The 287,106-nt window shown below is 43.6% G+C and overlaps 5 protein-coding genes and 1 long non-coding RNA gene across 14 annotated transcripts; 4 read left to right on the forward strand and 2 right to left on the reverse strand.

The window, feature by feature from the left end:
- The first annotated feature begins 2,118 nt into the window (after positions 1-2,118).
- On the forward strand, positions 2,119-33,358 carry ITIH2 (inter-alpha-trypsin inhibitor heavy chain 2). Its single transcript, XM_005446201.4, has 21 exons — positions 2,119-2,308; positions 3,879-3,953; positions 8,400-8,435; positions 9,161-9,333; positions 10,064-10,168; positions 10,495-10,657; positions 11,917-12,024; positions 13,188-13,316; positions 14,017-14,133; positions 15,343-15,511; positions 19,338-19,463; positions 20,343-20,524; positions 21,619-21,804; positions 22,804-22,943; positions 23,502-23,674; positions 26,243-26,377; positions 28,549-28,662; positions 30,672-30,870; positions 31,559-31,731; positions 32,467-32,578; positions 32,996-33,358. The coding sequence occupies exons 1-21, from the start codon at positions 2,225-2,227 to the stop codon at positions 33,141-33,143; spliced, it is 2,847 nt and encodes a 948-aa protein (XP_005446258.1). The 5' UTR covers positions 2,119-2,224; the 3' UTR covers positions 33,144-33,358.
- A 1,864-nt stretch (positions 33,359-35,222) lies between these two features.
- On the reverse strand, positions 35,223-52,357 carry KIN (Kin17 DNA and RNA binding protein). Of its 2 annotated transcripts, none has more exons than XM_055711472.1 (13): positions 52,175-52,357; positions 49,663-49,757; positions 48,740-48,783; positions 48,472-48,594; positions 47,412-47,593; positions 45,956-46,004; positions 45,577-45,634; positions 41,679-41,799; positions 41,142-41,192; positions 40,376-40,444; positions 39,188-39,287; positions 37,669-37,769; positions 35,223-36,193 (listed from the first exon to the last, which is right to left on the reverse strand). In XM_055711472.1, exons 1-13 carry the CDS (start codon positions 52,286-52,288, stop codon positions 36,131-36,133), a joined length of 1,170 nt encoding a protein of 389 aa, XP_055567447.1. In that variant the 5' UTR covers positions 52,289-52,357; the 3' UTR covers positions 35,223-36,130. The 2 variants fall into 2 exon arrangements, with proteins under 2 accessions (XP_055567447.1, XP_014141269.3); XM_014285794.3 differs by having other exon boundaries at positions 41,679-41,802.
- Positions 52,358-52,360: 3 nt separating this feature from the next.
- ATP5F1C (ATP synthase F1 subunit gamma) lies at positions 52,361-59,767 on the forward strand. Its single transcript, XM_055711473.1, has 10 exons — positions 52,361-52,490; positions 53,223-53,257; positions 54,186-54,317; positions 54,970-55,174; positions 55,635-55,778; positions 56,165-56,229; positions 56,849-57,004; positions 58,129-58,225; positions 59,062-59,098; positions 59,630-59,767. The coding sequence occupies exons 1-9, from the start codon at positions 52,447-52,449 to the stop codon at positions 59,066-59,068; spliced, it is 885 nt and encodes a 294-aa protein (XP_055567448.1). The 5' UTR covers positions 52,361-52,446; the 3' UTR covers positions 59,069-59,098; positions 59,630-59,767.
- A 4,847-nt stretch (positions 59,768-64,614) lies between these two features.
- Positions 64,615-184,893, forward strand: TAF3 (TATA-box binding protein associated factor 3). 3 transcript variants are annotated; one of them, XM_055711273.1, is made up of 7 exons: positions 64,615-64,889; positions 77,018-77,260; positions 155,589-157,411; positions 162,396-162,478; positions 177,957-178,212; positions 181,895-182,001; positions 182,749-184,893. In XM_055711273.1, the coding sequence occupies exons 1-7, from the start codon at positions 64,724-64,726 to the stop codon at positions 182,861-182,863; spliced, it is 2,793 nt and encodes a 930-aa protein (XP_055567248.1). In that variant the 5' UTR covers positions 64,615-64,723; the 3' UTR covers positions 182,864-184,893. The 3 variants fall into 3 exon arrangements, with proteins under 3 accessions (XP_055567248.1, XP_055567249.1, XP_027671075.2); XM_055711274.1 differs by lacking the exon at positions 64,615-64,889 and adding an exon at positions 64,940-65,038; XM_027815274.2 differs by lacking the exons at positions 64,615-64,889; positions 77,018-77,260 and adding an exon at positions 144,487-144,653.
- A 23,314-nt stretch (positions 184,894-208,207) lies between these two features.
- Positions 208,208-237,985, forward strand: GATA3 (GATA binding protein 3). Of its 6 annotated transcripts, none has more exons than XM_055712255.1 (6): positions 208,208-208,311; positions 217,711-218,304; positions 220,816-221,355; positions 224,335-224,480; positions 229,988-230,113; positions 236,320-237,985. In XM_055712255.1, exons 2-6 carry the CDS (start codon positions 218,064-218,066, stop codon positions 236,602-236,604), a joined length of 1,338 nt encoding a protein of 445 aa, XP_055568230.1. In that variant the 5' UTR covers positions 208,208-208,311; positions 217,711-218,063; the 3' UTR covers positions 236,605-237,985. The 6 variants fall into 6 exon arrangements, with proteins under 6 accessions (XP_055568230.1, XP_055568228.1, XP_055568232.1 ...); XM_055712253.1 differs by lacking the exon at positions 208,208-208,311 and adding an exon at positions 216,958-217,139; XM_055712257.1 differs by lacking the exon at positions 208,208-208,311 and adding an exon at positions 216,958-217,139 and having other exon boundaries at positions 224,338-224,480.
- Positions 216,948-217,427, reverse strand: LOC129736214 (uncharacterized). Its single transcript, XR_008732521.1, has 2 exons — positions 217,362-217,427; positions 216,948-216,981 (listed from the first exon to the last, which is right to left on the reverse strand). It is a non-coding gene; the product is annotated as an uncharacterized LOC129736214 (long non-coding RNA).
- Positions 237,986-287,106: the final 49,121 nt, after the last annotated feature.

Consider the following 287,106-nt stretch of genomic DNA (forward strand, 5'->3'; position numbering starts at 1 on the left):
CGGTCTCCGCTCCCAAGTAACAAGCAATAGCATGAGAGGAAACGGCCTCAAGTTGCTCCAGGGGACGTTTAGTCTGGCTGTGAGGAAAACTTTCTTCATGGAAGGGGTTGTCAAGCATTGGAACAGGCTGCCTAGGGAGGTGGTGGAGTCACCATGCCTAGAGGGTTTAAAAGACGTGTAGATGTGATGCTTAGGGACATGGTTTAGCAGTGGACTTGGCAGTGCCAGGTTAACAGTTGGACTTGATGATCTTAAAGGTCTTTTCTGACCTAAATGATTCTGTGATTCTATGATTATTGAAAAACCCTGCTCCCATCCTCCCCATTCTCCTCTTGTACACTCCCCTCCCTTGTGCACATCACTTACCTCCACTTCCATGGGAAGCTGCAACACAGAAGGTGATCTAGAGTAACATAGGGGAGAGGAAGAAACTGGCCAGGTCATGCCATTTGGGCCAGAGGGATGCAGAACTATTTATCAAGTGACCTCTGCATTCAGAAACTGTGTCTTGAGGGGAGGCAATGTTGCAAGCTCCATATGTGCACCGTCTGAGAGCTGACCCAAAATTTAGAGAGCAAGTAAATAAATAGGTGGTGGGGGAACCACTGTGTGGCTAGATCGATGCAAAAGCAAGATACGTGTGCTGTGAAGGCTCTTTACCAGTTTGAATACAGCCTACAGGCTCTTAAGCTTTCTGGCAAATCTGGGGCTATGCCACCTCCAAGTTCAAGATCTAGGATTGCCCAAAAGATTTGGGAAAGGGCAAATCAGGACTAATTATTCAATGCCTCTTCTAGCATAACATTTGTGAAACAGAATATGGAGCTGTCATGTGACAGGTTCAAAGTGATCAAAAGGCCATGGTTCATTCTGTGTGTAGTTAAGGTGTGGAACTTCTTCTCACAGGATGCTATGAATGCTTATTTTTTATCCAATGTCTTCAGAGGAGATGACAGGGTTTGGGAGAATAAATTAACTAAGGACTGCTAAATAAATGGAAAGCATCATCTGATCAGGATGTACCATAGTTACAAGTAGCTGGAGACTAGGAAGGTCTTTGGAAAATACCTTGTGTGCTTGCTCCAGTTTCTACATGCTTTCCTAAGCATCTTCGGTAGCTTTTATCTGGCAATGAGCTGAAAGGTGACTAGTCTGCTTGCGTTCCTTGTGAATCTCTGAACAGAGTTCCGGGTCTCAGCCTCAGAAACAATCTATTGAAAAGATGGAGGAAGGATGTGTAACAGCAGACTGGTGCTGCAGAAACCTTTTACTGAAACATTGAAATGTAACATAACATAGGGTAAGAGAACATAATATAATTAATATAATCTAGATAATATAATAAAATACAATACAATACATTCTTGTTTGCTGTTTTGTCCCTGGCTTCACCTAGTAATTCAGTCTTTTCCATTGAGGTTGCTCCGATGTCTGCAAATCTCTTTTCTTCCTGGAAGAGTGGAAGGGATACCCCAGCTCCTTTTGCCAGAAACCTGCTTCCTCCCTTCTTTCCTCCTTTTGCTTTGCTGGCCTACTTTATCTCATCTCTTGAAGTACACAAAGAAGCAGGGAGACCAAAACAGTTTCAAAAGCACCCAGGAGCCATACAACATGCATCTGAAAATATCATCAGATGTTTTCACGTGACTAACTTGGAAAAACCAGAACTATCCCACCACCAGCTATGATCCTTTCCCAGCCAGAGTGGAAAAAGGTATTTCTGTGGGTCAGGCTGCAACCCAGAGGTCTCTTCCCGGTCCCTGAGATGGCTGAGTGGGAGGGCCCTTGGAGAAGCACAACTTTGCTGCCTCTGCTGCTCTGAGAACCATTCTTCACCTTGTTTACTATAAACAAACAACCTAGGAGTGAGTTCTTCCTTTGATCTTTTGAAGTTTTGGATACTCCAAGGTCTGTGCCGAGCAGGAAATTAGTCAAACATCATGGGAAGCTACAAAAGCAAGAAGTGAGCCTATCCAAGCCTGAGCTGTTATCAAGGGCAGAGGCGAGTGAAGACACTATTTGGATAACCCTTGCTCAGGCACCACAGCTCAGGCTTGCGTTGCAAGACAAATATTTACCTACGGCCTAAACAAAGTCAGCATTTCAAAACTTTGTTCAAAATACTGCATAACCCTGAGCTGTTTCCTTGAACTTGTCTCAGAGAAGGAAAGATCTTGTGTCTAGTACCTATGTGGGCTGCTTTCAGGAGACAAGCAGGAAGAAAATGAAGCATCTGATCTGGTTCCTGGGTTTGTTCCTCATTTCTGGAGTAGGAAGCTTTGATCTTGTTATCGACGAGATCCCAGATGTGAGTATTTGAAGGCAGGGTCTAGATCTCCCTTCCTTGCTGAAGTCAGTAGTGAAGCTGCAGCTGGCTTCAATGGGAGCAGAACTGTGTTATTGCTTCATAACTCTGCTTGTGTCTCATTAATTCTCTTCTACTTTTAGCTGTAAATGGGATTGTTCTGATAATTAGCTTTCACTTGTCATTCGTAGTGTTGCTTTTTAAATGTTTTTACAGGTGGGATAGTGCAAGCATAACTCCAACTTTCTTTTTAAGCAGGATTCATATCTCTACCTCAGCTTTGCCTTTTCTGCTGGTTTTAACCTTCAGATGTTCAAGTGGGCTTCTATGCTCAGACCTTCAGCGTATTTTATATCCTGTTTCCTTAGAATAAGCAGAAACAGAGCACCTAGGTATCTTTGTGGATGGGGTCTCCTGTATGGACCACTATGAACCTCATTAAAGAATCATATGGATTCAGGGTTTTGTTAACAGGAATTCAAATATAGAGTTAAAATCCTATTAACTGTACAATCCTCAGCAGCGGGATAATTTATAGAAGAACCTGTAATTTATTACAATAATGCAATGATGAAAAGGAGTATAGTTACAGCTTTGACTCTGGAGCTGAATCCAAATTTAAACCCCTGGACGCAAGTGAACTTAGATTTGGGTGTCTACTCCCATTTCCACATTGCTGTATGGCAATATTTCTGTCAAGTCAGTGGGGATGATGTGAAGCTTTCTTTTGCTTTGCAAGATTAACAACAAGAATTAGTGAGCAAGGCTATCCTCTTTTTCTTTCTTCTTACAGCACTTTTCATGGCCCAGGTAGATTTTCATACTGAGTTTATAATTCCCAGGAAAAATATTCCAGACCTGTGGTCCTTTCTAACTATTGATGCCATATCAGTTTAATACCAATGTGCTAAAATATTCTAAGTTAATTTTGTGCAAACCTTTGTGTGTCTGCTGTCATATAAGTTGGAAAGCAATTCATGTACTTAGACTTCTTTATTACCATATATTAAACTTCTAATTAAATTTAATTAAGAATATTGTTGTGGTGTAAGAACCATGCTTCTAATTGAATTAGTGCGGCACTGCACTTGGAAAAGACCCGATGTTCTTTTGTTGTCAATGGGACAAATTTAGTTCTCAGGTATATTAGTATAAAAGCAGAGACAATTTCTACTCATCTGAGCAGAAATTCTCTGGAATTGCTGGTTTAAGTGAGATCAGTATCTGAAATGCTGTAGTTACCATGGCTAGACCCATCCTGATGATAATTTGCTTATTGCTCATTATGGTCCTTTCAGTGTGCTAAACATTACTCCTTGTTTCAGAAGGGAAGGTTGTAAAATGGTGGTAAAGGTTATGATATATGGGAGTATATAGAGCTTCGTGGCCACAGAGGGAAACCGAATATAACATTTGGGTCTGAGACAGTTTGTGCCTCTGCTCCCCGTTTGCACCGAGGGGAGATAAATTCCTTTGGAACTCTAGCAGAGTGCTAATAAATAATAAATCAAGTGATAAATCAAACAGTAACACATCAGCGACACCTCTTTCTTTCTTCCTTTTTCTCCTCTAGGAAGTGGAAAGCCTGATTGACCTAGAAATCAATGGATTTCCTTCAAGCTCCAAGATGAGAAATGGCAGGTACCAGGTACAGTACCCAGAAACGCTTCAAAAAAAGGGAAGCAAGAATGCCTGGGAGCTCTCTCCAGGTGGCTTGTTCCATGTCAGGGGTTGGGAGTGTCCACTCAGGTGAGACACACAAGTCCTTACAGTCATTGAGAGCTCCATATCTCTTGTCAGGATAAGAACTGCTACTATTCTTTATGCAGTACCTAGCACAAGGCTTTGTTCTGTATCTGTACTCCTGAGGACCATAATACAGATGCTACACAATGGAGGTACTTGTCTGTCCAACTTCATGTGTGGGAGAAATCCTGTTGATACCGGTGAGGCTTTTCCATGAGAAGATGGAAAAAGACTTCAGAATTGTCAATGTAGGCTGAAGCCTTTCAGTCCTGCAAGTAGTCCAATCATTCATACTTAACTCAGGTCAAAAGAGTACAGCACAGTGTCACATGGGTGATGAGCTGGTGGGGTCTGAGACCAGGGAAGAAAATTTGTTTCCAGCATGCTGATGGGTTGCAGATTAGTATAGTCTATCAGCTTCTGAAACAGAAACATGTAAAACATCATTGCAGGAGTTCTGTTGTGTTTTACACAGTAGTAACTAATGATAATAATAATGAAATCAGTTGTTTGAAGGTATTAGATTTTATTACACTGCATGAAAGAAATTATGATCAGAGTGGACCTTGCCCTCCACCCAGCTCTAGTGCTGCCTTTCTTGAGCTTGTTCAGTACAGTGAAAACAAAAGATCCTCTTGAGTCAAGCTGGATTTCCCAGCATCTTTGAAGTTAAGCACAGGCAAAGACAATTCCTCTTTATGCCAAGGCTTTTCAAAAGGGGCCTCACAGAGTGCAAATTTAACTTACTGACACCTAAACCCCCCATTACACTAGCAGAAAAATGGAGGATTTTAGCATAAATATGAATCAAGCCAGCTCACATTTGCCAGACCAGTAGCCAAATAATGTAACCATGATCTAAGCAGAAATCCTCCCCAGCTGCACTTCTTCGGGGCATTAATTCTTCCTAATATGTCTGTATTAGTGCTGTAATGTTATGTTGCCTCTGTTCCCCAACTTTCTGGATACATAGTGGTATAGACATATGCATGCGATAATTTGCAGTTCTACTAGTGGGCGGTTTTTATACCAGTTATTCCTTATATTCCCATATATTATTTCCCATCCTTTACCTTTATCAAATGAGTCTTTGCAAACCAGTAGAACTAAGAACTCAGCTGTAGGATGAGCTACCCTTATGTTAGTTGAGTCACAATAAAATATTAATAAATGAGATTAAATTGAACTACACAAAACATCTTGAGACAGTAGCTTTTGGCCAACAGCAGGCACACAGTTACTGTTAATCACTAAAGGAAGGCTGTCTTCCAAATTACTGGTTTAGCACTATGTTTTTCTGCAGCAAGGTCACTAGCCCATTGGCAACAAGGCAACAGAACTCCTCTGCAGACTCTACTGATTAGCTCTAAATAGAAAGAATTCTTTTCTAGGTCCAGACCAGGTATTCTGGTGAAAAATATTTGCTCCTGAGTAATTCCAAAAATACTGTGTCTCAGGTATGTGAATGGCCCTTGTGACCGCAGAAACAGAGTGCCCCATGGGCTGGAATGCAGGTAATCTTGTGAACCTCTATGTGATGATGGTTCACTGCTGTTATCTCTGTTTTGGAGACAGATAACAGAGCTTGTGTCTAGACTGTGAGGGGGTATGTTCTGTAGCATGTCCCCCAGTCCTGGTCCTGATTGCTGGCTGTGCAGAGCCAGGTGAGATCACACCTATTTCCTTACTGCTCTGCCTGCCTGGTTTCCCCTCCATGAGAACCAGCACAAGAAGGAAATAGGGAAGGCAAAAGAGGGTATCAGCTGCCTGGAGAGCCCCCCAGCTCCCAGGGTATAAACGCAACCAGAGAGAGCGGGATCCATCTGCAGCATTGCAGAGACAAACTCTGCCAAACCTTGGGTTTGAAATTGCTCTTTCCTGCACCTCGCAGTAAGGGTCAGGATCCCCAAAAGGAGTCTGAACAGACTGCAATGAAATTGCAGTCTGCTAACAACCGCTCAGGAAACAACTTACATGGAAACAAGTGAACCTATGGGGAAACATCACCTCAAAGATTTGGGAGGACATGCCAGGCAGATGTCATTGTCTTTCTGGTTTCTTATACTGGGCATCTGCTTTTCAGCCTTTTTCAAGCCCCAGTGGAAAAGTGATTTCCTTTGAATGCAGTATAACATCTCTGAAACCGCTCTGTAACTAAGTCACACCTCGGAAGTAGCCTGTGGACTGCAACTTGAAAGCAATAGCAAGCTAGGTGTCCCATAGATGACGTAAAAACTGCAATCTCTTGTAATGCATTCCTCCCTTAGACACCATGGCTTCTTCCTCCACAGACAGGACAGAGGTCAGGGCCAGCAGCCCTGAATAAAAGTTAGCTTGAAGTAGCCAGTCTTTTATTGGTGGTAGACTGCATAGTGGTTACAACATTCATGCACAGTGATTTGAACAAAGATCATTACAGAGGGCTAAATATCCATAGCCTGTACAGATGTCAGAAGATGGGTCTCAGTACCTGAAGATAGAGCCCAGCATCTGTCAAGACCAGATCCTTAAAACAGTTCCTGAGGCACTTGTTGTCTCCAGTCTAATTAACAACTTGCCATACATTGGATATTGCACAACATACTGTTTCTACACAGTGCAGTCATCAGCAGATTTGGATGTGGTTTGAAGGCAAGGATCAGCCATGGATCCTCATGCCAGAAATAGCACAAATCTCACATGCCACAGAAGTCCCTACAAAGCCCATGATCTCAGCAACCACACCAGCCCTCAAGCCTGAAGTATAATTATCTACAACTCTGTCTTCCTGACCTGCTGGAGTGGCTGCCCTCTGCAACCTTTGAGATCGTAGGGATGATTGGCCCACCCCACCTCTGATCTCTAACAACAGCAGGGGGAGTCACCACATGTGCAAGTGATAAGCTCACACCTCCATTAGCACCTCCCGCTTCTCCTCCACTCTCATAAAAACAAACAGGAAGGAAACCAGGGCATCGTGAAAGCTTTACGTGCCATTTGTAAAGTGAGTCAGGAACCCTAAGCTCTTCTGAGAACCGAAAAAGGTATGACAATGAAACAAATCCCCTCTGTGCTAAGGTCTTGGTCTTCATCTTTTCAAGATTAAATTTGTTTGACTTAAAGTTGGTTTAACCTTGATTTGTGTTCATGCTGGTGATGTTTCCTATGCCAAAAGTATGTGTGGAGACAACAGTCATTCTTCACAGTCTGGTTCTTCATCAGATGTGAAAGGTCCAGTTCGCTGTACAATGGTGTTTGTGGGGTGTCAGGATGGACTGAGCAAAGATCAGCCCATCAAGTTTTGCAGAGGGTCTCTAAAGAGCCATGAACTTCCAGATCCTGAAGTCCCAGTCTAGATGTTTCAGGTAGAGCCTGTGCAGCTAGTAAATAAAAACCCACATTTGTTCTCAGGCAGGCAGAAATCCTGCAGTCTCTCCATCTGGCTTGAAAAGATCCTTAAAACCATCTTATTAAAATGATCTTGCTATGACGTGTATCATCTTTTATGCAGCCCGCTCAATTGACCTTGAAGATCTGAGCTTGCTTAGTTGTGATGACAGCACCAAAGTAGATATCTGCATTAAACAATTGCTTCTCTCCCTAGAACTAGGTGAGCCAAATCCCATTCCAGCATTACTTACCCAAGTTTAATTCCTAAAATTTAAACAGAACTATTCAAATGGCCACAAGATGTCACTACCTATCCATAGAAATTTCCAAATGGTACTATTCATAGGGCGGGGGGGGGGACGGGGGACGACGACCATTAATGAGCAGTTCCAGCTCTTCTAAGCAGTACATGCATAACTAACTTTACACATATGCAAGTATATAAAAGTAATATCGATTACACAATAGGGATTTTTTACACATAGATACTGCATATAATGCAATAATATAAATATATATTCTATAGCATAAATGAAAACAAAATGAACTAAAAAGGTCTGAGTTTAAGCTTTTTTCCAATTTTTCTGGAAAAACAAAAAGATATTTTTTTCTGTTGAAAGCCAGGTTTTTCTAAGTATGACTTTTTTTCTTGCATGTTTTGGTTTCAGGAAGAACATTTTTGTTCTAGAAGATAACGTTTTCTATAAAAAAAAAATAAAATACAGAGGAAGAGAGCTGTCTTTCTGGTTTTGATAGCCTGTAAGTCACAGTTGTGAGATCAGGTGCTCCAACACCCCATGTATAAATATGTAAAATAAGACAAAAGGAATATGCACACCAAGTCTGGGAACTCAAACTAATTCTCGTCATTTTGGAAAGCAGCTTTAGATGTTACCATTGTCTGATACCTGTCTTGAAACAGCCACAGACTGTGTTCTTAGCTTTGCTGAAATACATTCTCCATATTTTTCTCTTCCAGCGAAGCACATCCGACTGGGGGTATGTTGGAGATCTGGTGAGTTTTTTTAATTCCTCTGTGGAAATTCATACTGAACAAAGTGATTTTCTAGTTAACCATTTTTTGGAAATCAATCCTTTTGTTTGTTCAGTTCCTTATTTTTACTGCTGGTTGGGTATTAACATATTTTCTTTAAACAGAGCGCTGTTTGCACAATGCTGTTTATACAACTGCTCTTGGAGGGAGAAGGGAATGGTAAATATGAAGAAATAAGCATCAAAAGTGATTAGACAAAGACAATATCTGAATATACCAGTTTAATAATGTTCTTCCACTGCCATGGTTTAACCGTTTACAAGACTAGGTCAGTAACCAATGCTTCAGGTCTCCTTTTTTCAGGACTTCTATTGAAAATGTAAGCTTTGTCCTCCTCAGTATATGATGTTGAGAATTACTGTGTACTGCTCTATACTGGATTGTACCAACAGAGTCATTCCAAGGACTGGTTGCATGGTCCAAAGCAAGGAAAACATTCCAGCTTTATAATTTCCTGCTTTCAGCTGAAATGTTATAATGAACTAGATTCACATGAGTATCTTGTCACAACTGCCAGTTAAATATGGAGGTGTCCTGAACTTGAGTTATGTCCCATCTAGCTGCTGTATTGTAAGAAACAACACTTGAAAAAAAGGCACCAAGACTATAAAAGGGATCGATATTGCCCTCTAGGGTACATTTTCTAGCTGTGTCCTAAATTTATAGAGAAATTTTGTCAATTACAGGTGGAGGATGATGACAAGATAGGTCTTTACAGCTACAAAGTTCAATCCACTATAACGTCACGGTTGGCCAACACAATGATCCAAGCTAAAATGGTGAATAACGCAAAAAGGTCCCAGCACATAGTGTTTGATGTACAAGTCCCCAAAGGAGCTTTTATTGACAACTTTACTATGTAAGTAGTGGGCAGGTATCAGCTTTGTGCTCTGGTGGGGTTCAGTGTGGTGGCAGAATGCAGTGGGAAGGAAGTATTTGTAAAAACAAAACACCTCTTATTTTCCAGGTTCAGCATAATTTTATCAAGCTTTCTAAAATTAAAAAGGCTCGTGTCATCATACTGTCTGTCTGCCCATCTCTTCTCTCCAGTAATTATTGGGCCATTGGCCAACATCAACAGAATTTGACAAGAGCACAGAAGTCTCAAACAGACTAAGCTCCCACCTGTCTTGTACAAATTGGCACCAGATCAAAGGAGAGGGAGAGACCAAATTAGACCCCTCACTGAATGGAAAGAAACTAGCCTGGTTCAGTATCCATTCTGGGAGGCAGCAGCCAGCTTGCTGGTCAGGCGACATGTCCTGATCTGTGTTCCAAAACAGCCATGACATGAGTAACTGCCTGCCCTGCCCAAAGAATGGTGGAAGTGTGATGGAGGTGGGGAAGAGCAGATCCTCCTCGGAGTACAAGAGTGCTGGCTACTTGAAATAAAAAAGCAGGTAGGGAGAAAGATACAGATCTAGTGGAAACCAGATTTCATTGCTTTGGGGTTAAACAAGAGCCTTATTATTTCATTTCGCACCAGCTTAGCAGCTTAGATTTCACTAATGTTTTTCTAAAGTGAAGAAACAGTCATCAATTGTAAAGTTGGGATTTTTTTGCAAACTGACTGTGCTTCTCTCTCCTAGGGATGTCAATGGTATAACATTTACCAGCAAAATTCGAGAAAAATCTGAAGCCAGAAAAATGTACTCTCAAGCAAAAGCCAAAGGCAAAGCTGCTGGTATAGTAAGGTATAAAGACTTTGGCATACGGATATTGTACTAACTTATTCATAGGAGAACTGAGGTGACCCATCCCAGGAGAAGATATATGAGGGGGAAACCCTGGGAAGGAAAATGGGTCACTTGCTTACAGCAGCTCTGATATTTAATTGTCCAGGACCTGTGTTTCTGCTTTCAGCTTGATAAAACAAATTCTGCTAACAGACAACTGCAGTTCCCTGATATAGGCCACACTTAGAATCAGACACAACAAACACATAACTCTAAATCAAAATGCAAAGAAACTCTTTTTCTCCTTGCATTTTCTCAAACTAACCCCACAGCTGACTTTTCAGGAGCAACGCCTTGGATATGGAAAACTTCAAAACTGAAGTGAATGTGCCCCCAGGGACAAGGATCCAGTTCGAACTTCATTACCATGAAATGATTAGAAGGAAACTGAGCTCCTATGAGCACGTCATCTCTGTGAAGCCAGGACGCTTGGCAAAGCACATGGAGGTAAAGTAGAGCTGGTATATGTAGGTAGCACACCACAGGTGACCTTGCTGAGAAAGTAGCCAAGATTCCCTCAAGCCCCACAGCAGGCCCTTTCAACTTCAGGTCTTTCATATGGGCTTGGCACAAATAGCTTCAAGGTCACTGTGTAGACCAGCATGAAACACTTCAAATCAGGAGCTACGCAGCTACATGAGTGAGGAGCAAATGTGTCCTGCCTCCTCTTGTACTAACACAGCTGGGCATCTCCTGAATCACGACCGACTCACATCAGAACCACTTGGGCAAACAAGCTTTGGGCTATATATACTGTTGTGTAAACTTCCCTTGACTGAAGGAAAACAAACATATTTATTTGGAACAATGCTTTTCACAATATTCCCAACTTCATGAGATAGTGTCCAATGAGATCAGATGTTCTCTGAATGACCGTCCCTCCATAACTCTCTGCCAGAAGATTATTTGTCTGTTCTTACCTTCTTTCTTACACTCATCCAGAGGTGTCCTCTGTCATCCCTCAACAGACACAAGATACAGGGCTAGCTGGAAATTTCCCTCTGGCCATTCTTATGTTCCTGTTTCATAAATTTCTTCTACAGCTTTCCATGGCATTAGCACAAGCTGTATATGGAAGTTTGCTCCTTGTATTTTCTTGGTGCAGGCTGTGACCTGCTTCAAGCTGTCCAAGAGTCTGAGTTTTCCCACTGAAAAGGATTCCATGTCCTGCCTCATAGTAGTCTTACTAACTATTTAGAATCACAACCAGAAAAAAGACTTCTCTCAAGCTGACAGGATAAAAACTTCATTTTCCAAATCACCTTGGCCATCCAAAAGACAAAATACTCTCTGTCTTGTCAATGGCATGAGCAGAGAGGGAGAGAACTCATCAGCAAGTGTTCCTCCTGGGCTCCTAATCCAAAGCAGCACTGAAGAAGAGTCACTTCATGCTTCTTTTGTGCTTTGAACATAAACTATGGTATCACCCTTGATTCCCATCCCACCACTTGGCCTAGGGGGTGAGAGAGAGAAGAATGAGCATTTACACCTAATTCTTTCTATTCTTTGGACACTTATTTTTTGCCTTTCCATCGTGGTCTATTTTCAACATTACATGTTTCCCCACCGTGGATGAGACCAGTGCTACTGGAGCATTCTCGAGGGCAACCCACCCCCTAGCTGGAGTTTGCCTGTGGAGGGTTCATAAGATCCTGGTACAACACTGGCACTGCTCCACACTAAATGTTTTCCCTTCCTGCCTTTAGGTGGATGTCCGCATTATCGAGCCACAGGGACTTCGCTATGTGCATGTTCCTAATTCGCTTGGAGATCATTTTGATGGAATCACCACCATCTCCAAGGGAGAGAAAAAGGTAATAGTCACAGACTGGAAATAGTATGAAAACTTCAGTTTTCACAAGTGTTCCAATGTAGTGATAGCATTTTTTTCATCGCTGCTGGAAGCAGGCAAAAATATGGCAAAAAAATATAGTGTCTTCATTATTGGTATTGAAACGTATGTACAAGATGCTCAAATGTTACAGTGACAGTACTACAGAAATAGCATGTAGTCTGTCCGTCTTTGTGCAGCACTTTCAATTTGTAATTCTGAAAAAGCAATGCAGAAAGAGATTGCTGGATGTGAAAAAAGGTAGGTGATGAATAGCAAGTGGAATAACCGTTCTGGAATAACTCCACAATCTCAATTTCAACTAAGAACATCTGCATAGGGACTTATTTTAGGACTGGTAGCATTTTTACCCTAGCTTTCTCCAGCATAGCTCTTGGGTAAACCCTCTAACAGTAGAGAAGTTTTTCTGTTAAGACACTTCAAGCAGTGTCTCTGGGAGGGTACAACTCTTCTCACTCTTACATAGATGTCTAATACAGGATATGTGAATAAGACCCAAAAACTGTCTATACTACTATAAGATATCCAGCCTCAACTTTGTCTCATTCACCCATGTTCCTAGTTTAGCAAATTATTTTGGAGGCAGTGCATGGCTATCTATATCATGTCATCTTCTCAGGAAATTTCAAGTTATCCAGTCAAAACAGAGGAATAATGCCATAAAGTCTGCGTAACCAATCATGTGACCAATGAAAATTATTCTTAGTATTCAATCTACAAATTACAAGCTCTCATTTGTTTGTGAAAAAAACCCCAAACAATTAAAAAATTATTAAAAATGTTGATAAAATTGTGGATCGTTTCAACCAGGAAAATGTTAAATAAGCCAACATATTACTTACTAGAAAAGGTTTGCACAGCTCTAATTGAAATACTGGTGCTGTAGATGGGTCATCTTATTTGTGTCAGTTGCTACTACCAAATCAGCATATCCAGGCAAACCTTAGCGCTGTTTTTCTTTTCAAGTGACAACGTCCATTTTCTGCTGAAAATAAGGGTACAAGCAAATAAAGAAGAAAAACAATCACTGAAATAAGATATTTCATGAATAGAGAACTTTTTTTTTTGTTCCAGTGGTCCCCCTTTCACACATCTGATTGACTGATAATCATTTCTCATTTCAAGGCTCATGTTTCTTTCAAGCCAACAATGGCTCAACAGCGAAAATGCCCCACATGCTCATCCACAGCAGTAGATGGAAATTTTGTGGTGCAATATGATGTGAACAGAGAAACCACGGGTGGCGAATTAGAAGTAAGTAAAGTTCAACTTTATGCAAGAAATGCAAAAGAGGAGAGATTTGGATAGCAGGTGCTATTTCAGATTCCAGTGCTGATGTTCATATTCAAGAATTGCTGTCATTAAGAAAACTGTGCTAAATAAACTTCATCATTCAGGAGAATAAGCGTGAGAAAGAGCTCTGTATCTGATTGAAAGAACAGAGGGATTTTAAGTGGACAGAATGGATTTACTTAATTTATGACTAAGACATGATCCTACATATAGTCAGGAGTAGATTCCTGTCTTGCCCAAAAGTTGATGCCTTTTATACCTAGCAGCACTCTAGTGATTTAATGTTGAATCAGAGGACAGAGTCATTGGATGTTGTACCAATACATCACAAGGAGACAACCAGAACATCACTATTTTTATGTTAACATGAAGCAGAGTTATGGGGTTGAATTATTACAGACAGAACAGTCTTTTTTAAAAACATTTTTCATTCCTCCCTGTGTTAGTGCATGGCAGTTGTCTGAGAAGGAAGTTCTGCTATCCTTGATAAAATGTAAAGACTGTAAAGTACAAATGGTATAAGGCTATAGAGACATGGAGAGCTGAAAGTCAGAATTGGTCTGTAAAGAAGAATAACATTTTCTGCTCTGTTATTTTCTTGTGTTTTCTGACATCTTTACTATAGCTCACTACACTGTGCATTTTTCATTTTATTTTGCAGATTTTTAATGGGTATTTTATTCACTTCTTTGCTCCGGAAAATCTTGATCCTCTGCCCAAAAACATTTTATTTGTTATAGATGTCAGTGGCTCAATGTGGGGACTGAAAATGAAACAAGTAAGTGTTAGACCTCTAGTGTTTGACCTCTGTTGCAAAACTAACCTTCTGCCAACTTTCCCCTGTGCCTTAGCCTACAACTCTGTAGCAGACTGGCACTCAGAATTACCAGCTTAGCTCTTTAGATTTCATTCCATCAAAAGTCTCACTGAATTTGGACAATATTTGGTGAATCAAAGACTTCATGATCTTACTTTTTATTTGTAATTCTCCTTCTGTGCTGTAAGGAAGAGGTGATACCATCAGAATACAGATTTTAGCTCTAAATTATAATTTTAATTGACAGATCACAAAATATTTTGCAAAAGCTCTGACCCCCTTTTTCTCTAATCTCCTCTACTGAATCCTGGGGAAGTCTTAGTGGGGATACTACATCCCTGCTTTCAAAAAGTTGTGGACAAATTGTTGACAGCCCACTGAGGAGCAGTAAGAATTGTTGACAACATAATCAGGGTGGGAAGGAGGTGCAGGGAGATGCAAAAAATATGTGAACAATTGTTCTAATAGGGAAACTCATCGAATTACATCCATGCCCACCCAAGGTAGAATAAGGTGGAATCAGATGGATTTATAGCAGGAAACACTTATATTAGATATTAAAAAAAAAACTTTTTAGTGCTGAAAGTGGAGTTCAGGATATTGTATATCATGTGTCACTGAAGATTTTTAAGAACTGGCTAGAAAGACATTAGTTGGAGATGATCTAGTTACATTTGAATTTGCTTTGGATCACAATACTAAGGCATGGCACGTTGCTTCATTGGGGAAATCAATGCTGCAAAAACCGGGATACAGGCTAATTTTGTGTGTTTGAATCACACATTTTCAAACAGATATTACCCAGCCTGAAATGACAGCACTGCACATAGATGTGTTTCCTGAGCTGATATGGGCAATTCCTCTTTCCTGAAACACAATGTCTTACAAACTGCTGCTCTCTCTCACCTCACTCTGTTAGCAGCAGCTAAGCAAGGATGGGTTGTCACATGGGTTTCCTCTTGATAATTGGATTTTTTCTATTGGAGAAAAGTTCAACTTTATGCAAGAAATGCAAAAGAAGAGTGATTTGGATAGCAGGTGCTATTTCAGATTCCAGTGCTGATGCTCGTACTCATGGGAGGCATCTATTTGCCTGTAATCACAAGTTAAGAAGATACTTTCAGCAACAGGAAGCATAAACTCGTCTTCTCTTAAATTTCTTCTTCTCAGACCATCGAGGCCATGAAGGCAATATTGAGTGAGCTCCGTGCTGCTGATCAGTTCTCCCTTATCGACTTCAACCACAATGTCCGATGCTGGAGAGATAATCTAGTCTCAGCCACACCAGCGCAGGTTGAAGATGCTAAGAAGTACATCCAGGCAATCCATCCCAATGGGGGTATGAGGTTTTGATTGCAAGGTGCTCATGGAAGTTAGATATCACAGTAACGGGTACCTCAGACAATCCTCATATTGGTAGAGTATTCCTAACAAAAGGTGTGATTTCCAAGATGGGAAAAGCATGCCCTGGGGCCAAAGGAGAGGAAGGATTCCAGTTTATTGTGCTAGGGGATGGGATGGCATTTCCTTCTACTGAGTGAGCTATGACAGCTAGAACATATACCATAGAACAGCTGCCTTTAATCTATAGGTTATACCTCTAGCCTCACAGATCCCAAATATCCTTGAAAGACAAAGGCCATTTCATGCCTTTATAAAGTAGATCATAAACAGGCCATCTCCAGGGTTTCCACTGGCTGTAAATTGTAGACTACACCATGATTGATGGAGATCCATGTAGCAGACACAAGGGTTATTGATGTGTTAGAAACAACAGAAGTGCCTGAGAATGGTCACATACAAATTAGGGATTTTCCCACGAAAAAGGTGGCAGGATCAACAGCCCAGCTGAAGTGCATCTATGCCAGTGCACACAGCATGGGCAATGAGCAGCAGGAGCTGGAAGCCGTTGTAAAGCAGGGAAACTGACATAGTTGCCATCATGAAAACACGGTGGGATGACTGGGACAGCTGGAGTGCTGCAGTGGGTGGCTGTAAACTCTTCAGAAGGGGTGGACAAGGAAGGCGAGGCGGTGGGGTAGCCCTGTGTGTTACGGAGGGTTTTGACGGTGTAGAGCCTAACGATGGTGACAACCGGCTTGAGTGTCTGTGGGTAAGAATCAGGGGGAAGGCCAACAAGGCAGAGATCATGCTTGGAGTCTGTTATAGGCCACCCAACCAGGATGAAGAGGCAGACAAAATATTCTATAAGCAGCTGGGAGAAGTGTCACAATCGCTAGTCCTTGTTCTCATAGAGGACTTCAGCTTACCCATTGTCCACTGGAAATACAACACAGTGGAAAGAGCTCAGGAGGTTCCTGGAATGCGTGGAAGAGACCTTCCTGACACAGCTGGTGAGGGAACTGGTGAGGGGAGGCACCTGCTGGACCTGTTGTTTGTGAACAGAGAAGGGCTGGTGGGTGATGTGAAGGCTGGAGGCTGTTTTGGGTGTAGTAATCATGAAATAATAGTTTTTGATTCTCAGAGAAGTAAGGAGGGGGGCCAGCAGAACTGCTCCCCTGGGCTTCCCGAGGGCAGACTTTGGCCTGTTGAGGAGCCTGGCTGGCAGAGTCCCTTGGGAGGCAGCCCTGAAGGGCCAAGGGGACCAGGAAGGCTGGACGTTCTTCAAGAAGGCAATCTTAAAGGCACAGAGCAGGCTGTCCCCATGTGCTGAAAGATGAACTGGTGGGGAGGACCGGCCTGGCTGAACAGAGAGCTTTGGCTGGAACTCATGAGAAAAAGGAGAGTTTATGACCTTTGGAAGAAGGGGCAGGTCTATGGGGCTGGATGTGATCCACCCAAGGGTGCTGAGGGAGATGGCGGCAGCGCTCACCGAGCCACTGCCCATCACTTACCAGCAGCCCCGGCTGACCGGGGCGGGCCCCGCTGACTGGAGGTCACCCAGTGTGACACCCGTCTGCAGGAAGGGCCGCAGGGAGGATCCCGGGAACCAGGGGCCCGGCAGCCCGACCCCGGTGCCGGGGAAGGTGATGGAGCCGGTCGGCCTGAGCGCCGGCACGTGGCACGGGCAGGACAGCCGGGGGATGGGGCCCAGCCAGCGCGGGGCTGTGCAAGGTGGGTCCTGCTGGGCGAACCGGGTCTCCTTCCGTGCCCGGGTGACCCGCGCACGGGATGGGGGAAAGGCTGTGGGTGCTGCTCCCCCGACCTTAGCGGAGCCTGTGAGACCGTTTCCCCCAGCGCTCTCCTGGAGAAGCCGGCTGCTCCTGGCGTGGACGTGCTGTTCCCCGGGTAAAAGCTGCTGGACGGCCGGGCCCAGCGCGTGGTGGGGACCGGAGTGACATCCCGCTGGCGGCCGGGCACAGGGGCCGTTCCCCAGGGACCAGGGCTGGGGCCAGCCCTGCCGGGTACCCGCACGGCGCTCGGGGCGAGGGGATGGAGCGCGCCCTCAGCCCGCCTGCGGGTGACACCCGGCCGGGGGGCGCCGATGTGCCGGGGGCAGGGGGCTCTGAGGGGGCTGGGCAGGCCGGGCCGAGGGGCCGAGGCCAAGTGTGTGAGAGGCAGCGGGGCTGGGGGCAGGGGGCTGGGAACTGCCCGGGGGAAAGGGCCGGGGGGGCTGGGCACAGCCGCTGGGCAGGAGCCCCCAGCGTGCCCAGGTGGCCAAGGGGGCCAGCAGCGCCCTGGCCGCTGTCAGAAGGGCTGTGGCCGGCAGGACCGGGGCAGTGCCCATCACAGGTGGGGCTGCACCTTGGATCCCATGTTCAGTGTTGGACCCCTGGGGAAGGGTCTGGAGCACAAGGCTTATGAGGAGCAGCTGAGAGAACTCAGGGAGGGGGGTCAGCCTGGAGAAAAGGATGCTCAGGGGAGACCTTGTCACTCTCTACAGCTGCCTGAGAGGAGGCTGCAGCAATGTGGGGGTCGGTCTCCGCTCCCAAGTAACAAGCAATAACATGAGAGGAAACGGCCTCAAGTTGCGCCAGGGGACGTTTAGTCTGGATATGAGGAAAACTTTCTTCATGGAAGGGGTTGTCAAGCATTGGAACAGGCTGCCCAGGGAGGTGGTGGAGTCACCATCCCTGGAGGTATTTAAAAGACATGTAGATGTGATGCTTAGGGACGTGGTTTAGCAGTGGACTTGGCAGTGCCAGGTTAATGGTTGGACCCGACGATTCTATGATTCTATGATCTACTAAATGCTACCCTGGGCAAACTGTCCATCCTTTTTGTGCCTTATTCTTTGTTCCCTGTCTGATAAACAAGGACAGTTGCCTTCTTCTGTATTATAGCCCTTTGGAGACTGCATTTGTTAATGTTTAAGCTATTTATACAGGAGGGGCTCACAATCATTTTAATCTATTGCTCTCTGAGGTGCAGTTCTGGTTTAGTTGTTCAGTTATTTGCATGCTGATAGTGTGTAGAGGCTCTCCCCAATGTCAGAGCCTTCTGGTGCTGTAGCACCTTCATTTCCAGAAGCTTTCACTAGCAACAGGTAAGGTAGAATCAACATGACTTTACAGACTCGTTCAAGGTAATCAGTGTGCTGGGACTAGGAAACCATGCTGGATATACGAGTGCCTCATAAGCCTGACTTTGTTACCCCAAAAGAATTGGCAGATAAGATGAAACACCTGCTCCAATCCAGCAAAACCAGTCTGCAATGCAGCATTTTATTACCCTGTCTCTGGAGCTGCTGGTATTTTTTCTTTCTTGACAAAGAAAATACCTATTTTCTGACTGTTTAGTCTTCCTGTTCCTGTTCCTCTCATACTAATTTCTTATTCTCTTCCTTCTGTGCAGCAAGCCAAACCTCTAGATAGGCTCAGTAAACATACACCTCTTCTTTTCCAATCAGGATACCCAAGGAACAGGCTGATGCCAGAAAAGAAAGTTTCTTCATGCTCTCATTCAGTCATCTGCCTGCAAACACACTGCTTCTTCCCACAGCAAATAGTTCCCAACACCACAAATGGTTCCACTGGAATTAGTGAGGGGGAATGGAGGGGCCACATGAAGATGACAGCCTGGGTTGAAAAAGGGAACCAGATTGCAAGCATGTCTGCTGTAAGCATCACAGAGGAGGGGGTTTGCTGCCTTCATCTCAGGTCTTGTTCATGCTGATTAATCCCACTAGAATCACAGAACTGATCTGGATTTGACAAGAGACCCAAGAAGAATCAAACTTGTTTTCTTCATTGTGTCTTTGACAGGCACAAATATTAATGAAGCTCTCCTCCGAGCCACGTTCATCCTGAATGAAGCTCAAAACTTAGGCATGTTGGACCCTAACTCAGTCTCCATGATTGTATTGGTGTCTGATGGAGACCCGACAGTAGGTAAGGATCCTGCTTTAGGTGAAAAGAAAGGTCAGCAGGATTAGCCTGAGAAAAGCATGCAACATGTAGACAGTAAGTTAAAAAAATTCTGTTCCACTTTCTTCCAATGCCTGTGCTCTTGTTTGCCAAGTGTTATAGGTGCCGTGGGTTTTTTTGCACAGAAGATTTCAAAAGGTGAGCAGATTAGGTTATGCAAGTTATGTGCTTCTTTCAATTACAGAGATGCACAAGTCTGGGAGGACAGGTAATCACAACAATCATAGAAAAAATTTCCTCTTCCAATGACCTTAGCCCGCACAGATCTATGCAGTCCAGAGTGTTACATCAAAATCAGAAAAATAAAGTAGAAATCAAATTAATTTGGGTTGGTTTTGGTACAGGTCAAAATCAATCACTTACTGCAAGATGTCATCCCAGAAGAGGCTGACATTAACAGTAAGTCTGAAAAAAACATCAGTCCCAGTGGTGGCAGGGAACATTTTAAGTACAAGGAAAAAAGTAAAACCTTTATGGAGATGTCTTAGTCCACAGAGAGCTTGAAGCAGTAATTCTGGGAGAAATCCAGATGTGTTACAATCACAAACTCCCCAGGAAGTTAACAAAAGCCCTGAACGTACAAAGAACATGCATCAGTTCAAAGGAATAGTCTTCAGTGGAAACAATTTGTTAATCTCCACCCAAGAGAAGCTCAAATGTCCCTGTAGGCACTGCAAAATGGAGATCTGGCATTCTGAGATGGAAATCATAGACAATCTGAGTTGTCTAGGTTTCCCTTATATGAAGACAGAACCAGAGATACTAAGAGAACATGAATGTGCTTACCTTGATGGAGGTTTCCTCCACTGCTCAGATGGATATCACCCTTTGTGTGTCTCTAAGGTGAGCTAAAGCTGACAACGATCCAGAAGAACGTGAAGCAGAGCATAAAGGACGAATTCTCTCTCTTCTGCCTCGGGATTGGGTTTGACGTAGATTATGATTTCCTGCAGAGGATTGCAACTGACAACCGTGGCATGGCCCAGAGGATTTTTGGAAATCAGGAGACTTCTGCCCAAATGAAGGTGTGGTTCTGGTCCATTGCCTCTGAAACCCTTTAGTTCTGTTCTCGGCTGTGGAGCTGGGTAACTCCACTAGCAAGAGTAGAGTTACTGTAGGTTCACGGGGGGAGGTCACAAAAAGCATTGTTTCTTCTGCTGGAGAGTCCTGCAAGAGGTCATGTATTAACTTAGGTGCTCCTAGTTACAATTTTTGTGGTATCTATAATACATACTTTATTGTTCTATTTAGGGTTAATACCCTATAAAGCAGTCCTAACCATAAAAAAAAAAATTCTGAACTAAAATTAAGGCCTGGATTTTACGTTAGGCCACTTCAGCACTAACAAGAGGCCTAAATATAAATACTAGATGACAATCCAAACTTTGCCAGTGTAAGAAAAAGGTCAATTCTAGGAGGCTCTGGCTCCAAATCTGTAAGCAGCAATTGCTGATGAACAAACATCCTTTTTCTGTTTCTATTCACTGGTTTCATCACCTATGCAGCTTCTTTCCCAACACAGCTGTAAGGGCACACACAGGTGTGCCAGGACACACTACATGGTACGCTGCCAAACAGCAGCTCTGAGAGTGCAGCCCCCAGCATGAGGCAGCCTCCGTCCGTAGCACTGTATGGGTACCCATTTTCCCTCTCTGGTCCCATATGCTAAATCCAGCAGTGCACACATTCCAGTTCACATCAGCCAGGTATAACAGGGTCAGAAAAGGGTAGAGTGAGAGAGAGGTCTAGTTTTTTGCAAGAATTAGGTGGGAAGCAGCTGTGTGTCTTACGCAGTAGCCAAGAGCTGATCAACCTGATAATAGATTCAGGCCCAGACACACTTGTGCTCAAGCCTTTTAGGTCTAGGAAGAGCATAGTCCATGGGCTTTTGACCATCTTTTGACTTCCACAAGCCTTGGACCAGACCAGATCTTCTTGCTGTATCCCCTCCCAAGTATACTGAGGTCTAAGTATAAAGAATTCTCTGGGACAAAGGGAGCTCCACTTGCCCATTAGGGCTCCAGGTTTTGTCACCTGATGTCCTTTCAGTAAGAGTGGCATATGTGGGAGGGTTGCTTCAGGTAGAAACAACTCAGTCCTCTGTCTCCTTCTGTCTCAGAATTTCTACAACCAGGTCTCCACCCCACTTTTGAAGAAGATTCAGTTCAACTACCCCCAGGAGTCAGTGTCAGACGTCACCCAGAGCAGCTTCCACAACTACTTTGGTGGCTCAGAGATAGTAGTGGCTGGGAAGGTCGACACAGATAACCTGCAACACTTGGAAAGCATCGTCACAGCAACAGCAGTGAGTGAAGGTGTCCCTGGGATACCTGTTCCTGGGGTTTGGTCTGGTTCGCTCACTCATGTGTACAGTCTCCTTGCTTGAGGTTACTGCCAGCAGTGTTTTGTCTGCTTGCGTTCCACATGGAAGTGTGGGGTAACTCATGGAGGGGGTTGTACAACAATGTTTCACAATATCTTCAGGTACAGCCATGAATAGTCACTACCTGCATCCTGCCAGAGGACCTTCCTTCTAATAAGGTACCATACAAAATTCAGTTGCAAACCAGACTAAGACTATGGAGTCCTCCTTCAGGCTTTGTGAAGATGCAGGGGGAGATCTCCTAAGGTAGCTCCTTTCATGGCTGAACTTCCCACTCTTGGGGGCATTCAAGCTGGTGGATCTACACTAGCACTGTCCTTTTATGCCCTGTCTTGCGGCATGTGTGAGGAGACTTTCCCACGTTTTCAGGGATGCTCTTCTAGATAGAGTGGGATAGGGTGGGAATACTACCTCCAGATCCTTCTTTCTGTGGAGGAACCATAATATCTGCACTCTTACAGGGCTTAGGAGCTGCCATTTGTCAGTTGCTGGAAAAAATCAAGCATGTTCAGTACTCTTCCCTACCAAAACACAGTGCAGCTCAAGGGTCTGGGTGAGAAAGTAGAATTTGGTTCCTGTTGCTCAGTAGGAATTGGATGTGAAAAAGCCTGAAGGGAGGATAGCAGAGCTCTGTTAACAGCCTCCTGTTTTGGCACATGGTAGCACTCTCTTTGGCTAGTGCTGACAGCTCCTTTACCTATTTTAATCCACTGTCACAAAAGTGTCTGTAGAAGATTCTCTTGTTACAGCTCCCACACCCATGGCAGTCAGGCCAATGGTGCTGGGACTTTTTGATCTAGAAGTGACCATGGGCAGAGCCAGAGTGGGTTCTTAATGCCAGCCATGCTAAGAGGGGAACTCAAAGCAACTCCATTCTCCTGGCTCACCCTTTGTTATCTTTCTCTCTCCTTGATTGCATAGGCAAACGCAGAGCTCGTAATGGAAACCCTGCGAGATGTTGAAGAACTAGATGGTTTCATGAAGAAAGACAAGTATGCAGATCCCGAATTCACTAGGAAGCTGTGGGCCTATCTGACTGTCAACCAGATGCTGGCAGAGAGGTGAGGAGAAACGTGGTCTGTGATGAGAGGGAAGAGAATCTTGAGAGCAATCTGCTTCTCTATGAGACCACAGCCATGAGGCAGCCCTCAGGGTTCTGAATGGCTAGGCGATACCTTCTGAAAGGTAGGTGATCTCTTCAGCCACATTCCTCCTATTTTTAGCATTCACAGATACCAGGGGATAGAGTTTGGGAGCAGTTAATTAGAGGGATAAGAGTCAAACAGACCTGGCTGTGAGGCTGAGCGGATGAAATGAATGGGAGATTTGCCTTTCAGAGCCTGAGTAAAAGATATGGAGTAGTTCAGGGTGAATCCCCTCTGAAGCAGAAAGAGGTCTCCTCCTGAGACTGGAAAATGGACTGAGCTTCTTTGAGTCCAGGCCAAAGCCCATAGAAGCCAAAAATATTCTTCTTATGGAGTATGCATTCACACAGGCCTTCAGACTTTCCTTCTTGCAACACCTGCCAGCTTGGCTCTATGACCACCCTGTGGACCAATTGTCATGGCAGCTGCCCTGTAGAGCTGCTAACCATGACACTTGTTTCATTTTCCACCCAGAAACACAGCCCCCACTGCTGCTTTGAAGAGGAACATCACCAAATCCATCCTACAGATGTCCCTTGACCATCATATTGTTACCCCCTTCACAGCCATGCTGATAGAGAATGCTGAAAAAGATGAGATAATGCTAGCAGACCAGCCCAAAGACCCCAGAAGGGGCTGCTGCCCAGGTCAGTGTCTCAGTCTGTCTGTTACTCTACCTCTCGTTTTGGCTTTGTTCTTCTTGTACTTGAAGAACAACTGTGTTCATTGTTCACTCCAGACGTTTGTGTTTATAGGATAGCTTGTATTTTCAGCAAAAGCTGACCAAATCTTCAGCCAGTTCGAGAGCATCCTGTTACAACAAATGCTCTTTGGAGCCGTTGGCTTCAGTGGGGACTGAATGTGCCAACATTGCAATGACAAGGTTTCCAGTAAGCCTACAATGTCACAGATTGAACATCATCTTACTGGGAGAGATATGTCTAGTTCCCTGACTTGAAGCTGTAGTATTGACTATACTGTATTTTATTACCACTTTTAAGCCTTGGAAGCTTCCTGAGATTGTTATCAGTCAGCCTTGAGCCCACATGGAATTGGAATTACTGTAACAACAGTCCTTCATTAATTAAACTTCCACATTTAAATCCATTACTTCAATATGCGTTCCAAGGTCCCTGTTACAGCAACCTTATGTCCAACCAAATGAGGTGAGGTTGGCTTGTTCTGGCATTGTTTGGTAGAGTCAGTCTCAAAGCAATAGCTGTTCACATCTGTGGGTGTCTAGCATATCCAAAGTCATCCCTGCTCAGCCATGTGCTTCGAATGAAACTTGACAGCAGCTATTTTGTGCCCTTACCAGTCAGTGATTTGAAAAAGCACAACTGTTGCTGTCAGGAAAACACTGCCAGTGCAATGCAATGGAAGCACTGAAAGTAAAAGATCAACTCCTTGAACAACTGAGTCTGGTGATTTAAAACCTATTAATAAAAGGGAGAGTTTACAATTGGTTGTGAAGGAAAAAAAGCAGACTACATTACACCAACAGACATCATCTATCTGGCATTTCACACCGGAAGTGACTGTGACTTTGCTGAAACTCCAAGCACATGTCCTGCATGCTCAGTTCTCATGCTCCTGGATAACTCTAAAAATGTCCTGATGCTGGCTCAATGAAAAGGGTCCTTATGTCTGCCAGTTGTTAATTTTAGGTTAATTTATTCTTCTTCTCATTTTTAAAGTCTGCAGCTGCAACCCAAAGAGAAATTAAATAGCTGTTATTTATACCACATACTACAACTCATAACTGCCAAACAGTTCAGTGCAGAAATAGCATATATTGCATTCATGTGTAATGAATTCATTATACATGGCACCAGCTGGCTAATTCAGACCATAATTATCTTGATTTAGATGATGTAGAGGATTTAAATTATTTTAATATATGTTCTCGTGACTTTGTGTTTGATGGCATAGCCAAAACTTAACAGCACTGAAATTGGGGTCAAGGCACCTATGGATTTCAGGGACAGTGGGACATGACTCTTGAACCTTAGCAGAGGACAGAGTTTGTAAAAATAATATCAAAGTAAATCTCTGCTTAGGATTGCACAACATGTGGGCTGTACCAAAAAGTTTGTATATACAAGGTTTGGAGTGGGTAACCTGAAACAGGTTTTTCTTATACTGCTCCCATCAGAGCTGCACCATCTGTGTTCCTAGACAGAGATCGTCACTTCCACTGGAATCACTTTTCAAAGGATTGATTAATCGCTCTTTTATCATTACAAACTTACTGCAAAACTGAACTGAGCATGGGAGAGATTCTTCACGCATAATGGTCTGAGAAATTAATATGACCTGGAAACTCAGAAGTCTCTGTGCAGTTTTTAAGTTCCTGTGTTATCTGCACCAACTTCACACATAACTGAGCTAATAGTAATAACACTGCCTGAGTAAAAACAGCCTGTGGTTTCAATTAGGGGTTCAAGAAAGAAGATGCTGACAGAGATTTAGAAGATCTAGCTGTGCAATCTTCTGTCCTACTGTTCTCCCCCAGCTCCTTTTTCCCCTTACTCCTCTTCAGAGCAGGGCCAGCAGATGTGAATGTGTCCTGCTTCAGCTTTTGTAATTTTCAGCCCAACATATTAAAACAAACCAAATTTCATGGGTCATATAAGATCATATTGCTTTATGAACTAAGTGGGAGAGAGAGAACCCATGTTACTTTCTGCTACTCTATCATGGCAAAGGCAGAGAGACCTCTAGCAGAAGGAGACATGTTAAGGGATGTTGTATTAAATGCTTGCACTTATTTGCAACCTTTATTCATGTGGGTCATCCTAGGCCATGCAGGAAGAGTCCTACCTTTTCTCAGGCACTTCAAACTCGGGACCCAAGTCAACAAGGCTTTTGCCACATGTTAAATTTTTAAAATTCAGTTCTTTATTTGACAAAACACTTAAGCCCTTGCATTGGGGGCTTTGCTAAAATAGGGCCCATTCACATGAATAGGAGTTAAAAAGTCAGGCTCCATTTTATGGTTACTTCACCTGTCATATTCCTCTCCATATTCCATACTCCATATGGAGTAAATACATCCTAACTTCATTATAAAAATCTGTCTGTTACAAACAGTGTTGCATCTGCTTTACATTGATATAGCAAAATCAGGTTCTGATCTACTGCATTACTTGAAAAGTTGCACCATTAAATATGTCAGCACTAACAAAAAAACAATTATGACTGTCATTTAACAGGTACTCTAGGATTAACTCCAAATGCACCTAATAATAACAAAGGTATCCCAGCCTGGGCCAATGTCACAGCTGTACCAGTCAGCTTCATGCCGGAGCAAAGGAGTCCTCCTGTGTCCTCTCTGAGCATAAACAGAGGTAAAAGCTGCAGTATTTCTCTGCAAAGAAACACCAGACAGCAACACTCCTCACTTAATAAACAAAGGTGATTCAAGCCAAGTTATTGGGCACATTGGCATTTTCAGCTTCTGTGACAAGATGCTAATGGTGGTGGTCTTTCAGTTGTCCTTATTTTTCTTGTTGAGTTTTCTGAATTGTCGTAAAAGATGCATCTTCATTTAGGGGCTAATCCACAAGAGAATAAATCAATTGCTGTGACTAGCTGATGAAGCTACTTCACTGCTGTTGCAGAGAACACCAGTGTGAAAGGTCCTCAGCACAGTCTCTGTCAAAGGTCTGAGCAGGACACAATCACGTACATCTCAAATCACAGACACCTAGGTTCAGTTTTTGCAAATCCATCTAGCACCCAAAGGTCAAGCTTTCCTTCATAAAATACTGCATTGTTTTGACTTTGAATGGATGAATGTGTAAAAATATCCTCTACCTTACAAGCACGAGACTAGTTTAGATCCTAATAGGATCCCAGTGACCCCACCTTCTGCTGCACGCTTCCCTGAGGCTGTTCCCTAAGCTTGCATTCAGCTTCTCCACAGTAGCAAAGCTAATGTCAGGTTACTGCCATTATAAATGACAGATTAATGTCCTGTGGTAGATAAAAAACTCTGAATGCGCTAATGACTGATGGATCCTCTTAATTCTTGGGCCTTTGCCAGAGTTCAGTGCCTACTTAAACAAACCAGCTGTGAGAACCATTGCCTATAAAAGCAGTATAGCTACAGTAACTCCGGGGGTGTGCCTGTGTGCAGATGAGTGTATTTACACAGCTTTCAAACAAAGAGCTACCCTACTGCTTCTCAGCATAGCTCAAGGGTTAACCTAAGACTTTGGATAGTCAAGAAACTGCTTGGGAAAGAAGGTGAGCAAGGCAAAGTTACCTGTCCAACTTATACATTTATTTTACACAGAAAATTCTTTTTCTTCCTGGAAATGTTGATCAGAACAGGCTTTGTCATCAAGTTGGGGAAGATCAAGCAGTTGGTGAGAATCAGGAAAAATGATTGAGGGCTATATGCAAGAGACCCAATGTATTCAAAAGATTCAAAACATTCAAATGCACCTTCACCCCTTGGAGGGTACCTACCTACCCCACCGTTTCCTGTGAAGACATTCCTGGTCAGGGTCTAGGATTTGCCTAGCACACAGGAAGAGCTAAATATTTCCAAAAGATGAGGAACACCAGTGAATGAATGGAAGCTGGCCTGGCTATCCCCATAGGCAACACTAAGTACAAGTATGACTCTGCATGTTGACAGGGAGACGCCAACCACCACCAAACCAGCAAGAGCTGGGCAGTGCTTTGCACTTCAAGACAAGACTGGAGGCAGCTGCCTTCAGTGATAGCTGCAGGTGTTTGTCTCACTGGAGGCAATTTTTAAAGAACATATGACTTTCGGGGGCAGGGGGGGGGGGGGGGCGGGGGAGAGTCCCACCAGGGTGTTAAACACACTGTGAGAACAAGTCCTGGATTGTAGTCCTCAGGGGAGGTGGTAGGCAAGATGCATCTTTAGCCAACATCAGTATGGTGGATGGACTCAAAACACGTCTGAGATCTTCTTAGTTTGAGAGAATGATGTTCTAGGAGTGTGTCACTTCTAGAAATAGACAACAGCTGGGCATGAGGGGGTTTGGATATTAGTTTTGAACAGTTGTCACCCAAATTCTGCTTTCCGTGCCTTAGATCCTTTCCAGGATCTAGGCCTCAAAGGTGTGTCCCTGTCTGTCTGGTGTCCACATGGGTCCTTGGTCTCACCTGGAGGCTTACTTCCATCATGAAGAAATAAAGCTCATCTCCTAGAACTTCAGGTTGAGCCTATGGCACCCTAGTGTGCAGCTGACCAGTTAAACCAGTAGTTCACTGCACTTGATGCTGTCCTCAATCCAATAATGTCATGTCCATTCCTTAAACAGGGGAAATATATGAGGAGAAAGTGTCTGAGGGGCTTTTGCGAGGAGCATCTAAGAACTTCCTTGGCTACTGCAAGGGTGGAAAGGACTCTTGTCCTACTCTGAGGAGTCCCAAAAAGTCCTTCAAAATCCTCTGAGAAAGGTGTTTCAGGTTTTGTGTCCCTTACCTCCTGGGCAAGAACTGGCCTGCTTCTCACACTTGTTGCTTTTCTGTGTTTCAGTTGACAATGATCCACATTTCATCATACACCTGCCCAAGAGCCAAAGGAACATCTGTTTCAATATCAACTCAGAGCCTGGGAAGATCCTAAGCTTGGTTTCCGATCCTGGTACTGGTAAGGGAATAAAACTTGGTTTATTTTACAGCACTTTTCTTCTCTCCGGTCTGAAAGGTGTTCAGAGGGAGCAGAGGAAATGTCTACAGGGAGGACTGTGTGCTAACATGACTGTGGCCAGCAGTTTGAGTTATTGAGTAGTTATTCCCTTCCAGATCTGGAGTATTGTCTCCAGTTTGAGGCTTGCCAGTACAAGAAAGGTGTTGACAAACTGGATCAAACTCAGTGGTGGCCACCAAGATGACTATGGGGCTGAGCACAGGACATAGAGGAAGAGGCTGAAACAGCTGGGTTCGGTCAATCTTAAGAAAAAAAGACCCATGGTTAATCCTGTTGCTGCTACAACCACCTAATCATAGAATCACAGAATCATTTAGGTCAGAAAAGACCTTTAAGGTCATTGAGTCAAACCATTAACCTGGCATTGCCGAGTCCACTGCTAAACCATGTCCCTAAGCATCACATCCACACATCCTGTAAACACCTCTAGGCATGGTGACTCCACCACCTCCCTGGGCAGCCTGTTCCAATGCTTGACCACCCTTTCCGTGAAGAAAGTTTTCCTCATAGCCAGACTAAACCTCCCCTGGAGCAACTTGAGGCTGTTTCCTCTTGTCCTGTCCTTTGTTACTTGGGAGAAGAGACCGACCCCCACCTCACTACAACCTCCTTTCAGGCAGTTGTAAGAAGCAATAATTGGAAGGTAAAGATGGAGCCTGACACATCTCCAAGATGCGTAGCTAAAGGACAAGAGGCAACAGAGATAAGTTACAACAGGTGAAATTCAGAGCAGGAGTGAGCTATTAGGAAAACCTTTTTCACTGTTGTCGTGGTTTACCCCTGGCTGGCAACCAAGCACCACCCAGCTGCTTGCTCACTCCCCCTCACCCAGAGGGATGGGAGGACGATTGGAAAGAAATGTAAAACTCAAGGGTTGAAATAAAAACAATGTAATAGGTAAAGCAAAAGCCACACACACAAGCAAAGCAAAGCAAGGAATTCATTCACCACTTCCCATGGGCAGGCAGGTGTTCAGCCAAACCCAGGACAGCCGGGCTGCAGCACATGTAAGGGTTACTCAGGAAGACAAACGCTATAATGCCAGATGTCCCCACCTTCCTTGTTCTTCCCCCAGTTTATAGACTCAGCATGGTGTCATATGGTATGGAATGCCTCTTTGGCTAGCTTGGGTCACCTGTCCTGGCTGTGTCCCCTCCCATTTTCTGTGCCCCTCCAGCCCTCTGGCTGGCAGGGCCCAAGGAACTGAAAAGTCCTTGATTTAGTATAAACATCACCCAGCAACAATTAACATCAGTGTGCTGTCAGCATTGTTCTCACATGAGAGCCAAAACACAGCACTGTACTAGCTGCTAAGAAGAAAATTAACTCTATCCCAGCTGAAACCAGGACAACTGTGAGGATGGGCCAGCACTGGGAAAGGAGCCAAGATAGGTGAGGAAATGTCCATGATAGGTTTTGAACTTGAAAAAGAAAGTGGAAGATAGGTACAAAGAGAAACACAATTGGAGGCACACCTGGTGGCGGGCTGTGTGTAACTGTAGTCCCAAAGGCATCAAAGGGGATCAGCCTGTTCTTCTCAGAGGGCTTTACCTATCAGCATTTCTTATCTTCTGGAATATATGTGATAAGCGATGGGCATTTGGAGGCAGGTTAATCTGGGCTGGAAATGTGGTACCATTCTGCCACTGCCCATTTGCCCCATGCTTTTCACAGGCGGCAAGGGACTGAATGGCTTCTGAATCACCTCATACTATCAGCAAGACCTAACATCAGTTCCCACCAGATTAATATGCTAGGAGGCAAACAGCAACATCAGGAGGTGATTTAATAAATTATTTTCTTCTCTTGGTTGGCAAGATGAGGAAAACAAGGGGGAGCAGAGGGGTTCCTGTTTGTGCTGATCCCATTGTGCTCCCTGCTGAGAACAGAACTCCAAGTCTCTAGGTGGTGATCCATTCAGGCAACATGTGCTTCTCTGCTATTCGCAGGAGTTGTGGTCAATGGCCAGCTCATTGGGGCCAAGAAAACAGAGAATAAGAAACTCAACACATACTTTGGCAAAATTGGTTTTTATTTCAAGGCCAAAGGTCTGAAAGTGGAGATCACCACAGAAACAATAACACTGAAAGATGGATCTTACGGCATCACGCTGACCTGGTCTGACACAGGGCACATCATCCGGAAACAGTAAGTTGCTGAGCATTTGTTGTTTGCCCTATGGAAATGGTTTGCAACACAGCACAGGACTGACCCAGCTATGGGTGGGATCCAGGTCACGGGGTGCCTGCATACGGGCACCTTATCTCAGTGTCTGAGCTCTCGTTATAGGTAATGAAATGAGGCAGCAGGGCCAACAGAGCGATTCAGCTGACCAGACACAAGTAGAAAGAGCTGAATTGCTCTCCCTACTGCTGACTGCATTAGCTAAGACCAGGATTCAGTTGCCTAAACACAAGCACCTAACATTGTTTGAGATACCTTCAGGGTTTCTGAACATGATGGGAAACATAACTTCTAACATCCAGGAGACCTTCACCTGCGGATTAACAGCTAGCAGCCACGTTGGGCACCCCACAGCACTAGACACCTGTTTAGGCAATGGTGTCACTTCCAAAATCTCCATTCATTTTAGCAAGAGCTGAAATGTGTAGGGCAAGATTTGGCTGCCTGAACACGGGTGTGAAATGTCTGTCTGATTTGGCACTGTCCTGCCAGACTCTGGGTACCACTCCCAAGGCTGTGGGTTTCTGGTGGATCCCCTGTCATATCTGCCAGCCCTGTGCAGGTGTTCTGGATGCAGGGAGCATCTCAAGAGGCCTGAGAGCTTATGTGTGGGTGGTGAAACTGAGCCCTTCCTTTGGTTCATCTCTGCTAGGCTTCTCGTATCCATGAAGAAAGAAAACAACGTTACTATCACTGTGGGCAAGGAGATGTCCTTCATGGTTTTACTGCACCGTGTGTGGAAGAACCATCCAGTAAATGTTGACTTCCTGGGAATCTACATTCCCCCTGAAAACCAGTTCTCTCCTGCAGCCCATGGGCTCATAGGTAAGGGCTGCGGGCCAGGCGGTGGGGATGGCGTGGCCCTGGGAAGGGGTTTTGCTAGATCTTTGAGTGAATTGGTTGGTATTTGTGTCCTGATGCGGAAGGTGTGAAAATTAATCAGATAGAAAATGGGGGAGAGTCCTGTAATGGCCTGGAAGCTCCGAGGACATTGTACAACATCCAATTATTCCTCCTCCCAGCTGGGGAGGGTGTTTTCAAAACAGGCCTGCCTAGACTTGGTGACGCTGTGACAGGGCTTTGCCGGCCTGGCTCATCTGCTGCAGGATGAAAACAAAAATACTGAAACCCCTCAAACCTTCTTTCTGTGAAGGTATCTGTGCTAGCATTTGTAATTCAGCTCTCCCCTGAATGGCAGCCCTTTTCTGGCAATGGTATAAAACAAAAGCAAGGGCTCAGTTCACAGGGAAAAACAGCCCTCCGAGCCCTGGACCCACCCAAGGTTCCTTTTAAGATGTGGGAATCTTGAGCAGCAGAGGTTGTTTTCCCAAATATGCCTCACAACTCCAGGCTGCTTTTTTAGCACCAGTTTGCTGGCTCAAAAGCAGAGCTTTTTACTTCCCAGTGTGAGTGATCTGATAGCACTGGAGACACAGTGCCCTGTGGTCCACGCAGGAGTGGTTTGCCTGCTGCAGCTAGTTTGATTTTCCAAGAGTGCCCGGCAGCAGCCTACATGAGCGCCTCAAAGGTTAGGATGCTTTAAACCTCCTCTTTGATCAGGTCAGTTTACGTCTGAACCAGAAGTGTATATCCACCACCAAAGACCTGGGCAAGCTCCAGAGAAACCACAAGCCACCATGGAAGTCAAAGGCAACAAGCTCACTGTTACCAGGTAGGAATAATGTGCTTTATCGCTCTCTTTTTCTAACTCTGACTTCTTTTTAACGACATCAATGATTGCAGGCTTATCTTGGGGGGAAAAAAATCCTTCTGTTTTCCCTCTGCTAATAATCTGGTTTTAGCAGTTGGCAAAACACAGGGGACAAGTTGAGCTCTTTCGTATTTGTGCACCAGCTGCTCTGCCCTTATAGCTGCCCAGCATCTGACCTTAGACAGGCCACGAAAAAGTGCCTGGGACCCCCACAAAAGGGCCCACGAGGTCATAGGATGGCAAAATTCATTGCATTTTGTCGTTGCTTCCACATCTCACCACTATGGCAAAAACCGGTGCCATGAGTGAGCAGGATTATCAATGTCTTCTTGCGTACTTGTCATGTGACTTTCATTTTGGGTGGCCACTTCCTCCCAGGGGACTGCAGAAGGACTACAGGACGGACCGCGTGCTCGGGACTGACGTGCAGTGCTGGTTTGTGCACAACAGCGGGAAAGGTTTCATAGACGGCCACTACAAAGATTACCTCGTCCCCCACCTATACAGTTTTATGAAGAAACCCTGAATGCTCTGACACGAAACCAGTTCATTATGGAAAATTCTTACCTGTCCTTCATGCCCAAACAACTCTTCCGAACAGTAGCTGCCAGCCTTTCAAGCCAGATCAACCAAAGGTGACTTCACCACCATTTGCTTTATAAATGATCAGTGTTTCAAAGCAACGTAACTCCTTTTTCTGTTAAAAATAAAATCTGTAATAAAGGGACATGCTGGGCTGTAGTAGGTATCTTGCTGTGTCTGACTTAATGGATAGTAAACTCCCTTAATAATTTACTTTTGTAGTATACATTTCATAGTAGACCTGGAACAGCAGCGCGGCTCCTGCAGTGTGGGCAGCACACACGACCATGATCAATACTTACACCTTTGCTTTTTCAGGCTGTCGGGAAAATAAGTTCATACACTGCTGGTCTGGGGCAAAAGGAGGATGTGCATTAGATGTAAAGAAAATTTAACAGAAAAGGAACACGTGCTCTGCAATGGGTATCATGAGGAGACTCCAGTCTTTTAAGGATGGGTTAACCACTGGTGAGGAATGTCCTCGAGGTAACTGATAGTGCAGGAAAATTAGTTCCAGGAGTCTGAGACAACCTCCAGTCTATTTTTTGTGAAAATATCAACATCACATTAGAGTTCACACACAGATACAAATCTGGGAAAGCACAAAACATTCAGACTATACAGACATTGCCATCAGTACCCAAAGCTTCCCTTCCAGTGGGATTAGCTTCCAAAAGCTGCCTTACTCTTCAGGAGTATTCACCAAAGAACCAGACCGGCAGTGAAACAAATATGCACGTGTGTGTACCTAGAGCCAGAATCAAAACCCTGCTTTCTGGCGACCTTAGAAAAAAAAAATGTTGGCCAGATTCTTCTCAGCAGCCCTGATCGAGGGAGGGCACCCAAGTAATCTGCTTGCCATTCTGAACTTCAGTTTCCTTCACATACAAACTAAAGGCTGGTACCTGATCTTTCTTGCAGCCACGGTGTCAGGAGTGAGATGATCAGTATGTTTTAAGTGTCTCTTCAGAGTAACTCTTGGAAGTGTAAGCAGCTTCCCCACAAACCATTCATTGCTTCTTCGAACTCATTTATTAGCTTTGGCCTCCACAACACCCTGCAGCAGTGAGTTCCCCAGTTTAACCAGGCTCTGTCAGGGGAGGAAAAACCCATCGAGCGTGTTTTTAAATCCCCAAATCAGTAATTCCATGGTGTTTCCTAGCTTGTATGTGAATACAAGCAGAGAATAATCATTCTCTGGTCTTTTCCACACAATTTATAACTCCACGTCTATTACATTCACTTTAATTTTTCAGGCTTCCGGATGTTGTCTAATTATTTTGAGTAATACAGATGTCCTTTCACTTACCCCCATGACTCTCCTACATGCCTCTTCTCACCCAATACCTTCTCTTTGAGAAAGAACATAACTGTTCATATAACCCAGGCCGTGCAAAGAGCCTGAATTTGCAGACAAGTGTCTTCTGCCTCCAGTTCCCTTCCTCGTAATTCTCCATTCTTTAGATACTGCATTACTGCTTGACTCTGCCTTGCATTTACGTCTGGGATCCCTGGAAAACCATTTGATATCCCGTGTGAGGTTCTTCCGGGCTGCTCCAGGCAGCGGCCGTTTCACTAAACCTCTGCAGTCTTCCAGTTCTCCTGCAGGGGTCCCCTGGAAACCACAAACCAACACGGCGGTGACCCTCTGAGGCACGGAAAGGGACGAGGAACAGCGACTTTTGCCTCTAGCGACCCTGAACTCTGAAACTGCAGCAAAGCTGATGTGCACAGCACGACGGCATCCTGCCCCCCTCCAGCCTCACTTCAGCCCGCAGCTGAGATCTCTGCTGAGGGGTATGAGGGCTGTTGGTCTCCATCCCACCAGAGACAGCCACCTCGCCAGGGCAGACCGGACCATCAGGCAGACCGGACCATCAGTCTGTACTCTCCCCAGGACAGCCTGCACCGCCCCCACCCAACCAAGGCAGTGCGCCAGCTGGGCACCTTCCTGCGCTCCTTGGTGGATGTAAACCAGCAGACGCCTCCCACATTTCAAAGGGTGATAAGAAATACACTGACCTAAGAAAGGTTTATGTTTATTCCTGAACTGCCTTAGAAATTAAGCATTGTACAAAATGTGACGTTTTTTACAAAATAAAAGAGTAACATCGTACATCATTTAGCATGAGTAATGTTACTCACGTAGCAGAGCAACAATGGAAGCACGAACAAATGAAGAGGATCTAAAAAACCAAACCAACAATCACCACTTTGTACCTGCACACACTTTGGCTCGTGTCCTAGAGACCTCACAAGTAACATCCACCCTGGAGTCGACATGAAGATAAATTGCATATTAGTATTATGAGGAACCCTGACAAACACGACAGAGGAGTGATGACTTGCATTCCACTATCGCCAACGCGCTAACCAAAAATACATTGGTGACAACACTTAATACACCAGACCACTCCTTCAACATCCAGGAGAATAATCCCCTGCAGCACTCTTACCTTCCTGCTATTCTCTTAATCCCTTTCCTTGTTCCTGCAGCCAGAACTCAATTTTGGCTGCAAACTGAGAAGTGTGTTGTTTCAACTCCACTGGCTCCGACGCACACTGCCTGCCTCAAGCAGCTATTTGTAGGTAATTCTCTCTCTTAGGGAACTGCTAACATGCTTCAGTAAATAAAATTCTCCAGCTTGCAGCTATCTGCTGTATTTTACAAAAGGGAATTGAACCAAATATTATAACTTTGATATAGAATTAGATGAAATATTTCCACCGATAAGATTTCCACAAACATTTTATGTAACAAATCCATAGTGATCTTTAAATAAACCCAGTTTGCTTGTGGTTAATTTCTATGTACATTATAAATACATACACACACGCAATTAAAACCCTGACATGGTAGAGTGTCTGCCTGCAAGATGCTAGAAAGATGTTTCTGGGAACCAAAACCTTCTCTGATCCATGATGAGCACCTCAGGCGAGTTTGGAAATGTCTTCATACTGGATATCTTCAACTCGGCGTCCTTTTAAAGGTCCCTGGAGAATAACATAGTAGAATAAGTAAGATCAAAATATAAACCTGTTTGTTTGTTGAATTCCCAATAGGGAGCTTAAAGAAAGATAGCTAAAGGGGTTGTCTGAAATCTCTCCACATTCAGATGTTTTTCAAGAAGTACAACCAAAGCGAATAGCACTGGAAATCACAGGCATTAGCGTCTTTACTCAGTGCTGCATACAGTAAAAGCACAACAACTACTTTTCTGTTTAAGTGTTCTGTCCAAAAGCCACATACAACTCTACACTGGAGGCTGCAGAGGGGCTGCATAGCAGAATGCATCCAAAGAACTGCAGGTTTGGGACTTGCTCACAACACAATGTTTCTGTTTCATTACTTTCAACCTGACTGGAGAATGTGACAGGGCCTCAACACTGTCCCAGAAATCTTTTCACTTTCAGGACCCTATCTGTCTTAAAGTCCTTGCAATTTTGGGGCAAACATAAGCAGCTGCTTTGAATTAATTCATTGTGAACTTAAAAGTAATAAAAAATTTTATTTTGAATACAAACTTGTATATATAAAAATTCTGGTTACCCTACAACTAAAAAGAAAATCTCACAGGCTTCACTAGTTTCCAGGGGTAGTTTCACCCATTTTTAATTTATAGACTCAGAGTTCATGCAGGAAGGTGAAATCTTAACACCTACAAGCATCAGAACTAGAGAAAAAACTACCCTTGCTTTCCAAGACCAATGTTATCCTAATCCTTAGTTCCAACCAAAGCTCTTCTTTGGTCACGACAGCTGCACAGTCTCTTTTCAAGCAAATTTTCCAGAGTCCAGTATGGGCAGAGTTTCTGCAGCCCTTCTTTGCACGAGACCCCAAAAGGGTCTCTCTCCTGCAAGTTCTGTTTAAGAAATTTGTCTTGGAGACAATACCCTCTCTGCTGTATCACTGAGTTTAAAGGTTGATTTTGCAGAGAACAAAGAAGCAGCCACACAGGCATGACAACATGGCCTAATTTTAGCCCAGAGAAAGGCAACAGGTAAAAAAACCAAACCAAACCACAAAACAAAAAAAAAACCCAACACCTTAACAACGAACAAGACAACAAATACACACATAAAGCCCCACACTCAGTTTGGAAAAGGCAGGAGAAAATTCACCTCCTTGCATACTTAACATTTTTTACCTTCCCACAAAATAGTACAGCAGCCACGTTCAAAATAAACATACGAAATAGCTTGCAAGCCTCTTTCAAGTTCAAAACTTGCTGAATTCAGCATCCTGGCATCTTTTTAAAGGCAAAAGCGGAGCATTAGTCTGCAAAGGGGAATACGTGGCTGTTTTCCTACTGGTTGGGAATAGGTGTGTGGTGACCACAGCATCTTGCACACCATAAATCCCATCTGTAAGACAGGATTAATGATACCATTTTTCTTTGTGAAAGCTCTCCAACGTACAGATGAAAAGTGCTCTAAACAAATGAGATCTTGCAGCATTTGATACTTACAGAGTCGATGATTATTGTCGCTGAAAACTTCTTTTCATTGATAGATTCCAAGATGCCTTCATTTCCCCTGTAACCACCATTTAACACCATCACTTTCTTGCCTGAAATGAGAAATAAGAAAACAGTTACACCACGGGGCTCCCAACTCCTTTTGACGGAGTTGTGTTCAACTCCACTGGCAGCTGAGGGAGAGGTTTGCCCCAGCAGCTTCAGCAAGCAGCACCCAGCTTTGCCTCACACCCTGCGCATTTCCAAAGTGCGCCTCACTTTACTGCTCCAGGCTACGCTGATAGTAATTTCAATGGCTTCTGCCCCTACATCAGGGAAAGAAGCCAAAGCTATTTCTCCCACATCCCATTCCCTGTGCTAACAGCTCAGTGTATCCCCTTTTTGCTTTCTTCTCCCACAGGCATCAATCCTAGTGCAAGGGTGGGCAGAGCTCGCCTGCAAGTATGTTATGCTAAAGAGCACTCACCAGCACCATCAACCAGCTCTTCACCAGCTGCAGAAATGCAAAACGCAGCAGGTCTGCTGAAGAATCTCTGAATCCCAAAATCCTACATCCTGCTTCCCTGTATGTACACTGACAAGTGTTCTGCTCACTGCTACCCTGACCGTTCCCTGAAGTACTGGTCTGGTGCTACACATAAACATTAGTGTGTATCAGCCAAAAACCACCAGTAAACCAAAGAGGAGATGAGGTAAGCTTTAACAAGAATCCACAGCTATTCAAGGCATGACTTTGGAGGTAAGATACAGGATAAATATGACCAAGGGCTCTGTATGGCTCCCAGAGATGCTTCCTGGCAGCTGAAGAGAGATGCTTTCATCTCATCAAATGAGCCCATTCCTAAAGCACTTCAGTCCTCTCAGAAAAGAACCTAATTCTTACATGAAGGGACGGTGAAGACTCAAAGCAGAAACAATGTAATAATTCCCTAGAAAGTAACCAGAGGATATTAGGTAAACGATCAGAGTAGTGTATGAAATGTTGTCTCAAGAGGCTCTCCATAGAATCACAGAATAGTTTGGGTCGGCGGGGTCCTTTACAGGCCATCTGGTCCAACTCCCTGCAATAAGCAAGGACACCTTTAGCTGGATCAGGCTGCTCACAGCCCCGTCCAACCTGACCTTGAATGTTTCCAAGGATGGGGCATCCATCACCCCTCTGGGCAACCTGTGCCAGTGTCTCACCACTCTCACCATAAGAAATCTCTTCATTTTATCTAGCCTGAATCTACCCTCTTTTAGTTTAAAACCATTACCCTTGCATCACAACAGGCCCTACTAAAAAGTTTGCCCCTGTCTTTCTTATAATCCTCCTTTACATACCAAAATGCTGCTATACGGTGCCCCCAGAGCCTTCTCTTCTCCAGGCTGAACAACCCCAACTCTCTCAGCCTGCCTTCCTAGGAGAGGTTATGGTGCTTTCAAGCTGATGAATATATAGTTTTAAGAGAACTGAAATGTAAGTTTTTGCAGTGATAACTAAGCTGAAAACTGAACAAAACAGCTGTACCTGGTGCTGGTATTACAGTTTCTAGATGTGTCTGATCAAGCTTCAGTTTGTCTCCAGAATCAATCATCTTCACAACTGCTGTATATTTGTCAATCACTTCCTGTTGCAAAAGGCAGAGGCCAATCAGAAAAATAATAATGAAAAAAATCTCTAAATTTACATTTCAAAATTAACAAACTCGGGACCGCAAGTCTGCACTTCTACATTTTCAAAAGCAGCAGCAAGGACTTCTGAGCTGTCCCTAGGGGCATCCAGCTTTCAAGAACTGCTGACCAGCCCCACTCTGAAGTTAAGGCTAGATTAAAAGGGCTCCTCTTGAACAACGACTGGTTTAATTGACTACTAATTTTTTCAGCCTTGTCTGAAGATATTGTCAACCTTTGAGTCAGCTACCTTAGCTATTCTCTCAAAGATGCAGAGCAAATTAGAGGCTTCTTTCCATCACGGGAGGTTAAGCTGGCTGGAAGCCACACAGTGACAACTGGGACACTACCTCTCAGTGAGGCAAAATGTCACTGAGGTTTTTGCGCCTAGCATAAACCATGTTCCACCTCTCATACTCGGAGCTCAGTGGAAGACAGCCACTGGGACTCATACACCTTCCAGATGTCTATCAAAAAGCTGTGATTTTGAGCTCTATACACTCTTGCTGATCCTTCAAAACACACGTGGGTGTCACCTTTGGTGCTTTTGCCAGAGACTGTTGAACCTTGGACTACCCAGCAGAGCACCATTCCACTAGCAGTGGCTGAAAGCCCTTCCGAACAACACAGCAAGGCTTACAGCCTGAAGATTTTGTACACAAATGAAATCCTGCTCAAAGACAGCCTGAAGCTTAAATATCAGTGCAAAACTGACTAGTCTCAGACTAAAATGCCATTGCACTGCTCTTGGTTGTATCACACTGACAAAGTGACTGACTGTTCTCCAAGACAGATGTGTTAATAGGGACAAACTATGCAGAACAAAACAGCGCTTAAGAAAGGATCACCAAGTACATCGTGACATTAAACCAAGTCAGCAATTCACTCCCTGCCCAAAGTAAGTCCCAAAAGAGTTAAGGTGATGCTTCAGCCCTATCAGCATTGAGTTAAAGCTGAACAACTTGCACAATGAAACAAACTTCAGAAGTTATCTGATACCAGAAAAGCTCAACCAATGCCACATGCTTCCATTTGCACACTTTACCTTCACAACTGCCTTCTTCTTGTGATACTTATCCCCAAGCTTTTTTGTTACAATTTTGACAATGATTTCCTGGAAGATTTGAAAGTAGAGAAAAAAAATTAAAATAAAAAGGCAAAACACACAAACAATTACACAATCTAAACTAATTACACATTCAGGTCGCTCTGACCCCAACCACAGATTGCACAACACAGCATGGGAAGCAACAACAGCAAAGACTCAGCTTTCAGGAATTTGTCTTTATCCCTGAGTTATTGCCTCAAAGTAGCATCTCAAGACTTTTTTTTGTTTTACAAATATGGCTACACTTGAATTCAAGATATAATGTGACAGCTCACAATGGGTCAAGGTCCGGACTTCTTGATCTAGAAGTCCAATCAAAAAAGTAGAAGCTGAGATGAGGTCTCAGCTCAAAGGCTGATGCAGACTTCCACAGCTCTGTGCAAGTCAACTACTATGTAGAAAGAAGGGGGTTGTGGTAATAATCATGATTTAAACATGACCTGTAGAGATTCACAGTACCAACTGTTTAATTATTGAATTCCACCCCATCTGAGATCAGGCATTCCATGCTTCACACTGCAGATCATGCTCAACCAGAAGAGTAATTCCTCCCAGACACTGTAATATTTCACACTTGGCAGCTTGGAAAGTAAGAGTGAATTTAGTTTGGAACCTGCTTTTGGATATTTACACAAATCAATAGTGGCTTTAGAGATGCAGAATCAGTTGTGTTTGGCAAAACAGTAATTTTTAAGACACTTACAGGCTGCAACCAGTAGTCTCTTCGAGATGTTCTTTTCTTCTCCTCTTCAAGCTACAGAACAACAAATAATCACCATTTACTTCCTCCTTTCACTGCAGCTTTCCTATGCCTTTGAAAAGCTGAACCAATTCTCCAGACCCACATCAAGTGCAGAATAAAAAAAAAAAAAAACAATCCCTAAATAAGGGTAAGTCAGTGTGTGTTTGCTGCATAAAAATCAAACCGATGAGATCCAGGAATCCATGATAAAATGATGGAGATTTATACGGTTTTTTTGTCAAGTGTTTCTATATATTTTCTTCTCTTCCAAATCTGTATTCCTTTACTTCCAACATCTCAGTCATATGGGGAGGAAGCACAGATGAGCAGCAGAAACCAGTTTTAATGGGGAAGTGAAATCATTTTGCCTGATAAGATATCAAAATCCGAATTCCATACGAACTGAAGGTCTGAGGTTACTTCAAAGGGACTCCCTGGTAAAGTGGGCATTGCCATGGGCATGGGGTTACAAAGAGACAGATCCTGCATGATTATTACCTCCATAATCTCATCCAGTGCAGATTTCTTCTTTTTCTCTTTGGGCTGACCAGAGCTATGAGCTGATTCTTTTCTTTTAACTGCCCCTTCCACCATCTTCAGTGCATTTGGTCCAAGGACACTGCTGGAAAAGTAAGATGGTGTTTTCACAGCAGACCTTACACTGTATCCTCTACCCAGATGCATTTGATGAACTGGTTGTGCAAAAAGGCCTGCTAATCTATTTAATTTCAGCGTGCAAGTCACCTTCCAGACCCTACACGTCTCCCTTCTCTAGGACTGCGTTTGGCAGATACATCTCCTTGAGGTGTAAACTCCATGTCCACTGATGTTTGCTGCTAGCAGTCCAGCAGAATGACAACAACCTAACGATCAGTTCACCAGTGCAAAAGCAAAGTGTTGATCGGGGACTTGAGTTCAATGGAGAAGAAAAAAGCAGGTCGGCAAATAAGCTTTTCAAATTCGAAAGGACAAACTTGGGGCTTTAGAGAAGCCACCTGGACAGGGGAACTCTCAAAAATGGTAGACATCTAGAACTCATTTCAGAGAGAGATACTTAACCTATCCAGCAATGGGAGAAAACACATGGGAATCTGTAGAAAAGGGCTCCACACCCAGCAAATAAACACCATCTTCACAATGACATTCAAAATAGGCAAATGGCCTACAGGTTATGAAAGAAAAGAGCAATCAGCACAAAAAGTTACGTATCAGGGAACATCTAGGTAAAGCTAAAGGCAGCTTGAGTTAAGCCATTTTTGTAAAGACATTTAAATGCAGTAAAAACATGCAGGTGTTCTATCATCCAAAAAGATGAAGGCGGCTGCTGTGAGGTGGAGAGTAAGGTAATATTAATATGGCCTTGCAACAAACAGCATGTTCTGCCTATGGTGAGGATGTTAGATATACTAGCAAGGGGAAGATAAGTAACGGCAATGGAGATACAGAAATGGCAGTAGAAGCAAAATCGAGAAAGAAATTGTATTTCACAGAAAGTCTGGATAATCTCCATAGTAGAGTTCTAGAAGAAATAGCAAATTACATCACAAATCAAATAGCAAGTACATAAAATAACATCTCATAAAGGGTAACATACAATTAAAACATAACAAATGCAGTGCCTATATTTAAGGCAGCTAACATATTTAGCCGTGAGGTTACTAAGAGATTCCTGGGTGTCAATTTTAAAATAAATCTTATTTAACATATTCATTAAGGACCCTGGGACAAAGTGAGAGACCACCAACGCTGTTCGGGTGTGTCATCAACATGGAGAAGACAAGAAAGAATTGGACACCAGAAGGGACTGGTTTATCTTGAAAATCAAGTTTTAAATACCACACAGAATTCAATAGCACATTATGCAAGCTCACATATTTTGGAAAAGTTTACTCTGATTACCTTCTATCTACTGGGAGCTGTTTAAGAACAACAAAAGCAGAAAGGGGTCTGGCTATAATCACAGATGACAGCTACCAGTGTGGACCAGTCATGAAAGAGTCAAATGCAATCCTAGGAAGCATCAAGACAGAAAAGCATTAGTGCCTTGTATAAGCCTTGGGAACGTTTCATTTGCAGCATGCACAAATTTATCAGCTCCCCTCTTCAAGATTAGCTGAAACTGGAACAAGGACAAGGGAAGCGATATTCAGCAGATCAGGGGGATGGAGAGATAAGGCCAGCAATGTGCAGGCCTGCTTGTACAGCACAGTGAAGAGAGCCTGAGACTGTTCTCTACAAATACATTGTCTGAGAAAGCAAACACCAGGGAGAAAAAGAACTATGTATGTTAAACACCCAGACCAACATGAGACCAACTGCTATAAACTGGTATCAGAAAGATGGGGACAGACCTTTAAAAGGACCTGTAGCAATAGGACAAGGGGGAATGGTTTGAAGCTAAAAGTGGGTAGATTTAGATTAGACATTAGGAAGAAATTCCTTACCACGAGGGTGGTGAGACACTGGCACAGGCTGCCCAGAGCAGCTGTGGCTGCCCCATCCCTGGCAGTGCTCAAGGACAGGCTGGATGGGGTTTGGAGCAACCTGGTCTAGTTGAAGGTGTCCCTGCCCCTGCCAGGGGGGTTGGGGCTAGATGGCCTTTTTTAAGGTCCCTTCCAAGCCAAACTATTCTGTGATTCTATGAAACGGACCATAACCACATTTACGTGTGAAATTACAGACAAGGTCCTAACCATTAGAGCAAACAGGTTTTGAAGGATCTTCCCTTGGGATTATAGGGCTGCAGAGATCCTAGCTGTGTACAATGGAGGCTGATCAGTGTGCAGACAGGACTGTACACTGGTACACTTTTGCAGTACTGCAGACAGGAGTCAGTGACCTTGACAGTTGCTTCTGCTCAATCCTTAATTAGAAGTAATTCTAATCTTACTTGTCCACTGAGTGAGTTAAGCAGGGATTTGAGGATGCAAGTTCCTGAGGGAAAAAAGTAAGTCCAGGGCTCCCAGTTTGCTCAAGGGCAGTCAGCATCAGAAACTGTGTCCACAGTGGCAGTGGTGACTCCTTGCTTCATGTCAGCCGCACAGATGTTCGAGGAAAGGCACAGCTCCCCCCTCACTCCTGTTCTCAGCAAGGCTCCAACTCCACCACTGTACCCAACCGCTAGCATCCCCACACACTCAAAACTCTGCCATTCACTGACTACGATCTCCTGGCCCTATTTCTGCACCCTGCTCAGGAAATACAAGTGCTAAGTTTCGGTAGCTTGTGCAGCAAGCGCAGAAGGTGGGAAGCCAGGAATTCCTACCACATGCTGCACTGGCCTACCAGACATCAGGTTAAGCTCAACTGAACCTCAGTATTAGCCAACAGCTGCAGATCACACCTTTATGCTGACAGAAGGAAGCAGCTGTGTCACCTGTGATATATAAACCACCGTCTGGTCACTTTACCATGAAGTTGGTATCCCAATTTTGCTTTTACATTCCCATTAAAAAGTTTACAGACAAGCATCTCTCATATGCTATGAAAAAAAATTACACTATTTGATATATGATTTCCCATTCAGCCAAATTTTAGCAAGCACCTTAAGCACTCCTCATTGAAACTATTCAAGTAAGCATCTGAATTAAGTTTCAAACTCATCTTAAGCACAACTCAATGCTTAGGGATAAATTACAAGTTTTCCTCAAAGCCTGAAATCTGTATTTATTATTGCAAGGAACTACTTTATTGTCTCATTTTCTGCCTGGCACATCTCCCATCAGATACCTTATCTAAGAGTTGAGCTTGTGATGAGAGGAAAGCTTTCATTTTACCTGCAATACGTTTAATTAAAATATTGCCTCACATGAAAAGATGCACTGCTCATCAAACAGTTTCACAGGCTGCTGTAAGTCACTATTGTTTGCATTATTGATCCCTTTTGTCCTGCATTGCTCGTGGTTATATGATGACAATTAAATTCACGAGCTTTAGAAAGATTTACATCAGGTAGATTCGGCTTCTTAAATGATGATCAAAGAAACTATTACCTCCAATTAGACAAGGCAATCAAACCTTTTAGGAACCAAAATTAACCAATCACAAATACCCACTCATAGAAGGCTGCTGGGACTAGATGACATTCACTTCAAATGCTTTGACTGGATCCGTTATCCACCTTTTCACACACCAGTATCTTCTTGCAGGAACTGGAAACTGCCTATTGCTTTACGGAGAAGGCTCCTCACAGCACACATTTAAGATACACCCATTCATCCATTTCAAATACAAAAGAACCATGAGGTCACCTAATATCTCCTCCTGAACAACATGACAGGATGAGACATTAGACTTCAAATATTTTGGGACAAGATACATCTTCCTGCCCACACAAATATCATTGTCAAATAAGTGCTTTGCAACAGTAAGGGTCGCCCTTAAATTCTTTTCTCACCTTGTTTTAGAAGATGCTGCTATTGAAGTACTTGCTCCTTTGTTTAAATTAAATGTAACTAAAAAATAAAAAGACATTACTCTATTTCTATCTTTAAAAGTAACTACATTGACGGATGTTAAAATTTTTTAAATCTGCAAATGGAAAAGATCATAAATTTGAAAATATTTACTAATCTATGTTTTGGTTCAGCTTTTAAAATAAATTACTTTAAACTTTATGAGAAAGAATACTTTGTATTTCTATATTCCAGTGCTACTTAGAACTGATCTCAAAGCACTTTATGAAGCACCGAGCAGGCCTCAGTGCACATCTCATTTTGATCACAAAATCAGCCTCTGTAGGTTCTAGAAAATTACATGTATCAAAATCTGGTTACCTTTTTCTTCTTCGTTTTCTCTGTTCAGTTCAGTATAGACTGGCTTTTCCTGCCAAAAAAAACCCACAAAACACGTTTCAAGAGTCAGACAGAAAACTAAGCCAAGATACCATTTTTTGGTGATCATTGATTAGCTCAGTTTTACAGACGACTGCAAAATGATTACAAGTAACTGTAATATTCATCCTGGCTTGATCCACTGAAGATTATAAATTGAAAACATTATCTCATTACAGGCTCCTGTGCAAAATTCTCTAATTAACACTCTACAGAGTTTCTGTCTGAACTTGCTCGATTCCAGCATGAAAGGAAAGTGGCCTTATTGAAGCAGTTTTCTCTATTTGAACCAGCATGATTAGACTGGTTTCTGGACAAACTCTTAACTCAGAGAAGGAAATTCTGGAATCATTCCAAATTTTTAGCACCGAAGGCTCAGACCATTTAAATTTCAATTAGTTTTAAATTAAGAAAAAGATAATCGTTTATAACAGCATTTAAATGTACCTATCAATACCCAGGATCAAATGTGAGGTTCCAGTCCCAGGCAACATGTATAGAAGTCACGGAATGACGCAAAATAAACAGATCCCAAACACCACATCAGTACTACCAAAATAAAACTTGTCACTATAAGGATCTGATTATGTCAGCTCCCCCCTAGTTATTTACTTCAGTCTCTCCACTGTACAAGTTACTTGTTACTTGTAGCCCTAAAAGTTGTGAAGAAACATGAATGAAGAGGCATCATGCTGGTTACTGTATTGTTTACTCTCCTAAAATCAAGAGTGTTTTTTAAATCACTAATCACTTGAAAAGCAGTAATTATTACTCCTTTAGTACTAAAGCAAGCCAGGTACAAAGTAACTCCAGGTTTTCCTCCAGAGCAGGTTAATCTAAGATAACTGTATAGCAGAAAATTCAGGACATAAGTGAACCGCTGTCATGATTCAAGTATGGAAGAAAACAGTCTAAACCAGTCTGAAATGGCCAGGATCAGACACAAGGGCCACAGGATTTCAAAACCACAACAAATCTAAAAAGGAGCTGTAAACCTCTGCTTTCTTTTATTTACTTTTTGAAACTGTGAATCCATAGAGGACCTTGATGTTCATCAGCCGTAAAAAACACCAGCAAGCTGGTTAGTCAAGGAAATGTAACAAGTTGCAATTTCAACAGAAACAAGTCAGTCAAGGCTCCTATCAGAAGTATGCGGGAGAAGACTATTCCTTCTGGCTTAGATGAGACCAGCAATGCAGTCAAATATGCCCACCGTTTCTCAGTTCGAACTGGTGATGAGCTTGTAATCTAAAGCATGAAGCTTACTCATCATCTTCTGACTGCACAGGAAATACCAGTGTCGAATTCACCAAAGGATCCCACCAGTGTCGAATTCACCATTAACTTAACCAAGAACAGTTTTGAGCTGAAGGTGGACATACAGTGCAATTTTCCTCACCAGTTCTTTCCCCTCCAAACCTCTTCTAACTTGTTGTTCAATGAATTTCGCTGTTTTTTCTTCATCATCAAGGTCCTGTTTCTTCTTCCTTTCTTGTTCTTGTTGCCTGCGAATAGTCTCTGGGTCCCTGTCAATGTACTGAATATACCAGCCTTTTGGAGTCTCATCAACCTTGCAAAGACCTAAGAAGTCAATAGAAGAAAGAGTAAGATTAATACTAACAAAAGCAAGCAAGGGACAAGGATAATTTTCACAGTCCAGGTTCACTATAACAATGCAGATACTTTACCAGAGACAATGTACTCCTTTACTGGCCTGGTAGAATTGACTTTGAATTATCTTTAGTATGTGTTCCTGCCCTTCAGCTAGCCAGTTCTATTTGGAAATAGGCCAGTGTATGTAATAAAGTGAACAGAGTGTTTTGCAATACTTTCCTTATTGAAGGAAATGTTTCCTTCCCACTGTTTTAACAGGGAAGAAAACAGAAATCTAACATATATGAACAATACACACTAACAGCATCATATTAAAGGAAACATTACTATGCTACATTATTGTTACTAACTTACATGACTCATGAACGTGTCCTGTAGGACACAGGCAATCAGAGCCAAAGTAAACTTTCTGTCACACCGCAGTGCCATTTAATCTCTTTTAATCCTGCTGAACAAAAAACCTGCAGATCTTGAGCTTTAAACCCTGTCACTTCAAATACGGAAGGATTCTGTAGTCATGAGAAGTGTTCTATCATAGTTTCTAATTTTTAAATGGCAACTGTTGGAAGTTGATTTGGAACTTAGCAATACTAACAGTAAATACAGACCAGCAGATGAAACTAGGAAAGGTTCATGACTGATGTTTGCCAGGTTTCAGACATTTTTCATAAGCAAATTCCTAATGGTTAGCACAGAAATATGTCTGGACATCTGTTAATATATATACAGGAGGGAAGGGGAAGAAAGAAAAATGGAGAACTAACAGAAGTGTTTACTGATCAATTATCAGCAATGCAAACAGCCAATAATTTTACAACTCCTCAACCTCGAGAAACTACACTTACCTTCTCTCCCCAGCCACTTAGTAAAATCAGTCAGTGTCTCCCACTGTGTGGCATTCATGTGGATGTGTTCTCGATGACTGATATACTCATTGTACACAATATTATTGTGGACCCTCTTTGTTCCTGAAACACATCATCATCATGATGTTATTAGTAATATTAATGTTATTATTAAAAAATATGTGGGGGACCTAGGACAAACCAACCAAAACTTCTCACACGGAACCAATAAAAGACATTAAAAACAAACAAAGAGCAAAGTATTTACCAAATCGCCTCCTGAGCAGTTCTAGGAAATCATTTCGGAATTCCCTTAGGGGATAAAAAGAAAGTATTTTAATAAAACTTTAACGATTCCAAAGCAATTTTCTATTACCATTAACAATTAAATATTTGCAGCATAAGCATGAGTACTCTTTTGAAATGAGCATGATGAAAATCAGATGCTCATTTCCCTGTCTCATAAAGTAGTATTAAATGCAGTACATACACACAAAGAAACACAATATGGTACATGCATGTACAAGTTAAATCTTCAAAAGGATAATAGCCTTTCAAAGGCATAAAATGGAAAGAACAAAATCTAAACACTTCCCGCTAATTGCTGGTATTTCATTACCAGGTCTCTTCCTGGCCTGACACAAAACACAGGGCAGGAGAAAGGGCAGCAGCGGCGGGGGAGGGTACACTGATCACTCATCTCACTGCTAATTCAAGGGCTTGAGTATAAAGCCTCACTTCAGACTCAGGCTGAAGACAGCTCCAGTCAACCCAGCTGTCATGTAGGTCAGCTGGACAAAGGACTGGGGAAAGCTGTGGGAAGTTTGTCACACCCCTGATTTGTTATCTCTCTGTAACGGTTCTTTTAGCTCTTTGTAACTCTGCGTGTGTGGCAGTCACTTAGCTGGGGCAGAAGGGTGACGTACTTTGTAACGCAGAACAACTTAAAATGAGACTCAAAACGCAAGATAAAACTGTCAAATTTGATTAAACATCATGGCTCCTTGAAGCCTCTCACATGTGTTCTAAAGAGACATTGCCTAAACTTTCACACTGCCTCTAAAAAAAGAGCTGATGCTAAAATGTGTCAGAATAAAGTGTCTTCAATGGGACGTGACTGGGCCTTAGAGGTATGGCTGTGCAGACCTGGTACAGGAATGAAGATCTGGGTAAGAATATATAGAAACTTACTCAGAAAAGTAATCCATGAATTGCTGAGGATTTTCAGAAGCCAGCAGCAATTGCCTCTGGTGGGACTCTGACATGCAATGACATTTGAAGCCATTCTATAAAACAAAAATAAATACCTTGCCTGACTTTGTCTCAATTTGCAACATTCACACAGCTGAACAGTGTTAAAAGTAATGTTTTACAAGTCAAATTTTCTTGGAGGCTCTACAGAAAACACCTTAGCCCAGCCTCAGCCTAGCGTGGGGTGGTTGTTCCTCCTGACCAGGCAAGCCAGAAAAAAAACTCCTCCCAAGGCCAAGAGCCTCCAGACAAGTGTGAGAGGGGATACGAGACAGGACATTCCAGCAGTACTCTTTGTCCCTTGTGGAACAGCATAGACATGGCTGTGGACCACCCAGGTCCACCTAGGACCCATCCAAGCGCTTGTGGGAGAGCACTGGAAATGTCTGCTGGCTCCCTACCTGACCAACACCAACATGTGTAAGCAGGCGGGGGGGAGCGCTCAAGCTGTGGACTGTGATAGTTTGGCAACCTCTGGCACAGGGCTGAAGCTGTCAGAGCTCCCCAAAAAACAACCAGACATAGGATGTTTGACTGCACCCTTTTTTGTCTAATGCTCTTTCACCACAATATGATTAAATCCACAGCAAACTTCATTCCATGGGAGCCCCATTTCCCTTACAAAAAGATCTGGTTGTAAAGCAGCGAAGCTTTTTTGCTTGCAGTCACTGGGAGGAGAACCAGATTTGAGCTTCTTGGGTGAAAGGAAGAGGGGAACAGAAACAGCTGAAGAATGATGCAATTAAAGATCCACAGGATGCCTTACTTCTCCTCTCTAAGGCACATTAAAGATTCTGTTCATGGAGAAAGGCAAACTAAAAGCATAGTTAGCCCAAGTGGAGGTACTTTTGGAGCACAGCTCTGGCGGGAATCAGGAAGAAGAGGACACTCATATCCTTCAGGCATCTGGGTCCATGTGAACAGACAAGTGAAAAAACAGAGGGGGAAACTTCAGAGAAAAAGCACCTCTTCATGAAGGGAAGAAACTGAGCCAGAATCAGAAGTACAGAGTCATCAGTACAGGAAAGACATGGACCTGTTTGAGAGGTCCAGAGGAGGGCCACAAAAATGATCAGAGGGATGGAGCACCTCTCCTGTGAGGAAATGCTCACAGAGCTGCAGTTGTTCAGCCTGGAGAAGAGACAGCCAGGGAGACCTTCTAGCAGCCTTTCACTACTTAAATGAGGCTGATAAGAAAGATGGGAACAAACATTTTAGCAGGGCCTGTTGCAACAGGACAAGAGATAATGTTTTAAACTAAAAGAGAATAGATTCAGGCTATATGTAAGGAAGAACTTCTTTTATGATGAGGGTGGTGAAACAAACACTGGCACAGGTTGCCCAGCAAGGTGGTAGATGTCCTGTCCCTGGAAACATTCAAGGTCAGGTTGGATGAGGCTGTGAGCAACCTCATCTAGTTGAAGATATTCTTGCTCATTGCAGGGAATGTTGGACTAGATGGCCTTTAAAGGTCCCTGCCAACCCAAACCATTCTGTGATTCTATGAAAAGTGACTCACAATGCTCCAGACAGGCATCCTCTTGGGCATGTCACTGCACACACCTTGCTCCCAAGAAAAATCACGGCTACCTTCAACTCCTGGATGGGAGCCACCTAATTCATAAGCCTGGCAACCTCTCAAGGGGTGTATGAGGGACTCGTCCCTCCAGAGGTTTTGGGGCCACCCTGTGCACCGTCTCACCCTGGGCTGATCATTCACTCTTCAGGGGACTGAACATCTCCAAAGATGGATCAGAGCCAACACACTTCTTCCAAAGTGGATGAAGACTTCTTCCATGTGGGATTGGGGATACCGATAGGATCACCCCACCCTCAGCAACTAGGAACCCTCCAGGTCCCACCAATCCGCCCCCCAGGGGACCGTAGTCTGTACAAGACACTGGGGACCCCCAAAGGAGAATAAGGGCCCTGTCCCATGCTCCCCTAAAGTGAGTTGAGGCTCCCCGTGCTCCTGGAAAGCGAGGCCAGGATGCTCCCCTGAAGGATTGCACCCCACAGACAAGATCAGAGCCCCCACAAGGCGACTGAGGACACTTCCAAGGGGAAATCAACCAACCCTACACCCCCGCTGCAAGGGGACCAGGGAACCCACAGGAAGGTTATGAAGTCCCACACCCCCTGAGTAAATCCCAGCCCCCACAAAAGGATTAGGGATCCCCCACAAACGCGATCGCATCCCCCCTGTGTCCCCCTCAATGGCACTCTGGACGTTTACGTGGGAGATTGGCCCCCCCGCCCAAGGGGACTGAGGACCCCAACCAAAAGCATCCGACTCCCCTGTGCAACTCCAGGAGAGCGGCCCCCCTCAAGGGGCCTGGGGTTCTGTACCAGGGGACGGGAGCCCCCCCCCCAGAGGATCGCCAGACCCGCAGGGTTCGCGGCCCGCCGCGCCGCCCCGCCACAGGCCCGGCCGCCAGCGAGGCGGGCTTACCTCATCGCGGCACTGCTTCTGGCACATCTGACAGTACCAGCGCAGCTTCTGCAGCCCCTTGGACTTGATGCGGTTGGCGATAGCCTTAGGACTGAGGAAATCCGACTTCCCCATGGCGGCAAGGCTGAGCCTGCTCCGCCCCGGCCCGCAGCCTGCGCCGCCGGAAGTGGCTGCGCGCGCCCCGGAAGCGCTTCCCGCCCCGCCGGGACCCCTGCGCGCACGCGCCGTGCGGGCGCGCTGACCTTCAGCGGGGCTGTGGTGGGGGCGCCGCCATGTTCGCCCGTGGAGCTGCCGTCGCGCTTTACCAGCCGCAATGGTAACGGGCGGGGGTGTGGGATAGGAAGGACCCTGTGGGGACGGGAGGGGTGCGTGGCGGCGGCGAGGTGGGCGGCTGGGCCCGGCCCTGGGGGGCCGAGGGGGCGCCCGAGCTTGGCGGGGTCTCCGCCCGGGCGGGCCGCTGAGGTGCTGTGGCCTCTGGTGTGGCTGGAGTAGCGGTGACCGTGAGGCTGAGGGCAGGCGGCCTCCCCGGGCACGGCGGTGACCTGCCGGGGACGAAGGCTCCGACCTCTCGGCCGCGGTCTTGGGGTGGGGGGCGGGAGGGAGACGGGAGCCCCTAGGGAAGGGGGGGCGGGGTGAAGGGGCCAGGCAAGAGGAGTAAAAAGGACAGCTTCGGAGATGACAAGCGGTGCAAGGAGGTTCTGCTCCTGTCAGGAAGTGGTGTAGCCTCCTCTGCTCCGATTTAATAGTTTTTTTTTAAAAAAAACCAACAGTCACGTCTTTTGGAAGTTGTACCCTTCTGATGCCCTGTTGCCCTCGTTTACATTGTACCCGAGGTAGTGGATAATGCATTAAATGATACAGGAGATGAGGGGAAAGGTAGAAAGTATGCATACAAGGTGTGGTTTAGAGTGGCCTGTCCCTGGCACAGATGCTTTTTAAGAAGCAGCAGTTCTTAAATTTTCATCCCTCTGAAAGGGACCTGCCCCTGACAGGTGTTGTTTGCGAACAACTAGTGAACGATCCTGATTTCCCCTGCATTCATTTTCAGGGGCCAAGTCAGGAATATGGCAACTCTAAAAGACAGTAAGTACTGGTTTTGTTTGCTTTGAGAGAGGAGAAGGTGTTGCAGGAAAAACATATCTTAAAATATAATTTCAGCTAGCTTTTACTGCATAAACTGATTGTGATACACCATAACATTTACATATGAGCCTCCAGCACTTCTTACATTAAACAAGTGTCCTTCAGAAAAAAACATTGCTTAAAATGGTTTTAGCACTAATTTCAATATCATTTCAGCAAACCAATGTAGTTTTACTCAAACATATTTTAAAGATAATTCTGTCATATGTGCTAAACCAGGTTTTTGCTCACCTTTAAGAATTAATTTATTTTCTTTTATGTTTGTTTCCTTATGGTTTTATCCAGCATTTGGGGGGAAAAAAGGCTGACTGAATGGTTCCACTTTGATAATGCTTATTTAAGCTGTTCCTCATAGGTTCTTATACAAGGATATTGCCTTGGAGTTGTGCTTGTCTGTAGGACACCTGTTTTGTTTTCTTTCTGAATCTCCTTTTGTCACATTCTAAACAGAGGAGGAAGTTTATTCTTTGTCTCCTTACTATGGGGTCTTTATTTCCTCTCCTTGTCATTCTGGGAGAAAATGGCAATAGACCACAAATGATATATTTGCAAAACAAGTAGAACTGGCTGGAAAGAGAACAGTAAATAGATTTTATGTTGGGCTAAATAACAAGTAAATGTTATGTCTGGAGGAAAAAAAGGTATCGTAAATATGCATTTGGGTTAGCCAGATTACCGCTCTTATTACTATCTCACTGTAAATACTAAGGTATTTTATGAGGTTTATTTGTGCATTGTCTGTTTATTTTTTTTTCCTTTGAGGAACTTGGCATGATATTTTTAGATGGCTGTTGCTAGCATTTTATTGCTTGGTTTTGATGTCATTGTGCCCAGTACAGCCCATGACCTTCAACGATTAACCTTGTAGTTACCAGGCGTTTGAAGTCTATCAAGAACATTCAGAAAATTACAAAGTCCATGAAGATGGTTTCTGCAGCCAAATATGCAAGAGCTGAGAGGGAGCTGAAGCCTGCTAGAGTCTATGGAACGGGAGCACTGGGTGAGAGCAGACTCTTTTCACTGTGTGATGTGGGAACAGAAGAGGAAGGCTTTCATGGTGGTGATGAAATGCCTAGACTTTTTAAACCCTTTGGTAGTTAATTTTTTTTTCCAAAAGAATTTGCATCTGTAGGCCACTCTGAGTATTCCTTATAAGTAGTTTACAGAAAGTGATTTTTTCAAGACTTATTCATTGTGATTTCTGATTACTCTTTAACTTGATGTGGTTGCATAGTTGTTTTTGTTAGTCATAAAAGCACCACAGATCAGAATTTCTGCCTGCTTCTGTCTGTTAATGGGATTGTGTCATATCTCTGTAGCACTTACAGCTACTGCCAAACCTTCTTGTGAACTCTTGGGCTGTACATGTTCCTGAGGCACTGGACCTGCACAGTGAACTTAACTAAGTAATAACACCAATTGTGTGATGGCCGATTAGAGGTGTGGGTGGCTTTGAATTGTTTCATTGTCAACTCTGGTCAGGTCACATGCTTGCTCGTGAAGGAGATAAAACTCACCTGGCTGAGATTTGGAGCCCCTTCAGAAATGTTTTTAGTTAGAATAATGCAAAGGTATTTTGATATGACTTATTTACTTCTTGGCACCCTTGAAAAACTTAACCATCTTTTTTTTTTTTTTTTTTTTTTTTATAGCACTCTATGAGAAAGCAGAAATAAAGGCACCTGAGGACAAGAAGAAGCACCTTCTTATTGGTGTGTCCTCTGACCGAGGTCTTTGTGGTGCTATCCATACGTCTGTTGCGAAAACCTTGAAGAGTGAGATTACCAACCTCTCAAATGCAGGGAAAGAAGTTATGGTGGTTGGAGTAGGTGACAAGATCAGAGGCCTGCTTCAGAGGTGAAAAGGATGGATCCCAAAACTCATACTCCAGAAGGGTTTGGTTGGGTGGTTTCCTTTGTTTTGAGTGGTAGAAATTTTAAGACTGCTTAGAAAGCTGTGTGGCATTCACAGGAAATTGCATTAAATGGAACTATGCTAAATTCAATTTCCTTCAAAAAAAATTTGCAAATATGCTAAGAGAGGTTTTGATCATCTTGACATTTGTGAAACTGCTGCACAGCGTTAGTGTATTTTTGAAACTGGTCTGAAAGCAGCAGCAATGATGCTGTTAAGTGCGTGTTTATCATGAAGCTATCTATCATAATTTAACTGAAAAAAAGCAAAATTTCTCTTGGACCGTAATTCAATAAAATGCTTAGTTCTGAGCACGAGTAAGTTGCCTGAGTAAGTCTTGCTGCCACATAGTTGTGCCTTATAGCATCCATTTGGTTCTAACACATATCCAATGTTACTGCAGGACGCATGGCAATTACTTCCTGCTGACATTCAAAGAAGTGGGACGGAGACCTCCGAGCTTTGGAGATGCTTCAATGATTGCTTCAGAGTTGTTAAACTCTGGGTATGAATTTGATGAAGGCTCTGTAATCTACAATCGGTTTAGGTAAGATTCAACTGGAAAAATACTTGATAAGAGGCTTCAAAGAGCATGTTGGCCCGATGAAGTAATATGAAAACTGACGGTGACTTGTCATGTTTACTTCATTTTTTGAGGAGTGAGTTTTGTTATGTGTGAAGAGCTGTTTGTTGTGGGTTGGTTGGGTGTTTTGATAGCTGTGGTTGGCATTCTTTTTTACTTGTATAGTAGGTGATGTTATATTTACAGCCAGAACATCATTGTATCCACGTGGTATCCAAGATCTTTTCACCAGGATTATCACAGGACTTGGTGGAATCGGAATGCCAGAAGTTGTCTATTCTAATTTGATTTTAAGCACTCAATTTAGGGTTAGTTGAACTGAAGAACCTGCTAATGCTATTTTTATACAGGTCTGTCATCTCCTACAAGACTGATGAAAAGCCAATCTTCTCCCTTGAAACAGTTGCTGGTTCTGGTAAGTAGTGAACTAGAAACCACCAGATATGTGAAATGATAAATCACAGAAACAGTACCCTGAACATGGCAATATGGTATTAAAACATCATATTATGGTCCACGTGTTGTAGGTTTAACAGATTGTTTTATCTTGGCAGTCTAAGGCTGATTTATGGAGGTGCTGTGAGGCAGGGAGGTTAAAAGGAAAGGTCATATTAATTTTGGTTTGAGATTCTCTCTCAAACAAGAATTGTGCATATGCAAAACTCTGTCATTTCCAGCGTTTTCAGCCCTGAACAGCCTGTGTATTGAGTGACTTTGCACTACTCTGTAAAAATACCCAAAAATCTTTCCACAGCATTGTATGGGAAGATTAAACATAATACACCAATAATGTGTTTGGCCTTGGTCAGAATCTCACTTTCCTGGTATTAAGTAGAAATAAAACACATAAAATACTAAATTTTCAAGTAGCAGAGAGATTGTGAAAGTACACCTGGTATGCAGAGAAAATCCCTCTGCATTGCTTTAAGTAGAGAAACAGGCTAGCCTAGTAGGCTTTTGCATAGCATTGTACTGTTTTGCCAGAAGCAGTATATCTTGCATTTCTCCCAAGTCCGCTCTTCCATATTTTGCAGAAAGCCTAAGTATCTATGATGATATTGATGCCGATGTGCTGAGAAACTACCAGGAATTCACACTAGCAAATATTCTGTACTACTCCCTGAAAGAATCCACCACCAGCGAGCAGAGTGCTAGGATGACTGCTATGGACAATGCTAGCAAGAATGCTTGTAAGTCTACTCTGTGGGTTTCCCAGGGCTTTAGTAGTTTAGTGTGAAAGTACTGATGTCACTTTGTGTAATTCTTTGCTTCAAAAATGGTAAGAAATGAGCTGGTTTCCTCTCTTCATTCCATTTTGGGTCTTTTTGAAGCAGTTCAGTTGGGTTTGTTTTCTCAACATGTGAACCTTATTTAGTCCCTGGAAGGAGGAGTTGCTGTTAAGTATATGAGAAATGAGACTAGGTAACTGGAAGTGGATTAAGATTCTTTAATGAGAATATTAAATAGTAAACTAATCTTGTAATGGCCAGGTACTCTTTATGCCCTTCTAATGTGGCTGATGTGAAGATTTCCAGAATTGTTATAAACCTGTACCTACTTGTGAGCCAAATGTAATTAGTACTGCACCAATTTGAAGGTGGGGAAACTGAAATTAAATACTTAATACTGTCATGGAGCAAGTTGAGAATATAGAAGTATTCCTTGGAAGGTGTCCAAACTGAGTGCAGTGCAGAGTATGCAGTTAGTATTAGTGGGAGATAGCTAATGTGGCATGGTGATAAGACTTCAGCATTTAGAAGTTAGTGTTGCATAAAAGATACTGGTGACTGAGTGAAGCCAATGTGCTGTGCAGTTGGGCTGCCTGGAACTGTAGGTGTGGCTTTCTGCTGACCACCTGATCTTGAGAGAAAGAGATGATACCTTCTGCATGTAAAAAAAAAACCAAAAAAACAAACCACTAAAACCCACTAACAAACAGACAAACCTGGCTCCCTTTGCCAGACCAAGAGTAACTTGAAGGAAATACCACTGTAGTTAATTGACATTGAAATCTAATTTAAAAGCAAATAATGCATGCTTGTGTTATGTTAAAATAAGTTATGTCATATCACAGTATTTGCTAGTCTGTCAGCTGTTCTTGGGATTTTTAACTGATGCCTCAAGCCAAATTATCAAGTTTCTTGTTTGTCTACTAGTGGAGTCATCTGTAGGGGTAAAAAATGAAAAGTGCAGTAAGCCTCTTGATCATTTGCATGGATTTGAAAGACTATTTGATACTTTGTTCATACAGCTTCTCTTTATCTGTATTTGAACACTTATTATATGTTTAAATTTCAATCTTAATTTTTTCTAGCTGAGATGATTGACAAGTTGACCTTGACATTCAACCGTACCCGTCAAGCCGTCATTACCAAGGAGCTTATTGAGATCATCTCTGGTGCTGCTGCTCTGTGAGTACCTGTATAAACGTGAAACAGGAGCTGTTGCAAAGCCATGTAATGCTTGTATGTCCTGCTTCAGTCAGGTTAATGGGGAAGGCTAGTGCACAAGGATCCCAAAAGTGAAGGGAAGACAGTCTATGCAAGATTTCCAGCTTGTGCAGTTCTACTAACAATTGTGAAGTTGGTCGTCTTTTTTGGCCAGATAAAGTTAAAAAGCTGGTAAAATAGACCTTTAGCCACAACACACATCCTTGCTTGAACAGGTAGTGATCTTCCTCCTTCTTGGCTTCCAGTGCATTTCCTCCCTCCTCCCTTCCATTTGGACTTTTCCTACTTTGCTCAGACAGCCCAGCAGTGTTGGATGGGGGAGAGCAGCTCAAGTGACAGAGCTGGATATGGATAAGTCAGCCTGTGCTGATGTTCAGAAGCTGAGACTTTGGAGGTGGGGGTGGAAGGAGGAAGGAATTTCCAAAGTCTGTTGATACTGAATTTGTATTTTACTTTTTAAGTTCAGTATTTTGCTTGTTTCCCTGAGAAAGAAGTTTTGTGACAGTGTGTACTGCAAGTTACAAATGTGTGGGCTTAGACCACAATTTGTAACTGCGTGTAGCTCATGTGTGTTTCATCTAACACATAAAAATTGTTGCTATACTCAGATGCAAATACATGTGTTACTATCCTCTGTTTACAAAATGACTGGAATACAACCCCTGTAGCAGTTATGTGCTGTATTGTGCTCCTCACAATACATTTATGGTCATAAATATGTGCATAGTTTTGCCTGAATTTGCATGAATTGCTTCCTAACCTGCTTGTTCTGTTTTTTCTCGTAATACCATAACCAGGAATTAATTGGAAAAAGCGGTTCAGCAAAACCAAGAGGTAAAGTCACAATATAGAAGCTAGATTGTGTTTTAAAATTAATAAACACAGAAAATCAGAAGTCAAATGAGGAAGTGGGAATTCAGTGGTGTTCGTCAAACTTCTCTTCCCAAAATACTGGGAAACTGCCCATTGCTAGATTGAATCTGATTTTAAAAGTTGTTGTGAAGTGTCAGTATTACAAGCAAAATATGCCCATGATAGCGTACACCCACATTTGACATAATTTTCTGTGGTTTTTTTTCTGAGTTATTGGATGCATTTGCAATTACTGTGTTTATTTTTTCATAGTGCTCTGACCTTATGCAATGACTTTAAAATATCTGTATGTAAGACATTGTACTTGAAGAGCTTTCCATAGCAAAACAAGCATATTCAAAATTTAAAATTTGAGGGAAAATAGACTTGATAAAGAGGTTGGGGGGTAAGGAATATTAATGAGTTGAAGCATTCACATTGGAGGAGATAAAAGTTTTAAATGAATTATTAAATAAACGAAAAGGTTTTAATTTGCTTCAATTTGCCTTGTAGGTGAAGAAGAGCTCTTCTGAACATATGGTTTAATCTGCCTGTGTCTGTGTTAACCAGACTGCTCTGTTGTTTTGTGAAGAAATGGTAAAGCCCCAGAAATCTGTACATTCTTACAATAAACCACCTACATGAAACTAATCATCTGATTGTCCATGGAGCAAACGCTCCAGGTGTCTAAATACTTGGGTTTGACTTGGGTATGTTTTGAAACATAATTTTTAAAAGGCTGAGCTCTGTATTTTGTAATGTATCTGGCAGGCAGAATGTAAGCAGGTGTTTCCTTTGAAGAGTGGAAGAGATTGCCTGCCTTCACCTGGTGTTTAAAAGTGCTGGTTTGTTATGTACATTTTATTGCGTGCTGGAGGAGACGGGAATAACCTCTGCATCACGCTGTTGGAACACGGGTCTCTATCACATTTGAATACCATATTGCTACTGTTTCTAGATGTTCCTATTCTAAAATGATCTGATTGCATGAGTCATTTCTGTGTTTACTTAGAATGCATGCTGTTTATATCACGGTCAATGTCTGTATGTGAACACATACATTTGCATGCTATACGGTACAGTAACACTGCAGTTCTCAGTCCTCACCAGGCATCACAAAAATGTGAGAAAGGAAACATGTAAAAACTGGTGTATAGCAGAAGTATAAGAAAGAAATAGTGATACAGCGTAACAACAGAAGTAGAAAGCTGCCACTCCTGGTCTGGTAGACAAAATGAGCCTTAAAGGGCTCAGTAATGTATATGAAAGAAATTGGAAGAGATCTAATGAGAATGGAAATGGCCTTGAGCTTCAAAGCAATCTCCTGATTATAAGGCTGAGAGAGTTCAGGGTAGATTTAGATGAGATGTTAAGAAGAAATTCTTCCCTGTGAGGGCAGTGAGGCACTGGCACAGGCTGCCCAGGTAAGCTGTGGTTGCCCCATCCCTGGCAGTGTTCAAGGTCAGGTTGGACGTGGCTGGGAGCAACCTGGGCTGGTGGAAGTTGTCCCAGGGGGTTGGAACTAGATGGTCTTTAAGGTCCCTTCCAACCCAAACCATTCTGTGATGCTGTGAATCTGTGCATGTGACACGGACAGGCACAAGCAGCCACCTGCTCCCTCAGGCTGCTGTTGGGTTGAGTTGGACCTAAGTTAATTGGCTTAGAAACCTGATAATCAAGTGCTGAGCTTCAGCTTGTGTCTTTCCTTAGGGGCAACTTGTTTGCATAATGAAGTGATAGCTGGCAGCTTTCAGTGTGCTGTCTTTGTGTGTGCACCGGGATGTACACCAGGGTAAGGGGAACAGTATCATGACCTGAGGTGGGATTTGGAGAAATGAGAGAGACTGTCTTGGAGCACATTTGTTACATATTTAGAAAAACGCTGCCGCTGACCTCTTTCAATGAACTTCGGTTCCAATACTGCTGTTATTCACAGAACTGGAGTGGCAGACTGGTTGGAAAGGGGGAATTCTGGGAGTACTAAAATGTGGGAAGAAAAAGCAGCTGCTGGATGCTGTGATAGTGTAGGAGCCCCTGATCTTTGCAATTCCCAGTTCACAATCTCGAGCTTGTAATTTTTTTAAGCATAATTCTACTTTTATTTAGAACCCCTTTTAAATCATGTTTTATCGTGTTTCCTTTTCTGCTCAAGCGTGGGAAACACCACTTTGAAAGTGCAAGCCTAAAACCGTAGTGGACTGTAATTTACTCTGTTAAAATTGAGAGCTAGCCGTATTGTTTAAACAACTTCCACTTTTTTGAGGCAGGCCTGGTGATTTATATTGCCGTTTTCCTCTTAATTTATCTATGTGCTCTGTTCTGTTCCATGTGAAATTATGTCCCCGTTAAGGAATAATTTATGGCTACCACTGCCTTTCTAATGCAGTTCCCACCAGGCTCCTGACCTGATGGGATGTGAACCCAGGTTTACACCGCTAGGGCCAGAGCTTTCCCACAGTGAGTTTTTGTGGCTGCCTGGCCTGCTGTCACCATCTTACCATGGAGATCATGCAGTGGGTGGGCTCAGCGGGACAGGCAGGTATCCATAGCTGTCATCTCAGGGGAGAGGGATGACACGTGTAACGCTGAGCTGGGAAACACTGATGTGTTTGAAATGGCTGGCAAAGTGGAAACTGGCATGTGGGCAGGGCTTGCATGGTTCAGTGGCATTGTGCCAAGCCAGCTGGGTCTGTCAAGGACCCTTATGCTGTCCCCAACCCATCTGAGTGTTCCCTTCCTTGCCCTGCATACGTGTCCTTTGCTTCCTGTCAGATTGGCAAGGAAATCCTTTTGGCAGCCTCCAGCCTTCCCTTCCTCCTTCCAGGACACAAAGCAGTACTTTGCATGCAGCCTTGGTCAGGCCAAAGTACCTGAGGAGTAGCGTGCCCACAGAGGGAAGTCTTTTTGAAGTCTTTGCATCCCATGTTCATAGAATCACAGAATGATTTGGGTTGAAAAGGACCTTTCAAGGTCATTTAGTCCAAGCCCCCACCCTACAATGAGCAGGGACACCTTCAACTAAACCAGGTTGCTCACAGCCCTGTTCAACCTGACCTTGAATGTTTTCAGGGATGGGGCATCTTCCACCTCTGGGCAACCTGTGCCAGTGTCTCGCCACCCTCACAGTAAAAAATTTCTCCCTAGTATCTAAATCTAAATCCACCTTCTTTCAGTTTAAAGCCATTCACCTTGTCCTATCATATGCCTTTGTAAAAAGTGTCTCTCCAACTCTCTCAGCCTGTCTTCCTAGGAGAGGTGCCCCAGCTCTCTGAGCATCTTCATGGCCTCCTCTGGACTCTTTCCAACAGATCTGTGTCCTTATGTTGGGGCCCCCAGAGCAGAGCAGGGGAATCGCCTCCCTGGCCCTGCTGGCCATGCCGCTTGTGATGCAGCCCAGGATACGGTAGGCTTGCTGGGCTGCAAGCACACATTGCTGGGTCATGTCCAGCTTTTCAGCCACAGAGCTGCTGCCAATCCTTTCACCCCCCAGCCTGTATTGATACCAGGTGTTTCCCTGACCCAGGTGCAGGACCTTGCCCTTGGCCCTGTTGAACCTCATGAGGTTCATATGGGCCCATTTCTTGAGCTTGTCCAGGTCCCTCTGGATGGCCTCCCATCCCTCAAGCGTGCCAGCCACACCACTCGGCTTGGTGTTGTCAGCAAACTTACTAAGGACACACGTGATCCCACAGTCTGTGTCATTGATGAAGATATTAAATAGTACTGATCCCAACATGGACCCTTGGGAGACACCATTTGTCACAATATCCATCTGGGCATTGAGCCATTGACCACTACCCTTTGGACACAACAATCCAACCAGTTCCTCATCCAACAATGAGCTGCAGGACTTCACCATGGGTCCAGCTCCCCTCTCCTCTGGTTGCAGACTTGAGATGTGACTGATACAAGAGTCTGGGCTGTTTATTGACTGATCAACACACTACTAATGGTCTAATAATTCAAAAAGCTAATTGGTGAACTAATTAACTTCTAATAATAGACCACTATTATATACAATTCTGTCCTTCACACTCTGATTAGTTACGCACAATTACCAAGCTACAGTTAAAGCTACTGTTCAAGAAACAGCTCTGTTGCTCCTCATTCTACCACTCAGTAACTGTTATCTTTGCTTCTGGAATCCTCCTTTTTGCCACCTAGTTTTATCCTTTCCCTGCTTGTTTTTGTTCCCAAATAAACAACTAGGCCATAAACACTTTTTCCCCTTTGTTGCCAATTTTGCTACATCTGTTCCCAAAGCTGATGTTTCTACTGCCTAGGCAATCTTGGCCTCACAGGTAATTATTTATATACCTGCCTACATACAGGTGACCTTTGCAAGGTTCTGCTTCCCCAAAAGATCCCCCAAACTTCCCTTCAATTTGGCTCTTAGTGGCTTTTAAAAATTACTTTTTTGTGGTTTCACCACATGCAAAAAAACTGTAATTGCAGGAGAGATCCATGAAAGTCTTCTTAGCTCTGCAGGAATTACTGAAATTAGGGAGGAGCAAGTGTAACAAATCAGCATTTTTTTGCTGCAAAGGAGAAATACCCCCTAGAAGTCTGCTGGCGTTTAAGTCAATTTTGTTTTAAAGTGCTCCCTCCTACATCCTTAAGTCTCTTCACTGTCAAAGGATTCTCCACGTTACAGTAAAACATCTTCTCCCATCTCTCAGATTCCCACTACTCGGAGCACAGGCCTAACCCTGCCCCTTCCACCTGAGCACAGGAGGCTGCTCCAAACCACCCTGCTGCTGCACTGGTCCAAGCGTGACACATGTGGCGACATGTGTGGCGAGGCCGCGCAGCTGCGGAGTGCAGAGGTCAGACCTGTGAGCCCAAAACTGCCATCTCCAAACCAAAAAGTGACCCGCTGACAGGATTACCGTGAAGTAATTAAAGGACTTCATGCAAACAGTTTAATGGCATGGTCTTGACAGCAATCGTTGGATGTCTGCGGCTATGAGGTGCCTGGCGGGGGCGGGGGCAGGGGACATGGACACACGCCAGCGATGGCGAGGGCTGACATCCACCACCTCTACCCAGATGAAAAGTAAAAAAAAAAAAAAAAAAAAAAAAAAAAAAGAGACAAATAATGAAACGGGGCTTCGGACAAACTGTTTTGACCAAGAGCTTTAAGCTTTCAGGTAACACGTGGCATCGCTGCTTGGTTTAAAAGATGCGCCGGGGCTGTGCTCCAGTGCCTCGTGGGTACGGCCCCCGCCCGGCCGCTTCGGGCCTGCGGAGGGACGGCGGCCCCGGGGAAAGCTCAGCCCGGGCCCCGCCAGCCTCCAGCGCTCTGGAAGGCCGCCCGACACCAACTTTTCCTCACAGCTCTGTAAAAAACCGCGATTCCAGGGCTTCTCCGTGGGGCCGTGCCGGGCCGTGCCCGCCCGCCGCCGCCAGGAGCCCTGCTGCCCGCCGAGCGTTCGATGCGCCGCGCCCCGCTCGATGCGCTCGGCGCTGGAGCGGCGGTGCCTGGCGCTGGCGGCGGGGAGGCGCGGCGCCAAGATGGCGGCGGCGGGCTCTGCGTGAGCGTCCCTCGGCCCTCCCGGCCCTGGGCGGGCGGCGGGCCCGGGTGGCGCCGCGCCGAGCCGAGCCGGCATGTGCGAGACCTACTCGCGGTGGCTGCTGCGGGTGTCGGTAGCGCAGATTTGTCAGGCGCTGGGTTGGGACTCGGTGCAGGTTTCGGCCTGCGACCTCCTCACCGACGTTCTGCAGCGGTACCTGCAGGGGCTGGGCCGGGGCTGCCACCGTTACTGCGAGCTCTGTGAGTGCGGGCCGGGCCGGGCGCTGGGCGGCGGTGGTGTGGGGAGAGGGGCTGCGGCAAAGGACGGAGTCGTTGGCGGCCGGGCACGGTCCTGGGAAGGCGGCTGGGGGTGGCCCTGCTTGAGCAGCGGTTTGGACTGAGTGACCCCTGTAAGTCCCTGCCAGCCCCGGCCGTTGTGTGAAGGGGGCTGCGGAGCAGTGCTGTGGGTCCTGGGGTGGGGAGGAAGGCTGTGGGCTAGCATCGTGGAGGAACGGGGAGGGCAGCTGTGGGGTGGGAGGCTGTAGGGCAGTGCTGGGGGCTGGGGGGAGGAGCTTTTTAGCGGGAGGGTCGTGGAGATGTGGGCTCTGGGGCAGTGCAAAAGGGCATGGGGAGGGGGGGCTTTGGCAGCGCTGGGGGCTGGGGGGGCAGCGGATGCGAGGTGTGTGCATGGGGGTGACCAGCCTGTGCAGAGGTGGTCTTTAGCAGAGAGATGTGGGCATGGGGAAGATCAGGCTGTGAGGCAGTGCAGGGGGAGTGGGAGAAATCAGGCTGTGGAGCAGTGGATGTGAGGTGTCGATGTGGGGGAGGTCAGTTTGTGGGCCAGTGTTGGAGCTGTGGGGCGGTGGGCTGTGGAGCAGTGTAGAGGACTAAGAGGATGGGGAGGGAAGCCATGGGACAGTGCAGGTCCACAGGAGCCCTGCTGTGAGGCAGAGGTGGGCTGTGGCCCAGCAGGTCTGGGGTGTGGGCATGGGTGAGGAGTTGGGACTGTGAGGCTGTGGACTTGCAGGAAACAAAGCTCTGTGGCAGTGGGTCTGGGGTGTGGAGAGATGGAGCTCCTGCCCCCCTTTCTCTGGCTATAGCATGCAGGGTACTAGGGGGTGTGTGTACAGGAGGAGGAGATGGGACTGATCCTTCTGCTGGGGCTGTAGTGGTTTGAATCTGGGAGAGGGATGTACTGGGGGGTGGAAGGGGCAGCCAGGTCCCTTGCTTGGTGGGATGTATGCATGGAAGGACGTGATGCTGTTGCTGTGCTGTCCTGGCTCATCTTTGGGTCAGGATCTGTGCCCTGGGGGGGAATGCTGTGGGGACCCACTGTAGGTGGGGATGTATTTGTAGGGTTCATGGTGTTGGCACAAGGGGAAGTGCTGAGGCTGTAGGGCACAAGGTTTGGGCTGGGTGTACAGGGTGGGAAGGTGAGAGGTGTTAACCCCAGAGCTGGGGCTGTAGTGTGTGTTTCTGGGGTGTGTGTAAAGAGTGAAGAGATGCATCTCCAGCACATGGGGTCCAAGAGGTGTGCCCCGGGGGGAGTGGAGTCACCTGCATGGGAAGATGTGACTGGAAATGCTGTTGCTGGGGCTGGAGTATTCTGGGCTGGGTATATATGTGTAAGGGGGGTGTGGTTTCTGGGGCTGGAGGTGTATGTGTGCAAGGGGAGATGTGGGGATGCACATATTGTATGCTGTTTGTGGTCAGGGATGTATGTGTATAGGGATGACATGGGGCTGTGGTGCCTGGTGTCAGGGATGCGCATGTATGGGGCTGGGCAGGGGGCTACAGACAGGGATTGACACATACCCGAGCACTGTGGGGCCATATACATGAGGCTGGGGCTGTGTGCAGACAGAGGGAAGCGATGGTACTGTGGGGCTGGGAATGTGTGTATGGGGGGGTGTGGGGCTGCAGCGTGTGAAGGCAGGGATGCACTAGAATGGTTTTTGGGGAGATGGAGCTGTAGTGCACAGGACGTAGGAAGGTGTGTATGCAGAATGGGAGGGATGAGGCTGGGGATAATTTTACTGCATGTGGCATGAGGTGTGTGTGTCCTCATGTGGATGCAGTGGAAGAGGTTTGGCTGGATATGTGGGGGGCTGGAGTTGGCCCACGCTGCCATTGAGATGGCACGTGCAGAAGGAGCTGGGAGTGATGGTGTGAGGCAGGGTGCCCAGGGCCTCACTGGATTTAGTCAGGCTGTGCTGGAGTGGGAGTGCGCAAGGGGTGAGGGGAGAAGAGGAAGAAGAGAGGTTTGGGAGCCAGTGTGAGGACTGCTGGCTGGGTCACATAGGAGTATGGAGTGTGTGTATGGGATGGAGAAAGGGCAGCAAGTATCACTGCTGGGTCTGTGAGTGTGACAGAGGATGAAGTTTTGTGTCCCTTGGGGTTGTCTGTGTACCTGCAGAGCCTGCAGTGGAGGTGCTGGGGAGGGCAGGGCTGGAGTGGTGGGTGACCCGCTGGTACCTGCAGAATAATGCCGTGTGGGAGGACAGGATGTCCAGTTGCTTGCTGGGTCAGTAATGCTGACTGGGGGGATGAGAAGGGGGTAGGGGTCTGCTGGGTGTGGGAATGTCAAGAAAGGGGTGCTGATGTCCTCTTGGGTCAGGGAGGGTGTGGGAAGGTGGCAGTATTTGAGGATGTGGTGGATTGCCAGGTGCCCACGAAAGCTGCTCTATCATTCCCTTCCTCAGCTGGGCAGGGGAGAGAAAATACAACAAAAGGCTCATGGGTCGAGATAAGGACAGAGAGAGATCTTTACCAATTACAGTGAAGGGCAAAACAGACTAGACTTGGGTAAATCAGTTTATTACCATTCAAATCAGAGTAGGATGATAAGAACTAAAACCAAGACTCTAAAACACCTCCCTCCAACTCATTCTTTCTTCCTGGTCTCAGTTTCACTCCTGAATTCTCTACTTTCTCCCTGCCAGCAGTGCAGGGGGACAGGGAATGGGGATTACAGTCAGTTCATCACACATTGTCTCTGCTACTCCTTCTTCCTCACGCTCTTCCCCTGTCCCAGCACAGGGTTCCTTCCACGGGAGACAGTCCTCCTCCAACTCTCCAACATGAGTCCTTCCCACAGGCTCCAGTTCTTCACAAACTGCTCCAGCATGGGTCCACAGCAGGGTCCCCAGCCCTGCCAGCAAACCAGCTCCAGCCTGGGCTCCTCTCCCCATGGGGCCACAGGTCTTGCCAGCAGCCAGCTGCAGCACAGGCTGTCCATGGGTCACAGCCTCCTTTGGGCATCTCCCTACTCCGGCATGGGATCCCCCACGGGCTGTAGGTGGGGATCTGCTCCCCTGTGGGCTCCATCGTCTGGGGGCACAGCCTGCCTCGCCAGGGGGTTTCACCATGGGCTGCCTGGGAATCTGCTCCTGCACCTGGAGCATCTCCTGCTCCTCCTTCTGTGCTGACTTGTGTGTCTGCAGTGCTGTTGCTCTCACATGTTCTCATGCTTCTCTTCCACTGCAATTGTTGCACAGTTTTTTTCCCCTCTTCTTAAATATGTTATCACAGAGGCGCTAGCTCTGGATGGGCTCGGCCTTGGCCAGCGGTGGGTCCATCTTGGAGCCAGCTAGCATTGGCTTTATCAGACACATGGGAAGCTTCTAGCAGCTCCTCACAGAAGCCACCCCTGTAGCCCTCCTGATACCAAAACCTTGCCATGCAAACCAAATACAGGAGAGGGGAAGGCTGTCAGGGTGTTTACTAGGCCTGAACACAGGGAATGTTGCAGGGGGTGTGGAGCAAGGCGCAGGCTCTTGGTGTGGCTGGAGGGTTATGAGTCCATGTGTGTGGAAGCCTTTGCTGCCCTACGTGTGGGGCAGGCAGGGAGGACAGCAGTGATTTGTGTGCAGAGATGGAGCTGCCAGTGCTGCTGCTGGATCTGTAATTATCGGGAGGGGGTGGGTGAGGTGTGCACATGGCGGGGGGGGGGGGGGGGGGGGGGCAGGGGGAGCAAGGGTGCCCTAATAGGGGTGGGTGTAGGCTGTGTATGCACGGAGAAATAGGGCTGCTTGCACCTCCTGTGCCAAGAGGGACTGGTTCCTTCCTTTGGCTGGTATAGAGCTGTAGGGTTGTGAGCTGCTGCTGTTCCACTTCTCTGTGTGTACTTGTGCAAGGGGAGTTCCTGGAGAGTCCCCAGGGCAGAGGTCAGAGCCGCTGAGGTTGGGTCTGGTTGCAGGGAGGGTGTTTAGGGAAGCAGGGTTTGGAGCTGGGATAGATAATGTGATTGCTCACTTGAAGTGCTGGGTGAGGAGGTGACTCACTGATGGTGGGTTTGGGGCTACTATAGCCACCACTAGTTCAGAGAATGTGCTGGGGATTGTGGGATGTTGTGGAAGAGGTGAAAGGGACAGCAGCTGTGAAATTGTAAATGGGAAAGTTTGCCCACGCTTGCACTTCTGTCCAAGTTGTGGGAGTTGTGCTAATGAGGGTGTCGCAGCTACAGATGAGGGGAATATCAGAGGCATGTTGCTGTCAACTGGTGGTGGATGCAGCCTCAGGATCAGAGGAACTATGAAGGCTGCAGTGCCAGCTTCCTCTGCAATAGTGAATTTGAAGAGTGTGTGGAGCAAAGACCCACGAGGCAGGAAGTGTGGAGCGATTGGCTTGGTTGGGAGAAGAGCAGCCATGGCCTGGAGGTGCTGCTGGCTGTGGTAGTGTCCCTTCTCTGAAGCAAAAGTTCTGACTGCTGCAGTGATCGCTGATAAAGCAGAGTGATGAGCTGAATGTACCTGATACCTGCTCCTGCCTCTGCTTGGTCATTTCAGGAATAATTGAAATCAAGTCTGGCACTGCCAGTATAAGTGAGCTTAGGAGGAACTTAGTGATGTTGCTGCAAACTTTTTGGATTTCAATTTTAGGTTGAATAGGTTTCCTTGTACAAGCTTTCCCCAAATTTGAGAGCTAGTTAGACGTGAAGCTGTGTATAGTTAGTCTGGAAAAATTGGACTATGCAATATTAACCTGTATCTCCCAGCAGCACAAATGCAGCTGCTGCACCTTTGAAGTCTGTATCTCAATCCAAACAGAAATGATCTGTAAAGCAATTAGAGTACAACAGAGTAGTGAGAACTGAGTTACAGGGCGAAAAAGGAGCTAACCTAGGCTTGGTCAGAGCTGTCCTTTGATATGGCTAGTACAAATATTGGGGTAGATTGTTTTGTAACTGGATCACTGCTTGTGCAGGAGATGAGTTGTTGAGTAGCATTGCCCCCCAAGCTCAGCTGCTTCTGCCACAGGTGTTGCAGTGTTTGTAAGACTGGGAGGAAAACATGCGAAGTGCTTGAGAAATTGGAAACGTGGAGAACTAAGGTATCCCTCTCTTGCTTTGGTGTGCTTACTGAGAGTGGGGAATTCTTTTTGTACTCTTGTGAATGGAGAAGTATCACAGCCCTTTTTTCTTGGGTTTGGGTTGTTGGGTTTTTTGTGGAGGAGAAGGGGAATATGCTGTTTCCATGCCAGTGATACAGTATTATTTTGTATTGCCTCTCTTATTCCTGTGTTTCTTTCTTTAAAAGGTTTGTAAAAAGACATCTTAATGCTCAGCTGACATCTCCCTGCTTTTTCAGAATTGTTGCCTTTTGCTCCTAAAATAAGTTACTGTACAAACCCAGCTCTGGATGAATGAGTTGAATTTTGCCATGGTTTTGCATAAGTAGAATTAATTAAATTCGAATTGTAGCATCTTTATTGTCAGTGTGTTATCTCTGAGTCAAACCAGTGGGGTTTGAGTTAGCAGGGTTGTCAGCTGGAGGGACATAATCTTTGTATTCGAAACTGAATGGATTTACTCTGACGTAATTGAGACAGTGTGGTATTGCTCTGAAAAGCATGTCATTGCTGTTCACATATTTTCTCAGTTGCAGAAGAAAATGATGGCTTTCCCAGCTGTGTTAGATCTTTGTTCCAGCTGTTACATCCCATTAGGAGAGCTACATTCAAGATTTTCATTACTTTTCTGCTGTTGTTTCTTTGCATTTGCAGTAGCTGTAGTTGATGGGAGCTTCTGTAGCTGCAAAGAGAAGGCAAAAGGATTTGCAAAGCAGGCTTGAGATGTGTTTGATGCTGTGAAATGCTTTTGAATACTGTGTTGAGGGTGGAGGAGAGGGTGAACTTACAGGGCAGAAAATAAGGGTTTTCCTGTTAAAGTACATGACATTATGCTGTTCAAATTTGTGGAAAGCTTGTAAGAGGAAGCCTATTCAATATGCTGTATGCTTCACGTGTTTTTACTGTAAAATATAAATAAAACATTTGAAAAACAGTATTGGGAGTATGTAATTAAGGTACTGAACTACAAAACAGACGTGGTTTCTGAGAGCAGAGTTCTGCGTTTGTGTTGATGGTAGTTTTAAGCAGAGGTGAAAAGGGAAGAGTTGTCTTACATGCTGCTTTGTTTTGCTCTCACAGTCCATGTGGTTTGACAGAGGTGGTGGCACAGCTGGTGCTTTGGGTTAACTGCTCTGGATTTTCTTGCATGTATTGGTTGGGGTTTTTTTGTATTGGGGAACTGTCCAGTGAAGACGGAGCAGTATCTGCTTCATTTGCTAGGAATTATGCCAGTGCAGCTTGGAAGTGGATGGTTGGTTATAGAAGTGCAGAATATGTTGCAGTTCACCTCTTGATTTAGCACATCCAGTAAGAGAATTCAGTTTCCAGTATGTTTACATGGGTGGTACAATTCATGGGAGGGATGAGGTGGGGAGTCATGATTTACGCCCTCAAAAGCCTGTTGCCTGTTTTTTCTATTACGCTAAAAAACCAACCAGGTTGAAAATACTTAACTTTAATCACAGAGGGCACCTGGGCATTTTTCAGCAGGACAAAATTAGATTATTACACTTCTGCTTTTAGCAGCAGATAAACTAGATAATTAACTTTGAGGTGTGTTGGATCTAGAAGTGGGTTTTTCAATACTCTTCTCTTGGATTTTCAGCACTGAACATATGCTTGGATATGCTGTTTTGTTGGGTTTTTTTCCTACTGAAATTTGCTTACCATGAAGAAATACAGTTTAAAAGTTGGTCTTTAGTTTCACATTGTATGATTATTTTTTTGAAGATTATTTTTATGTAAACTTAGAATCATAGACTATTTCAGTTTGGAAGGGACTCATAGGGAACATCAAGTCCAACTCCCTGTTCCTTGCTGGAATACCTAAAACTAATTATATATATATATATGTAAATAACATTAATATAATAAAATTGATATTAATAATGAGACTGCCGTTTTATTTGAAAGGCAGGTTCTGCTCTGGTGAGCACAACAGTGTAACTGGAAGGGAAAATGACAGATCTTGCAAAATGTTTTGCCAAGATAGAGCTGGCTCAAAACCTGCTCCAATGTCACTGCACAATCTCCTGTAAAGTAAAACTTAACTTCATTATAGCAGATCTCTTCTTTGGAGGATGTAAAGAGCAGATTGATATTTTCATTGGGAATTCTCCACAGTGGAGAAAATTCATCTGGCATCAGCCATATATTTATTTCTTTCTAATTAAATGTCAAATTTACCTTGTAATTCTGTTCACTTGCATTTTGGTTTTTTTTAGTTAGTTCACTCTTATCAGTATACAATAATAACCTCTATCAAGGTGTTAGATGTTGATGATCACTTCAAATGAGCTAATACTGATGCTGAATGACTGCTATAACAAGTATCTATTCAGGGCCCGTAACGTCTGTTATGTATACCTCTCTATGTCCTGATAACCTTAAATGCTGATGTTTTTAAGCTAATTAACTTCTTACTGGCTACCAATAAAGAAGAACAACTTGGGGTCTTGCTTGACATTTATGAAGTTACCAGGAAAAGGAGCAGACTCTGAGCAGCAATAGCAACAAGATGCTTTTGTGTGACTGGTAACTACATTAATAGGACTCTTCCTTTTTTTCTCCCCCCACTAAGTGCACTCAAGTAAGGCATATATATACTTCTTAAATAATCCACTGTGTATGCTTCTGATTGTTCTTGTGGATGCTGGATGGAAGCAACATGTTGTCTGCTTGAAAGAATTATCTTGGAGTAACTATCCAGTCTAGATACATGGGTATTTAATGTGTGGCAGGGTTGTGTGATGTGCTGAAGCACAAGGAATCTGTGATAAAGTCTGTAATAAAAATATGGAGGAGCTACCTAATAATTTTCTGGTTAAAATAAAATTTAAGAAGAATCTCTTTTATAGCAGACATGAGAGTGAATGCTGAGCTATTTATAATAGACTGTATGTGTTGCATGAGTAGTGACTCACTAATTTTTCTCAATATATTTATCACAGAGCTGTAGTTGCTCCCTTTAAAAAACCCAGCATGACATTAAAAGCTCCTCTGTTCTGTACTTACTCGGTTCTTAAATTTTCACTGATTACTATGAACTTTGGGCCAGGGAGGATGAGGTGATGGGGGTGAGTTTGGCAAAAGTAAGTCAGCTATTCCTGAGACTGAATTTAAGGAAAGGTAGTTTTTCCCTAACCCTCACCCACCCCCTCACAGTTTCTTTGGATGGCGTGAGCATTGGTCAGCTTGTTTGTTGGAGGGCTGTAGGAATTCTTGGGACTTTTACGAAAATAACTAGGCTTTAGTAGCTTCCAAAAATGTTGTTTCCCCACAAACTGAAAGTGAGCTTTCATTGCTAGAAGGGGAATTAGTGCACCACCCTCATTCTATTTGATTTGATTTTTCCTTGTGAACAGCTAGGTTTATCTGCAGGTGATGCTGAGCAGCAGAGTTGAGGGCTGAATAACTTTCCACCCAAATATTTGGCTCTGTGTGTATTCTGTTTCCCCATCATTTCAGTGCTGTGCTTTTATGGGGGATCCATTTCTGTGCGTAGGTTCCTCCTCACACAGCATTCATTTTCATGCGTAGGGAAGCTGAGAGTAACATAACTGCGTGGCCATTCCCACAGGTTTCTGGTGAGCTGTTTTGAGACCAATTGGTCTTAATTTAGCTCTGCTGTTTGCTGCAGCTATATCAGTTTTGGAGCACAGTTCCCATTCAGGGAGATAGTACAGCTTAAAAGCTTGTGAGAAAGATATTTTCATAGCTCACTGTTTGTGAGGTAGCTGTAACTTGATGGATGAACTATTTCCACCCCTTTCCATCTCTTCCCAATCCTGGACAACAGATAGTATTTGAAGTGTCATGGTATAGGGAACAGAAGAGGCTGGAAACCAAAAGCTCCAAAGCTGTTTGTGATCCGGCACTGACCTGCTGTGTGACATTGGATTAATTATTTCACTGGGAGGCTTCAGCTCATTTTTAAACTGACGATAGCACAAATATCTGAAGAATAGTGAGACAAGTTCAGGATGCACAAATTAATTTTTTTTCCTTGGCATCGTTTACTTACATAAAAAAGCCTGAGACTAAATGAAAGACCAGGAGAGAGTATGTTACATGTTTGTCAGCATTCTCTTTCATGTGTCTGGCTTCTGCTATTTTAGTGAATTTTCATTAAACCAGAGAAAAAAGAGGAATGCTTAACTGTTCAAATAAAAGTATAAAGGCACATGTCTTTATTGGATGAATCACCTAAAATTACATTTAATGCATTTTTGTGCTGTGTATATTTTCAGCTGATAAGTGTTTTGATTTAAGCACAGATATAAATACAGACCTGAAACTTTTTTTGTGTACACTTTTACCACTGATGACACTCATTGAAAATGAGAGGTTAACTGGTCAGTCCTTTTGTCCCTGTGACAGTTGCAGGTTTAAATTTTTTTTTAGCTTTTAATCTTATCTTGTGACTTGGCTTTGCCTTTTTGGAAGCAAATGTCAAAGATATGGGAAAACTGAGTATTCTTCAATTTTTTTCTGGTCACCTTTTGAACCTGCTTTCTAACACACATAATTGTTTTTGATATGGCTGCTTAACTATTTCCATGCTTCAATTACACTTAGTAGTTGCTTCTGTGCCACGTGTTCTTAATAAGCACTTGTATGAAGGGGTCCTTTTTTAGCATTTAGCACTTGCTAGTCACGTCGGCACGCTTTTTGGGAGGTTAAAAAGATCACGTGCAGATCTAGGAAAAGACCTTTTCCTATTGCAGTGATAAACTGGATTAAACTTTCACCCTGAGTATGTGGCAGTGCTGGTGTCAAGAGGGGCACACCGAGCAAGGTACTTGAAATGCCTTCATAGAGCCCCAGTAATGGGGTAGATGCTGTGGTGCATCTTGCAGTCCTGTGCCCCAGGGTGTCCAGCTGCAGAATGTATTGCAGCATTTTCCTTGCCTGTACACTTGGTTTTTCTTCCAAGGGAAACTGGACACAAGCACCGTGTGTGTCCGTGCCTGTTGATACTCTTTCCAGGTTTAGGCATTGCCCACCTGGGAATGAGTGCTGTGAGGCTCACCATGAATCCTCCATTCTGCAAACAGCACTGCCAGTGATTTCAGGAGTGTCCAGGGAATAAATACACTCGGCTCCCGGGACTGTTGAAAAGTTTTCCCAAAATTGAAAAGTTTTCTTTTTAACTGGCTGTAAAACTTGTACCAGTTAAGTCTTGACACCTTAGAAGATGGTTCGATAAGCTCAAAGGTATCTTTGTAGTCTGAAAAGCAACTGAAACTGACAAAGCAAAAATTCTTAGCTGTGTCAATTATAATTTAATTTTTCAAGGATGAAATGCTCTTCTGTCTGCCTAATAACTACAAGGATCTCATAACTACTCCAGAGTGGTGATATCCTCCTTTAATATTTATGTAAGTCTCTACATTTCTCTGTCCCTGGAGTCTGTAGGGGAAACTGGTATTGCACTTGTACGAGATATTATACAAACACAAAATCCGAGATGATTCTTGTACAGAGTTCATGTTCTAAATACAGGCAGGCAAAAGAGGCGATAACTTGGTCTGATCTCCCTTTTAGCTGTGAAGAGAATTAAAACAGAAGCAACTTGCCCAGAGTCACACAAGAGGCCAGTGTTACAGAGCTGAGAATCAAAACCATAATCTGAGTATTACCCTTATCTTCACCACATGACTAAGAAGAGAAATTCTAGAACAAAATTCTTATTTTCTAAATGTACCTGCAGGCGTAACTTGGCTGGGGGTTTGAATTCATCCAGTGATGTGAGAACCAGCCTGCTTGACTGCTTTGGCTTCAAGATAAACCAAGAAGAGATTAGGTTAAAGGACAAACAAAAGAGCATCTCCCCCATTCTGTGAAGCTGGGGCTTCACAATAGCGATTGTGTTCCTTCAATAAGCATGGGCTCATTTTCTATAATGACTTCTTAAAGTAAATCACAGCTTATTATCATGTAGGGATGTAATATCTTCATAAGCCAACTATACAGAAATTTAATGATTCGGTATAATTTTATTATTTTTTTAAAATCATGTTTGGGGGTTAAGGCATTTTTTTTGTGTTATTGTTATGATGAAAAGTTAGGTTGAGACTCAAAGTGGTGCCTTGGCTACCGAAGCCAGGTATCCAATTCTCCCTCCAGAGGCCTTCAGAGGGATTTCCCTGTCAGGTCAGGGAAACCAAGGTACTTGGAGGACCTCTGCATGGTATAGTTTAAATCTTTGAGCCAAATTGCATGTGTAGAACAAACTGCATCCTCTCTTGGAGGTTGTATTAGAATAAAGATACTGACTGCTTGGTCAGTAAGGTTTCGCTATGCTTTTCATAATGGGGAAAAAAAAAAAATTGCTGTAGAGTCAGACTTAAGTTGCGCCCCAGGAAATTGGCCCCTGAAGCTTAGTATAAAACATTCTCTCCTCATCATATCTCTACTTAATATTCCTGTTTCATCCAGGAAGTATATAACCAGTAGGTAAAGTGACTCATAGTTTATGAAGCCTGTAGATTTCATCTGGTGGAAAGATAGTATGTGAAGTATTTTTGTTATCAAGAGATACACAAGATATCTTCTTTTTTTGCTACCTGTAAACTACAATCAGCTCAACAAAATGAAACTGTGCCTTTTCTAGGTTGAAAAATAATGTTTAGTCTGTTACATACTGGTAAAGGGGCACTTTCTGCATATTAAGGGCTTGTTTCATTCGAATTATTTGAAATGATGTTGCACAATGTTAATTGACTTGCCAGGTAAAGCTGCTTGTTGCTGCTCCCTTGGTTTTGCTTGATTTGCTTCTTGAACCACATGCGGTTCCTTAATGGTATGAATTGAAACAGAGTGACATGGATCTTTTAAATGCGAGTGTGTTCTTACCCTGGAGCAGTGTACAGCCGGGTGAACAGTAAGCCTGGCAGAAATGGGGGGCAGTGATCTCCATTACTGGTGCTGCGCTGTGGCGGGTTGTAATCTCTAAGTGTAGATCTGTGGGTCAATTTTTTTTAAAGTGGATTTTTGCAAAAATATTGTTCTTTTTGTTGTGTTTTTTTTTGTTACAGATGGCCGCACAGATCCAATTTTGGACGATGTAGGTGATGCCTTCAAGCTTATGGGGGTTAACCTGCATGAGCTAGAAGATTATATACACAATATTGAACCTGTCACTTTCGCACATCAAATCCCTTCGTTTCCGGTCAGCAAGAACAATGTCCTGCAGTTTCCCCAGCCGGGAAGTAAAGATGCAGAAGAAAGGAAGGAATACATCCCTGATTATATGCCACCTATTGTCTCCTCTCAAGAAGGTGCGAAATTAGTTCTTTGCTTTAAGTTTTAGCCCCTGTGTGTTTGCCTATTTGTTTGCATCATTGAGCAGTTCGAGTTGCGCTGCCCCGTAGCAGTCTTTAGGAAAGGACCCACTGGGCGTTATACAACCATGGTTTCAAAATAGGTAGTAGCAGTGCTGTGGCAAGTTCGGTTTCCACTCTTTTACTTTCCTCCCAGATTAACTGGTGTTAAAATACACCATGTTAATACACATTTTGGTAATGCATTTAAATTTTAAGGTTTTAGATTACCATAGAAATGAATGTTTTATATTACCTTTTATGTGTCATCCACCCTCTTATATATACTGCAAGAGCTTACATAATTTGGTAAAGGTAGAAGGAAGTCTGGCAAGACTGGCACAGCATTCCCAGATCCTGACAGTTGTTTCTTCTTCCATTGAACAAATTTAACAAAAATAAAACCACAAAACCACCTCTTCCAATTAAAATTAATTCAGATTTAAAATAAGGAAGTAAGAGTCATTCAGAGGCTCAGTGCTTGCTTTTAATTCTCTTTGCTAATGTTGATTAGGGTTTCATCATCACTGTTCCAACTGCTTTCAATCCCTTTCTTGTCCCACAGAGGCAGTGAAACCAACTATATAAATGCCACGAGCTGCAGTTAGCCTGAGAATTTTAACAGTGGCAGTGGAAAAAGCAAAATTGTTTTTTCTGTTTTTCAGCTACATGAGACTTGATTGCTAGTAAGATGAAACTTTAAGAAATGTGACCTAGTCTAACTTTCCCTTTGAACAGTGAATATCACACAGATATACTTTGTGGGGGAATAAACACATGTAAGCTTACAGACAGTGTACAAAAAATCCCAGACAGAAGAACTTTACTTTCCAAAAGACTGTAATGAACAGATGCAATCCTCACAAGCTACTTTGCTTAATTTATAATTTCCCTGAGGACAGGATGGATATCATGCTCTGTTATGTGTATTGTTCTTTTTAAAGAACTGAGATCTCAAACTATGCGCATTGAAGTATGTGTAGAAATTCTTCCCAGTCTAAAGATGAACATAAATGACATCACCTTATTTGGTAAACAAAATCCATTGCTGTGCTGCTACAAATGTTGTATTTCAGTGATTTAGTAAACTGTGTATGTTCAGTCTTTCATACATCACATTCAGCTAGATAGGTGCAGTTACTATGTGCTCCAGTTAGAACAGGTGAAATTAGTCAGGAACATGTATCTGAAGTGTAAAGGGCTGTCACATACAATGGTTTTAATATTTCTTATGCTATTTCCAGTAGCAATGTGAGGACTTCCTTAAGCTGGTGAGTATTTCCGAAGCTCTGTAGACCGACCTTTTCTGGGTTTTTTTAATTGCATTGAATACATAGTTAGTTATTTTTTAGATCAATAGCATTTTAATGTCTCTTGACTTAATGTAACCCAGGAAGTAAAACTGCTGTTCAAAGCAGAAATATTTTCTTGGATTGATAAGAAGATACTAAAATCTCCCCCTTGTCACGTTTGTTAAAAGGGTTGTTTTTAAAATCTAACAATTCACTCTTAAACCAGGAAGGACAAAATGTAAATACCGTATATGTAGACAGCATTAATAAGAGAGAAGTACAGAGGAATAAGACATTGAGTAGTGAATAGGTATTTTAGCTACCCTGTTCTAGCTACTTTCTTGAAATGCTTTAGCCTGTTTTTTTTCAGGAGGTAAACAAACACCATTCTGTCAGAAATCCAGCATCTTTGAAGCATAACAAGTTAGCCGGCAGTTTTTCTCTTTTTTTTTTTTTTTTTTTTTTTTTCCCCTCCTTGGAAAATCATACTTTGAAAATACGCAATATCAAATCCAACAAGGCTCAAAGTGGCTGTAGACAAGTATCTGAACATGGGGAGTGAGAGATGAGCACTCCAGACTTAATCTGGCGATACATGGCATACATACAAAGAGAGGCTAAAAACTGAAATGGGGACAGTTGTGCTTCTTTTTTCTGTATGTAACTTTTTATACTCTTTCTCTTGCAAGTTAGATCCAGGAGTTAGATTTTAGCAGTCCTTATAAATAATGTATGAATCCTTTTAACACCCAAAGCAAGAAGATATTATTTCCAAAGTTGGATGAGAACCAGGAAAACTTCTAATGCCTAAGGCTAGTGTATCAGAGGACCTATAGACACAACTTCAGAAAACGAATACAGTATTTTTCTAAATGGAAATTTAAAGCAAGCATTAAATACAGCTGCTGAATGCAGGGTTTTTATGGTTGGTTTAAAATACTTACAGTTGAGGACATTTTAACTTTGGATGAAGTATTTTTAGAAAATGATGTTTGTAATTTTATGCCCTACGTGTGGTTTGGTGTTTGGTGGGTTCTTTTGGAAGGGATGAGGTGCATCAGGAAACTCTGTTGTATTTTTTTTTTTGTATTTTACTCCAAGTAAAATTTGGAAGAAAAACTAATTTTTGCAGATTAAAGGAATACATCATAAAAATACTGAAAAATTGAAGGTGTTTAAATAGTTTGCAGATATTTATTGACTAGAGTAAGTGCTGCTGCTAAGATTGTGTGGTCCATAAGTTGCTTCGAGTAGGCAATAATTAGTAATGAAGGAAGACTTCATGCACATTACAATATATAGTGTCGATCTTTCAGTCACTTAAAGGAACTGTCAGGAAGACTCATTATGTCCCATTTTATATGAAAGCCTAGAGCTCAACTCGTGTTATGAGTATTTATTTACTGATAGGATTCAGAAATGACTAGTGCTGATATAATTTAATAATAATGTAGCCATGACAGTCTAAGGGTATGAGCAGAACAAGGTTTATTGGGAGAGGTGATATATTTTAACTTCATCAGTTGATGTACTTAGAAGTATTATCTCTGGTGACAAACAGACTTAATAGGTAAATTTATCTATGTGCTTTAGTAAGAAAAATCTATTGGGTTTTATTGTTAATTTAACAAACAAATCAGTGCTCAGTATGCACCATGACCAGTAGGTGTTGCTAACCCCCTTCTCAAACGTATAACCTCGTATTTCCACTTACGCTAAAACTGGTGGTGTTGTGTTCAGAGTACACAATCTACCCAGCAGCTTGCGCGATGTCTTAGTTGTCGTTGCCAAAGTCTTGGTAAGAGCAAAAAGTCCTGTCCAGCTTGAGAGGAGCTGTTTCCTTCATATGTACTTAATAGTAAGAAATACTGAAACAGCTCTCTGAATGATAACAGAAATAGTGGGGGAGAGAGAGGAAGGCAGATAGGTTTCCGAGATTTCTACTTTGTGTCAGTTGGAAGTTCAGTTCACTGATACAAGTTTTATTCCAAGAAAGGAGAAAATGTTTTCTTGCCTTAAATACAGAGTGCCTCATTTCAGTAATATGCGCTAACAAAATGCTTGCACTGTGAGGATCTGCATATATAATTATATATTTTATAAAACAATCTGACTCAGTATTGCCATGGCAAATGTTGGGTTTTTAGCAGTATTTTTACAAAGGACACTGAAGGGATAATTTTATGCCAATGTATCATGATGTTCACTGTCTGCCTATTTTTAATTAGTCTCCTTTTTGTTTTTTGAGTTATTTTAGCGCTGTTGTCACTAAAATGTCATGGTAAACTTGTAAGACAGATTAAAAAAGAGAAAAAAATAAATTAGTTGCAAAACATGATGGTCATGCTTTATTTCTTGTGCTTTAATGTAAAACAACATACATTTTGCAATAATACATCAACTTCATAGAATTTGTTGATTGTATTTAAAGCAAAACAGTACTGTGCTGAAACTAGGGCAGTTGAGAAAGCCTAGATACTTTTCCACAGCTAATAATAATCAGTATTACCTTTTGTGATAATGTGGAGAGCCTTGGGTTCTGATGCTTTAAGAATGTGTATTGCATTCTCCATAATTGAAACAAAGAAAAGTGAAGTGTGAGTGCAACATGCGCCATGATAACCTTATTTTTAAGCTTCATGGAATGAAATTTTTACCTGTGCTTACTGCCTGTTTTTATTACCTCAATTAATAATAATAATGATTTTTTTTAAAAAAAACCACTTTATGTCAGTTTTGGGTTTGGGTTTTTTTCTGTCTTTTTGAAGTCATAGGTAGTTCATGCACACTTCTCTGACTGGAAAACCAAAGAAAACATGTTGCTTTTGTGCATGCAATACTGTTCATAGTCTTACTATATTTGCATCAGACCTTTGTTCCCATCTTATACTGTAATTGTGCTGGTGTATGTCAGAAGAACAAGAGGGAGAAGACGTGAGAGTCTTTCTAGTAGTTGAGGTTTTTTGTGGGGAAAAAGATAGCTTTTAGGGAGTCAAACTTGCTCCTTAATTCTTGCATCATTCTTTTCTGTCTTCTGCTTCATACTGCTTCACTCACTTCACAGAGGTTCAGCTCCTTTCCCTTAAAGATGATCTGGAAACAAATGCCATTTTTGCCAGGCATTAAGTTTTGTTGTCTTTCGTTTCTGATAATGTGTGTTCAAGCACTGGCATTGTATTGCTGATCATCGAGTCAGGACCAGTTCTTGGTGTGGTGTACAAATTTGGATTTATTTGTAGCGTCTTCTGTCAGAGCATTTTCCTGGCAGATCAAAGCATAAAATTGTTGATCTTCTCACAGTACTGCCTTTTGCCCTCTTTGCGTTCGATGTGACAGTAGGACCTGTTACCCACCAAAACCTGATGCTTGCAGTGACCTGGAAGCATGGAAACCTAGCTGTCAGATTATACATCATTACACATCATCTCAGAACATCTCTAGTTTTTTGGTAGGATGTTGGTTGCTAAAATTCACATTTGAATTGATGAGGGATGGGGAGTGTGAAGCAAGGTGTTGATAAAATAACATGATTTTTGCATCTGATACCTAAGGTCTTCTGGTGCTAGAATTGTGGTGGTATAAAGCATTAGTGTCTAGCTCCAGTGGCTAGATATATCAGATTTTAAAATTGCCACTGGCCCCTCAGTCTAGCAGTGCTTTCTTTGGCCATGGTCCAGAACTGAATGTAGCAAGCCTCTCAGACCAGCATCATTTCAGTCTCTGGTTTCCTCAAGAGTTAAACAAAGCCAATACCTCTTTCTAAATTAGTGTGTGATGGGCTTTAAAAAGGATACTGGGATATCAGCTTTGCCATTTTGGTAACAGAGTTCTCACCGTTGTCATTTTGTAAGCCTTTTTGCCTTTCCCCAAATCTGCTTTAACCCCACAGACTAACTCTTCTTCGTTCTAACAGCTGTATCAATGATTTAAAAGCAGCAAGGATCTTTTCAACAGAGCATTTCCAGTATACTTGGTTAGGAGACCACCACCCATCAACAAACAGGTACTGTGTAGTCAACCAGTTTGAAGAGTTAAACCCATGCCAGAGTGTGAACACTTTGCTCCTGGCTGCTAACCATGTCTGGTTGCTGAGTATTTGGAAGCATCCTTTAGCCGTTCTTGCAGTAGGCTGAGTGTTAGACGCTGATTACTTTTGTGTTGAATGAGTCTTCATGTATGCATCAGTCTAGCAAGGAAGAAGCAACAGGAGAAGCAGACAAAATGAGAAAGGCAGCCAAGCTTGAGATGCAGACAGAAGAAAGGCATTGGGAGAGAGCCAATAGGAGAGGCAGGTTTCAAAGAAAAAGGAAAATAGGAGACGGGAACAAAAAAAAGTGTACAGAAAATGTGCCTGGTTTAAGTCTTGCCATTAGACGGAGAAATAACTTTTACAGAAGGCATGCTGATAAAGCTGTAATTGGGAAGACAACTGTATCTATACCTTTTCTTAAGAAGTTGTATCATAATCGAAAGCATAATTTCCAGTGCAATACTGCAAGAAAGGATTTAATGAGGAAGAATTTTTTAAAAAAAGCTTAAAATGTGAAGCTAAATAGCCTTTCACTGAAGAGCTTCATTTAATTTGCAGCACTTCTGGGGGAAAAAAAAATAATCAATGTAATAAGTGCCATAGTATAAAACTTTATCCGTGGCAGAAACCAAATCACATAGCTGGGATCCGTAGACTATGGAGACAGAGGCATACACTAGTTTATATTCTGTAGGAGAGTAGTACCTAACTTTTCCTAATAATTCATGTCTGAAAAAAAACCTAAAGCCACGACTCTTGCTATTTTTGTAAGAAGCATAGTGGCAGCTGGAAGTGGGGAATGGAGGAAGTGGATTAAAAGTGTTTGCATTGGGTTTGGGAGAGAGCTGTAACGGATTTTCATGGTTTTGTTTCTTGGGGTCTTTTAAGTGTTGTGTCCTTCAAAACAAATAAACCAGCTAGACCCTGGCTGTACCTAAATAAGTAAATCAGAAAATACGTGGTATAAAGATGCTGACTCCAGGGTTTTTTTAGAAGTAATAATGAGGCGTTAGTAATAATATCTATAAAAATCCAGCATTGTGAAAATGTATTTCTTTCGCTTCTTCAGCTATCTAGTTTTATTTGCTGCATATAGAAAATGAAATCAAGTTAACGTGACTTTTCTTCAAGGGGATGTATATCATTCTTTCAAAACCTTCCCACAAAGATGTCTCTGTTTTTTCAGACCTGCTTAGATAACTTAAAAGTTGATAGTGATTCTTAAGGATTCAAAATAAAAACTGCAAAATGCAGAAGCTGACTCATAAAAGCCAGCCTTTTTCAGTAAATTATTTACATTATATTGGAATGAAAGTCATGGATTCTTTCACTGCATTGTGATGTGAAAATTGCAATTTTGGCTATAATAAAACTGGAGGAGAAAATGGGACTTTATGATAAAAGGATTCTATTGTCTTGTGCATTTTGAACAGAAAAGCTGTCATGATTTTAATTTCCTACTGATCCTTTTTCAGCAGAACTTTTGTCACTTGTCTTGACTTGTCATGTCAGATCAGTTTTTTCCCTTTTCTGACAATGTATGACTTTGTTTAGCGCCTATGTTGCTTCCTGCACTGTCTACTGCTACTATACTTGAGGATTTTATTTCATCTGGATCATCAGACACCTTTGTGCCTTTGAAAGCATAAGTTTCAAATTAGGTTATCGTCTGATAGCTGTGTTACTGGTCTCAAGCGTTTCAGATTTTCCCTTACTGCACTGAGTATTTTTGGTGACTCTAGGGGAGGGGGTGGGAAATGGAGAGTCTAGCCACTGCTTAAAGCAGGATAAAAGAGAAGTGCAACTAGCCTATTTTAAGGGCTGACCTTGTGACTTTATTATTTTACAGTGCTTTCACTTCATGCTGGAGCTTTTCCTATTTTATTTTTTTCTCTGAGTTTTGCCACCGAGGGTGCTTTAAGTTAATGAAAATGTTAGTGATTAGTAACAATTCCTGGCATTTGAAAAGCGAATAAAAATTACTTTAGCTACTGGGAGCAAAACCACAAAACTGATTGTTACCTCCCTGCACAGGAATTTGCGCCAAACTTCCTGAGAAATGGCTCGTAACCCAGACAAGCCTTAATTTTGTACGTATTTGAGAGAATTGTTTGGGAAAGATGTGGAAGTAGAACATGTTTAGGTCTCATACGTATATCTGATTTTGAGGCATGTGGCCTTAAGTTTTTTCAGCAATGCCAGCATCTTCCTGCTGTTGATGAGCAGCTATGGCATTTACATGGACACAAGGAAGGTGCATACCTGGCATTCAGGAGCTGGCGCTCCAGGCTGTTGTTCTGAATAACGCTACTGTCCCAAGAGCAGTTACTTGCAGAGTAACTTTTTACAGTTAAACTCTTGAAGTGTCTGAAACATTTCTTTCTTCCTGTGAAAAATATCCATGCTTGGAGCTGTTCAAGAGTAGACACTGCATGATGTTTACACGCATGTTTTCAAGTCTAGCATAGCTTAATCTGGATCTTTAGCATCCGAATAAGTCATTGTGTAGACAAAGATCACTCGGGGATTATGGGACCCGTATCTCTCTTGCATTAGTCCGGTGAATGACTCATTGCAAGCTTCTGCAGACAAGTGGTAAGAGTCCAGGTTAAGACCAAGGAAGTCTGCCTTCTGATTTTTAAAATTATGACTAAGAAAGCTCATTTGAATTCTTTGAGTTTTGCCACACGCAGATGAGCACTATAACTTACCATACAGCTCTTAACTTCAGTGTCTTCTTCCAGTCTTCACCTTTGGTATGTGTACCTGTTTTCTCAAACTCGCAACTGAAGGGAATATTAGTGAGTGTGTAAGTCATTAGGAAAGGATAACTCATTTGTGTGTGTAGGTAGTTCCATTTAATTCTTCAAGAGCCTGAGAAATGTATAATTGGATGGATAACAGGGAGAGTTCAAATTAGAAGATATTTGAAGACATGACCCTCATTCATGTAGCAAGACACTTGGAAACTTAGTGGGTTTTTTTAATCTTTCATTTTTGTAATTACGCTTATTAGGAACACGGCTTTCTGACTTGACGAGACAGTATTTTTATATATTTAGTTTGGATTTTGTTTCTTTGAACAGCTGTGTGTGACTAGGTAAAATGTTATTCTGTCTGCATGTTGTGTATAAATGTGTATTGTTTGGATCGGTTAAGGAAAAGCTATCATAGCATACCTGTGTTTTTGAGAAGCAATGTCAAACTTGAGCAGGGCTGGATCTGGCTTGTGTTTAGCCCAAGGCTGGAAAACATAGGGTCTTCAGGTGGTAACACAGTAAGTCACAGATTTCTCTGACTTGGTTTGAGATTAATGTTTCAATCATGGTTATAAGTGATGACGCCACGCTGCCAGAGGTGGTATTTTATATGAGAGATAAATTGAAGTTCAGCTCTGCGTGTGTGTGTTTAAAACAGTCCGATAACAACTTAAATAGCCTTTATTCTGGGCACTTTACAATCTGCAGCATTCTGCTTAATTTATTTTCTTTGGTGAACTTGTTTGCCCTCTGCATTTGCAATGTTAGTGTCTGCTGCTTTCCCATTCCAAAGAGTTGTGTTAAAGGAAGACTGTGTATTCTTACAGAATTGGGTTGGGATGGAGCATACTTTTCTTCAAACGTTATGAGTTCTGTTCCCTGAGGGGAGGAGGATGGTACTGATTCTGTGCGTCTGAGAGGTACGGCTTAACAGATTGGCCAAATAATCCATCCTGAATTGGAGAGTGAATAATTTTAATACCCCTTATCTTGCATAGATTTTTGTGGATATTCATCTCGGCAAATGAACTTTGCATTTCTAAATGTTTAGAGCAGCATGTTCATTCAGGTACAGCATACTTGAATCTTAATATTCTCCAAGTTTCTCCGTGTTTCTCTGGGTTTCTATGCATGTAGGACTTTTGTTCCAGGCGTATTTAAACAAATGTCTTGTGCTTGTGTGCAGACAACGCTAATTACGTCTGACAGTCACAATTGGGAATAGCTTGGAGGAAATAATAGTTCTTGACCAATCGCTAAAACACAGGAAGTCCCAGTGCCATAGGAAGGGAGAGAAACTCACTTTTCATTTCCTTTCTAGTCCAGTGTGTTCAGATTAACTTTAAAGGGAGCTGAGGTGCAGCTCTGAGGATTTAGTCTTCAATCGTGTGCTACCTATACGTGGAGTCCGTCTCAGCAGGCAGTGAGTCACCAGCCAGAAAAACTCTCATAGCTCAGATGTTGGGTATCCTATTCAAATTAAATATGAAACAAGGATGCGTTTGGTTTTGCATGAGAAACTTTTAACACGTTCGTTTAAGAGGCTTCTTTCTGTTCTGAGTGTTTTAAATCATGATATTGTGGAAGGTGATAGCTCATCTGTAATCTCTCAGAGATAACTAGTTTCTTTTGCTATTTTAAAGAGAATTGGTGGATATTACCATTCGTGCAACAGTTTTCATTTTCTGTGTTATGGGCTTTACATGTTCAGATCAGCAAGGCTGACTGTAAATCAGTTACCTTTCTGGGGTATGTGTGAATATGAAATATTCTACAAACAAATATTTGCAATGTGATCAAAACACGCACCTTTTTTTATTTTCATTTTTTTTTAAGATAAAAGCTACGATTAAAATCACATATCCTTGTCCAGGGAACTTGAGTTGGGATGTTGGGGGTTTTTTAAGAAGGTTTAGAATTACAAGTGAAAACCTATTTAGATTTTAGTGAGATTTAGCCATCCATTTATCCTCCTTTAGCATCATACCTTTTCATTTTTTTCGGAGTCCTTAAAAACATGCTATAAAATCTCATTGGTTGTGATGAGCTGAAAAATCAAGGTGGAATTTTATTGTTACAGTGTTGCTATATAGTTCAGTTACACTTATAAGTTGCAGCATATGAAGGGTTTATCACAATATTGCATATATTGACGCAATTCAGGTTTTAGTATTCTTGTGGAAAGTAAACTGAATTAAAAAATGATAAGTATCTTGATGTTTACATTGCAGGTAACAACATTCTCTTAGATGAACTAGTTTTCTTGGAGTGCAGCTTATGCGTAGTATCTGTTCAGAACTGAAGGTGATGCCGGCTGAAACACTGAACTTCTTCAAAACCTCAGTATAAACCTCAGGTTTATAAATGGCCCATCTATTTAAAGAGTTTTTCCTTCATATGGATACTTGTCCTCATGTGAGTTCGCTAAGCTGACCTCCTTGCATGTATTTTTGGGCCATCTAAGCTGTGCAGAGGCAGAGAGCTGCGTGAGGCAAACTCCCAACATGTCTTCTAGACCCCCCAGTGTAATTTCATACAGATGGGATGTTAGTGTAAAGCTGCAGTCTTAAAAACCAGCCCTGCTGCCTAGTCAAAGACAGAATCCTTCTACTGGTATAGGAAGTGAAGAATGTTAGAAGAAACTTGGACTTGAATTTTGAAGTGTCAGTGGTCTGTGTGTACTGTGTGTGGGATGTGGTCCTGTGCCCTGCCGTAGCGGACTGTGGTTTTCCCAGTCAGGGGCTAAGCCAGGCAGAGTTGCTGCAGTACTCATAACAGGAGACATCCAAGGCAGTCCAATGAACCAGGAAATAGTGTTGATTAGTAGATGATGTTTTATAAGAAGCTTGATCTACTGTTGAGACTGGCATATTTCAAATGAGATGAAAAATTAAGTCCTTGCCACTTGCGGTGATTAAAACCTTAGTGGCTCACTTTTCAAGAGCAGCATGTTAACCCTGCTGGCATGGTTCCAGGTGGGTTAGAGTTCTGCCAACCTAAATGCCCCAAGCAGTTTCAAATTCATGGAGGAGAAGTCGCTCGACGCTGTTCTATGCCACTGAATAGCCGTTGCATCCTCCCACCAAGATTATTGCATTTCAGCTGTAATTGAAGCGATGCTGAGTTGAGGCCAGGTCCTATCAACTGAATGCATGCAGCAAGCATTTTTTTTTCTTTTTTAATGGTAAATCCAGCAGTGCATGCATGTTTTCTAGGTTAGTGTTAGACCTAATAATGTGTGAATGATGATAAATAAATGCACGGTCATTATGCTCTTTCAGAACACGGAGCAGAGCCCACCCTGATGTCAAATAGGTGTTTGCAAGGGAGAGAACCATACGTAATCTGCAGGTGCTGCTAACATACTGAAGAAACTCAGGCAAAACCCCCAGAAATGTTCATTCCTTTTATCTAAATGTTTTTCTTCCTTTCACATGCCTATGAGGGCTGCTTTTGTGCATAGTATAGATAATAATTTCATGCAGTACTTTTAGCAGTCAACATATAGAAAAGGTGTGGGGACTTCTAGAGTAACTAGATGCAAAGATGCCAAATAGAGGGACAGCTGGTTATAATCTGCTGCAAAAGAGAAGTGTGTGATGTGGGAAGGTATTGCTGGCAGTGGTGTGTGTGCCACCAGAAGAATGCATATTGGGGTTAAATAACAGTAGGATTTTTGTAAAATGGAATAATTCTTATCAGCCCCTGGTAAAACGGCTAACGCTTGTGCTGCTTTCAGCCTCCAGTGTTACACATGTGCTTATTCTGTGCAGTAGCTATTGGCCTTATCTAAATGGAAAACCCTTTCCAGCTTGAGAACAACTTAGCAACTTTTTAATATCAAAAAGAGCACATTATACACAACACATGTACAAGACTCAAAGAAACATGTATGCTGCCTAAAGTTTTCGGAGCTAGCGTGTATGTGTGTGTACGCTAATCTCCTGAGAGTTCATTGCTCCAAGCTTTTATCGAGAGCAAAGGGAGTCAGAACCGAAGACTTCTGTGCACTGCCACTCCATCTGAAAGAACCAGCTCCTTTTTCCTTAGTTCAAGGCAATACGCCCAGAAGTATGTGTACATCGTTCCTATCAATGCAGTCACAGGACTCTGACTTTCTTTTTAAGTGAAAATAAATGACAATGTTTTCATTCCGTATTGTTAAACAGCAGAGGAGGATTCTGCTGCAGTCTAATTGTCTTAGATCAGTTTCTCAATGTAGTGCATCTTCACATTAAGCTGGTAATACCTTTTAATGTTGTTTAGAAGAGATGAAATATGTTGGTAGTATCTCAAGGGAAAGACTAGATGCTGGTTTTATGAGGAAAAGCTTAGATGTGGTTTAAAAACCTGCTTTCTTTTGGTTGTCACAAGTTGACTGCAGTTCAAACTACTCAGAGTTATTGCAGCCTTTAAATCTCCAGTTTTGCAGTTTCTTTGCCTTAATTGGTGTAAGTTTTGCTTTCCTAGATAATCTTTTATGAAAGGGCAGTGAGATGAGGGAACAGGTGAGCTTCAGAGTGAGAGATCCTGTCAAGAAGTCATGTCCACTTAGTATCACATTAACAAGGAGAGAACACGCGAGCTATCAGATAACACGCTAAACACTATTCTCCAGAATTAGGTGACTTTGTTTCCTTTCCTGCATCACGTGTCCCCAATGTCCTGCAAAGGTTGGCGTTACTTTTTGAACAGCCCAAGCTACATCAGTGCCATTCTTTTTTCTGAACAGTAGTTCATTTCTTTCTCTAGTGTTAAGACAGCAGGTGTAACCTTTTCATTTTAAGCTTTGTTAAACTAGGAACCTCTCCTGGTCATAGGTAGTATGGTACATGAACATATTTAAGGCAGTTCAATTTCTGTAAGAGACGTATGCAAAGGGAAGTCTTGCTTCCTTGTGCAAAGAGCTGGATTCCTAATTACAACAGAGTTGACAAAGAATGACATTTGGCAAAAATCCAGAGCAATACTCAGCCTGGTTGCTTCTTGTTGCAGAGTGAGCCACCTTAAGTATTCTGTCATCACACCTTCTGATTCAGTGTAAGGAAAGTTAGAAATGTAAGTAGAGATTTTTCAGGGTTTCCTCCCTCCCCGCCCCCCCCCCCCTTCTGTTTGAGAGCATATTAATACTGTGCTCATCAAAGATTCACATTTCTTTAATGGTCGCTATCTGTATTGAGTTATATCACACCTACCTTCACTCTGCAGATGCAGTATTAAGGCTGAAACTTTTGTTCTGCAAAACCCAAGTAATTTCTTTAGAGCTTTTATTTTGCCTTCTATGTGCATGTCTCATTTACAGCATTCATAGCAAAAATATGTGTTCTTTAAATAGCAGCAGCATAATCTGGTTACATATGGCAAAGCAAATAATATGAAATATCTAAACTTTCTCTAATCTGAGTCCATATAGCATCTTATATTGCTGTGTGTTATGTGGCTATAAAATGCATTGCACAAGTGGGATATTTTAAACATAGTGTTAAAATTTGCAATTTTTCTAAAATTTAGCATCACTAAAAGACTACTATTAATGTTTACTGCATTTTAATTAGAAGTAATTAAATATGTTTATTTTGAGTTTACTTGAAATTTCTTACTAGTTCTTTCTACCACCACCTCTTTCCTTGCTTGAAAATAAAACAAAGGAGTATATATCCAGGGAAGGCAATTGCTTTTACACCACACACTGGCTTTCAGAGTGGAAACTTCAGGAGGGAAGCCGAGAGGAGCCAGGCAAGCACATGTAAAGAAAATTGTTTCAGGCCGATCTGAGCAGTGGAGATCAGATAACTACAGTAGTCATGTATCTTCTTGGAGGTTGTATTAGCAGTTACTATGCAGTAGTCTCTACTAAAGAACAAGAGCTTAGTGTGTGATACACCTGGCACAATTTGGAGGATGAGCTTCAGCAGTTTGCAATCTGTGTCCTCAGGAGACAAAAAAAAAGATACCAAAGCAGTCTGACTCTAGCAGTCGCTAGAGTTTGGGGAAGAGGGGAAAATAACTAAAACGCTATCCATGCTAGTGAAGAGTGTGTTCCTCTGTAGAGTTGAACCAGAGTCATCAGGGCACACCAAGCTGTCAGCAGCATCATCACCATTCCTCTTGTGGCTCTGGGAAAAGCACAGGACCACAGCCTGTCTCCATTTGCACCTGCATCGATTTGAGGTGCCAGGGGTGCAGTGATGCGGGGGGAAAGGAGATGATGACTTGGAGGGAGCCAGACCCTTCACACAAACTTGTGGTAGTGTAGCTTTGGTGTATAACTCAGTAAGGGAAGGTTTTGGTGTGTGATTTAAGAGACGTAAGCCAGGTCTTCAAGTGTGTACCTAAGGTCTGTTGCAGTGACAGGTCATGGTGATAGTGCTAAACAAATTAATGTGGGTATTAGAAACAGCAGAGCCATGTTAACAGGACACTTTGTTCAGTCAGTTTATACTGTTGGGAAGAATCTAAGCCCAGCTGTGCTTGGCAAGCTGGACTTCTGTGTATTGGGAGCACTCAGAATGCTTGCAGAGATCACAGCTTGCACAGTGCCCTTTTATAATGCACATGCATGATGATACCTGTTTAAAGAACTTCTTCATTCAGAGACTACCTCCACATCTTTTTGCTCGATGTTTCTTGATGGATCCGTCTAAGGAAGAGCAGGAATCCCTGCTGAGAAGCAGAATATGTCAAGCCAGGTAGTGTGCCATCTTAAAGGACTGTGCTGGCTCTGCTAGCTGAGCGAGGTGTTGGGATACAAGTGCACCACTCTCAAGTTTAAACTGGTTCTGAGATGTCCTTTCTACCTGCAAAACAAGGGGATCAGTCAGTGATTGGAGTCTGCTAATGAGCCAGTTGTACAGAAAATACATGTTCCACTGTGATGAAGAGAAAAAAACAATCTCCTAGATACCCTGGAAAATTAGATATTTTCCCTCTTAAAACTCAACGGGATGAGATCAGGTGTTTCCCAATAACACAGCTGTGGTTTTTTGTCATAGTTACTGTGTCTTATTTACTGCTTAATGCAAATCCAATAACCATATTGGTTCAGACTTCCACACTGACTGCATTGGTGTGTTTTTAACAGTGATATTTTACAAATCACTGCAGGTGATGCATAGCTTGCATGCTATTTTCAGAGGAATTTCCAACTTGAAAGCACAGTAAGCTTTCTTTATATTAGTTAGAAAATCCTGAGCTGTAAAAGCCCAAAAGGTCTATATCACTCTTCTCCCTTCAGATATCACACGTGCAAAAATTTTATAGCATTGTTCCAAGCCTCAAGTTGAGAGAAGTTATGACTTAAGGCTATTGAACATGTAGTTTTCAGACAGCTGCAAGTTCTGCTATTTTTAAACACTTCTTCACATGCAACAAAAGCTCCAGTTATTATGTGCAATAATTATTCAATAAACTCCAATTTAAAATATTTTTTTTCTGTTTTAACTGCATTTTTCTAATGAGAAAAGGAATGTGGAAGGAATTTTTTTGTGAACTCAAATAGCTGAAGTCATATGGCAACTTTCTCACTGCATTACAGCTCCTAAGTGGAATCCATGCATAAGATGTTGTATTTCTAATAGGTACGGTTGTTTTGGTTTTTCTTCCTGAGAATTACAAATGTCTGAGGCATGATTTAAAATGGAAATAGTGTCGTAGCCTTCACCATCGTGTCACTATCAATTTGCTTGAGTTAAACCATTTGGGCAGATACAATAGATTCAATAGAGCTATCAGATAGTATCTCACAGTCTTTTTATTTAAATGCACTTCACTCTTAATGCAAAAAAGAGCATGTATCTATGTGCCTATGTATGTTACCGAAAGGGACTAAAGAGACTAAATACTGCTGATGCTCAGTGAGGTTTTGGTTTTCTCTGTTAGCTGCTGGTTTTGCAAACCTCGTATACTTTTTTTCCCCCATCTCAACTTTTACATGTGTATTACTTTGCTAAACTGGCATGTTTAGGAATTACTTTTGTTTCCCTCAAAGCTCAATCTTTCCAGCGTTCTGAAATTTTTCGTTTTAAAACCCCATCTAATTTGTGTGCCACTTCTCCAGCTGGAATTGGAACCTGGTTTTGACCAATGGTCATATTGCTTCCGTGTGGTACTGTGGGTCTTTTAATGCTAAGACAGACCTAAATGCAATGATCAAATTTGCTGTGCCTTTTCTCTTTGCCAGTGCATGCCTCTCCCTAGTAGTTACCACTCCTAAGTATTCCATGCTTCTCTTCCTCATTAACAGGCTTCTTGAAATGCATTAAATATTTTTTTTTCTGCATGCTGAGATCAGCTTACGTTGTTCTAGGCACGATAGTTTGTGCATATATTTCTCATAGCTGTCGTTCTCCATGAACATTTGTGCCACACTTTCAGTGTTACACTTTCTGACAAGTTTCATTAAACGGTATCATCCGTGGTTTTAGAATATGCCACAATAAAAGCATGCCTAAATTATATTCTTTTGGTTCCTTACTAGATAGCTCTCTCCACTTGTTCATTACCACTTGTCTGCATTCTTTCAGCATGTTTCATTTTTTGTCCAAGACTTTTCAAGTAAGATTTTTTTGATACTGTCAGATGTTGAACTTTAAAGCTTCTATTATAGTTTCTATTTATCTATTATTTTTGTAGTTCTTTCAGAAAGGTCTGAAACTTGATCAAGTTTTCTTTTTTCTTTTTTTTTTTTTTTTTTGTCTAATCTTAGTGTGGTTTTTTTCTTAATACATCCTAATTCTCTTATGGGTTGAAGTGGTAGTTATTGGGGTCATTCTTTTGAAGTGTGTATATAATCTTGACTTACTGATAATATTAATTAGATGCATGTAATAACAAGCAGCTTTAATAATTAGTGAACCCCTGATAGAGACAGAACAATAGTTTGAGACATGAATTTTGAGTAGCAAGACAAAATGATCCCGATGCTCTTGGTTCAGTATCAAAATGGCGTTGCTTGCTATGTATGAGTTTCTTGGGTTTGGGATGTGCACTGCTGGCAGTTTATAATTCTGGAATTTGGTAGTGATGGTTACAGTCTGAGACCGCTCAGGATGAAAAAAAATGCAAACCAAAATTACAATATATTCGTTCTACATTGCTGAAAAAGCTTTTCTTCTATACAAGTTTTATTACAGAAATGTGAGCAGAAGCAGCCAAAAATGGAAACTTGCCCAAGAAGTTCAAAAGTCAGCATAAAGTGTAGTGGAAGAGAGAGGCTTAAAGTGTTTGCAGTTTGTATTTCCATCCCTGTTTGCCTTCCTGGAAACTTGCCCTGGGTTCATACTTGGGATCAGCTGCACTTGGTAGCTGATACTGAGATGTGGCTGTAACCCATGACCACCCTTACAGGAAAATGTTTTTCTCTAGAGTTCTTGCTAAAGGATAAAAATAACATAATTTTCAGTCTTTTCTTACTAGAGTTTCCCTTTATTGCCCTAGTTTGTGTTCTTCTGAAAAGGCAAAAGGGTTTTCCTTGCATAGCTGAACAGTGCAGGAATCTGTTTATCTGGTTGTCTGGTGTTATATCCAAACTTGATGGCTGCTGTAGTCCAGAGTTAGCATGTCTTAGAGGCTTGAATGTTTATGTCTCCTTAACATGAAGAAAAGTTTTGACATGTATCTTGACACTGCTGCATCAGTGCTAACTGCATTTTTTTTTAATCAGATAGCAGATTTACTATTCTATCCAATTATTTTTCCCTATTAAATGTGCTTATCTTGGCTTACATACCCCCTTATCCTAATTTTCAGTAAAACTCTCATCAGTTTACTTATATGTAAAGCCTGGTATGAGATATTGAGGGTACAAGGGACAGAAGTAACAAGGAAGAATGACTGAAAAATGCTTAAAGTTCTTTTTTGCTGGAAGTATGTTAGCCTGTTACAGCAGCAGATAGTTTTGGTTTGTTTTTTTAATGAACAGCTGGCTTTATTTTTATAAACAAACCTTTCTGCAGATGTCTAAAAGGGAAGAAAAATGTGATGGCTTTGTCAGTGGAGCAGCCTGCCTAATTGCCTTGATCAGATCCTAGGTGAGCTTTCTGAAGCTTAGATGGTACAGTGGGCAAGAATGCAAGAAGCTGGATGCGACCATCTAAGGTTGCTTTCACCACTGTGCTCGTGGTCTTATGGAGCATCCTGTTGTCTTGCTGTTCTCGCGACTTTTACAGAATAGCAGTGCCGTCAGCCTAATGAGCAAACTGTATTGTTAACAGTATTTGATACCACTGTGTATAAATCTAAGGGAACAAATATAATAATAAAGTACCAAAAGGTAAGATGTTCCCTGTAGGTGTCTCTTAGCAAAGTTCTCACAGTCACATTTAGTTTCCCTTCTTCAAATTACTTCTTTGTATTTGTGATGATTCTTCTTTGTTTTCTCAACTTTCACAATTTTTTTTCTGAATCTTTTGCAAATCTTTCAGAGGAGAATGATGCAATTTTGATTTGTTTGACAGCCATCACAGTTTGGCAAGAGCCATCTACGTATATGTGCAAATTATTTATGCTCTGAAATGAGAGTTTTGGGGGTTATAGTGTTTCCTGAATTTGGCTAACTGTTCAACTTGGAGATAATGTGCTGCTCTTGTTCCTTTTCATTAGGTGTCCTGGTTTGGGTTGAGTTTTTTAGAGCGGGGAAGAGATCAGATTTCAGTGCATTTCAATAATTTTTAAATTGCCCAACTTCAAGCATCTCTTTGGGCTAATGCTATATGCATACAAAAAGTTTTGTTTCCCTTAGCAACCAAAGTTTAAATATGATTACTCCATTAAATCTTACAGGAGTGATCTGTGGGTAAAAAGTTCTCCATTTAGTGCTTTGTTAGTGATGTGCTGCCTTGGAAGATGTTTCTTGTATTTGTTTACTGAAAGTAAAAAAGTGTGCCTGTAGGATCAGATCTAATATATGCTATCACTGATTTTCATGTGGAAAACATAACTGTAAAAAAAATAGTTTCATTCTATGGTAAAATAGTTTGAATCTATAGTAAAACCGTAAATTTGGTCTTGGAAAAAAAATAATGTGCTTTGTGTATTTTAGCCTGAATTCACCATCATAATAAATACTAATCACAAAAGCTGCAACACACATCCCAGCTACTGGCAACTGGCTGCATGTCATGATAGCTTAGCAGACAGAAATTAAGGCATTCCTTCTTATTTTCATTGAACAGAGAGCTAAACATATCCTGACCAAGTGCTAAAGAAATGCTTTTAGAACAGAAGCCAAGACTTTTGTGATTTGGGGAAGGCTGTTTTGTAAAGTTACTGTCACATGCCATGAAATCTGTGCTGTAGGTGTACTGAAGTGTGCGGGGCATGCAGAGGAAAGTGGATTTATGCTCTCCATTTGTAGTTCACTTCTGACATCTGCACAACCACTCTGTCTTTCCATATGAATCTGTGGACAGATTGCTTGCAAGTAAAATAAAGTTTCAGCATTTTTTCCCCCTGATTTAAAAAAAAAAACAACAATTTGTTTGTTGGGGGGAAAAAAGGGGGGGAGGAGTTGCCCCTGAAATGGGCACCCTTTTTATATAAACAACTTGCATTTGCACAGGCAGCTTTCCAGTTTGTACAGGGAGCACTGATGGTTTTGGCGGGTGGCAGGCACTCCTTCGCTCTGCTTTGCCTTTCCTCCCCCTTCTGCTAGCTCCAGCTTTCATTTTCTTCTTGTTGTAGGGACTGGCAACAGATAGTGGAGGAGGGAGAGAGCTGAGAGGCTGATGTCTTCCGAGATGGATCTCAAAGATTGGGGAAACTCTCTAGAAAGTTATCAGTGCTTACTCTCCAGGTGACAAATTAATTAAGGTGGCTGATGTGTCTTCCTGGGGCATCCAAATTGAGAATTCCTGAAAAATCTAGGTTTTCAGAGGAGTGAGCCAATAGGTCTATAGTAAATTAGGGCTATATATTCTCCTTGATTATTTGTTTGCTATTTTGATTACACTAGCCTGCTTAAGCTGTCTGTAGAAAAAGAAGGTGGCCTGATCTTCCCATTTTAGCTTCCAAGTCTCTTTAAAAAGCCTCGATTTAACACTTAGGGGAAGAAAACGCTTTGTGCCTGCCTTCATTGTTTACTGGACCTTTGTAGCATTTTGCACATTGAACTGCAAACCTCTCACAAGGTTGTGATTATTCAGAAAACAGTGCAATCATCTTTTAAGTTTTGTTGACAAGGAAATTAGTTTATGCCAGACAAATTCTGTGGAATCGCAGCATGTTCAATTTCCTTAGAAATACACATTGAATTTAAAAGTCTTCCTTTGGGGAATGAAAGGGAGTAAGTTAATACAGTTAATCACTCCTGACGCTACCTGTCTGAAACAACTGGAAGACAATGGATTGAGATTTTACATTATACAACTGTCCCACAAAAGTAACGCTCCTTGTGGAAAGGCAAAAAGGCAGGCTGCTTACAAGCAGGCAGATACTGCATTAAGGCTACAGTTTTAAGCAGACAGCAAATGGACCTTTAGGATCCAACAGTAGCAGTAGATCTTCCATCGTTTGTGTAGCAGTTTGAGCCAGCAAGTTGTTAAATGTTTTTGTCTAGCTTGAACTTAGAGTGATATTACACGCTCTTGAAACAGTGTTACTAATATGTTTTTTTTTCTTGTTGTTATTGCAGCGATGTGGCTTAAAGTAATTTTATCACCTCCGTTTAACCTTTGATGTGTGTAAGTTTAAATATATGTCCGGTGGTGGCTCACCTGCTGCTATCTGTGCAGTGGTCTCTCACTGTGGGGCCGGGGGAGAGATAGACTTGTGAAAATTAGGCTCACAACACAGATTGCCAATTGAGCTAAGTGGTGTGTGATGGTGCATGCCTGATGCCTCAAAAAGACACACTTTTCATCTCTGCCTTTTCTGTACTGCTGTGTTTAAGCGACTCATTTTTCAGGACTCAGTTAGCCCAAACGTGTTCCAGCTTTGCTGATGGGAAACAGAGGTGAAAGAGAGGTAGATCTGAATGCAGAAAGCCCAGGGCTTGTAACAGTGTGTAGTAAATAAAAAGACTGTCAGGATTGCTAAGAACTCATACCTTTCTTTGAAATTAGCAACACCTGTAGGTACTCCCAACCCTGAAGGTTTATACCTAGTTTTAGCATCTTGATTTCAAACCATCATGCTCGATAAAGATCACAGAAGACGGTGTCCATATCAAAGCCTGAGCAAGCATCCTGCTCTCCTTCTCCAGCATTGCCATCTAGATTAGTGTCTGATAGATTACCACCTCTTGGGAGGCTTGTGAGGTGGTGAAAAAGTTACTGTAATCTACAGTGTGTGCAAAAACACCTCTGCTTCAGGACTGGCAGCCTGCATTTGTGTCTTACACAGAATGCTCTTTGTCATTTTAAACCACAGAAATTAAAGATTTCTCCAGAATAGGGTAGTTTTTTGAATTCCTACTTCTAAAATTAAAACAGGAAGGATCACCATTCCTTCCCCGCCCCCCACCTCAGTTTTATAAAAGGTGTCACTAAGGTAGAAAGCCGTGAGTTTTAACCTCCACCTTGCTCCTCTGCATACCCAGAGCGCGCAGTGTTGCTGTGGAGAGGAGCTGAGTCCCAGGAAGCTGCTGGTGGGAAACGGGCTGACACAATTCATGGCTGTTTTTGGCATCATGTGCTTCCTGCAGCCATGAAGTTATCTACATGTTATGGCTACAATCTGATCTAAAATGTCTAGATGGTTGTGGTTATAGGTTTTTTGCAAGGGACAAAAACTATTTGCAAGTTAATTGTTAGAAAGCTATTGAATAACTTGTGCATTTGGGGAAAAAGTAACGTTCACACTTTCAAAACCGTTGTTCATTTTTATTAGTTGACATTCTAAAACTTTGGTCCAAGAAAAAAACATAGTGGAAGTAAATAGCTCTTTTTTTTTTTTTTTTTTTTTTTCCTGTTCTTCCAGACCGAGGTAGGAAAGGCAAGGGGATGTAAAGGAGGATCTTCTGCTTACCTCCTGTCTGCAAGATGTCAGTCCTGAGAATGTCTCTATTTATAGCTATGAAGTTGTGCTGCTGCAATAGTTCCCCCAAACACATAAAATTAGAATGATTGCACTGAAACCAGATTGTGACAGCCCACTCTCTCAGGAAGAATTTACTTTCATTCGGTCCTTTTAAAATCGCAGTTGTAATGGGGAGGAGGACAGTGGGTGTCGTTTGTTTTTCTTCTTTTTTTTTTTTTTTTTTTCCCCCCTTAAGAAAAAAGGAACCGTGAGGGAGCCATCAGAAATTTCTGTGCTGTACTCTTCAGTTGTGCTAAGATCCTTTGCCTCCTGTTTTTGTTTCCCCTTTCCCTTTTCCACTTGGCCATCTGAAACTGGAATTTTGAAAAATACCAACCAGTCTCCTGTTGGTGTTTAGGATGGCGTTTAGTTTGCTGGTTTATTGTCAGAAGCCAGACAGCAGTGTTTCAGGGGTAGTTACCATCTGGAAGAAAAATAAATTAGTTTCATTATTTGGTACATTTTAATAAGAAAACAGGTGGGTTTTCTTTTATTTGGTTTAGATTATGTTGCAGCCTGTTTGCTTCCAGAGGTGTTTCTAGTATCATCTAGTTGTATCTGTCATAATATATAAGCAAATTAAGTTGGAGCTTGAGAAAAGCAGTGCTTCGGTATGGGGACCCAAACAGGTTAGTCTTTGGGAGTATCCTCACTAGATGGATTCTGTGAGTGAGAACGGAACAATTCAGACCTCAGACACCGCTTTTGAAATGGCTTTGAACTGCGGCTGTCTTTGAAAAGATTAGTTGCAATCTCATTGACACATGCACGCCTACCACGATGCCACGCTGGCCTGTACCTCCTGCAGAAAGTTGGCTTAATTCGGGTTTGGGAGGGTGCCTGATTTTCAGCAGAAACGATCCCGAAATCCCGCTGCCTGGGTTTGTGTCCTGCTTGGCGTTCGTGCGGTAATTCGGCATTATTGTGATGCCTCAGCAGAGGGCACTGTTGTAGCATTAAAGGCACTTGAAAGTCTCATCTCCAGCTTTTCTTGATAATTTTTTTTTTTATTATTTTGGAAAGTGTTTAATGTTCTCCATGTAATTAAATTCAGTTCCCTGTATAATTAGCAATGGAGCCTTATTCTTTGTGCCACTGCTGTGGATAGTATTATTTTTGTCTCTATTTGCCTTCAGTCAATGCAAAATACTGTTGCCTATCAAAATGTAGAAAGTTTTATTGCTGTCTCTCAAAGCATAAGCAATATTTAAAGGTGGAAATATAAAACTGTAGTTGGTTTCATTTAGTTGCTCAGACTAAATAGGAAACCTTTAAAATTCCTGCTTGTGGCTCAGGAAATAGGAGAGTTAATGCACCATAATAATTTTACCTTTGTATCCCAATGTGTATTATAATATTTTTGGATTGTCAGTACTTGCAGGTTGGTAAAAATACATATGCAAACCCATAATATTTAATTATGTGGGAAACATATTGATTTTATTTGGCAGCATTTTTTTTCTCTTTAATTTGTTCTCCTCTGTATCTTTGCAAGAAGTTGTACTGTATTGGTGCTGTTTAGCATATTGAAATATTAATTACAGAGTGATCAGGCATAGTTATTTTTCATTAATTGCAAATGCAAAGTAATTACTGTGACCTAGAAATAGTTTGCTTGTCCAAATACCTGTAAACATCCTTATTTTTTTATAATTTATGAAGACCAACTACAAAACATTGTGTCAGAAAGAAATAATTTTCTGAGGCACTGGAGATCTTAAATCTTAATTCTTACATTACGTTGGAATGCTCTTACTGCTTGTAAAGAGAAGATACCTGGAAGATGGAAGTCTATTAATATTCTGGTGTGTTTGGCTCTTAAATTGGCAAATACATTAGAATTAATTACAAAAAACATGTTCTAGTTTTCTTTCAGAAAGTGACTCTTTGTCTGAAACTGGTTGAGTTACACGAACAACCCGGAGAAGTTTGCATTAAAGATTGAGGGATACACTCTGCCGCTGGCGGGCAGGATACTCTTACAGTCATGTCAAAATAAACCACAAAAGACATCATCTCCAGAAATCTCTGTCGCCTTAGAAATAGTGGGAAATATTTTTTTCTTTTTTTTCTTCTTTCTTTTGGTAGTAGAAAATGTCAATTAAGTTATCGTCAGCTACACACAGTTGGGAGGATTGCGAGGAAAGGAGCACCAAAGAGTTTGGAACGAAAGCAAATGGTGCAGACCGGTATGACTCTTCGCTTCTAGGGCTTCCACGGGAAATCCAGGGGTCAGGGTCTGATCCTGCTGCGGACCTGGTGCCCTTGTGGTCTGGTAGGGTCCGTAGGAAGGGAGGGCTCCAGCCCTGTGGGATGTGTCGCAGACCATCCGGCTGTGTGCAGCAGGATTCCTGTCTCAAGGCTGATGCCGCTAAAGTCACCGCTAGGATTGCGGCTGAAAACAGCAACTTTAAATAACAAAGGAAAAAGTTGCTTGGGTCGCTTCTTGTCAGTGCAGTGCAATGCAACTGGCTTTTACTTTCACAAAGTGAGGCGATCGTCTCAAAAAAAAAAAAAAAAAAAAAAAAAGAAAAAAAACCCCACCAAACTCTGTAATGTTGCTGTGCAATAGGTTGTAACAATCTGGTGTTACATATTTTCTAAGAGGACTAATATTGTGCTCAAGAAGACTAATTAAATGTATGGTTTTGTTCTTTAAAGCTTTCTTTCATATCATTTCCTATTTATTAGTGTGTCCTTATATCTGCTTGGTAGGCTAATATTCAAGCAAATTCTTGTTTTTTCTGAAACATTAATACTGATGTACTGCTCCTGTATCATCTCTGTAGCTGTTATCTGTTGTATGTTTTCCCCATGAGAGGCTATCACAGGTTTTTAGTCCAGACTGTTTGTATTCGACAAGGTCAAGATAAGTTTTATCTCTATAGATAAGTCAAGTGCATTAGGATCGATACAGTTACAGTAAAATACATTGGCAATATTTATTGCCAAGATCCTAATGAATTTTTAAAGCTTGTAAGACTCTATCAGTGTGATGTGGGTGCCCTGAATGGTTGTTTGCAACAAGGTCCATGTGATTATAGTTAGGTACTTTTTAAAAACAAAAAATGTACAACTTTCTGGTTTTTAACAGGGATGGATATGTTCCTCCTCCCCCAAATCCTGACAGATTCTTAGGACACAGTCAAAATAAGCATTTACTTCCCATTCACTTGGGCGTCTGTATAGGGATTTATGAGGCTTATCCGCAAGTTACCTGTTACGATTATAAAATTACTCTATTTTTAGCACACTAATAGGTTTTTGGAATTTTACCTTCCATTTTTTATTGACAAGATAATTGTCTTTGTTTTGGCTTTGACAGAGTGGCTTAGGCCAGTTTCATTTGTGATATAAATTTCCCTAGGTACGTATTTATGCAGTTAAATCAATAAGTATTTCATAATCTCTCTAAATACTTATGTAACTTAATAATTCCAGCCATTATGATGCATCTACTTAAATATGTATTTTATGTAGGGGCATTTAAAAATGCAAATTATAGGGATTATTTTCCTTCAGGCTTTGTATTTTTCTGTTGCATCAGATAGAGAGTAAGAAAATTAACCCACGAAAAATCCTACTAAAGTAATAACGAAGATCTAACTTATATCCGGTAAAGATAATTCAGTGATAAGACTGCATGGTTCGCTTGAACTCATTTTGCTTTCTGTTTTCTGTAGTTGATCTTTTAAACTGTGCGACACAGCCATGGTAGCATAAGGACTAAGTTAAGGAGAAAGTTTCCACCTTTGCCACAGTCACCTATTTTTGGGTCTTTTACTAATACCCTATCCTCATCTTTTGTCGGTATGTCATCTCCTCCTCCTGGCTCCCGAGCACCCAATGATTGCTGCTTTGTATTTTTAATACTTTGAAATTCAAAATTGGGAATGATAATACCGTGTTCAGAAGCAGCTGTGTAGCTTCTCTTCGTCGTTACCACAGAGGTTTGATACCTGACACTTTTAATTTAATTTAATTAGGGAGGCAGAACCCCATCTTGGTGTTCATTAAGGGGATTATTCATCAAAGTTATTGCTTCCTTGATGGAGAATAACAATATCACTCGCGACGGCTGACGTTGCTCTCATAACTATATTACTTTCTACTATTTTTCTCTCCAGGGCTTTGTACTTAGTCTCTTTATTTGAAAATTTTAAATTGAGGGAAGCGTAAACTTCTAGTATAGCAAATTCACGAGGGCCACATTTATTTTAGTCTAGTAGCTTTATGTCATGTAAATGATTCATAGAAAATTTTTTTCTGTTTTTTATTGGTTCTCCGCGCTGTCTTTAAATATTTGTATTACTTTCAAGCTTAGCTGCACTTCAGCTCGGAGCCTGAGGTTCCTGGCTGCTTGTTTGCTGATGTAGCTGAACCCTGCCGTGCTGAAATCCTGCAGAGATCGCTGTAGTAAGGAAGCCTCTACGGAGCAGGGAGTCACCATGGGGTTTGCTGGAACAGAGTGGAAATCTAATGTAAAATTAATCACGGGGGCGGGGGGGGAGTGGGGGAGAGCGGACTGCTTGCAAAAGTTATCTTTTGTAGCGCAGCCCTAATCAAATATTCAGAAAATGACAGCTTTAAAAATAGAACAATTGTCCTTTTAAAACATGACTAGTTTGGTTAATTTACCCCCAAGTATCCGGTGTCTGTGACTCAGAAAAACCCTTATCTACTAAGGGGGGGAAAAAAGAGCATTGCAGAAAAGGTGACAAGTTTTCACCTCTTTCCTCAGAGAACATTTTAATTCCACTTTAATCAGCCTGCCAATAAAAGAGTACTTGGCTTTCAAGGGGAAACAAATCAAAATATGCATTTATCAGTCACGAGGCAGAATTCAATCGCTCACAACTGATGAACTCCAAAAGGAATGAAACTAGTACTATCACACTGCCTTGGTGGTTTGCTTTGTACTATCAAAGAACTGCTACTATCTTTTTCTGCCACATCCACTGTTTGTCTGTCATCCCTATTTATGGCCTTTCAAAAGAAATGCTTCATAATTGCTGTTAATGGTTAAAATAAAAATATCCCCATCTAGATAACTAAACTAGTGTTCTGCTGTGTGCAGATTTGTATGCTCTGCAGCTGCCAGAATAACTAAAAATAAGTAAATAAAATAATTAGCCAGAGATGAGGCAGAGGAAAGAGAAAGAGGTTGCAGAGCGGTACTGTCAGTGTTAGTGTACATGGCTCCTACAAGGGCATGTCACGGGCCTGTCTTATTAAAATAAAACTTTATTTTCCACTAGCAGAGGAGACTTCAGGTTCACATTGCACTGCGCAGGTGGGCTCTCATTTCAGACTGTTCTGTGCAGCTCCAGTTAAGAAAGAAGAGCCTGAAGTGGAAAGAAGGGTTTTTTTGTATCAAAGCAAAGTTGGATGCTGTTTCACGTATGGGTGTTTCTAGGTTGTGGGAATTGGTTGCTCTGGGTTTTCTGCTTGTTTAGCATGAGGTGAACACATTGCTCACTTTATTGATATTAAACAGAGTCGTCCTGATGGTTACAGTAGTTAGACTAGCATTATACACAAAGCTGAATCTTTCAGGTGAGAGAAACTGCATTCTTTGGGCTTATCTAGCTCCCTGCGCTGGAATTTACATGCGTAACTACCAGTGCATCAAGATGAGTTTTTCGCCTTTGTGTGGTTTGCATCTCAATGAGGGTGGAGAGGTGCAGTCTGTTTAGCTTTCCTTCTCCCTGCCCTGAAAAATGGTTAAAACTCACCTCATACTTTATTTATGCTTTGTTCCATCCGACTTCTCTTCTGCTAGTAAGGATTTATGAGGCCAGAAAGCAAGAGCCAAACTGCTCTTCTGTTTCATTTTCTCCATTTCTTGTCCTTGTTTGCTTTCTTTTCCATTTTTTTGCTCCCTGTGCAGAATGTGCTTTCCACTGCCTGACTGCATACCCTGTTAGGGCAAGGCTCGGGCAGATCCCGAGGTGCTCAGCTCCCCTAACACAGCACCATGCCTTGTTAAAATCCGTGCCTCGACTCCAGTGTCCTGGGATTGCAGCCTGAAACTGGTTGTGCAAAATACCAGCCTTGGTGCGAGTTTGATGTGCAAAAACACCGGGATCTGACCTCTAGTCTCTCCTTTTCCCCTTCCTGTGGTTCCACAGTATCTCACTTGTGTTGCCCCAGTCTGGGGAGCTTTCTGCTCTCCTCCATCCCACTGAGCTCCATCCTCTCCTCAGATCTCACCTCCTGACCTCCTGGTTTTTTCCCCGGGAGTCAATTAGACAAAGGAGGTGCGTTGTCATGTGGATGGTATATATACATAAATTGCATTGTATTTTTTCTCTTTTTATGGTAGATTTTAATCTTGTGTTTCAAAAGCATGCTGGTAACAGTTGCAGCTAAAAGAAATATAAAGTAAGATAGTTAGTGTCTGTTTGGGTCACGCATTTGTGAAAAGGAATGTGTTGATACTGCTTGAATAGATAAGACAACTTGCGATACTCTAAAATTAAAAAACGGAGAAATAAGGTAGAAATGTCAAGGTGGGGAAAAACTTCTGTCTCATCTTCATTTGAGCATGGTTACATCAGTTGTAGGGTAGTAGGAGTAAAGGGGTTTGTGCTCCGCTGTAAATTTAAGTACTGCTTATATTTAATTGATGTGAAACTAAGCGTGCTTGATTTGAAAGGTATGTTGCGCAGCTTGAGAAAATGAAGTTTAGGAGAAACCAGTAGAACTGTAAATAATAATTTTATAAAAATATTCTTATGGCTGCAGATAAATAGTTTAGGATTATAACTTGCTGTTGCTTAAATAAACAATTGACTTTACAAACAACAGATAACAGAAACCAAAAGTTTTCAAAACAACCTTTATTTTTAAATGAAAGCTAAAGGAGAATTTTTAAGATTTGCATGGAGCTTCTTACATTTCACATAGGCATTTGCATTCATGCTTTTGTCAGATAGACCTTCACAGGCTTCATACTCTTGTACATGTTGCTGGAATTCTTGCCCCAGTTGCCCAATTTTCTGATAATGTGCTGTGCTCAGGAAATATTTATATATATTCACTCTCGGAAAACATAGAAACATTATTTCTCTGTTAGGTAATTTTGCTTTAGAAGTAATCTTCTCAAGGTGGTAGTGTGTTATGTATCTGAACCACCTGGAATATTGTATATACAGGCTACTAAATTCTTAAAACGTTTGTACTGCTAGGTGTGAATAGGGATAGTTCTGTCTTTTCTGGAGAGCTGATAAGAGAAATGATAAATCATTAGACGGCACTAGGGCAGCTATGTCACGTGAAGGTTGGAGGGGGAGGAGGAGTACTGAGTAAAGGAGGAGTCAGAAGCTGACAAAGTTCTTCAGAATTTGGTAATTAATAAAAGTGAAAATAGGAGTCAGCAAGAGCTGGAATGACGAAGATCTCTGACTTCTTTAAAAACGCAGAAACCCAGGTGTTGTGATGTGGGGTTTATATCCTGATAGAGGATTTGGTTTGTTACCCTGTGTGTGATAGGAAAATTCTGAGTGTATCACAGAAAAGCATGAAATGTCCTTTGGAGGACAGCTGTACAATACCCTACCCTCAAAAAAAAAAAAAAAAAAAGTATTTTCCCTTACCTCTCTCTGTAAGACTTCTGTGCTGAATCATAAGGACTTAGAGATTTTATTTTTATTAGAGCTTTGGCTAGCTTACTAAATGTGTCAAATTATGTCCAAGTGTGTAATGAACTTTAGAGGCTTTTGGCAATACATTTCCTGCATTCAGTGGTACATTCTTGGGTTTGGGGGGTGGGGGTGGGGGAAAGATGCATTTTTATACTGTTGTCTTTGGGAATTAAATGCCTGATTACCTTCTCTCTACCTCTACCTATATGGCTTTTTGTTTCCCCCCCCCCCCCCCCTTTTTTTTTTTTTCTTTTTAACTAAGTATGTAAGATGGCCACATACTTGTGCCACAGCTTTGGCCAGCGAGTACTGCCCTTGCGAGTCTAATTAGCTGCCCTGCTATATTGCTCATATTATGTTATTTGGCATGTAACAGCCGCCTATTATTATTACTTCTTCCTGACCCTCCTGTAAAGGGAAACCACAATAATTGAAGGGGCCTCTGATTTTGTAGCCCTTTCACTGGATGTGTTTGTGTATGTTACTTCAGTATTCTTAAGCAATTTTTGTTACACTTCTCATGGCCAAATCTTGTTCTTCATAAGATTGGTAGGAAATGGCCCCATTATTTCTTTGGGGTCAGATTTTGCTACTGTGCTTTTATAACTTCAAAGACAGCAATAAATAGCTGGTCCCCGTCACTGGAGCGAAACACACTTGAGTGAAAGGTCAGAAAGAGGCGGCAGTGCTAAGAAATTTCTCTGAATGTCAGAATCAATTAAAATATTACTTTATTTAGATTAGTGATTTGATGGCATTATTCTAATTCCTGGAGTCTTTTAAAGCCATGAGTTCCATTTGGAAATATTGGCACTAAAAAGCATTGCATGCCTGAAATCGGGGAGGGGGTGGGGGTGGGGGCTGTGTGTGTTTGTGTTCTGGTTTTTTTTTTTTTTTGGAGTTGAATAACTTGGAGTCATCTAGTTTACAAAAGCATAGGTGTAAGGCACAACGGAGAAATTTATTCAAGACCCTTTCCTTGCTGCTTTTTAATCTGCTGCAATTACTGTATCTTGTTAACCCTGTAAGTAAATTAAGTTGGAAACTCAGCTGTCCCTTAAAAAAAAAACAACACCAAAAACTTTGATGCATTGGGTTTCAGAGAAAGCCGCCACCACCATCGCCTGCAGTGTGGTGGTAACCTAAGGGTCAGACGAACTTGAACTGCAGCATTAGGTCTGTCGTTACGTCCATCAAACCGGTGCTCCCTGCGCTGCCGACTCAGGCTTGCATGCTGCGGCTGCAGTTTTTCAAGCAGCTCCTTCCTGGTGCGTTTGGCACAAAAGGGAAGAGAAATACATGTCATCCACTGGTTTCACCTCCTCTGGTCGGAAGGAGCTTTTACCTTCCTGTTTGGCTCGCCACTAAGAACTTCGCCAGAGCTGTTGTGATGGGTCGTAATGTAATTTGAAGAGAAATATGTTTTGGCATGCCATGTTTATCTTACGGCAGGAGTTTCTATGTGTCCAATGTGAAGCTTGTTATTACCGTGGACTAAAAAGCTCGATGCAACATTCAGTGTTTTATTTGATCCAGCACACACGTTTTTGATGCTTAATGTTCAAACCAGTAATGGTGAAATCCATAAGTAACTACTAGCTCTTAGCCTTGTTTCTCAGATTGTGGTGCTCCATATTGCTTTCAAACGTGATCTAGTCTTTGTAGGAATGCTCTTTTGTAAGTGTTCATATACTAAACACATGCTTGGTTCAAAAGGCACTTTAAAAACTTAGGTGGTAGCTGACCTGGAGGGCAGACAAATTGCCGCCTTAAGAACTTCCCACAGTATTGTTCTTTGGGTTTGCATAAATTTTTTTTTAAAAAGTTTTATGAAATAGTAAAATAGTAGCATCTGGTTTTGAGCATTGCAAACCCAAGGAGCCATTTACACTTTGGATTTTACAGTCACGGTGATGCACAAGATGGTACAACCAGACTGAACCTCCAGTCAGATTAATGTATTCATGGGTTTCTCTTTTTGAGCCAGAGAAGTCATTATAACATTTGCTTCAACCTTCAGTATAACAGGCAGTACATTTCTCATCAGCTTTCTTTGTATGGAGTCCAGGAAATTTGGAATTTTAATTTTCCCCTCTAATATTGCATGTGTGTGCACCTCTTGCAGCAGGCAAATGCTTTCACTGGCAGGGGAGGCGAAGGAGCCCTTACTGATAAGGAAAAGTGACAATGAACTTCAAAAGAAACAAAACCAAACCAAACCCTAAAACACACTGTGTTTGAAAGCCTGACCTCTGCTAACTTGACCCTCTGTTTCAGGGCATTTTGGGTGCAAAGGGGTGGCTGCAGGTCTGCAGCGACCCGGTGAGCACCAAACCCCATAACTGAAAACTCCTCAGTGATTAAATCTTGATTATTGGAATATCTTGATTATAATCTTGATTATTTTGCTCCTTTTTATTTTTGAAACTTCAGGATGTACTTAAAGCACATTCATAACCATGAGAACTGGAAAGTGTTTGCAGTGAAAGCTAGGATCATTCATGCAGTCTCATAGACCTGTACATAAAGTCCAGGAAGAAATGCAACACAGCTCTTAAAAAAAAAAAAAAAAAAAAAAAAAAAAAAAAAAAAGCGGCAAAATTTAGGAAGTGTTCTTTCCTCCACTCTGTTATTTGTTTTAGCTTCTTGGATTAGGAAATTTAGTTGGGCTAACTATATACAGTTTGTGGTTTTAGTATTCTCCTGGACCATTCATACTCTTCCAGTGAATTCTCAAGAGTAACAATGGGGGGGGACCCCTGCATTTAGTTATTTTTGGAGAAATTTCTCATTCCTAGCAGTTTGAGCAGGAGCAAAACACCGGCTTTCTTGCTCTTGCTGTCTTTTTGCTTGGCAGGGTGGGGAAGGACCAGGAAGGCGGGAGAGGGAGTACCTGGTGGCTCAGGTGGTGGAAGCAGGGGATGGAGATGCACAATATTGTTAGGGCTGTAGGGAGATGTTTGGATCTGAGCAGCAGATGCTAAATGACAGCACCGGCCCGATCATTTCTTCCAACTCCCTTGTGTGATAGGGTTTTATGCAACAATTTGTTTAAACAAAAAGAAGAGAAATGTTTTTGTAAAATTGGGGAAGAAGTAGCATGGTGTAGCAGGACATGGTTACAGAAACCATCTTTAAGTGTAGCAGATACAGGAAGTGCTGGGGGTGCAGGTAGGCTAATCTGCTGGAGATCTCGGTGAAATGCCAGTTGTGTTTGGGTTTGTGTTTGTGTGTATATCCCCTGCATTGTTAGATGCTTCTGTGTCTGAAGGAGTGCTAGCTGCTGCAGGAGCTTTAGAAAGGTATGGAAAACATTCCTTCTAAAAATACGAGGAAGCTCCCTCCACCCCCATTGTTTATTGGAAACTTTTCCCCCCTCTTAAGATACTTGATTATGGTGTAATGCAGCTAATTTAAGCATCTGTTTATCACTGCCTGGCTAGACTGAATGTGAAATTTCAATTGAATTACCTCCCAAGAGAGCTTTGAGCTCTGAGGGTAAAACAAATCATTTTCTCTCCATTCCCCTGGGATTGTCAATAAAAAGAATTCATCTAAATAGTTTACATGCATTTTGAAATGTTGCATCTACTAGACTTGGGTTTGTTGTTAGTGGAAAATTGCCAGTGTGAGTGGAATACCAGCTTTAACTCAACTGTGGCAGTGTTACAGCATGGTAGTACAGTGCCTGGAAAGGCTACAGCTGTGAAAGCATTTGCATTTAAGTAATTCATATTTGATCAATAAATGTGCATGCTTTGTCTTAGAAAGGAAGATAGTGTATAAACCTGAGTTTACTACAACCTCAGACATTAGATGCAACCAACCCAGTGGCTTCTCCAATTCTTCCAGTTGCTGTGTTAAAATAAAGTGAATTATTGCTGTGGGCTGCTGGTGGGACACGGTGAGCCCCTTATCACCACCGCAGCTTTGTGTGCTCCTAAATATCCGTGTGTGTGAACGCTATGAAAAATATTTCCACTTCCACAAGAAGCAGTAGATTTTCCCTTTTATTTGTCATCATGTCAACAAAGATCTGGGAGAGAGCCGAGTACAGGTTTTTCTTGCTCTGCAAAAAACCTAGTTACTGGGTTCTCTGATCTTTTGGTAGTGTGCAGAGAGGAGATTTTCATTCTAGTTTGCCTTACTTAGATTTGAAGTGAGATCTGCTGCCATCCACATGCAGAAGACCTGCAGATCTGATTTGTAGGTGCCTGTACCCTGGACAGGGCTGCTATGCTGGGGAGCAGGTGCTGCCTTCACTCAGACTGGAGTGTGTGGATGTGTCTGTGGGCTGCAGGCAGCGATCCACATGCTGGTGGTGCCCCCACGTCTCTTCACTGCTCTCCATAGAGGACAAGCAGGTTCTTCTCCAGCTGCATTTGCTGACTGGGAAAGAGCCCTAGACTGTCTCAATAGATACGTCACTTCCAGATGCAAGTGAGGACAAAAAGATTTGGCTTCCTTATGGGAGTATCCATGCTAACCTTTGTGCCTGTTGGCCTGAGTCTCACCCGTGGAACACCACTGTACCCCTCAGCTCAGATCTTCCGGCTGGCTTGGAGCTGCAGCGTACAAGTTGAGGGTAATTTCATTCAAGTAGGAAAACTGTAATACCAAGAGTAAGAACATTGGAAGGTGTCATGGCAGTGTGAATGCTTGTAACCCAGCTATTGTACCCCAAACCAGCATGCAGGTAACTTGGACAGCAAGGAGACCAAAGGGAGGTGGATGGCAGAATTTGTTTTGCTGACACCTCTCCTGTTGCCAACATCAATTTCAGCTGAGAGTTAGAAGAAGGTCCAGCTAGCGGTAGTGAGGTGCTTCATCAGCAAACACCTTTATAACAGTTTGCCTTTTATAATGGAGATAGTTAAAATTTGCTCTCATACGGGTATTCAGGCAGTGAAGAAAAAACTTCTTTAAAGATCTTCTAGTAGTGATAGCAGTAAGAAGATTGGAGGTACCCGTGCAGAGTGAATACCTGTTGATTGTGTTGAAGCGGAGATGTGTTCAGACCTGCAGGAGTTAGCCCAGGTCAGCAGCTAAACTTGTGTCATTGCCCTGTTGCTCTTTCAGTCTCCTGTCCTCATTCTATTTTTATTGAGTCTAAAAACATCTTATTCTGTTAACTGGGATAATTTTAGATGACATAGGAGTTGGGATGACAATCAAAAATCAGTCCAAAAGCTGCAGTAATTTTTAAATAAAATGGATGAAAGCTTAAAGAAATTTTGGAGTTCACTTGTTCAGGAGTTTGGTGTTTCTGCGGTCGTCTGACGGTTGGTTGTGTTTAATGGCAAAGCCCAGGGAAGTTAAATGCCACATACATTAGCCAGTATATTTACAGCTGTAATCAGCAGTAGTTCCTACAGTCATCGCAGGGAAGGTTTGAAGAGAGGGGTATGATATTGCTTGTTTACTTGTCGATATTTTCTTTAGTATAGGGGATTGGCTGTTTAAAGTACTTGTTTGCACAGGCAATAAAAGCTATTCAAAGATTGCAATGGTCTAGGAGCGATTAAGGTTTTAAATTATATCAACATGCATTGTAAGCAGCAAAGTTGTAATCATGGTAAAGATCATTCTGGATTTTTGTTCCAAAACAGTAGTAGACCAGAAGTCTGTGGGTACATTGAAGCTTTGGCCGGTGTCGTGAGATCCTAATAGTCCGTATTTCCTTTCTGGCTCTAAATATGGAACTGTTTTGACAGTTTAAGTATACTTTAAAACGATTAATCTTGACAGGGTTGATAGTAACCTAAGAAAAAAATTTGTAAACCCCCAAACTGCAGTTTATCTTAATGAGTAGCTCACACTGTCAACAACAAAGCCCTGTTACTGTGTGTAATAGGGTTTAGAGACTATCACAGTGAGAAAGGACACATCTTGTAATTTTAAAGTACATGACTAGAAGTACATATAGCCCCTGCTCTGCAGCCATCCATAGTCTTCAGCATGCCTCCAGCCCAGGGTGCTTCACCTGTGTCCCTCTCACCTTGCTTGTAAAACAATGTTAAGAACAAGTTTATTTTTGAGATCCTTGAACTGAAATGGTCTTCTTTTAGGAAAGGTGTGCAAAGATACCAGCTGCTTAAGCTAAAATAGATACGAGAGTTTGAGTAATGTTAAAAACAAGAACCTACATGAGAATAAACTTGGAGTGTTTCCAAATACAAGTAAGTCCTGTGTCACAAAAAGTCAGAAGTCTCCCTTGAATGAAGATCATTACCCTCAGGGTGCATGTTGGTCACTCTTTAAAATTCTTATAAAAACAAAGAAATTAATTATCCAGTATAAAAATGGGGCATACATCTCCTGGCAAACATTCAATTAACTTTTTAGTGCTTGCTACTTAATGTTGTGTTTGACCATTCGAGCATTGAGAACGACTTTCCTTTGAAAGGGAGCTGGGGTGGAACGTGGCACCGGTGGCCAGTTGTGGCTGGTCATCAACATTTTTCCCATGATCGTTGAGTGTGGAGCTGGTTATATTTTACTTATGCATGTGAGATGTAATTTGCTTTGGGACAGGTTTTTTGTAGGCTGGATGATGTTTTATTGAGAATATAATTTGGCTAGTTTTGCAATCATAGACTGGATTGCAGTGGTTGAGCATGAACTACCAATTAAAAGCAACTGCATAATACTTCTAATTCCCATGACTAATGGGCTGAAAATATGGAGCTCTTTGACCTGGATCCAATCCAAGCTAAAGATGAATTATGCCACATAGATCACATTTTCTACTGTTAAAATGGCAAACGGTGCAAGTGTAGACCCCAAACTTTAAGAAATACTGACTTCTGAATGATGAGCTGACATGTTGACAGATATATTTTGAGAATAATGCATGAGAAGATCTTGAATAACTATTTTGGTAAAACTTTCACCTATTTCTATATACATCGATGTAATTTATAATCTCCTTCCACTGTTAATCTCCTGCTGCTTTGCCAACAAGTGATTACATACTGAAACAATTGGAAGGGGAAGATTCTCTGGGGTTTTTTTATTGAGTGTCTGATGTCCTTTAGATTGGCAGTAAAGATCTCACAGCTAAAAGATACTACTTTTTTTTTTTTTTAAGTGCATTCTGTATATGGAGATTCTCAAATCGATCTTGGATTGTCCTATATGAATTAGATATTTTTATTTTTCCCCTCAAAAGGATCACTAAAATCATGAAATTTGGGGTTAAATCTGGTAATTTAATAGCTGAGTTTTGTTGTTCTTGTAGCAGAACAAAATTAAATATCCATGGGTTAAACTTAAGGCTGGATGGACTACTAAAAGCTGTATAAATATGCAAGGCACCGGAGCTTATGTGAAGGAAAGTGCTCTGCTCGTCAAACGAGGGAGTGATTACGTGGCAGGGCAGTAGGAGTTCTCTTGGAAACAGGGGAAATTATCAGCGTACCAGGACAGAATGCAAAGGTCGATCTGCTGAATACAAATAAAGTATTGAGCGCCAGGTTCTGCCTCATGGAGCTGGCGCTTTTGGAACTGCTGTGATAAATGCAATGATAAATTCGAGGGAATGAGTGCTATTGCAGAAGTCTGATGAAGGCTAGAAAGTGTCCAGCTAGTAGGAATTGCATTGCTTGGTCAGGCACAATGAAATTAAATAGAATTTGCTTTAGTGAAATTGCATCAAGGATGATTAAAGGTGCTGCTGGGAGAAGTAGGTGATCACCTTTCACTGAAGCCACTTCAGTGACTCTGTCACTTACTCCGTACGTCTGTTTTGTTTTTTTCTCCTTTGCTCATTTCCTCTGACTTCAAGGCTCCTCTCCTTCTCCCATTCCCTTCCACCATTGTGTTGTGCCCCAGCTCTGTGCCTGGAGGTAACACCAAGGCTGCTTCTAGGAACAAGGAACTTGTCAGCACCAGTCCTTGGGACCCTGAGAGTTTCCCTAAGTACAGCAGGTCCTATGCTTCCCCCTTACAGGTACACATTGTGCTTCATTCCCCTGTTCTCTGATAATTGTGTTTTGGGTCAAGATTTAGCTTTTTAGCTTTGTTGTCAACAACTCCAAAAAGCTGATCGGAATGACACGGTGCCGTGTCTCCGTCTTACCTAGGTGAGACTGAGCCGTGCAGGTCAGAGCTGCTCACCACTCCATCCACAGCTCAGCTGTTCGCATCTGCGGTTGGGAGGCAAGTCTGTGTCTCATTTCCAGCTAATTCACCAAGCAGTCTCAGATCCCTAGCTGCTAAAGCCACCTCTGGTGAGGTATCACAGGCTTCTTGCCTCTGTGGCTGAACTGCTCTTTGAATATTTTCTTGATGCAGAAGTCTGCAGGAAAGTCCAAGTCAAACTATTGTTGGATTTGCTTTAATATTTTTTGCATTTTGCATTACTTCTTAGGGACCTTTGGCCTCATGGGTGTCAAATGATTAATTTTAAGAGAATTTACAACTTCCCACTTGTTTTACTTTCCTAAAAGGCAATGGCAGAGCAATGCCCAGTGGCTGGCTGCAGGCAGGACTGAGGCTTCGCTGTGCTCCGCTGTGTTTGCAGGGAAGCTGTGATACCACAAATGTGAAGTTTGAGTGACTTGAAATGGATTTTGCTGTAGGTGGGCTAACAGTGTAAGCAATCTTTTAAGGTAAAACAGAACACATAAGCACACAGAAGTACACACACAGAGGTATAACCACGTGTAACATCCATATGTAGCCAAGATGGTGCAGTATCTTTTGCATTTTTTGTTTCCATTTGATATTTAAATGATCCTCTGGCAATGGGACCAGTTACATACTCTAAATAAATAAATAAATAAATAAAAAGACACCTTCAAATTCATATAAGAACACTTTGGCGCTGTAAGTGGAGCCTGTTTCCTCAGTGGAGATATTTTCTTGAACATTTTGTACCATTTTACCTCTTCTGCTGTTGGTTAATACTAGACTTGAGAAATACGAGGAATATTTTCCATGTTTATAGTTGTTGGAGTAGTGCATGTGCAGAGCTGCATTCAGTCATTTATTCCCTCTTCATTTTTGTAACAATTGTAGCGTGAACTAATTATTTTCTCAGCTTGGGATGTACTGGACTTGCATTTGATAACATTTATTTTACAGACACTTTTTTGAAGCAGTGACCCAAGCTCGGACATGAAGTCCTCTGCTCTGCTCCTTTCAAAGGCACAGGGAAGATCAGGGCCTTTGCTGGGGAGAAGAGGTTGGTCAGTAGATTGGTACACTGCCTTCATCCATGCCTGAATATCCAGGTGAAAAGTTAACGCTGCCACTAACAAGATTATCTTCTGCTCTGTGCTGGCATGTCCCTTGTATTGCCCAGACAACAGCAGGGGTAGCCAAATGGAGCCACGTGGCTTTGAGGAGGTGGGGAGAGAGAGAAGCAGAGAAGTTTCAGCAAAGAGATCAGCACACCGTTGTGTTTAAACCATTTCTCTTTGCTTATCCTGTGAACTGAAGCCACTGAAATGCTGTCTTCTCTCTGCCATTGCCTCCCTTCCAAAGGATTCGCTGTGGGCCAGTAAGAGGAAACCTCAAATACACTGCAGAGCTCAAAACTTGCGCCAAAATGAAGCTGTATTAATAATAATAGAAGAGTTCCAGTTTCCTACAGATTTAAATTGGCTCAGTAAATTTGACACCACGTTTAGCTTTTGAGGTGATAATGCATCAGATTACACTGTGTGGTTATTTTTTGTGGCATGTCAGTAAAACAGAAACTAATATTCTATACTGGCATTTCAGAAGATATTTCTTTGGAGGGTTAAACTTTCAGTGAGGATTTAAAGACTGTTAGTGTAAACGTGACTGTTCTGTGTATTTTTGAATTCAGGCAGCCTACTTCTATTATAGAGAAAACATTAACCTAATATTTTGGTTTAGAGTTATAGATGGTAGAGTTTTATAGCATAAATAGATGTTCTGTATGGCAAAAAAAATATTGAATAGCACTTGAAAGAGTTCATTATCTTCATATTTCCATAACTTCATTAGTTCCTTAACTTAGTGCTCAAGCAGTGTTTGCTGGGTGCTTTGTATGCACACAAGGGGCAGTTTTAGCCCTGAAAAGCTCAGTCTTGGAGCAGCAGATGTAGGATTTAATAATGCAGTAAGCATAAACGATGACCAAATCTGTACGGTTTTAACTGTAACAGCTGGTTAAAAAAATTTGCAAGCTATTCTTTAACAGAAAATGAGGTTCTCAATTGCACTAATACGTTTATTGAAAGGGATTTTGCTTTCTGTAGAAAACTGCCTTTTTGTGGTAAACCAGAAAGCTTTTTATTTTTTTCTTGTAGGGAAGAGTTCTTCACAGGAAACCATTTTCTGACCAGCTTTAAAATACAGAGATAGCGAAGACCACTTACAGTTTTTTCTCATCACTCCTAAAGAAACTAAATGCTAAACTATCAACATGATGTGAGGTTTAAGTCCTTGCTTTTTTATCCTTTGCCTGTACCCTGGAAGAGGAAGAAAATTAAAATAAAATATAAATACCAGGGTATTTTTGCTTCCAAGGTTGTCATTGAGAGCTTTAGCCGCTTCAATGCTTTCCTGTCTTCTCTCCTCTGAAACTGTACTGGTTGGTCCCACTTGCAGCGCCTGCACGGACATGGCAGCAGCCTATGAGAGGGATGAGAGGAGGGGAAACAGGAGGAGGTTACATTGGCTTTTTCCTGGAAAATGTGACATTTTCACCAAATGTTGATACAGCAAAAGCTTTCTGAGGGAGAAACCAGAGTTTCCATTCGGAAATGCTGCTGTAACACTGCATGGAAGTCATTGCTGGTTTGACTTCTGTGCCTCCTCTTCCTGGCCTGGGATTCCCTGGGTGGACTTCAGTTTCTTCATCCGTATGACTGTGCCTTTTCATTGAGCTGTGCTGGTAAACCAGAGAAAAACAGTCTGGATGCAAAGCTGCATGTATAGGGCACCAAGGAGCCGGGGGAAGGAGGCACCAAACTGCAGTGCCCATGAGATAGAGCGATGGTGGCTCTAGAAGGCTACATTGAGGTTTCATCTTTTAGACAAAAACCAACCTTGCGGTCCCAGTGATGCTTGCTGGTAGCACTTAGTGTTTGCTAAATCGTGAACTTGCCTATTAAGCATTCTTTCTGCTGATGTGATGTGCAACATCAACATTTATTTGTTTTAAAACAAAACAATGTCAGAAGGTACTTCATTAATGCAATGATGAGTCTCTTTCGACCACCCTGTAAATATTTGTCACTGCAATACCAGGTATCATAATCGTATTTATCACTGCAGTACCAGGTATCATCATTGTATTTGTCACTGCAGTACCAGGTATCATTCCCAGACTCTGCTGGAGCAGTTTAGGTCAATTTGCGTAGCAAATCAGTGGCCAGACTAGTATTGGCATGAACGATTTCTTGATTCCTGGCCTCTTACCTGACCTTAAAAAGCATGATAATTTTGAAATAATGGGTGTTTTGTTAGGGTTTTTAATGAAAAAAATATTTGCATATTTTTTATTATGGCAGTCATCTGTTCAGAGGCCTCAGCCCAAACAAGCAAAATCAGGGTTGTAATAGATGAATAAACAACTTTGTTGATGCTTTTAGTTATTGGCAGTTGCTATAGCAATAGGCTGCCACAGGTTCCCGTATAATGGTTCTAGCATGTGGCTGCTCACCACATCAATCAGATAGGAGGTGCATCCTCCCTGGTAATGGAGATGGTGAAATTATCTTAGCTACACATATACCATAAAATTGGGTTTTCATAGTATTTGAAATGGTAAGAGTTACATGTCTGTGTGTTTGGGGGGGAGATCTGTAGCAGTACAAAGCATAAATGAATTCCCAGAAGTTAGTCCAGTGGGTTAACTCCAAATGAAGTTGTTTTGGTTTTTTTTTTTCTTACAGCATCACTGTGCTTGGTCTGGCTAGTGCCAAAGCAACACAGCTGTGTAACTGTGGTGGAGGAATCCCATTTCACAATATATTTTTAAGGTCGTAAAACTTTATTTGAAGGGCAGAAGCAAAACACTTGGAATGCACTTCCTTATTCTTAACCTCAGAGTCTCAACTCTGTAAGCATTTTGATGGCGTGGAATGGTTTCTTTTTTCTGGCTTTAAACAGTGGCTTTTTCTAGGTTCTAGCAAGTTTTTCGCTAATTCTAAACTGTATGTTTACAGGCTGCTCATGGTGCGTATTTCCCTCCTCGCCAAACCATAGCTTTTCATGTAGCAAGCTATAGCTCTCTGGATCTTCACCTCCATTGTAATGGGAGTGTCATTTTTTGAGCATTCAGTGCATCAGAGTTTTACCCCGCTGTGTTCATTTCAGTGTGTGATCTTGTACGTGCGTGAGGACCCTCGGATATAGCCAGTGCCTTTATTCAGATCTCACGTTGCTTGTTCAAATTGTTGTGCCCTGTTGGAACAGATGATCAATAGCATGTCGGTCCCTTACTCAGGAGAAAATCCAATGGAAAAATTTATTATTAACAAAATGCGGTAGAAATACAAGAATAGAAAAGGCAGGAAATCAAGCTTGGGGTTTTGGTAGCTGTTTTAATTTGGCTACATAGTTCATAAAATGTCCACAAATTAAATTATGTGCTTTGGTTGTAACGTGAATATGGATTTTGGTATGCCAAACTCTGCATGCATGGGAAGTCTGGTTTTGGCTATGGAAGAGCTATGCATAGAGCACAAAACATTTGGGATGGATAGATGGGGATGTGCTGCCTGTACAGGAGAGTTTATGCTGAAATATATACCCAAAAATAAACGCAGAACAAAGTAATTTCAACTACAAAGTGTATTTTCAGGCCTTTTATATGGTTGCTTTACTATAATCTCATTAACTTTTCCTTTAATTGAATATGGAGGCAGACTTAAGCACTGAAATTTAGGTCTAAATGTTGGGGGTTTAAAAAAATCAAATCAAAATTGCTCCTGTTGAGGGATTTGGTTCAGGAATATTCATACTGGCTAATACAGGCTAACACAGATACATAAGTTGTTTGAAAAGTGATTACAAATGGGAATCAAAGATCCCTCTAAAGCCATTGAACAGACAGAGACACCCCTCCAGGAAGGTGATTCAAAGTACTGGATATCTAAACTGGATGTCTAAAGGAAATTACATAAATACCTCAGATTCTCCCCTATTTTTCTTCCCACCCTGTTCTTCCAACAGAGATTTACACTAATCCATTAGCGGGGAAAAAAAAAAAAGCCATTTCCGTCTTTGTTTCGCAGATTGCTTTGGCCTTAAACACAACATAAGCTACAAAAATGCAATTATTTAAGTTTTCATTTTTAATGTGGCTTGTCATTGCTAAATGAAGAACCCGGGATTAAAAAAAGCACGTAATGTGAATTAAATGTGGTGGTGGACAGTGGGTGTTTGTGTTACAGCAATAGTATCACAGGTTCATTTCCTTTGTATATCTTACTTCAGTTTTGCAAACTAGGATGGGGTTTTTCCAGCTTTTTTTGTATACTTTTCCAGGGCTTTTGTTTCCAAAGATGTAAATTGAAAGGGATGACATTTCCACGCAAAGAGAAGAAATGTTTATTTTAAGAACACACAAGTACCCAGTTACAATATAACTTGTTGAATCCTCGATGCCAGACTGGCTTTGCTTGGAAGATGAATGTGAATTTGAAAAGGACCCTGTCGAAGTAATTGGGCTTTAAAGCTTCTGTTAGCCCAAGCTGGGCTTCATGCTTCTCTGATTTTGCCTTTTAAGCCTGCAGTAGCAATGTTTAAGGGGGGAAAAAAAAAAAAAGTTTGCAACCTTGGTGAACATGGTGAAATATTTTCATGGTTTATATGCTGTTTTTAAATGTGGGCCAAGCCCTCCGCTCTGCCTAAAAAGTAGGAAAAAAGGAAACAAGCACCCAAAAACCCCAGTACAAGCAGAGAGAAGGAAAATGAGCAAACTCTGAGGGCTTTTGGTTAGAGTTTGGGGTTTTTTTCCCCCTTATGTTGATGTTGTTGCTAGCTCAGAGCTGGGGCAGCCTGCAGCTGTGGGGAGGCATGCTGGGCTCCGGTGGGTTTGGTGGGTGGGATGGGGATGATGTAGGTCACGGAGCCTGGCTGCAGGTCCCCGGCTGTGCTTTCATCCCCGGGCGCAGCAGAGATCGGCGCCGACTCAATCATACTTTCAGCTTGCATAGAAGAGGAAAGTGGTTGTTTCAAACAGACTCTACTACCTGTGCTACCTTCTCTGCCCAAGTTGTACAGATGCAGGGAGTGAGAGTATCTTCCCACCACCTTTCTGGAGGCATTTTCATACCTGCACTTCACTGTAAATCAGAAGAGTAATAAAACAAGGGAAAGGGACTGTATAAGGATCAGCTGAGCTTTAGCAGTCACTTCCTGAGGGTTCTTAACCTTGCATATATTTTCTTTTTGTCTAACTGTTGCATATGTATCTGCAGGCAGTGTGCTTTAGAAAAATCAGAAGTGGGAACTAAATACTGTGCTACAGGGTGATATAGCAAAGCTGGGGGTTTCTCACGTAACTTTGCAGAAATGTCCTGCTTTCCACTCATCTTTTATTCAGCATTTAGAAATGTAAGATCTGCAGTCCTTTTTCTGGAATATTTTTTAATATTGGTATGCTTTTTGCACTCTGCTCCCCTGTTTGGATTTCTGTATTTCTAAATGTTATGTGTATGGACATGGGTTCATAAATATATATGTTCCTTAACGGTTTCAGTTCATGCATGCATGTATGAATAAATATTCCTCGATGGAGTTTCAGTTCTGCTGCAGACGCAACGGATTTCTCCCTCTTTATCAGTGGCACCATTAGTAGAGATAGAAATTGAAACTTTTTCAACTAAAACCAGCTGGGATATCACTGATCAAAATACAGTCTAACCCAGGAAAATAGGGTGTAAGTAGTAATTGGAGCTGTGAAATTATATTTTTCATGCTGTTTGTTTTTAGGATATTTCCTTACCTGTTCATTCATTCTCTCTCTCTCTTTTCCCTTAAAAATATAAATTTCTCAAAGCTAAAAGTAAAGAGGGTAGGGCTGCTGAAACAATGGACAGAAAGGTTATAATTTTGTTTTTTCAAAAAATACTTAATAATATATTAGTTGTAGAAGGGGAAATACTATTTTCTAAGGAATTTTCAAATCAGTGGCATCTCTTTCCATTAATGTGTTGCATTTAACATTGCTGTTTAAAAGCATGAAATGAGACTTCACAAGTTTGTGGAGAAAAAAAAACACCAACAAACCAAACAAAAAACTGTCCCAAGACACTGGATTTACATTTTAAAAAGAAAACACATTACAAAGATCCTGCAGCTAACTGTACAAAAATGAGCATTTGATGATGAGTTTCAAAGGAGACAGATTAAGTGGTTAGCAAGTACTGTGGCATTTGGCATGTGTGCCAATTCAAGCAGTAAGTCAAAAAGACACAGATAAAATATTGTCAGAGAACTGGCTTTGTTGCATCTGTTTTGATGACAAAGATCTAATTTGGAATTATTTTGACAAATGAGAAATGCAGTTAACACCAGCAAGTACTTTTTCCCTTAAATTTAGAGTGCCAGACAGACAAAATTATTTGCCTTGACTATCTCCCTTTCAGTACTTATTCGCCATAACTAAGTTCCAGAATCAGCCCTGGAAATTAATTTACTTTCCTTTCTAAAATGCATTTTAAAGACAAAAACTAAAATGTATTAAATATTTACATGTCATCAGTCACTGTAATTACCATAGTGTTTATATTTGGCTTGCTGAGAGTGAGGGAGGTGGTCATGCAACACCAAGAGGCAGCTGATATTTAGGAGACTACTTCTATCATAGCGTGATCACTGTGAGACTAGTTTGAGGCAAGGAAATACTTTTTCCAATCAAATGCATTTTATTAAAAGATTCAGTCGTTGATCCAGCGTTGCAGTACTCCTTTCCCAGTTGGCTGCGTGCACGTTAATTTTCATTACAGATTAGCCCAGATATGGCTCAGATTTTCCCAGTTTCTTCCCTCTGTAATTCTTTCTGTTCTGTCCCTCATCCCAAGAGCTCCTTCCCAGCATTTGCTCCTCATTTTTATATTCTTCCTCATAGGAAGGTGGTATTAAAACAGGATGATAGCATCCCCTAGTAAATGTGGAATTTGTGTGTATTGATTACATGGGATTAGTGATTCTAGATATGTATACGCACAAAAATAGCTATTGTACATCTTTGGGCAGTTGACTTCACTGCTGATCAGCCTCTCATTGGATTTCTAGTATTAAAAGCTCTGTAACAAATTCAGGAAATTGCTTTTTTTATTAATCAGTATTCTGGAAACAGAGGAAAAGTTCTTGCCTTTCTTACTCACTTTTGGAAAGGTCCTCTGCAGTTCCTCCTGGGTAACACAGCAAAGCAACATCCATTCCTCGAGCAGTGTTTAGGTTCTGTGTATCATGACAATACATTACCCCAGCTATCCAGAAAGGGTACGGAGCACCAAATTTTAGCTTGTGTGGTTCATAATAGATCAAACAGTGTTGATGTACAAAACAGCTGTTTTCTTTTAAATGGAAAAAAAAATAGTAGTAATCCAAAAAGTCCATTAAAGTTTGACAGTAACGCTTTGGCTGTGAACTGCTAGAAGAAATTTTAAAAGGCCAGAGTTGTTATTTGTTAAAGCTGAACTATAATCTTTATTTCTAAATACACACACATGCATCACAGTTGTGCTTCAGCTTTTAGCTTCACTCCTGACAGATGCAGTCATCTCAGTTCAGGCCAGGAAAACTGTTATGCAGGTATTTTGTACGTGCTCATTTTCAGACATAAATTGTGCATGTGGTATCTTGGTTTTATGCTGAGGGAATCCCAAAGCATCTGAAAACTCACACCTGCATAAGGCTACAGGAAGATACTGTAGAGCCATCTCTTGTGAAGGGTAACAGTTAGATGATTCACAGCCCTTTGCCTAAACGTTGTCTTTCCACATGATGGCACAAAGTACTTTGTCTTACACACCCTAGTGTTGTGAAAATTGCAATAACAAATTGAACGTCTGAGCAGGGTAAGAAAGCTTGTTTATTTTTGCCTTATTTGCAGTCCTTTCACTGCTGCATAGATGCATCGAGCTCCACGGCAGTTATCTTAAAAGGATGAAAACCAGGTTGGAAATCCCATTAGGATTTCCCACACAGGGGCCTCTGAGCACTCCACATCTGCAAAAAAATTAAACATTTCAGCCTGTCCCTTAGGACTGCAGAGGTAGCACCGCTCCTTGCAGTACAGAGACGCTTGTAACGTGAGTTGCTGTTTCTTCCACCTACCCTGATGCGAAGCAGTAGGAGATTTTGCCCATAGGACATGCAGAGCCATGAGACCAGATAATTGGCATTTAAGAGTATTGCCAGGATCATGTAAAATTGTGTTTTATGTTCTCATCATTCAGGAGAGCTGTTTATTTAATTTTTTTTTGATGGTGGCAGTTAGAATAAACGTGCCAATGTTTCAAAAAGCATAATAATGCATTTTTTTTTTAATGGGGAAAGAGCTCCAGAGAAAATGATGGTTTCATTTTGTGAATATTTTCTGCAGTAAACATTTTTGGCATTTTTTTTTTATATACTTTATTTTTTCTGCTTGGTTTAATGCAGCATAACCTCCTCTAAATTTAGTGGGAAGTGTAAATGTATGTAATGCTTTTTCTGTGGTTAGAAAATACATGTAGCATTAAGTTATTAAAGCTTGACTTTAAACTATGTCTTGGGCTAATGATTTTACAGTATAATTGCTTTAGTTAATTTGAAGGCAGGTATACATACAGCTTATTCCATTTTGGCACTATAAAGTTTGCCATTGGTATTATACCTAATTTTTTATATGATTTACATAATTTGTGAAACAGATTTAATACTTTGTGTGTGAGCTAATTAGTTTCTGGTTTAGAGCCTTCATTGTATGTTCATTGGGTTTTGAACACCTTTTACAGTAGCACGGAAGGTCATTGTTGGATCTAAATTCTTTGTAGAGCAATCAATCCCATTTTAATAAAATAAGTTGCATAATTTTTAATGTAATTAAATTGGGTTACACAGAATTGTTTTCAGCTGTAAATTTGCTGAATTGGAAGAAATATGGTAGTGATGTGTTAATTACTGCACTGTGCTCTTTCCCTTGTTATGGTATAGTTGGAGATTACTGGACTTTAGATGAGTGCAATTTTATATGCACCTCTAAGGAGCTCTTGAGGGATGGCCAACTCTTCCTGGTAGAGGGAGAAAAAAAGAAAAGAAACATTCTAAAATTAATTCTAAAAGTAGAATTTTAAAAACTTCCTGCATAACCTTCAGGAGTTTCGATGTTAATGTGTCACTAACATTTATAAGTCATTGCCAGATGACAGCAATACCAGCACTGCCAAGCACTGAGCTCTTCGGCAAGTGGTGGCATGGTTGGGGGGCTGAAATAAATGCCCCTTATCCAGTTCCAGGGGCACAGCAGAGAAATGGAGCCCCTCTGCACAATAAGCATCTCGCAGTCACGTCATACACCAGCCCAGAAAAGTTCTTTTCCTCTGGTCAGTGATTTCTTCTACATGAGGGCACGTGCTGGCTGTTTTCCTCTCCAAGGAATTGTTTTCTTGGCTGCCGCCATCCAGTGTTTAACAGTACCATGCAGCTTTAATGGCTCCTGGCTTATTAGGAGTCTAAACAGTCTCCTGTATCCTTTGTGTCAAAATGAGTGAAAGCTTTGGAAATCATTTTGGGATTCACTGAGCAGGAAAAGGAGTTGCTTGAAAGAGTCAGTCCCTGCAGAAAGGCTGAACTTCACAAGCTAAAAACGGACAGTAACAATTATTTTCCAAAAGTTTTTTGCATACGTTCCTTGTGCTAACTCAGTTTCTTAATTTACTCAGATTATTCCAGACATTATTTCTAATTTGGGTTTTACTTGTCTGTTTCTACATCTCTTTTTACCTCTGGGCTTGCACATGCATGCTTCTGCTTTTTTTATTGATAAAATAGTTGCACTTAGACATATGGTTAATGAGACAGAACCAGAACGCAGTGCAGGTATTTCTTTTCCCTCTGTTTGTGTGCTGTTAGGAGCTGGTGCTGGGGTTAAAAAAAAAAAAAAAAAAATTGATCGGCGACAATGCAAGTCCCTATCTCGTGGGACAGTTGCCATAAATTGTTCTCTGTGTGTAACCCTGAGCCTGCTAAATGCATTTTGTGATGGAAGCAAATATTAACAGTTGCCTTCATGCTCTTTGCTAATGTGCATCTGATTTCATTTAGCAGCCCACATGAACAGTCTCCTATGCAGTCACTGCCATAGAGGTTTTTTTGATTATTATTAAGAACCTTGAACAAAGACTGTGTTTTTCTGATGTGTTTACATGTATACATAGCTATAAAAGAAAAAAAAAAAAAAAAAGAAAACCTGACTTTTTATTGTTGTATTTGCAGCCGTTCTTGCTCAGCATAGTTGTTAGACCTTTGCAGTACAATTATACTGGTGAAAGCCTTTAAGGCATTTATTTCTGCATGGGAATACTGTTTCTCCTACTTTAAACAATTAGATGAAGTGCAATCTCACTTTCTTCCTGTGGAATGCCACACTTTTATTGCTATCATTTATCAGTTGGAAGATGTAAATAAGATGTAAGCTTAGGAGCCTGGCTCAAATAAAACCAGATTGTATTGATTCTTGTGTGGTACAGAATGAAATGGAAAATCATCTGACATCCACTTCGTGTTCATCGAAGCAATTTTTAAAGAATAAAGGCTGAATACATACAATATAAATTCCTTATCTTGTTTACTTGATGTACGCGTGCAGTTTGAAAGTCAGAAACCTGATAAAAATCACAGCTAATTGTATGAGATAGTGCCTGTTATTTTCATTATAGGTTTCAAATGTGAGATGTCGTGGCTTAGTCTAAAAGCAGCTTCGAAGTATGCAGAAACTTTGGAGATGTGCTGACAATGTATTGGTGGATGCCTGAAGACGGGGAGGGAAAAAAAAAACAAACTAAAATTTTCACATCACTGACAGGAGATGAAACAGTGAAAAACTGAGGTTTTGTCCATGCAGCAAGTTATGATTTTCTTTAAAAAAAAAAAAAAAAAAAAAAAACCAACCAAAACCAAAAAACAAAGCACACACACACAAATCCCCCCCCCCCCAAAAAAAAACCAAAACCAACAAAAAACCAAGCTTTGCCCATCCCCCTGCACTGCTAGGGAGACAAGACGGCTGCTGATTTCTTAAAGCCTTAAAGTTAGCTGACCTCCTAGCTGAACTCGACTTTAATGTAAACATTTTCTTGAGATGGTTCGTAGCAGGGCCAGCAAATCTGGAGAATATTAGTGGCGCTGTGTTTGCGGGAAGCAGGAATCCCTTGGTAATTCTCGGATTCTCGGGAGCTCTTTTCCAGGCCAAGGCAGCCTGAGACACAGTTGTGTTTTCAGTTTTGCAGGGTTCGTTGGTAATGCCCTGTGTATCTTTTTAAAATGTAATTAGTAAAACACATAATTAGTTTTTGCTTTGAAGTTGAGTTTTTCTTCCTTGCTTTCACTCCGTTAAAACTCTTTATCTTCCCCCACCATAGGTAAATAATATGATAGCATAATGTTCGTGTTGCTTTAGTCATCAATGTTTTGGCATTGGTGTATGAATCTAAACAGAAGAGAGAAATTAGAGCAGGGCTTCCTCCAGATCACCTCTCTTTGCAAGAATATTAAGTTCCTTCTAATGCTCCATGCTTAAGCAAAATGCGTGGCTGCTGACTCGACCCCGAGAAGAAGAAGAAAAGTTTTATGCTTGTTTGGGGTGTTTGTTAGCACTTCGGGATCTGCTTGTGTGAATTCTGTACAGTGTGAATTGATTAGAATGTCCGCGTGGTGCATGATTCTGTAAAGTGTTTTGCACGTAGAAATTTTGGGCTGAATTTCTAAATTTTCCTTGCCTGCATACCTTTGGGTTTTTTAAGATACATTGTGTTTATCATAAGCTTGAGTACCTGTTGAAATGATGTGCTGAAATGGGATAGAATACATGGCACTTCTTGCTTTTCAGCTTCAAAGCAGTTTTCTGCATTAATTGATCTCCCCAGCATCCCAGTCTGCCCAGTACTTGCTGCAGTACAGCAGTGTGCCTGGAGCGGGTGCAGTGGTGGGCAGGAGTCTGACAGACGTTAGTCACTTGTGCTTATTACACCCTAGCACATGCTCTGTGTTGTAGTGCCCTGACTATATAATCTTAATGTTACTTGCACAAAAAATGCATGTTTACCCATAAGAAACCCATGCCTGTTAAGGGCAGCTGATTGCTGTCACTGCTTGTTAATCTGTAAATTCCAAAAATTGGGCTCGATCTGTTTACTCATTAGGTGGGAAAACTTGATAGAACAGACAGATTGATGGAAAAGAAACAGTGTGTGTAGTTGAATTTTCTTTCTTCTGTGGAAAAAATACAGCAAAATTGCTTTTCCGATTCAGAAGGAAACCTTACAATTCTGCTATTAAAAAGTGTCTGAAAACCAGTTTTCACTTTCAGAGCAGGGCAGCAGAGATGGAAAACTCCATTTAGATCTTTCATTTACATTATTGAGCAAACTTGCAGGAAGGAGTGGTGGGAAGAACAGCCAAAGCTGATTTCCGCTTATATTTTTAATTTCAGCATTATGTACCATTGGCATCCTGATCAAAGCTCCTGTGAACAGCACAAAAAAGGTGCTTTTCTAGAGTTAGAGCAGAAGCCAGGCAGATTACCAGCATTTGCTGGTTTTGAGACAAGTTCCATCAATTAATTGTTCCTTTCTTGCCCATCTACCCAAGCTTTGTCTAGTCATCAGCTGCATATTTTCTGGAGGAAGGGTTCTCTTCATTTACCTTTTTTGGAGGTTGTAGGGTGCTCTGAACGCACTGGACGCTAGTTGGAGCATGTGCGACTTCCTGAAATATAAACAGTAATGTAAATGGGTTTATGTTATTACATAATAATTCGATTGACATTTTTCAAAGTATTGTTTTTTTTTTCAAGTTCACAGATATATTTAACTGGTGTTAAAATTGGTTGGTGTGTGTGTGTTTGTTGTCATGGCTTGTTTAATACCTCATGTTGGGAGTTGTCCTAGCTTTAACAACTTGAAACATGGTTTCTATTTAGTTCCCTTAATGTTTTCCACAGTTTGTTTTAAAACCCACAAATTTAGCTGAAGTGTTTGTTTTTTTTACTTAAGAATGTTAACTTTAGAAATAAAATATTTCCTGTTTATCAGCAAAAGTGTTTCTTCCCGCTTGCTGGCAGGATTTCGAAGGTGGATTTTTTATTTCCTTCTCTTACACCGCCTTTCTTTCTTGTGCTCAACATAATAAACCCTGAGCAATGATAAAGCTTATTTAACCCAAATATACCTGCTTCACCTCAAATAAATACAAAAAAAATTGGGCAAAAGAAAGAGATAATATTTTTGAATCAGTACACAAACATTGCTCTCTGTAAGATATTCATTGTACTGCAATAAATGGGGAAAATATATTGAATTTATGCACACATGATTGACTTTTCATACAGTGAACCCAGGTTAAACATCTTGAATATGGAATATGAATAGAGCTAACATTTTCATATGAAGCAATAATGAAAATTAACAGAGCTCCATTTCGACTGATAGCAAAGAACATTTGATACTCCAAGGCATAAAATGTGTTTAGTACTTGGGTTTTGTTAAGCTTGACAGAAGCCAGGAAATGGGACGGTACAACTGCTGCATAAAGGCTTCTTCTATACCTGATGACAGGCTCGAGGATGTAACTGAGTAAAAACAATAACGCCACCCGCCCGCTCTTCATTCCCTACAGTAAGAGGAGAAGGTATTCATGGCTGCGTGTCGTCAATGGCTTCGCGTCTGAAAATACCAGTCCTTAGGACGTGGGTTTTGTTCCCTGGGCCGAGCCTGGCGCCAGGCTGCAGAGAGAGGGGTGGGAGAGGAGGGAAGAGCAAAACCCCTTTTTGCAGAATTTATGGGGTGGACAATGAGTGTGATTTTATTTATTTTTTTATCTTGTTTAGTTCTGTAATAGCTCTGGATGAAATGGGGTTTAGTCCAGGTAACAGGCAGGATACCCTGGTGCTTTCCTGTTTTAGTGAGGTGCGTGACTTGCAAACCATCTGCAGTTTAAGAGTTACTGGCATTACTTGCTCTGGGTTCCTAACCACGGTGGTCCTTTCTGCTCCCCCATGCCAGCATCTTCTAGCGGAGCTGTTCTGACAGAGGATAACAAGCCTGTATTTTCAGGATTTTTTTCCTGCAGTGATTTCAGTCCCTCGTGAGCTTTTCTTGTTGAGTCTGTGCGTGTTACTGTTTGATAGGCAGAAAAATCAGAAGCCAAAATACGCAGGTCATGCAAAAACTGCCCGAAACTCTCAGTGTATTCCTTTCCCTGCCCACCCACCCTTTTTGCTTCTAGCAGAAGCTCAAGTTGCCTCTCTCTTGCAGCCCTATAAATGTGCTTGTTTCCTTAGCTGTAACCCTATAAATGCTCTTGTTTTAATGTGGACTCTGGTTGAGGAGTTGACCTCTTATTTGTTTTTAGTGTTTTAAATTAAAAGTTTAAAGGTACCTAAAAATCAGCCTAAGGAAAAACTTGGCCCAACAATTAAAGTTTGACATCTGAGTCTCTCCAGCTCTGTGTACACACAAGGAAACTTTCTTGAAGACACACAAAAGGGAGAAATTTGTGTGATCAGCGAATACACAGCCCGTATAGCTCTCAAGGAAAGCTTGGCTTCCACTCAATTAAAATAGGCTCTTAATTGATCCTGTGCTAACCCAGAATGGGAGCTTTTTGCTTTCTTTCAGGGAGATGGAGACAAAAATAAACTCACGTGAACACCTGTCAGCTTCTATGCTCCATCCAGATGTTTTCAGACTGTGCCTGCTGAAAGTGCATTGCAATCCTTGTAGTTTAATCAATATAATGATGATTTACCTTAGCAGCTTGAATATATAGAACTTCCCAGTGAAACCATGACTAAACCTGTACTTAAATTCCTTAGGACTGACCTAAAATATCTTGGTATTGTGTGTTTTAAATACAAATGCCATATCAGCATCCAGGAGGGTTAAAGAGCTGCTGGAGGGGTTGCTACTTCTGCACTAGCCTAAAGGTGACATGTTTTACTGTTCTTCAACTTCATCAGCTTCAGCCAGTGTAAGTTGAAGGTCTTGGACCACTTATCTTTGCAGTGACTGTTTTCTGTATTGTGGATCCCGTTAAATGCATTTTTAATGAGTTTCTCTGCCCATCTTGCAAGTTCATTATGGTGAATAGTCTTACTTAAGAGCTCTTTGAATTTGTTGAGCCTTCAGCTGATCCAGCAAAGAGGCTTCTTGTATCATTTAATCTCAGTTTGTTCACCTGTGAAATGGGTGTTTTAACAGCTTAATGTGATGTAATACTTTAAAAGTGCACTTAATACACCAGTATATCCTGCAAAGAAATAGAGTATTATGTATGGAGAACTTGCTGCCGTGTGGTAGGACAGTGTTATATGCTAAATTTGCTGGACAATGAGGGTGTAGAAGGGACAGTGCAGTTGTGGGGTTTTGAGTATTGTGTGAGAATAAAACTTTCTAGTCCACCATGGAAGATCCTGTACCTCATTTACAAAAATCCTGCACAGACTGTTGGAGCCGTATTTTCCAAATCAGAAAAATTAAGTGAGACAAAATGGCAAAGGGAGAAAGCAACTAAAGATTTTTTTACTTCCCATCCTTAAAATCATCCTTGTTGTCTGCAGCTGTAAAACTATTTTGTTGCCTTGCCCAACTGGAGCCCTGAGCTCTCCTGGTGCAGCCTCAGCCTTGCTGTGCCAACCCCTCATCTCAGGAGGAAGATGAAAAACAGTTTTGCAATTAGTGCAGTGGACTGGGATTCGAAAGATGGAGGTCAGGCTTGCTTTGTGACCTTAGGTAGGTCACTTCCTCCATAAGTCACTATTATTACAGTAATATTTCCTGTCCCTCATCTTCGGTATGACTTCTATATTTGATTTGTAAACTGTTCTGACTGAGGGCTTTTCAGGTTAAGTCTGGACAGCATCTACCACAATGGAGTTCTGTTGTTAGCTGGGGGTCTCCAAGATGCTTCTTTAATAAAAGCAGTCATAAATTCAATGCTACTACTATGTTACATCATTATTTTAAACATCAGGTTGTATGACATTATATTTGTTAAGCTCAAAGAAGTCAGGAAATATCAGTGGCGAGGTTGGACGTAGAATTTTAACATGTCATTGCACAAGTGTGTTACCATCACATCTTATTTCTCAAATGCACAATATCATTAATATTTGACTTATCAGAACTCTGTAAACAGGAAAGGGTGCAGTGAGAGGTTGTGCACTCAGAGCAGTGTTTTGCTGGAGCTTAATTTGGCAAATCTAGACCTACAAAACTACATTATAGTAATTTTGCTTGATATTTACATCCAGGCACTAATACCTAATTTAGTCATTGGTGTACAGTTTTGTAGGTACTTGTCGTTGTGTATATATGGATTCTTCTCTGCTTTAATTTTATTCACTTGTAATATTATACTTTACATTGAGTATTTCAGAGTCCAGAGGAGCATTTTAGAAGAACAGCAGATTTTTATTCAGTGTATGTCATGTGAACAAACCTACCAGTGAAATCCGTGTATGCCTGGTTTGTCCAGTGCTTCCCAGTTTAAAGCTGACCATGCCTGCAGCCCTGCAAAGTGTGCAGGAAATCCCTGCTCATTTCTGAGCAGACCTAGGAAAAGAAAACAACGGGAACGAGATGCCTTGGCCAGGGCAAGTCATTCAGCCTGCTCTGATTTTCCAAGTATTCCCCAGGTGTGCTGCTATAGGAGCATGGGCAGCAGACTGGTTTTTCTGTTCTGGCAGGACATACACAACCAGCAGATCATCAGTTGGGCCCATCTGCATTGTCAAAGATACATAACACAAAGCACTTCCAGTCATTCGAGAGTTAGCAGGCATTCCTGTCGCTGTCTCACAGTGGTTTTACATGAAATTTTTTTGATATTTAAAATTAAAAAAAATAATATATTGGATTAATTTTGGCTGCACGCTAGCAGAGTGATATATTCTGTACATTGTGCCTTGCATCGGAGCTTGTGTTGTCAGGGAAGGGGCTTTATTATTGTGGGAAGGTCCGTGAGTAGAAAATTAACGTCCAGAAAATGCTGTCCTAGATCACTTCTGCAGAGTCCAGCTCACTTTTCCCTCATAAGGAGTGAGGCAAAGATCTGAAAGCCCAGACTTGTTTTAGTAGGACACCTCATTTGTACTTGTGGAAGTAGGGCAAATTATTTCGCTTATATGCCTGGTACAGTACAGCTCCTTGGAGGATGGTGTCCCTCCATTTCACATTGCTTTGGCAGCCATGTAAATTCTCACTTTCATTATTTTATACTTTATTGAATTTACATGAGTGGGTTCAATGATATCATACCTAGTTTTCACACAAAAATTCCAAAACCATTAAAGAGGTTGCCTAAGGGGTTTCCACCTCTGCTCTGTCACCTGTGGGGCAGCAGAACTGCGGATACTTTTGATTTTGTTCTACTTTCCCATGATTTGAGCAGGAGTGAGCAATATGGCCTAAACTTTTTTTTTTTCCCATTTTTTTAAAAGGCTATGACAGGCCAGACCTGGTAAATTTTAGCATGATAGGGAACACTATAACCTGCTGAAAATGGGGGTGGGGAGGGTGGGGGGGTGTTAATTAAAATGTGTAGGCACCCTGAATTATAGCTGTTATGAGTGTTCCAGCTATAGTAATAATTGAAGACCTTTTAATAATTTTGTATGTTCTTTTCTAGCTTGGCCTTGAGCTTAGGCAGGACTTCAGTTTCAAGATAATTTTCTTGTCCTCAAAAGTTAAATTGCTTTCTTTAATATAAAGCATACAATAAGGAGTGCAATTGAAAAGCTGCATGCCTACTGAACCTGCTCTTTCAGCATGAGAGTCCACTTGTTGGGAGCAGATCCAGAGGAACAAACACTCTTTTATTATTAGATGATAAATCCCTGATGCCGTATCACTGTTTTGGCTTTCAACCTTATTGAACTTTCAAGAGAAATGCCTCTGTTTATAACATGAACTGCCCAGTAGCATCCAAGTATCTGTCACTGTGCTGTGGACTTGGAATTTTTATTTAAACTGTACAGTGTGCTGTGTTGTTAATAGCATGCCTGATGCTATACGGCCAGGATCTGGCTTATAGCCTGATGAAAAGCTGTAGAATGAGATGTGGGGTTTACCATTTTTTTTAACAGAATTTTGATTGCAAGTTAGGAATTGTAATTAAAAGGAGTTGGCAAATTAAAGTAGGGTCTGCTGATTGCCTCAGAAATAAAAAAAAAATACTATTTCTGCTGAAAGTTGTTGTGATTCTTATTCCTAAGCTACTGAAGTGCTGTTGAGACTATGAACCTGAGTTCAAAAATACCTATGCTGAAGGCAGAAACCCACGTGCTTTAGGAAGTATTATTTACTACCACATAGAAATAACTGAATAAATAGTAATACCTCTAGTATCTGACTTTGTTAAATGCAAAAGGTCTGTTGGAATGGAAAAGCGGTTTGCATTGTTGCATGCATGCACATATGCATGTTTGGCAAATTATGTTTCCACATTTGACTTATTTAATTCACCATTCTCAAGCAAGTTCTGCAGTCTCTGCAACTGTGGAAACTGAGGCAAGGCTCTGAATTTATTTCACAGGCAACTTAGTTTGGAGGCAGCTGTGGCGAAGCAAAGGTAAGAGTTGAGGTTCACTGGCTGCCGGATGGGTGTCTTAGGTGCGGGCTGCCTGTGAAATTTTCTTCCAAATCATTTCCTTTGAGATACCCAGCACGTTGCTTCAGCAAGAATCTTTGCTTTTGACACAGCAGTAGGGTATTATGCCAAGAAACATTTTTATAATATTGATATTTTAGCCCACAGTACAGTATTTGTTTAATACTTGGTAAGGTCTCAGCTGCAACAATCAACTAGCAAAAACTTTCTTCTCATGGAAGCTTTCTACCACGTTCTAGCATGTAGTCAAGATGGGGTGGTTTATAATGCCAAGAAGTGTCGTTAAAAGGCTTTATAAGCTATCAGGCTTTAAGCAGTGTTTTCTGCTGCAGAGTATCAAATTGGTAGTCAACGATAATTTGGTTTTTAAGTTTGTCTGTTGAATGAGTACCAATTTGTATAGATAATATACTGTGTGTTAAAGTGAGTGCTCCACTTTTGTACATTCCCTTCCCGTAAGAAGATGAGACCTCGGATAACTAGGAGTTTCAGATAATGTGGAATCAAATACGTTAGCAAGTCGTACTGTAACAAATCAGCACAATGACTATTTTATGTCTGAAGTGGAGCTCGTGTTTGGAGTGCCTGCAAATGCCTTGTTGGAAAAATCAATTCAGAGCATCCCCTTTCTCCACGTTTTGATTCATTTTACCTCGAATGTATTTTGACACTGAAAGTTTCAGTCCATTCACATGCACGGTTTAACACTCGCCTTTTTTTCTGCCTTAGTCCGCATTTACACCAGGGTAGCTGGGAGCAGCATGTGCTTTTGAAGGACATGTGAACCAGTGCTTAATTACTATATTTGACTGCTTAAACAGCGTATAAAAAGCATGCACAGAAGACATCTGAAGAAGAAATTAAACAACATATCACACTCTTTTTTTTTTTTTTTTTTTTTTTTGTTCCTCAAGACATCTCACCAGACCTCAAACTCCTAATGTTTTTGAATGTCTCCATTTTTTTGGCAGATTTGCACTGTGTAGAACAGCAACCCTATAGTATCCTACCCAATAGGACTGGCAGAGCTTGTTTCATTGGGGGCAGGCAAATAAATAAATAAGGCTTCCCGGTACACTCAGAGAGCTCAAAGCACTTGGAGAAATTATCAGTAATCCCCATTTGATAGAGGGTGGGGGTAAGGCGCAGAGCTCTGTCTTGTCAAGCACCGCTGAGCTGGTCACTGGCAGAGTGGGGCCTTCAAATCTGCCTGAAATAAGAAAGTTGATGAGAGAAAGAGATACAGGAGGGCTATTCCAACCCGCCGCATCAGAGGACATGGTTTGGTAGAGATGTGACGTATTCCTTAGTTTGATTTATTTATTTTTGCTCACTAAGGACAGTCTGCAGTATTCTGTGTTAGATAGTCTTTGTCCTGGGTGCAATAAGCTTTTGCATTTTCTGAAGGGATATATTGGTAGTATTGTGAAAATGTGACTGTGACCTATTTAGATGGGTTAGAGTGGGGTACAAATCTCTGCAGTAGGAAGAAGTATCATTTTCCAGCTGGGCAGAAAATCGCATTTCTTCTGTAATAGAACACAAGAGCTCATTGAACACCGGAGTGGAATGGCTGAGCCGTCGGCGCTCCGCCGGGGGAATGAAGTCTCCGCTTAAATATTCCATCAGATAGCAGAAATCCTGGGAGTCCGAAGAACAGTTACTGGCTTCGGCAGATGACCAGAAGTTCTTTTTCTCAGAAGAGACTGCTCGGCTGCAGCAGAGGATTGTTTTTAGAGGAGCTGCAAGACTCATTTTGTGTGTATTCTCCTTGCTGGTTGTCAAGGACTGAAAATAAAGAGGGAAGTGCTGCACATGAGCATAACCCTGGACTGACAAGGAGATGACATTCAGAGATTCATGCATGTTTAAGTGAGCCTGTCTTTGAAACAGGAACTTTGCAATCAAAGGCTTCTGTTTCTCAGAAAATCAACCATTTGACCTAAACACTTAGAAGTTGGGGAGGGGGACTACCCTAAATTATTAGGGGTGGGACAGTCCAGTATTGGTGTTGATAGCGTTGCAGCCATGATCAAACAGTTTGTAGGAGGAGGTAGTATGTCCTCTTAGATCTGTTGCACTCGGGGGGGGGGGGGGAAACAAAACCAAAAAAACAAAACAAAACAAAACAAAATAAAAAAACTTCAAGCACACAAGCCTCTGTCCTGACAAACGGCTTGTGCATCCAAACCTACATCTGTTTTTTTCCTGTCTCTTCTTACTGGTCTAATAGGAGATTGCTTCCCCTTACAAACCTAGTTTGTTGCCTTTCCTCAAGAAATACTTAAAGATGGTGGATTTCTAAAGTTTATTTAAAGAAGCTTCACAAATTCACAGTGTAATAAAAATATTAACGTGCAAGACTGTGAATTTGGGCGATGTCATATCATCAGGTTTGTGCAGTTGCTCTGAAGTGCATCACAGTCATTAAATTTCATTACATGAGATGAGCAAATCTTATCTTGGCCTCATGCTAGCGTCACAGCAGTGAACTTGTTGAATTCCCCTAAGTTATGGAAATACCTAGTGTAGAACCTAAACTCTGTATTACAAGTTTTGACACAATTCTGTTTCAACCAATGGGGAACATGTTTTATTTTCTATCCTTCAAAGCTGCTTTTCTGTAGAGGTAACATTGGCAAGGATAGCTTCAAAGATAGGCGCTCACTCAGCAGAGGAACATTTCTGTATTACTCACAAAGATAAGGCAGTATTAAGAACTTCCTTGGAGTTCTTACCAAAAATCAATTCTATCTTTTGTAGTTCTCCAGACGTAATTCATCCCTCTCCCCATCCTAACCCACACTGGGACGGGATGGAGACAGGGAGAAGGATGTGGTACAAAAAGTGGATATTATAGTCTCAGAGTTATTTTGCAATTTATTTTTAAATTAAAAACTATGCCTTTTCTGAATGGGGCATCAGCGACAAAGTGATGGCCGTTCCCTAATTGGTGATAGCCCAGTGGCCAAAGTAGCTAATGAATTGCAAGGACTTAACCCATTCTTTCTGCCAGAAGAAACTACTAGTGGTTTCAGTGGCTGGAGGTGCTTGCCTTTTCTAAGAAGAGATGCAGGCTCATATTGCAGATGAACAAACACCATTTCCTTTTTTTTTTAAAGATATCTCCCCTGATCCAAGCAGTGAGAGATGGACTTTCTCCTTCCGATTGTATTCAAAATACCTGATTAGCCAGATTACGCCTTTTCTTAAGTAAAAGGGGAGCTGGTAGGTTCAGTGTTAGATTTCCAAACTCATCCTATACTTGTAATTTTCAGCTCTGCCACCAGTATTTTGTGTGACAGTGACCATGCATAAATAGTCCTTTCTGAGCTTTCTCTGTGTAGGATGAGACCCCTGATTTTGTTTGACTGTGCAGATTCTTTGCCATCTGTGGATGAAGAGCCTGTAAAAATATGTGGCGGTACCATGAGCAGGTTGGCCTGAAATACCTGGCCTTGGTAATAGAAAATTCCCAAAACAGTGGCTTGGCAAAAATACTATTCCTGAGCAAGAATGAATTTAGACTTTTATTCTGAATCAGGTATCTTGTGTTTCTAAATGCCTGCTATTCTTGAGCAGTCATAGAGCTTATTAATCATACTGCTTATGATAAATCGTATTTTTTTGCCATTCTGTCATTCAGCATGTCTGGTATATGTCAAGGGTAATACTCTCTCGTAGTGGTGTAGCATATTGAAAATGGAAATAATGTATTTACAGTTTCTCAGATGTCCTGACTAAAACTGTTACCTGTCTTTTCTCCTCCCAGTTCCTTATGCTTTTGACCATAACTTTTTTTTTTTCTGATCTAATTTGCAGAAGGCATAGATGCAGGGTCCTGACAGCACCTTTTTTACTTAGAGGATTGAGAAGGTGTCCTTGTTCTTGTTCTCAGATTTTATGGTTAGATTTCCTTCTCCCTGTAAGGCACCTAGATTTTCCAAACAGCTTTCTGTGCAGATAGCTGCATAAATCTTAGATTTTTGGGGGGGAACCTTTAATAGCCAGAGCACAAGATACTTATCCTGCAGTAGCAGATGTAACTTAGAGATCCATAAAGATTTATTGTATTAAAATTCCTAATGCTTTGTTTTTCTTGTTACTTCATCCCACAGTTTTGGAGGTCATTTTGATTGAACTTAATGAGTTCTTGGGTGTACACAGAGTACACCAACATTTTGTGTTTGTTTCTTTAGCCCAAAAATGATGGAGGAGGGGGAGAATCGAAATAAAACAAGAATCTGATGTCTGCCAGGGTCTTATTGAGCACTTGAAACAAATTCAAATATTTGTGGATCTGAAATTCTTTGTTAAAAGCTCTTTAGCTCCCTGCAAAAGAAGTGGTGGCACATCCTTTTTGTACATTTCAATGGTATTTCATCTTTGAGATTTCCAGACGTTATCTGAAGTTCTTCTCCTGCTGTCTGTCTTTCAGCTCTGAGCAGTGACAATTCTTGGTGGGAGGGCGAGAGGAAAGGGTTTTCCTTCTTCCACTTCATTGGGGAATAATCAATGTAAAGAGAGGGAAAAAAACCCAAAATTTTGAAGGTAAATTGAGGAGTCATCTCTGCTGAATCAAAGATATCATTCAGTAAAAAGAAATAAACCTCCTGCCCCAGCTGGAAAAAGAATCCTCTGTCCTACTGTAAAGTAAGAGATCTGAGTAAATCTTCTCCTGAGCTTTCTCCATCTGCAGCAAGAGGCTGAATCGGTACACAAGCATCCCTATCTACCCTTACAAGAAGATAAAGTCTAGCCTCACCTGGAAGGGTTCATAATTCTACTAAAATTAAAAAAGCTAAGTTAGCAACTCAAGTCACGTAGGTATACTGTGATACACTGACCTTGAAAGTTATGCTTTCCTTGTGTGGTGTTCTTTTAAGCCAGAGGACTGATACCTCTGTGTCTGCTGCAGGCTGCTGCGTGCTGGGTGGAAGGTTTATCTGCTGTAGCTGTGGGATGCTGCCAGGAGGAGCAGGCACGCTCTCATCTGTGGCTGGTTGTTTCTCCCTCTTTCCTTTGGTTAAACAAGTTGATGAGGCAAAAAGTTCTGGGTTTTTTTCAGGGAGGAGGGAGAGGAGAATTTGGCTTTTCCTTCAGCTCACTGAACTGATCTGCCCTGCGCTTGCACAGATGCTGGATGCTGTGGGACAAATGTCAGAGCATGGCTGTGCCTGAAGCAAGGATAACGTGCAACCATGTGGTAAGGTGGTCTACACTAGACGGCATTGGTACCCCATGTCCCCAGCTGCTGAGCATTGCAAGCAACTTCATCCTCTTGAGCATTACATTAGAAACCAGAAAACCCCAGGAGACTGTAAACTAATTCAACTTGGCTGTAACGTGCTAGACAGATAGAGTCTCATAGTTTGGCATGGTGACACTGAATTCACTGCTTTAAGCAAGACAATCTATAATTTAGTGACCAAACTGGGATTCTTCAGCTATTTCTGGTTTCTACTATAATGTATGAATAATAAAGCAGGATCTGCAAAAGTTATATATCTAAAAGTTAGATATCTAAATCCCTTCTGAAAGTAATGAATGCTTCATGAGAATATGTGGTGTAATTACTTTTTAATAACTGCTGAGATACGTCGCATCTGAACAGCTTCTTTTCTAAGAGTATACTTAGGCATTTTTATGTTTTTCTGGATGTACGTAGGAAATCCAGCCACAGTATCTGCAGTGACAGATGTGAGATGGAAGAACTCAGGATGGAAGAGACTCTCCCTAAACGAGGCTTCAAGGACCAAAACTTGCAGGATTTAACATCATGTGATGGAGAAACCAAACTGGCAAGCGATTGCTGTCCATACACATTCTGGCTTGTTCCACAGCCACTTTGACCATGTGTCCACAGCATTCTTACTTGTCCCGTCTTCCTCATTTTGCCCCTGAAATACTTCTTTAGTGTTACTTGTCTTCATCTCCTCTCCCACTTACTGCCTCTTACAATCCCATGTCTCATGGGCTTCCTGGATGTTTTGTCCTTCACCCTTTGCTTCAGTCTTGCCTTTGGCCACCAGTCTCCTTCATGAAAATATCCCAAGTGACATGAAAAGCAACTGCGTTCTTCCTGCTTCTAATTTTTCTCTTTCCGCTAAATGCTAGCAAAAGAGAAAACTTAGTGTGAGGGATAGGAAAAGGCAGGAAAACTGTAATACAGTTAAAACTGTAATTTTTCTGGGTTTTGGAAAGGGCAGGCAATGAAGACCAAACAAAAGGAGGCAAATACAAGGATGAGGAAACAGAGAATCAGAACAAAAAGAAGGAACAAAGAAATGGGTAAAGAAAATCTTCAGTGTTATGTTCATGATTTATTCATGGAGCAGTATGGGTGAAGACCAGTGCTTTACAAACATAATTCAGGTCCCTGCCCCGTGAATTTACAATTTGAATTGGGATGTGGGAGAAGTTAATGCAGAAACCTCCCGCATTTCAATTTATTCCTCTGTAACGCATCCCAGAGCATATTTCATTTTGGGGAGAGGAGGTAACAACTGATTGTTGTTGCTAATAGGATTTGGGTCAAATTGCTGCCTACTACTTGGCAAGTTAACTACATTAATAGGGGAGGGGTTCTTAAAAATCATATGCCATGGCAGGAAGATAATCCCCTCCCCACTGAATTTCAAGTCCTGTTCATCAGCAAAGGTGTTTGGCTGAGCGTACTCTGGAACAATTTATCCATTAAAACCCAAGCTTCCCTACCACTAGCTTTAATCCTAGCTTGGAAGGAGCTCCCGTGCCACGGCTGAGCATGCACCATTCTGCCTGAATCCCAAGAATACCAACAGTTTGTGCTCACTCCCATAGATAAATCTGCCCTCCACCCCTCAAAACTCATGAAGACAGAGGTGGTGAAGGTCTGAGTTTATGGAAGCCATGTGGAAGCTTTATCTGTGTTAGCTGAGAGCTGGAAGACAAGCAACTAAGTTAAAAATTGTCAAACTACTCCTCCGGATGCTAACAGGGGCTGGTTGTATCCATCTACCAGAATGGTGCTTACAATTATGAGGAAACTATGTCTGTGTCTTATACGAGGTATTACGTGAGATCTGCTGGAGCTGGAAGGTTGGTGGGCTTGTAAAAATAAAGGCATTAGATTTTGTTTGACGGTGGCAGTTTTAAGGACATGGGTTTAGAAAGTGTGGCAACAAGAAGATCAAATATATAGTGACAGGTTAATTTGTCATCAGCTGTAAATGTTTTTGTGGGGTTTGATAGCTAAGGGAAGTTTTGTGTCTTGAAGAAGTTCTCTTTAGTTTGTGACTTCTTTGGGGGTCTTTGTAGAGCATCGGCTGGTGTCCCTGGGAAATTGAGTTTCCTCTTGGTGGGGAGTCATCTGGTAGTGTACTGGTCTCAGCTGCACAGAACAGGAAGTTTACATGGGAATCTGACAACTCTAAAATGAAGGATTTTTTTTTTTTTTATGTCTGAGTGGCAAGTTAATGTTACGTAAAACTGCCTACTGAAGCCAATTCCTTTGCTAAATTTGTTTTCATATAGGTTTTTTCATTTCTCCCATGTGTCCAAGAAAATATTACTTGGCTAAAAGACATTATTAATTCAGTTTAAATCAGGGTATCAAGCCCTTTGAGTCTAGTACTGACATGTGCACGCAACTTTCTTGTTTAAATCAAACCTGCTGGTTGCTGGCTTGTTTGTTTCTCCACTATCCCTGCTCTCCCTATATTCAGGACACTAACCTCACAAACTGCTAGAAAACTAATGGTCGAGTACCATTTTTTCAATAATTCATATGGAAAAGCAATATCCTGCAAAATTTCGGTAATCAGGTATGTATACAATCCAGCTTGTGCAGAAACTTGATCAAAATAGAACCTTAACTCCTAGTTAAGTCTAATTAGTTTTTTTAGGGGGAAAAAAAAAAAAAGAAAAGCAGAGTTCAATACAAAACCACTTCTCATTTTCCTTTGCAATCAGCACATCATTTTTGTTTTGTTAAAGGACGTGAGTTGTATCCCTTAGATACACAGCTTGGGCAAGCTTTGCGAAACAATTAGTGCATCTTTCACATGGTCTGAACTTGATTGAATAATTACTCAAATAATGGTCAGTAATGGAATACATAGGGTTATTTCGTGGCTAATCCTCAGGTAATGGAGTTGGTGTATCTCTGATTTTTCTCTTAGCAGTTCCCAGTGAGCAGGAGACTGAGACAAAAGTGATTACGGGAAGTAGAGGGAGTCACTGGAGGCCAGCAAGGAAAAGGGGGCCTTATCTTAAGCAATTAATCAAGAAAACTCCTATTGTGGGACAATTATTCAAAGCTAATTCTAAAATAGCTTTAGAGCCTGAGGTCCTGAAGGGGTTTTTGTGTGTTTTTTGGTTTTGTTTTTGTTTTGTTTTAAGAATTTTGCCAAGGTCATTGGGAGCACTGGGGCAGACCTTGCATCAAAACGAAGGCTGCTGCATACTTAGGAAGGAGCTGGTTGTAAAGTGCAGCATCAGGCAATGGTGGCTTTGAGGTCGTTGTCAGAGCTGTAATTTTTTATTTTAAAAAATGAGTTGGAGGGTTTCTAAACAGAGATAATGTGTTGAAACTTACCTAACATTTCCACAAAAACATCTTCTGTTATTTTGCATCCATTGCAAGCAATCCCAAGAGGAGTCTATCGCACATCATTGCACCTTTGTGCCCAGCATTCCTAGTGTACTTGCAGGACTGATATCTCTGAATCTCTCTTTTATTTTTTTTCTCTTTTTTTTCGCACTGCTTTTTCTTAGCTTAATTGTCCTACAGAGGCTTGTGACACCTGCAGAAGAGTAGGATTGTTTCATGGCTGTGGCTTTGCAAAAGAACACGAGGTCTTTCCAGTTGTCCCCCAAAAAAAGCTCTTGTATGGTGAGAGCATCTAACAAACTCCTTTGCCCTGTTTTTAGCCCCTGAGCTCCCTTGGAAGTGAGATTTATTTGAAGATGTTGCTGTGATCCATGAGGTCCTACGGAAAGAAACAATAGATTTTAGCAGCTGTCCCTGAAAAATTATAAGGTCGCTGGAAAAAAAAGCAGAGGTTTTAAATTGGATGTGGTTTAAATTTTCCTACGGCCTCCTGAATTGGGCTCCTGGCTGGAATGGGAAGCTGCCTGCAGAATTATTACTCAGCACAGTCACCCTGTGCTCTCGTAGCACTTTTTTTTCAGCGGTGCTGACAGCAGCATTTTGAACCCTCTGTAGCATAGGGCTGTCCGATCCGGTTTCAAATGGCTGTTGAGTGCTGCCTGAGAAGTACTGCTGTGTAGGTGATCACACTGCCCTGATTAGTTTTCTCTCTGCCCATGGGCACCTTTTGCAGGGCAGGGTTACAGGGAGAGCCAGTGACACACATGTGCTCCCATAGAGAATAAAGCAAAGAGGCTGAAGGACAAAGAGAGTCACTAATTGGATTTGTAGCTGTAAGAAAAAAAAACTCTTAAAGTAAACATTCTCCTCTCTTTAAGTCTTTCCTTGGCTTCTTTCGTGAAGACCGCTTGAAAGTATCTGTTTCGGGGGTGAACCCTTCCCAGCAAATTTAATTTTAAGGCTTGTCAAGCTTTATTAAAACCTTATCATCAGTGATTTCCTTCTCTGCTAGATCAAGATTATATTTGTTATGGGATTCATATTGTATCTCAGAATTCTTCCCAGCAGATGTGGGTTTTCATGTGTGTACCAAGACATGCCACTGCCAATTCCGAGTACTGGAGTCCTGGGGAGGGTGTTGTCAGCACATATTTGGGAAGACTTTGGATGCTGTTCAGACATTCGTAAGCTGGAACTGCATTTGTATTTCAGAGGTAACTACTGTTTGAGTAAACGCATTGCTCTGCATGGCAAAAGCATTCCTAATTGCTGCTGGTAGCCATCATCAAATGTGCTGATATACCCATTCCCAACAGCTGGAATATTTGGTAAACGCTTCTGGGTATGGTGTGCAGACATACATTAAGAGAGAAGGTGAACACACGACCTTTTTTACTTTGAAGATGTAGTAACTTTGTTTGCATTAGTGGGAGTCACCAGTCAATGGCAGGATTTTTTTATTATCATTACATTTCAATGACTTATGTTCATTTGTGCCACTGTGGGTAGATGCTGCAGATCAGAGGTTTGCCTAACAGTGTAGACAGACTTTTTCCAGTTTATTCTAGAGCACAGGATTTGGTTGACATTTTTATACCTCTCAGTTCATATATTGAAAACAAACTTCTCCCTCCCCTAGTTTTTCTCATTTTTATAAAATATTTTTTATTGCTGAGATAGTACTTAATTTCTCTTTCTTATCCAATGAGGACAGTCAGATGGATGGAAGAGTCTCTAAATATGTGCTCTGTTTTGGGGTGGTTTTTTTAAAGTGCCCAGAAGTAACCAAAGCACTTTGGAAAATACAGATACGGTTCTTGCCCTGAGCAGCTTATCATTTGGTTTCAAACGTGCCCTTGCAATTGCAAGTAATGTGCAAGGGGAAGAGGAGAGGAAAGGCAATTAATGGCCAAATGAGTTGTTGAACTAAGAAGTTATTTGAAGGTGATATAAACGCTCGCAGCCTTTTTATGATGGCAAAGTTGCATCTTTGTCCTGCATAGCAAGAGTGATGATGGTCTTTTTAAGTTGCATTGAGCCAAAGCTGCCTTCTGGTAATGCATTTTTGCAGGAGCTCCATCATGTGAGCAAGTATATAACAGTTTAATACCCAAAATATCCCAGGTTTACTTTTCAGGGAGTCAGAAGCAGACACAGGTAATGGTAGGTGATTGCAGACCTCATCTGGCAGTGGTGTTCTCTCTCCATGAGGGTTTTGAGCCCCACCAGCACAGCACTGTCTATGTTTGTCCTCTGAACTTCAAGAGGAGCCTATTATTTGGTAGGAGACCACTGTCTTAATATTCCCATTTCTTCCATGTTATCAGTTTCATGTCAAACATCTGCTCTGCGCTGATCAGTATTACCACTGTCTCCCCTCCCATCTCTTCTGCCTTTGCCGCAACACCAATAATGAGTCGGGTCAATAATGATCACTGGGCTGAAGGGCATGTTGGCTATTTATAGCAGCAATATAAATATAAATATGCTTATTAATACAATCTAAACACCCCATTGTGCCATCATGTCTGTCTCTTACTTGCTATCTCAGACTCCTGAAGGCAACAAATGCAACTCTTAAATTCTAGCACTTATGCCCTAAACCACCATTCTGCTGTCACGTGTGTGCTACACAGAAAGCAAAGCTTTTGGGGTTTAAATTTTGAACTTTTGGGAGGGAAGGGTGAGGTCTGAACTAATACGGTAAAAAAAATGTGATGTTTATGGGACAGTGATGTCTTACCATTTCTGGGGCTCTTTGGCTCAGTTGCAAAATAAGATATTAAATAATCACTGTATTTTCTCACTTCTGAGTCCAAGTACCTGAACGCAAATTAGTAGTATGGCAGAAGTACAGGTACCCCAATGTAATAAATTCCTAGTTTGTTCCTCTGCTGGGAGGTATAAATTGTTGCTGCCTGAAATATTTGAAAAAGTCTGGGGTTTTTTAGCACAGGATTTCACTGAAGGTTGAACAGTATATTTTCTTTTCCAAGACCATAATATATAAAAGGAAAGCACTGCAAAATTCTTCCAAATGTTTGTAGAAGTTCAGTGATTTTGTTTTCAGTAAAATTTGTGATACTTGAAAAGCTCGTTTGGAAAGCTCAGCCAGGAAGATTAGATATGGAGGTGCAAAGCAAATAGACTGACCATCTGCTTTCCTTTTGTCAAGAAAAATACGTATAAACCCTTTGTGTTACATTTGAGAATTGTTAGATACAGATAATGCGATGTGGATTTTGAGTCTTTAGATCATAAGTTCGATCTTTGCAAGAGGAGCGGTGGCAAATCTTAGTTGTAACAGAAGTTCTCATCCTGAAACATTCCCAGGAAGATTATTAAAATACTACAGGTACTACTGACATCGGCTACAAAGATCTACTTGTGCATATTTCTTTAAAGGAGGGAAAAAACACCTTAATACACAGTATTACCATAGCTAGGCCCTATTATACTATTGTAATCATAGCTGAAGCAAGAACGGTGATTAACGATGGCAATTTATTGTATCTGACGAGGGGAGAAAATAGGAGATGTTGTCGTTATCATAAATCATATCATAAATAACCAAAGAGAAGCACTCGGAAAGCTTGTGTGGTGTCAGCAGCAAGCCCTTTCAGGCACGTTAGCCCAGGATGTAGCCATAGAAACCCCAAAGTCATATTGTTATCTTAGTCTTGCTGCAGTTATGTGATACAACAGTATTAACATATAGATTAGGCCATTTATAATACTAGGTGTCATTTCAGGTTGGCTTGCTTATATAGCATTTTAGTTTTTTATTGTGCCGAATGTTAGGGAAACGCTGCATTTTTACAGGTCAGTATAGAGCCATTTATAACGTATCGGCTCCACACCTCTGTCAGTCTTGCTAATGTACTCTGTTATTGATTGGTTGTACTCTATGAATTGTCATTGCCTAATTACCTTGTCTTTGCTAATAATTTTATTTTTTTAGAAGTCAGAATGTCCCTTTAAAGAGAAAACCTCTATACTTGCATGTATACTTCGGGGCAAGTTCCCGATTCTGTTAAGGACTGTACACCCCAGAGGGAGTAAAAAGTAAAATACAAACCATGCAGATGAATCCAGATTTTCTTACGGATGTGTTCTGTCCCTGCCTGTATGTTTTGATCAAACAGCGGGGGCTTTCATGTCACGCTCCGTTCTGCAAATTTCAGGGGAGAGACTCAGTCACAGGTAATTCAGAGCAACACCAAAGTGACTGAACCAAGGCTGCCCTGCTGACAGGGAGCTGACTGGCTCTCACACATCTCGCTCGCTCGCTTCCTAAAGATGCTTCTGTTACTGTTTTTACTCTCCACCCAAGTCTGCGTAACAGCTCCAGACACATTAGCATAGCATTGCCATGCACATGCATTTATTCCTGTATGTATGTGTGATCTACAAAAATTGTTGAGCTGCTGTTAAGAAGTCAAAATGAAAATGAAGTCTCCTTCTTAGTATTTAGACAGAAACATATTTTTGCTTGCTCTGTGCAGCGGAAATGCAGGACTGATGTTTTGTCAGGTCAGAGATCGTGAGCATAACTGATAACAATCTGCCGATGCTGGTTTTCTGTCTTAGCAGGGAGGTGGGTGTGTCATTTTAAGAATCTTGGGTAGTTTGGCTTCATAAACATTGCGTATTCTAAAAAGTATTATAATGAAGTCTGCCACTAGTAAGTATTTAAAAGTGTTATTCTCATTGCATCCAGTATCCTGAAGCAGCACTAGAAGCCATAGTGCGCATTATACCCTAAGGCAGGATCTGATGCCCGAAGGGTGATCCTCCGCACCTCTCTCCTCTTCTTTCCCTCACCCTTAGGCTTGTCTGATCCTGAGGTGGGCTTTTTACTTTGCCAACTGGACAGAAAAATGCTTGAATTAGCCTGTGAAGTCACTGCACTATGCAGAAGGGGGCAGATGATGATATAAGAAAGGAGGTGCAGGACTTTCTCTGGCTTGTTTTAGCCCAGAAATTTGAGTAGCATCATGACAGACCAGATTGGTGATTTGAGTTCAGACTATCAGATAATCTTCCTTCTTTTAGCCTTGATTAGTTCCCTGTTCTCCTGCACAAATGTTTGAACCAGGACAAAAGAAAGGATGGGACTGTTCCTTTTTAAAGCAACACTGCAATGTAGAACTACAGCTGTAGTAGTTGTGGTTTGTTTCTGGCAAACTATTGGTATCTTATTCTCATGCTGGTGTTCCAAAGTTCATCTCTGTTGATTTCACACCAAGAAATGCCTAATCAAGAGTGCAAAGCAGTTGTTCAACAGGATGGAGAGGTAACTGAGCTGGTCTGGAAATTTGTGAGTCCTGAACCAGATTATTGCCGTCATCTGTATTTCAGGATGGATAGATGTGTTTTGTCATTAGGGATGGAGAGGGGTTTTGTTGACCACTTATAGCTTCTTGGGCAGATTAGTAACTGCTTTTGGGGTGATTGATAAATGTACACACCAAGTCTCTCTGTCCTGTTGAACACCTCTAAATTCAATCCTAGCTAATTGTTTGTTGAAGGCACCACCCAGCCATTTGAGCCAGAATTTTCCAATATGGCTAATGAGTCTGGATGCTTAACTTCAGGCACCTGTAACATCCTCTTTACAGTGTTTCAGTTATGTACACAAAATCACTAGCCACACCTGCAAGCCCTTTTTTTTTTTATGTATTTGTGGTTTCTGCATACTGAGAAGGCACTGGAATGAACTCGCTGGCAGTGTTGGTGGAAAAATTTGAGGCACATGGAAGATGAGCTCCTTGATGGTGCTGTCTTACCAGCTCTCTTCCCATAGAAAGTGTCAATTGGAAAATGTCAGGGTTTGGTAATAGGTTGATTGATCTCCTTTATACAGTAAAAGAGAAATCTGTTGGTGGTTACCTGTTTGGTAACCAAGTCACATCAGTGATCAGTTGTGTTCATATGGCAGAGAAATTATATATATAATCATATATATAAAACATATATATATAAATGGAGAGAGAGACATACATCAATATAAAATCTGGCATTTTAAGCTGAAAATGTATTGCAGGTATCTTAGTGTGTTCATTTTGCATTAGAGTATCAGGATATTGGCCTGTAGGATATCAGGATTGAATTTTGTCACTCTTCCATTAATTTCCTTTATGGACCACAAGCACACTTTCTGTTTGTTTGGGGAACAGGCTGCTGTTATTACAAGTTAAAGAGATAAAACCTAACATGGCATAAGAAAAAAACTTCATTTTTAGCAGAAGTCAAAAGCCCCTACTTAATAGGATATGATAGGGATGTTAAGCTCCTGTTGTAGTGACATAAATTTCCCAAATGATACCTTTGGCTTTATCTAATGCTTTATCTAGACAATGGGAGAATTATTCTGGAAGTCTGCAGGAAGTTTTTTGGTATTTTTCTTCATTAAAAGGTTTCGTATGTTGGGTGGGAATGATCACTTCCTTTCTTGCATTTGCATGGAAGAAATGCATTATCTGATAGTTCTTTATTTGGCCATTTTGCATTCCATTAGAAAATAAAGTTTTTAAATTCTGTTTAAAAATAAAAGGGTTATGGAAGAAATTTGATTGCTGAAAATAGACATGTATGAGTTGCATGGAAACATCTGCTTATTCAGTATTGTATCCTTAATGGGTTTGCTCTGATAGCTGATACTGTTTATCTGCCATACTGCAGTTAATATCAAATACCAAATGCCAAAATGTTGCATGATTATATTGGCTTCCACAGGAACTGTTATTTGCCAGAGCTTTGTGCAATTAGTACTTTAGCCATTGCATTGGAGGTAAGAGGCTACTGTTACTACTTTCATGGTGTACTTTCTTTAGCGAGTGGTGTCCAGCTTTAGGCCAGCATGTGTGACTCTGCTTCATCTTGTATGTAAGAAATGCTGGTTTATTCTTAGAGCTCCAGGTCTTAGCCAGATGGTTTTGTCCTATCACCACCCTGTGACAAAGGGAAATAATAATCCAGTTTCCAGAAGAGAGACTGATACTTTCCTTAAATTAAATACCAGCCAACAGCAGGGTAAGTTTTTGGCAGAGCGAGGAGACATCTTACCTATCCCAGTCTGCGCCATGTTCTCTAGGACATCATCTAGCTGTAAGTGCTTATGCTACTGTCTCTGAACCTACCAAGTAAAAAGTCTGATAATGACCAAGATGATGACAATTTCAATTTTATATATGTATATTTATATATATTTTATAGATATGTATATTTAAAAATAGGTTTTCTTGCTTGAGGAATGCCTGTACGTAAGTGCCTTTCTCTTCCATCCATCAGTTTTGCATCTTTTTTTTCTTGCCTTCACTTTCATCTGACATTGTTGAAAGAGGAACATGTGCAGCCTCCTCCAGTGAGGCAGACAGGAGAGCCTGATAGCATGGTACAGGTGATTGCACTTCTTTTTAGAATCATAAAGTCACAGAACAGTTTGTATTGGAAGGGACCTTAAAGACCATCTAGCCCCAACCCCCCTGCCAGGGGCAGGAACACCTTCCTCTAGACCAGGTTGCTCCAAGCCCCGTCCAGCCTGGCCTTGAGCAGTGCCAGTGCCTCACCACCCTCACAGTGAAGAGTTTATTCCCCATATCTAAGTCTCCCCTCTTTCAGTTTAAAGATGTTCCCCCTTGTCCTATCACTCCATGCCCTTGTAAAAAGTCCTTCTCCAGCTTTCTTGTAGGCCCCTTTAGGTACTGGTATGGGTTTTTTCTGCAATAAATGCAGAAGTTCTGATCCTTTGGACCCTTGTGTCGAATGGTTCCTCGATCATCATGAACTTGGAAGTTCATTACTGAAATGTTGAGTATTGCTGTCCTGAAACTGAGCCGTGGCCAAATTAAGAAGGTGTTTGGTTTTGGAGTCCCTGCTGTGCTACAGGAACATGATGTACCAAGAAAGAAATTTTGTGCTTCTTTAGTGGCTTTTCCTTGAAAAGGTGCAGGAGTTTCAATTTCTTGGCTGAACGGTTCAGCTTAAGAAATTTACCAGCATTTGAAGTGGTGACACATCGCCATGGCTTGTATTTGGGGTTCTAATGCTTTCTCTCCAGAGATCCCAAGGAGCCACGTAATGATATCAAGTTCGGCTTTTACAGCACCTCTGTGAGATGAAGTTATCAGCAGTACGAAGTGTGACCTGCCCGAGATCACACTTCAAACCCGTGTCAAAAGAGGAGTGGATTCCATCCTCCCTTAACTTCAAAATCATCCTTTAATAAAAGTGAAGAGCTTGCCCCTGTTACATAGACACAGGTGACGTTACACGTCCTTATATGCTCCCGTAAGAAATGCTGTCTTAACAAACGGTTTTCTCATAAGCAGTGTGCTAACAGCTATCAGCCTGTTTTATTTCAGCAGTGGAGAAATTTCGCCTTTGGGGCTGTACTACCATGGGTGAACTCATCCCTCCCCTAACCCTTGGATTGTCTGAACTGGCCCTGCACGTGGGGCCTGCTGACATAATAAACAATTGTTCTGTATAGCTTTAGTAATGTGAACATTAACATTGATCCAGCACTGACTTCTCTAACAACAACCAAAAAAAAAATGTATCTGTTATCTTGAGAAACCTCCCAAACAGCTCTAGTCTCCTTTCATTACAGGAGAGAGTTATTAGGGCAGATGGCCGAGGTGATATCCATTTGACCTATAGATGCTAACTGGAGTCAGATCATTAATAAGGTGGCCGGAGATAGGGAGAGATGGCAGTAAAGAGAGTTAAAAAGCAATCCTGCGCACAAAGGATTGTGTGGCAAGAAGTGCTGGGTAGCGAATGAGATGGACAAAGGTGAAAAGGGGGCCGCATGGTTTTAAATGCTCATCGCCAAGTCAAGCAGATTACACTTAAAAGCTGATGTTTTCCCATATTTGGTTCCTGCTCCGGTGTGAATCCTTTGGGAGGAAAAAGAGCCTGTAGCTCTTGAAGGCAAGATGGAGATTTCACTTTCTCTAATTAAACCTCCCCCCCCCCAAAAAAAAAGTGCTTTTTTGTTTTCTGCCATGGGCACAGCTGCGGTGGCTCAGGTTTGAAAGCCGCTGCCTGGCAGAAAACCAGTTCTCGCTGAGCATCAGACTGTGGCCTCGTTCCAGGAGAAATTTGGATTTCATTTGACCACGATAGGATTCCAGATTGTCATCTGAGCATGTCTGAAAAGTGGTGAATGTGTGTCAGTAGTTAAGTGCTCGTGAACTTCCTTAGTCCCTGGATTGTTCAGGACTGACCCAGGCAATTTTTTCCAGATGTTTTGGGGAATCCAAGTCCATATAAAAGGGATGGTAATGCTTCTGCTTCCTTACTAAAGTTGTCTTTGTGGCTTGCAGGAATGTGTATGAAAGCTGGAGCCAAGACACCCCGATTTCTAGTCTCACCTCTACAAACTGCACTTTAACCTTTTCTGCCCTTCCCTGGCATCTCCACACAAGATCACAGAAACTTCATGGGCCTGGTGCAAACTTTACTTGGCCTCATTAAAAAAAAAATAAGCATTGCTCTTTTTTTATTGTACAAAACTCCAGTCCCTGTTCTCCAAACCTCATCTGAAATTGTTTTTTCGCCTTTGATCCAGCAGCTGCTGGTATTCTACAATCCTGAGTAGGTAAAACATGAGAAGTACCTTGGGATAGGAAGGAGTTACAAAAATATGAAATATTGCAGTGCACTTCCATGGGACACGGTATAACAGAGTGGCTGTTGAAGCAGACACTGGGCAGAAATCTTTAGCAAATAGATGTTCTGATTTTTCTAGTAAATGTAATTTTTTTACTGTTTGTTGCAGTAATTTCTCTTCCACTTTATTGACTCTTTTCATCCCCATGTTTTTTATATTAAAATGGTTTATGTTGCTATCTCTATAGTCTGCATGGTCAAACCCTGTCTTTCCTAGTGTTTGAATTTGGCTATGCTTTCGTCTTGTAGCCAAGGCAGAAGACTTCTCTAAATCTGAAATTTACAGCGAGGTGTTTGTTTTAAATTTTATCGCTCTTTAAAATTTTAAATGAAAACAAACTCAGTGGCGAACTAGGTTGAATGGGGTTGGGAGGGAATTGCTCGGTAGCAACGGGTGGTGTGTGACATCTGATGAATACTAATTCTTCATCCCCAAAACAGTTTTGAGCTGATAAAGGCAGCTGATTTCTGCAACAGCTTAAACAGAGATTGAAATTACTTCCATGATCTGGAAGCAGATTTTTCCCCCATAGCAGGTGCAGGCTTGGTCCACAGTGATTTCTCAGTTATACTCTAACTTTGCAGTTTAAAAAATTTAATGTCAGTGCCCAGCCAGGCAAAACCTAACTCCCTAACATTTCTGTTTTTCACGGAAGGCTAAGACTTTATCCTCAGGCAAAGTCTCCTCTCTGGGCTGGCTGCTGTAAATCCTCTGGGCCCTGGCAAAAGCCAGAGTTGCTAGCTCATTTTACTTAATTTGTGATGCTGGCAAGATTTGTGCTGCAGCCCAGGGCTCTTGACTCAACTCTCCTAAATCAGAGCATTGACACATTACAGTAGAGAAACACCAGCACAGAAAACCTGAAAATAAATGCCTTGAAAAGAGATATTTCAGAAGGATGCTGTCTTACAAAGCTCTAAATGGTGTTAGTGTAACATTATAGGTTTCTCGGTGCTTGCTTCTTTAAAACCAGCTGCTCATTAAGAAGTTGGGTTTTAGCCACTGTCATAATAAACGTTTTTTACATATTTCATGTGAGAATCTTAGGGCACTTGATACCTTTCCACAGAAACCCTGCTAGACAAAATGTCATGCATTTTTGCAGGGGGTAAATAGAGACATGGGGTGAAGTGAAGTTGTCTGTGCAGGAATGTTAAAAGGCATAGGTGTAATGACATAATTACAGCAAATATAAATGTGTCAGGTTCACACCAGTGTGGACTTTCTTATTCCAGACTAAGAATCCTTTTTCCTGCTTGGAGAAATCCATTTTGAAAGTGAGGAAGTGTATCCAAAAGGATAAAGTGCTTGGCTGTCGTTGGGGAGATCAGAGGTTCTCTTCTTCTCAAACTCACTTTGGATTTGCTGGGAGATCTCAAGTGAATTTTCTCCTTTCTCTGCACCATAATGTCACATGTGTAGGACTGAAGATGGTGTTGTATGTAGGGGAAAAAAATAATTGCTATTAAACAAAAAAACAGAGCCATCACACAGGTGGTGTCCACACTGACTTGAAACAGTTGGTGCCTGATGTCCACACTGTGCATGTTTCAGGTTTATCTTATTTTCAAAAGCTGTTTTTTTGTTCTCATAGCCTGAATGCCCACTTGCAACTGGAGTATGGTAGGTGTATTCCTCTGGCAACTTTGTCTTTCATGTTGGTTTCACTACAACAGGAAGCCAGCATATGCACTCCAGGATTGCTCCATGATACAAATAAAACAACAGTAAGTGGAGAAGATGGGGAAATGCATTTCAGAGGTGTGCTCCTGATCCAAACCAACACGCACACACTCGGTGCTGGGGTGTTCCCATACAAGCATAACAGATAACATCCGTGTGCAGCAACCTCTTAAGATGGTATCAGAGACAGAACCTGGCAGGTTGAATGGGGCTTAGTCCTCTGCTTTAACCTTCAGACTGTGCTGCTTCAGGAAAAAACAAACCAGGTTTAGGAAGACTAGGTTTTCCTAGTTGTTAATCTGCAATCAGAATTGTGTAATATGTAGGCAAGACAGCTCTAATTCCGGTGAATTTTACTTTGTTGTATGTATGCTTTGCAGTCTATTTTGTTACAGAAAAAAAATCTCTCTTCATTTGAAATGAATGAAGCAGGTTCACGTTATTGTAATCCTAACAACTGCAGTAAGAAATAATCAGGATATTTTTAGGTAGAACTGACACTTTGGATCTGTTCCACAAGGCCTACCACCACGAGGCAGCTCTACCTTCCTATCTTTTGCTCATGCGTTTGACGTGACGCTTGCGATGAGGGCACCTACCAGTTGTGATGGTGGCTGGTGTGAGACAGAGGAGATGCCACACTTTCCTTCCAAGCAGACCAGCTGTTAGGTGGCCAGTTGTCTCTCATGGGCTGAGATACATGTGAACGTTTGCTCTAATGCTTGTTTGTGTCTGTAAAACACATTTTAATTATCCTAATATGTTTTTTAAATGTCCTTTGTTACAGAAGAGGAAGAGGAACAGGTGCCTACCGATGGAGGTACATCTGCAGAAGCCATGCAGGTGCCACTGGAAGAGGAGGGAGATATGGAAGAGGATGAGGCAATTAATGATGAGAACTACTTGAGCAAGAGACCGTTAGAAAGTCCTGATGCTGAGGAATTTCCACCTGTGAAACGGCCAAAACTATCTGTTTCCAAAGGTGACACCTTGGACGGACCTTTGGAACCACGCGAGCCTCTTAGCTCAATAAATACTCAAAAAGTACCACCAATGCTTTCTCCAGTTCATGTTCAGGACAGTACAGACTTAGTCCCTCCTTCACCAGAACCACCAATGTTGGCTCCTATTGCAAAACCGCAAGTGCCAGCCCCAAAAACTTCAGAGGCAAAGCCATTTGTACCCAAAACAAAGTCCAAAACAAGTTCTCCAGGACAGAAGACAAAATCACCTAAAACTACACCCTCACCAGTGGTAACTGGAAGTCCCATACGTTCACCAAAAACTGGATCCAAAGAAAAAAAGTCTCCGGGTCGTGCCAAGAGCCCAAAAAGTCCTAAGAGTCCAAAGGTTCCTGCTCATGTTCCCCAACCACCTGTCAAGCCTGAAACACCAAGCAGAGCCCCTCTGGCTGCATTAAGTGACAAGATGGGAAAGGAAAACATTCAAGTAAAACAGGGGCAGACACCACCTGAGCCTGCAACCAAGCCAAATACTGAAAACCAGACTAAGAAAGTACCCGTAATGGATAAGACCATTGATGATTCAATCGATGCTGTGATTGCTCGTGCATGTGCAGAACGTGAACCAGATCCCTTTGAGTTTTCCTCCGGTTCCGAATCAGAAGGGGAAATTTTTACCAGTCCTAAAAGACTTTCTGTTTCAGAGACTACAACTCCTAAACCTTCTGTTTCTGCCAATAATGCAAATAAGGCAGGAGCAACTCCAATACCTCCCTCAGGTGGGACTTCAAGTTCAGACATTTCATGGACAATGGATGACTCAATTGATGAGGTCATTCGAAAGGCAAACATGGGGACACCTTCTAATCCACCTACCAACTTCACTTATTTCTCCTCTCCTTCTGCTTCACCTCCAACTCCAGAACCTCTTCTCAAAGTCTATGAGGAGAAAAACAAGTTGGCTTCATCAGTAGAAGTGAAAAAGAAATTGAAAAAAGAGCTGAAGACAAAAATGAAGAAGAAAGAAAAACAGAAGGAAAAAGATAAAGAGAAAAACAAGGAGAAAAGTAAGGAGAAGGAAAAGAACAAAGAGAAGGATAAAGACAAGGAAGGAAGCAAGGAAGCGAAGTTTCAGTGGAAGGAACTGCTCAAAGATGATGATCTTGATCCCTATAAATTCAAACTAAAGGACTTTGAGGATGCTGACACAAAAGTAAAGTTGAAAGATGGCAATACCAAAAAAGACAGGGAAAAACATAAAGATAAAAAGAAAGAGAAAGAGAAAGGCAAAAAAGACAAGGATAAGAAAGACAAAGAAAAACTTAAAGATAAGGGTAAAGAAGATAAGATAAAGGCTTCATCAGCACCTCTTGTGTTACCTCCCAAAGAAATGTCTTTGCCCTTGTTCAGCACACCAACTCCAATGAGGCTTCCCAGCATGTTACCTTCCTTGTCTCCAATGCTTCCTGAAAAACTGTTTGAGGACAAAGAGAAACCAAAAGAGAAGAAAAAAGACAAAAAAGAGAAGAAGAAAAAGAAAGAAAGGGAGAAGGACAAAGAAAAGGAAAAGGAAAAGAAGGAGAAGGAAAAGGAGAGGAAAGAAAGAGAAAAGAAAGAGAAAGAGAAGGAGAAACACAAGCATGAGAAGGTAAGCTGTTTGGATGAGTTGAGATGGTGTACTTGCTTGAAAAATGCATATGGATTCCTCTGCTGCTGAGCATTGTTTAAGAGCTTTGACAAGATGTGTGATTACAGGTTAGGTATTTTTTAAAAATAACTGTTCCAAGGAAGACATCAGCCAAGAGTTTCAGGGTCTGTCCAACCTCCTTGGAAGACCAAACAATGGAAGTCCAATTCTGTGAATTTGAAATGTGAGATTGCCCTTCTGGTTTTCCTTGACTTTCCCACTTTTCACTTAGAAAAGCTGGGGCTCAGACTCAGTAACAGCACACACACAACAAAGGTATGTAATGTTGCAGTGTACAAATTTTGCTCTGTACATTTCCACTAGTAGGGCCAGCAACCCTATACCTTTCATATAAACTTTAAATTTCATTTCTGAGCATCTACTGTTTCAAAGCTTGTAGAAACCTGTAAATTACTGGGTGGACTGAAATGAGGAGCAGGCAGCCTTCAAATAAACAAGTTCACCAGTTATCTCAGATGTTCAGAAGAGCTGCTGAATCTTCTCTTAGCCAGACTACCCCCTTGTTGTTCCAATTTGTTTGAAGTAAGAAAATGATTTCAAAATTATGGTCTAAATATTCAAATGTCACCTTTCGTTTTGAGTCTTATGCTTGAGAGAGAGAAGGTGAGAGCTAGTTTTCAAGTGGGTTGAGCTCCTTCCACTCTGTAACTCTTACTGATTTACATCAGCCAAAGATAATTTCTTCATTCCAATATCACCTAATCTTGAAAATATATTTAAGAAATGAAACCAGCATATTTGCATATTATCAGATTTGAAATCCCATTAGAAACAGCTCCCCTAATTCACGGTTTGCTCTAATTTTTTGTCACTTCACCTTATAATACGCATTAAATTGTTAATGTAAAAAAGAAGAAAAGAAAGAGATTGTCTTCATGTTTGATAACCTTGGATACAGGATTTCCTAAATCTCTATCCTCAGCATTAGGAAGCACTGTGGAAGTTCTGGTTTTACCAAGATGCTCTTTACATCCTACTTTGAGTATAATACTCAATTTGTACAGGCTCACATTTGGGACATTCCTCACTTTTCTTTTTTGCCACTGTACCCTCTTATGCTGTCTGCTGGGCTTGAAACAAACTGCTGATTTCAAAACCTGACATATTTTTAAGTTGACAAATGGTTCTTCCATGCAGAATCTGGGTGATCTGGAGAAACTGACATCTGATTGCTGTGGATGGACAGGGTGGTGGCCCAGCTGTCCGTGTTAATTTAATGTCTGGTTTTAGACTGCAGCAACGTTTTCACGGATTCCCCTTTTTTTTGTCTGCCTGCCCCTCATGCCTGAGTCGTTTTGTCAGTATTTCATTGAGAATTTCTGAAGAGATTTCTTTTTAAGTTAAATACTTGTGCATATAGAACAGACATGAGTTGCTTGTTTTTCATGCATTCGGGTTTGCATTTCTTCTGCAAATCTCTGTCTCTAGTTTGCTTTAGAGCAGTATAACAGATACACAGACAAACACAAACTGGTAAAACTTCAGTATAGACTGAACGTACATATATTAGGAAAGTTGTTTGACAGTAATAAAAACTTGGACAAATTAAATTGACAAAGCTGCCCATTACCTTGGCAAAAAGTCCCTGTCAAAAGATAAACTTTAAAGCTAGAATGCATGAAAGAGTCCCCAGATAGAATTAAAATTTAAACTGATTCTTGATAGATAAGCTTTTTTTAAATCCACCTCTTTGCTGCAAGTCAGGATTTTAAAAATAAATTTCCCCTTTAAATCTCTTGAGCGATTTTCATTTTTTGCAAGGCCGCACTGCTGGTGTCCTGGAAAAATGGAGAGTTAGAGCTTTATCAGTTGGTGCCCTGAGGTATGTGGCAAAGAAGCTAAATCCTTGAAGATTAGCAAAAAAAATGCAGCACATGGCAATAAGGGGCTTATATGACTACTAGTATTAGTTCAGGTGAAAGAAGTATTGCTTATACATAAAACTGGACAAATCCACTGACAATGTATTTTTAGTTAGCTACAAAGGAGTCTTATATTGCTGGACTTTACCTCTTTGGTGATTTGGGAAGCTTAGTAATCCACTGTAAATGCTCTTCTGCTGGCCCCAATTCCCAGTATTACTCCAGAATGCTGCTCTTTCGTTTTAACCCCTAAAAGTACATGTTTCCTTAATTTAGCTTTTAAATCACACAATGACTTATTTAGCCAGCAGTTGTGCTGTAAGAGCAAATGATCAAGTTACTGCTCGGACGTTTAGCCTTCCATGGCGCGGGCGCTTCGGAGGCGTGAGCACAACCTGCAGGGCTAACTGCAGCTTCAGCTCTTGGTGGCCAGTAGAAAATAGGAGATTTCTGTTTCTAATATTGCTGTACTTAAACAAAAGAGTAACTCAATGGTAATGTTTCCATTTCGGAGTATTGTTACAGTTATTACCTAAGCATGCATCCCATCCTGTTGGGAAATCAAAGCTTTTTATCAAGTTTTCCCTGTAATTTTGCCCCAAGCAGCTGCAAGACACCGAACACCAACCAGTACTCTGTGTAAATGGCAGAAAGCAGGAGCTGAAGGCTGCATGCTGGAAATGTTCAGTGATGGCACTGAGGAAGAGGAGCTTTTGCGCAGGGCTTCCCTGCAGCTCTGTGCTCCGCAGTAGCGTTAGGGTGCTGCCCTTGGAGCCAGAAGAGGAGACAGCGAGCTGGGGCGCTGTCTTTGCACACTGCCAGATTAAAAGCCAAGAGTCAAAGCGTTACACCCCATTTCTACTATGGAAATTACCGGGCGTGCTGTAGGAATGACTGAACAGCTCACGAAGCAGCTGCTGACCCAGTTTCAGCTAACCTTAATACGCTGAGCTGTAAACTAAAGTAGTTGAGGAGCTGCTTCATGAGAGATGGAGCCATCCTTGCATCGGGGCAGGTCTCGCTGGAGCTGCCCCAAAGTAAACTGCCCTTATTCGTGAATCAAAACCCTATCAGCAATGTAGGGGAAGACCAGGATATGCAGGATATAACTGTGAATGCTCCTTAATATTCTCTCTACTCCAGTCATGCAAACTGTACGCACAAACCCACATTGTAGAAAGGTGCTTCCTCTCTCCTGTCAAAGGATGATATTTAGGATTGTGGTGGAGCCCAGTTTTCCTCTTACAGCAGACTGCAATGTCGGTATCTGAGCATAAAGAAGTGTTTTACTTGCTTTTCTTCTGCCACATGAGCCCACACCACCATTGTTTAGAACATCTTGGTGGTGTACAAATAATAATAGAGAACCTATATACAAAGGACCGATGGCATGGCTATTGTGCTGTGCTGTGTGCTGGAAGCTAAGCAGCAGTGTCTGTCCTGGGAAGTTTTGTTTTCAAAGTAGACACTACAGAAGGAGGAGAAACCTTTAGGAAAAATGTTTCAGGGAAAAAAAAAAAAAAAGAGGTAAAATAATCTGTGCAAAGCCATGTGCCTGAGCCTCCTGTAGCCAGGGTTCAATTCTGTGTCTCTGTCCCGTGGATGCTGCTACAGGTTTAGATGCCAGGAAAGCAGTTAAGAGACTTACCTATGGGAAGTGGCAGTGAAACTGTTGCAGGCATTAGGAGCTTCAGAGGGAAAAAGCTCTTGCAACACTCCAGGGGAATGACATAACAAAAAGCCCCTTGCTATATAAACAAAGAGTAGAGAGAGCCTGTGAAGTAGGCTAATACATATCCATAGAGAGCTTTATTGAAAAGCATGGTTAGCTGTGTCAAAACAGAAATACTACTGAGGCTGCAGCCCTTCTCTCTCTGGAGTAGACATCTCCTAATGAGCAGCCTCAGTTCTTTGGGCAAGGTGTGTGGCATGGGACTTCGTCATTACCATTCCTCAGTGTAAGTCCTAACTGAGTCCTCCCACTCTGGCCTGCCATCTCCTGCACTGCTTTCTGTGCTTTGAATTGATTGTTGGCCCTCCCTTTCTTTTTGAAAGCTTTTTAAAACAGATTTCTCCCACTGAGATTTTCTTGGGTTTCCATTTAGTGTATGCATACTGTTTCTGTGTCTTTAAGTTCCTGGACCAGAGTCAGCTAGTTTGTTATTTTATTAAATACGATGATGCACATGCTCAAAATGAGATCAGTCTCCCTTGCTTTCTCTCTATGCACATATATAATGTATACACACTTCTCATATATATGGATATAAATTGAGCAACTTATGTATGGAGAATCATTAGTGTCAAATGCAAAATCTGAGATGATTCTGTGCAGGTTTTGCAAAGCGGTAGCTCAATGGGAGTTGGTAATTTTGACAGATACTGGTTCAAAGAGTTTAAGGACATACTCAAGTGGCCCAAACTCCACCAGATACTGGGCTTAGAAACCAGGCTATCTGAAAAATAGCCATTAGAAACCTCAGCCTAATTGCATTAAAAAGCCATGATTCTGTTATACCTATGTGGATAAGTACTTCCTTAAAGTATTCAGTGTTGGTGCTTGGAGTTTATTTGCTTCCTTTGTGTCTACTTGTGATTCAAGAGTGTCACAGTACATTTATCTAAGGAACTTGGCAAATAATTGAATTTAAATCTCAGAAAAAAAGTGCAAACACCAACAGGTACCTATCAAGTTTGAGTGCGAAGGTCAAAGCATTTCATGTCATTGTTTAGAAACATACCATGGGGTTTTGTGTCTCGAGAAAAATACTAAATTGGGAAGACTTGTTAACAAAGTCTATGTGCAGGTGCAAATGCTGCGAAGTGTCAAGTTGATTTTTTAGTCTAGAATTTATATTTGTGATTTGCAATGGCTGGGAGCTCCCCACAAACTCTGATTGTCCATGCCACAGCACGAAGCATGAGAGCACGGTGATCACTCTGTCGTAGGGCTGCCTCATTAAGCCAGTACACTGGTTAACTCTGCCAGTCCTTTCATGTAATTAATGTATTTTGGGAGTCTACTTTCAGTCTTTGATTGATGATTGTGTTCTCTTGTACAGATAAAGGTGGAACCAGTTGTTCCGGCTCCATCACCAGTTATTCCTCGGCTGACATTAAGAGTGGGTGCAGGCCAAGACAAGATGTAAGTACGAATAAAGCCATCTGCAAGGTGTATGCTTACCACAGTTCATCCTCTGTCACTTGTGGTAGCTCTTACTTTCAGTGGGAAATGCTTAAAAATTAGTGGCAAATGATATTCATATAGCTATGACATGTTCTGACCATTCTAATGAATAATCAAGCAGAACACTTACCAGTAGAAACTTTTTGGACGTTTTGCCCTTTCTCGTCTACTCTACAAGTGGGACCCATCATCTTCTGTCCATCCTACTGCATCTCCTACTCTGTGCCTTTCTAGAGCGGGGATTACAAGACTCCATCTAGACTCGTATGATGCCTCCAGTCACATTTAGTGAGGTTTCCGTAATGGATGGTTATGCCTAGTGTAACCTGCAGCTAAGTTTCATAATGCTCTTCAGCTAACAGTTGTTTTATGCTTTAAAACATAACAGTTGAAATTTCCTTCATACACATCTGTTTTATTATAACTGTTGATGTTTATTCATTAGTGTACCTAACACATTTCATATGTTGGTTCATTAGCTCCCTAATTATGGGGTGCTGTTGTACAAATAATAGTTACTTTGTACTGTATGAGCGTAAATAGGATGATCCCTGTCCTGAGATCATACAGCATAAACAAGTGGCTGAAGAGGTTGGGGAAACCATGCGTCACGGGGCCCCTTAGGCTGGCCCTGTGTTGTATGTGAATTCTTTTAATCAGTTTTTTCACGTTGTTTTTAATGACACAAAGCACACTTTCATGTCTGATGGTAAACACGAGCACCAAACAGATTTTTCCTTTCCATTCATCACATTAAATATTGCTAGTGTAGTCGCTTCTCTTTTATAGCCATTGTGAACTAAATCTCCTAATCGCTAATTTTTCTACTTTTTAGAAGTTAAATAGCATCTTTGATGATTATTCTCTTTTGCTGTGATGTCCAACTTCACCCCAGTAGATAACTGTGGCTTTTACTGGTTTGAAGTTTGAAAGGACTTCAGTAATTTCTTGGTTTCTATGGGACACCCCACCCCAAATTTCAGGGCTTTTTCCTGCTCTTCAGTAGTTTCTGCTTTCTTCCTTTCACAATATTTGAGTATGATCTAAATTTCTGTGCCTCAGATCGCTGTACGAAAGCTCCAGCTTTCTCAGAACAGTTTTCTGTCCTGCTGTGCGTGATTTGAATGTGCACAGCTGGACAGACTGTCCCTTTAAAGTTCACAAATCCATTTTCCTCCTTGAGAAGCTATGGATACTTTTAAACTCTGCTTTTTCAGGGACTGTACAAGTGTTTATATGGGGAAAATGAAGTCATATTTTCAAGGCAGAACTTCTGAAGTTCTGAAGCCATAATTTAGCACCCAAGAATTGACTTTGCTACCCGTCTTATCTCACCCCAGTCTTTCTCATACCCACACATATTTTGAGAAGGGACTTCAGACTCCATCTGCTTGATACAAAATATATGGGTACATTGTCATCAGCCCTGCCAGTCTGCAGTGGGTCAGAGACACTGAGATCTTGTTTTATGGCCTTTTGGGAAACTCGCAACTATTCCAGTTTCCTGTGTGCATCTTCAGTGGCACCTTGACCACCATCTGAGGACCTCAGATGTTGAGTTCCATAGTGTGGCAGAGCCCAGGGTTTAAACCCCAACTTCAGGATGGGAGATACACAAAGGTGACTTAGCTCAAAGTTTCCAGACAAATTAGGGGAGAATTAAAATACTAAGGCTGAGATCTTCAGGGGCAGGGGAATCCTGGAGGCAGCTGGTAGCAAATGCTAAAGAAGTGGTTGTGCTGCAGCTCTCTGCACCATCAGCTCGGCCTAAGAAGGGAACTTCATATTCTCCACATGACACTCGTCCTTGAGATTGCTTTAGGCTGTTTAACCAAATGAGGTTTGATATTTGCTTAATGGTTTCCCTTTTCTACCTTAAATACCTCCTCACTGCCCACCATACTGGCACCCTAAAGTTCTCCCAGTGTAATGGCTGTCTCGCCCAGTTGCACCTTCTGGCTGATGGCAAACAAGAACTTACAGAACTTTGTAATAGCTTTTAGGATTTTTCATAGTTTGCCAAGGCAAAATCCAGCAACAAATGTACCATTACGCAAGTAAATACAGTTTTGTGCCACATGGCTCTGGCAGCTGTTTTATACTGCGTGTCGATCCGATGTCTAGTGCAGCAGGGCTCGCAGTGGAGCTGTTCTCTAAATAATACTTTTGCTTTCATCCTCAACAATTAATGTTCAGCCTGAACTCAGAGCATATTTTAATTTTCACGTGTTGTGATCATTATGAAAGGGACTGGTGTGGCTCTGAGCCAAGGCATTATGTAGCTGTGTGTGGGCTGGACCTCTGACGTTGCACCAGAAGTCCCTGCGACCTCTGTTTAAAGTTACTAGTTGAAAAGACCATAGTAGAATCACCAACCTTTTAAGTACAGGCAGAGACAAAAGCTTTTGTGATGTGTTATGGTAAGGGAAAGTTAAATTTATGTTTCATCTGTGTTGATAATGAAGTTCTGAATATCTGGTAATGATCATATAGAAATGAGTAACAACTAGATGGAGTAATGGTTATTTCAGTTTTCTCTGCTAGTGAGAACTGTTTGGAGGCTTTTGGAAGTACTTAAGTATCTATTCAGCTGGAGGTTGGTTGGTTTGGGAGAGTGTCATATAAAACATTGTCCCCAATGGAAGTATTTACAGATCTTTGTGAGGCCATGAAGTCTTCAAATGTCTGAAGAAAAAGTGTCAGGTTGATGGTTCTCGAAATGGAGATTCGCATCACACCATAAACACAGCACCACAACGGGAACACAAGTTTACTCAAATGATGCAGCAGTGGTGAGGAAAATGTCTTTGCAGCATAGCAAACACTTTATCATTTCACTTTTTGCCTCCTCTGCTTGGACCAACATACAAAGCAGTGATGGTAGCGACAGAGAAGACTCCTTTCTCGTTTCTGTGAATATGTGTACATACCGCTCCTAGAGTCAGAGTGGTAACTGCATTTGAGCTTCTCTGGTGTGCAAATAGTCTTACAACATACATCAGTTCGAAAGAGACAGCTATTAATAACGTTAGGTTAATAGACATGAAAATGTACTTTTGCTGAAGGATGGATAAGCCAGTATTAGAAAAACTGGTCTGCTTTGGGGGTTTTTGCAAGTGTTTTAACTGCACAGTAAAACAAAAAGAAAGTAGATTAGAATCAAAGCATTTCCATCTTAGTTGTAAACAATTACAGCAATACTTGCATGGGTACCACATTAGAAGAAATTTACTGGATTCCATTCTAATGCAATTAGAGCTAATTTTGTTCTTTAAATGAATAAAAGGTCAGCTAGTAAATCTAGTTTATCTCAAGTCCAGGCTTCAATAAATTGTTTTATTTAATTTGTTGTAAAAGATCTTATCCTTAATGGGCCTAGCTCTTATTGGTTTGCTTGTGTTCTAAAATATTTATGACCACCTTTTTAGATATGATTTGAATGATATGTCAGAAGGGTTTTTCACTGTTGGTTTTTTTTTTTCCATTCCAGTGTTATCAAGGTAGATTGCTAACTGAGTTAGTATAGGAAGGAACTAGAGATGCTATCTTTTTAAAAAAACACAAAACAAAACAAAAAACCACAGCTAGTATAGACTTCTAAATTTTAAATCAACTGCAACTGATGAGCAGAATTTAATAGTTTTATTCAGTTGCATCATGGTTTCTTTTTGTCTGGTTATTTTTCCTAAGCCTAATCATTTTTCATGCACTTAAGTTTTTAAAAAGCGTATCTGTTGATGAGGTGTTGACATTCAAGCTACTACCATACTTCACATAAACTTCAGCAAAAGTATGTGCTGTTATTTTTGATACATGAGATAAATTTATTCTACATTTAAATACAGCTTTTAAGAAAAGACACAGGGCTTCTGACACTAACACTAGACCACAAAGCAGAGTACCACTCACTGGCTGCCGTTTCAATGCTTCAGTGACTTAGAAGCAGGATATATATTTTTTGTGAAATCAAGTCTGCAAATTTCATAGAATCACAGAATGGTTTGGGTTGGAAGGGACCTCGAAGACCATCTAGCCCCAACCCCCCTGCCAGGGGCAGGGACCCCTCCCACCAGCCCGGGTTGCTCCCAGCCCCGTCCAGCCTGGCCTTGAGCACTGCCAGGGGTGGGGCAGCCACGGCTTCTCCAGGAAACTTGTGCCAGTGCCTCAACACTCATTGTGAAATTTAGCCTAAAATTTCAGGCTTTTGCTCCAGATTCATGCTGCATTGTATCATAGCTCTGCCATCAGCAGGGAACCTGGAAACCAGACATGAGAAGAGGAAAGGCAGGTATTTTAACAGTGTTTAACTTGTAAACTTGACCTGCTGCTCTAATGAAGTTACCCTTTGTCTTACATATTTTTAAAGTGAGTAGATATGTGAATTTCTCTGAAAACAAATTGCATGCATGCTCAGGTACGTATGCACGTCTATAAAAAAACTATACTAAATAATGTATGTATACTAAATAAGAATCCTGAAAGGATGAAGGGATAGAAAAATTTTTGTTATCCAGATATTTAATTGACTCCACTAAAGCTTTTTATTGCTTTGTAGGATATTAATCAGTCCAAGTCCTAATTTGTGGTCGTTTGGAGGCTCACTTGACTGCGTGATCCCCCATGACAAAAGCCACCAGTGTAGCTAGCTGACATCCTTTGTAGGCGATCTCAAAACCAAGTGACAATGCAGACCAAATTATTTTGTGACCAGTAGATGTGACCTCTCTGTGTAATATTAGTGACCCAGAAGCATCCTTTTGGAACTAAGAGAACAGGGGAACCTGTCCTGTTGCTTTCTGTTTTATTACACCGAGTTTCTATGATCATCCATCTAAGAACTTCTACCACAATAAGGTGCTCATAGCATGTATTTTTATAAGTTGTCAAAATAGCATGTGTCTGAAAAAGTGGAAGCCTGGAAGGAAATGCAGCTTGAGGAAATCTCCTCATTGAAGCTATAACCCTACCTGAAGCACAGCTGGACTGTTGGAGGAGTTTGTTTTGATGAATGTATGTGGTTTGGGTCATCTTTGCTCCTTGCTCAAGAATTTTTTAAGTGCAACCACACTTGGGCAACAGAATTGCAGTAAAGTAGTTCTTCATTCATACTTTTTGGAACTCTGTAAAACTTAAATATCTAACCTGCAGCATGCAGAGTACCACCAAGTTTATTATAGGGTAATGTTCTCCAAAAAACAGATGCCTTAATCATAGATATTCTATCTGCAACTAGCTTAATTTATGTAAGAGTTGAGCTGCAAACTCTCCAGAGACTGAATTTTCTTGGGAATACTACACATGTACGTACACAGTCAGACTTTAAAAAGGTAATGGGACCAAGGGCAGGGAGAAGAAGGTTTTAGCAAATCCATTGATACCCTTTTCATTGACCTGGTTGAAGACAAGAAATCAGGCAAGGACCATGTTGGTGTTTCTCTAAGCTCACTGGGGATCTGTAGTTGCTACTGTACCGTGAATACTTTTTTTTTTTAAGTTGCTCAAACTTCCTGGAGTTGTGAAAAAAAGCTGGATATCTGAGACAGGACTTTGCCGTTAGCTTCAATTAAACCAGAATTCTGCCCTATGTAGTTTTCAAGAATGTATCTTACTTTTAAGATCTTTGGTCATCTTTGGTGGATATTCAGGAGCTTTATAATTTTTAATAGGGTTGTTCTTGTACAGGTAAATCAGACTGTGTGAAGAAACTTTGAACTTTGGGTGCTGTTTGGTGGAGATCTACTCAGACTTTGATAATTTAGATTACTGTCTTCGTAGTGTTTGCCCACAATAGCTGAATAATGGGGTTCATTAACCTCCCTGTGTAGGCATATCCAAATTGTTTGCCTCTAGCCTTGGCTCCCTACGTGTGGCCAGGGAGGAAAGGTTTGGCTTTTTATTGACTTGTCAAGCTGTAGGTTTGCATTACCAGCCAAGTAGCTCGTGACCCATTCCCTTTATTTCACTGTTTTGTGGTGGGGAAACAGGTAAAGGAATCCTGCTGGAAGCCCCTCCTTCCGCACGTTTTTATGAATAAGAGCAGTGTTTGGAGCAGCTAAGGCACCGTGACCAAATCCTCCAAAAGACGTAATGCAAGCAGCATGGAGCTATTGTGGGACACAGCTGTGGGCGGTGTTGGTTACCCTGTGAGACGCTGCTTATTCAACAGAAAGCTCTGGAAGAGAACTTATTGTGGAATTAAAGAGGAGGGAAAAAGTGATACTTCAGGGAGAAAAATGTAGAAGGGTAAACCACTGTTTGGAAAAAATTAAACAATAGAGTCCGGGTAGCAAAAGTCTGTGTTTATTGCTGTACTAATGGGTATCCCTATTATTTTTACAGTGTAGCATGTAGCAGAGAAAGACCATGTTAGCCGTGCATTAACAGAATTAGCGCTCTGGGTGTCGATCCAACTTTTGCTGTAAGACGGAAGAGGGCGTGTGATGGTGAAATCATTTTTGATATGATCAATAGACCACCTAAGTGAGGAGGCAGAGTAATGAAAAATTATCGTGCTCCTCTCTGAAGCTGCAAAGGTGTGCTTAAGGAATTCCAGTGATCTTTACAGCTTTCATAAATCTTTGTGTGTGTTTGTGTGTGTATATACATACCCACATTTTTCTGTTTTGTAGTCTTTTAAATTCTAAGAGCTGGAGGACTGATTTTCAGTGCCTTTTTAAATGCTGAATGTATTTTAATGAAGATATTGTCTCAGTTATGATTCCTATCCCATTCGCGATTTTTCTTTTTTAATGTAACATGTTGGCCCTGATCCTGCAGTAAAATCCCCATGTGTGGTCTTGTATCAATCTAGAAGCCTTGTTCACTTCGGTGGAGGCTCCCCAGCCTCTCCCTTGCTGCAGGATTGCCACTTTTACATGGAAAAAAAAAGTGAAAAATACCATATCCCTTTACCAAAACAAGTAAATTATCATTTTTGTTTATAATTGTAGCAGTGATTTAGAATTTTTTCTTCATTGAGTGTGAGTTATTTTCAACTTCAGATGTAGTCCTCAGCTTTCCCTCCACCTTTTTTTTTTTATTATTTACTGAAGCCACCCCAACTAATTATTTATCCTGTTTATGGTAGGTGGTAGGCTGTGGCAAATTGTTTTCGTTTTGCTGCTGGCCACATTGGGTGATGACTCCAAAAGTGAATCCATAAAAAGGCTTGAGTCATTAGAAAACAAAACAACTTACTGTGAGATTCTTTGATTTTGCTGCTTATTGCTCAAGAGTAAAAAAATTGTATACTGTATACCGCAATTAAGAAAAAAAAATACTTCAGGCAGGTTTAGGCACATAAGCAAATCGCTTGGGTAAATGAGCATGAGCAACTGCCCTTAAAAAGCACAACAGAAACCAATCAAATATGTGTGAAAGATTAGAAAGGCAGATGGGTAATCGTTTAAATAATACTTTGTCTCCACAGAAGATGGCTGCAAGAGAAAGATACTGATTTGTTCTTGTCTTTGACAGAGGCACTTCTTTTTATGCACTCTTTTATTAGAGTTTTTAAACAAAAGTGAGGAAACTAGATAAAGCCAAGATTTCATGTTATAGTTCATGGGAGCTGGACATGGACAAGAGAGCCATAGAGAAGAAGCCATCCATAGACACGAAAGGAAAAGGTGGTCCTACCTGAATTTAGTAAAGTTATCCTGTGAGCGATTGCTGCTTAGCTGTATGGAGCCTCCCAGTTCAGGACTGACTAGCTCGCTCAGTTCTTTCAAAACCATGTCTTGGTAACAAGCTGGAAATTACAGTTTTAGAGGTTTCTAAACCCATGCTGGCATAATTTTCTGGTAGTTAGTAAAATTCATATTCTACACTCTTTCCCATTAAAGAGGGTAGGTGTAGGACTGGTTTATGGGCAAGCTTCCTAGATCATGCATCCTATAACATTTCCCAAAACAAATGACAATATTTGCAAGGAACACGTAAGAGAAAGTTTGCAAAGAGCTCATTGGCATAAACGTGTTTTACCAGCTTCTGGGTTTGCTGCTGAGAGCTCAGCAGAAGGGGATAATGCCAGGTGGTTTTCACATTGAAGCTCTGAGCAGCTTGTTATTGATGATAAGAGAGAAAAGAAGATGAAAGATACCAAGACGCCACGCTACCAGCTCAGTTTTGTTTTGCCAGACTGGCAATGAACCATCCGGAGATGTAAGTCAGAATGGTGAGAAAGAATGGGAGGGAGATGGAGGAGTCATTGGCAAAAAGGTGTTTGTGGTTGTTGGGAGAAATACTCTGGTGTAACAGATACAGAGGGTGGAGGCCAAGGGCAGATCTCTGTTTCGCTTAAAGTAATGGAAAAATAAAGAGTAGAATACTTATAATTCAGTTTCAAGAGTGCAAATGTCCATAAACCAAAGGGCTTAGCTAGAAATGTCAGCTGGGCTGAAGACCTAATGTATTCAAAAGTGGTGTTTTCTGCCTGTGGGAACAGGGCACGTGTAGCAAAATGCCTACAAAGTGAATTGTATAGGTAACTCCTTCCAAAAGAACGTTGGGAATAAGCATTGTACCTCTAAGAGAAAAAGAGCATTAGCAAAGAAGTTATAGGTCTTCAAGGCAGAAGACTGGAGGTGAAGTCAGGCTTGACGGAAGTCAAACAATTAAATGTTGTGAAGGATATTGAGCAAATAGGACAAGAAGGGAAGAAGGAGGACCATGGAAATGAAGACAAGGAGAAGATGAAGGGTAGTACAGGTATGAGCCAAGAACAGAAAGAATACTTTCCTTCTGACCCTGTGTTCATTCTCTCCTCTGCTGAGGACTAGGACAAGATGGATAGCAGCATTAGAGTGACAGTGGTGGAAATTACAGTAACGAATCAGGAAGCAAAATACAGGGACCTTTACGCACTGAAATCAAGGAATGGGATAATCTTTCTCCCAAGTTCTAAAAGAACTGGGTCATGAATTTGCAGACTCAGTGACAAGTAATTTTTAATACATTTATTTTTATTTCAAAATGCAATGTTTGTTAAGTCTGTTTTTAATAAATAATAGAAAAAATACAAGTACTGAAGAAAGGAAGAAAGGAAAAGTAATCTGGACACCTGATGACAGCAGTACACATGATTATAAAACAAATCTCAGAGGAAGGTCTGATTAAAGGTTTAGAAGTAATGGAATAATACACAGAAGAGAAGTGACATCTGTCTCATATCAACAGAGCTTGATAGCAGTCTTTGATAAAGGATTGATTTTCTAGGTTAGCCTAGGCCAGTTGGCAGTCCCTGCCAGAGATGGGGCTGGCAATGGCTCATTTTTTGCCGTGCATCTTAGGTATCTGTTTCCACCACCAATGCTGAGAGCATCTGCTTCCCTCCCACTGCAGGGTGATTTCTGGACTGGGGAAGAAGTCACTGGGTGCAGGATCAGATTGCTTCCCCTCCAAGGGAAGGTCTCAGCTGTGGTGGAGAAGAGGTGAGACACTCCCATGTGTGTAGCTGGAATACAGTTTACTTTTGTCCTACTGTTGGAAGAAGGAATGCTCTATTCTGGATGAATAAAAGATGGCCAGTTTGAGCTGGATTGCAGGAAAACGTTTGATATTATCACAGAGGACATTCATAGCAAAGATGGGATTAGCAGAGGAACGGCTCAGCAGTAAGGAACTAGCTCAAAGGAAGATAGCAACTGAGAGTTGTAGGAAAGCTTATCTAACCAGAGAGGAGGTTAGTAGTGAACATGCTCTGGGATGTATTTCAGGACTGGTTTGATTTAATAATTTCATATAAAATTTCATCACAGAAGGAGGTAGAACACTGATGCTTTTTGTTGGCAGTAAGGTTGAAGGACCATGTCAGTACAAATGAGGATCTAAGGATTGTCTGGAAAGAACTGGAACCCCTTGAACAGAAAGGAAAAACGGTATTTAATTCAGTAAATGCAAAATTGCATTTAAGGCTTTGCATTTGAAGTGTACCAATGGAAACTTCAGCCAGAAGCAAAGACCTGATTAGTAGGTTTGTCACTACGGTAGGTGCGTTAAGTGGATGAGGGATCATTAGTTGATCACAGAATGATGGAGGTGCCAGCATGATACAAGTGATTTTAGTAGACAGAGTGGAAGTGTCCAGGTCATCATACGAGAACCTGTTGATACTTCATCTGAAATGTTATATTCAGATTCTTGAAGGCAGCTTGTGTGCAGGAAGGATGAACTGGGAAGAGCAGGTGCAGAGAAGGGCTTGGAGCACTGTTAGGAGGAGCATAGGGGAGTCTGTGTTATGCTAGGAGAGCGACTTTGTGTGTTTAGTCTAAGATGTGAAGAGGGGATATGACTTCTGGCTACACATACCTCAGACAAGTAAATGTTTTGGAGGGAGAAAGTGATTTCAGCCAAAGAACAATGTTGGCACAACATAAAATGGGACATAATTGCCTATGAATGTAGGCTGGGAATTAGAAGAGGTTGCTGTGCCACCAGAGCAGTGAGATCCTGGAACAGAGTAATGGTGGGGGCAAAAAGATTAACTGGTTTTAAGATGATGCTCAATAAACTTGTGAATGGGATTAGGTGATGCAATGCCTGCAAAATCACTAGACTCACTTGCCCAGGAAGGGATGTTTACAGGGTTTTGCCATGGTGATGAAACAGAGAACGGGCTGTTGAGCTCCATGGGCACCATTGAAGGTCAACACACACAGAAGCCATGCCATTTGTGTGATACCAAGCAGCGTCCACAAAAATGGATGGTATCTTGGAATAAGTGTTCAAAGTTCATTTGCCTTGATAGAGAATATCACATTGCAAGCAAGCAATTTATCACATAAAAATATTTATTTTTTTTAATTTCAAGTTTAAGTACTGAAATCTTTTCACTTGCAGAATTTCTGGGGGCTCCACTGTAGTTTTAATACATTTTGGCACTCGGCAAATGCACGAGTTGGTCACAGCATGTATTTGTGGAGCTTGTATTTGCCAATATTACTTGTTTGCACAGAATAAAATATTCAGCAGGGCATAAGAGATAAAAACTAAATTTCTCTTTCTAAAAGTAATACGGGAGTTAGCCTACATTACAGGGCTTAAATTACAGTGATTCTCCTCCAGAGTTGGGAAAAAAATTTCAAAATCACCTCTAATCTTTGAAGAATCTAAACCATATGGAAATCTTCATGATTCCCCTGGGTGTTTTTGACACTCATAGCCACAGGTCTTCGAGTATTTCATATTTTTTCTGGTGAAACAAGCTCAGATCCAGATGTGAGATTTTTCAGTAATATAATAGTTACACCACTTTCTAGCATTGAGGAACTTATATCAATAAGGGAATATCAATACTAGTAGATAATAATATCACTTGTAATAATCCAAGTGAGTTGTACTAGTTTTAATTATGTCAGTGTCATTGATGGTGTCATTTTCCTACATACAAAGGCCGCATTAGCTCCTGTTCCTTGCTTAAAAATAGGTCACGGGTTCAGAAAAGAATTAGAACTTTTCAAACGTCATTTTTTCTTTGGGCAGAGAACAGCTTCTTCGGAGCTCTGCCTCTGAGAAACAATTTTTTGCTAGACCTTTCGAAGTACTGATAGAGCATTTTTTTGAGGCTCATCACCCATAGCAATCATTCAGCCCTGTGGCTCATATCCTATTTTTGAAAAGCCATTTCCTTTCAGTGCATATGTCTTTTCCCTGTGTTTATATGAAGCAGTCAATGGGGCTTTCAGCTGTAAGGATCAGAGTGAAATCAAATAAATTACTTCCAAAGATAGGAAACCATTTCACACCTTGGAGCATCATTTTGCTCCAGATGTAGCGTGTTACAGCTCATGCCAGTTAGAGCCGATTATAAACCAGCTGGCCTGTCGCAACAATTAAAATCTTGGTAGAATTTTCACTTTGCCTGCAAGCTGACACTTGGTTTTCATAATTTTGGTTTGGATCTGCAGCTGTGGATGGGGTGATTGCCCTGGAGTAATGTCTGAAATGGGTTTTCATTCACTCTACCATTATGAAGAGGTGTATGTAAGAAATACAATTCCTGATAGCATTTAAAAAGAAGTACAGAGTGAATTTAGCTTGGACACAACCAGATACACAGCATTTAGTTTCATTCTGGGTTTTTTTTTAAGGGAGTAGTATGGAGGCTCTTACTACCACATCTATGCCAAGGATTTTCTCACACCCCTTCATTCAGCAGGAACTATTTTGATTCAAAAACAGCTTTTAACTGACTTTTTATCTTTCAGTGTAGAACGTGTTTGTGATACATTGCCAGGCAAGCAGCCTGCAGAGAAGTCTAGCTCTTGTGTCAAGACTCCCGAGTGTTTCAGTGGTGGTTGATGTTCATTTGCATTTGGTTACTTAAAAAAATATTACTCCGGCCTCAGTTTTAGAGGTTTTGGATTGGAGTGGGGAAGGAGGTGGAACTGGGTCTTTAAATTTAGTATTTTACTTGCAGCCTTCTAATGCACAAGTGCTCATTTTGGAAGTGTATGAAAAGCACATTTGGGAAAGAAGGTAACGATATATGTATGGTGATGTCCCAATGTAGAGTTTAAGTCTTAGTAGGGACCTAGGTACCAGAAGGATCAAAGCTTTGCTGTAGAGAGTACCGCCTACTAGCAGTGTGCTCTCTGCCTCACTTTTCCTGTCTATAAAATAGAGCTCATAAATCTTGCCATCATTTACATAGTGTTTTGATATCAGGTTTCTCTTCAAGTCTGAAGTAACTTTAATTATTAGTCGTGGGACTGCTATTTCCCTTTGATTTCTCCCCACCTCCATATTGCCATGTGTGCAGCCCCTTCTTCAGGACAGAGGACAGGCTAAACCACCCTCGCTGAGATTACTCCGTCACCTCTAATGGTGTAGCACAAAGCCATTCATTTCTCCTGGAGTCTAAAGTCTCTGAACTTTATTAGCCCAAGGGAGTGGTAGGCCCAAGCGTGCTCCGAAATGCCGATCTCCTGTTTTGATAACTGAGCTCTAAAATCAAGATAAACAAGCTGCCCTATATACTGAACATGTCCTAATTGCACACTTCAAGCAAAGCAGCCAATCGATGAGTGTGTGTCGCCTGCTAATGAATATTTGTAGTTTTGGAAGATTTCATTTGTGATATTCCTTGTAGCTTTGGCAGTTATTAGCAGAGTAGCTTCGAAGACCCTGTTTGGGAGGAGAACCTGGCTTTATCTAGACCAAGAAACTCTGTAATTTAATTTCGTATGTTAGCTGGGCATGGGCACTCTTATTCAAATGGTATTAGCTAATACTTCTTTAAAACTGTTTACACTGTGTGCAAAGTTATGTTTAAAATCCTATTAGCTAATACATTTCCAAGTCTAGACTTGGGGAGGATTGACTCCCTGAAGAGCTCGTAGCTGGACTTTGTTTACTTGCAGGGGGTGGAAGAGGGGAGGCAGCGAAGGGAAGGGGTAATGATGTTTGAAACCGTCCAAATTACTTTTGCTGTGCCAAATATTTTGCTCTCTGTCCCTCTCCTCGCTTTTATTATTGCTAAGATTGCTTTTTATTGAGAGGTGGCTCTCAAGTCATGAGGGTGATTTTGCAAACCATGGGAGTATTGCCACCAACCAAGGGCACAGGCATTCAGCGTTGGGAACCAGGGCTCGCTCTGGGAGCTCTGGAAGGGGGAAGGCACAGAAGAAGCGTCTGTGTTGGGGTGGCCAGTCTGGCAGGAGCCCCGGGGAGCTGCACACTAAGACTTTCCTTGAACCAGAAACACATTGTGGACATTTAAGAGCCAAAGAGAAAACTTTCTTGGTGGGAGACAGCAGATGTACTCCACTAAAAGGAGAAAGAGGCAGGATGTGATGTGTGGGTTGCCCCCAGGATGGCCTGGTAATAGGACTTTCTTCCTTCTGCATCTTACAGGCAATATAAATTCAGAGTCCTGCACTTTGACTCAGCCTAGCACCTTACTGACACGTACAAAGAGCCTGAGCTCCCGGGTTAGGTACCTGAAGCAACCACTAAGACATCAAGTGGTGTGAATGTTTTCAGTGTTGCTGATCATCTAATGTCTTTTAGATTCCGCTCCATTCTAAGTTTCTAAACTTCCTTGGGTTTGGTTTTCTTCCCCTAGTCGCTGATAGCAGGTCTCAGGAGGTAGGTGTGATGTTACAGTTGGCAGGTTAGGCAGGAATGCCAAGCCCATTGCTCTGTTTCCTTTTACTAAGTATTTTCACTGTAACTTGCTATAGTTCTGATTTAGTAGTGCAAGTGGCGTATCTTGGGAGAAAAAAACTATTATCTCAGCCAAGCATTAAATACTGTATAATTCCAAGCCTTTCTCAAATGATGGCTCGGATCATTGACTTGAAATGCAGACAATGTGTCCCATCGTAGTGATCCTGCCTTCTGAATATCATATGAGAGCTGCAGTAAACTCAAAAGTTGAATATAAAATTCCCATTGACATTGGAGCTGGACTTTCCTGGTTCTCAGGAATTGTTGCGATTTGATTTTTGTCATGGTTTTCCTACTGATGTCTCTGGGGTTTGCTTTCTTAAGGTTTGCTTTCTTAAGCTCTCCTCCACTCTGGAATGTCTAACCTTTCTTTAAATCTCCGTCTTCGTACAGTCCTGTCACAAATCAGTTGCACTCCCACAATTACCATTCAAATATAAATGAATGTTTACCAAAATGTGGTGAAACAAATAGATCTGTCCTGTGGTTTTTTTGAAGTTTTTTTAGTTTTGTTTTCTAAAACATCCTTTTCCTTCTCTTTATGTTTCTAATCAAGAGCATTATAGTAAGGGCTTTTTTGTCTGGTCCGTTAAATTGCATGCACATCAATAACCCTGTGTATCAACATTCATTAATAAACGTTGGGTCCTCTACGTATCCCCCTTTCCTGGACAAGATTATTCTATACTGTGTATTTACTAGAGCTACATCCTGTCTACTTTAGCTACTCGAGTAAGTAACAATATTTTAACTGCTGAGTGTATAGTGTGCGTCATTTATTTGTCCTGACTAGATCCACTGCTGATCTCATAAACATCTGGGGAAAGAAATACCGAACTAGCAAATATTTGGAGAACCCCCTAATGTAGGATCTTAAGAGGATGATATTGTCTCTCAGTTTGAAGGTTAAAATCAGTGCTGTTCACAGCTGATTAACTTTCCTTTCTAATATTTCCCACAAATTGAGCTAATAGAATAAAACTTAATGAAACAAAGTTTGGTAAAGCCACGGAGAATATTTGTATGACAGCCAGCTATTAGAGAGGTTCAGACTGCCCCAGCATTCGCTTTGTAGCGGCTCTGTGCTTTATCCTGGCCAGCGGAGGGGTGCAGCAATGACAACAGTCCTTGGGTTGTGTTGAAACAGCCACTTTGATGACTCAAAGGTGATGTGAATTAGCCGCTCTGTATTTTCTTCATATCTAGTCAGTGATTGATTGTTTCTTTCTTTCCCATCAACCAATGATTCTCTTTTTTGATCCTACAGAGTCATCAGCAAAGTGGTGCCGGCTCCAGAGGCCAAACCTTCTACTCCTGTGAGCCGGCCCAAAACACCTCCACCCGTGCCATCACCAGTACCAGCTCCTGTTCATGTCACCCCTCCTCCAGCTCCAGCCCCTCCTCCTCCACAGGCTACCGTCTCACCGGTCCTCATCCCACCGCCCTCTCCAGCTGTCTCAGCAGCAGGAGGCTCTAAAGCTCCAGTTAGGAGCGTCGTGACCGAGACCGTCAGTACTTACGTGGTAGGTAACACATGCTGCCATGTTTTCTCTCAATGCCAGTGACATTCATCTCTTGAATTGTTGAGCTCCTGGGTGACTCATCATCTCAAACTGATGGGACCTGGACTTGTGATGTTGCTCTCCATTAAGCTACTCTTTATCCAGCCCTTGCTTCCATGCACATGTTTTGAGGGGTTAATAATTAAAACACTGCTACTTGGATGGAATTTTTTCTTTTTTCCCATTTCAATGTTAAAGTTTCTTCTTACAAATCCAGTTATATCCCACTGGGTATTTTCTGCTAACTGAGCTAGAGCATTTATTTTTGGAGGTGGACTTTTTTTATAGATGCTTTCGTAAGTGCTGAATTGAAATCTCAAATGTCAAACTTGCCATAGATTTTGCTGTCAGTCAGGTAAAGTACAAAACCTTCATACAACATCAAGAATTTGACTTAGCCCTCATTTGAAATGTGTAGAGTCCACTGATCTCCTTTCTGGGTTCCTCAGCCTACAGAAATTGCAAATGTGGATCTTGGAAAGTCTGTAAATAGTTTGTTAGTCTACAGTTCATTAGTCTGTTTGACATATGCTCTGAACTTGGCCTCTGACTGATAGCATTCTTTTAGAAAAGTCTCCCATCTAACGTGATGTAGGAGCTACATTCTCTAGAGTAACATAGGCATACCTCTGGGCAGGACTAAGTTTGCTGTGCTACTGAAATTTTCTGCTTTAGATGCAGTGTAAAATGGAAGTCCTGAGCATTCCTGGTCATTGAAGAGCAGCAGATACCATTAACAACAGCAGCAATGTTGTTATCCTCCCTGTCCTGGCTAAGTTCCAGCTTGGTTGGTGGCACCTTGCTTGTCTGTAGTGGGTAGCAGTTTAAAAATCTCACCATTTAAAACACCTAAAATTTGCTTTTACTACAGTTTCTTGCATTTTAGTTGCAACATATGCATGATTTTTCTCTCTTGTTTTTTGTTTTGGTTTGGTTTTTTTATTATTTCTGTTCCTGTAATGATTCCCAGTGTAAATCTACCCTGCCGTTTCTAATGGAAAAGGTGCTCTCCTCTGCTGGACTTAAACTCTTGTATCATGTTACTGGTCTCTATTTAAACAGCTGCTACATTTCACTCCCAAGTTAGTTACAGCACTAGATGACCACACATAGGCTGTGCATGTCTTTAGGGTGCAGGATACACGTCCTCGCCTTCTGTATCACAGGTGTAAGTGCAGTGTCACCGTATTACGATAGTGCTCAAAAGCCTGGAAAATCACTCTTAAGAGAAAAGCATTTCAAAAATACTGTACTGCTTCCTGTTTTCTTCAGTAAGCATTAAAAGCAAATGATTTAGAGGTTATGTTAGTTTAAAGAAGGAAAATGTAGAACATTGCCTAGGTAACTTAGAGTGGTAGCACTCTTAGCACCTTATGGAGAATGCAGAGGATGATGTAGGCTCCAGGTTATTTATTTCTTTTACAATACTATAGTTGAAATTAGGGCTTTACTGCATTAGGATCCAACTATGTGCACAGGCAGAGACTCCCGATGGGAAACATTGTAAGTCAAAAAGCTGAGAGAGAGGTTGGGAAAGAAAGGATCATTAATAACAGCCTCTTGTATGAAGATGCAGGACACAGAATGATGAAATGGCTTTCCCCGGCTTGCACGGGAAAGCTCTTTTAGAGATAAGGTTGGAGCCAGTGTGACACAGGTGCACAACTCCCTTCTGCAGGGGAGGACGGGAGGATGATTTTATAGCTTAAAAAGATACGGCATGGGATCTCCCTATAGGATAGCATCTCAGTAAGTGTGCTGTGGTCATTAACTCTCAGTGGTTTGTACTAAAATAGCATTCAGCAATCACATGCTGTCCCTCCTTCTGTGACCTTTGGCTCATTAAGGAATGAGAAGTTACGCAATATTTTTAACATCCTCATTCAGCAGCCCAAGTTCTTGTTTAACAAACAGGCTGAGCTTTCAGTGATTACAGACCACCCTGCCCCTCCCCTGCCCCCGAAAGGCAGGCGTTCTGCAGAAAAACATCCCCCCTAAGGCTGGGAAAGTTAGGGTATCTGTCTTGCAACGGGGCAGCATCAGGCAGCGCTGCCTGCAGCTGGCAGCAGCAGTGCCTGGGACGGGCAGCACGGCGGTGGGTACCAGCCAGGTGCCAGTGCCTGTGCCAGGGGCCGGTGCGGCTGCAGCCAGGTTGCTCAGGCAGGTTGTAAAAGGCTGTAGCTGTCAGCCCAGCAGCCCGCGGCACTGCTTCTGGGCAGCACCACGGCACAGCATCTCCTCCTTCCCTGGCAGGATCACCCCCCAGAAACGGCCATGGAACCCTTTGTGCCAAGCGCAGGCAGTTCACCTGCAGAGCAAACGCTTCTCTAGCCACTGAAAATGATTTTGCAGAGGCAAGATTAGATGCGTAGATAGGAATGATTATTGCGATCAATTCGCTTTAAAATCGAGTTCATTTTATGGTGTTGCCTACTCCATATCGCTGTTGGAAAGGGGATTGTTCCCTGCTTAATATTCCTGGGCTTTGTATTTTCTAGTTCTAAACTGCAAAAAAAAAGCAGGGCCTTTAAGAGGAGTCAGTCAAGAGTGATGTGTTCGTTGCAGCTCTGGTACATTCGTATTGATTTTTCATGAAGTGGTGTGAGATGTACAGACCACCTTTAGTGGCTTCTTTTTTTTTTTTTTTTTTTTTTTTTTCCTAAGAGCATTTGGGGCTTTTCATCTACTACTTTTTAATATAAATTTTGTAAGCTGTACAGATAGCAAGAAGTTATTGCTTAGATATATGTAAGTGCACAAAAGCTGAGAATAAAACAGTTTATGGTTTTGAGATTCAGTGATAATGTGCAAATCTTCATAAGGGAAAGATGAAATCAGGGTAATACCCCAGACATTTTGTACTTTGTAATGTTAATTGCACTTCTTTGGGTGGATTTTGTGACATTTTGCCTGTATGTTTTTACCAAAGACCTGTTAAAGAAACCACTTGGAATTTAAAAATACAAATAACGGGTCTAGCGGGATATAAATGCTAAAAAAATTCATAAAGCTCTAAATATGATAAATCCAGTAAGCAGCTGCCTAATACTGTAAATGATCTGCGTTTCTTGCTTCGTTTACCCTTTAGTAAATTGTACTGTGACATAAATGTCATAAGGGGAATGGAAAGTTACTCAGTAACAACTTTTTTTATATCCTGATCTTATCAGCTAGTTGAAGTTGAAGGCTCTGGCTAATAAGTAATACGGCAATATATACACATGGCACTGTATATTTTGCATGCATATAGGACGGTTATCTTGCGCAGGAGGCTACCATCGCTCGTTCTCGCCATTAACAGGGTAGAATTTTAAAAACCGCGATGGTATAGACAGAGAAGGAATTGTGTCCTTAAGCCCTGGCTCTGCTATATGTGAGCGCCTGTGCTTAGGTTGGGTGGTATAACTGGCTTTACTGGTTTACAGGACAATACAGAAAAATGCATGGTTTTGTCATCATGTACAGTATAGGAAAATCAATTGAGATAGAATGCCAAGCACTTAGGATCAGAGAATTCCTAAATAACAACCGTGGCTCCTGAATAGCTTTGCCAGTTAAGCAAGAAACTTTTTTTTTTAAAAATGTCAGTTTTGCTGCCTGCTTTGCCCTGAAAACCAGCTAACTTTCCTTTTCTTTGCGCCAGATCCGAGATGAGTGGGGTAACCAGATCTGGATCTGTCCTGGCTGTAACAAGCCAGATGATGGCAGTCCAATGATAGGTTGTGATGACTGCGATGATTGGTATCACTGGTAAGTTGCTCTCATCCATCCTATTCTGCTGTTCCTTGGCAGATTTGGGCTATATTATTAAAAACCTTTTTTTTTCAATGGTTCGTGACGCCAGGAATATTTAAAGGGCTTTACTGTGTCCGATTTAATAATCTGGAAGATATGTTTATCTCTGTTTTTCTGGAATTTGAAGAAGCGGATTTTAAGCTGTGAGGAAGAGTTACGTTTTAATTAATAGGCATTGATGATAACGGTTGTTTTTGAAACTGCTGGGAAATATTGCTGATTCCTGTAATTTTGTGAGAACTACAGGATTATGAGCATAGTGTATACAGATAGACATTTCAAATTATGAAGCATTGTATGAACAGTAATATAAATGTCAGCTCTTATAAAAGGGTTGGAGGGAATTAATCACTTTTTAGGCATTTTCTTAAACAGCTACATAAAATCCTAAGGTTTTTTGCAGATGTGTTAAAGAAGCATTTGAAATTATTTTAAATCTAGCCTATTATACCTGAAAGTGTGCTCACATTTTCTATTAAAAAAACATTTCTTATCTGAGTTCAATTTTTTTGTTTGTTTTGTTTCAAAGCAAGTGGGTTTTAGGTTTCTGTTCTTATATTCATTAACATAATGATAATAGAATTGCTCTATTAATTTGAAGGCCAGATCCTGTCTCCCAGTGAAGAGTTTCATTTCTTTGGATAAGAAACAGAAGTAACATTACTCCACTGAGATGATAAGATATTTTCCTGTCTTTCGCAGGCCTTGTGTGGGGATTACAACTGCACCCCCAGAAGAGATACAATGGTTCTGCTCCAAGTGTGCCAACAAAAAGAAGGATAAAAAACACAAGAAGAGGAAGCACAGGGCACACTGAAGACTTTGCAGTGGACTGAAGGCAGGCGGGCGCCACAGCACCTTCTGCCCCAGCTCCGTTGCAGGGGGGACCCAGCCTGCTCGTGTCTCACCCTCCGTCACCAGCTGGTAGGGTTGTGACTCTGGAGTGAATCAGGGGCGAGGAGGTGCTCTCTGTCAGGGGCTGTGGCGTTTCACAGACTGTCCGAGCCCAGGGGGTTGGGTTTTGGTACATTCTGTCTTTTCACCTACCGAGGGAAATTTGCACAGAGCGATATGAAGACTTCGGTAGTTCATGGTACCGCTCCTGCTCCTGTGGCTCGGCAGCAACAAAGATGAATGTTGTAAATACAGATACCTGTCCTGTTCTTTCTCAGTTTGTTATTAATCCCTCTTGAACCTTCGCAGGAAGGTGCTGAGAAGAGGAGAAAATGTAAATTGCAGTAAGTTGTAAACTGAGGGACCTTCTGGAATGATTTCTGTAGTCTGGATACAGTTCAGCCTCTACTCCTGCTGAGCCAGATAATCATAAAGTGGAAATAAAAAGTGGCTGGTAAATATTTTTGTGACGAGAATATATGAAGCTTTTTTCCTTGATTTTTAGTACTAACATAAAATAAACACGTTCAAGCTTTTGTGATATATCTTCTATTTTTAAAAAAAGAGAAAGTTTCTATTGTGTCGATTTTTTTCTTCCGTGTGAATTTATTTTGGTGGACCTGTAATATATTTTATACTTTGGTTTTTGTTTTTTAGTCTTTGTCAGTGTACCTTTTCATTGCTTGTACATTTCATTGGTGTGTAAAAACACTTCCCATTAAAAGAGTTTCACACATGTAAATAGCTGATATTTATAAAGTACTTTTTTTTAGTATTATCATTATTATTATTATGTTGAGGATTTTTATTTTTCTTTGCCTGAGAATACAAACCTAGCAGCTATTAAAAGCCCGTGTGACATACGCCTGTCCTTATGGCTTTAAGGGATTGGTGAGATCTGCCCCAGTGGTGCGTGCACGAGGAGTCGGCCAGCACCATAATTAGGCCTCGATTCAGATACTTAAACATGTGGTAACTTCTTAAGAAGTGAGTAATCCTATTGCCTTCAAGGAGCCTGTTCCCACACTTCGTTATACATGTGCTTAAACGCCTTCTGAATTGCGAGCTTAGGCCAGGGGGCTCTGCACTTTTGATGGTAGCTACAGTGTGTTAATCTGTAGCTGGAACTGAGCTTTTTTATTTCTTTTCTCTCTCTCTTTTTTTTTTTTTTTTTTTTTTTTTAACAAGTGGTGGCCAGGTTGCCAAAATGATCTGGCTCATGTTTAGACAGAGGGGATGCAGAATGGCATCAAGGCCAGGAGATGTGTTACCCTGTATATCGCCTTGGAAAGACCAATAAAGTGAATACAAGTTGTATTCCCTGTTGAAAATGAGGGGGGAAATTGCAGGGGAAAAAAAAAATAATTCAGTATTAGATAGTGTAGTGCAATGGGTGTCAGAGCTAAATAAAATGTAAGAGTAAATCTTAAAAAAAAATCATACCTTTTGTTTTCGAAGCAATCTTAGGCTTCATTGGTTAATTTGGGGATATTTCTAATTTCAACCATACAGTGAAAAACATCTGATGTTTGAGAATATGGCCCTTTAACCTGTTGTGCAGATATTAAGAGTTATTTTTCAGATGCATCCAAATTGATATTAATGAGACTGAATTAGTCATGTTTTTAAAAGTACCAGTCTAGTTAGGGAAATGAGGCTTTGCTGATAGAACTGGTAAATTGCAGATCAGTGGAGATATGGGTGAAATTGGTTTATTAAAAGTGCACTGTTACCTTCTTTGTTCAATGCCATCTCATTTATATTCCGTCCCTGCTAATTACCAGTCAAGAAAGTTCTTCGGTTTGATTTTTTTATTATTATTATTTTATTTTGAATTGTTGGATGTTGCAAACCTGATTCTTGTTTTTTTTTCCATGTGTAATGTGCAGACGTACAAAATACACAGTCTTTGGTCATTTCTGGTTGCAATAATAAAGAACTAGCTTTTGGTAAGTTGTTTATCCATTTCCTCCTCCCTTCCGTTAATCAGAACTTCTCACATTTAATCAACTGAATTATTCAAGGTGCCATGGGAGGGCTGAACTTTGCCGTTTGGATTGGGCATTCAGCTATTTCTATGCGTGCTTGTGTGTTGCTGCCACTGGGCTGGTTTCCTACCCCGGGTTTTATGATTTTATAAATGACCCCTGTGGCAATAAAACCAAAGCATCATTTTCAGGAGGCTTGTGTGTCTGACAGGATTAGTAACAGGAGAAGGGGCCCTTCACCTCCAGGTCAGCGGTTTGAAGCCAGCCTTGGTCCGTAGCCGTGCAGAGCCAGCCTCCCCTTTCATTTATGCTGGTGTGTATCAGGAATTGGTGGTATAAAAGAATAATCAGCTTCCAAAAATAGTTACCCCCCCCAAGCAGCCATGTGGCATGGACCTTCCTTACAGCCCCTCATACCACCCAACACTGAGCAAGCCCAGCTGCTTCCCCAGATGTTTTTATTTGCTGCTATTAACTTCACGGGTTGTATTTCTTCTCCATAAACTCTGCCAGAGTTAGGGCTGCTCCCTGGATGCGCTGCTTGCTTTTATGGGCAGACGTTTGTGTTCCTCTTAATCCTTTTATGACTTGGGCTTTGGACACCACTGTCCATGGGAAGAGGGCATGGTGGGTGGGTTGCAGGTTGGTTTGCTGGTTGGGCATCATGGGAGAGCATCGTTGTCTCAATGGTTTTGGGCATTTGGGCAGCTTCATCCAAGAGGAAAGTCAGTGGTGAGCACTGCTTCTGGAAAAGTCTATTGCCATGGGTAGCGGGAGTAGAACTGGTTCAGTTTAGAAAGTAAAGAATTAGAGTTTGCAGCGGGGAGAAGACAACTTGCCATCTGCCTGTGGTATAAAGGAAAGACAATTTCCCCCCTTTACTGATGCACCATACGTAGTGGATTTAAGCTGGACGCTGAGCATTGGTGGTAAATGCTCAAGAAAAGAGCGTAAAAGCTATCCCGTGAGAAAAGCTTGTCGAATCCTGCCTTTACTCTGGGGCCAGATTATTATCTGGAGTCAGTTGGGAGTCGGTCAGTTGAGGCTGTGTCAGTTTATACCAGCCCAGGAGCTGCCCACTCGCGCGGCCGACGTTGAGGCTGGGGAGCAGCTCCCTTTATTGTGAAACGAGGTGGATTTTTTTATCCTTTTTATCCTGTAAATCCTCCTTTAGGGCAGCTTGTGCCTGCAGGTGGCTGGAGATGCCGAGTGCTCACTGCAAAGTGTGTTAGTCATTAGGCAAAATTGCGACTTGTTAATGAGTTTTGCACCAGAAAAAAACATGACGTTAATATCGAGGTGGTAAGCACAAGGCTGGGAAATGAAAGAATCAGTCTTGACTACTGATTTTTATTGGAGGACAGAGATATAAACACAGAGCATCCATTCCCGGAGTAATGGGCATGCACTTTTCCCAAGATAATCTTCCTTTGGGGCTGTATGTCGTGCTCAAAGCATCATTTCTCTGCTTGACAAGGTGTTTCTCTTCTGAAGGTGTCCGCAGCTAAGTACAGTGAGGATCTTTATGCTCTGCAACTGATTTGTGATTCCAAATGTCCTGGAAGAGAAAGGGGATAAAAAAAAAACCCCGAATCGGAGGGTATCAGAGCCTGCTGACTTTGTCTGAGCTTTCCAGAGATAAAATATAGTGTATTACTTCACTGTATCACCTAAACCTTCTTTGTTCTCCTTTCAATAGGACGATTAAACAAAGACCTACTAACCAAATTAAAGTATAAAATGAACGCTGAGATATGGAAACCTTGCCAGGAAGAATGTTAATGAATGAAGTTCACTAAAGGCATGCTGGCTAAGTTTTCAATACAAATAGTTTTATGGCCAATCTCTTTAGATCATAGCAGTTTTCTTTAGAAGTTTTAAGTCTCAAAAGTAGATGAGTTTCCTTCGCCGGGGAATGAATTAGATAATGCTCTGAATAAACTCCCTCTTCACAGTCTTGTCAGTCATGCTGCTTAGGAAACTCTCCCTTTCTTCTGGGGACTTTCGGATCAGCTGTAACCTAAAAAGTAGAAAGCTCCTATTAATCCATGTGTGCTGTATGGAGGAGGAGGCTGTAATGGGAGATTTACAGCCAGCAAACAGCTCGTACCTGGCTGATGTGAGCAGGAGCCTTTAAACGTGAGAAGTGGTAGCCGAGCCCAGCGTGCTTTCCCCCGCAGGTTCTTCTCACCCTGCTTAAGGTTGGCGCCGGGTGGTGGAGGGACAGACTTTTTAGCAGGGTCTGTAGCGATAGGGAAAGGGGGAATGGTTTTAAACTACGGGTAGATTCAGACTAGATAGAACTTTTTTTATAATGAAGGTTGTGAGACACTGGCACGGGTTGCCCAGAGGGGTGGTAGGTGCCCCATCCCTGGAAACACTCAAGGCCAAGTTGCACAGGGCTGTGAGGAACCTGGTCTAGCTCAAGATGTCCCTGCTCGTTGCAGGGGGGGTGGACTAGGTGGGCTTTAATGCGCTCTTCCAACCCAGACCATTCTGTGATTCTAAAATGCAGCCCTTGGCACTCATAGAGCGACCTTGTGTACTAGGACTTTAAATCCTGGGATACTCCCCAGAAGGAGAGAGGAGTGGAGCTGAGGATCCTGGACCACCGTACTCCCTTCACCTGCTCCCAGTGTCCCCCTTCATTTTCCTTCCAGCCCTTGCTTGCTCTGGAGACCCAGACCCTCAACTCAGTTTTCTGGTGGCCGGTGCTGATACCAGAGCAGCTCAGCAACTGTTGGGTGCCTTGAACAAAGGGGGACTTGCACTCAAATGTGGTGGCACCAAGCAGGTGCTGATGGTTGAGATCTGGTGGAATGTTGCTGCCTCCAGCTTCAACCAAGAAGGCAAATTCTTCCAAAAGCAAAACATCAAGTAAGGCCAGGATGCATGGAAAACCTTCCACTTATTTTTTAGAACAGAAGAAAAAAGTACTTTCTTATGAACACAGCTCCCTGTTACATGCTTAGCATCAGCATTCCCATAAGGACTTTGAAACAGATTCATAAAACCAAACAGAAAATAATCAGATTATTTTATTGCCTAAACAAGGGGATGAGGGAGAAAGAGACTTAAAACACATCTACAAAAATTTAGGTTTCCTCACCTGTCAGGAGTAGGAATTTGTTTTACAAATTTGGAAGTCTTGCCTGTCAGTTCCTCCCTACACCAGCATGGCTTTGACAACTTACTGTGCTTGTCGTTTGCTTACTGTGGGACTAATGACAAGTGTGATGGGGTGTCACCGCTCTGACACCCTGGTGTCACCCAGGGCCTCCGGCACTACTACTGCTTAGCTGCGTGCAGGAGACCTTCAGTCTTCTTCCTTTAACCTGATCCCTCCCCGGGTGTGGGAATGGGCACTATTTGCTGTGGATTTTTTTATTTAATTTGGCATGCAAATTAAAAAAAAAAAAAAATCCTTTGACAGAAACAACTCAGGATATAGGGGCAAGGAATAATGTCCAATTGTTTTATTTTTAATTGAGATGTCATTCACAGCACCTTTCCAGTAAGTGCTGTAAGAATTGTCATCTTAGGGGTATACATCTGCTCATAGGTTTTGTTGTCCACATGGTAACCGTTGCATGTATTCAAAGGGAGACACATCGTCTTGTAAGTGGGAAAGCTGGACACAGTCTTCAGCTCTGTCACGGCTTTACTGGTGCATGTCCCAGTTTCCATCCGCAGGAGGAGGATAACGTTTCCGGCTCTGGCAGCTCTGCTTCGGCCTTGGACCCAGGTGATGTGAAGCTTGTACAGACAGCCCAGACCTTCCCACGGGTTAAATAACTAGGATAACATCCTTCACATGGGGTGGGTACAACTGCAGAGCTGTTAGGAGCTCCCTCAGTGCTGGGTCAGTCCCTGAACCTGCTCCTCGGCGGAGCCTTTCTCTGCACTTCTACACTTGTGTCTTCATTGAGGTCGGAAGCTGGAAACAACCTTCTGCACTCCTGAACCAGACAGATCCTTTGGCTTCGCAGGTTTTAGCTGACCCTCTTCCAACAAGTTTTCCAACATGAATCCAACCCTCTTCCAACAAATTTTCTAATGTGAATCCAACCCTCTTCCAACAACTTTTCCAACATGAATCCAACCCTCTTTTCATCCACTGATTTTGAGCCTTTCTGTGAAAGGAGCCCGGCTGGGCTCACATTGAGACCTTATTTTGCTAGTAGCTCTTTTTTCCTTCCAGGGATATCTGGTGGGGTTTATCTCAGAAATAGATTCTTGCTTAAAATTACTTCAGGGACGTCAAAATACACCTCTCATAATTTGTACAATAGCTGCCTTCTCTGGGCTTTGTGGGCTGTGAAATGTCTGCCTTGGTGCTTGGAGCTGGCATGTATTAAGATGCCGAGGATGAAGTGATGCTGTTGTTCTCTGTATTTTCTGTGAAGACAGATGCTCAGTCAAGCCCAAAATCCAGGCCTTTACCTCAGTATCTAATAACCCAGCCTGGCCGTTGACTCCTAGTGCCACCTACTTTCTGAAAGGCTGGATCCGCAGTGCCACAGCTCAGGAGGAAGCGCATCCCGTCAGCCCTCCCAGCTGCCGCTGGCTAAATGCTGCAGGTCTTTGGTTTCAGAATTGCTTTGGCCTGGCCAAAAAACCAAAGGAGTTCTCCAAAGCAAAGATGTTCAGCAGTTTTGTGGTGAGGACCCCGCTGAAGATGTAGTAGCTATCCAATACATGAGGTGATGTTTCAGAAATATAACCGTGACCTACATAAGAACCAGCCAAAGAGTGTCTGGACTTGGGGGACAGTTTGCAATGGAGAAATGTCTTCCAAATTCACTGAGCTTAAGCTTCAGGTGCCATATGTGCATCCCAGCTGGGATGTTCTTTTCAGTCTTCCTGGAGGCTTCACAGCAAACATGGCAAAGCCACAAGCTCAGGCAACCACTGCAGTGCATTCACTTCACCTTTATTCAGACTCTACTTGCTTACTTTAATCAGATCACAAGGGATCTGTTTTGCAAAGCTCCTGTGTCCCTTAGAATTGAGGAAAACATCTCTTGCCTACCAACCCCTTTGGAAGCTGATCTGCCCCGTTTGATTCATGTTATATATTACAATTGTCATGTTATTTCTGTGCTTTGCAGGATTTGGCTATATGACCTATGTGGGCCAGAAGGATGGACTGGTTTTGCCCTGTGTGATTCCAATTCAGATGTGCTTAAGATGACTGTTTAGCTATTTTGAAGACACTGTATGTACCTCCCCTTCCAAGCAAGGGTGCACCTGGGCCGTGGACGATAGAAATGTCCTCAGGAGCAGCACACTGAGGCGACTCATAACAAGTTTGTCCTTTCTGTGTAGCCTCTAGATTAGCAGCTGCTAAAGCAAATGTGCCTTGAAAGGAGTAAATCTGAAGTGTATTCATTCTTCCATCCACAGCACACAAGGTAGGATGGCTACACAAGGAAACTGCTCAGGACCTTGCAGTGCCTTTTTCCTCTTTATTATTGTCATAACAGAAGTGCAGGAGACACAGGTAGTTCTTACATGATCCTTAATGCTGGTGGCAGGGTTTCAGCTGTCCTCTATACATGTGGCAGTGACCTTTCCACCAGTTGGAGTCTTTTCTCCATGTCCAACCAAACACAGATTCGTTTGTACGGCTATGGGCACAGACCTGTTTTTCTTAGCACGGCTTCTGTGAGTATAGAAAATGAGATTCATTTGTCTCTAATGGATCTAATCATCATGGGATTGTTTTCTTTCTTTTGGGGGGCTTGGATGGGAAAAGGATGAAGGGGCAAGCAGAGGGTGAAATGTTATATACTGAGAAAACACACAGTTTGAGTAGATGTTTTTGTCTGGTGTAAGAACAGCTTGATTCCACCTTCACCCCTTGTCACCTGCGCTGCAGGCTTTGGAATCCATCATTAACCCTGGTGCAGGTCCAGATGATCTCTGTGCCCAGGATCCTTGTGCAGGTCCAGATGATCTCTGTGTCCAGGATCTCTGGAAAATTTAATTTTTCAGAGTCAAAACAGGTGCAGTTTGCAACTTCTTGCAAGCACGTCCAGGGGCAGATCTGGTGTTGCTAACAATGGTTAAGGCCCAAGGTGAGCTTCTGCCAAAAAGGTATCAAATCCTCCTTTCAAGCCAAGAAGTTCCCACTACTAGAGAGCAACACTATGGTCTACTTAAGTTTTGTAAGCCGTTAATGAGTCACTTGATATCAGCCAGATCAGTTTGCTTACATGGAAAGGGCTCCTATTTCTCCTGGTGGCGTTGACTTCGGTGTGTGGAGCAGGGGAGCGCAGAGCTCCAGTGACCGATCCTTCCTACACCCGCTTGCACAAGGGTACGGCAGCGCAACGGACTCATCTCAGATTCCTTCAGGAGGTGGTGACAGAGCTCCACCTTAATGAGTTCATTGCCCTGCCAGCATTCTTCCCACACCCAGGTGCCCATCTTGGCAAAGCTACCCTCCACCAGCTCGCTGGAAAACGTTCCCCAGGCTTTTAACAGGCTGCAGATCTTGGGATGCCTGCCCAACTCCTCATTTTCCGTTGGGCTCAGTTGACGGTCCGGTTGTGTTTACAAGCAGAACCAAGCGTGCTGATTTGGTGTCGGGGAAGGAGGGCGGTGGGGAGACGTGGGGGGACCAGATTAATTACCAGGGCTCCCACTAGGCCAAGTTTTGTACAAGTCATCCAGTGTGCAGGTGGGTGGAGGGAGGAGCCAGTGCCTTAGCCCGTGCCCGAGGCTCCGGTGAGTGTTATACCAGCTCTGTTTACCAAAGCCATGCTTAAATGGCTGCAGACCTGCATCATGTCTTTGTTTTTCTTCTCACTTCTGGATCGCAAGCACTGGTCATGGAGTTAACGCTTACCAAATAGTATTGCTCACACTTCTGGTATGAATCCAGCCTTGGATGCACACGTTGCAAAATAGTTTCAGAGCTGAGTGTGCTCTTGGCATTGCCTCCCCCAAGGTACTCCAGTTTTCTGCAACGACTTGGTAACTTAGCTGTTTACCCCTGTTTTGAGTTATCTTTATCTCAATCACAAGTGTCCTGCTGCTTGCAATGGATCCCTCGCTTTTACTTGTCTGACACTGTATGTTTCCCCTCTGTGCCAGACAAGTGGCATCTTCTGGAGATACACCTTCCACACCTGTGGCATCCAGGAGCGTGGAAGCTGCTGGTGATCAGAACTTTGCAGACACCAACCTGCCTCTTCCCTGCAGGCAACGCACTCCACAGCTGGTGAACACAACTGACCGCTATTTACATGAATTTAAGACATAAGGGGACCTCCTGAGACATCCAGTCAAATTTTGCCATCGTGGTGCAACACATCCCACTGCCATTCCTATAGACACATGTATTTGGGCAAGGCAGGTGGGTGCCCCCAACAACTGCTGGGATTGGGTAATAAAACCAGATACCTGTTCAACATGGGTATTTGCTTAATGGCTTAAGGACTCAAGAGCTGTGGTGGTTCCCATCAGATGTGCTTGGGGAAATGATGGGGCCAGACTAGCATCACTCACTTTCTGTGAACAAGGAGGGATTTGTTTTCTGCTGGCATTAGGAACAGTGAAACCGAAGCAGGGCAGTGAAGTGATTTGTGCCAGGTCACAGAGCACATCAGGGGCAAAGCCGAGATAGGAATGGGCACCTCCAAGCTTCCAGCTCCCCTCCACACCAAGCAGACAAGGCTGGTGCCGGAGCCACCTGAGGCCAAGAGGGTCAGTACCTATGGAGAAGAGTCACTTGATAATACAAGAAGGGAGACTTTCTTCTGCTTTCTAAGCTTCCTGCGTCCCCTAATCCTTGCTTCAATAGTGACATCTGCTGCAAAACATACCTCTGAGCCTCCTTCATCCTTGGGTTACCTCTCCAGGTACTTTTCCAAGCACCTTTATATGAACCTATCACTGGGGGCACCAGTTCACGCTAAGTTTTTATCCCAAAAGCAGGTCTCAGCTGCCAAGATCTCCATATAATAGACATACAGGAGTCTGGATCCCTCTGCGAGGTCCTTCCAAACCAAAGGCATGGGGAGATGTCTGTACATGGGCTCCCCCAAGGCTGCCTGACGCACCTCCCAGCCACAACCAGGGTACAAAGCAAGCCAAGCTCAGCAAGGCACTTGCAAGAATTGGGTAGGAAGTGGTGATTTTGGATAAAAGCAGGTTCATTTCTTCTTGAACCCAAAGGTGCATCTCTGCAGAGACCCCAGGTGCTTTGTCACAGATGTACACATCGACAGGAACGTGAGCTGGTGATCAAACTGGAAATGAGAGTCTCCCAACTGGTTGCAATAAACTCTATCAGCCAACAAACATCTGAGAAAAGCATTTCCATTTCTGTGGTCCCGGGTCAGGATAATGTGTTTCTAAATCCACACTTGCTTTTCCTTTGGGTTATTGCACAGCATCTCCGAGTTGAAGTGGTTTAGCTGCCTCCACTGTAATTTTCCACACCTAGCTTCTTTGGATTTCTTTTTTTAAGTCTCACCTTAACTCTGAATTTATTTGGGTTTGGGTTTGTTCGTATGATAATCACAACATTCTTTTGATACTTTTTTTTTTAATGCCTTGATTTACTAAGATTTGCTTGCAACCTTCGTTCCAGTTTACCATTTTTTGTGCGTGGGGATATTTTAAATGAATATAATTATATTTAATAGCTTCTGCAGGTACTAAAGCATCTTTTGATTTGAGTCCTAACTTTTGTTATTACCCCCCACACACATACACACCTTTTTAGATATTCTCTGTTTAACCTATGCCTAGAGATTAATTAAAGTGTCATTAAAATGCCTTTAGTACGTTTTGTGTCCTACATGCCTGGAAATATTTTTTTCCCACAGTCAGAATTGTTGTGCTTGTACCAACAATAACTGGCATGTGGCTTGTTTTGTAGATCACCATGAGATATAACGAACACTCCTAATTAGAAGAAAACACATTCATTTTTTGGATGCCTGTTCAAAGTTTTCTCAGGAAGACCCACTAGTTTTTCATTTACATCTCTCCATCACTCTTGGCCAGCTCTGAAACCGGGGCTGAGCACTTGCTCAGGACCACAATGTGAGTCCTGCACTGGAGATAGTTGTGAAATGGAAATTTAGGATCTTCCCCATCAGTTATGGTGCAGAGTCTCTACCCCACCCAAAAATTTTCAGGCTTTGAGTGTTTAAATCTGTATAGTCCAGCTCTGGGCACAGAGTCTCTCTCCTCTTCCAATATTTCTTGGTGTCCTGGGTTTGGCTGGGATAGGGTTAAACCACAACACTTAGGGAGAACCCATAGCTGGAAAATAATCTGGAATTCAAGCATACGTGCCAGGAATAGATTTATCTGCAGCCAAATCCTACAGCTGCCCTGGCAAAATCAGAGCTGGTCAGAGGGTGGCAAATGGATGTGCTCTGGCCATTGCTATTGATGACCAGAAAAACTAAAGGGAAAAATATTTCCAAAATCTGCTTCATCACCCATTTCTTTCTCCCTGCATTGTTTCCAGCCCGGTTGTCTCACGTCAGCTAGGTTGCTCAACCAGAGCAGCATGGCAGCAGCACCATTTGCCCTTTGAGCGGACCCCCCATGTGCAGCACCCACAGGATGCAGCATGCTGCACCACCGCCACGTCACTGTCACCGCCGCGGCAGAGCCAGCTTTGCCCAGCGGCCCGGGGGGCTCAGCACGGCCCCGGCGCTGAATGGGAGGGATGTGCATGAAGCCGGCACAGAAATTAGGAGTTCTTGATATCTCCCTGGGCAAGGAGCAAGCCCAGCCCAGGTATCAGCATAAAGAACTTGGGACACTACACACACCCACTTCAGTGCTTTCTTCTCCAGCCTTTTGCGTCTCCTCAAGAGTATTAAAAATCCCCAACAAATAAATAGCATGTGAGCAGCTGGGATAGAAAAACAAAACCCAAACTGCACAGCCTCCCCAGAGGCTTATCCCATTCCTAAATGGAAACCAGGACTCCAACCTCCTCATTCCCAGTCCCTCAGGAGCCAAAACATGATGTCAGGCCGGGCATCAGACTCTCGTGCAAAATCAGCACCAGCTTGGAGGTGCCGTGGCTACTTCCTGGTTTCACATCCACCAGAAAAGGAGCGGAGACTTCCAGCATCCCAGAGGTTACCAGCCAGGGAGCCAAGCCTGGAGCGCTCCTCATCCCCTTGCTCAGAAGGATGCACCAGCAAGGCACTGACCCAAGGGTCATGGATGCTTTTAGCATCACCCCAGCACAGTTCCTGCAGTCTCCTGTCTTAAAAGACACGAGAAGAATAAAACAAACAAAAAAAATGGCACGAGAAGAATAAAACAAAAAACGGGAGCAAGTTACTGACTTCTCAGGGAGGGTGGTGCTGAAGACAGTGTAGCTGTAACCCCTTTCAGCAGCTGAGGGGAGCTGGGCTGTTTCATGGCCTGACTTCTAAACCTCAAGAGCTTTTGCAGCCACAGGCTTTGGAGAGCCTCTGCTGAGCAGCTCTGCCCCTGCTGGCAATTTGTCACCGGCTTAACATGAGCCTTGGCCTCGCAGGCTGGCGCATCCGTGCGGACACCCTTGGGACATCACCGGGGCGCATCGTGGGCAGACCTCGTGGCCCCTCTTCTCCTCCCATGACTCACGACCAGGGCCACCACATTGCCTGTCAATAACAATTCCGTCTTTTGTAAGAGGGCTGGCAGCGACCCACCTTGCAATTAGCAGGTTGTTTGGGGAGAAATGCTAATAAGCACCCTGACGAAGGCAAACTTGGGAGGGAGGTGGACGCTGCCTTGACTCAGCATCCTCCTGGGGTGGGGGGAGAAGGTTGCTGGGGATCTGCTGGACATGATTTTGCGACACAGCCTTGCTCATCCTCCATTTCCAAAGACTCTTGGAGCAACCCATCCTGGATGAGCTGGTGAAGAGCCCTGTGGAAAAGGTCACCACTGGTTTTAGACTGGGGCTGTCCACTGCCACTCTCTCCCTGTGAATTTTTGCATCCTCTCTTCCTTTCTGCTGCCACAACACCTTATTGCCAACATCCTTTTCATCCCTGGCTTTTCTGGTGGTTACCACTTTGCAGGAGTGTTAGAAAAGCCTTAGCAGACCACCGTCGGTTCAGAAACAAGGGGTCACCACCCCCCAAAAATCCCAGGTCTTCACTCCTGTAGCCTTCAACCCCTCCATCCCCCCTCACAGGTCAGTGCTGGGGGTTATAATTTGTGCTACAGTAGCTCCAATCAGGACCTGGGGTATTATTTATCGCATTTAGTACCTGCCATCAGTCATGAAAACTTAACAAAGACTCTATTGGGTTTATCTATAGGCAGCTTAAACAAACGTATCTTGCTCTCCCGTTATCTTCTTGTTAACAAAACACTATCAGGATGTTCTAAACATCAGCATTTACTGCACAAGAGCCCTTTATCTGGCATGATATATAGAGAGCCCATCAATTAGTGCAGGGGGCTCAGAGATACCTGCCACGCTTCGCTCAAAAGTCCCAGCACCATCCCAGGGCTGCATCACAAGTAAATATCCTTGTGTGTTTCCCGGCCTCGAGCATCCCTGCATGAGCTGGAAGAGCTTGTTATGAGCAGAAATCATGATCATTATCTTTTTTCCAGCCTTTTTTTTTTTTTTTTAATATCAAGCCAGGCAGCCTGGAGACTTTCCATGGAAGGAGCGGTGCAAGAGCAGCCAGGGTGCTAGATGGTGCAGGGAATGGGGAAAAGGGAAATGAGTTTTTTCTCAGAAAGGCAGGAGGTGGTTTGGGAATACAGTGAAAAGTGCCATGAGACAGTGCATGCCCCTGACAGCAAGCCCTTGCCTGCAGCATCAGTCCCTCTTGGGTCCCCCCACCGCCATGCTGCACAGGGAGAGCAAGCCTCGCACTTGTTCATCATCAGCTCAAACGGGTGGATGTGGCAGGTCTCGGACACCAACCACCGAGGATCCAGGGCAGCTGCTTTCTTCAAACACCTCTGCTAAATCAGCACTTCAGTGGAGGAGCCACTTCACCCCACACCATAAACCATGTTCCCATGTGTCAGCCAGACCAGTGGCGTTTCACCCTCCTGTGGTGGCTGCATCCCAGTGGGAAAGTGATTCTTCAGATAAACACCAGGTTGGGGGGTTAACCCCAGCTCCTGATTGTCTACGATTATTTGAATATCTTGTAAAACAGAAACTCTGTAAACAAGCACATAACCTGGTTTGGAAACCACTGCGGTTGTGTCCAAGTGACAGTTTGCTCCTGGGAGATGTTTTCCTCTAGGTGGATCCCCAAGCTCAGGACTCAATTCATGCACTTGCAGAGGTTGGACTCATGTGGACTTCCAAGTCATTTCAGCGGCTCCCTGTATCCAAAAGAAGCAGCTGAATGATTAAAAGTTGTTAATTTATGAGTTGTTTTTTTTTTTTAATTCCTGAACTAAAAATAAAGGGAGAAAGAGCAGAGGAGCTGGGGCTGGGCTGACCTCTGGCTGGCTTTGAAGAGGCAGCATCAAACATCTAAACGAAATAGGTGATAAAACCAGTGAAGCCGGTGATGGGAGTCGGAGAGGGCAGATGGGATCAGAGCTTTGGGCCAGGCCGGTGCAATTAGGAGTGTGTTTTGCACCAAGCTGAGCAGGACACTGTAGGAGGGAGGCCAGAGAGGTACAGCAATATGGAGAGATAAGATCCGGGATCAGTGCTGGAGCTGTCTGGACAGAGGAGGGTAGGAGGCACCATAGAAATTTCCTGGGAGCTTATCACCATGGGCCATCTTCTCCTCCTCTTTCACATCCACAGCAGAACTGATGCTGCAGGACTATCGGAGCAGCCGCTCAGCCCTCGCCTGTCCCTGCTGCCGTCAGGCATGGCGGCTGCAAGACCCACTGCCGTGGGGGGGGAGGGGGGTCTCTGCCCTGAGACAGGTGGAAAAGTAGACCTAGAGAGACATTTAGCTGCCTTAAAACAGAGCCAGAAAGAGGTAATAAATATCTTCAGGCCAAGGACTTGTGATCCCAGGCACCGAGAGGTGGCCAGCAGATAGTGGACATTTCTTGAAGTTGGCTTCAGTGCCAATCCATGAAATCCACGAATCCACAAAAAGACATTTGTGCCTTTATCCACACCGTTCCTGGTGGGAAAGGGCTGCTCACTAAAAGCCAGCCCAAAGCAACATTTGGTCTCCAGAGGTGAAGGATGGGGCTGAAACAAAATCCAGCAGTGTGGCCCCATATGTGCAAAGCCTCGCTGGTGGGAAGGGAGCACCTCAGGTTAGTGGGGGCCCTTTCCAGCAGCGCATTAACCCATTGTCCTCTTACAGCTGGAGCTGGCTTTTAACACCCTTAAACCAGCTCCTAACACCAAGAGAAGGCCCCCCTATAACTTACACCCAGAGCCAGGAAGCCCAGGTAAGGAGCCAAATAGAAATTGGACTTAAAAAGAAAATCAGCCCAGTGAGGGGGTCGTCATTGCTGATGGTTATTTAGTTATCTGGTTTTGGGAGGTGCTTGGCAGGGAAAATCTCCATGTGTGTTTTATATTCAGATATTCACCTCACACCACTCTCATATTGTCACTTTTTGCTGTTTATTCCTCCAACTGCTATTAAAGTTACTATTTGATAGGAGAACAAAAGACAAATAGGAATCATTGGTGCAAAACCTCACCATCTAAGCATGATCTTTCTAGACCAGGAACTCTAAGCTCCTGATCTGTATGATATATAGTTTGGGTACAATAATATCTGCTACAGTTATTATTACCTATATTACAAAGATCTCAAAAAAAAAGGGGGGGGGGAGGGGATTGCACACGTGCTGGCTAGTTTCTCTGTTAGGGGGAGGGCAAAAAAAAAAAGAATAAAAGTTTAATAAACGTGTGCTGTGTTGTGGATGACTTTGTGGCGACCTTTGTTGCAAATGGCCTATGCATGCGGAATAATGGTCTCCGTGCAGAGAGGGAAATGGCTTAGTGCTATCATCGTTGCCTCGGTAACCATCAGAGTCTCCATCTAGCAGAGAGAAATGAGTTATGAAAAGGCTTGAGTGAAGAAGGGATTAACACATGATCCCAGGGACAGCATGTCAATCAAAATCAGCGGAGAAATTACACTGCTCTATTTGAGAATGTCTCCGGAAACGCAACCTTAGTGGGTGTATGTATGTGGATGTATGCAGGCATGATGGAGGGATGTATAGCTCTGTGCTTCATATGGAATATATATATTTTTATATACATGTAGTGCAAGATATCTGCGGGCACCGATGTGCACATGCACAGGCACCCCCTGCACACATGACATGCATACATTCATGTCAAAACACAGGCACCAGACACCTCTCGATAGGGACACACCTTTGTGATACCCATACGATGCGTGGCCCCAGGCTCGCTGGGTTCCATGCTGCCTCGAGCAGCCAAGAAAATGAAAACCATTCAAATTTAAAAAAAAAAATAAATTAAAATAATCCTAAATGCATATTTGATCCTGAAATTCGCTCATCCTGTCCTCACCGGGCTTCGCTAAATCATCCCCGATGGCATCCCTCCTTCCTGCAGGGCAGCCCAGGGGCTGAACCCCCTGCAGCCCTTTGTGCACCCCCAAAAGGGAGAGCAGAATGTTCCCCTGTAACACGCTCAAAATACAAAAGCCAGGACAATGTGGAGACTATAGCCTTCCACTGAGGGCCTGGGTGGCTTCACCCAGATATGTCCCGTCAGCATCGCACTCCCAAGTTCTGCAACTTGCAGGTCAAGGGCATGGGAACTAAACCCACGATTAACTCCCTCTTGGTTTTAGCTGTTGCAAACTCTCTGGTAGTTACACTGCCTGGCGCTGCTCAGCCGTGTGTGGCTGTGCACACATTTCCTATGGCGATTGTTTGCCTTGATTCAGCTGACAAGCTTTACATTACCTGAGACCAGAGTGAGTTTTCTACTAATGTTAGGAGCAAAATGTGATTGCTGGGAAGTGAGGGCTTGTGCGGCTTCGTAGCTGAGGAGTGTGGCTGGAAAAGGCCTCGAGTATTTGCTCTGTTCATTGGCCATTTTGGTAATAGAAAACTTTCTCTTCCAGGAAATTCTCTTTCTCTTTTTTATTTATTTTTTTTAAAGCAGATGATTAGTACAGGGAAAGTGTAATTTCTCTTTGGTTTCTTTGCTGCCTGCTGAGCCGCCCAGCCGGCCTCCACACTGGGAAGTACAAAAGCACTCATGGAGGGGATCTGCCCCCTAAAAGCACTGCCAGATCACTCAGCCCTCCACAGCCCAAGGTTTTCCCTGGACTTGTCACCCAGCACATCCTACTCACACCTGCCCACACAGCATGGGCCCTTCGCACCCACAGTCCCGCATCCCTGTGTGAGCCCTACACAGCTCACCCTACACCCTCAGCTGGTTCACACCTCATACTTCAGCCACAGGCACAGCTGCTTGACAGCCACCCTATATATGCTCCATACGTGCACAGGACCTTCACCTGCCCCCATCCTGCCATACCCCCATCACGAGAGGCACACCATAACCCCTCTCTCCTCCTAACCCACAGACACACACAGAATCTCCCCAACCACCCTTGCAGCCCTTGTGCCAAAACACAGGTGCCCTGCATCACCCCCAGGACCACCAACCCGTGGCGGGGTGCTCAGCCCTCCCGGCCAGCCCTGCCCTCCCACAACCTTTGCACAAATGCACCTTCTCGGCTGCACCTTTGGGTTTTCCCCACACACATACACGGAGTGTGGCTCCTCCACCCACATGCTGCAAAATCCCCCCGCGTCTTCAAAACCCTACGGATGCATCCACTCATCTGGGGTGCACCCACCCTCCAGCCCCCCAGAAAAAACACCCGGGATCAAGAGTACACAAGCCCAAATGTAGGTGCCATCAAAATACATGCATCCAACCACTCCCAAACACACATACCCCCATAGACTGAGGAACCCCCCCAGCCTACCCAGAGCCACCAGTAAAGGTGGAAACCCTCCATCAAGGGTTTCCATAGCCCTCCACCACCGTGAAACCCTTGACCCTGGCTTTTGGGGGGCTCTCCAAGCCCCACATCTCTCCCTGCACCCCCATCCTCTTCCCTCCCACCTCCTTGCTTTCCTTTCTCTCGGGTTTATTTCCCCTCCGCTCCCATTCCTTCCCCCTCTTCCTTCCCTGCCCCCCGCCACGTCCCCAGCCTCCCACACAAGTTTAAAGCCATCAGCCCAGCCAACGGTTAACCAAATCGCCTTGACCTCTCTGCTATTCGATATTCGCCTCCTTGACACTCATTTAGGAGCGCGCAGCGGTAAAGCAGACATGGGACAAGTCCAGCCTGAAACCGAAGCCCTATGAAAGGAGGAGAGAGATCAGAAGAACCTGATAGCTAGGAACTTGTTCTCTCCAAAGGCTTTCTGGACATTTTAGCCTGGATCAGGGGTCCATGGAGCGCCAGTTCGTCGCCAAGCAGGGTGTAAACGTTAAATGTTAGCTATTTGTTCCAGAGATTGGCATGAAGATCGAGCCTTTCTGCCTCCTCTCCTCCCGGCCCCCCTCCCGAGGGCTCTCCAGCCCGTCCAGAGTCTCACAGACACTCATTCATTAGCGGTTTAATAACCCTCCCGACGTGATAACATCCTTTACTCCCGGCTCCGCGAGCGGAGGTGACCCGGGGGGGGGGGGGGGGGGGGGGGGGGGGGCGGGGGGGCGGGGGCAGGGGCTGCTCTCTCGAGATGCTCCGAGAGCCGGGGGGGAGGCGGGGGGGCGCGGGGGAAGGGTGTGAAGTCGGGGGTACCGGGCAGCCAGCACGGGTTGCTCCTGCTGCAATTGCCGGGTGAAGGAAAGCATCACACACACCCCTAAAAAAATAAAAAAAGTAAAGCCCAACTTCGGTGCTCGAGTCTCCAAAAGGCAGCGGGTGTCTCCCCCCGAGGTGGCCGAGCCCGGAGCGGGGGCACAGGGGCTGCCCGCCCCGCCCCCCCCCCGGCCCCGGCTCCGTGCCTAGCCCCGGCGCCCTTCGCGGATGCTGCGGGGATGCCGGCGGTACCTCACCTGAGCAAGCCCTGTGTTATTTTAAATGGCTCTAATTTCAACATTTATCGCATTTGCCCCGTAACTGCGGATTCAGGCATCTGAAACAACCTTTCGAAACTCTGATTAGTTCAGCTTCGTTCAGTGCCTTTTCCTCCCTCTCCTTTCTCTCCAGGTTTTTTTTTTCTCCCCCCTCCCCCCCCCACCCCCCTTTCTGTGCGACTTTCATCCGCTGCAGATAAGATATAAAATACTCTATCGGGATACTGTAATATTAAAGATCAAAAGTGGCATCAATTGAAGACCAAACGCACGGAAAACAAAGGGGAAGGCTGAGAGATGTTCATCAGCTAATTACAACTGCAAATATTATGCAAATTTATCTTGGCACAGAAATGGAGAAAGCGAGTTTAAGTGCGGAGATAATGCTGGAATATTGAATGTTCAGCTGAGGGTGGACGTGGTCCAATAAATTCATCTGAGGGAGAACCGGTATTATATATATGTATATTCCTATCAAATAATCTACACTTCAAATTGGGGGGATCAAAAATTGCGGTTATAATTGATACTTGAAATTCCTTGACAAATATTGCAGGGAACAGACGCTGGAGGAAGAGTAGGGAAGCAGAGATTACCGTTTGGATGGGATTTGTGAAACACCACATATAAAATGATGAACCTATAGCAGGGAGACGTGCCTTTGCAACACGCACACGGCTTGGAAGGGGGCGGGGGGGAGGTCTCCCTCCTCAAGACCCCAGGTGAGAGCCTTTCCCTTTAGGCAAAGGGGAAAAACAAGTTATGTTTCAACCTCGTTTCAGAAGCATCTCCCACTTCCTGGAAAAAAGCACCGTGCTGGACCTGGTTAATGATTAAACACCGTCCCTATGCCGGGAGAGCCAAGAAGGGATGAGAGGGAGCCAGGGAAACTTAAACCAAGACAGGACAGGGCTGCCAGCACCTGTCCCCAGAAATTTTAGCATCAGGAGTGCCTGTACACGAAGAAGAAAAGGGGGGTGGAGGGAAGAGAGAGAGAGAAATTAAAAAAAAAAAAACAAACAAAAAAACCAACCCACCAACCCAAACGAAGGCGCAGCAAATTGACCACGAAGAGGATTTTAGGCACCATTTTCTCTCCGGTGCTGTCCAAGAAATTCAGAGACGGGGATGCTCTAACACGGGTCAGGAGCATCCCCCAGCCCCTCAGCAGGGTTTTTGGGGGGTGAGTTGAGCCGAGGTGAACTTTTGGACTGAGTTACTATTGCTGTGGGAATGCCCACCCCCTCCCAAGCCATCCCTTAGAAGGAAGCAAAAGGGGCTTCTTCGCCGCAGAAAACGTTTGAAATGCATCTTTTCCCTGCGCAGGTGAGGAGGCAGGCACCGGCTGCCGCTCCCCTTTAAGGATTCAAACGAATACATTAAAATCCGGCAAAATATCAGCATATCTTCCCCTCCTCAAGCACACAAATATCAATAATTTCAGGTGAATCTCCCCCCCCCGCCCCCCCCTCCCTTTTTTTTTTTTAATTTCTGCAGCCAGAAACACAGAGCAGCGTTCATTTGCATACAAAGCAACCCACGGAGTTTCTCCAGTTTATGAGAAAAGCTTGGGGGGGGGGGGGGGGGGAAAGGAGGCAGAGACACAGGGAGAGAGAGGGGAGAGACTCCTAGCAGAAATCTTATCGATTTTTTGCTATGCATGTATTTATTTGGCAACGGGGCGGGGAGAAATATTGAGCATTATTGGCAACCCTCCCGTAAAAAAAAAAGGGGGGTGGGGGGATGGAAAGAGAGAGATGCAAATTGTGTGTTATCTTAACCCGGCTCCGCGCTTTATTCCATGTTTATGACGCATTATCTCCCCCTTAAATAAAAAATAAATCATGTAAAATTAGGATCTCGCAGCCACCGAGAGGAGAAGCTCCGGTCGATTTTCTTAATTTCAGTCTGAAAGTGACACACTAATTAAAGCTCCTCCTCTCCCCCCCCCCAACTTATTATTATTATTATTACTATTATTATTATTATCAGATGTACCTTATATTTTCACAATTTAATAAAACAAAATCAGTTTCGCTGCCCCCCAGGATAAGTCCAACCTAAAATAAGGACCCACGGGTTGGGTTTGGTTTTTTTTTTTCCCCCCCAGCTTTGCCCATCGCTTTCCGCCATCAGATTCATTGTGATGTATTAGATGCAATAAATTATCCCATGTAACAAAACATTGGGAGCTGAAAGGGTGATAATCTGGAAAGCAGAGATAAGGATTCATTATTCCGAATCATTATGAATCCAACGTTGCCTCTGACTTCTTTCTTAATCAGCTCCTCTGATCCTGGATATGTGAGCAGCACAGATAAGGAAAGAGTCATTTATAATTCTGTACCTCGTCTAATATTTAAAAAAAAAGTCAGAGGCAAGAAAACGCTATAAAACACAAGCAAGAGGCGGGCTCCGAATGAAATATCACTTCGATGTTGTTAGAGCCGCAGTAAGATTTAATTAAAATTCTCCACTTCCACGTGCTTTATATATTTTTATAAATATATTTTGCACCTTGGCTGTAATTGACAGGAATTTGCAACAGGGGCTGTTTGCTGGGGTCTGGCTTGGACTTTATTTCCAAGTCTCTTGTTCTGGTGAATGGAAGATGAGGATGGAGGAGGGGAGGGGAGGGGGGGATAATTTTAATTTCCGAGGCTTTCCCCCCCCCCAAAGCCCCGCTCCCTCCCCACCGTTCACACAAAGTCATTAGGTCGATCCCACCAGTGTTGGGGGCTGCGTTTAATGGAAATCGTTTTAAAGCGAATATACTCCGCGCACACAAAGCACAGGATCAATGCCAAACCGGCTGATTTGGGGAGATCAAGACGAAGGGCGCTTTCCCCCCCCTCCCTGGAAATGAAGATTGCAGCGATGATATTAAAAAATAACCTATCCCGAGACTGTGTTTTCACAGCCGGGGAGGGAGAAATTATTTATTATTGGCAACTTTTCCCCAGGGTGGGGGCAGAGAGGGGTAGGGTTTATCTCCAGAGCCGTTTCGTTATAGCGAATAAAGCATCCCTACCCTCCTTTTTGCAGCCGCGGAGCGGTTATCACTAACAGTAACGTATGGATTATATTTATGGAAGGTCCGACTGCAAATCTTGGTTCAGGCGGAGTCGAAATCGATTGTGTGTGTGTGTGTGTAGGTATTTATTTCGATGTATGCGCGTCTAAATATGTGCCAGGAGGAGAGCAAGAGGTAGGAGCAGCCACATGCCCTGGGAGAATCGCAGGCTCCCCCAGTAAGCTAGAAAACTACAGGAAAAAAAATATATTCCACACAGATATATTCCATGGAATATAGATCTATACATACCCACACTATATATACACACATTCGACATATGTATTCCATATATATACATACACACCAGGAAAAAACATATGAATACGTGTGTGTTTGTGTGTGTGTATCTAAATGCATGTATTTATTTATTTAAATGACCTCTGCCTACCTGACTATTGTTTTTAATGTATGTTCGAGCCTAAACTGCAGGCATCAAGGAAGGTCTGTGATATTTATGATAAACCCCGGGTGCCATTTAAAGCCTCATTAGTTATGTTTAACCTTTGAATCACCAGCCATCATAGCTGGAAATGAACTTCACGGTGCGGGGTGAATGCGGGGGGGTATGAGTGTGAGTGTGGATGCGCCTGCGCCTGTGCCCAAATTCCCTCTCCCCCCGCAGGCAGCCCTAGACGGGCAATAGGGACAATAGCGCCGGGACTCCATCTCCGTGGGCTTCCTAAGCGTTTTTTGTGGGAGAAATCTTGATTTTTCGTTTCCACACTTTCACCATGTACTTAGACATCCCAAATTCAGCTCCCTCACCACCACCCCCTCCCTCTTTTTCTTTTTTTTCTTTTTTTTTTTTTTTCCTTGGGCAGTTTTGGAAGGATTCGGCAACATCTCCCACCTTGATCTCGCCTCCCTCCCTTAGCACTGTTTTGGGGAGCAGAAATCGTGGCAAGCAGATTTCCCAGGGATTTTCCCTGCCCGGTGATGGGAAACGCACCCCTCGCGTCATTTTAGCTGTATTCTCCTACTTTTTATCCCATACCCTGCAAGGATTTAGCCCCGGCTCCTTCACTCCATTCAGCGCAAACTACACAAGCCTCGTGGCTTTAAAATGCTAATTTTCGAAGCCTTTCCCTAGGAAAAAACACATTTCTCGGCGAGGGTAGATGGACTCAACCCGCTTCCCACCCCCACCCCCCCCCCCCCGACTCTCGTTGTTGGGGTGCTCGAGCTGTTTCCATCGGTGTTTCGCGGTGGGAAGGCTCCCTTCGCAGCTCTAATGAGCTTTAAGTTATTACCTTAATTGAATGTGTTTTCTAAAGATAGAATTGGGAGGTGATCGCGTTACCTTTCACCTTACAGGGAGTCACTCTAGAAGCAGAGATAGCGAACTCCCAGCGTCAGCAGAAAAAAACCAACAATATCCCTCCAGGATCAGGAGTGTGCGTGTGTGTGTATATATTATTTTTTTTCTTACTTTTCCCCTACGTGATCAGTTTTCGGCCCCGTTCCTGAAGCACCGGTTGCGCCGGGACTCAGCGCCCCGGGATGAGCGGCATCTCCGCCGGGTACCGCGGAGAGGCGCCGGGGAGGGCGGCTCTGCATCCCCCAGCACGAGCGGGTGTCCCACCCGTGGGGCCCGGGGACTGCTTGTTTAGTCCTGGGAATAAAGCACTTCTGGTGTCCTCCCGTGGAAGCATTTCACGCCAGTGGTGGATGTGGGCTTTGATGTTTAAAGGGGGGCGGGCAGTTCTCGCCCCTCTCCTCACTTCCCCCCCGCCCCCCCCCCCTTCTCCTCCCACCCCGGGAAGTGGCTGCCCACCTTGGCAGAACAGCGTTGACCCTCCAGGACGCGTTTTCCGTAGCGAAACACCCTACCACCACCACCCCAGGCTGGTCCTCCAGGTCATGTTCGGCTTTGCTGGTGGTACACCCCCCGGGGCGCGGGGAGGGGGCGCTTGTAGAAACAGGCACCCACCCTTACAAGAAAAAAGCTTCACCAAACCGCGGGGAAGTTCTCTTGCCAGCAAATCTGCCGGTGGATCGGCGGGGGCGGGGGGTGCACACTGAGGCTGCAGCTTTTGGTTTTAGGGACTGACATGAGCAGGGGCTTAAATATAGCAAATCAGCACACACCCCCCACCCCCACCGCCCACCGGTGCTTCCATGTCCTTCTCATCGTTGCAAGATTGGGACATCCCCCGGAGCCTGTGGCCATGGCCACAGCCCAGCTCCCAGGCTTCTCCTCCGGCCCTATAGCAGTTGGAGGAGTGGGGGGTGTTCTCCTCCCTCGCCAGCTCTCGAAAGCCCCCGGGTCTTCATAGGGAGGGGAGATTGGGGAGGGAGCAGGGGTCTGCAGCTGCACCCTAACCCTCCCGTTCGCTGCGCACGGGTCGGCCCTGGGTTCAAGCCCCCTCCACCTCTGACAGGACGGGGAGGTGTGGGGGTGCACACACAGACCTCTGGGCTGGGGACGACCCCCAGGGTCGGTGTTTCCCTGCAGAGATGCCGCGGCCCTGCCCGCGGCCGGGAGCCTTCCTCGTCCTGATGAAGAGTGGGGGACAGGGGGACAGCCCCCTGCCCCACTCTCGGAGTGGCAGGGGACGCTTGTGGATTATGATTTTTTTTTCTGTCCAGATCCTGGAGCTTTACACTGATACACATTCAAAATAAAAATAAAAATTAATAATAATTGAAAAAAAATGAAATAAAGGAAATCAGGGTCAATAAAAGTCCCTCCCCAGGAGAAGAGGGGACAGAGAAGAAACAGCCCCTCGTAGCTAATGTCGCCGCTTTTCCTCGAAAGCTTTCCATGGCAGCGGAGAGAGCCCCGGCGTTATTTGTATGATCATACGCTTAATTATTTTTTCTCGCTGGCTCTTTCCCGGCGCTGTAGGCTCCCGGAGGTGACAGTTACTCCCGGGACGGGTTACATCATGCTCGCACCACTGCGAGCCCCAGTACCTGGCGCATCCCCCCGGCCCTGCCCCTGCTCCCCCTCCTTCCCCCCCCCCCCTCCCCCCCCAGCCACCCCATGTGATTCCCGGGATGGGTGTGTAAAGAAATGGCCCATCATATTTCTCTCACTCGTTCTCTGCCCTTTCCCAACCCGGAAGAGCTCTGATCTTCAGCCCAGCCCGGAGGAGGAGGAGGAGGAGGAGGGGGAGGAGGAGGGCAAGGGTGGGCGTTTGGAGGATGCGGCTCCCCCAGGTTTTCCCCCTCGGTGGGAGCTTGCGACATGCCAGCAGCCGCCGCCGCGGCTCCGCTCCGCCCGCGCTCCTGCCCTGAGAGCTCCGCGGAACCGGACAGAACAAAAAGCATCTGCCCAGGTCAGTGAACACTCCGTTGTCTGCGTCTGTATGTCCCACCACCACCACCGTTCTCCTATCTTTTTTTTCTTTTCTTATTTTCCTTTTTTTTAATTTATTTTAAATTCCTTAGCCTCCTCCTTTTACTCCCTCTCCACGTGGAGGGAATTAAGATGGGGATCTCGGCTCAAAGGGCAGCAGCCGCCGGCTTGAAACTCAACCCGACCCCCCTTATTGCTTGGGGAGGGGGTGGTGGGGAGTTGGCTTTTCCCGGTGACCTTGGGGAAAGGCACCCCCCGGGCCGGGGGAGGGAGCCGAAATTTGGGAAGCGGGTGAGAACAGCCTGGCTTAGCCCCGGGTGCTGGGGGCAAAGGAGTGAGGCTGGGGTGGCCAGGGGTGGGAGATGGGACATAGCACTGTCACAGCCGGCATGTGAGATATTCCTCTCAGGATGGGAAGGGGTATGCGGGATCGGGGCCTTTCCGTGCCTAGCTCGATACCTATGTGCATATAGATACCTTTGCCTATACAGACCCGCATAGGCGTATCGCCTCTACAGATGTATGTCGCGATGTCCGTGCGGGCATGGCGCTAGCGCGGCTGCGAGCGCCAGGACCTTCCTACGCTGTTCCCACGGATCGTACTCGCCGGTATTATTTGCTTGCGTTAGGTCGATCTGTGCTATACAGTATATAACCTATACTATATATATATATTCACGTTAAAAATATCTAGTAATGTAATATATAACAAGCATACTAAGCTTCTAATAGAATCTAATTAGGGCGATCTTCCGCCCCTTTCCTCCTTTTCATACCTTCTCATCCCAAAGCAGAGCTGTCCCAGCTACAGAGGAAGGATGTGCCGTTGAGGCCGGCTTGGATGGGGGGCGCGGCTCCCCTCCGGGTGCGGACCCCCCTCACCTTCCCCGCGGCTCCCGGCCGGGCCGCGCCGCCCTGGGCTCCGGCGGGACGCGGTGCCGAAGGAAGAAAGCAGAGCTCCCCTCTCCCCCGCAGCCCTGGATTTAGGGCTTTCTCTCCTTTCTTCCCTCGTAGGAAAATTTTCCACCCTCCAGACTAGGTGAAGGGTATTTCAGGTTCAGGAAGCAGCCTGGAAATGGCTCGGGCTGTCCAGAAATGCGCATTAGCTGTCACTGGGCGTCTTCAAAACAGGAGAGAAAATACCTATGTATCTGTCTGTCCGTCCGTCCGTCCATCCATCCTATCCATCCGTCCATCCCCAGCTCCTCTTACCTTCACGTGTCCGTACACGGGCAGCAGGCTCTGGGTGACGGATTTTAATGCAACCGGATAATTAATAACCGCCAGCCCTGCTTGTTTTCTCCATTATTTATGGGCCGCAGGTGTGGAGCGGGGCAACCGGCACTCGGCGGTGCCGCGGGCAGGGGCTGCAGCGGCGGCTGCCCCGACCGGGCGGACACCGGTCCCCCCTCCCCGGACGCACCGGGGCTGGCATCCCCGGGAACCTGGGCAGGCAGGCAGGCAGGGGGGACAGGGAGGGGCCCGGCAGCCTGGGGGCCACGGGAGAGGAAAAACAGGCTCTTAGGAAAGAACAGGAGGGAAAGGGAAGGTCTTCCCCACTTCCCCCCCCCCCGGCACTTCGCTCCCGGCTGGGGCAAAGCGCTTCCTTCTCCTCGGGCGTGCGTTGTTTTGTTTTTTTGGGGTTTTTTTGTTTGGGTTTTTTGTTTGTTTGTTTGTTTGTTTTCTGTTTGTTTGGTTTTTTTCTGCAAAGCTGAGAGGGGTATTTTAATTTTAAGGGGGGGGGGGAGAAGGGGGAAGACAAGGAGGTGCATCCCCGGAGGGGCATGTAGGGAGCGGAGTGCGGGAGGGGGACACACACGACTCGGCTGAGGGCTCCGCTCGCCCCCCGGGATGCGGGAAGCTTCTCCGTTGTGCTTGGACGGGGGGGACAGCATCTCAGGGGTGCCTATATGGGCACCTTAGGGGAATTTGGAGTGAGATAACGCCCTCCTTAAAGCGAAAAGAAATCGTGAAGATTTTGCTCCCCTCCATCTGAATTTGGGAGTCTGGGACAGCAAATGTGACCCCACATTAACGGAGCGGGGTGTGTCACTGTGCGAGACGGCCGTGTCGTGCCGGGTTACAGCTGGGGGGGGGTGTCTGCGGACACGGGAGGTTTATTTTGGGGGGGTGCAGGGACAGCCGGACTCTGCTCGGAGTAAATTGCTGCGTTTTCCATGCCGGGAGGTCGGGATATGCCCCTGCGCCTCGCCGACGATCTGGCGGTAATTCCGCCGCCGCCTCTCACGTCGACAGCCCGGCGATGTTTTTTTTCTGTCTTATCTAAGTCCCAGGGTAATTTCTGCTTTTAGGAACAGAAAAAGAGAAGGGGGGGGGGGGAGGGAAAGGTCGTTCAACACGACGGCAGCTTCACCTTCTCCGTGGGGTGCGAGGAAAACGGCCGGCTCGGGTTTGCAGTCCGCAAGATGCTTCGCCTTCGCTTCAACCCGCCTTCAAATCCATCGCTCAAAACGTTCCTGGGCGATGAAACAAAACCCAGAAACCCGAAACAAAACGACTCCCCCTCCCTCCGCTTTTTTGTCCGTGTCCACCCCCCCCCCCCCCCCATGTGCATTTCCTTAACCTCATCTTAGTTTTGAGTGGCTGTTCAGGCGGATTTCTAGGTTTTTTCTTCTTTTATTAATATTGTTATTTTTTTAATTTATGGGGGAGCTGCCTTCCCGGAGAGCTGCCCCAGCGCCGGCCGGGCGGGAGCGATACCCGGTGCCTCGGCGGGGATCCGCGCAGCGCAGAGGGTCGGGCAGCCTCTCCGCGCAGCTCGCAGGGGGGGAAAATGGGGGAAAAAAGGGGGGAAAATTAAAAAGGAGAAAGGGACTCCATTTTCAAGTCACACCTTTGCTTTCAGAGAAAGAGGAAGGGGGGGGGGGGGAGAAAAGGGACTTACCGGGTTGAGCTGGAAACCGGGGCTGTGCTGCCGAGGGCAGGAAGGGAGGAGGGAGGGAAGGAAGGAGGGAGGGAAGGGAGCTGGATCCTGCCTGCCACCCCGGAGCAGGACGGGGCAGCGGCAGCGGGGCGAATCCGGCTCCCTGCCCCCTTCTCCCCTTCGCCCGGCTCCTCTCCGCGTCCCTGCGCGCAGTTCGGGGAATGTGGCGCGGGGGTAGGTCGTCTCTGGGACTGGCGGAGCAGGTTTTTGATCTTTCTCAGACTTTTTTTTTTTTTAACTCCTGCAGTGTCCTGGGGCAGTCGCCCTCCTCTCAGCTTCAAAGAAGGGGGCGGGGGGGGGGGGGGGGGGGGGAAGGAGAAAGAAAAGTCCCAGTTTCTTTCCTCCCATTTTCAATTCTTCGAATTTCTTTTCTTCGGCAGAGCAGGGTTTTCCCCCTCTCCCCGCCCTCCCCCAGCCCTCATCAAATAGTATCATTTGCGCTGAAAAAAAAGTGTCTGTGTCTGGGGTGGTGGTGCACGAAGGGAGGAAAAATTGGACCCGGTGTAATCAGACGTTGATTTGTTCTTTGAATTTGCATGGCTCGGCACTTCTTTGTGTGCGTGTGTTTGTTTCCTCCCGATCTTCGCGACGGGGAGATAAATGAATTATTAGAAGAGAACGGAAATATATACGTATATATTACAAAAAAAAAAAGTTAAAAAAAAAGAAAAGGAACCACCCATGTGGTTGGTTTCGAAGTGGAAGGGAAGGCTCACATGGGATGAGAAAGCGGAGATGCAGAATTGCCAGTCTACTGTCTCCGTTTCTCTTTCTCTTGGCTTTTCATGATGATGATGATGATGATGATGATGATTATTATTTATTTTGCCAGCCCCTAGCTGGAGGGATGCTGATTATCATTTTACTGATAAAAATAGTGGTGGCCTTGGGGAAACAGATCATCGTTCCTGACTGAAGGGGGGGGGGGGGCGGGGGGGAAGGGGGGGGGAAACAAAATATCCCCTCTTCTCTCCGCCTTTGTTTAACCCGAGATTATCTCAGCAGCGTTACCAGGGCCCAGCCACCCTCACGCCGGGGGCTGTCCCCGGGGGCTGGCAGGCTCCGTGCCCCGGGAGGGGCTGCCCCGGCCGGCGGGGCACGGCTGAGCACGGTCGCCTCCCCCGGCCCAGCCAAGGAGATGCCAACCTCGGGTCCCCCTCCCTCGGCAAGAAGGCAAATTGCTGTACACAGGCAAAAAACAAGAAAAAAAATATCTTCGGAGCTCTGCCCTGGGCCGTGTCCTCTCCATAACCCTCCGATTCGTCGCTCCCGGCTGTTTGTACAGCTTTACCTGTACTATTCTGGTACCCTGTAAAAAAAAAAGAAACAGCTCGGCAAACGTAACTTAATCCGCTTTCAGTCAATTGTCGTCTAAAAGGGGGCTAAAGGAGGGGGGTGGGGTGGGGGTACGGACGACAAGGGAGGGGGGGGCTTTTTCTGCCTGTCCCCGCCCCGAGGTGCCAGTCGCAGCGGCGGGCACCGGTGGGGACGGAGGCGGCGGGTGGCCCCGCGTCTCGGCACCAGGAGAACCGCCCCTAGATCTGTTTTAATGGGAAGATCTGGAGGAAAAAAAAAAAGGGGGGGGGGGCAGCTTTAGTGCCCTTTGACAGTGAATTTTTAGGGGAGGGGTAGGCTGAGTAACCGCCCCATCTCCCCGAGTTTGGGGGGCTTTTGTTGTTGATGATGTATTTTTTTTTTAATTCCCCCCCTTTCGGAGCTTTCGGTGACTTTTGTCAAAAGCGTTTGCTCCTGACCTTTTAGCGCCAGAGCTAGCACCATTACCGCTCCCCCCCCGTCCTCTCCTAGCTAGGAGGGATGCTGGAGCACTGCTTCCAGCACCCCCACCCCCCCGGCAGAATTAACCCCCGAGTCCCCGAGCCTTATCTCGCGGCTGGTGGTGAGCTTGGGGCTAATTGCTGCAACAATGGGCTCCTATTAACGCCGAGCTGTCACTGGAAACCCTGCTGGGGGCTGCCGCGGGGGGGGCGAGGTGATGGATCTGCAGCCACAGCCTGGGAAAAGGACGGTCAAGGCCAGCGCTCCTCGCAAAATCCCCAGGGATCAAAGATTAATCCGAGGAGTGGGAGACAATGATGGGTTTGCTTTTTTTTTTTTGCTTTTTTTTTGCCTTTTTTTTTTTTTTTTTTTTTTTGCGGGGGAGGGTGAGGATGGGAGTGAGGTGGGTGGGGAGGTGGTGTTTTTGCTTTCCCCACCACAGTTTTCCACCGGCTGGAAAAGGGATATAAGGATAGAGTCTATCGAGGCCGGGGTTAAAATGCAGGGATGGGCTGAGAAAAGTAGATTTAAAAGCTGGTGTTCTCCTCTCGCAACTGGGGCTGCGGCTGCCAGGGGCGGGGGTCCCGCAGGGTCCCGCAGTGCCACCCCTTCTCCCCCACGTCGGGGCAGGATGGGGCACTCAGGGCTCTGTGTGTCCCCCCCGCCACTGATCAGTCTTAGTGTAGGTAGCTATTGATTTATTTTAATTTATATTTTATTTTATTATTTTATTTTATTTTATTTTATTTTATTTTATTTTTACTTTGTTTTATTTTATTTTACTTTATTTTAACTTTTTTTTTTTACTTTATTCATTTTATTCTGCATTAAACATTCCGTGCCCTCCGACCAGCTGAAGGAGAGCGGTTTCCCCCTACCCCGGCCCAGGGGAAAGGCACGTTTTCTCGATGGCTTAGCAATTTTGTGACCTCTAGACGGAAATTCCCCTCCTGTGATCCCATGGCTGTAACTGCTGGGGTTGGGGGGCGGGGGGGGAAGTGTGTTTGGAATTTCAGCTCACCTGCCCTAAGATCCCAGCTCGGCACTGAGACATCCCCTCATCCCCCAGCGATGTTAAAAGAGATTTCTTTTTAAAGTGACTTTTTCCAAGTGTTGGAGACCACTCCCGCCCGCAGGGTCTGCTTGGAGTCTGGGGAAATTTGGGAAGGGGGGGTTAAAGGACCAAATCCCGGGCAGACTCTTCATCCTCACGTCCATAAAACGCTTAAAGCGGGTGGGGACGGAAAGTTTGTGCTCCCTCTTGCAAATAAACGCTTCGCATGCGATGCTCCTCTTTACTGTCCTCCTCATCTCAAAGACCCCCCCAGCAAGGAGTAGGTGATCCACCCGCGGTGCTGGGGCACCTCGCAGCCCCCCGCCGTACCGCCGGGGGTCCGGGGTACCTCCCGGTGTGGAGGGAGCCGGCGGGGCATCCTGGCAAACGCATCAGGAGAGATCGCGCCGGTGTCCATCCCCTCCCTGACCTGAGCACCCCAGTAACTACAGTAGGGAAAGTGGGGGGCACCCTAAAAAAAAAAAAAGCTGCAGGCAAAGCAGCTGCTGACGAACTGAGTGGAGGGGAGAGGAGACACGAGGTTTCCAGGGGCGAGTAAAGATCCCGGCTCGGGGAGGGCTATGAGCATCTCCCCCCACCCCTGACTTCCCCCTTCCCCCCATCCTCCTAATGGGCTGCCGGGAGCGGTGCCCGGCTCCCCCCGGGCGGCGGGGCTCGCCGCTCGGCCCCGGCGGCGTCGGCGAGGCTGGGCGGGGGAAGGGGGGGGGGGGGGGGGGGCGCGCCGAGCCCGGCCCCGCCGCTGCCTCCCCCGGACGGTCCGGGGGGGTGGTGTGTGTCAGACCTGCCATCCCCATCCCGGCTTGTTGCCCCCGCCCTCCCCGCTCCTCCCGCGGCTGGGCTGCACCGACCCCAACGCACGGCTGCTTCTCCGGTTTTATACCTGCCCCAGACTTTATTTTTTTACGTTATTAAAATAAATCTATATCTGTGCATCGCCACCGTGAAACACCAGACCTCAGCGGTATCGCGCTGTCCCCACGCCCAGCGGCGGATGGGCTGCACAGGCGGCTGAAAATCGGGCTTAAAGCAGGCGCAAGGGCCGGGAGCACCGGGCCGGGCTGAGCTGCGCCGTCCGCGGGAACGGCCGGGGGAATACCGACGGCCCGAGCCCTGCCCGCCGCGGGAGCGGCGCTGGCCCGGCCGGAGACCGCCCCGGCGAGGCAACGGCAGCGGCGCGGCCGCGGCTGCGGGGCCCCGGGTTTTAATTAGACCCCCCCGTGTATAAAACCTCCTGAGAGAGTTTCCTCCCGCACCCGGGTAGACGCTCTGTGGCCGGCGTGCGGAGAGACGGCACGCAAAGCCATCCTGTAAGTGACTTTTTCTAGTTCTTTTTTTAAATTATTTTGTTATCATTATTCTTTTCTTCCTTTCCACGCCTATTTTTCTTTTTCTTCTTTTCCTTTTTTCTTCTTTTCTTTTTCTTTTCCTTTGTTTTTATTTTTCCTTTTTTTTGTTCTTTTCTTTATCTTTTTTCCTCTCCTTTTTCTTTTTTCTTTCCCTTTTTCTTTTCCCTTTTTTCTTTTTCTTTCTTTTTTCTTTTCCTTTCCTACCCCGTCTGTCTTTCTACCCGTCTTTCCTTCCTTTCTGAGGCTTTTGCCTTTTTCCCCACCTCTCACCCGCTTCTTTCTCCCTTTTCTCTCTTTCTGTGTTTCCCCTCTTCCCTCTCTCCCCCTTTTATTTCTTTCCTGTGTTCCTCTCCCTTTCTCCATCCCCCCGCCTCTCCCTCCACCAGTCCCCCGGGGCCGAGTCTGTCCCCCGGCCTGTGCGCCGAGGGGTGGCAGGCCGTGCCCCGCTGTGCCGTGCCGCGCCGTGCCCCGCTGTGCCGTGCCGCGCCGTGCCCCGCTGTGCCGTGCCGCGCCGCGCCCCGCCGTGCCAAGCCGTGCCGAGCCCCGCCGTGCCGAGCCCCGCCGAGCCGTGCCCCGCCGAGCCGTGGTGCCGGCGGTGCCGCTAGGGGATGCCCTGGCTCAACGCAGCGGCCGGGCCGGCCGGCGGGGCGCGGGCGGGCAGCCAATCAGCGCCTCCCGGGGCCGGCGCCCCAGTTCCTGCTCGCCCCCCATTGGCTGCGGCGGCGGCGGCCCCCGCTGGGCGGCGGGCGGCGCTGCGGGCGCGGAGCCCGCGGGGGGTCGGCGGGGCCGGGGGTCCCTCCCGCAGCCCCCGGGCCGCAGCCCTCTCCCTCGCCCCCTGCCCTGAGCCGCAAAGTCTCCCCGCCTCTGCTTGCCCGCCGCTGGCATCTCCAGTGGAGCGGGAAGAGGGAACCCCCTAGCTAACACCTCCCCCCCCCCAGTCGTATTATTCCCAAACGCGGCCGTTTCTCTGCGCTTATGGCCTTAAAAATAATCAGAATTAAATCCTGTATGAGACGGAGCAGCTTTAAACCCGCCGGTGTCGGGGGAAAGGCAGCTGTATTGCAGACGGCCGGAGGTCCTGCACCTGCCGGCACATCCCCGCAGCGGCCCGGCCTCGCTCCCTGGGGGCTCCAGCCCCTCCTGGCACCCCCGGGGTGCCGGCACAACCGGCCGCCTCCCCTTCACGCCTGGCTGCCCGGAGCGGCCACTCGCAGAGTTTTCCGACCAGCGGGAAAACTTATCTTCCCCTTTAAAAAGGAAGAATTAAAAAAAAAGGGGGGGGGTATTCAAAGAAGTTGGTAAAAGGGGGTTCCCGCGGGTGCGCGGCGGGGGCAGCGCGGAGGCGGCCGGTGCGCCCCGCCGGTCCCGGTCCCCTCCTCAGGCGGGGACAGGCTCCGCCTCCCCCGGGCTTATGACACTGGAACCTCCTTAAGTTGCGTCTCGCCACAGCTGTCTGTAAGCACTGAGCCGGCTGGCGCCATCCTGCTCCTTTCAGAAAGAATGCTTTCCCTGTAAAAAAAAAAAAAAAAAAAAAAAGGGGGAAAAAAAAAGAGAGGGAAGGAAAAAAAATAGGGAAAAAAAGTAGGGCGAGCGAGCGAGCACAATCTGATCTGATCAAGCACTTTCGGCCTCATCCCTCCCGGGTCACACACTGCTTCTCCATCAAGGTTTGTGCGGAATTTCTTTAGCAACTTGTCGCTTCCCTCCCCCCCCTCCTTTCCTCCTCGCTCCTTCCCCTCCCCCCCTCCCCCCATCGCTTTACCCCCCTCCTCGATTTTTTGCCCCCCTTTCTCTTTTCACTCTCTTCTCCTCTTTCTCGGTTGCATAATAATTAATGAGCAATCAAAGTGACTCTAGGCTGCGGAGCCGCGAATGGCACAAGTTCTCACCGGCTTAAGCCACTGGAGCTTCTCAGGTGCAAACGGAGCAAATAAACAAATAAACAAACAACCGCGGCGACAAAAAAAAAAAAAAAAAAAAAAGGCAAGAGTAAGAGCTGAGGCGGCAGGAGCGCGGTTAGAGCTGCTGGGGAGAGAAGAGAGCGAAAGAGAAAGAGGCGCTGGGAGAGGTGGGTCCAGGGCAGAGCAGGCGCTTCCCAGGGATGGCTGCCGAGGAATGGGATGGGTTTTCTCCTGCCTAAAAAGTCAGGTGCTAAAGTTCAGAACTTCTCAAGCACGTTTCTCTCTCTGCCTCTCTCTCTCTCTCTCTGCTCCTTCCCTTTCCTCTTTCTCGTTACAGGTGATCAAAGAAGAGAAACATCTGCAAAAGAGCGGAAGATACCGAGGGGATCTCACTTCGTAGAGATTTCCCCCCCGCCCCCCCGAGTTTGTTTTCCCTTTTTTCCTTTTTTATTATATTATTTTTTCCTTTTTTCCCCCTCTTTTTTTTTTTGAATCGATCGTTTATCACCATAACCCCCCTCCCTCCACTTTAAACCAAACCTAACCAGAAACATCCCCAAACTCGCCGAGCACTCCCCCCCCCCCCGCCCCCCGCATAATTCCAGCATCGTCTCCCCCTCCTATCTCAAGCCCTCCGCGCCTTGCTGAGGAGGAGGAGGAAGAGCAGCGGCGGAGCAGCGGGCGCGGAAGATGGAGGTCTCCACGGACCAGCCGCGGTGGGTGAGCCACCACCACCCGGCCGTGCTCAACGGGCAGCACCCGGACTCGCATCACCCCACGCTCGGCCATACCTACATGGACCCCACGCAGTACCCTCTCGCCGAGGAAGTGGATGTACTTTTTAATATCGACGGACAAGGCAATCCCGTCCCTCCGTATTACGGCAACTCCGTGAGAGCCACCGTGCAGCGATACCCCACGGCCCACCACGGTGAGTGCCCCCGGCGGCCCCGACCCCAGGCGGCCCCGACCCCCGGAGGCCCGGCTGCCGTCGGACAGACCCCTCCTGCCGGCGGGGAAACTACGTCACGGGTGGATTTGGGGATTGGCTTATTGCAAATACATAAAAATCCAGGCTTCCTTCCTTTAATTCTTTTTTTTATTCTTTATTATTTTTAAAAATCTTTCTTTTTTCTCTGTCCTTCTTTCCCCCTTTTCTTTCCCTCTTTCTTTCATTAGATGCTTTTCTCTTTCTTTCTCTCCCTTCTCTCTCCCTTTCCCCCTCTCTCTCACTTGCCTTCTCTTTCCCTTTCATCCTCTTGTTTTCTTCCTCTTCCCCTCTTTCTTTCGCTTTAGGTGTTGCACCCCGCTTTAATTAGGTTAACTGCTGGGGGGGGGCGGTTTAATGTGGTAGTTAGTTTTTGCACGATTAAGCTGGTCTGAAGAAGAAAAGCAAACTGGAGAGCAGGGGTGTGAAAATGACCCTGCCGTCCTCACGCTTGGGCTATTTCATTCGCACTTGCTGAACTTGTTAGGCTTGGGTTGAAAGTTTTGCACATGCACCCAGGGCCGCACCATGGCGTGTGTTAAAAATAAAGAAAGAAAAAGAAAGAAAAAGAAAGAAAAAGAAAAAATCCCTTAGTGTAATTAAGTATCTGACCTGGTGCCTTTTCCTGAGGGTCCTGCAGGAAGGTAATGATCCACAATGTGAATTTTGTTCCTGGGTCACACTTTTAGAAAGGAGGTGAAATACTGGGGCGAGTGGGGCCCAGGTCCATGGAGGGATGGGTGCTTTGGTGCCATCTTTTATGAAGAATCGGGGAGATCCGGTATTTATAGCTGGAGTTTACAAATATGGTTAAAAAAAATAGGGAAAAGAGAAAAATGAAAAAAGGAGGGAAAAACCCCAGATGGTGATTTGTGAAGCCGGACAGTGACCTCTGTCATGGCGAAATCTAAATACCCCAGGTTTGCAGTGGAAATCACCCCAGAATCAAGGCAAAGGAACAGGACAAACGAGTGGAGCTGGAGCTGAGCCGGGTTCAGGGGGCTGCTCCCAGCCCTTAGCTACTTGTTGAATGCGAGTCTGCATTAGGCTCCGCTCAGTAACTGCATTGTTCTGCTATTAGTCCCTTTAAAACAATTATTTCTAAGGATCAGCAGCCTTTGTCCTGTCTTTCTTTTCATTTCTTTTTTTTTTTTTTTTTTTTTTTTTTCCCAATATATCAGCAGAAAGTGGAAATGCGGTCTCTCTGATCTAGCCTGAATATTATTTACTATGCTACTTCCTGGAGAAGATAATGAATCTTGACCCTTTCTATTCGTATTACCCACCTTCCCTTCCTTTCGAGCAGTTACTTTCAGTATTGTTCACAAATGTCTGATATGGTGAAAACGAGCTTGGAGATTTTCTAGACACGCACAAGCTCCCATGTAAACATACACGTCCACCCTGCCCCAGCCCTTTAACTATCTGTGGCTCTATAGATCTGTGTTTGCATCTCTGCTCCTGTAGCACGATACCTACAGAGGTTAACAAACTCCCTAGATGTCAATGCATTTCCAGGACTTTATTAGCAGGCACAAACTTGCTCTCTTCCAGTTGAATAACTGTGTTTTCCAGCTTATAGCGATTTGCTCAGATTGCTGTGAATTTGGGCAGATTTGGTTCTTTGAGTATATTTGTCTTTTTTTTTTTTTTTTTTTTCTTCAGCTGGGGCAGGGATTAATTTAAAATATTAGGTACCATCCCTTAAGAACATTTATAACCAAAGAAAAAAGGGTTTGACTGCGTACATCTAGTGGGCATCCCCCCCCCCGTGTGCTGATCTGTATTTTAAAATACAAGTGAAGGGTCTTTTGTCATAAGAAGGGGATGAAGAGTTTCTTTTGAGACACTTGGTACTGCGTGTGCCATATCTCCATGAAAAAGCCATCTAACATTTGTGTGCAGCCTCACGAAAGACAAAAAAGACAAACTGGGTGGTTTGCAAAGTTTATCAGCTCTGTTGGAAAGGTTATTACCGTGTCTGTGGGCATCTTCTGGTCTTCTTCGTTTGGCCAGAGTATTCCCAGAGTTTATAGCCCAAGCTGCCTTTGCAAAATTATTTTGCAGCTAAGAAAAAAAAAAAATATTTCTGCAGCCGGGTCTTGGCAATTTCATGCAGGATCTTCGCTTCAAAGTCCGCGTGGGGTTGTCTGGAAAAGAGAGAGAGTGAAGCAGGGCTCGCCAGCTTGCACAGGCACCCCTGGCCGGGGGGGTCCCGACCCGAAGCCCCGTTCCAGAGCGGGAGCGGGGCTGCCACATCAGACTCCCGTAGCTTTTACATTTGAATTTTTCCAGGGAAGCGGGGTTTTGCATCAGACGGAATTTTGCTTGCTTGCCCCCTTGCAACTGAGCCCTTGGGGAAGGAGGGGAGGGGGGTACAGCCCGGCACCCCTGAGGGGGTCTTGCCAAGGTGGTACAGGGAGTGTGACGGCGTTTCGCTGTGCTTTCTCCAAGCAGGGAGCCAGGTGTGCCGGCCCCCGCTGCTGCACGGCTCGCTGCCCTGGCTGGATGGCAGCAAGGCGCTGAGCAGCCACCACAGCGCTTCCCCCTGGAACCTCAGCCCTTTCTCCAAGACTTCCATCCATCACAGCTCGCCGGGACCCCTCTCCGTCTACCCACCCGCCTCCTCTTCCACTTTATCTGCCGGCCACTCCAGCCCGCACCTTTTCACCTTCCCGCCGACCCCTCCTAAAGATGTGTCCCCGGATCCGTCCATTTCTACCCCCGGCTCCACCGGCTCCACCCGGCAGGACGAGAAGGAATGCATCAAATACCAGGTGTCCCTGGCCGACACCATGAAGCTGGAGTCCTCTCACTCTCGGAGCAGCATGGCCTCTTTAGGAGGAGCCACCTCCTCCGCTCATCACCCCATCACTACCTACCCACCGTATGTCCCAGAATATGGCTCTGGACTTTTTCCCCCCAGTAGCCTCTTAGGAGGATCGCCTACGGGGTTTGGGTGTAAATCGCGACCGAAAGCACGGTCAAGCACAGGTAGGGCTTTTGGCTTCTTCATCCCCGTTGCTCGGGAGAGGAAGCTCTGGAGGGGCAGGGGGGGAGCGAGGGGCAAAGACACAGGGCTACGGCCCCCTCCCCTCCCCGCATGCAGCGGGATGCGCGCAGGCAGCCGTGTGATGAAAGCAAGAGGGCTGGAGTCCCTCCTCGGTGAGGGGGACACCACTTTACCCTCCCCACAGGTTGCCCTGATGGGTTTATAACCCAGCTCCACCCTGCCCAGCTCTGGCTGGGGGTCCAGCCCCAGACAGGCCAGCCCAGGAGTCCAAACGTCCCCCCGCTGCCGCAGGGCTCCTGCCCGGGGGCGACTCCCCCCCGCCCCCCCCCCCCCCCGCCCCCCTACGGTGCGCTCAGCTGCGGCGCCTAAGGAGGAAGCGAAACCGAGGGAACCGCAACATTAGTGTATCTCTCTGCATTTTAATAATGGTACTAAATCCCGGCCAACTTCCCCCGCCTGCCCTCTGCTTCGCTCTTCCCAGGGCCTCTTCCCATGCGGCTCCCGGAGATGCGGGGAGGGTTTTCCCTGCGGCGGTGGGAGGGCTCGCCCACGCAGCCCCCAGCCCCATCCAGCTCCGGGCCAGGCTCTTCCACCACCCCCAGTCACATTCAACTCCCTGCCAGGGTCTTTGACCACCCCCAACAGCAGACCCCAGGCATCCCGCTGGGGGGGAGCGGAGGTCCCGGCGCCGGGCGCACCCGCGGAGTTGGAGGGGATGCGCGGCTCGGGCGGCTCAGCGCTCCGGGCTTGGACATTGGTGTGCACCGAGGGGCACCGTGTGAGCTGTGAGCCGAGGGGTGCGTTTGTGTGTGCGTGCGCGGAGGAAAGGGCGATTAGTCAAAACTTTTTTCTTTTTCTTTTCTCTCTCTCTTTTTTCTTTTTTTTTTTTTCTTTTCCCCGAGGAGGCTGCTGCAGGGTTGCCTGGCATGAATGAGATCAGTTTTCAGGGTTTTTCCAGGGTGACATTTACTCTGTCTGTCTGAGCAGGGACTGTCTCTATTTAGCTGATATGTTTGAGCTAATCCAATTATTTTCAGACTGCTGCACGCGACAGTTGCATTGTTTATCCAGCGCCAGGAACTTTAATAGAGTCCGGATGCGGTTAGAGTGACAAAAAAACCCAGACCTGTATGTTTTGTACATGAAAGCAGGAGAGAGAGAGAGATGGAGTGAAACAAAAGAGAGGGACAGAGACTCAAACAGCCCCCGAGCGGCTGCCCCGTTTAACCGGAGGGGAACAAAACGACGCGGGTATTAACGGGAGCAGCTCCCCGGTGCGGCCCGGGTGCTGTGCCGGGTCAGGGGCCGCTGTGCTGCCCCCCCGGTACCGGCCGACCGGTGCTGTGCTCCCCCGGCCGCCTGCTGAGCCGCAGCTCCCGCCGGGGCACCGGCTGCGCGGTATTTTCAAACCGTCCTGCCCCCCACCCCCCCACCCCGCCTCTTGTTTTCCTTTTGCCACTTTCTGTTACTTTACCTTCTAGAGAGACATCTGCGGTTCGTGATAAACCAACCCCGGCAGCAACACCTTTTTTTTTTTTTTTTTTTTTTTAAGTTGATTTCTACAAGCTGGGAAGCTCACAGACAAAGAGGGTTTAGTGCTGGAGGAAAAAGAGGGAGGGGGTGTTTTTGCAGGATGAAAGAAGGAGAAACCGCTGCAAATGTATTTTAATTTATTTTTTAATTTTTTTTTTCGTTGGGGGGGTGAGAGGAAAGGGGTTTGGTGCAAAGGCTCTGGAAAAACGGTTGCCGTTTGTGGTTAGGGCGCGGATGCCTCTTGCTCGAATGCAGCACGGGCTGGGGCAGCGGGGAGCCAGCTCTGTGCTCTGCTTTGGCCAACTGAGGTCTTCTGCTGTTCTCAGCTGGGCTAGGAGTGTCATCAGGTGCAAGACACTTCCCCCCCCCCCCTCCCCAACCCAACCCCCCAACAAAAAAACACTCAACTCTCTGAAAGTAGCTGAGAGACATGCCCATACCCCACCTCACCCCAGTTCCCTTCTCCAAGCTGGGAGCTGGTGGGCTGGGGGAGATCCCCCCTCAATAACTGGGGAGAGGGTAGAGAGGTGCCAAAAAGGAGAAGGAGGGAAAGACCTTAACTGGAGCTCAGGCAGGCTTGGGGCTGTTTGGGATCCCAAATATCAGGGATGAACCATCAGGCTGGCAGATGAGCTGGGGAAACCAGAGAGGTTTCTGTAGTTGGGTGGTGGAAGCTTGATTGCAAATCAATCGATATTGGCAGAGTGGTTGTGTATTGGAGGGGCTGGGGATGTGTTTTAATTGTTGATCTGTCATTATTCTGGGGATCGTTCATGTAGTTTGCCCTGAGGTCCAAGGAGGAGGCCCTCCAGGCTCATGCAACCCCCTGGGAGCTGGAGCAGTGCTCCAGGCGTGATGCTGGGGCCCTCATACACATCACAAAGGGGAACGTGAACGTGGACTTACATTTGGTTTCCATCCATCTCGGGGTAGGGTTGGGGGCTCCTTGCAAAGCCTGGCAAAATGTGTTTGGTCCACAGGACAATGTGCAGTCTGGAGGGCTGTAGAAGCCCTTCACCCAGAGATGAGGGGGAATTTTCATCCCCCCCAAAGGCTGACAATTTGGAGGGACCTGCTAGAGGGGTGAGAGCTTCTTTGGCAAGACTCTCAAGTCACTGTGCAGTTTGGCTTGTCATCATCCCTCTTTCCTGCTGCTGGGACATGGGCCTGATGCTGTCTGTGAGGTGGTGTTGGGGACGGGGGCAGGATCAGGCCACATCAGGCTCCCCTCATCCCTGTGCCAGGGATGTCTCTCAGCCATGACCTTGGGCCCTTGCTTGGCCATCCTGAGCTTGGAGAGGACTGGCAGGGTCTGGCATGACAGAGTCTCTTGGGGGGTTGTTTTTTCTTTTTTTTTTGGGGAGGCCTTCCCCAGACCCTTTCACGTCCTCTTTCCTTAAGTGAACTATGTGCTCTCTTGTTTCCAGAAGGCAGGGAGTGTGTAAATTGTGGGGCTACCTCAACCCCTCTGTGGAGAAGAGACGGCACCGGGCACTATTTGTGTAACGCCTGTGGACTCTATCACAAAATGAACGGGCAGAACCGGCCCCTGATCAAACCCAAGAGAAGGCTGGTAAGTCACCTTTTTTTATTTTTTTTTTCTTCTGAAACTTTTGCTTCTTGTCTGCAGCTCAGGATGAACAGGGAAGCTCAGCCAGCTCTGAAACCGGGTGCCTACTGTGTAAGAGGGCTGGGAGGGGGGATGCTCGGAGAGGTGCTCCCAGCTGCTACGGGCCTCAGTTGTCTGGTTCTCTTATGAACTGCAAAACAAGTTAAAGAACCAAGATCCAGGGCTTCTGGCAAACCAGAACTGAGCTTTCTTACAGGTCACAATGAGGCAGATGCCTCCACATAGTGCTTCTGGATGGTGACCCAAGGATGGTGGTTCTTCCCAGGGGCTAAGGGCAGAGTAATCATTTCCTAGTGACCAAAGAGATTATCAGGAGCACAGGATTTCTCCTGGGCTCTCCACACTGCTGCCCTCCCCATCCCAAGTGCATCTCCATGCCCCTTCGCTGGCAATGTGGTGGAGGGAGGACCCAAGCTGGGTATCGGGTGCCACTGGGGCATCAGCTGCACCTTGGTCGTGCAGAACGCTTGGCTGGTGGTCCTGGTGCCACTTGAATGTGGTGTGGTTGTTTGTACCTAAGCCGTGTGGCTCTCAAATTGTGTCATTCTCCTCTGAGCTGGTGTGAGCAAGGATACAACGTAGGGGATGACAAAGCCTGTGGAGTGCACAAAGCTGGGCATGTGCCCAGGGGTGCGCAAGTTGGAGGAAGATGAAATGCATGGGTAAATATTTGAAATGATAGTTGCAAGCCTCACGACGGTACTACGTACAGGCAATACGTTACACCATCCCCAGCGATCCATTTGTGAATTTCCCTACAAAACACAAAAAGGTCTGGAAGTTGTGGGCATGGCTAATAAATGCATTGAAGTATATTTGGCAAATAATCAGGCAAACCACAAGGGGAAAAAATATATCAAGTGGGGGAAAAAAAATATGTTCCCTGCTTGGGAAGTTATTGAGTGTTTTGAATTGAAGTTAGTTTGATTTCATTAGGATTAAAGCTGTGGACAGGCTCCTGGGGGCTGCTCAAAATGCAGAGGAAAAGTAGCTCTCACCTCTCTGCAGAGTTTCAGAGCTGATGGATGGATCCAGCCAGTTTCATGAGGCTCATTCCCAGCATGGCCGGATACTGCAGGCAGGAGAAAGGCAGTTCATTGGCCTTGTGTTCCCTGTGAAGGTGCTCACGGCCTTGGGCTGGCAACTCTTGGGTGTGGATTCAGCTTCCTCACCTGTGAGATGCCTGCAGAATTGGACTGGCTTTACTCCCACAGGCACTGGGAAGCACTTACAGGATACGGCCCAGGAGGGGTTACGCTGCGAGGGGCAGTGGCGTTGGCTTTGTCTGGCCGTGCGGGTTTTGGGGAAGTTGTGGGTTTGCTCCTCTACACCGAAACTTCCCACAGGCAAAACCTCTCTGTGCCTTCCTGTACAGGCTTTTCCCTTACAGGAGAATGTTGGTCTCCCTCATCTTTCATAGCCTTGTTAGAAAAAAATGGAAAGGCTTTCTAGGGAGGGAAGTACAATCTGGGATTTTTATTTTTTGGGGCAGCTCTCTTGTACTCTTCTCCTCCTGCCCTGACCCTTCCACCTTGAACACACGCCCCTCGTTTTCTGTTTTATTTTCCCCCCCTCCTCGTTCTCTCTTTATGTGTAAAGTTAACTTCCTAGGAAAAATCTGCCGGATATCTGGGCCCTGGAGATAACTCCTAAACAACAGCTCCGTTTCCCTAGCCCAAACACACAGGAGCTTGAGCGTATCCAAACAAGCGGAGGGGGAGGCAGAATAGGAAAGCGGCTGGAAAGCAGGGGGGAGAGCTTTCAAAAAGTGTCTGATGGAACCATGAAAGAATGTCCCGAGTCACCCTCAGCCCAGCACATGTAAAATGAACTGTATAAATAAATACATTGTAAAAGGTCATTCTTGGGGGAAAAAAATAAGAGAAGGAATGAAAGAAGGAAAATTAGTCTTGCATAATCACTCAAATCCTGGGCATTTTAGTTTAAGTTACAAAAAGTTCCTGTTCTTTGAATGTGGCCTTTGCTAAATGGGAACTTTTGATTTTTCTGTATTTTTTTTTCCTGCACCGCCTGGGGAAAAAAAAAAAGAGAAACATTTCTGATGCTGTTTGCATCTATATTTATTTCCCTTGCTAACCTCCAAAAAAAAAAAAAAATCAGAAGGCACCAAAGCTGGGCCTGCATTTGCCTTTTGTGTGCATAGATGTAGAGGTGTGTGTGCCTGTGGCTTGACTTGATCTTTCCTGACTTGTGAAGGCGAGTGGGCTGTGGAAGGCGGCATGTGTGTGGAGGCTCGGGGTGGGGATCCTGTGTGCACTCCTCTCCTTCTGCCACAAGTTTCATGTGTGACCTTGGGCTGGTTTTGGAGGCTCTGATCTCAGGCACGCTGAAACTAATGAAAAGACTCTTATGGGTGGAAGAGAGAAGGCAAAAAAACCCCTTCAGATGCTGAGAAACCAGCCCAAGCCTTATTAAGTGCAAGGAGTGTCTTTGCGAGGGCTTTGTTTAGGGTAGATGGATGGAGCCTTGCTGGCTGAGGGGGCTCAGACAGCTCTGCTTCATCTTGAGGGGAAGAGGGAAGATCTGGAGATGTTGGCAGGGGGCTCAGGATCAGGCAGGTGGTACCACCCCACCACCACTCTACTTAAAAGGTCTACAGCCCTCTTAGAGACCATTCCTGTCCCCACTGAAGCCAGCAGCAGTCCTGTTACTGCTGTTGCTGAGAGAAAAACTTCCTTTGGATTTTCTTCCATTCCCTGCCCATGTGGATGTAGAGCTCTCCATTCCCATGTCCAGCCGTGCTGATTTTGGAAGGATTATAGCTAATTTCTCGGGAGGCCCATGCATACGCAGTCTTATTTCAGGAAGCTGATGCTTGCAGCTTTGCGCGTACCCCGTGTAAATCCAGACACTGAAAATGTCCCTTAATTGCCTTTATCGGTGCTTTGTACCTCCTGCACCATCCTCAGTTCCATCTCCTCATGACTGCCAGGATTTCTGAAGTTGTGCCCTCGCTCATAGGCAACTGGGCCATGGGGTCTGGTCCTACAGATGATACGGAGCATCCTATTAGTCATCCCATTACTTACATGGCCAGGCTCAGGTCGGCGATTAGCGTCAGTGGATGCCATTGCTGGGAGCTTTTACAAGAGCGTTATTATTCATTGTTTCCTGCCCACTGTCGGTGTCTCCAGTAGAAGCTGGTACAGCATGAAAGGTACAGCTTGGGACTGAAAGAGCACAGAGTTTAAAATATTCAGCTAATGATGCTGAATTTTTGTAGGGGAAACACGGCCGATGGAAAAGGTTTTAGAGAAGACAGTGGATGTTGTGATTTATTCGCTTATTTAATGTCAGAGTTTGAAGGCAGCAAGGTGGTGACCAGACATGTCTTTTAAATGCACTTGCTGTAGAGAAATTGCGATGAGTGCTGTGTAGAAACCCCAAATATCTTCAAAGGGGATGTTTCCCCTGTGTGGGCTGAGTCAAATATCATTGGTTTTTAGAAATTTCCTTAGGCTTGATTTTTGGGTCTGATAAAGGCAAAGCTGCCACCGAGAGACTCAGTCCAGCCTCTGAGCCACCCATGCTGGCTGTGGGGAGCCGGGGGGGACAGGAACCGCAGACTTGTCCCTCTGGTCTCGTCAAGAGTCCAGCTCTGCATGTGGTTGTGTCTGTGTTGCTTTTGAAGCGTGTGTCTTATTGGGCTGATTTTGTCGGGAACCAAATCTGGGGCCATGGCAGGGTCTGGAGGAGAGCAGGACCGAGGAGTGTGTGCACACATCTCTTCAGGGCTCTGTTGCTCCTGGTGGGATGCTTCAACCTCTGCCAGCGCTGGCACTTTTGCAACCAAAGACCCATGTGCGGTTCCCAGCTCCTGCTTGTCACCAGTGTGCAGAAGTCAGCTCAAGGCCTCCTCGGGCTTGAGATCTGCTCATTCCAGCATGGTTTATGGTCAGGCAAAATGGAACTGTCCCCACGGGCAGCTCGTGAGAGCCCCTCGCTGTCAGATCAGATGCCCTGTGATGCTTCCTAATGCTCACAAGCATCGTATTATTTATTTTTTAAACAGCCCTTTTTGTCTAATTAAACGAAAAAACCCACCCCTACTCTATCTAAAACAAAACCAACCCGTCCTCTCTCCACCTACGCCGCATTCAATTATGATTAAAATTGCAACATGACCTAACAAGAGTTGGTATTAACGCTAGTGCTGTGCCAGTGTCCATGTTTGCATTTTGGGTTTGTTGTACGATATCCAAAGATGTGTTTTTGTTGGGTTTTTGTTTTTTTTTTTTTAAATGTTGGATGTGCTACAATGTGCGGCTGTGTGGGGTGAGGGGTAAATTTGAAACAGTAAGAGCACAAAAGAGAGCATTAAAGGCTCAGTTCTGCAAGGTGCCAAGCATTGCTATGATCTGGCAAATCGCTTAAGCACATGTTTTAACTTTAAGCACATGAGCAGTCCCATTGAAAGCAATGCATCGGGATGAAATCAGAGCTCTGGGACTGTGTCACATTGATGAAGAAGAGATAGGACGGGGATCTAAAGGTCTTTTTTTTTAGGAGCTGTAGGCACTTGCACACACGCAAACATGCATATGCATTCACATAGAAGCTTGCAAACTCCTTTTCCTCCTTCAGTGGCAGAAGGACAATTTGTTTGCTAAGGTTACAGTTTATAAATGAGAAGCACGAATTCATGCATGTGAAAAAAGAGCAACATTGCTAAATCATTATCACAGCTAAGAAAGCTTCTGTATACACCTTGACACATAGACTTTTTTTCTTGTTCCTTCCCCTTTATGAAATGGTAAATTCTTCTTTCAAGCTCATTACCAATCCTTAAATAAACATGAAGGTTTAGGCTGCAAAAAGGTGTAATTAAAAAGTTGGGATTCTTGCTCTTTGCCACAGTGTTATTTCCGATCTGGAGCCTGTATCCTTTGAAGCTGAGCTGAATTTACGGGACTGGGCTGTGCTTGCGGTTGGACCCGGTGAGCAGCTGCCCACCAAGCTTAGCGTGGGTCTCACCTGGCGCTTGCTGGAGCCGGCGTGACTCACGCCGTTGACTCCAGCAATTTTTGGTTCAGGCCCTGACTGCAGAATTAGACCCCTGGGGGGTCTGAGAGAATTGAGATGGAAAGACATGTTGGCATTTAAATAGTATTTTCCCCTCTGGAATGGGCTGTGCCAGCGCTGCTAATTTTGATGAGTTCTATCAGAGGTTTAGCACTCACTTTTAGGATGCCCTTTGGCACCTGATTCAGTTCACATATAATTTGGGATTAAAGTACCTCGGGGATTTTTTTCACAATTATTATTTGTTCTCACAAGCCAGTTTCTGGAGGCCTCTGCCGATGTGCGTCAGTCTTGCAGGGCTGATGTTTTCTTTCTCAGAAATTTTGCTGATTGCATCTTTTTTTTCTTTTTTAACATGGGTGTTTTTCTCTCCTTCCCTTCCCCTGTCTCTCCCCTCCTTCCCGCAGTCTGCAGCCAGGAGGGCTGGCACGTCCTGTGCCAACTGTCAGACCACCACTACCACCCTGTGGAGGAGAAATGCCAACGGCGATCCCGTCTGTAACGCCTGCGGGCTCTACTACAAGCTGCACAATGTAAGTGTGACTGTAACACTCAATAACCGGCCCTCGGTTTCAGTGCTCGATGGTCCAAACTCTTCCTTGACTTCAGGGGTTTCCAGTCTCAGGTGGTGCTGAGACCTCCTTTATCCCTTTGGGGAACTTGGGGGCTGGAGCGATGAGTCGGCATCCCCTCAAATGTAGTCAGTCCAGCTTGGGGAGGTATAAAACAGGGCTGTCCACGGGTAATGTCAGAGCTTTCCCATGCCTAAGCTAAAAAAGGAGGGGTGGATCAACACAGAAAGACATTATCTGCTGCTGATTGGGCTCAGTGTGTTGGAAAAGACAACACATGGCCCTGCAAGCCGATACCCCTTCTATGCGTAGCTTGGTTCCTCCAGCAAATACAAGCTCTGGAAAAAAAAGCAAAATGTGCCAGCAACTATTTAGACCTTTCTTGGGTTTGTGGCTGCCTTTGTCCTGTCCCTCCACCCGTCCCCGAAGATGATTTATTTAGGTCTTGTGTTTGCCCTGGTTGACGCAAGCAATTCCTAAACCAAAAAAGTCTTGATTTAGTTAGTGGGTTGCAGAGTCTGCTCAACCTGTGATGTGAATTTTAAAGCATCTGTCATGGAAGGGAAGGAGAAATGAAATGAAATGGCTGGCAGATTTAATCTAATATCTCCATGCAAAGCCAGCTTGCAGGAACCAGGGATATGTGCCCCAGGGAAAGACCTAAAGGGATCTGAAGTCTTCTACAGAATAACACTGCTAATAAAGGAGTCTTAAGGCTACTCCTGTTACTCTAATTCCACATGTGGCATTAGAATAACTATTATGCCAGAAGAAGGGAAAGACTTTCAATTTCTCTGCTTTGATATTACTTTTTTTTTTCTCCTAGTGGTCGCTTGCTTTATGTTTGGTTTGGAAATCTTGGGCTATGTTTTGCCCTTCTGTCCACCCACGCAAACACATCAAAGACAGCTCGGGTTTCATGGGGCACCCAACCCTTGTGGTGTCTCAGTCCCTTCCATTTCTTATTTCAAGCTCTTTGGTTTCTTGGGATGAGTAAACAAGTTTGGGTTAAGTAGAAAAAAACCCCACCAACCAGGCTAATTTTTCACCTGTTTCGTGAGAGGCATCTCTCTAGGAAAAAAGGGAAAATGTGTTTACCCTTTAGTGGGCAGGCGTCTCAGCACGTTTTGAGCACTATGTAGCAAACAAATCTTGTCATCAAACTCTCAGTGTGATCACTGCAAACAAAGAGGTTGGACACAGAGTGAAAGCTCTCCGAATACCACAAGAAAATATTCTGTTTGCTATTTCCATGGCAAGAAGGGAGCAAGGTCAGCCAGCTTCACTGGAGGAGTCTATGCCTGTGCAATGTTTTCATTTTGGCTTTGTAGCCACCAGTGGTAGGACTTACATCACGTAGCTTGGGAGACCTATACCTCAGCTGCTCCCCCTGTATCCCAGCAAAGCCCTTTGAAGAAAACGAGCTCTTCTCAGGTGCCATGGGCTGGACATGATGGAGATGCCTGTGTTTGGATGAGATGATTTGTACCCTTGAAGACAGTGTGGTTTCTCCCCATCACTACAAAAGGTGGCAGGATGATGAGTTCAGATGTGTCCACCTGCACTGTAGGTGTCTGGCTGGAGGAATCCCCCCTAAGGCATCTAGAATGGTGTCTGGGTGCCAAGCCTCTCCAGAAATGTGCCTGCAAGAGCACATCCTTTTCTTTTTCACACTGACATTGTGAGCCTTGTTGGCCTGAATTGACCCCTAGATCTACTGTTTAGGGAAACTCTGATCCAGCTGTGAAATTGGTGACATGAGGCAGGCCTTGAGCACATTGGAAACGTTTTCCTATTCATTAAAAACACCGACAGCTGCTTAAAAGCTCAGCACAGCTACTTACCAAATTCAAGTAGTATCTTGCCTTATGAGCAACTCCATTAACAGGACCTGCTTAAATGAAACCCCTAGAGGACTGAGATACTCTGTGCAGCAATATAACTAGGCAAAGATACTAAAATCTGGCTATGAGTGGCCAGATCTTTTGTGTTTTTTTTAAACTTTTTTTTAAGATGATGCTTAGCTATGACTGTGGCGAGAAACAGGGAACATCGCAGCTGATGGTCCTTGAATGTACCACCCTCAGCTTTAAGGACCCATGACAACTGAGCATCGGAGCATTATTTTGCGTCCCAGCTGGCTTTAGAGACTGTGACTGTGAAGGCCACATAGTGCTTCAAAAGCCAAATACAAGTTTTTTGTGACCAGTGGTAAGGTGGGGGTAGCTTCATGGAGATGCCTTCTCTTTTTGGCTGCTGGGAGGCAGGACCTAGGGAGCTGGGCTAACTGCCTGGTGAATGGCATCAACATCGTCCTTTCACCAGCTCAAGGCAGGGAGGAAGTTTTAGGGGTGACAGGTGGGCAAAGGTCCTTGGCTGGTGCAAATTGGTCTGGTTCGTTTGCCTGTTTGTGTAGGCTGTAGTCTCACTCCCTGTGTGTATCTTGTCTGCATCAGTTCTCCATCAGGAGAGGTGTCGGAAATGGAGAGGCTCATCGTAGCATGTCCCTCCCAAGCAGCTGAGTGTCTGCACAGATGTTGGGTCAATGCCAGTGGAAAATCTTTGGATGCTTGGAAGATGCCTTAACCCTGTTTCAGACTAGGGTGTAGCAAATTCCTGGCTACCTTTTTATCCCTCCCCCTGCCCCCCCCCCCCCCCTTTTGTCTTTTCTTTGGGTTTATTGACTTTTTCTTGGACTTTCAGATCATTGGGGTATTTTAATGGATTGATCTGAAGATGAAGCTTGCCCCGTTTTTTTTTTTTTTTTCCATGGGGCTGTTTTTTTCATGGGGCTATATCAGTTTGTTTTACTGTTGATTCCCACAGCTTAAGCAAACCCATTTGTCAGTAGGATATAAGCAATAATCATAATAGTCTTGGGGTGCATTCAGTGAAGCTGCTGGCATTTCTCCCACTGACTTCAACAAGAGCCGGCTCCATTAACACCAGTATTAACAATGACTAATATTTCACATTGATACCGTGCCTTTCATCCTGTGGCATCCCAGAGTGCTTTCTAAGATGCAGCCAGCCTGGAAGATTAACCCAACATTGTAATGACTATGTCTGAAGGATAAATCCGCTTCAGTGACAGGACCTTATTGAGGTCAATGGCAAAATCCCATTGTCTTCAGTCAGAGCAAAATCAGACCTATAACATTTAAGACTATCCCCTGGATTTGATCTGTTGAATGTGAAGTTCTCATCCTTGTTATTTCAGTCCTTAGGAGCAGGATGAGCCTTCACTCCCTTCAGGGATGGGTGGGAGTGTACCTTGCTGGAGGTGCACGGCAGACTGGCATGTACCCATAGAAATGAGCGAATTGCCGTTGTTTTTGGGAAAAGTCCTCAAAAAAGGCCTCTTTCAGAATATCCAAAAGCAGGGCTATGCATCCCAAGAGCAGAGCAGTCAGTATTTTGCATATGTTAAAACAAAGAACATAATTCATGCCCATAATTAATTGGCTCCATCTGAAATTAATGAATTTCATATACATGTGTTGGGCTGGTTTAATTTTAATTTAGCATGTGTTTGTCATTTTGATCACAATGAATTTTCATGGAGAAGGTCTTCCCTCCGGGGGCTTGTTTCTCTACCCCAGAAACAGAGATGTGTCAATGGTTTTGGTGTTTTGGGGACCACTTTAACTCTGCTGTGTCTGGCCTCTGAAGCCACTGGAAAAATTTCCCAGCTCGCTGCTGTTGCTGTGCTGGTCTCAGTCCTCTTGATGCTTATCTGAGTCCTTATCTGTTTGGCACTTGGGTCAGATACCTGCTAGGAGGGTGAGACCAGGTACACCAGGATGATGTGTCCAGCTAACAGCTTGGATGGCATCTCTGACCCCAGTTGCAGGGGTTGGCCATGACTTTGTCACCATCCTGAGTGAAACTGGTATTCCCATTCTTAAGTTTCACATCAAATCCTGGCCTGCACCGATCTGTCCTTAGCAATTGAGTGAAACATGAGAGACGTTGCTTTGGGGAAGCGGTCACTGTCCTACAGGACATGACACCAAGCAACACAGGATCAGGACCCTGTGCTTGCTCCAAGAGCCAGTACTGTCCGGGTCCCAGCACCAGGCTAGTGTCACTTTGCCACCACCAGCTCCTGAGCTGCTTCCCCTGGAAATCAATTCTGGCTGCCCCTGAGTCTTTGTGTCACGATGCAAATCCTTATTAGGAGCTGGGGAGGCTGGGGCTCATGTGTGCCTCCCCAAATCTAAGCTGGATTCATCTGGTTGAGACTTCCAGGTCTCCTCTAGCACCATTATCTGGTGGGGCTCAACTTGGGGCTTCCTCCTGGCTTTGAACCCAGGCAATACATCCCTGCTAGCTGACCTAAAACAAGCCAGGCAAAGATCTCCCATCCCAGCCATCCAGCTGGAGCAAAAGGCCTTTCTTGTATGTGTATCCCTGTTCCCTCAGGGAGGACAGGAAGCCAGGGAGGTGGGTGATGTTGTATTTAAAACACATGACATTTGAGGTTTTTGCCTGTTGCTGCCTCAGGGCTGTTGTTGGGCTGCACATGGGCAGATTCCTCCTTCCTACCCTCAGCTGCTGGCAAGCGGGGCTGCTCCCTCCGGCTCCCTTTATCCAGAGGTGGAGGAATCAGCCTTTTGTTTGCCCATTTTTAGGATGAGATGGATTTTCCCATCACTGCTAGTACAGAGAACTTGGGGTCACTAATTCATACTGGGATGACAAACTTTGGGATGCCTAAACCAAAGCAGATGAGCCTGGTCCTTGCTCTCCCCCTGCCTCTGTCCCTGCCTGTAAGAGGGAGCTATTGTATCCCTGCCTCCCTGGGGAGAGAAATCCATGAATGATTCCTATGCTGCTGGGAAAGGCACCAGACAGTGCCTGACAGTGGCTGATGAGCAACAAGTGAAACTTTGCTGTGATCAGGAAGAAGGGAGTGCGCTGTCCCTTGAGCTGATCTAAGATCTTATGGGTGAAGATCTGCTCAGGACCCTTGCAGGAAGATCTTTCTGTTGTCCTTCACTGGGGCTGAGACAGCAGTTCCTGGCAGACAGCAGATCCATTTCCTCCACCTTTTCTCCCTTTTGAAGTATATTCATCAGCACTGTTGGTTGCCCACATTTATTATGAAAAGTGGTATTCAGCCCTGCGGTGGTTTGCTGGGCTCTCCTGCCTTCTTGTATGGGTGAAATTCTGCAGAGGAGCCAGTGCAAAGACCTATATAACACCCCATCTAGACTCCCAAGTCCAAATTTTTAAGGATGTTTAAGGATATTGGATGCATAAATCCCTTCCCAAGGTGGTCTTTGGGGTTTTCATGACACCCGTGCCCATGCATGCTGTAACGCTGACTCTCCATGCAGTAATAAGAGTTTCTTACAGGAGGTCCAGAAGACCTTTTTGCTACCGTTTCCTAACCCCGATGGGTGTACGGGTGGTCACTGCTGCTGTGTATATCCATGCAGGAGAATTTAATGCTTAACTTTCCTACAGATATGTCTGCATGCAGGTAGAAAATGCTCTGCTGGGCAACACAGATACCTGTTTCAGGCTCCTCCAAAACCCTGGAAGGCTTTAGAAGTAAAATCAGATTGGCTAAAGTAAACCTGAAAGGATGCTCAGAGCAAAATCTTTCAAAAGAGGAAAAATAATACAAATACCTGTCCCTTTTGTGAATAATTTGTACAGCTCCCTAAAGCTGCTGTGAAAGTTTGAGACCCCTTGTAGCACTGAAATCCCAGCAGCTCTTGCCGCTAATGGTTTTAGATCAGTCAGGAGGCCTCAGGGTGAGATGGTGTCTGTGGGGAATATTTCAAGGTGATAATGATTGGTTTCATTCCTAAACACGGTGCAATTACCTAATGTGCAGATAGTTGAAATTTTTCAGTGGCTGCAAGTTATTCGGGTATGTTTTGCTCCTGTGCAGTTCTGCCAGCAATTTTCTGTCATCTCGTCTTCAGAAGTTTCAACTGAACTTGGGATTTCCTGGTGGGATCTGAATTTGGGGATGGGGGGGAGAGGTTGTGTAGCCGTGGCATGCGGGGTGTGCAAGGGGAGGAGGGGGACTGGTGGCTGTTCGGCTGGTCCTGGGCACATCTCCAGGACTGCTGGGCATGGGGTACACAAATCCCACAGTGATTTGGGGAGAAGGGATGGAAGCACAAAAAAAATAATTGATTTTTGTTTAGATTAACAGACCCCTGACTATGAAGAAAGAAGGAATTCAGACCAGAAATCGAAAAATGTCTAGCAAATCCAAAAAGTGCAAAAAGGTCCATGACAACCTTGAAGACTTTCCCAAGAGCAGCTCCTTTAACCCCGCCGCCCTCTCCAGACATATGTCCTCCATCAGCCACATTTCACCTTTCAGTCACTCCAGCCACATGCTGACTACACCGACACCGATGCATCCTCCATCCAGCCTCTCCTTCGGACCTCACCACCCTTCCAGTATGGTCACTGCCATGGGTTAGCAAAAGACTCCCTGCTGAATGCTTACAGTCTCAAAATGAGATTTTACTTTATATACTTGCATTTTTGCAGGCGTGTGGTTATGGGTCTGACGTCCCGAATTGAATGGGAGGGGGAAAAAAAGAATTCAAAAAAATTAAATAAAAATATTATTTGAAGGCGTAAGAGAGAAAAAATAAAAAAAAACCCAGAAAAAAACTACAAAAAGCACAAAAAAGGAAAAAAAAAGAAAAAAAAGAGAAAAATGTAAAAAAAAAGTTTTAAAAAAGTGATGTTTGCCACTTTTTAAAGGAACTCACTATGGCGTCTATGTATTCTTACCCACTGAATCTGGATACCATTTGTGAATAAGCCATTCAGAACTTGCATTCCCTATTGGACAGGATCTCTAGTGCTGTGAAAAAAATAATAAAATAAAATAAAAAATGCTGAACATTGCATATAACTTATATTGTAAGAAATACTGTACATTTGAGGAAGACTTTATTGCATCTGGAGAGCTGTAAAGAAAAAGGCATGAAGGACTCAAAGAGTTTTTTTTTAAAGGAAAAGAAAAAAAAGAGGACGGGAGGACAATTTAAAAACCAGAAAAACAAACAATGCAGACCAAGAGGAAACGCGGTCTTACAAACAAATGGACCAACTGCCAGTCATGTCTTCTCCTTTTATTTTATTTTTATTTTGGTTTTTTTGGTTGGTTTTTTTTTTCGGTTTCTTTTTTTTTGTTTCCGGGGAGGGGGAGGGGGCTGGCTAGAACGGTTTTGATGATGCATTAACTAACTAACTAACTAACTAAATAACTAAATAAATAAAACCTGTAGGGGAGATCATTCATTTCGGGCCATGGGCCTTTTACATAGGAAGTACCAATGGTGTCAGGCAATCAGTGTTAACATGCGGACATTGCCAACAAGGGGTTTTCAGATAGCCATTCTCCAGGTCTATATGCATTGTGAACAAGTTCCTGTAATTGTTGTTTGTATGTATAATTCAACGCACCAAAATAAGAAAGATGTAGATTTATTTCATCCTATTATACAGATTGAATGGTTGTACAAATTTATTTACTGCTAGTGATAAGACCTGCTTTTTTTTGTTTTGTTTTCATATTTTTTCCTCCTTTTTTTTTTTTTTTGGAGAATAAACTAGATTAAATTCTGTTGACTTAAAAGTGTTTTGTGATTGGGGGTGTGAAAGGGAATATGTTTCTTTATTAATTTTTTTGCAGATTTTTTTTATGGTCTTCATTATGTAGTTACCCCTGGTATGGGAATGTGTGTCTCTGCACTCATGCTGACAGTCAAAGCAGTGTTTGCAGTGGCTTGATAAAAAAAACCAACACAGAACAAAGGAAAAAAACCAAACCCTCAAAAATAAATGGAATGCATGTTAGTATAACCCCACTGTCCTGTGTGTGCTCCCTGTCCCTCAGATTGCAGCCCAACCGCTGTCCCTGCCTGACGTCTGGCTCCCATGTGGGAAGGGTCCCTTTTGGTCTCAGTCAGCCATGGCCACCGTGGTTGTCACCTGTGTTGAGAACAATTTAGGATCGGGATAAGTGCACTGGTAAGGCAGGGTCCTTACGATCCTGGCTACTTTTTGGGCAGTACTAGTTGAGACTCTCGGCAGGAGCTGGAAAAGCGCTTCCTGCTCTGTGCTGTCGGGTACTCAGGGATATCATTTGATGGTCCACAGTTCAGATCTTGATGTGAGATCAAGATGGACCAGACCCCATCCCTATGCTTGGAGGACTGAGCAGAACTTGTTACAAAAGGCTGGATTTGATGGTAGACAGAGGACAGTTCCCCAAAATTCAAAGGCCGTCAGCCTTCCCGCAAGACATTTCTTCAAAATAATGCAATTTGTATTAATAGTATTGTTGTTACTAGCAAATTTTGGCTCTTATGATTTGATTTCTGATGGTTTAATCCTTAGGAATCGGTCCTCCTTTTAGTCTTCAGTATTTAGTCTTCCAGCTTCTTCATACTATCATAAGGGCTGGGCATTTACTTTCCAAATGAAGGGTTAAACTTATTGCCCCCCTCCATATGCTGGGGATTTAAGCATGACATGGTAAGACAGAGGCTGCCAAGGCTGTGAGAAAGTGCTTAAAAACCCCAAACACAAAAAACAACACCCAAATGTAAAAACCTCAACAGATGTGACCTGCAAATGATTTTTTTTACCTTTTAATGTGGGATGAAATAACTGAGTTCTTTCACCCAGAAATATGTACACTCCTGCCTTTTAGGAAAAATATCACCATATCTGTCAGATGCTATTTTGAACCCATTTCTCTTGAGTGATAACTGGAGGGGGTAACAGTGGCATGGCCTAATCTTCTTCTGCAGGACGGCTCACATGAGTAAGGATGTTTCATGTAAGAAAGACCACTTTGAAACTTTCAGGGTGATTATACAGAGGTCAAGTAGTCATTTGATTTGGGAATGGGGGAGGAGGGGAAGAGGATTGACCTTTAATTGGGTTTTTTTCTGCCCTGCTTCAAAATGAACCTAGTTAAACTATGTCTACCATAACGGAGGATTTAGCAGATGTAAGCGGAACAGGCAGTAATCGGTTTGTAATGTTGTATATTCTTTCCTTTTTTCTCTGTTGACAAAAATGTGTAAAAAAAGTCAGAACAAATGGCATACATTTAAAATCTTATGTTAATCACCTTTCTGCTTTCTCAATGAATATTTTAAGCATAAAGACTAAATGTTGAAATAAAACAGAATGAAGAATTACTGAGATGCAAATGGAGATCTTGTTGGCTCCTAATTAATCATCTGTGAGCTATAAGGCTATTTTCAATTAGTCTAACAAATCAAAGGAAATAATCATCTTTGCTGATGTTAAGCTTGAGAGATTATTATTTTTTAATTCGTGATGCTACAACCTTTCACTCCTTTTGCTCATCAACAGATTGCAGTTGAACTAAGATTGATTCCAGGACCTCAGCAATGGTGAAAATTAGAGGAGGATTCGCACGGCAGAATTTTGCACTCATCCATTATTGTGTTTTTCTCTTTCCATTTGCTTTAGAGGGAAGCAGCTCCTGAGTTTCTTGCTCTATTTTTTTTCCTAAAAACTGGAAACACCTTCTTCTTGCAGTTTCCTTCTGATGTGGTTTCATAGGCCTTAGGGGCATCAAGTGAGATGAATCAGGGTTAGGGCCAGCTCAGAGAAGGAGCATCCTGAGAAGGACACAAATAGAGACTCTCTGTCTTCAGGTACTCTAGGAAACATCTACAGTTTGTCTAGAGTTCTACATCAATTACCTTATATTCTGATGTCAGGAGCAGAATGAATAGGATCTCTCATATCACATAACCCCAGATTAATGCCCAAGATGCAAAATTAGCATGAGCAATCTACTAGTTTCTCATTTATGTTTTCTTTTTTTCTTCTCCCAGAGCAAATATTTGAGAATTTTAATGTCTTGAAGGTTTGTTCGTTTTTATTATGGTTTTTTGTTTACTTTGTTTTGTTTGCTTGGTTTTTTTTGTTTCTTTCCTTCCCTTTAACACATAAGAAAAATCTGGTTTACAGAAAAGGCCAAGAGCCATTGTTCTTGGGCAAACACCTTGGGAATGTCAGCTCTGCCTTTCTCTATTTCTGAAATTTCAGGGAAGAGCTGATGATAGGCGGGCTGGAGCAGGAAAGCCCTCTGAGCCATGTCTCTACTTCAGCCATATATATTGTGCAGAAAACACCATGGAAGTCATTAGTGGGTTCAAATCTTATGGTCTTCTTGCAGGCAAAATATCTTCTGGGAATTTGAATGAGTAAGCTGCTGTGTTGATGTGACCGTGGTAACTACATTTTACTCACCATCCAAGCAAAAGTCCATTGACATCAGTGGAAAGACTCCTAATGAGTAATGCACTAAGACTTGAATCAAGACCTCCTAAGTACTAACTTCAGTGTTATCACCTTGATTTATCTGCCTTAATTAACTTTTCAGCTGCATTGGTCCTGTGTGCACACAGACACACATGCGATATTGAAGGGATATTTTCAGGAATTACCAAGCCCAGTCCTTCAACATTGAAGAAACGAGAAATGCTGTTAATTAACACAATCTTCAAAACTTTGATTTTTCTCCTGTGCATTTGAATTATGAGTTGTCTTAGGATGCATCTAGACCAGACCTGCATTTAGATTCACATTAGCAGTGTGGTTTTGAAGACATTTCCCAATAGTTCCACCTTAGGGTGATGAGATTTTACCTTGGCTTATGCAGCATGGTTTCCTTGGATCCCCCCCTAATGGGCTACTACACTGATGGGAGCTCAGGCCACAGCGCCAGGCTAAAACTACCCTAAGGGCAACCAGCCAAAATATCATCTTTGGGTCCTCAGCACAGATTGTTTTTCCCTCCAGAGTCACTCCTGTTGCTAACACACACATTGCCATAAACCGTATGTTCTCATACTCTTTAGTCACCGAGCCTCCTTGTTCGCTCAGGACTGGTTGTAGTCTGGGTAAGAATCCGAGCGGGTGATGATGGAACTAGAGGGAACCTGTCCATTTTTTTGCAGAGTTTGGGATAACAGACCAGAAGTTCTTATGGAACAAGCCTGTAAATTAAGTCTTAAAAAATGTCATATTTACCCCTACCTCTTTCGTAGCGGTTCTATATGGCATTGGGAAACTCAGCCCCGCCTTGTCACGTCGGGACAACCACTAATGATGTGATCATCCCTTCTGGGGATGCCTAATTTCACACCCTGAAGTCTGCTTTGCAGAAATGTTCAGTGCTCTCAGTAGTCTCTTAAGCCAGAGGATCTCACGCCTGTATGAATTCTGCAGAATACCAAATTCTTTAAAAATACAGGGTTTATCTCAACCTGAACTGCAAGTCCAGGGCTTCATTTCTTCCACCTCCTCCCATCCCCACATCTGGAGAGCAGATAATAACTCATTCTGTCTTCAAAGATGTGTTGTGAAGATAAGTCCATCACTTGAGAAGTGCTTGGATGCAGGCTGATGAGAACTATGGAAAACCCATCAGCTTCAGCAGGTCTGCAGGAAGGCAGGTGTGAGGAGTAAGCAAAATACAGATCCACCGGTCATGAAGGGCGATGTCCTCCCTGTGCCCTGATCAAGGCAAAGGAAAAAGAAATGGGTGTGATTGTCACATCTGGAAGGAACTATGGAGGTGGAGGGAGGGTGAATAATTCAACTTGGTATTTCCCAATATTTCAGCTGTTGATTTTTTTAATCTTCACACTGTTTTTTCAATGCATTTTTGGGGTTACATTCTTCTGTAAAAATATACATGTACAACTATAGATGGGTGCTTATTCGTGGTATGGACTCCATACCTTGTCAGGAAAGGAAATGCTCTATATGCCATACCTGTGCATAAGTATGTCTGTACCCAGAGAAATGGGGGGTGCCTGTTGTCACCTGTCTGCCCTTTATCAGTTGCATGATGTTCTTTATGTGCCTGTGTAGATATCTAAGCTACAGCTCTATAGAAACCAAGGCACAATACAAACATATAGCAAATTTATACCTGTTTCACACAATTCCCTCAGGCTGTGCAGACTCCTGGGTGGATGTTAGATCACTCTATCTTAGAAGTATATTTTCCTTGTTATAAGTTTAAATTAAGGCTTTGACCTGAAGCTCAACTCATTTTTTTCTTTCAAGGTACAAAACACCTGGTTATTTAACCTGTCCTTTTACATTTCCACTCTGGGTTACTGTCGACTCCAGAGGCACTGAAATAATTCATGAAAACCTGTCCTCTGGGAAGACAGAGGTGACTGAAATGCTCATGGAAAGCTTGTTGGTGATCCTTGCAGGCTAGTGCTCATGCTGACGTGGACAACTAACAGACCTTCTGCATGCGTATTTAGGGTTAGCCCATGAACTTTTTTAGTTCCCAGTTAATACTGTATTGCAGTACTATAGTGCAATTGTTTACTTAACTATTTCTGTATTAGAACCACATTAATCTTCTAACACTACCTGACTGGATAACTTGCTAAGCCACAAATCATCCGGTGTGTAAATCGAGGTGGTCCCACTGTCTGCAGGGAGTACTGCTGTCTGCAAACCTGCGTTGCCTTATCCCAGGTCAAGATACAACCCTTCAGCTCCAATCCTGCTTTTAATCACACTCTTCCCTAATATTCACCAGTCATAGAAGAGTTTCCTCTCTCAGCTACGATCATTACAAATAATTAAGAAGTCAGAAGAAAGCCATGTGAGCTGCTGTGAATGCAGGGGGGATTTGGCAACTGTTGGCTTCTTGAGATGCTTGGTTTCTTCCCTCATGTGCCAAGACCGCTCATGGCCAGGGAGAACAGAGGAGCCCTTTCTGCAGGAGGTGAGCTTGTCTAGCTTGCAAAACTTCAAGCTGGTTGCAGAAGGTCACCCCTTTTCTGCATGCATGCAGAAATGATTGCTGATGAATTTACTTCCTGTAGAGTCGCACTGGAGCAGATTTATAGATTCTGTGATAAATTTTAAACTATATTTAGGGACTCTGAGGAAACAGTAATGAATAGACACAGGTCCTGAACTGTGATTCTTGATTGCAGCTGCTTCATAATAGACTTTTTTTTAAAGTGCCAGTATGTGACAGGAAGTGGAAGGGAATATAAAATTATGCTGAGCCTGGAGGGAGGAGGATCCTCAAGACGGAATTGAACAGAGCCCATGGGAAAGCCAAAAATGAGGAAGAAGGGACTGAACTTCATGATGGATTTCTGAACAGTCACCCAGGGTCTTTCCATTAATAGCAGGCAGGATGTTTTCCTTTATGAAAACCCGATTAAGTTTGTAAGACACTGATAACCTTTCTATAAGAATTTTCATACTGTGTCTACCATATATAAGTACATAATAGGGATATTGTTGTCTATTAATTTCCGTAGGGTGGCTTTTCTATAAAATCCTGTACTTCACAAAAGAGTTATGCTTGCACATGGGCCTGTCAACCTTATTTGTTTTTAGCAGACCTTTTCCGGAAGGGTCATGGGAGAGGAAGGTGAAGACCTATGGATCTGATGACATGCATCTGTCCCTGTTGCATATGCATAGGTATTTCACGGATGTCCCACAGGAATGGCTGTTATGTTTGTTCTGCAGAGTTGTCCTTTTGCATCAGGGAGTGTAAAAGCTGGATGCAGGCTCTGGGGAGGATATCTATCTTTGTCACCTCATTGGCAAATGTATTCCAAGTTTTATCATACAACCCCCAAGCATCAAATTCAGCATCTCTGCTCTGAGTCACCATTCCAGCATCCCTTCCCTCCACTCTTGCCCTTACAGTGGCCAACAGTCATGTCTTGCTTGCCTTCTGGCTTTAGCAGCATGTCTACAGATTCCGCTTGCCCATGATGCAGAAGAAATCTGCTCAAATTGTTTCTTACTGCTTCAAGTGGAGGTAGCTGGTCTCTGGGAAGTTTTATTCAGGAGAACTGAGTTGAAAGACACGTAGGAGGCAATAAGCTTTCCAAGCCTACAAGCGCTATGTCTTCATGCCTTCTGACTTTTTGAAGACCTTAGGCTGGTCAAGTGTATAAGTGCTTACTGGGGTATGATTGATCAGCAAAGAGTGTGTCGGCAGCTCAGACATGATTTATGAAGTTTGGAAAGATCAGGAAATCCCATGTTTTCACTGAATTTTCTTTCCATTCCCTCTAGTCTGCTTGATCCCCATCTCTGACATGATGTCATGCACCTTTACTGTGTATGTAGGGTGAATAACCCTTCAACTCAAATCTGCCTTCAAACTCTGAGGATCAGGTCTTCATCCCAGTGTTGCTAAAATCAATTGCTGTGTCTCATTCTCTGCTAACTCCCAGGAATTACTTGGTTCCTTTGACTAAGTTCTCCCTTCAGGCCACTGGATACCCAAATTTTCTCTCTTCTCTACCATAAATCTCCTGATGGCTTAGGAACACGAACCGTATTTCCTTTAAAGCAGTGGGAAGTCTGCAGTCAATGAGAATCCAGTGGCATGGAAGGGAAAACATCTATTATGCCCACAGAAGCTTATCAATTTCGATAAATGCTTGGGCTAAGATCAATCCAGATAAACATATTTCTGCTGTTGCAAAATAATCACGAAGATGTTTTTAGATAGTTCTGTAATATATTTTAAGTATCTATCATCTTTGACCATCTTTCAGCTTGGTGACTGACTATGGCTTAGGAACGTGGGCGGACTGCATTACCTGAATGAGGGATGTGCCCTTTTCACAGCTCCTTGGGTGTAGAGACATTTGTGCCCACACTAGCTTTGGTAATGGGTCAGGAGTATATGTGATAGACTTGCAGGCTTGCGTGAGCTCTAGCACACCTCAGCATATTAGAGTATATGTCAGGTAGATGAGCACCCACAAATGCAATTAATCAGATTGACCTGCACAATAGTTTGTTCTGCATCCCTTTTGCTAAACCAAAGCCAAACTTTTCCTATGTATAAAAATGCATGATCTCATTTCAAAAGACCCTGCACTCAAGTGTCTGCTCGTTCATTTCTGAGTCCATTCCCCTCTCTGATGTACTCCATCCCTAAGGCTTTCCCGTGGCCTCTAGCCTTTGTTCAAGTAATGATTTGCCAACTCTGCTGTGTGCATTCAACAAAACAGAGGCAGCTTGCTGCAGTAGGTGCAGCATGATTGATTCAGTTGATTCAGTAGCTGATTGAGAAATATGAATCAATTTAGATCTTGATCTTCTGGAAGATGTTGCTTCCGAAAAGGCCCTCTCCCCTCCCTTAAGGCCCATCTCCAAAGCCACTGGTGCTGATGGAAAGCTTCCTGCCTCGTTTGTCAGCTCTGGATTAGCCCTGAGCGAGGGTCGGATGTTAGATTGCCTGGGCTGTCAGCCATTCTTGGTCCTCAAAGGAACAGACAACCTGTCGGAGATGATCAATAAATAAATGCCATTGCCTGCCCTGGAGTGTGAGGCTTTTCAAAAAGAAACTCCCCGAAGGAGATTGAAACCTGGGCTGTAATCTTGACCACACTCATCTGATATTCAGTGAGGGGTGGTTATGATGGTGGTAGTCTTCCTTTGAAATGTTCACAGCACATGCATCCTCAAGCAATGAAAGAAGAGATGGAAAAGAGGATGTCTGATCCTTCTCTGGCACTGTTTTTTTTATATCAGTATCCTGGTACATTCATACATCCTTCATACCTGTGGAAGGTGGAGTTACACCTTCTTACTTATACTGGACTGGGGTCAGCACTTGGGCTGGGTGCTTTACCTTTTCAGGTGGTCAGAAAAAGTTCATCTCTGCTCTCAAATGCATCAATGCAATTGATTTTGGTGGTGTTAGAGCTGTGAAACTAAGGCTAGAATTATTCCAAAGAATGAAGTTATGTTCTGAATTATGCCAAGCAGTTGAGCTGCATGAAAAAAGGAAAACATTTGTGTTCAAACTTTCTTTGTAGAGAATATCCAGGAGCAATACTCCTGTTTCTGAAAAATGTTGTGTATTTAGAGTCCTCTGATGTCCTAATCCAGCATCAGCATCAATGGGAGCTAGCCAGTGGCTCACAGAGGACACAGAAAACTGAGTTTTCCCCCTGAGGTCTCTCACAAGAGGTTTCTGACTGTGCTTGCTGTGTTACCTGGCTCATTTTGAGTGTTCCCCTACCTCCTCATGCTTAGAGTTAGGTCTTTAGACTAGGTTAATTATCCAGCTGCAGAAATGCCCTTTTCAGGTATATCTAGTCAACTATCACGTGTCATCAGGCTTGAGGTTCTTCCCAGACAACTTTGGATGCTACAGAAAAGAGGTTTAATTACAGGTAGTTGTCTTGCATATCTCAACAGTAAGGGGTGACAAAAAGGCAGTTCTAAGGCTTGAATCTTACATGTATTTTAGAGAGTCATTTTAGGATGCTATCCACATCCTGGAAGTGCCCATTTCTTTTCACTGAGTGGCTCTACTGAAGATATGGGCTGTGTCTGTATCTGGAGGTAAGAGAGATAAGTCCCACCCCAGCATCAGTGCAAAATTTGCAAGAATTGTCTTCATGCAAGGCAAGGGTGATTTTGCTGACCTTTGACCTTTGCACAGGCTTCCTGGTTGGTTTGAAAGTGGTCTGGCATTACTTGAATAGCAAGTAATTTTCCAAGGAATACAGTAGGTAGAGCAGGAAGGAGACTCATATTATTCCTCACCTAAAAACCTCCCCCTAAAATGGCATCTCAGCAGTCTCCAAGGCCCAAACCTTTTCAGATCTGGGCATCTTCATTTTTACATTAACGTTGTACTTGGAGCTGCAATGATTCTTCCTCAGCTTTATTACAATCGACTAATTTACATGAATCAGGTCTTTTCTTTGGTCTTAGACATTGCATTAAAAGGGCTTTTGGCAGCAGGTGCAATAATTATAGACACAAACTATTTTAATATTTATCTTATCTAGCATCTAAGCATGTATTTGGAGGCACCCAGACACAGCAATGATGTTAAAGGAGCTCGAAATGCCATTGTATAAGTAAATAAACACATAAATACTTTGAGTCTCAGCTACATAGAATTAATGCTTCACACATCTTAAGGGGGTGTTATTTCAAAGTTAAAGCACTGTTAAAGCACTAAAATCAAGTCAGGACTCCTGAATCCTATTTTAACCTGTGCATTTAAATAGTCACAAAATTATGGTCATGTAGACACAAATCTATGAAGTGGCCCTTCATTAATTATATACATTTTTTAACTTGCCCACATTAGCTTTCAAGACTTTATCTGGGATGGCTGTAAAGAGGTTTAGGCTCCAATGACTATTTCTGTAAATTGTTAGGTTCTCATCTTTTTGTACATCTGAAAAATGAGGCTAATTAGCCTCATGTCATCAAACATTGCAAAAGCATTTGGAATGCAAGTATTGTATCTCCTTCATTATGCAAGAATAACAATACATTTCTGAGTGTAATTTCAAAGCTTCAAAGCTGAAAGAAAAGAATAAAGTGGCTGCCATAAAAGTACAGACACCATCCAGCTCCAATTAGTGACCTCAGAAATGCCCAAACCCTTTTTACAATACACATACTTAATATTACAGTATTTTTTTCCATGGCAGGAACTAGGTGATGCTCTGTCTGAGAAATACTGTTTTCTGAGGATAAAGTCCTGATATGTCTTTAAATCTAAAAGCATGCCAACCTACAAAGCATGACTGCAAAAATTGGTGGGTTGTTTCAGTTGCCAGTCTTAAAATGTTAGAGGTTAATAACATGAAAAATAATTCTGTCTACTAAAGATGGTGTTAGATTATGGCATTGCATTGGTTTCTTCTCACAGGAACCAAGGTCCTCATGGAGCAAACAAGTTTGTAGTCTCCCTGCAGCTGGGTATTTTGTTAAGTTAGATTTACTAAAAAATGGCATGTGAAAGACATGGAGACTCATTTAAAAAACTGGGCTTGGAGCTGACCGAACAAAGCTGTGGGGAAATCCCCAAGTGTATAATTTCAACATTTTAAAAATGCTGCTTTTTTGGAAATGTATTTGCTTTCATGGTTTGAAAGCAAAATGTTTGACTTTTAATTTTGAAAAAGTACTCTTCAAAAAAACCTGACTTACCCTAAAAAAACAAAACCAAGAAAAATAAATTGAGCCAATTAACATAAAAATTAGAGGGTAAAATGGAACAAAATATTTTGCCTTGATCTATAATTCATTTTGTAAAAAAATTTCAGCACATAATTAAAAATGAATGTTAACTCTTCTTAATTTTTTATTCAGTTTCTGCATGGAACACCTCCTCTTCTTCTAGTGAAGGGTCATTTTTTTCCCTAGATCATTCTTGGGCTTAATCTGCTGTGTTTGTGATCAATAATCAAGCTAGGCCAAAACAGTCTGACTTCAGAAATCTCATCATTAACAGGCTTTGTGACATTTTACTGCTCTCCTTAGACATCCTATAGAGATATCCAGTGTAAGAAAAGCTTTATTTTATCTATGAGTGACATATTGACCAGTACCCATGAATGAGATTGCACATTTCTGTCCAGGCAGAACAGTGAACAGTAATAGTGATGCCATGTAAAAACCTCATGCGCACGCACACACACACGCAGAGTGGAGAGCCGGACTTCTTGGCTGGCCATGTAGATCTAAAGGCTTTCAACTACATAGTTACCAATTCAGCTGTCAAATTATTGTACCACTTCCCACTGGAATCTTGACATGAAGATTTCTGAGGCCATCTTGCCAGAAAAGCACTAACAAGTAGAGAAGATGAGTGTTTTCTCCTCTCCTCTCCTCTCCTCTCCTCTCCTCTCCTCTCCTCTCCTCTCCTCTCCTCTCCTCTCCTCTCCTCTCCTCTCCTCTCCTCTCCTCTCCTCTCCTCTCCTCTCCTCTCCTCTCCTCTCCTCTCCTCTCCTCTCCTCTCCTCTCCTCTCCTCTCCTCTCCTCTCCTCTCCTCTCCTCCTAGTGTTGGGGTAGGGTAGACTTTCCACCAAAATGAAGAAGGGAGACCACACCATTGCTTTTCCAAGAGAGTTGCTTATCTCAACAGAGAGACTCCAGGGACAGCACTAGGCTCTGTGCAATGCAGGGAATCAGTCTAAAATGCTTCCAGAAGGCTTATCCTGAAAGGTAGGTATCTTGGCAGGTTCATGGATTTGGCATCATTTTTAGGACAGATTTTTGGAAGGCTGTTAAGGCACGGTGATGTATTGGATTCTTCCAAGGCATCGGGTACTGGTGGGGAAAGAGAAGTGGACCTAGATGAGCCAAATTTGTGTATTTTCACAAGTCCTTCAGCTGCTCCTCTATAATCCAGGAATGCAGGGGTGTAAATCCCAATCTAATATCTTAGTTATGTTTGATCTATTACTAATAATAGCTCCACCTACTTGACGTGGGGCATAACTTACTGACATTTGTAAGGCCATCTGGTCTTTCAAGTAAGATACAGCATGAATCAAGTATGCTGTAATAAAATGTGTTGACATTGTCATTTCATTTTAATATTTGCTAACAGAGGCCTTGCCAGCCTGGAACTGGGGGTTTGTGCCTTGAGAACACCAGCAGAGAGCCCACAAAAATAAGTTTCTCGTGTTGCCTTTTGCCTCCCATTTCTAGAGAGATGAGCACAAAAAAAAAGAGTCCCCTGGAAACATACTTAGGCTGTTCCAAGAGTTTGATTTAAGGGGGGAACAACCCATTGGGTCAAGAGAAATTTAACGGCAGCAGCGCTCAGTTACCTCTGTGTGACCTTCCTTGACAGCGTGGATGGGAGTCTCTCGGTGGTGCTGCAGATGTTGGATGACTCTGCTAGCACTGTTGAAAGACAGGGGTGATAAATAACGTTTGAGCCACGTTTCTCTCCTCCTTCAGGCAGAATTTGAGAATCTCAGGTAGACAGCCTTGGGAGAGTGATTCACGAGGTACCACTCACACCGGCTTCCTCCAAGGGAGAAAGCTGACACTTCCAGGACACTGACCTCGAACCTGCATGCATTTTAAATATTTCAGCACCTTCAGGAAAACCACAATTAGACGTTGCCTCCCTGTATTTAACACCCAGAGACAAGCAAAGCACACGGCTGGGGAATGGATGGTTTGAAAAACAAATGTCAGAGAGGAAAAAAAAAAGTTTGTGTTTTTTTAAAAATATCTCTTGACATGGGTTGGGTGAATTTGAGTTGTTTGGAAGCAAGCTGAATACCTTTTTTGCTCCTCCCCACACAATCACCTTGTAGAAAAACAACGCCTTAGCCAAAAAAAAAAAAAAAAAAAGGCAAACCCACACAGATTTGCACTTTGTAGAGGCAAGATGATGCTTCAAATCTGCCTTTGTTATACAATTATGTCTGGCCAGACTGAGCCTTGCACCCGCTCCTCATGCCTTCCCCTCCCGTGTAGCACACAAGCTCTAGACGTTGGCAGCTGAGTGTAGGCAGGATCTCAGATATCATGGCAATAAAAATAAATAGAGAATGATGAGATAAAATATACAGGCAGATAGAGGTGCTGATAACGAGATAGGCTGATAGGGTGGTCAGGGTAACTGCACTTCAGCACATGCATAAATACGTGGGTTGTGCCCCTTACCCTAGGGGCGAAATATCCAGCATCCAACATGACACACGTGGCCGTTGAGCCAGAAGTTCTCAAAGCCTAAAGTAAGAATAAACCTTCTCTTGTGCAGCATGTTTAGAGTAACAGCACTTTCTATTAAAACCTTTTTTTTAATGGCATAAATTCATAAGTGAGACAGGTATAATTTGACTGCAAGGTTTCAGGAAAAAGTTAAAAACCCCCAGCACTCCAGTATTTCCCCTACCTTTCAGCACACTTTTAGGTAGGCAAATACCCAGATACTAAGCTGAGGGCTGCTTCTATTAGGAGCAATGTCTACATAACCTTTGGAAGAGTGATTTTTTGTTACATTTCCAAACTTCCTGCTATGAGGACCACCAGGGAAAATGTGAGGGTCATGGGTTGTAGCTTTTTTCTTGACACTTGACCAGCTTTTTGAAGTGCAAACGTTACTGTAGAACCATACAAGCTCAGGGGTGATCCTGAATTTCTGCCTGTGGGCATCATGTTGTCCATGAGCCCTTTCCCTAGCATAATGGTCACAAAACCCCACTCTGGTTATGGTCTGGTTTGGTACAGAGTGTGTTACTTGCTGTGTATTTTGGCCAGAGCACTGGTGATGATTGGAAGTGCTGTTTTGTCTCATGCTTATGTACTAAATTCAGCTTTTGGTGATGAGCAATTACTGTTTTGTACTGTATGGTGTGGAGTGGAATGTATATATTCTTAATAAATAGTATATTTTTACCAGGGACCATATCACTGGTTGAATTGGCTGAAGAAATTTGTGACCAAAATAAATAAGGGAAGTGTTCAAAAATCATGACATGTAGGTATTTTTAGGGTAAAATGTTTTCTTTATGGAAATAACAATTTGATTTGACTTTTTAGAACTGAAGCTTTTTCAGTTTTCATTTCCAAATGGCATTTTCTTTGAAGGTTTGACCTAATTCAGAAACCACTGATAAGAAAGAAAGTAAAATTTTAAATGACTTCCAAATGATACTCAGCATTTCATTTTCAGGTGAAGAAAATGTTTTGGGCTGACTCAAATGATTTTTTTTTGTTTGTTTGTTTCATTAAAATCAAATGAAAACCTTCAAACTTCTCGTTTTGCTTTGCTTTGACTCTCATCATTTTTTTTCCTCTGCACTTATTATGCTTGGCTATGCTGCTGGAAAATGCTGTAATTCACTGTGAATCACTGCTGGTGACCTCTTTGAAAATACTTTTGGTGATACACCTCAAACATCTCCAATCTTTCACGTCTTTCCTCAGGTCTGAGCATTTGTTAATTAAGCATTGCCACACAGTGCTGAGGGAAAAAGCTATTGCCATAAAATGAATGCAGGATTTTATGTGATGTGGCTGGAGATATCAGGTCCATCAGTTTTCCAAGCAAGGAGAAAACCTGAAATTCTTGGAGTGTTTCCTCCCCAAACTATGCTAGGCAATTCTGCATCACTGCTCGGGTTATCTAGCCATGTAAAGTGGTCAAGAAGGCAGCCACGGCAACAACTAGGTAACTTTGGCTAAGAAAATGTGTTTTTTTTCCAGTGGACAAATGACATGTTCCAAGACCCAGTGTTGCATTGTCTGTTGTCTTTCACAAAGGCTAATCAGGCACTGGTGCAAATAAAAAATAAAAAAAAAGACTGAACTTTCTGTGGATGTGCAATGCAAAAAAAACCCCAAACCCACAGCTTTGCCTTCCCCACCCTTGCACTAAAACTATGTTGAGGTTTTGGAAAGTATATTCATATTTTCATTTTCACTCCTCCAAGGTAGGACAAGAAGCAGGATGTGCTGAAATACCACAAAGGGCCATCTGGTCTGGGTAAGTTTCCAGCACACTTCTGCAGAGCTCAGGATGGCTCTTGTTCGTGAGCAAGTTTGGAGGTGGGGCTTTTCCCGTGAGCTGAAACCTTCACCCAGCCTCACCATCCTTAGTGTAAAAGCTGAGTCTTCATTATGGATGGCTGAGAACAATCCTGGCTTATGGGTGTAAAGAGGGCAAAATAAAATTGTCACTCCTAAACTAATTTCACTGTTGGGCCCTGTCACTAGTCAAGTCCCTATGGAGGCTGCAAAAATTTCTGCTCCTGTTGAAATGAGTGTGAATTTTACCCCTGCCTTGAAACAGAGTGGAGGTGGGCCAGCAGGTAGAGACTGGCAGTGGAGGAGGCAGGAAGAAGAAAGCAACATTATTTAATAGAAGAATTACAGTCTTTTATTTGCATTGTTTCATTTCCCCAGCTCCACGCTTTGCATAAAGCTGTCTTTGTTAAAACACCCGAAATGGTGTGGCCAGCAGGACCAGGGCAGTGATCATCCCCCTGTGCTGGGCACTGGTGAGGCTGCACCTCGAATCCCGTGTTCAGCATTGGGCCCCTCACTGCAGGACAGACACTGAGGGGCTGGAGGTGTCCAGAGCCGGGCAGGGGCTGGGGCAGGGGCTGGGACGGGATTGCAGGGGGAGCTGGGGGGGTCAGCCTGGAGAGGGGGGGCTCAGGGGCACCTGATGGCTCCCTACAGCTGCCTGAGAGGAGGTTGCACTGAAGTGAGGGTCGGTCTCTTCTCCCAAGTAACAAGAAATAGCATGAGAGGAAACTGCCTCAAGTTGCTCCAGGGGAGGTTTAGATTGGATATTAGGAAAAACTTCTTCACAGAAAGGGTGGCCAAGCACTGGAACAGGCTGCCTGGGGAGGTGGTGGAGTCACCATCCCTGGAGGTGCTTAAAAGACATGCAGATGTGACACTTAGGGATGTGGTTTAGTGGTGGGCTTGGCAGTGCCAGGTTAATGGTTGGACTTGATGATCTTAAAGGTCTTTTCCAGCCTAAACCATTCTATGATTCTGTCGTGTTGGGGTATGGCACTAGAATGACAAAAAGACATTTGTGCTGGGGTTTAATGCAGCACAGCAACAAGGTATAGAGGCTTTAAATGAAAATCAAGGTTAAGCAGCCTTCTGAGAGCCTCAAAGTTTAAACAAATTATAAGAAGCATTTCACAGGTGAAATTGGAAAGGGTGCTCTGTGATGCAGAAGAGTGGCCGTGAGTCCTCTGTGTTCACGCTGCCTTGGGTATTGTAAGGAGCTTTCTTGTGAAACTGTTTGCCAAACCAGAAGTCCTAAATTGAAATGTGTTGACAGAAAGAATCTTACTACTTATTTATAATTTAAATACATCTTGAGGCAGGTTATGAGATGATGTGGGTAAGTCACAATCCACCCTCCTTCCTTCCTCCCTGTGTCCTGCCTCCTTCCAGCACTGGCCAGGGCTTCCAGGGTGTTCGGCTTTTTGAGTACTGATGCTGGGCTTCATCCCTTTGCCCTGCATTTCAGAAGAAGGCGAGGGTGCTGGGAACTCGGCAGGATCAAGCCCTTTACCTCATGCAATCCTATGACCCTGAGGGAGCCCACACACAGATTTGTTCTGTAACACATAACAAACAACTTCATTTTACTTAAAGGGAGAGAGAGATGAGAACTTTGAACAAATGATGCATTAAATCAGAGCTGCCAACTGCACCTTGATGCAAGTGCTTTATGCCAAGATCTGTCTATCTATCTATCTAATCTTCTAGATTCCCAGCTCTTCCTGCTCATCTATCTATCCATCTCTCTCACTCTCTCTCTGTAGATATCTTCCTTATTTCAAACTCTTTCTGTCTATCTGTTAGTTAATCTATCTACTTATTTTGACAGCTGTCATCAGAATAGCATCTACTGTGGTGTTTTAACTGTGCTGGCAAAGGACATATTACAATTCCCCTGACAAAATAACATTTGTATGGAAATGAGGCCCCAGTTTTTGGCTGAAATCAAGTGAAAACAGCAGCTGGGTGGCAGGTTTTATTGTCCAGCGGTCAAAGCCTGGAGCTGGGGTTTAGGGGTTGTAGGATCTAGTCTGTGGTCTGCTGTGGGATTGGCTCCTTGCAGTCTCTCTCCTGCCCTCATAAAGTTTTCCTTCTTTTTCTCATCTCTACAGTCTCCAGGCCTGCTGTGGACATTGTAAACAAGTTTCTATTTTTCACCTAGAAAACTGACCCATGGGCTTTGTGGCACATGTAGGTGTGGCACTTAGGGACATGGTTTAGTGGGACTTAGCAGTGTTCGTTTTATGGTTAGACTCAATGATCTTAAAGGTCTCTTCTAACCTAAATGTTCCTATGATTCTATGATCACTGCACACTACTGAAAGGAAACGATACCTTGTTTTCCCCATACTCTGCCCTCACACGTGAGACGTACCCTCTGTCTCTCCTTTGAGGCATCTGATGGGCAGCTGCCGTTTTGTGTTTGAGCTCAGTGCAGGAAATTAGTTGTACTCCCTTCTCTCAAACTATCAGATAGTAAGTTTTTTTTTTTTAAATCCTTTTTATTTTTTGCTTTCTGTCATCTGAAAGAAAATGGATCTGACCTTTCTCGTCTTGCCCCAATCCCTCCTCTCTCTGTTGTCCCCATGTTTTACTCCGTATATGGTAAAACAAATGTTTGGCTTACTTGGATTGTGTTCACATGTATTAACTTCTACAGCCTGCAGCGAACAATGAAAACCCATCCTAGTAGGGAAATAACAGTAACTGCGCATTGGCTGTTAAAGGCAGAGGAAGAGTTTCAATATACACAAGGAAATCGAACCTCCAATTTGCATAAGACTAGACTGTGCTAATTTGTTAAGTGAATAGATGTATGAGAAACAACAACATGCCTTAAAGCATGCATGGATGGTTACTGCAGAAACCAGTACCCAAAATGGGTCGGATCCAAAAGGGAAGCCTGCAGAGCCCACTGGCTGCTGCTGGAGTTGGTCTTGATCAAAGGGTGAATAAAAAGCAAAAATTAATCTGCTCTATAAAACTACAGCAGTGGTTTTAAAAAAGTGTTTTTAAAAAAGGCAGCAGTGAGCCACCTGGCACTGAGGGATGCTCCAGAAGCGATGGTGTATCCAGCGACACGTGCAGAATTTCCTCGGTCCCCCAGAAACCTAGGTTTGGTTTTTTTTCAAGGTTCACCATCCGTATCAGCCTTCTCAAAGTTTAGCAGAGAAGTTTTGCTGGGGAAGCACAGAGTGAGGCAGATGGGAACGCGATCTCATTTCCTCTCCTTTCCCAGTGAAGTGCTTGCCACTCTTGCAGACAAAACTTAAATTTCCCAGGGGAAATGAAATCAGTGGGAGTCTTTGGGACTTTCCCTATTTGTTACCTATGAAAGAGACAGTCCCTAGGTCTGTACTCAAGAAACACGATCACTTCCAGCAGCAAAGAGAGAGAGGCTTGATATTAGCTATCACATGAATGTACACACACCTATGATATATATATATATATGTATGTATGTGTGTGCATGTATATGTACATATATGTGTGTGTGAGTATATATATATATGAAAATATAAACATATATATATATCAATCCAGCTGTGTAGGTTTTCCATCTTGAATAAATACCTGGGATCCCCAGGATCAGACAGTTTGATGAAATACATTTTTTGCTAAACATTTGCTATTTTCTCCACCAATTTGATTTATTTAACTAACAATAAGGAGTGATCTTGGAGCAAGAACAAAAATAATCATTTCTCGATGCGAAAAAGCGCAAAAATAATAAATGCCAAGAGCTCACTGAGATGAAAGACCTGAGGTGGTTGTTCTGGAGGAAGGGAAGCTGCTTTGTGGAAGTGCAATAATATTTTCCTTGCCTTAAGACTATGAAGGCTTTTCTGTTCAAGCTTTCCCCTGGAGCTTTAGCAGGATGCGGCCATGTTATTACACCTTTGATAGCGCACAGCCAGGCAATAGCTGCGTTAGCAGGTGTGTTAGAGATTGTAGTGAAACTTCACAGTCAGGGCTTGTTTTCAGGAATCCATTTGATTATGTCTTTAAAGAGTACAGCTAGGTGGCAAGAGACCGCAGCAAACTGGTCTCTGTAGATGAGGTCCTGGGTGGCTCAGAAACACTGCAGTGTTTCCAGCCGGAGGTTATGTGAACCTCCCAGGTTGCAGAGCTGGGTATCTATGAAGGTTGTTGTCTCTGCTTCTGCCTTTGGTTTGCTTCTGGCTGATGCAACTGTACAAGCAGATATTGGTTATGATCCCTCCAGCATTATGGAAAGGTGTCTGAACACCTCCAGAGGGAGGTGGTACTGGGACCTGTAGGGAGCAGAATGGAAGGAAAAGTAACAAATGCAGTAAAAAGCACGGGAAGGAACTTCATGGGTAAGTCAGTCCCCCACTCTGACCTTGAGGTGCCTGAAGACGGGTTCAGCTATAACGCTTATGGGCTGATACTTGTCAGCAGTTCTTAAAACCTCCTCTTCCTACTATTAATACTCTCAACATTGGAAAGAATTTCTCTCATCTTGTCTGATGTCTCCAAGGAAAAACACAAGACTGCACAGTATCCCTAAACCAACAATTACTTATTAGTTACATGGCAAGCTCAGGAGAGCACAAGTTGCCCCTCAGGCAAACAGCCGTTATCCATTATGGAAAATAACGATCTGACTTTTGGATAACTGAAAGGGGAGGATCATGAGTGAGGGCGCTCAATTTGTCAGAGAACTCATTGCTGGGAATGGCTGAGAAGGCATCTTGTTTGCCAGCAAACCACAAGAGAAAAATATGCAACTATCAAAGGGGTTCATGAACCTAGATACATCGCTGGGGTTGCTGCTTTTCCACTGGGCATTGGCAGCCCTCTGGCCTTCTACCATACAGGATATCTAATGAGGGCCAACGAGATGTGAGCTCTGAATGTGGGCGTAGGCTGAGGGCTTGGATCTTCAAGGGAAGAATTATGAGACTTTGACAGGTCTATAGGTATTGCTTTAGACTCTTTATAATCATATTTACTAAATTAATTTGTTATGCAAAAGCAGCTATCGGGCATCTTTGCTTTTGCAGACCCATCATATCCAAGAGACACGAGTGTCTCCCGTTTCTGTAAGTGTTTTTCTGCATGTTCAGGTTCTGTACATCCTCTCTGCCCAGGAGCTCCCAAGGAGAGCTGGCCTGTCCCCTTGGTTGTTTTTCTCCTGGATGTGGTGGTGCTGTATTGTCCTCCTCACTGTAATGTGCACGTGTGCAGTGGGAAAATAATCAACTGACTTTAGTATATTACATTGATATCCCTATTGACATCCTTTCTGATTCTTTGAAATAATTCCCTAATCAACTACTGCGTTAAGAAACACAACAGGGCTCAGTAGAATTGTAACCCCTTTTTCAGCATGCTATCCAAAATCCCCTTCAGGTCCCTAGGAAAATCCTTGAGGCTCTGGATGGGAACCAGTGTCCCTGCATGGCCTGTTCTTCATGGAGGGGAGCCCCTGCTTTGCTCAGGAAGTCTGAAGCTGATTAGACTATGTCTTCAGTGCCTGTCTTCTGCACTCCACCTCTTAAACTGAATTGTTTATCATTCTTTGGGTGATCCTGCTCCCTTTTCTGCAGTTTGCCTTTCCTCAAGGGCCAGATCTGAGCAAGATGCTATGGCTGACTCTTTACTGTGTAACATACTTAGCTGTATATTTAGGGAAGTGTTTGGCGTAGGAGTTTTCAGGGTTTAACTGGCTTCACCACTGAATGCCCACCTCCAGGTTTTGTTGCTAAGTTGTATCTGTGGTGGATGAATGTGCAGGAGTCAATGAGTGCGCATGGCCATGGCTGCTGCTTGTCTGTCCATCCACCTGGTCTTTGTCATTCTCTCTTGGAAAACTCGGTGGGTGAAATACCCGAATATCTGAGATCCTACTGCATCCCTTCTCCAAAAATACCCTGCAGACTCCAGCCTTCCCCATAGTCTTGATGCAGCACCCAGTCTGGCAGAGTCCTGCAAGCTGTTTTGTAGATCTTAATGATTGTACAGCCCTCATTTTGAAGGCTCCCCAGTGTTTGCTTCAGGTATGCCAAAAAGAGAGGGTGCGGTACAGGCTTTGGTGAGTTGGCACCCACTGACTTGAGTCAGTGTTTTCAAGCCCTCAGTTTTGCAGACTGTGGAACCTGGAGCACTGGCTCTGCTCACAGTTCTCCTCCTCCTCCTCCTTCCTCTCTTCATCAAGGAGGCTGGCACACGAGTGCATGGAGTGCTGATGGGAGTCATTGCAATAGAGACTATCTTGGCTGGCAGGGTGAGACACGAGTGGGGAAAGGGGAACAACACACAGATGGCGACAACAACCCAATGCTTCTCACAGCATTGGGATGGCCCCTGGGCCACAAGGACATTGTGGGCTTGAATTGTATCACTTGCCTAGGAGGTATCTCCACTTTGCAAGTGTGACATGATAACCATCTAGAGCTGTCTACACGTGTGCAGGGTTATCATTGGTAATATGAAGTGTGGAACCAACAGCAATGAGATAAAACAGTGCCATGGCTATGTATTACAACAACTAGCGAGGCAGAGTTGAGCTCAGGTTGAACCTACACATCAGTAAGGATCATCTTTGCTGTGAGAGCTTATGGGCAGGGGAGCAGTTATCATATAAAACTGGGGACTATGTCATATAGAGTGTTTAAGGCTGGGAACACACGAATCCCACCTTGCTGGCCTGCCTGACCCAGCCTGCCTTTTCTCCTCTTCCTAACATGTTACCTCACCTAAGATCACCCAGATCTTGGTGGCAATAGATTGGGGAGGCTGTGCAACCTGGCCTCTGACCAAGGCAGGATTCTTCCACCTGCCCTGCCTATACCACACACAACAAAGAGATGGCTGTTAGTTCACAATCATCCGCCCCACTGCCCCCCCCCTAATTTTTTAATCCTGAAGTAAACAGACTGCAGCTACAGGAGGGGTGGTATGCAGACACCGGGCCAGGGCTGGCTTCCACTGTGGTGGTAGGAATGGGAATTCCACTGCAGGCTAAGGGGAAGGGAGAGCCCTCCAAGCTAATGTGATGTGGGAGGTCTAATTCCTACTGTCCCTGGCCTGATTTGTAGGCAACAGATTATTTCACTGGCTTTCACGATGGTTTTTATATCTTAGGTTTGGGGTTTTTTTTGTTTTTTTTTTTTTTTTTTGGGGCAGGGTTTGGGTTTTTTTGGTGTTTTTTTTTACATGAAAGCAGGAGAGTGTGGATTTTGCAGGTAATTTATAATGAAAGCTGACGGGTGCTTGTGTAGGCTTGTAGAGGGTTTGTGCACAGAGAGCAAGCAGGGGCTGGAGGGAATAGCTGAATGCCCAGGGAAGGTTTAATTAGCATATAGTGTAAAATCTGAAGGTTATACCTAGCCCCAATTTGGTGAAAGACAAAAAGTGACTGTTCTCAAAACACACCTCAGCAGCAAACCCTGTTGCACCTGATGCAATGCTTCCCTCTTGGGCCACCCACCTCCAAGACATGATTATGCAGTGAGAAAGCAGCAGCGCTTTGCACTTTCTGTTATCATGGTCCTTCTTAATTATACATGCGTAAGCGTTCAGACACGGCCGCAAAGAGCATGGTACACATCCAGGGGAAGTGAGATTCATCTGAGAATCTCCTACCGCTTGGCAAGCATTTATTAACTTAGCCTCCCAACACCCCCGTGAGGAAAAATGTGTCGAAACCCATTTTCAGTATTAATTTAAAAAAACGAACAAACTTAAGCAAGCAAAGTGATTTTCTCAGAGCCAAACATCAGGTTGGTGTGAAAGAGCTTGCCTGAAAACCCCAGAATAAGGGATTTTGCCCTTCGTCTCTTCACATGAGGCCACGTTCCCACGTTGCTCTGTGTTTCTACAGAAATTACAGCAGGGGGGTCCTGCTCCGTGACTCAGGGGCTTGGTTCAAATCCAGAGAACCGTGTTTCCACGATTACTCCTCCTTTATGTAAAATGGCCCTTGTACAGGCTCATCTTGCTGAGCTGTTTGGCGCTGTTCCTGGGCCTGACTGCTACCATGGGGTAGGACTGCAGGATCACATTTCCATTTTGTAAGGAGACACGCTTTCTCAGGATGTGCAGAGGCCTGGATAATTTCAATAGGAAGTCTGCTTGAACCAGAGTTGCAAGCTTATGATTATTAGCATTAATATTCATTGCAGTAGTGCGTCGAATTCCTAATCAGTGATCAGAGCTCATGTGCTAGGAAATGGTAATTGTCCTTAGTGAACTCAGGTCTAGAACCACTGGAGTTTAACTTTTAACTATGTGCTAACATCCACAGGTTTTGTTGGGAAGCCATAAGTTGGGAACAAAGCTAGCTTTGAGACCTCGGCCGAAATCTTGGTGGTACAACAGCCTTCTTCCACATCCCGCCACAAAAAACTGCTCTCTGTGTGAAGAGCAGCTCACCCTGTGAGAACCAGCCATCCCGTGCACACTTCGCATTGCAGGATCAAGGCCTCTATTAATGACAAGGTTTGACAATGGGATGAGACCTGCAAAGAGAGGGGGAAGGAGGTGCCGAGGGTGTCTTGTGATTATGCGGTTAGCGTGTGTTTCTCCACCATGTAACAAAAAGGGAAAGAAAACCAGCTAGACTACAACAGGCATCCTTGTGCGGCCTCCAAACTGCAGCGTCATTCGTGGCCTCACTTGGAAACCCTTGCAAAGTTTTATTAACATCTGCTCCTCCATGAATAGTGATGTTTTATGCACAGAAACTCAGCTTCACCTTTCTCTTCTACCTTTTTCTTTCTTGTGTGTATGCTGATTCTGTCCTTTTTTCCCCACTCTTTTTTGGTGGTTGCCTAGTTGCATTCTGCCTTATCAGATTGTGCCTAGTTACAATCTTTCTCTATGTGCCGAGGGCAACCCACCATAAGAGCACATGGAATATTTTAGTGTGCGTTGTTGTTTTTTCCCCTTTCTGTTTTTTTTTTTTGTTTGGTTTTTTTTTTTTGTTTGTTTTTTGGTTGTTGTTGGGGTTTTCTTTTGTTGTTGTTTTTTTTTTTTTAATAGACTTCTGTTTTATTCCCAGCATAGTTTTGTTGCCATTCAGATTGTCTTCTGTCTCTGATAAAAGCTGACATCCACAGCCTGGGAGCTATCAAAACAATCAGGTGAACTGAGGAAGATGGTAAGGATTGATGACTTTGGGGCTCTTTTCAGCTTAAAAAAAAAAGAAAAAACCCACATTCTGAGCTGGATTCAATTATCTGTTTTTCTGGCCTCTGACTGAGAAGCCTGCATTCAGTCCATGTAATGTCTGAATTGCCTTTTGGAGGTGCCTACGTTTCTCCTAACTAAGAGTATAGAGAGCCTCCAAAACATGTCCTTTGAAATTCAGGCTCTGCTGTATAAACAGCAAAAAGCCACACATGTAGCATGCTCTTCCAGTTCTGTTTTGCCATGCTGGCTTTGTTGGATGGGACAAAAAGGGAAAGTCAATGACACCTCTTGATTCAAGCTAGACACTTTCTTAAGCAGCAACAAAGGAAAACACGCTGCTTTTGGCAAGGCATGATGCACAGGCTGAATGAGGGTTGTTAGGTTGTCTGTTACTGGGCTCTTTGCAAAATCTGATCTTCAATGTGGGTGCAGATGAGTGTTTCACACCTGGGGTGTGAGAAAGGGAGAGTTGGACGTGTTGCTCTTGTTAGGCTTGCTTTCCTCTGGAACTTTGGCTCAGGAGATCACTCTCTGTGCTGGGATGTGTGTGCATGTCTGTGTGTCTGCCTGGTAACTTTGGAAGCCATTAACTGAATTCAGTCACATTTGATAGCAGGGCTAGAGATGCTTTAAGTGTTTAAATTCTTTCAATACACAGCTTCTCTAAGTTGTCATAAAACAGGCAACTGACTGGAGCTGGAGATTTTGTTGAAAGAAAGGCACCAATGTGAAGTCTGCCCTTGTTAGACATTAGAAAATCCACACAAGAATGCCCTACCTATAGGAACAGCTTCAGTCAGTTTGTGCCCTATCAGACACCACAGAAATCTTCACCTGCTTCTGTTTTCTCTGGGGCAGCTAATAAGTCACATGCTTAAGCTTTCTTTCCTTTTTCTTTTTTCTTTTCTTTTCTTTTCTTTTCTTTTCTTTTCTTTTTTCTTTTCTTTTCTTTTCTTTTCTTTTCTTTTCTTTTCTTTTCTTTTCTTTTCTTTTCTTTTCTTTTCTTTTCTTTTCTTTTCTTTTCTTTTCTTTTCTTTTCTTTTCTTTTCTTTTTTCTTTTCTTTTCTTTTCTTTTCTTTTCTTTTCTTTTCTTTTCTTTTCTTTTCTTTTCTTTTCTTTTCGTTTCTTTTCTTTTTCCTTTTCTTTTTTTTCTTTCTCTTTTTTTTTCTTTCTCTTTTCTTTTTTCTCTTTTCTCTTCTCTTCTCTTCTTTTCTCTTCTCTTCTTCTCTTTCTTTTCTCTTTCTCTGTTTCTGTCTCTTTCTCTGTTTCTGTCTCTTTCTTTTTTCTCTTCCTTCATTCCTTCCTTTCTTCCTTTGTTTTCTCTTTTCTTTCTTTTTCTTTTCTATGACTAATAAGGGAGCTCCTGCTGCAAGCTTAGTGCTACCCTATTAGAAGTCAATTAGCCATCAGATAAAAATCACTCGGAGACAAACTCCATGAAACCTGCTGTCCACTTGCTATTTTTTCCCTCTTCCAATGTCTTGGAAAGGGAGTTTCAGAAGCTGGAAGAAACACTTATTAGCTTATTATTTGAGGTAAATCTAATCAGCAGGTGATCTATCATAATGACATTTCTCCAAACATAAGAGTAGAAAAAAGCCTGGGGACATATTGGTGATAAGTTTTTTACCCAAGACAAACCAAGGTGAGCCCTATTGGGTCAGAGCATGACTGATCAATGTGGTCGTACCCTGTCACATATCTTGCAAGGAAGCTCACATCTTCTTGTGGGTAGGTTAGTACTCTTTCTCATTATTAATATGGCTCTGTAGGTGTGCCAGGCCCTTTCCAGACTAATTAAATAAAAGGTCTCTGCCCCAAGGAACTAACCCAGCAAGGGATGACAATAAACAACAAGAGGAAGAGGGTTACGCAAGTGAAAGATCATGAGATACATCTCATGTTGTACCAGTATGTTGGGCCAAATCCTCAAGTAATTACATAAAGCCCAATTTTGCCAAGTTGTTCATTGTTAAGTTACTCCACCCTCATGTAAGAAATCCCATTGAAGTCACTTAATGAGAAAAAGACAAGGAGCTGTACTGAGAGGCGAATGATCGCACCTTGCAACCCAAGAAAGTGGATCTGGTTGTGAAGAAAGGGACCACTGATCAGGAGACAAAGAGTACGACCAAGCTTTAAGCTGTTATCTAGGCAATATATGGATATTGTGTTTTATTAAGCACTGCAACCAGGTGGAACAAAGTACTCAGGTTCCCTCAAAATTAATTCTTTGCAGATTCAGTCATTATGACTGCATCTTATAAGGCTCTTAAGAATCAATGGGAGACAAGTGCCCTTAAGAATCTAGCTTCATATTTTTAAAACAGGATCTTCTGCATCAGCTATCAATTCCCATCTCTCCCTCAGAAAGACCTTGTCTGAGAGGTTCCCTCCTTCCTGAAGCCACAATGACTCACACTTACAGTTGACATTCAAGGAACAAAGAAGTCTTCAGCATCTATCTTGATGTTCATTTGGGCCAAGATGGCAAGTTGCAATCTGCTTTGCTTTGAGCTTGGAGAGAGGGGCTGATGTTATAAAGATCAAAGGAGGTCCAGATTCCCCTGACGTTATTCTACTTATATGTAGGGTTTGGGTATAATTCCCAGCTCTAGTTCCAGGGAAATCTCCTAACTTTCAGCTGTGAATCTCAGTCTATCAAGGAAGCCAACACTCCTGTACCTAGAGAGTCCAGGTCTATGGCAAACAACAGCATTGGTGCTGGGAGATCTTTTTTCTCCACTGGATCCAGGCCATATACAGCTGAAACAGAATTCTGAGAAGTGAGCAAACAACTACAGGGAGGGAATAGTTGCGAGTGGGACTGTGTTCAGGTACGTAGGTTGAAGGCAAAAGAAACTTTGTATATGTTGGCTCTGAAGCCATGTGAGGTAGAGGGTGGTACAGAAAAGAGCTCAGACAGTAGCTCACCTCCTTCTTCCCCTGGGGCAAATGCCTTTTTTTCAGTTAGGAATGGGTACATAATAAAAGAGCCAACTCTGTAGCCATCATGATGCAGAAGCTGGCAGTGCCTGTTTTGGAATGCTAGCTTAAGCATAAACAAGACCACATGAGAACAAGGAGAATGATGATGGACCCAAATTTTTCTAAACTACTTGCAGAGCACACATTTTTGCCTGTGCTTTGATAATCAGGGCTCTCCCAGAGCTTCTTTGCATCCTTGAGTTGCTGGGGGAATTGCTGCTCTCAGTGAGGAAAGTGAGAAGACTGCTGTGACTGCATGCATCCCTTTTGGCCAAGGTCAGCTGGCAGAAAAGAAGGAGCAGGACATCAGGGATCCTAGAAAGAACCTCAAGATAATGTGGTACCCTGTGAAAACTAGGGACTTGCATTTGTCAGTCTGCTGTCACCACCTGTCCCAGTTCCTGACCAATGTTGTTCAGCCACATCCGGCCCTGACAGCATGTGTGTGTACGTGTACATATATATATATATGTGTGTGTGTGTGTATGTATGTATCCCCAGGAAGCACAGATGGATGTCTGCTCAGCAGCAGCAGGGACTTGAGTTACCCTAGTCTCCTGTTTGTGCTGCCTGTCAGAAACGAAATAACCTGATGGCTCAGGCAGGGGACTCGGAAAGGAAACTGATACAGAACAGTTAATATAACACCAGTCCTTTACACTGAGGATGAGCCAGTCACTTCTGAGCAACATAAGAAAGCCATTCCAGCTGAAGAGCATATGTTTCTTTTCTCTTTACAGCAAAGCTCCCGTTTCAGGCACAGGTATTATTTGTTTCTTGAAATCCCCTTTCCTGTGTCTGCTTCGCTGACCTGATCATCTGAGAGCCCTGAGAGTGGTAATTATCCCTTACTGCTATTGTTTGCTCTCAAGACCAGTTTGGAAGTGCTATGTGCATGTGTGTTTGTTTTGTTTCTCCTGATAGTTGTTGGCATTTTTTCCCCCCTTCACACCTAGATGTACACAAATGCAAAAAAGAAATCAGAAGTGGGAGGACTGTGGCATGCGAACCTGTCAATGTGCTATTCAATTAGTGTATGGTTACAAGTGAAACACCAGCAGCTAGTGAGAAAAAGGAAGTACCAGGTGCTAAAAAGACAACCATACAGTTTTTGGTATAGCACATCAGACAGGGTTTTCCCTCCTGAAAAAATTTACTTATTCTTTCTCTCATACGGACCTGTAAAACTGGAGGACACCTCTTGAGTCTCTAAGTTGTCTCTCTTCTCTCTTAATCTCCTCTGTGAGCTGAAGAGGGTTCATGGCGAGCGATGTTTCTTGTCTGTGTGTTTTTGCTCCTATTACACTAACTGGAATATGTTCAGGTCCTTCACCCTAGTCTTTCTTCCACTGGCCTATGTTTATTTAGTTTCAATTTATGCCATTTGTTGTGCCCATGCCATCTTTTAGTTTAAATAGATCTTTTTTTCTCCCTACTTACTCCTCTGATAGATTTATATAAATCAGCACTGCCATCTCAGTTTTCACTTTGTTCAGCTAAAAAGCCAAGTTGTATACTCTCTTCCCATGACATGGGCTCACCATCTCCTGATGCGTCCCAGTACTTTAGCTTTGTATTCTGAGTTCATCTTTGCTAAATACAGGCAACTAGGATTGTTCTCTACCCTGCAATCATTCTAATGCTTTGGAGATTGTTCTCTGTTTGTTTTGTGTGGCTCAAGACAGAAGTTTCCTTATCCTTACTGGAAGTACTTTGTAAGATACGTTTTTGACAACCATGTCACATGTTCTCTTCTGATGGTTGATCCAGTTCTGTTTAGTATTTTTATTGACGATCTTGGATGAGAGGATTGACAACACCCTCAGTCAGTCTGCAGGTGACACCAATTTGGAGGGGGGAGTGCTGATGTGCCAGGGGCAGGGAGCTCTGAGGGGGCTGGGCAGGCCGGGCCGAGGGGCCGAGGCCAGTGGTGTGAGGGGCAGCGGGGCTGGGGGCAGGGGGCTGGGAACTGCCCGGGGGAAAGGGCCGGGGGGGCTGGGCACAGCCGCTGGGCAGGAGCCCCCAGCGTGCCCAGGTGGCCAAGGGGGCCAGCAGCGCCCTGGCCGCTGTCAGAAGCGCTGTGGCCGGCAGGGCCGGGGCAGTGCCCGTCCCCCTGTGCTGGGCACCGGTGCGGCCGCCCCTCGGGGCCTGGGCTCAGGGTCGGGCCCCTCAGGGCAGGGGGGACGCAGAGGGGCTGGAGCGTGTCCAGAGCCGGGCAGGGGCTGGGGCAGGGGCTGGGGGGGGGTGGCGGGGGGAGCTGAGGGGGTCAGCCTGGAGAGGGGGGGCTCAGGGGGGACCTTCTCACTTCCTACAGCTCCTGAAGGGAGGTTGTAATGAGGTGGGGGTTCAGTCCCTTATCCCAAGTAGCAAGTGACAGGACAGGTGGAAATGGCCTCAAGTTGCACTAGAGGAGGTTTAGATGGGATATGACAAAGACTTTCTTTACGGAAATAGTTATCAAGCATTGGAACAGGCTGCCCAGGGATGTGGTTGAGTCACCATCCCTGGAGGTATTTAAAAGACATGTAGATGTGACATTTGGGGACGTGGTTTAGTGGTGGACTTGGCAGTGCTGGGTTAACGGTTGGTTAACTTGATCTTAAAGCTCTTTTCCAACCTAAACAATTCTATGATTCTGTGATCCATGCATACCACTTTCCAGAACTTTTTTTAATGGAATAGTTTCAAAACTCATTAGTACTTAATCTGTTGATGCAACCATCCAACATCCATCTTGAGTGTCTGCAGGTTTGCTGTCTAGCCTAGGCTAATTGTCTATGGCTCCTCTACAGACACAGGAGAGAAAATAGGTATCATATCCTGCTATAAGTGTCTAATAAAGACATCCTGAGAGGCTCATTTATCTACTTATGTCTTTACTTGAGTATAGGAGGTATTTAGACAGCTACCTTGGACTACATGTTCAACATAGCTAAAGTTAGGTGAGGTGCATGACCCCTTCAGTACGTAACCTCCAGTTCTCAGGGACATGCAGTTCATCCTATATGATAACTTTATGCTCTCAGGCACTGACAGCAGTGCCTTCTGAGTTTCTGTTAGCAGCAAACTTTAATAATGCTGCCCCACGTTTTGTGACAAGGACATGTGGCAAAATATTAAATAAAATCAGTCCCCAAACCGATTTCTGTATAATGGTGGTCATAACTTCCTTCCAGCACAATACTTCCTCTCCCAACACCATCCATTGTCATTTCCTCTATAGTGACTCCTTTTTCGATCCTAAAATTCTTCTTCTAATCTCCATACTTTTAATACCACTTAATAATTTCCCATGAGGTACCATAAAAAATGCTTTTCTGAAGTCCAGAGAGATTAGATCTACTGCATCTCCTTTCATTAGAAAATCAGTGATCTTATCAGAGCAAACTATCAGGTCAGTTCAGAATGATCTATCTTTGTCTGAAAACGTACTGTGTTTTATTGCAATTTTAATTTACATCCATGTCTTTAATTATTCTTTACTGCTGAAGGTGTTCCAAACTCTGACTTATTCCTGATGCCAGCCTGCATATTCTGAATCAACTCCTTCAATCTAGGGCTTGGCTGATGTCTTAAAATAATTCACAGTCAGACTTTGTGCCTATGTTTAGGCAAGTAAATAAAATGGTCTGGGGCTCATTCTCTGATCCCAAAGACAAATGGCAGGGCATGGCTTGAGACGGTACACCTAAACTCTATAATTCACCTCCTCACCAAAACTGAGTGGTCTCATGGGTACTGTGTGCTGGAAATGATGCCTGGCCCATGATGTCTTCTGAACCATGTGTCAGCATGCCAGGTGCCACAGGACAAAACTTGCTAGGGACTCAGCTAAGAGCAGGGCAATCACATGCCCTGGCCTTGTTTAATATGCTAGTATAGGCAAAACTAATGATTGTTCGTGCCTTTTCTCTCAGAACTCTGTAGGAAACTTGTTTAGTTTCCCCTTGAGCTGATGGTGGTTTCAAGGAGGCACTTCCTACTCCCATCCCCTCTTTCCCATTTGCCTTTATGCCTCTAAGCCTGTGTTCAGTATTCACATCCTTTGCTGGAAACTTCTGTGATTTGTTTGAATTTCCTTTGCAAATTCTAACAGGGTTTAACTTGTGGCAACTCTCCTGCTTGGTGCATTTGCTTCAGCCATCGTACTTCAGCCATCAAAAAGTTCAGTGCCTAATTTGGAATGGGGTGAATCTGACTCTCTCCACCCTGTATGGACAACCTGAAGCACTGGTCTCCGTTCTGATCCCTTAAAAGTTGGGGGGGATAAGTCTTTCCTATATTTAAACTTCCTTTTTTCTTTACGTTTTTCACTTTTACTCTTGCTACAATGAACTCCTAACCAGAAAATTGAACTTTGTAGGTGAGGTTTCAAGGCCTGTAAATCTAAAGCCTGCTCTCTTGGCTTGATGGTGTTTTTCACCAGCTGAGACCTGCGCTCATGACTTTCCCTGGTGAACCAGGGTGAAAATGGTTTGACGTCATTTTTTCCTATGCAAGTCAGACAAAAATGGGATTGTAGCTCCCGTACAAAGATTTTTCCTCCCCACCCCTCTGACGTGAAACATAAGGCTGCACATTTCAGCTACTTTTTGGATAGAGGTGATAATTTCTTTATTTGCCCTGAAGGGGCACGCGCATAAACGGGGAGGAAAAAAAAAAAGAGCTTGTGGAATTGATTGGAGGAGAGATGCATCTTGTTCAAACTAGAAGTGAAAATATATTCCAAAGGAGAAATCATTAGCATTTTCATTAAATGCCAAAGAGTGTGACTATCCGACCTACCTCAGGCAACCCTGGGGTTGAAAACTTTTCAACAAGATTTAATTGATCCAGATGGATTGAGGTTGTTTTTGTTTTTTACCCCTTCCACCCTTCTACCCCATGTTCAAATCTCTGTACTCCATCACATGTGAGAAAACCCCAAACCCAACCAAATTAAAATAAATAAACAACGCCTTCAGCCCACGCCCTGGAATGAAAACTGCAGTGTAATATGAAATGTGTCCTGATTGTCTTGTTATGGATCCCAGTGACTCACCGACTGTTACAATTGGGGTTAGATAAAATAAAGGGATTATAATTAAGGAGGCAGCAGGAGGATGTTAACTGGGCAGTTGGATGGAAGCAGGCCCATTACAGGTCCGGGTGTGCTGGGCTTTGGCTTGGTCTTTGGAGGGGTGCCAAGGATGGGTGGACAGGCAGATCATGGGGTGATTTGCAGCAGAGGGTCTGCTTAACAAAACGTGAGCAGTTTGACTGAGCTGCTCCAGCGTACTGGGAGGAGGGCCCCCAGCTCTCATTCGGTCTTCTGTAGGTATTCCCCCAAGCTACCCGGTTCCTGGCTAATGTGAAAATGTGTGGTGAAATGCTCGCCTGCCAGTCCTGGTCAAGGGAAGTCACGGGCCCCTCGCTGCAGTGGTCTGAGGGCTGGGCAGTATTTTGACTCTGGACCATGATGCAGGACTCTCTTTCTCCTGAAAAGAAATCTGAACCAGTCCTCTGGACCCAGCACAAACCCCAGCTTGTGTGACTATCAGTAGGGCCAGTTCCAGGCATTGTCCTCCACGGCAGTGGAGAGTGGAGGGCTTTACTTGTGGTGGGGAAGAAGACAACAGCTTGGTGGCACACGACTGTTAGGTTTAGACTACATACTTGGCACAGAGACAGTAGTATTTTAACTTGTTTGGTACAAGGTCATGCAACAAGTAGGCAGGTTGGGTCTTCCAGCGTCTATTGTGTCGATAGAGCTATTTTTGATCCTCATGTTCCCAGCTCAATTTTCTGCTTCTTGGCCTCCTGGAGGAAGATGACTGCAGAAATAATTCTGTCAAGATCTTCTGTGCATTTAGCATTTTATTTCCAGCAGCCTGAGTGAGCTGGCCTCAAAGTCCCAAAGCCAGGTGGATTGTACGATCATGTTTCATATGTCAACATGCCAGAGTGGTGCCACAAATAATCTATGGCCAGTGCAAATGCTTCTTATGTAAGCCCAGGCAAGCCCTTTGCATGGGTGCAAAGCACCTAATGCTTCAGTTTGGGCTAGCTTAATACCTCCAGTAATTATCTGAAGGAGTCCTGAACACTGTCATGATTAACTATCAGGTTGGAACTGGACCTGAGATAGAATCTGTAAAAATGCAGTCATGGTTGGAAAGGGCTGCAGGAGTCATCCGGGGCTGTGACTGCACTCCCAGAGTATCTTGGAAGGAAAACTGCAATGATTTCTCTAGTGAAAACCACAATAGGAGTTTCAGTAGGATGTTCTATATTATTTCCTAGCCTGGAATTCCGCCAGGACACAGGAATTGGTGTGCCTGAATGCAATGCTTCCCCGATGGATCCGGTAGCTGGCTAAGCCCGAAGCTGTTCTCCAGACCTTCACCCCTGAATCAACTGCACATGTCTCTGTTTCCTCATACTCCTCTGTCCATCTGTATCTGCCTGTTGTCACTCATCTGACACTTACACTGGAAATGCCCTGGGGCTGGCATCCCCTTTTTGTTCTGGGCTTGCACAGCCTCTTGCACAATGAGCCCTGTGGTAATACAGCCAAACAACTGTTGCTAAGGGTGAATGATTGCCAGGTTATAGATGGCAAAACCAGCCTGCAGGACTGGCTGTGTAATAGAATAACAACAACAACAAATTCATAATAATAATGGCAGGAATAATGAATGGGTATATTCAAATATTAGCTAGCTAGAGCTCGTCATTTGCCTTTTCTGCAGCTCCTATAAAACTCATTCTCATTGCTGAACATGTATTTGCCTGCACTACCAATGTGCTAATTCTGCTCCTCACCATTCTTCCATTTGAATTGATGTATCTTTCTCAATTAAAAAGAAAAAAAAAAAAGAAATAAAAATCAAATCACATGGCATCAAAGAGCTACATCAGGAGGTCATTGCATCAAATGCTGCCGCTAGTTTAATAAAGGAACTGACTAATATACTCATTAGTGGTGCTCGTTGCTAATGCCCGATCAGATAATGAAATTGAAATATCATGTTTTAGGGTGTAATCAGGATCCCTGCAGGTGCTGGGATGGAATTGCCCCATAGGTACAGCATTACACAGTTAACTAGGTGTGTTACTTGACGGGGGTGTTTCAGCTTCCCAAGCCTGCAGGTAGGAAGAGATGAGCAGGACTGTCAGCATAGCTAGTGAGAACGGGGAATCGGGTTGGAAACAAGGGAAAAAAACAGTGGTGACCTGTGTTGAAAGGGATGAAGGCAGCTGGGTGTCAAGCCACCTACAGGACCAGCTAGGACCAGGTGGATGTGTGGAGGCATGGTGCTGGTCCTTTGGGAGGACACACCAAGCTGCCTGTAGATGAGGAGCATCCTGGGTTGGTGAAGTACTGGTGGGTGTGTGCAGAGAAGCGCGCTGAAGCAGGGCTCCTAGGAACATCAAAGCTTTTTTTGCCTCCCTGTCATTTGGAAAGTAGAGAAGAAAAGACTGGTGTGGACGCAAAAGACCCGTGTGTGGAATCGAAGGTAGAGGGGACCTGTTAGACCACCCCTGAGTGGGTATACTGGGCTGCTTTCAGCACTGGCTCTAGCCTATTTGCAAAGCCCTTGGCTAGCAGGAGGTAGCGAGAAGGGATGCACCTTGCTTCCCTGGGCCTGCAGTGTCACATGCACAAGGCTTTTAAACCCCAGTGTCCTGAGGGAGCTGCAATTGCATTGCCCAGGGATGACAGGGAAGTGTGTCAGAAGTCTAGCAACAGCTTTCTCTTCCCCAACTCAAACATTTGCCTTCTAAGCTTTCTAGCAAGTGGCTCAGTCCAGAAAAGTTAACAGCACTCTTTTTTAATTGCATTAAAAAAAATAATAGAAAAAATGAAAACACATTAAAAAATTCAAGCCCAACCCCAGTCTAATCAATGCTACCAGACTTTGGGTAAACTGGGCTGAATGACAAGAGTTTTCCAGAGGAATTTGTTCTATATGGAAGTTAACTTTAAACACTTTTCTTCATTGCCAGATGATTTAATACTGGATGAGCCAATGAAAGACAAAGCACTTCAGAGACGCTCAAATTACTTCCCAAGTTGCTCACAGAATATGTTCTGCTGAGACAACACCAGGCTAGAGACTTCAGTGGGATTAGCAGTAAAGCAAAGTTTTGTTTTACTACAGTATTTTAGATTGTCTTCCAGTCTTTATTTCTTTTTATTTTTCTCCCTCCTGCTCCCAGTCACTTAATAATAATAATAACTTACAAGTCAGTAACAACCCCTCCTGGCTAGCTTCTCTCAATGTTTTCTCTTTGTCCTCCTCTTCCTTCAGCATCCCAGACCTTCCTCCTTCCACCTTTTTTCATGCATGGTCCTGGAAAGACAGTTCAAATCCTTTCAGATGGAGGAGTGAGATCACCCCGTACTTACACATCTGCTGTGAGGTCCTTGAGAAGAGGGATAAAAGAGGTGGAGAAGAGGAAAGTGCTTGCTCCTTGGGTTTCTGAGAGAGAAATCTTAGGTTCACTCCAGGAGACGAGGCAGGGTCATGAATCCTCTGGGAATGTGGGTGTTCTTTTGCTGCCCAGAATATGGTACCTACATCCTAGAGGGATGCAGGATTTAAAACATTTCATTTTTTCCTCTTTTCCCCTTGGTGTTCTCTGTTGGTTAGTTTAGGCAGGCTCCTGAGCCATGTGCAGACTACTATGAAACCTGTTTTTAGGCTCATTCTACAGGGAGATCTATGGGAATTAGGTCCCTAAATAATTACATTCAAGCACCTAAAGCTATGGCTATGTTGATAAACTAAACAAGGCCAGGGCTCAAGCCCAGGTATTGGCACACGATCTCCAAAACTCTCCAACCCTTAGCATGGTCCCTGGCAATGGTTTTGTCCTGTTTCAACTAGCACTCTCCCAGACAATGCCTGGGCATGGTCCAGGGACAGTCTGGGCCAAGGAGCATTACCACAGGTGGTTCAGATGCAGCCCCCCGGTTTTGGAAGGAAAGACGCTTATCAGCACGGACGCAAGTTGGTCCATGCCAATTGGCCTCTGGGCCGAAGAACAGCCCCATGCATGTTTTATTTACTAGAATAGATGAAGTTAAATGCTTTCAAGTATGTAGTCTGAGATGCTAAATAGGGACTTGGGTGCATAGCTGGGATCTAGCACTGGAAAAGAAAGGGGAATCAAGGTGGTGCTTGGTTTATCCAATTAACTCATTCTTTGCTACAGATCTGCTTTGCACAGCTTTGTTTCCAGAAGACCCCAAATGGACCAGATTCCTCATTGCTCTTTTCCGCTGCTGTTATTCCTTTGAACCCTCATAATCTGCTTGTGGCCACTTCCCAGATCTCCCAACAATTCAAAAGTCTTGAAGATAGACAAACGGGGCAGCAAGTCAGGGTGATTTAATACTGAAATGGAAGTGAAGCTGTTTGCAGGAACAAGATGCGCTGGTGTTTTCCTTCAGATTCTTGTCAGAAGTGTCTGACGTCTCCGTCTTAACTTGGTGAAACAAGATTTTTCTCTCCCTCCAGTCTGTGCCAGTGCGATATTTGGTGGAAGGTGGTAATGAGACTGCAGCATGTGTGCTGGTGAGAATAAATCTGGGGAGATGATGTTGGCCCGTTCTCACAGCATGAAATGAAAGCCGGCATATCTGTATCCCTTGCCATGAGCACTCAGCCGTCTGGGTGAACAATAGAGCCTGTGTTCCTGCAGCACCTCGTGGAGGGGTGTCCTTGTCCCCAGCCAGCTCATCAAGCAACATGACACCACAAGCACTAAACCCAACAGAGCATCCACATGCTTCAAAACTGGGGAGGGGGGGGCACTGAACATGCTGCTTGAAAATCTTTGTTGCAGTCATCATGGCATTAACATTTAGGGGAGTTTCTCAGCCCCTCGATAATTTGTTGAGTTGGACAAAATAGATGCAAAAGGAAAATAAATAAAGATTGTAAATTCTGACTTTTAAACATATTTTGGCTTAATCCACTCCACATTCTGCCTATACAAAATCCCAGTTTCTTGCATTAGAAATTGTCTATTAAACGTGTACATATTAAACATGTACATATGATATGTGTGTATTACATAAACAGAGGTGAGTGTAATAGATGTGTAGGTGTATTCTTTATCCCTGGACGGATGCTTCATGTTATAATCCCTGTTTCCTGTGGCGTGGAGACCCTGTTTAAAATCACAGCCCTGCTGGGCTAGATGCTTTGCTGCTTCGTAACTAGTGCCCAGGTCAGCAGCCGTATAGCCTGAGGGGTGAAGGGTTAGCCTCACAGTCTCTTCTCAGGATCCTGCTTCCTCATGAGCATTTTACTCTGATATACATGTTACTGGGATGTCTGGAGGCAATGTCCCCACTCCTGTATGTGTCATTTGGGTGTCTGGAGGTGACATGGCTGAGGTCGGAGAAGTGCATGGCAGAGCTTAGCTAAACCCAGCCTGCTGAAGTTATCAGTTGTGATCTTAACTAGAAGGTCCTTTTTCTGCTCACTTACCCTTGCACACACGCACATAATTGCAGTGTGAATTCATAATATAAACCATGATGTAATAGACACCAACTCAACTCAACTTAATTACTGTACAAATGAACAACAACTTAAATCACAAGCAGAGTCCCATTAAAAGTAATCAGATCCTGGGTGGGGAGATGGTTAAAGGTGGTGTTTGAACTCCAAAGAAAAATATGCTCTTGTTTGGACATAATTTGGTTTCTTTTTTTATTGTTATTTTTTCTTACACAGTGTATTTTTTCTCTCCCTGGCTCTCTCTCATTTTAATTTTTTCAACCTTTTCCTGATAAACCAAACTAGTCTAGACATATCTTTTGAGAGCAAATGTTCTTTAAGCTATGTTCATTCCTTGTGAGTTTGTACGTTAATCATTAAATATAATTAATTAGAACATCTTGTAATTAACTTGGAAAGCAAAATTATACAAGGGAATGAGTTTGTAACCACATCACATTTGAAATAAAAATAAAACTTTGACTAAAAGGAATAACTGCTCTTTGGAATTAGATGAGTAACAAAGTTGGATTGGCTCCCCCGAAGCTGTAATGTTGGCTCTGAACTCATTCACATATATTAACCATATTTCACATTGATACATGTGAATGTATTTCACATTGATACATAGATGTGCACACACACCATAGCGCCAGAGTTTGCCCACTACAGGGATGCTTCAAGCCACCTCTCTTCTTGGCTTTCTGCACTGTGGAGGCCACATGGGACTCGACAAACATGCCATCAAGGAGCCTTAGGGCTGCTCCGACTTGCCCTGACTTGTTGTGATGGTCCTTCGGGTATGATGCTGGCTGGAAATTGCGGCATTTGTGGCAAGCTTTCCTGCCAAGGAAGGAGGGAGCTGGCAGGGGGTGGCAGACAGCTGGCTGTGGGGCTACCCCCCAGCTGGAGATTCCTGGTCCAAAGGAATCCTCACATGCATGCTGGGACCAGTTCTCAGGTCCGCCACTTCTTTAAAAAGCAGGTTCCAGGCTGACCTGTGGAGCACAGCTAATGAACTACCCTAGCTGTCTGGTCCAAAAAAAAGGGGAACAGAGTTTATCTCTTCTCGCCAAGCAACTGTTCCCATCAAAAGTTAAACAATGCAATAATTTCCTCATATGTGTGAAGAGTTCTGCCATTCCTGCTTGACTGAGTAAGTCGGGGATGTTCTGGGAGATGGGAGCTTCACCATGCCCAACAGAAACACACCTGCTGATGGGTACTGTGGCATCCTGGGGTGAGATACTGGGCCTGTGGACTTTGGGTCAAGAAGCCCTGAGGTGTGTAGGAACAGCACTACTGGGGATTCCCCACCTGACTGCCTGGAGGGCACTGGGGAGGCTAGCAGTGACTCTACAGCAGCTCCCGGTGCTTTCCTGGGCTCTGCCACTTGCTCACCATATGGCCTACAGCATATCATTTCACCTCTGTTTCTCCTTTCTCTCTGTCCTTGTTGAGTACATTGTGTTGGTGGTGAGATAACCCTCCTTCTACACATGGGACAGATGCTACTGCTAGCTGAAAGGGCTCTTTCACCCCTGTCATGCCCACAGTTGGGACCATGCTTTCCCCAGAAGCTGGTGTCTGCTTGAGCTGGCTCGAGGACTTCATGCTCCGAGCTCGCTTTGTTGAATTTTGCCTTTCACTCTTTTGGCAAAAGGAATCTCTAAGCCTCTCTCTGATTAAATTTCTATCCTTCACAGCCAGACAATCACTTGGCTGTGTTGTGCATCACCACCTAGGCACAGAAGATCTCCTTGCATTTTTGTGGTTGGTTGTCAGGCCGATGGGAGGGGAGGCAGCTGGGGAAGAGGGGGGCTAAGGTGGAGAAGAGTGGAGGTGGAATGGGAGAAAGGCTTCTCAGAAGATGGGGGAGATGAAAGGTAGGGTCGGCTGGAAGTCCCAACCCTGGGATGGGGGATCCTAATGAATGGAGAGACATCATAGGTGACTGCAGTGAGGCAAGGTCCTTTCCTTTTCTGGGGTCATGAGCTGAATGACCAAAGGACTAGGAAATCCCTCTCTATTCATCAGGGCATCCCTGCTTTGTGCCAAGCTCTCAAACTGCATGTTGACACCCTTCACTGGTTTCTTGGTTGGAAATTAGCTAAGAAGCCATCCCTCAGACAAAATTTGCTCAGGTTGTGAAGGATTAATTAATTTCAAGAGGCTCAAAAATATGATCCCCCTGCCTTGATGAGCAGGTGAAACAGGGTGTAGATTTGCAGGGCTGGGATGGAGGGGAAGAGGCACTAGGAGCATAACTGCATTCTCCTTGCCTCCTGCCTGCTCCCTGCCCACGGCTAGCACCCTGCCACTGGGACAGGCACCAGGGGTGGGTTGCAGCTTGCCTAACGTTGAGCAGGTTGATGTTAGACATCTGGGGTAAACTACATGAGTTGTAGCACTTTAACCAGGCAGAGAGGAGGGACAGGCACCTCGGGGAGAAGAGCATCCTATTGCAACAAAGGGGGTAAAATCCACCCAGTATAGATTCGTAGAGTGACAAATGAAGTGCCCATGTTGCTCTTCAATGGTGACAGGAATCCCACACCCAAAAGAAGAGCTGGAGCCAGTTATCTCCCTGGAGGGGAGCTCCACACTGCCTCCTAGCCCCATTTCTCCCACTCTTCCACATCCCACCTCGGTCATAGCTGCATCTGTCCTTCTTGGCCTCTTCTCTTTGGCAAAACTCCAATTTTGGAGCAAGATAAGATGGGCTTGATCCCTACACGTAAGAAGGGGTCTGCTTTATGTGGGACATCTGCCTGCATTTATTGCATTGCAGATACAGGATGCCGTGAATAAATGAGGATGTATACGTATTCCCAAGGAACAACAGCAGTGAATGACAATAAAAAAACATCTGAAAGAGATGTGACAGTATTTTTGAATAGAGCTGACACTGAGCAAACACTTCACACAATGTGGAGGGTGATATAATATCCTGCCCTTTCAGAGTGTCACTGTGACGTTTATTTAACATTCATTGGCAGCAGCAGTGAGGCTTGATCTTCACACTGCAAGGTGCTGTGCATATATCTAGGAAAAAAGAAGGTAGTTAAAAGAGATGCACCCAGTTCACTGCCCTGTCTTATGTGGGTGTGAATCTGCCTCAGTGGAACCCATGGGAGCTTTACTACTGACTTCAGTCCCTATTAACCTCCCTGATGAGTAGTAGGAAATTAGACATGCGTGGAGGGAAGGGTGTTTATGAAAAGCAAGGTCTAATGAGAACCCGGTTTCAGAGTTAATTATGGAACAACTGTTGCCGCTCCCTAACCCAATACTGTGCCTGATTCTGATCTCACTGCATGGGAAAGCGAGATACTTTATACCCATGGGGGCTCTTGGGCTGCTTATGGCTCTTGAGCAATGTAAGTGCATTTATGCTGGGGTGATACCATGTGATCGGCAGTGGGACTGCACTGATGCGGGGCTGCTGGGTAATCTGTGGGATGAAGTAAATCAGCAGGACTTGCCAGGTCATGCCCAGCCCCATCCCATCCCACAGTGGTGCAGAGAGACAGAGGAGAGCTGTTGTTATCTTCTCAGCGAACCACTCCTGCTGCTCTCCCTCCCTTGGCTCTCTGATGTGCCTGATATGTGTCTTCTGTCTCTCGGCTGAATGAAAGGTGTTGGTAGATGGTTTGTAAGGTCAGCAAGATGGGCCAGCGTCGGGATCAATTGAGTTGTACCCGTGTGTGTATGTAATCAGGATCTGGCCCTCTGTTAATTAAAAAGCTTAAACAAACACATGCAAATGAGACAGATATGAACACGCAGGTGGATTGCTGGAAACAACACCCTCCACTCCGCCAATCGAGGGGGCAGCCGGTCCCAGCACTCCCTTTTGTTTTGTTGTTTCCACAAAAAAGCTGCCTCTGTTGTGGGGACGTTTCCCCTTGGTTGAGCTCAGCGTGTATGGTCCTGGGGCATAAACAGTCTCTTGTCCCATGACAGAAGCTTGCCCTGAGATTACACACAGCTTGTCAGAGATGGCACAAAACATTTTGTGGGGATTCAAGGAAAAGCCACTTTCCCATTTCTCTTGGCCTTGCTTTTGGTAGGCTGGAAGCCTTTTTGAGAATGAATCTCAGATGCTTCGCAGCATGTGATGGATTTTTCTGGGTTTGATACTTTTTTCCATAAGGCCATCCTACATAGCAGCCCTGGGAAAACCTTTTGGGAAAGATACGTTTCTTGCTACAAGAATGGTCTGTACAACAGGAACACAGGTGACAGCTCTGAGCCCATTAAACTTAAATCAAGATGCAATTGATCATATTTTTTTTGGTAAAAATGAGATTCTGGGATAAATTTTACAAATACTTGCACTGTTCTTGTCACTGCACTTCCAGAATCCTTTGAGAATAGGGTTTTTGCCCACTAATATAAATTGTCCTTTGGTAATAGAAAATTTGCCTGAGTAAAGGCTGACTGTTTAATGCAATGGTTAAGTCATTGCTTTATTCTGGCATAGCTCTCAAAAAATTGCTAGAGTTACTGGAAGGGTCCTTTGAGTCCCCTTTTCCCTACAGCCACTCATTCCCTTTGTGCTTACAGTAATGTTCGTGAGTCTATAGGGTGATTCAGGTCAAGGAACTGATCTGACCACAAACTCACTTCACCAAAAAAGGAAAACAAAAAACCAAAATAAAAGTCCAAAATAAAAAACACAGCTTGTTTTTCCAGCAATGTGTCAGCATGAGATCCACTGTCAGCCAAAGGGAGATTATGGGGTTGAAAGGAGGTCATAGATGTGACTGGGGTGAGCCCTGTCCATTGCACATAGTTAACAGAAAAGTGCTAGTGCCATGGACCACGCTGTGCTGAAGACCAGCCTCCTATCCACTTTCCAATTTATATACAGGATAGCTAATAACTGCTAAATGCCTGACATACTTAGTAAAACTTATACTTGAAACACTCCAGCCCAGACTGTGCATTGTGGCTGGTCATCTAGGAGTGGAGCATGTCATTATTCACTTTGATACAGTGAAGGTAACTTGGTAAGAAACAAAGTCAGAAGGAGATCTGCTTAACACAGAATTGCACATAATTTCTATGATCTTTACCTCCATGACTGACTTTGCTACCTTTGCTGAAAATGAGTCTGTTACATTTTACTTTGGGTAGTGCTGAATGCGGAAAGAACTTCAGAACTTTTTATCCAATTCTCCTTTTGGAAATGAGTCTCAGGTATCTCCCATATCCTCTTCCCCCTGCATGGCCCTGTAAAGGACAATTGTACCAAAACACCAAAAAAGAGTCCCACTAGACCTAGGTGCACAATATTCTATTTGATCTAATGTATTTTAACTTTCAGTAGAACTTAGGCTACTCTAACTCTCTGTCTAATATTCACAGGCTGAGTGTTCAGCAGAGATGGGCAAAGTGGTGTGTTAATTTGTTTGGAATAGCCTTGTCATGTGGGTTTTCATTTTGCAACTCCACAACCAAAATGAAGGGTAGCAGAGATCAAAGTCATTTAGTGTGTAAACTTGAATGCTCAGGGGAAGGTAGAGGTGCTATTTCAGATAGGAAGAAGTCTCTGATTTCATGTCGTTAAAACCGTATGCCTCAGTTCCTGAAAGCACATAAATACACTTATAGCTGAGCTTAAAGAGAGGAGCATATGTAAATACTTTGATAAAACAAAGGTAGGATTATGTGAAGTGCTTCTTGCTTTTGTATTGACTTACTTGAGTTAGCTGTTTCACACAAAAAATGCCATATAGGCACAGTAACTTTGCTTTTAACTAGATTAAAGTTAGAAGGAACAGATTAAAGCATAGAGGGAGCTTGGATGTTGGACATCAATTACTAGTTAGAGTTGATCTCAAAATGCCTGTATCTTCAATCTGTTCAGAAGTAAAGTAGATTCAAATGGAGAATTCTAGCTCCTATTGGGAAACCTTCACCAAGAGTTTGGTTATGGGAAGGGCTTGTGACAATCAGTCCCTTACAGACAGTCTAGATAGAGATGGAGCTGCTTTGTTTCCAGAATTTGTTTCTGGGGTGTCTAGAGCCACCATTTTTTCATGTTTGCTTTACTGAATCTGGTTGGCCATATGAGTTAAGAACCTCCTTCTTTATTTTTTTTCCCACTGAAAATAGGCCTTGAGACCTTGATTCAGTGTAAAGTTTTGGCTGAAATCCTTGTTCCAAGATCTTGGTGTCAACAACAGATTGCAGATTTCTGTTTACTTTAATTGGCTTTGCTTTTAGCCACATGTAAAGATTGCAAAACTCAAAGGCGTGGAATGACCGTCCCCTGCTTCCAGTGTGGGTCTGCATTACTTTTTGGTTTTTTTTTCCCTCTGGGATTCTTATATGAATGTGTTTTTGAAACCACTTGAATGAGGAATTTTGTTTTCAAGTGGGGACCTATATTTAGGAACCTGCATCCATATTTAGAATTGGATAAAAATAACAAAAAGTCCTTAGTGTTCTTTTCCATGGAGATTTCTTGGCCCTGAGAACTTCCAAGATTTTGGATGTGAAATGTCATATTTGCCATCATAAAGACTGCCAAAACTTTTCCAATCATAACCTACAGCAGAAATGACAGATCTTTGTTTATAATGTTGCTCAGTACCACTCGGCAAATATGCTTATGGCATGTGGGTGCAATTGAGGTGCACAGGTATAAGAAAAAATATGATAAATGACCTGATTTTCTAAAGCAGAGCACTCAGTGCTATATCCCAATGTCAGGGCTGAAGTTAACTCTTCAGGAAGAGTCATCTGATCTGCTCTCAGCCCATCCCTTACACCTGAGAATGTTTTGGACTGGGATTTTCCAAAGTGCTTAGTATTGGCAAAACTCCACTGTCAAGTTTATGGGCAGTGATTCCCAGTGATTCATTAGGAGGAGAGTTAGGCCAGAAATTAGACCCTCTGAAGAAGTCCATGGTGAGGCTGTCCTAAGGTGCTCATTGTGCTGAAGAAGATCTCCTCCTGGGCCTTTTTATCAGTGGCTGTAGAGAGAAATGACCTAAGAAAATTTACACAGTGTACCTTGGTGGGAAAACCAGTGCTATTGCCATGAGTATTTTGCAGTTGAGGGTGATGAAATTCTTTCTGGGGGAAGTCCTTCTTATTGCCCAGTTAAAACTGTATGCCTCAGTTCCTGAAAGCACATAAATACATGCCACCTGTGAGCTAATGTCTCCATGCAGCCTGCCCTCCTGGCTGATAGACCTGTGATATCTTTCCCACTCTGCCTGTGGTTTGAAATGTTTCTTCTTTCCACACTGGGGTGTGATGGGCACAAGATGTGTGCGTGTACGTCCATCTGTGCCCTCGGTGTGATCTGAAAGACAGAAAATTCAGGGAAAGCTCTCCTATCAAAATCCTTCAGGAATTTTAATTTGTGAAACAACAGAAAGCCCCAGTGCAGGCTGGAGACCTGCAGCCAAGGGTGTCCAGAACAACAGTGAAAAAGGTCTATCAGGCACCTTGGCTGTCTCCCTTATTTTCTATCCTTCTCACCAGACTTTTTTTCAGCCTCTTCCTCCTCCTTACTTTGTGATCCCAGTTCTTTTATCCTGGGTGATGGTGGTAGTAAGAGATAGATAGCACGTTTGGACATATTTGCCCTCATGTGGCTTGTCCTTCTCACCCCACCCATCCTCTGGCTGTGATGATGCATATCTATGGGAGTCAGTGGGAGATCTTTTCACAAACACTCACTGTGTGTTGTTGTCTCTTGTGGGCAGAGATGTTGCTGTGTTAGCCATCATTATTTGATCTGCCTCTCTGACAAGATTGCTTTAAAGCCTAAATGTTGGTTTCTGTTCTTAGCTGGAAACATGCTATGGTTATAGCTTTGCCTCAGCTGTGTTGGGATTGCCCAGTACTGTGGAATGGAAACTGTGGAGAACAAAATCTGTGACAAGGAGCGCTCATGAAAGAAAGGGAATACCCTAATGCAGTGTTTTGGGAATAAGAATTTTTCTTTTGCTAGGGCAAATAATACCACCCCAAAATATGCCTCAGTCAGATCTGAAAATACCCACTGAAGTCAACTGGATTTTGGAGAGTTGGGTAGGAGATGTGGAGAAGTATTGATTCTACCTTAAAGTGATGGAGGTGGAGTCTAAATTCAGGTTATATTCATCTCTGCATTTTGTGCCCTGAGTTTCCATTTTGCCTGTTCTGCAGAAAACAGTAACCTAAATTTTCAGTTTGGAATAAACCAAAAAAATTCCCTTGCTCACCAAAGTCAAAAGCTGGAGCAGAAATTCATCGGCATTCATCATGGTCTCGGAGTGCCTTCAGCCATGAAAACCAAGTACCCATTGAGGTGGCAGTTAACCTCTGATCCCTCCATTGACAATGGATTGGAAGAGTCACTTAAATAAAAAACCCTAAGATCTAAGCCATCCTTCAGTGGGAACTCACCTTCTTATTCCTAACTGAGGTATCTCTCTTAGGATGTGGAAATTGAATGGGATGCACTTGGTTTAGAGTGCTTTTCTACCAAAATGCTTCTTCCCAAATGAAGAACTGAGTGTGTGAGAGAACATGGGTGAGTGAGGCAGGGAGAAACCAGTATCTTCTTTAGGACAGAAAAAAACTATTTCTGTTTGGGAGTAGCATAGGAGCACAGGAGGGATGAGATTCCCCAAGGCAAGACTTTTTCTTGAGATTTCTTTGAACATGAGCATATTTTACGAGACTTCTGCAGTGCTTAAGGCCAATTACCTGTCTTTAGCCCAATACACTGCCCTGAGATTTGCTCTAGTTTGATGAATGTGGTTGTGTTGAACAGTTTTCTAATCACCATTAAAGAAAGTTTCAGTAAAAGCTGTCAATGGAACTGCAAGTGCCTAGCCCTACTCTTGCAGAAGGCAGTAGAAAAAGTCCTGCATACTTTAAGAAATGTATTTATGTTGGCCTTTGTAGGCAGAGATGATGTTTCAGAATGGACTGGGAAGGGGAGAGGACTGAAAATCAATGCACTGGAGTAGCTGAGTGAGGCTTGAGAGGGGACAGAGAAAAAGAAGAGAAAGCATTTAATTTTATTGTCAGTGCTTTATGCAAGGTAAAGCCTGTGATGGCATGGCAAGATCCGTATGTGTCAGAGAATGAAGGCCATGGAGATGAGAAGAAAAACCTTGGCCAGTGGGAAGTGGTGGGATGCCAGGAGGGTGATGCAGCTGAAGGGCTGACTGGCTGCAGAAGCCCATGTTTGCCCAGAGCGCAGAGCAGGAACCCTTCAGGGAAAAAAGAGAAGTTATTGCATCTGCCCAGGGAATTAAAAATAGTGTTTTGTGTGGAGGGAATTGTGGGAATGAGGTACTGAAAAGCTAAGGTGTAAAAATCAGAAAGGACACCGTGACGTGGCAGGGTGTTTGAGTGGGGTTTGGCATGCTGCTTTCATCATGATGCAAGACCAGCTGCATTACAGTCAGCAGAGCAGGGTGTAGATGAGAAACAACAGAGATCAGAATATAACCTCCAGCAGTTCTGGGGGTAACAGCTACTCTGTGAGTGACATACTGGAAACAGCCAGGGGGAAACTGGAGACAGACAAGATAGCTGTGTTTTTCTGGCCACTTTCCTCTTTAGCCAGTTTGTAGGACTGCAGATCAAGTCCTTTTCTCTGGTCCCTTACTGGTCTCTCTGTGCAAGTGCAACAGGGCTGCGATAAGGAGGAGGGCAGAATGGTGCTCTAACTGTGCGGTGTTTTTCCACATGCAGTGGGATATGTTAACTGAAAGCAAATATCCCTGAATCCTTCCTCTGCTTGCAGCATTCTCCATCCAGCAAAGCTGGGATCTGGGGATGAGCACCAGGGGAGGGAGAGAGGGTCTACGGCAGGGCTATGGAAAGGGAACTGGCACCCTCTGTGCCAAAAAGCCTCTCTACAGCTCCAGCACAGGTCTGGATTTTGCCGGGTGTGACCACCACATGCTCAAGGCTGCAGCTAGATGGTGCCTTGTGCGTCGCCCTCCAGCCATCCCCTCCTGCCTGCATGGAGCACCCCAGGGCTCAGCCAGCATTCTGTGGGGGATCACCACGGGTGTAGGCAGCTGTAAGCAGCTGCACAGGGATGCCAGGTTGCCATGTCTTTGTCCTTTTCCTTCTCACTTTGGTGACAGCCCCATATGACCTGCTAGCTAAACCATCCGTGTGGGTGCTTCCTGAGTGAGGTTGTTGTAGGCATCTTAAAAAACAGATTTTATCCGGGCTGGAGCAGGAGAGGATGTTCACAGTCAGCCGATCGAAGAAGGAAACACCCATAGGACAGGGGGACCGTGATGAGCCATATGGGCATGGAGGTTTCTTTCCAGCCAGCATGGAAGGATCTGGAACTGATCCTGCAGCTGGAATCACCCATCTTCAGGGAGCAGACCCAACCCCAGCCCCTTGGGGAAGGCAGAAAATGCAGACTCTTCTGCATTTTCCTGGGAGAGGGAGGAGCAGGGTAGGTTTCTGCCCAGGGCTCCAGTCACCCTGGCAGCACAGGGGTCGGAGGTGGCCTTCATGATGTTTCTTGCAACATTGAGTCAGGGCTATGATGAACTAGCCTTGCATAAGCAGGAATGCCATAGCCAGTGGTAAGCTGAAAAACGCCGAGCTCTATTTTCAAAGACAGCTCAGAGGTTATTTATGTACGGAAATGCTCCTTATCTCTTAATTCCCAGACTGATGGGTGGAAGATATGCAAAGAGTGACTTCTGTCAGAGACGAGCTCACCAGCACTGCTACTGTCTTGGCAAGAGGGGAGGGCTCTCTCTGCCTTCCCTGGTAACAATGCTGACTAAGGGCCATAGGAATCTTAATTCCTGGCCCAGAGACGGCAAGCCAAGCTATCTGATGGGCCGGTTGGCTGACAGTTAATATCCTGTCGCAGAGAAGTAAGTATTCATCATATAGCAAGTTTCTTTTTTTTTTTTCTTGCACCTGGAAGACGAGGGTGGGAAGACCCAACAAGTTCTCCATTTTGTGCTTAAACATCAGGTCTGTCCTGAAAAAGGCTAAATCAGACTCATTCTTTTACCTTTCAAAGACTACATCAAAACTCCTTGGTATTAAAAATGTTATTTTTTTCACCATTATTAGTCTCAGAGATTCAGGCTGAAGTCTGAAATTCAATCCCACTTCCTTGTGGCTTGAACATTATTAACAGGTAGAAATTGCAACTGGAAATTAGTTAATGATTTCTCTGCAAGTACAGCAGACAGATGGAAATCCAACTTCTTTTCCCTGGCTGTGCTGACACTGGCATGCTAACTAAAAATAGTAAAACATTCATTAGTGAGTGGGGTAGGCAAAAGGAAAAAAAAACCTAGAGCAATGAACACAGGTAATAATCGGGTGTCATTATTAAAGAGCTATCTGTCAGAGGACGACATGCATAAGAATTAGGTGTCCTGGAAAATGCTGTGAAAAAATATCTCTACTTCTGTTTGATGGAGTCAAATTTCAATTTTCATGAACTTTTCACAGACTAAATATATTTGTGTCTAAGAAATTATATGTCTTAATAGACAGTAATAGCTATCTTATTTACACTGAATGACATTTTTCTACCAATTGGGCCAGAAAGAATGAATCCTTTTCCTAGTGTAGGGGAAAAAAAATCAATAGATTTTTCTTGGTGGTGGTGTATTGTGGACCTCATGAAGAGTTAAAATAAAACCTACTGCACAGGATTCATAGTGGATTTATAACATAGAAGAAAAGAAAATAGAAGTAGTTCTTTTTTCATGGGAAGGGATTTCCTAACATAATCCTTTTGGGAGAATTGGATGGAAGGTTCTGGCTCATTGGCTATCTGACTCTTGAGAGAAACCTTGCAGGCAGGGAGGCTGAATTCTCTCTTTTTCTGCTTTGCCTGGCTTCAGCCTCTGTTTGTTCTCCCTGATTCAGGCTGCCAGGCAGGCAGCTGCTGGTGAGGGAGCAGAGGAATCCATCGCTGTGAGAGCA

Source organism: Falco cherrug, chromosome 5 (genome assembly GCF_023634085.1).
Source record: "Falco cherrug isolate bFalChe1 chromosome 5, bFalChe1.pri, whole genome shotgun sequence".
Taxonomy (NCBI): Eukaryota; Metazoa; Chordata; class Aves; order Falconiformes; family Falconidae; genus Falco; species Falco cherrug.

Excerpts from the sequence above, each read along its gene's own strand:
- ITIH2 (XM_005446201.4), top strand. The coding sequence starts at position 2,225 with ATGAAGCATCTGATCTGGTTCCTGGGTTTGTTCCTCATTTCTGGAGTA. Across the intron at positions 2,309-3,878 it reads TTATCGACGAGATCCCAGAT|GAAGTGGAAAGCCTGATTGA; the intron begins GTGAGTATTTGA and ends TTTCTCCTCTAG. Across the intron at positions 31,732-32,466 it reads TGCAGCCCATGGGCTCATAG|GTCAGTTTACGTCTGAACCA; the intron begins GTAAGGGCTGCG and ends CTCTTTGATCAG.
- KIN (XM_014285794.3), bottom strand. The coding sequence starts at position 52,288 with ATGGGGAAGTCGGATTTCCTCAGTCCTAAGGCTATCGCCAACCGCATC. Across the intron at positions 48,784-49,662 it reads TTCATGGATTACTTTTCTGA|GGAATTCCGAAATGATTTCC; the intron begins GTAAGTTTCTAT and ends TTATCCCCTAAG. Across the intron at positions 41,803-45,576 it reads GCAGCATCTTCTAAAACAAG|CAGTGTCCTTGGACCAAATG; the intron begins GTGAGAAAAGAA and ends TTACTTTTCCAG.
- ATP5F1C (XM_055711473.1), top strand. The coding sequence starts at position 52,447 with ATGTTCGCCCGTGGAGCTGCCGTCGCGCTTTACCAGCCGCAATG. Across the intron at positions 55,779-56,164 it reads GTAATCTACAATCGGTTTAG|GTCTGTCATCTCCTACAAGA; the intron begins GTAAGATTCAAC and ends ATTTTTATACAG. Across the intron at positions 56,230-56,848 it reads TGAAACAGTTGCTGGTTCTG|AAAGCCTAAGTATCTATGAT; the intron begins GTAAGTAGTGAA and ends CATATTTTGCAG.
- TAF3 (XM_055711273.1), top strand. The coding sequence starts at position 64,724 with ATGTGCGAGACCTACTCGCGGTGGCTGCTGCGGGTGTCGGTAGCGCAG. Across the intron at positions 157,412-162,395 it reads AGAAACACAAGCATGAGAAG|ATAAAGGTGGAACCAGTTGT; the intron begins GTAAGCTGTTTG and ends TCTCTTGTACAG. Across the intron at positions 182,002-182,748 it reads TGCGATGATTGGTATCACTG|GCCTTGTGTGGGGATTACAA; the intron begins GTAAGTTGCTCT and ends TGTCTTTCGCAG.
- GATA3 (XM_055712255.1), top strand. The coding sequence starts at position 218,064 with ATGGAGGTCTCCACGGACCAGCCGCGGTGGGTGAGCCACCACCACCCG. Across the intron at positions 224,481-229,987 it reads TCAAACCCAAGAGAAGGCTG|TCTGCAGCCAGGAGGGCTGG; the intron begins GTAAGTCACCTT and ends TCCTTCCCGCAG. Across the intron at positions 230,114-236,319 it reads TCTACTACAAGCTGCACAAT|ATTAACAGACCCCTGACTAT; the intron begins GTAAGTGTGACT and ends ATTTTTGTTTAG.